Genomic DNA, 286,698 nt, shown 5'->3' with positions numbered 1-286,698 from the left:
TGAACAAACAAAGCATTTTTAAAATCAATAATACTGGTTAAGGAGGCTATGTCAGCGGAAACGCGATTCCAATCAGCTAGTGCGAGGAACAAAGGATTTATAATAAGTGTTAGTTTTGTAAATGTGGCTACCGAGTTTGTACTGGTGATTTACACGGTAGGAAACATAAGCAGGTGGCGTTAGAAGTTCACGGCGCATGAAAGGGGTTATTATGGTACATCTTATGAAATAAAGTAAGGCGAGAAATGCGTCTACGGTTCATTAGTGTGGGTAAACCAAGGCTATTTTTCATTGAAGTAACACTGGATGTACGATGTAATTACAGAGTATGAAACGTGCTGCACGATTTTGAACTGATTCCAATGTTGCAATGGTAGTGTTATGACCAGGGTCCCAGATAGAACATGCATATTCAAGTTTAGTACGTACTAAAGTAGTTGTTGCGAATTAAGGGGGTGACTTCAGAAAAATAAGAGAGGGGTGTACCCTCCCCCCCCTTCCCCTTAATGGGGTGTGTAGGGCAATCACTGAACACAGTTGTTACAAAAAGTCCGTGAAATGTACACTAATGCGGAGGCTTAAGTTATAAAGCTTCAGCTCCCCTTCCCCCCTCCACAATCCACCAAGTCATAACCAGTCCAGCCACCTTGACCCCCCCCCCCCCTCGTTTGAGAAATATTCCTGGCTGCACCACTGGCCAGAGGGACGTAAAATAGGCGACTAATCGCCACGACGAGTCGGACATTCACTAGCATCTTTTAATTACCTTTTTAATTAGTGAAAGTAAACACGGTACCAATTAGAGACTTGCTGCGTCATGGAAAACCACTAAATCAGTCAATTTGAGAGCGACCTGAACAACGTGGGAAGCGTGCGGGTGCACCGAAGAAACTATAGTGGTGGAAGGAGGTGGACGATAATAATGATGTTGCTAATAATAATGATGCCAAAACCAGCATTCTAGTTTTCCTGCGCTCTCTATTGGGGTTACGTCACCCGTTGTATAACTTGCACATGGAACAGGCAGTCTAAACAAAAAACAAGAAAAAAAAACAGTATTTCGGGCATGTTTTTTTTTTTTTTTTCGTTCGTGTTTTGTTTTTGCTAGCGTGTGTTTAACCGGCATTCATTTCGTACCATCAAACTTCTTGTGACCGGTCAAGAACAAACCGCACTGCCCCCCCCCCCCCCCCCCCCCCCCCCCCCCCCCCCCCCGATTACAACATTTGACGTCGTGCTCGGAGTTGCCAGTAGAGCCTTTCGGCGTCTCGGACCAAATTTGAAACTTAAATTACTTCGCGGAGGACAATTATTGTAGCTCGTAATTTGGGTTAACTAGTTAAGGTGTGCCTATTAATGCGCTGTAAAGAATTTGAGGAAAGTTGGTGACTCCAGATTTCGCTGGAGCTACCCTACGTTACGATGTTGGCTCGAGCGTTTCACACTGGCCTAATGATGTCACGAACTTTTGTCAAACCTTCGAAGTTTTGTCAAAACTCAACGAAGTTTTTACTTTTTTATACACTGTTAGGACTCTCTCGCAAAAATCTAGAATTTCTGGAAAAACAAAAATGTATACAGTAGTTTACAGTTTGCATTTTACACGATACAAAAGCGGACATAACCTTTAAATGATTCGATAAACTGTTTTAAACACTCGATAAACATCGCAGCCTTATTCTGCTAGGTGGCGTCAGCTCGTCTTTGATTTCCGCGCATGCGCGGAACGGTCGAACTTTCATCGGAACGTTTGACGAACTTTGCGTTAAAGGCTCGAAAAAGTCGAACCTGATCGAAATTTTGATCTCGGTGGGTACGCGACATGCTAGCTACTACAAGTGGCGGGTGAAAAAAAGAAAATGCGGGGCGGAACGAGCATCCTTTGTTCGCTTTCTGTTGGCGGCGATGACTGGCTCACGCGCGCATTCACCTTGGCGTCGCTCCCTTAGTAGCGGACTTTATTTTCTGGCAACGCGTGTGTCACGGCCTCTCTTTCGTCACAAAATCGACCTTGCGGTTTTTGCCCGCAACAACGCAACGCGAGGACTATTCGATCCCTTTCTATTCCGCTCTTGCCGCATGCGCGTGCAAGGATGCGCAGCGGCGGGGCGTCGAGGGAGAGAGAGAGAGCTGTCACGGAATGCTGCTGCGGGCACCGATGGACTCACGAACTTCGTGGCGTCACGAATCTTCTGTCGCAGACGTAGGCACGCCGGCCCTACGTAGTGTACCGGCGGCAAGCGTGGCCGGATGGCCGTTTGCGCGGTCATATCGTTTTCGGCGGGCAGCCGGATAGGGGAGGGGAGATGGGCTCCGTTTTCGCGATGGACTGCGGAGGACCTTATAAGAGCCACCTCGGCCAATCCCACGCTGTGGATGCACCACGTGACTGCGGGCGTCGCTGCAACCGTCCCGAAGGTCACGTGATACCCACACGCTATTTCGTTGGCTCGGACGACTCGTGTTGTCCTCCGCTGTCCCCATCGTAAGGTGAAACCGAGTTTAGTAGCACGCAGAGTTCTCCCAGGTGTATATGCAGAGCCAACAACACGCAAAAAATGCTTTACCCCGTGTTTTTTTTTTTTTTTTGTTTGGTTCGTTTTTGGTGCGTTATCTGCATTGCGCGTATCCCGGCTCACGATCTCGCCGCTGTTGGGGAGCGATTTTTCGTGTTGGAAAGTGCCCGATGCAGCCGAGTGGCTTCGGGTTATCTGCTCGGACGCCGGGACGTACGGGCTGGGGGGCTCTCTTTGGGGGCTTAGGGACGTCCGGTCGTCTCGGGCTCGCTCGTTTAGTTCCTCGTTTTCGTCTCACCCGGAAGGAGGCGTCTGGTGGGAAGAACCGGCCGAGGAAGGGCGACATTGAAGTTTCAGGGACAGTCGGAATCACTCGCCTCATATATATCCGCCGTGCCACGATTGTCAGGAAACTTGGTGGCAGCGGTCCGGTGTATGTTAGCCGCAGTCGGTGTAACTGCGCGTGCTCCGTCTCTTTAATTTGTACGATGTGCGATGAAGTGCCAATAGACACGCGTCGCTGGTACATTATTCCACGTGCGTGATCGTAACGTCGGAGGAAAAATGTACGAGTACGATTGAATGGTCAGAGCGGTCGGGACACGTGAATCGTCAAATCTGAGATAGCGTTTGTTGCTAGGGCTCGTTAGATGGGGTTACTACATGTTTAGCAAACTTGTTTCTGCAAGCAACGCGTAGTATCGTGGGAAATCGCGGGAGCGTCGGATATTCAGGAAGGCCCCGATGTTTGGAAGGTCGGTGACGTAGTGCAACTTCGACCCTTCTCTCGGACCCGGTACTTTTTTTTTTTTTTTTTATTTTATTTAAGAATACTGTCAGCCTTCACTTGAAGGCTATTACAGGAGAGGTAACAACAATATATATAGTCATATCAAAAATTTGAACTCTATACATATGTACGTAATAGAAGACTGTTATACAATTTTTAATTGAAGACAACGTGAACCATATCGCCACACTTTGTAAAAAGAAGTGAAATAGAAAAAAAGGAAAAACGCCCTTCTTATTTATTGCTGAGTAAATATCTTTTCTAAAGAAGACTCGAATTGGGACATATTTGCAGAATTAATGACATAATCTGGAAGTTGGTTCCAGTCTTCAATTGTTTGCACAAAGAATGAATATTTAAAAACGTCTATCCTACTATTATACGGTTGGATTGTTTTATTGTGATTTAATCTGCGCGATCGTTTATGTGTTTCATTTAAATATAGTTCAGGTTCAATGTTTAAGTGATTGTTATACAACGCAAATAAGAACTTTAGCCGCGCTATTCTCCGTCTAGTTTCTAATGATTGAAGTCCACACTGGCTAAGCATTTCAGTCACAGAGTCTGTTCGTTTGTATTTATTGAGAATGAAACGTGCAGCCTGCCTTTGAATTTTTTCTAGTCTATTGATGTCTACTTTTTTGTTTGGACTCCATACAATGCTGGCGTACTCTAAAATAGGACGGATCATTGTCTTATAAGCTGTGATTTTAGCATTACTAGTTGCATGTTTTAACTTTCGTTTAAGAAAGCACAAACTTCGATAGGCAGAGGAGTAGACATTATCTATATGGGTGCGCCATTGCAAATCGTGTGAGATCACCACACCAAGGTACTTAAAACTGTTTACAACACTCAAATTAACATTGCCTATATTATAACAAAATTTCAAAACGCTTTTTTTGTTCGTTATATGGATATATGTCGACTTACGAAAATTTATTTGCATTTGCCAGTCCTCACACCATTGCCTTAGATTTTCCAGGTTCCTATTAAGAGCTAATTGATCATTAGTATTGTTTATGACAGAGTAAAGAAGGCAATCATCTGCAAAAAGTTTTAGTTTTACTGGTTCTGCAATATGCGTAGCTATATCATTTATATATATCAAAAACAATAATGGACCTAAGACTGAGCCCTGCGGGACTCCTGAGGTTACAGATAGAGGTGGTGATATGTTTCCATTTATCTCAACTTTTTGACTCCGATTTGACAGGTATGCTTCTATCCAGTTAACGATCTTATCACACAACCCTATCTTTTTTAATTTGAATAATAATTTTTTGTGAGATATGCGGTCGAATGCTTTTGAAAAGTCTATACAAATTACATCGATCTGTTCCTTATTATTTACAGATAAAGAAAAATCATGAAACGTTTCAACAAGCTGCGTTACGGTTGACAAACCATTTCGAAAGCCATGCTGATGAGAGTATAACGTCTTTCGCTCCTCTAAAAAAGTAAATATATATTTTGAAATGACGTGCTCCATCACTTTACAGCAAACGCTGGTCAATGAAATAGGCCGGTAGTTTTCTATCGCAAAGCGGCTTCCTCCTTTAAACACAGGGACGACACGTGCGGATAGCCAATCTTGCGGGAGTGACTCCGTTTGTAATGATTTGTCGAAGATAATTTTTAAATAAAAAGATAGCCACTCTGCATATCGCTTTAAGAATTCATTCGGTATTTTATCCGGGCCTGTTGATTTTTTTGTATCCAGTGACAATAGCTTAGCAAATATTCCGGACTGGCTTATCACTATTTCTGGCGTACTCGTTTCAATATCAGAATGAAAGGCCTCATCGAGATTTTGTACGTCGTGGGCTGAAAAGACTGATTGGAAAAACACGTTAAACCGATCTGCCATTTCTGCACTGTCAGTAATGACCACATCGTTTTCAACAATCTGCTCGATCATTTCCCTCTTTCCTCTTAAGAAACGCCAGAATTTCTGAGGGGCAGTTTTTATAAAGTTGTGAAGAGTCACTGAAAAGAATTTCTCTTTGGCTTGTTTGAGTGATGTTTTTAATTTAATTTTTAGAGCATTTATATGTTCTTTAAATCTTTTTCTGTGCCTTTTGATTTGACGTTTTAGGTGGATAATTTCACGCGTTATCCAGGGATTTGTGCGATATGTCTTTTTAGTTTTATTGGGAACAAAGGAATTAATGCAAAAGGAAGTAGTAGTTTTAAAAAAATTCCACAGATCATCTACTGTACTTGTAATGCTTAGTTGGTCTAATGTTTCTAAGGATGTCTCTAAGTAATCTATAATACTTGTATCGTCTGCGCGAGTAAAGTCTTTAACAATTAGGGGCCTAGCAACCCTGCAATGACCCTGTCGTGGTAGTGGAATCGTAAACAAAATCATTTTATGGTCTGAAATTCCTTCTACAATTGAAATCTCGTAATCCGATATGTTTTCTGTAATAAAGACAAGGTCTAATGTTGACTGAGACTGGTCGGTGATTCTAGTGTATTCCTTGACTATTTGGGTAAGGTTGTGATTAAACGTTATGTCAATTATTTTTTCTCCGTTAAGGATATCAATGCCACCAGCTGTCAAAAGACCCCAATTTACATGGGGCAAATTAAAATCTCCAGTCATGATTACCTTGGTAGTATCATTTACATATTTGCACAAAAACTCATTCAAGCCCTCCAAAAATTCTACTGGTGCGTTTGGCGTTCTATAAACCACTCCGAAAAGGAACGTTCGACTGTAATAAGAAATTCGGCACCAAACAGTTTCATCACAGTCGCATTCAAGCACCACACAATCAATGTCATTTCTCCTTGAGCTACTTCGACCTTCAGCTTTTTCGTTTCCCTCCCGCGTTTCGATCCGCTGGAGTCTGCGGCATCGATCGCTTCGTTTTGTTTCCGACAATGGTTGCGTGTCCGACACTAAAATATATATAATTGAAATGTGTCGTTTTTTTTTTTTTTTGCCTGGGCCCGTTGCGATAAGCGACAGCGGCAAGGCTTCTCCGGGAGTTTAGAGGACGAGCAGTATGCGGGGAACACTCGGCGGCACGGTTGAGTCGCACGACGCAAAGGAGTCGCTGACAGAGTGAGAAGGTGCACGCTCGGCCAAACAAAGCACGGTGGAAGGCAACGAACGCCTGTTGGAGGCCGCGGGCATGCGAGAGAGACGCCCCGGCATCTCATTCTGTCGGTTACTACGGACACGTGCGTGACAGTGCATTCGTCGGGTCGCGCGACGGGTCGGAGGGCGAATAGTGGATTTTGAGTTCTGAGCGAATTCGAAGCGAATAGGGATTTTGGCCGAATATTTTCGATTCGAATATCGATTAGTTTTCCCACGTTTTTCACTACCATCGCATAATGCTTAGTCGAGAACCCAGCTAAACTCGTGAAGGTTGTTCCACTTGTGCATTTATAAGCTAAGTTTAATCTATCTATATTTATGAACTGAGACCTCAGAAGGTCTGATGTCTTGGGTTGGCAAGGAAACGACGGATTTGACTTAAAATGAATCCTGTAGAGATAGCCAACTATACCCATTTCAGTGAATTTACAAATCTTGCTATATATATATATATATATATATATATATATATATACATATATATATATATATATATATTTTTAATCTGGTGTTAAACGAGAAAGAATCGCGCATGATGAACGCAGGTTGTAAGGGCATGTCTGCCTAACATAGTATACTCCTCCATAACAGTCAGTTTAATTTAAAAACTTTACTACAATGTAGACATACAGATTCACAATATTTTCATTTATTTTCATATACCGTATTTACTCGAGAGTAATAGCCGCACTGTTTATAAAGAAAACCTGAGGGTTCGCCTTTCCGCAGAGCACGCGGATTGCCGATCACCGCGTGCTTTTCAGATACCATCTGAAAAGGTTGCATTTGTATGGAGACTCGTGTATTTGGTCTGGTTATTCGCTATGTTATTTATGCGCAACGCGATGATTGGCTGTATATGTGCTTTGCGGGAAAGTAAACACAAGGGCCTTGTTCATAAATAGTGCGGCGATTACTCGGGTAAATACGGTACAGCCGGCATGCGTGCACCGTCCGGCTTTGAATGTATGCTTTTCTTGCACGCAATTGCAATATTTATACTTTCCAAGTGTTTATCGCGGCGGTTTGTCCCGTTGAGTGCGCTTCTTAGCGAGCACCAATATTATGCAGAGAAGCATCACCCGCGAAGCTTGCTGCCGCTGGTATTGCTTCTCCGCAGTGCACCGGTGCTCGGAAAGAAGCGCGCTCAACGGGATAACCCGCCGCGATATACGCTTCGAAAAACGCGAATAGTGGTGCAGTTCTCCTCGAAGCGAATTTCGAATAGTGTATTATTCGAAACTACTCTTCGAAATTTCGAATATTCGCACAACCCTAGTTGAATCGCCACTTCCGATATCCCCGGTGCTCAATGCACCGAGATTTATGATTGGCCCAGGATGGCCTCCGTAGCATGTTGGTACCATAAAGCCCGCAAACGACAACCGAGAACTAGGACTTTCAAGATCCCCGCCATGCGAAGCGCGTGTATTCAGTGTCCTTCCTCTCCATTCGAGCTCAAGCACCGGCAGTCTCGGAGGTCACGATTCTCGGTGCTTTATGCACCGGGAATTTTAGAGGTCATCGTATAGTTCGGTCATCCTTCCGGCCCGCCGTGCGACCCGTCGCTTCTGTAGACTAAAGAATGGATTTACTGTGTGCCAACACGCGGACCCGTCGGGTGTTTTGTCGTAAACGTGTGTCCGGTGTTTTACGCTTCCGTACACCAACACGTGGCCCTCGGGAACCGAACAAAAGCGATACTCCTTCTGTGCGTCCAGACGTTGCACCGCACAGCAGACTTTGCGCGACATTCTTGGAACGGCTTTTCCGCTGGTGGCTAACGCTGCGGCGTTTTCCTCGACAGTTAACGCACGCTGAAAAGAAAGAAAACCTGCGGAGAAAGAGATAGGTAGGCAGGGGGGAAGGAAGGAGAATAGCCGAGTAGCGTCCAAGCGTGGCGAGAATCGGTAAGCTCGGGATAAGGGAGCGTTCAACTGTACGATTACGATCACGTGGTTCATGGATACGACGATGCGGCTACTGTGGGCAGGTTACGTCGGACTTTCGTCGATCGATGTTGCCTGATCGCCAGATGCAAACGATCGACGTTCGATATTTAATTCTTGTAATCACTGGGGCCCTAAAAGTCGTGTACGCTAAATGAACCATGAGGTTTTCGTATCGAGGGTAGTCACCCTGTTTAATTTTTTGCGCTCTGGATCCTTCATTGAGTGCGTGCGATTTATAGCACGATCGTAATGTCCCGAGATCTCAGGATGAGGAACCTTCGTGAGTTTGGAAGAGCCGTGCTTTCGTGTTGTATCTTTTTATTAAAAACAATGGCTAGGTGGCGCAAGCCACCGCCCGATTCAAAACGTTTATTAGCATGCACGCTTCCAAGTAGCAAGGTGTTGTAATAAGATTATGACGCGTCCAAGCCCACCCCAACCGAGCAAAATAATAACGCCCTTGCAAAAAAAAAAAAAAAAAAGTTGGTGTTGTAAATGACTTGCTCAAGACACTGCGTTTAGTCTCAATTGAAACTCAATCGTTTTTTTTTTCTTATCAGTTACTTTTGAACCGTCACAGGATTTTAAATGTTATTTCAAATTAATAGTTCATTTATGTATATTTAACAGCTTGTAAAAAAGACGATTGCACATGCGAAGAAGAATACTAATGCAAAGTTGTTAGTCAGCTGTTATCTATGTCCTGTCCTTTCTACCTCTATTTCTACAAATTCAAGCATCACTACATCACTAATATGTACCAACTAGCTCAACTCAAGCCTGTAACGTTGGTACAAGCAGTAATTGTTCGGTGCAGTCGCTAAATCCACAAAAGCGATTCCTAGCCGGTGTGTTATCGCTTCTCGAGACGAGGCCACGGTAGTAGCTCGCCTTAAAATATTTCATTTCTTCTTTTCTTTACGAGGTGACCAGTATAATAAGTTCAATGTTGTCGCTATAGTCACTGACAGAGTGAAAACGGCATGGCATGTCTCTCAAACACCCGACCTTCAGCACGCGCTCTATGCCTTCCAACGTGTTTTGACAGCGCGCGCGCGCTTCATGTGCGCGAGACGTTGAAGCGTCTTCGAGGGGGAGACTCAAGCTTAAGGGGAGACAAGTGAAGCTCCTCCCTGTTGTTCTCACCTTGTCAGTGACCTTAGAGTTGTTGTAATGCACCCTACGCTCTCCAAGGCGCCAAAAGTTTTGGATTCCATTTCTTGCACAAATGAATCTGAGCAAGTGTGTTTATTGTAAGAAACATAAGTGTACTCAAGGATATTTGCAGCTGTGCCCTTGCTGGGTTCTTCAACAGCAAGGGGCGCAAACCAGCTGGTGTCACCTACTGAATGACAAAAACTCGTTGGAACCTTTAATGAGGAAACAAAGAAATGTCTGTAACACAATAAAAGTCAAATGCGTGTCCAGTGACTAAGCTCAAAATAAGGAATGACGAGACTCATTTATATATCTAATGAACAAACTTAAAGTAATTAGTATTGAATTCTTAGTAATGAAAACTCATTTGCGAAGGTGATAAGTACATTAAAAAAATCGACATTGAGTCCTTGACGATAAAACTCGTTTGCATATCCAATGAGTAAATTCAAATGAATGGGTATTGAGTGCTAAATGAGCAAACTTAATTGCATTCTCAATGAGCAAATCCAAAAAAAAATATATATTGAGTTCTTAATGACCAAATTCAATTTCATTTCGTAATGAGTAAATTCAATAGAATCGATATTGAGTTCCTTATGACCTAGCTCATTTGCACTCCTAATGAGTAAATGCAATATAATCGATATTGAGCTTCTTATGATCAAACTCTTGAGACGTTGAGTTTAGTTTCATTTGACTAAATAGGAATACATTAGAAACTAAGTTGAAACTTGAAACTCGATCATTTTTGTAAGGGTTAGCAGCCTGCAGTGATTTGCCCGTCTCGTGCTCCGCAGAGAAGCAAGCACGTTGATATAATGTTTTTGTTGTTGTGAGGGTGTAGTTTTTGTTACGTAGATATGTATCAAAGCATGCCTCGTTTCCCGTTCAGAGTTTCGACTTCAATATTTGTTTGCGTGCTCTTTTTCGTAATTTCTCCCTCGCGGGCTTCAGCGAATCAAAAAGTCGCGCTGTTCCAACTGAGCGAAGAAAGGTGGGTAGTTGGGATTGAAAAAGAATGATTAATGGTACGCCCCCCCCCCCCCCCCCCTTTTTTTTTTCTTTTTTTCTCCGTTTGCATTTGTATAGGTTTTGTTAGTGCGGAAGTCATTTTCTAACAGAACGTTCGATGCAGCCGTTTTTGTTTCGTTTTGTTTTTTTACTCCCTCTATTATACGTTTCGCTTCCTTTCAATGAAACTCACGAGGTAGTTTCTGCGCGTTTTGTTCCATTTTGGTCGAGTTCCGGCGACATTTGTGGACAAGTTTGCTTATGGCAGCCGGATTGGATCCAATCAAAATGGACCTTTTCGTTCTTCTCATTGAATGCTACAATTCCCCAATAACATAAAAAAACACTAAAAATGCAGTTTATATTATAGAAACCATGTCCGCGATGTTAATGACAATGATACTTGTTTTTGTAGGAAGGGAACATACATGGTCGGCGGACAGAATGAAAATGTCGGGGCGTATTCTTCCTATTCGCGTCTCTAGCTCGACGCTCGCCCTCCTGCGGCGGAAGCGGGAAGCGCTCTAGTGAGGGTCCCCCGATTCTCCTGCTCAGCGGGCACGGCAGAACTGCTCACGATCATGGCTCGCGAAATGTCATTTCCGAATGCAAACAACACTTTTCACTGTCCCAACGTAGTGCTGCAGCCGGTATGGGATTTTACGTTACTGAACAGTTTAGTATTGCGCATAGAAGCAAAAGAAAGCGCTGTGCGTTTGCGTTAGAGTTGCGTGCCCCACGTTATGCCTGCGCCTCATCGCCATGCGCCATCCACACCGCAATTTTGGGCTCCGCGCACGCGCAGTGTCGATCACGCAACGCTAACGCAAACACGCAGCGCTTGCATTCGCTTGTATATACGCAATACTGAAACTTGCTACTGTTTCACCGTCTTCCAACGCCAACGAAACCTGCTGCAGTGAGCAGACGTGCACCTGCTTTCACGTCTGCTCACTGCAGCAGGTTCCTTCGAACTGGAAAGCTTGAATTAAAATTAACTGTTGGGCTAGTTGGTTAAACATCTTAATTACAAAAGCGCAAAGAACAAGGACAGGACAAAGAATGAACAAGACAAGCGCTTACTAACAACTGGTTGTTTAATGCATAATAAGAGAAAGACGAAAATGAGAGGAGCTTTGATAAATTAAGACTCCAATTGTTTTCCAACTTGTAATGATTAAAAACTATTTGAGAAAAATTAGGACTGATAGAAAAATAAAATTAAAGAAAAGCATCCAGATTAAGAAAAAAGGTTGAGGTACCCTATCTCTTTCTCAGACAGTGAAATTGATGGTGTGCTAATGCACGTGTCTCCTTTTTCGATTATAGTTTTTGCCTCGAAAATCTCTCTGGCTCTCTTGCTCCGAAAGCTTTTGAGTATTGGCGTTTGATTGAAAAGAGGAGTGCATTTATGGTCTCTGGCATGTAAGGCCAAGTGTCCAGACGGTGATGCATGCAGGGAAAGCTCATGCTCTCGTAGTCGCACATTTACGCAGTGCCCAGATTGACCGACGTACACTCTCCCACATGTGCACGGAATTTCGTAAACGATGTTGACGTTGCAGTTGATATATTTATGTGTGTGCTGGACTGAGCAGTGTTCTTGTCTTTCGTTCTGGGAGTGGATTTTTGGACACAGTTTTTTAAGTTTGTCAGGAGCTGATGTTACAACCTGTACGTCATATTTTGACGCTATTCGTTTCAAGTTGTGTGATACTTTGTGTTAGTAGGGTATCACTGCCGGGCACCGTGTCTTATCTCTTCTTCTTTTTTCATTATGAGTGGTCAGGCTCTCTGCTGCATCGAACATTAAAAAACTGGTATACCCAGATTCCTGTAGTTTTTGAACTTGTGCCTCAAAACTCTGCTTGGCTGTGTGCTCGCATGATTTTTGCAAGGCTGCTATGAAGCAGCTTTTTACAATTCCTCTCTTGATTATTTTAGAATGGGCCGAATCAAATGGTAGAAGTGATTTTTTGGACCGTGGTTTGTGTGTTTAGCAAGTATGGTCGTCTTCAAAGGACAGCTGAAGATCTAGGAATTGAAGCTTGCTTTCATCTGGTAGCTCGTGTGTAAAGCTTAGTCCCTGAGATTGAGTAAGGAACGTGGTGCAGATATTGTTTACAGTTGAGTCATTTTGTTCAGGCCGTTCATGCAGGAGGACAAGATAATCATCAACATATCTGAACACCCGTGATACCAGGTTTGCTGGGAGCTTCTGGGCTATGTTCTTGTCACATTGGGCTAAGAAGATGTTACACAGAACTGGTGCCAGGCATGAGCCAATGCATATTCCTTTTTTCTGGATATATGTGTTGTTGAACGTCACTACAGTGGAGGTGAGGTAGAACTTCAGAAGCTCCATGAATGACTCCACGGAGATACCGCACTGATTTTGGAAGGACACAGTTCCATGGTTCTCGATGCACGCACTGGTTGCCGCAAACATTTCCTTGTGTGGGACAGAGTAAAATAAGTCTTCCACGTCAAGCGAAAACCCATACCTCACTGTCGTGCCATCTTGTTAAAGGTGTTCTGTCAATTTCTGCGAGTTGGGAATCAAAAAAGGATCGTTGATTTCAAGATGCTTAAGGTGGTCTAGAAGGAATTTAGACATAGCTCCCTGCCATGATCCTTTTTCTGTTACCACTACTCGAAATGAACAACTTTCCTTATGACTTTTTGCCGTAAAAAAACATTTCCAATTGGACACCTTTTGCCGCGGTAATCTGTTTTCTGAGTTAAGTCCAATCTATTGCAAAGTTGGAGAGCTTTTGCTTTTATCACTTTGGGTTTAAGCCCTTCCAAGTAGTTAAAATTCTTGTCAATCGCCAACCGAGCTTTATTAAGGTAGACTTCTCTAGGTGCCACAACGAAGCCTCCTTCCTTGTCGGAGACCAGCAGGTTTAAGTTGTTTTCTCGGAAATGGTCAACAACCCGAGATACGTTCAGTTTTCTTTCACATTTTGGGCCTGCTATCAATACTACGTCCACGCAGTCTGCTACGCATCTTGTTCTATCATTTTCTTGGGCTTTTGAAGCGATGTCGTGGATGTTAGACACCATATACACTCCTTGCTGTTTCGGCTCTGTGCAAAATTTAGGGCCTTTTTCAAGCACCTTGCGTATATTTTCTGGAAGAGGTTCTCCGCCCAACAGGGTGACAGACTCACCCTTGGGCTGCGTTTTAGGTGAACATAGGCTTTTCAGATGAGGGACGTAAGATCCCCACAGGAATTCAGTCATCTGTCTGGCCGTGTTCAAGAAGGTCCTGTATCTGGATCCGCCACCTTTGTCATTGGGGTTTCCACACAAAGCAAGAACGCTGAGGCAATACCTGTAAAACCGCACTTGTAGCCACATTTCAGACCTTAGGATCTTGCACATCCTGTTGTTATGTTGCATGGATGGTCTTGCATATCCGAAAAGGGCACTTACTTCTTGCGGCAACACATTATGTCTGATGGCAAAAGAGTAGAACCTCGCTTTGCATGTAGAGATGGCGATGAAATTTACATAAAAGGAAACACAGTCTACTGAAGAAACACACGGAAAAGGGCCCAATGTAGAAGAAAGATACTGAATTGAAATTAACTGTTGGGCTAGTTGGTTAAACATCTTAAGTACAAAAGTGCAAAGGACAAGGACAGGACAAGGAATGAACAGGACAAGCGCTTACTAACAACTGATTGTTTAATGCATAATAAGAGAAAGACGAAAATGAGAGGAGCTTTGATAAATTAAGACTCCAATTGTTTTCCAACTTGTCATGATTAAAAATTATTTGAGAAAAATTAGGACAGATAGAAAAATAAAATTAGAGAAAAGCATCCAGATTAAGAAAAAAGGTTGAGGTACCCTATCTCTTTCTCAGACAGTGAAATTGATGGTGTGCTAATGCACATGTCTCCTTTTTCGATTATAGTTTTTGCCTCGAAAATCTCTCTGGCTCTCTTGCTCCGAAAGCTTTTGAGTATTTGCGTTTGATTGAAAAGAGGAGTGCATTTATGGTCTCTGGCATTAATGGCCAAGTGTCCAGACGGTGATGCATGCAGGGAAAGCTCATGCTCTCGTAGTCGCACATTTACGCAGCGCCCAGATTGACCGACGTACACTCTCCCACAAGTCTGAAATGTGGCGACAAGTGCGGTTTTACAGGTATTGCCTCAGCGTTCTGGCTTTGTGTGGAAACCCCAATGACAAAGGTGGCGGATCCAGATACAGGACCTTCTTGAACACGGCCAGACAGATGACTGAATTCCTGTGGGGATGTTACGTCCCTCATCTGAAAAGCCTACGTTCACCTAAGACGCAGCCTAAGGGTGAGTCTGTCACCCTGTTGGGTGGAGAACCTCTTCCAGAAAATATACGCAAGGTGCTTGAAAAAGGCCCTAAATTTTGCTCAGAGCCGAAACAGCAAGGAGTGTATATGGTGTCTAACATCCACGACATCGCTTCAAAAGCCCAAGAAAATGCTAGAACGAGATGCGTAGCAGACTGCGTGGACGTAGTATTGAGAGCAGGCCCAAAATATGAAAGAAAATTGAACGTATCTCGGGTTGTTGACCATTTCCGAGAAAACAACTTAAACCTGCTGGTCTCCGACAAGGAAGGAGGCTTCGTTGTGGCACCTAGAGAAGTCTACCTTAATAAAGCTCGGTTGGCGATTGACAAGAATTTTAACTACTTGGAAGGGCTTAAACCCAAAGTGATAAAAGCAAAAGCTCTCCAACTTTGCAATAGATTGGACTTAACTCAGAAAACAGATTACCGCGGCAAAAGGTGTCCAATTGGAAATGTTTTTTTACGGCAAAAAGTCATAAGGAAAGTTGCCCATTTCGAGTAGTGGTAACAGAAAAAGGATCATGGCAGGGAGCTATGTCTAAATTCCTTCTAGACCACCTTAAGCATCTTGAAATCAACGATCCTTTTTTGATTCCCAACTCGCAGAAATTGACAGAACACCTTTAACAAGATGGCACGACAGTGAGGTATGGGTTTTCGCTTGACGTGGAAGACTTATTTTACTCTGTCCCACACAAGGAAATGTTTGCGGCAACCAGTGCGTGCATCGAGAACCATGGAACTGTGTCCTTCCAAAATCAGTGCGGTATCTCCGTGGAGTCATTCATGGAGCTTCTGAAGTTCTACCTCACCTCCACTGTAGTGACGTTCAACAACACATATATCCAGAAAAAAGGAATATGCATTGGCTCATGCCTGGCACCAGTTCTGTGTAACATCTTCTTAGCCCAATGTGACAAGAACATAGCCCAGAAGCTCCCAGCAAACCTGGTATCACGGGTGTTCAGATATGTTGATGATTATCTTGTCCTCCTGCATGAACGGCCTGAACAAAATGACTCAACTGTAAACAATATCTGCACCACGTTTCTTATTCAATCTCAGGGACTAAGCTTTACACACGAGCTACCAGATGAAAGCAAGCTTCAATTCCTAGATCTTCAGCTGTCCTTTGAAAACAACCATACTTGCTGGACATACAAACCACCCAGACAACACTTGGACATCCCCAGGATGTCCTCAGGACAACCTTTTGAGGACATTATGATGTCCTCCGGATGTCCTCAAATGATCCTGGAATTATCCTAAAAACGTCCTATTGTCCGGCCTCAGGACATCCTCAGAACGTCCTCAGCAGGGCAGCCAAGGATTTCTCTAGTACATTTTTAGGACAATGCACTGCGGGTGGAGCTTTTCACTTAGCTCTTAGGATGCTTTCATTTTTATTGTTTCTAGGTTTTCTCCAACTGGAGTTTGAACCTGAACATGCCTGCAAGAGCTGCCTGCAGAAAGAAATTCGTTGTTGTGTACTATTCTAAAGTGAAATTCACACACTAATTCTAGATTACTAGTCAGTGGGAGGCTAAGAACGAAGGGCAAGGGAAAGGAGGAAGAAAGCTGACGGAATGCTGAAGAGGAGAGCAGAAAACCCCTCCCCTCCAGCATCCTGTCGGCTTTCTCCTCTGTGTATGTCCTTGCGCTATGTTCTTAGCCTGTAACTATGAGCATGATCGTGCCATTCATTATTGCAAACAAAGATAACTGTTCAAGAAATACTTTATTGGAGAGCAAATGTTATACATGACTTTTTTCAATGTCTGCGCCAGACGTTCAGTCTGGCGTCGTATCTTGGTCAGCACTAGTCCGAATAGTCAGCGGGATCTAGAAAGAAAAAGCAATTCCATGAGCATTAATAATAAAAGCAGGTGATGTGAGAAACTTACCATCATGTCGAACATCTCCGGCTTTTGACTGCATCTTTTTCAGTTTTTCTCCAGCGTGGCGCAGTCACACTTTGATGATGGTCTCCCCGTCAGCTTTGTTTACACACTCAACATTTGCTTTCACTGCCCCTGAAACATTGATTTGTGATGATAGTCACAGCAGAAAACAAAGATGGTCTAAAAAATCACAATTAATGTCAATAAAAATAGATGTTCCAGAAAATTATGTTCTTTGGTGCTAACGCGCAACTATACGTGGCTATCTGACCCAGACAGCAAACCTTTTACCTATTTAGACAGAACTATGATCAGAAAATAGTATTATTCTCCCACTCCCGAGTCAGGTTAGTTTGTTGGTTTTCATGTAAACTCAGTCTTACTTAATTTTACCGTCAGGGCAAGAATATTCAATGCAATCTGCATTTGACGATAGCTCCGAATCCGACAAGGCCTTTGTGCAATATTTTACATAACTAGTTTAGTGAATAACTTAGATGACTCGCACACGACAAACAAAACTGTCTTATTGTAAATGATGTCTGCCCCACTGAGATACCGAAACTTTCCTTTGCCTTTCTGGCCTACCCAGTTGAAATTGACAGCCACTTTCTGGCTAAGCAGGACCTCCAAGATGTTCCTGGTAGCAGACTCCATGGATCTGTCCCCAAGGCCAGTGAACTGATGCAGCTAGAAAGAATATATTGGATCACATAGACGCTCTTATTAAGTCAAAGGTTGGGAAATATAACAAGATTGAGAATCCTTCATACCACAAGCGTTCTTTTCTTTTCATCCGAAGATAGACTGGAGTCAAACTCCAGAAAGGCCTCCAAGTCGGCGAACGGCTTCTTCAGTACTTCTTCCAAAAAAAATATAACATTCGTCACTGCCTTGGATTGCTGCCATCATCGATTTGTATGGAACAGCGCGGATATACAGACTTGCAGTGCTGGCTAACAACTCAGTGATATATTTCTTCATCCTCAAATCGTCATCTTTTTCTCCTTCGCCGTGTATGAGTACATTTTAAATTTTTAAACACCAGAAACCAAAGAGCCAATAAACATTAATAAGTAAATAATAAATAAATAAATAAATAAATAAATAAATGACAACTAAAAATAAATAAAAATAAAAAAAATAAAAAAATGTAAAAAAAAAATTATAATTAAAAAATTATACTTAAACTATTTTTTAATTTTTTAAAAAAAATTTTTATTTATTTTTAGTTGTCATTTATTTATGTATTTGTTGTTTATTTATTAATATTAATCGGCTATTTAGTTTCTGGTGTTTAAAAATTTAAAATGTTCTCATTAACGGCGAAGGAGAGGATGACGATTTGAGGAAGGAGAAATATATCACTGAGTTGTTAGTCAACGCTGCGAGTCTCTTTCCTTCTTGTGTGCCTGAGAGTGTGACTGTATCCGCGCTGTTCCATCCAAGCATGAATTACTAACTAGCCCAAGCATCCACATTATCAAGCCATCATCAACCTCGAGCACCTCGAGGCTGTTTCTGTTTCTCTCCTGTCTTGGCTTAGCTTGCTTGGGTCTCTCGGATGGGTGGATAATTGCAATCACGGTACGCCTTGTAGTAGGCGGTAGCTTGCGCCACCTAGAATGAATGTAGCCAACGGAACTAAATTCCGAAATACTGCCCAAATACAAAAGTAATAATAATTGTAGTGCGTCCTGGTTTTATTAAAGAATTGTTTGATCAAAACTATATTTAAAAGATGTCCTAAACTTACACAGCTACATGTAATAATTTGTATGTGAAATTTAGTTAAGCAGCAAACATGAACTGTGTATACTACCGCCATTACATTCACTTATTTTTTTTAAACGCAATCAAATTGAGGACGTACATATCACCTCTAACTTTGTGTCCTTCGTCCTCAATAAGTTCTCGGAAGGACGTTTCTAGGATGATCCAGCGACTGACATTCTCGGGATGTCCTGAGGATGTCTTGAGAACCGTGAGAACGTTTGTACCTTTTGACGACCTCCTGAGGATGTCGGGTGTTGTCTGGGCACGGTCCAAAAAATCACTTCTACCATTTGATTCGGCCCATTCTAAAATAATCAAGAGAGGAATTGTAAAAAGCTGCTTCATAGCAGCCTTGCAAAAATCATGCGAGCACACAGCCAAGCAGAGTTTTGAGGCACAAGTTCAAAAACTACAGGAATCTGGGTATACCCGTTTTTTAATGTTCGATGTAGCAGAGAGCCTGACCACTCACAATGAAAGAAGAAGAGATAAGACGCGGCGCCCGGCAGTGATACCCTACCAACACAAAGTATCACACAACTTGAAACGAATAGCGTCAAAATATGACGTACAGGTTGTAACATCAGCTCCTGACAAACTTAAAAAACTGTGTCGAAAAATCAACTCCCAGAACGAAAGACAAGAACACTGCTCAGTCCAGCACACACACAAATATATCAACTACAACGTCAACATCGTTTACGAAATTCCGTGCACATGTGGGAGAGTGTACGTCGGTCAATCTGGGCGCTGCGTAAATGTGCGACTACGAGAGCATGAGCTTTCCCTGCATGCATTACCGTCTGGACACTTGGCCATACATGCCAGAGACCATAAATGCACTTTTCTTTTCAATAAAACGCCAATACTCAAAAGCTTTCGGAGCAAGAGAGCCAGAGAGATTTTCGTGGCAAAAACTATAATCGAAAAAGGAGACACGTGCATTAGCACACCATCAATTTCACTGTCTGAGAAAGAGATAGCGTACCTCAACCTTTTTTCTTAATCTGGATGCTTTTCTTTAATTTTATTTTTCTATCAGTCCTAATTTTTCTCGAATAATTTTTAATCATTACAAGTTGGAAAACAATTGGAGTCTTAATTTATCAAAGCTCCTCTCATTTTCGTCTTTCTCTCATTATGCATTAAACAATCAGTTAGTAAGCGCTTGTCCTGTTCATTCTTTGTCCTGTCCTTGTCCTTTGCGCTTTCGTAATTAAGATGGAAAGGTTGACACTGGCAAAACGACGGAGCGTAAAAATAAAAGCAACTAAATGTTATAAAAAATTAATAATGAAAAAAGTGTTTTTTTGTTGTTTTTTTTTTACTTTGGGGCATTTAGTCTGGAAGGATATTCGCGACGACTTTGGACGTTTTCCCGATTGACAGAAGTCGCGACTTTGATAGCAAAATATACTTTACACACCATTAGTGTAATTTTACATGGATTTTTCACATTAGCTAGAATGTTTTCGTTGATTTTAGACAATTTTTATTTTCTTACTTGGTAATTAAAAATGTTGCAATTGGCACCAGTAATAATGATATTTGCACACTTTTGATGGCGATATTTGTTCGCGCGCTTGAAATTAGATCATAAGTAACAAATTATATTAGATCTTGAAAAATTACGTACTAAAATATCCTAATTTTAATAATATTATTAATACAAATCGCGGCAATGTATGCCCCCAGTGAGCGCCAAGATCCTGAAAATCCGCCATTTCACCATGATAGTCCTCCCAGAAAGGTCTAATTTTGTTTTCTTTTTAGCATATGAAAAACTCTGACATCGTTATCAAGAGAGACAGACAGTCAAACACTGGATGTAATATAAAGTCATATGCGTCACGCGTTAGTATAAACAGACACGCACACAGACACACACACACACACACACTCTCTCTCTCTCTTTCTCTCTCTCTCTCTTCAGCTGTCTGATTTGGATTCCGTCTTTGGGTTGTTAATTATTTATTTATAATTTATACGTCTTGTGGACATATTGTCGAAATTGGATTTATTCTTTTATTCTTGTGCTGGGAATAATGTTAAAGCAATTAATCACCTAAACACCCCAAAACCCACTAAAAGGCCTACAGTTCATTATTTCCCATGACAATTATCTGAGCGAGAAAAGGCAGCGAGAACGCACAAATATCAGCACTGCTTTTTTTTTTTCAACAACTACAAATATCAGCCTGGATCGAACATGTATGTCACAAAATAATATTTTTATTTTATTAAACTAAATAATTACGATGCCAGACACATCTTGAGTTATGAAAGAATCCGAAATTAAGACATATATCGAGAGATTAAATCCAAAATAGAGGTTAGTTTCGGTTTCGCTCCGGAATTAAAACGCGCATCGCTGCGTAAATATTACGCTAAACACCGTTCTTGTTTTCAGGGTAAAGAGGTGACCTGCGCCCATAACACCCTAGCTTCCTCGTATAACCAGAAATAATTTGTGGCGCTCAGTGAAGCCAACACACTAGACAGGCTAAACAGCGGCACGCATCTCCGACCCTCACTATAACCGCCATTTTGGAAAAAGAGTGGCGCCACCTATAGTTAGTTAAAGTCACGATTGCGGCATCCAGCACGCGTTGGTTGCTTTCCGTCGTGCTGCGCGTGCACGCTGGAGGCTCGCAAGACGCCGAAGAAGCATTATCGAAGGTGTAGAAAGCTCGCGCTGCAAGTCGGGACGACGACGTGACATCATCCCTGCCGTCTTGATCTTCTCGCTCTTCCTTCGTGATTGCTTCGTCGGCATTCTTATCGGCTAATGCAGCTTGCAACCTCATTTGTTGCCGGGCGATAATGAGATGTTTAGTTATAAAACGGGACGCGTTTTTTTAATATTTTTTTTCAATTTCGATTGGTTTTGTTTGATTGCGTCTCATCGATCGGAGGCCTTCTTTTTCCCTGCACGACTGTCTCTGTTTCCGAGCTTACTCGTACGTGAAGGTCTATAAACGCAGCCGTCTTCCGAGTGCGTTTATTCCTTTGCTCGCCGAGAGCGATGTGAGCTTTCGGCTTCAAAAACAAAATGTCAAACCTGGCTAAAAAATAAAAAAAGAGAGTGAGAGAAAGTCGCGTTGCCGGTTATCGTGAATATAAAAAAAAGTGGACGATAATCTTTTGTGTGTGTGTGTGTGTGTGTTCTAAGGGAGAGAAGATTAATTACGTTTTAGCATCGCAGCCTTTCATGCGAATCAGTAGCGTATTAGTCGAACTCTGTTTTCATTTTAGGAGCTATGGCGACTGGTTTCATTTGAAGACTATGGAGACTAACTTGCAGTGGCGTGTCACGAAATTAGTGACGAAGTATGCTTCGCTTGGGGGTAAAATATATATAAACATAAAAAAAAGACCATTGAGGTTGGATGACTGCGCTCGTTTTAGGTAATTGACCCTTAAAGGGCCACTAAAAGGAAACAAAAAATTAACAGTCTAGGTGGGACACGCGTGTCAAAAAATAAGTTTTACGCGAAAAAAAAACAACAACAATTTTTTAGAGCAATATTGACGGCGCGAGACGCGAATTAGTCGGTAGTCACCTCCTTTTCACTTGTTTTCTCTCCGGGCATTTTGGGCGCTTGGAGGAGAGGTGGATCGGCCTCGCCCTCACGTTGAGGTGGAGAGTGTGTATGACCATCTCGTTGAGGTGGAAAGAGTGTATGACCATTCTGGACTTTGCGCGCAGAATTTAAAATAAATCTAGCACCGACAATATTGCTTTAAAAAGTTATTTTTTTCCCCTTAAATGCATTTCTCGACACGCGTGTCCCAACCAAATTAAATTAAAAAAAATAATGTGTGGCTTTTTAACAAGATTCTTAATCAAGCAACATTGTGCGGTCGCCATATTTGGGGCATCGCTTCCAGCGCGAAGCGTCTGATTAAACCCTAGTCCACGCCGAACGCTGACGCAGCGTTCGCGTCCAATACGTGCTCAGACTGCGCAAATCAGCTATGGCGGCTTCGAATAATTGCTGTAGCCTCTACTAGATGGCGCGCCCTTTTGATAACGGCAAGGAACGCGTTCGGTAAGGATGCCCGTGCATGGCCTATGTTTATACTCCGTTTCACCTTATACGGGGCACCCCAGAGGGCGCTACGAGCCACCGAAGCCCAGAGCCGTATATTGGGAGAGCTTGGCCAGTGGGAGTGGCGACGAAAGCGCCGGAGAAGAGAAAAGTAAATGAAAGGGAGGAGAGCGCCGAAGGAGCGAGAGAGAAAGAAGGGAGAAGAGAGGAGACGACCGCCATTTTTTAGCAGCCCTGTCGGAGACTGGTCGGAGAAGAGCACTGCTGAGGCTACGCGTCGTCTGCTACGGGCCGACTTCTTTTTCGCCTGAATAAAATTTTGTGGCCATACGCCGCAAAATCTTCATTTATTAGCTTTTTAACCCACCGAGGAATAACAGAATGTCATTTTCTTGCCAGAGCCAGCGATGTAAAAGGCAATAATAGAGATTTAGATGCCGATTCCACGCATTCTGCCGGGAGAATGATCGAAGATGGCGGCCCTCTCCACTCAGCTGCTAGCAGCCGGGAGTTCACGCGCATGCGCTCATGCCTCTCGCTCTGCGCCGCGTGCTGATTGGCTCGCTCGGGAGGAGAGCGTTACGGCGGCGAGATCATCGACTGACCAAACTCTCCCCATATACGGCTCTGCCGAAGCCGATGCAATGCCGTGTGAGCGTGTCACATGACTTTCGGGAGGGGCGCAGCGACGCGGCCGGTTGCGTCACCTAGTACGTTCAGTGCGCTGGATTGGCGTGGGACGGCTTGGAGCGTCTACTGCGATCCATCGCGAGACAAAAAGTCGCGTTCACGTCATTAACCATTTAATCATCGTGTCCGCTAAGCGCGCTCTGATTCATTTTGAATGCGTCATGACGCACGATTATACTCTGGAGGGAATTCACAGAGTTGCTGCCTCGTGATTACCAAACCACCGAGGGCAATGTCTTGCGGTTTCATTGGAGTCTGTTGACTTAATTACGGGTTTGCCTAGAAGAGAGAAAACGGACGAAGCTACGTTTGGCGCACTAAAGGTATACAGTGACTTTGCTAGCGGTGTGTCACTTCATCGGGCGATTTCTGGGCGAGACGTTTCAGCCGGGAGACGAAAATAAAAGCAAACTGTTTGCCGCCGGATCAGTAACATCCCGTGCTCATACGCGTTCCTCCAAAACAAGAACGAAAGTTCGTTCTTTCTGAAGTCTGGAACCGGGTTTCCGTTACTAGTTCCAGTGACTCGAAAGGAACGCGCTCCCGTTTCATTACCGAGGTTAAAACGTCTCGTTACGTTAACGTTACATTGCGTACTTTAATGAGATGCTGTGCTAGATAATGCGTGAATAAAATGAGGCAAGAAAGTGAACACGTATACGTATCGAAACTATAGGTGTCGAGTCGCCACGATCACATTTGTTTCGGTTCTTTGTTTTAGACTATATCTCGTCATACTATTCCCCATTTCTTGAAGTCGGAGCTTGAAATATTTGATAATAAAAAAGCAATGCTTACGAAATTCGGATAAAATTGTAGATAAAGGGAAGAAAAAGTTGTTCGACGATAACGGGATTCATCCGATGGAACTGCTAACGCATTTCCATCGGATGCATTTCCTCTTCGCTTTCCGTTGCACGCTTCCGTCGCCTTGCCTCCGCGGCAGCAGTCAAACGACGCTTACGCTCTTCCTCTGCCTCGGCCTGACGTCGCCGACGCGTGGCTTCGGCTTTCTTCCGTCGTCGCTCTTGGATACGGTCGGCCATATCACTCTTGAGAAGAACCACATCCATCGCCGGAGCGGCAACTGAGCTGGGCCGCATTCGAAGGCATCGCGACGCCTACTCGTCTCTGGCTCCGCGCCAGCTGTGCGACGCTCGTATTGTTGCGAAGCGCTGACGTCAGTTGGCGTGGCCCCCTCCCTCTCTCCCCGCTGCCCTGGTGAGAGGTGAGACTGTGGACACTGCCTTTTAAACACGATACCATCTTGGCAATTCCCCTCTCCTCGCGACGTCATGCATGGCGCTGACAAACGGACGCACAGATGACACCGGCGGATTTTCGTGAAAACGAGCGTTCTCATGCTATCGCGTCAAAAGGAGCGCCGTTCCTCCTGCCGCTGTCTCGAAAACGTAACTGGTTCCTGTTCCACCGATGCAAGGTGGAACAACGGGGTTCCTCCGTTTTTTTTAAAGGCCGACGACCAGACACGAGATTCTGCAAGGCAGAAGATCCTCCTCACCCTGGGGGAGGAGGAAACAGGCAATGGTGGACAGGGAAGAAAAGGGGAGAGGAGGAAGCGGGGGAAAAGTGGAAAGCGCGCACTGGTCGTCGGTCTTTAAAAGGAACGCGTTTCCAGGAACTTCGTTCCTTGGAGTGTCGTTTTTCTACGACACACATGGCACCTGAAGCTGCGGTGAGGCTCGAGCAATGTGTCCTTGAAAGAACAAAAACATAATCATCCGCGTTCAAAAAGAAAAAAAAAAGACGGCGTTACAAGATTTGCGTTACCGAATTCTGTGTCAGGCTGAGGCATCACATGCGCAGTCGTAGTTCCGTAGTTAGTGTCCCGTTTTTTATAGATTGCCTCGCACTTCTACCTGCATCACTACCTGGGACAACGCGCAATCGCATCTGCGCGCCACCGAGCCAACAAGCCTTGCTAGCACTTGCTAACGTTCGGCGGCCACGGTCGCTAAATGGAACATTCGTTTTATTTCTTTAGAGATCCTCCCGAATCCCTGCTCCTGGGTTACTATGTCTATGTTACCTGCTCGCCTGTACTCTCTCTTTACAAAGTTTTTTCTTTTCCTATTGCGTTTCTTTGTTTGTCTGAACGTGGGAGCAAAACCCTGTTCCCCATATACGGGCGTTCCTAAATCTCTGCCGTCGTTAACCCGTCTCTCGCATCCGTTGCCTAGTCCCTATATTAGGTCACTGCCGATGATGGGGACCGGAAGTGCCTTGCCACGCAAGCCCCCCCTCTTCTTTTTTTTCTTCTTTTTTTTATTTTTTACCGGCCCCTTGCGGGCGTAGGAGTCATTAGCAAGTTCGGGTTCTCGCGAATGGTTCTGAACCCGGCGGCGACCGAGTTTATGTCCTTGCGGCCTCTAACCTCGACAGCTTCCAACCCCGGAGCCTCTCTCACGGGGGGTTCTCCTGTTCTCCCCCGCGTCGGATTTGCAGTGTTCTGTGGTTGGCTTTAATCGGTACTTTAAGCTGGCGCTGGCGGCGCCGGGCCCCGGTCGATGGCTGCCGTCCTTCGGCCGGGCATTGTTTTTTTTTTTTTTTTGTTCCCACGTTTTTTTTTGGGGAAGGCATGTGTATAGATCTAAGAGAGTTACCAACTGCTGGGTCGGGGTCACGTGGTTCATGACTAGGGCTCCGTGTTTTCGGATAAATCCGAAAAACTCCGAAAACACCCGCCGGTAAAATTTTTGTCAATTCGGATTTATCCGATAAACTCCGAATTGTTATATGCCCGTGCCACCCCCCCTCAACAGAAAAAAAAAGTATATATATATACATACTTTTTTTTTTTTTTTTTTTTTTTTACAATTTGAGCAGCGCAGAATCAATGTTCCTTGGAAAGTGACAGCATAATTATCTTTCAAGCCTCGGACCGTTGTGTAAAGGGGGTCTTACGGCTGTTCTCGTCAAGGTTGGTTCAGGGAAACAGGTCATCGTACCATTCGTGTCACGAGAAAAGCCACCCTTTTGGTTTCCAGTTTGGGCCATGGGATTAAGAGAAAGGAGAGGGTATGTTTCTGTAACAGTGAAAGTTATGGATCATAGAGATTGTATAAAATAGGAAAGAGGGGCAGTTGAACCTTCTCTATTACATCGTTAATCACTCCACCTCGCGCGGCCGCGGTATAGATTGATGGGATCACTACGAGCTTCCTTGCGGCTACGTCCGGCAGTTTATTGATTTTAAGGTATCGACGTTTATCGAAGCCACACTTTTGTGCGATTTTTGTCGTGGGACAAATTAGTACTGCCAATGACAACAACGCCAAATTCAACTGAAGAAATCTTAATTGATATAAGCGCGTTTTATTTCTTATCTGGCATTCGTTTGCATCCGGTTATTATTTATAATTTTTTAATAGGAAACACTGCGAAATTGATCTTCGAATTTCGGAGAATTGGGGATTTACGAAAAATAAACTCCGATAAACACCGAATTTTCGCTAAAAAATAAACTCCGAAAAACACCCTCCGAATTTCACGAAAAACACCCTCCGAAAACACGGAGCCCTATTTATGAGCCTCGTTGGAAAAATGCAAGCTGCGAGGAGGAGACGAGAACGTCGATCGTCTGCGAACACACCCTGGGGGGAGGGGGCGTCGGTCCGCTGTCCTCTTCGCCACTTGCGCGAGCAATTAGCCCGTGCTGTAGCTCTCCATGGATTACGTTGCTCCCTCTTTAAACAGTCTGATTGGTACACGCTTACCGAGAAATAAATTTTACGCGAAAAAAAAAAAAAAATATATATATATATATATATATATATATATTTTTTTTTTTTTAGAGCAATTTTGACGGCGCGAGACGCGCCTTAGTCGGTAGTCACATCCGTTCCACTTGTTTTCTCTCGGCATTTCTGGCGCTTGGAAGGGAGGTGGAGAGAGTGTATGACCATCTCGTTGAGGGGGAAAGAGTGTACGACCATTCTGTGACGTCATGAACTTTGCGCGCAGATATGTAAAGTGAAAAATCGCGCCGTTAATATTGCTATAAAATTACTTTTTTTTTTTCGCGTTAAATTCATTTTTTGACACGCGTGTCCCAACCCAACTGTTTAAAACAAAAACCTTTTTTTTTTCTTTTTCTTTTCAGTGGCCCTTTAAATTGCCAACGCTCTCGATGGATTAAGCTGATCCCTTTCTTAAATCTCGTCCAAGGAGGAGATGCAACCGTCGTGTCCTTGTGACTACGTTGAGAGGTAAACCCAAGGGTACAACAACAGTACACACATTTCTTTTTTGTTTATGACGTGCGACGACGTCTCTGCTTGTCTGTCTACACGCCAACGCGCTGTTTGCGGACAAGCCCGCGATCGACCACACCAGGCGTGGCAGGCACCGCGCTTGCGCGGAGACCAGATTCCTTTGAGGTGAGGCGTGCCAACACGGCGTGCACCGTGTCCACAGTGCCGGCAGCAACGCCACCGCACATCCTTGACGTCACAGCGGCTGTGTTTTACGTCACAGCCGCTGTCTTTTGTTTGCTATCTTTCGGTCGGCAAGCCTTCGCTCGAGAAACACGCTGCACACGCGTCTCGTCTCATAACCATCCTCCCCTTCTTCCACGGTCCGGACCCAAAGCACCCATGATGCTGATCGCGCCATTGTTGGAAACGAGCCTGAATAATGGACCTTCCTAGAGGCGCGTTGCGAAAATGTTGTTCCGGTAAATCTCTCCTCTCTGTCTCTTTATCCCGGGATGGTTTCTCTTTCTTTTTTTCCCTTTTTTTTATATATGTACCCTATATGACTTGACCCGCCAGTGTTCGGCATCCTCCCAACTTAGTACCTCGGACGGACCTCGACTTCCCTCGCGCCACTTTCGATGTTTATAGGTTGCGAGATCCGTTCACCCCTGAGCTGACGGTGCGGTGGGAGCCGCCCGCTTTTAGGACCAATCAGCAGCCTTCTTTTCGTCACGTGACCCCCCGCTCTCTGCGTGAGGGTGTAGGGCGGGAGGGGTGTGGCCACGTGGCACGACTGGTCCAACGAGCAGATGTAGCTTCCGCAACACTGTCAGCTCGGGGGTGAACAGGGTACACCATTGTCCCTGTTGTTTCCTTAGTTCTTTTGCTCCCTTTATACCTCCGCTTTGTTATTGTTTCTTTTGCGTCGTTCGAGCCTCGTCGAGTTTTGCCAGGTTTTCTTTGTTCGGCACAGCCAGAACCTCGGCTTCGGAACCCTTTATATACTGGTCGGCTTGGACCGCTGTAGCATGGTTGCCGATGGAAGACAACTCGCTTTGTTTACACCGGAGTTTTGAGTTTGTTTATCCTCCTGTCTTGTGTTTAGGAACTCGTTGTTCGCTTGTCTTGGATTGGCTTGGCCGCCCCTTTTGAGCCGTTCCGGCACGCTTCTTTGCGAACTCGTGCTCCGGCTCGCTCTGATTGTTTGCCGTTTTTTCTTTTTTCGTGTGTTTTCGTTGTTGAAAGTTTGCGGAGACTGATTGCTTTATTGCTTTAGCTTTCTTTGTGCTCGTTTTTCCTTGTCTTAGGCGTTGCTTGGGGTGCGGAAAAAAGAAAACTAGCTTGTACTTCTCTATTTCTTTTTTATACGTCGAGCACTTCCAACACTGTGAGCTTCATCGCACACAAGCCCAGTTTCCGCACAATAAAGGAGTTGTGACGCGAAAATTAAACGGATAGCTTATTCTTGAAATGGAACGCTCATAGGCTACTTAGTATATACTCTAAAACTGTCCAAGTTAGTCATACCATGGTGTCCGTCCATAAACCACGTAATCATGAACGGTCTCTCATTCTAGGCGCCCTCATGATCGCCCAAGCTCCCCTCGCCGCGGCGGCACGGTACGATCAAAACCGCTCACGCAACTCGGTCTTGCCCCCTGCCGGTTGACCTTCCACCCTGCATGCGCCTGCGACGTATTCCCGGACGACGGTGACCACGGCGAGTTCGTCCGGAACTCGCCGTCGCTGGAGCTGGTCGCCAGCGACGGCTCCAGCGACGGCGAGGGCTTCCAATGAACAGCTTCCAACATCTCTTGATAGCAATCACTCTTATCACTGCTGCGATCAATGTCGAACACTTTGACAAGGCGAGCGATGCAGTAGAAGTAATGGTCATAAACCGCATGCTCGAAACACGAAAGATGAATGAGGAAGCTGAAGCTCGAGACGCCAAGAGAGCCAAGTCTGCGAGTGCGTGCTGTATCGGCAATTGGCTAGCAACATCATCGTCTGCAGGTGCGCAGGCACCAGGCAGCACGCGCCAATAAATGGAACGTCGGCCTAGGGCTCGGGCGTCGAAACGTGTCAGCAATCATGCCTGTCTCCTCTTTGTGCTAATTACCCACCGTTACATGGTTTCAGAAGTGGCTCGACAATCTCCCACTTTGAGGTGAGCGAAACGCGAGATTTGGCATGGCTGAGCTGAAGCCACCAGGAGGACTCCGGCTATCGGAAGATACGGCCGAGAACTGGAAACGCTTCAAGCAACGAATGGAACTGTACTTCATAGCCACAGCGACTAAGGAACCGAGAACGAAGCAGCAGAAGGCTGCAATTTTCCTCCATGTAGCCGGGCAGGAAGCAATTGACGTGTTCAATACGTTCCAGTTGACAGCCGACGAAAAAGAAGAGTACAATGTGCTAGTGCAGGAGTTCGAGGACTACTGTCTCCCGAGGGTCAACGAGACCTACGAGCGATACGTATTCAGGACCAGAGTGCAGGAGCCTGGGAAAGCCTTCGAGCTCTTCTTCTGTGACCTGCAGCTCAAGGCAAGGACTTGCAACTTCGGGGACTTGTCGAAATCGACGCTGCGCGACCAGATCGTTTTCGGCACCGCCAGCAAGAAACTGCGAGAAAGACTCCTGTGTGAAAAAGACCTTACCCTGAGTGAGGCTGTAGATTTCAGCAAATCCGCAGAAATCTCGGAGCGCCAAAACAAGACATTCGAGCACGTGGAAGAAACCGTTGACCCCGTAGCTAGCAGAAAGAAATGCAAGTATTGCAGCTATTTTCACGAGCCCCGCTTGTGCCCAGCATTTGGTAAGGCATGCAAGAAATGCGGCAAAAAGAACCACTTCGCTAAAGTCTGCAATAGCGCAAAAAAGTCCGTGGACAACGTGATCAACCAAACAACGGGTTCTCGCACGGACACCGACGATTTTGACATTCTGTCAGTCAACGGAGAAAGAGGAAAAGAAAAGCGCGACTGGATGGTCACCGCGAAGATAGGCAGTCACGAAGCCCGTCTGAAGGTCGACACTGGAGCACAAGCAAATTTGCTGCCCCTGTCTATGTACAAAAGACTTCGTCTGTCAACGCCGCTCGAGCCGAGTTCCACAACCCTGCGGTCCTACGGCGGAGCGACGCTTGAACACATGGGAAAAGTATGTCTCGAAGTTCAGATACACGGACAAAGGGGTCGGTTGAACTTCTTTATTATGAAGAAAGGAAGGCAAGCCCTTCTTGGCCTTGAGGCCTGCGAGAAATTTGGCTTGGTCAACAGAGTTGATTCCATAGAAAACAAGAGTGACCTGGTGCAGCAATTGACATCCGAATTCCCGGGTTTGTTCAAGGGGCTAGGAGAAACCAAGGCTGAATACAGGATGGTGCTCAAAGACGATGCACAACCGGTAGTAATACCGGCCCGACGTGTCCCTCATGCTCTCCGGGGCCTCTTGGAAGCAGAGCTCGACAGGATGGTTGCAGGCGGCATCATCGCGCAAGTTCAGGAGCCGACCGATTGGGTGAGCCCTTTGGTTGTGGTTAGAAAGAAAACGGGGAAGATTCGTGTTTGTATGGATCCTAAGCACGTAAATGCCGCCTTGAAAAGGGAACATTTTCAGTTGCCGCGAAGGGGGGACATTGAAGCAGAGCTAGCTGACGCAAAATATTTCAGCAAGCTAGGTGCCAACAACGGGTTTCATCAAATTCCGCTTGACAATTACACATCCCAGATATGCACGTTCGCAACCCCCTTTGGCCGCTATCGTTATTTAAGGATCCCTTTCGGCATCGCTTTAGCGCCTGAAGTTTTTAGGAAACCATGAGCCAAATATTTGATGATCTTCCAGGCGTCAGAGTTTACATTGACGACGTTCTGGTTTGGGGAACTTCACGCGAAGAACATGATTTGCGGCTAAGAGCAGCATTGAGGGCAGCGCAGTTAAGTGGCATCACTCTAAACGCTGAGAAATGCACGTTTGGAGTAGACGAGATATGGTACTTAGGGCACAAGATCAGCCGGAGCGGAATCAAGCCGGACCCCGAGCTAGTACAATGTCTTCGCGAGATGCCACTGCCGACGTCCAAAAAGGAGGTCCAACGCCTGTTAGGAGCCGTAAACTACTTCGGCAAGTTCCTTCCTAATTTGTCATTAAAGACAGCCATGCTTAGAGACTTGATTAAGGAAGACTCACTACTCGAATGGAGCGATGTCCACACGCGTGAGTGGTGTTCACTTCAGCAAATGTTAACAGAAGGTCCAGTTCTAGCCATTTTTGATCCCTCAAAGCCAATTAAACTGTCAACGGATGCATCAAGAGGTGCTCTAGGAGCGGCTCTGTTTCAACAGCACGGAAAAGAATGGCGTCCAGTAAGGTATACGCGTCACGGGTGCTGACAGACAGTGAGGGCAGGTATCCACAGATTGAAAAGGAAAATCTAGGCATAGTATTCGGATGCGAAAATTTCCACGACTTCGTGTATGGCCAATCCATCACGATCGAAACAGACCACCGCCCGTTAGTAGCTATTGCACAAAAAGCTATTGGTGATATGCCACCACGGCTCCAGGGACTATTTTTGCGTCTGATGCGGTACGAATTTACGTTACAGTTCGTCCCAGGCAAGCAACTGATACTGGCGGATGCACTGTCTCGCATAAGGACGGGAGCAGCGCTGCAACTACTGACGATGTCGACGTCCACGCAACAGGTGTTCTGTCCACCCTAGTGAGTGACAAGACCAAAGCACGTCTTGTCTAAGAAACAGCACAAGGCAGTGAATTCCAAGACGTCATCCATGGCCTGATCAGAAAGGCGCCACTGCAAGGCAAGTTTAAGCCGTTCCGGTCGGAGCTCTCAGTCATTGATGGTGTACTGCTCAAGGGCTCCAAAGTAGTCATACCACGAAGCTTAAGACTAGAGATGTTACAGCGCGTGCATTGCGGGCACCTAGGACTGGGAAAATGTTAATCTCGCGCAAGACAATTAATGTTCTGGCCAGGAATGACCGCAGACATAACTGCGTGGATCAGCAAGTGTTCCACCTGCAAACACTTTACATATCGTCATCCCGATGAACCGCTGTTGCTCCGAGAGACGCCCAGGCAGGCCTGGGCAAGAGTTGGAGCAGACCTTTGTCATTTTGCGGGAAAGAACTATCTGGTCATCTATGACTCTTATTCAAATTTCCCGGAAGTTTCGGAACTGCAGGACACGACGTCAAGAACGGTCATCAGCACCATGGAAAGCATTTTTTCTAGACATGGAATACCCATTGAAGTACGCACGGATGGTGGACCACAGTTCGCGGCGCGGGACTTTTCAGATTTCGCTGCACGATTCGATTTCGTTCATGTGACATCCAGTCCATACTTCCCCAGATCCAACGGCCTCGCCGAGAAAGGCGTTCAGGTGGTCAAGAGGCTCCTAAAAAAATGCGAAAACTCCGGCGATGACTTTTGGCTGGGTCTCTTGAACTACCGTGCGACGCCGCTCGAGTGTGGAACAGCTCCAGCAGAGCTACTGATGGGCCGCAGGCCCCGTACCCTTCTACCAGACTTTGCGACTCCGCCAGCACATTCCGCACGCAAGCACACCCAGAACCTAAATCGCGGACACCAACTCACCCCGTTAAAAGAAGGCGGCAGTGTTAACGTCAGAGGGGACAAAGCCTGGGACATATAAGCGCAAGTTGTGGGAGGCGAAGGCCCGCGGTCATATCGAATTCTCACAGATCAGGGACGAGAAATGCGCAGGAACCGCACTCACCTTTTGAAGACGGAAGGGGCGCCAAGCTCTCCGATGAGTTCGACTCCGATGGGTATGACATGGCCGACGAAGGTGTGCCACCTTCCACGCCCTCACTGCCGGGACACAGGGGCACTGATAGTTTATCCACTCCAGCGCAGCAGGCGGCTCAAGGAAACAGTACGAGTAGCACCACCAGTCAGAATTCAACATCGCCACCATCGTCACCTTCGTTCAGGCGGTCGTCCCGACAAGTCTGCCCACCACAGCGCTTGACATATGACGAGAACTTTCAGCAAGTAGTGTGACTGACTCGCAGCAGGCGAAGGACTGCGCAAATCTATGATATATTGAACGTGTGTGTTTTTTTTTTTTTTTTTTCTCAAGACAAAGAAAGAAGGATGTATCGGCAATTGGCTAGCAACATCATCGTCTGCAGGTGCGCAGGCACCAGTTAGCACGCGCCAATAAATGGAACGTCGGCCTAGGGCTCGGGCGTCGAGTCAGCAATCATGCCTGTCTCCTCTTTGTGCTAATCACCTACCGTTACACGTGCAAGGGGACGCCGCGCGGGAGGCTGGCTACGTCACCAGCCTCCCTCCCGCTCCGCCCGGATTCGCCCCTCCGAGGGACCGGCATACAAGTTGATTTCTCCACGAAACTATCCCGTCATTTTCAAAACAAATTTAGCAGGATTATAGGAACATTCAATGGGTCCTAGCAGTAGTATTGTTATCTCATATTTTACTTTTGGCGAGTGATACCCCCTGTAAACTGAATCGATCGGTCCATCAACCAGTGCCAGCCGACGTCGTGGCATTTCCGCCCATCGGAAGTAGCGCGCGGCACAAGCGCACTGATTCAATTGAGCCGTCCTGTTGTCCACTTCCAGTTGTTCATCGCCGCGCCATACTAATTTTGCTACGGCTTCTTTTTTTATTTATTAATTTTTTTTTGGAGGGGGGTGGGGCTTTGGGCTAGATAATTATTAATGAGCGTTATTTGCGCCATAATAATGATTACGTGACTCGCAAAACTGCGGACGAAGTCGATGCAAAAACGTATATTCGCATTTCCCCACGCCTTCGAGTGACATATGTTATAAAATTTGCAGGTCAAGCAGAAGGCTTGAACAAACAAACAAACAATATTGCGTCACGCATTGTTTTTGTTCACCTCGGAGTGAGGTTCCTCAGCATTAATTTCGCACCATCAAACCTCCGAAAAAACGTTGTGCTGCCCAAATAGCGACATTTTCGTGAAGTGAGGATTGCTCCTCACTTCACTTAAAAATGTAATAACTTTGTGAAATTTTTAAATATAATTTGGTGGACTAAAGTTGTTCAGTGTCCCTTGTATGTTGTATCAATTTTAAGGCAATTAATGGGCCATCAAAGTTTGCGGGAGCTCACACTTTAAAGGGATTGTCCGGTCAAATTTTGTACTCGAGAAAACAATTGAATATCATTGTTATTGCCTCGAGAAGCGTCGTACTTGCAATATCTGAATTGTATATGCCCATCTGAATGAGTAATTGAATTTATACTGCTTCAATCGCATTCTAGCCTAAACGCTGTTTTCTTTGGCAACATTGAAGCTCTGACGTCACAGAACGCAAAGCAAGCATTTTCGTCTCTTCGTTTGCCTGCGAGTGAACGCCGTAGCGTGCTTCGTTTTTGTTGTTGCGCTCGACTTGTTTCGTGATTGGGTGAGATTTTTGTTGCGCGGTTGGGTGACACAACCACCGGGCAGCACGTGCGAACCCAAGACGTGACGTTCCACGCTTTTCCGCGAGACGTGCAGTGACGAGCCAAATGGATCGTCGCCGTGCGTATAGGGACTGGGTTCCCGTCAAGATCGAGATCCCGCTTATGCAGCAATCATCTCACAGAAGAGAGCTAATAGCTGAGCTCTAAGCAGAGAGAAGGCTCGCAAGCTGAGGTGCGATGCTATGCCAACGATATTCAACTACATGTCCACCCACCCCTCGCCCAAATCGGATCAATCGCTTTGATTATGCAGCGAAACCGTAACCGACAGCTAGGTCCTTTAGCAACGACGCCAAACGCTGTATATAGCACGTGTGCAGCCCGATTCTGTCTGACCCGCGAGTGGAAATGGAGCGTGGCTACGATTCATCAAGCTCGTCGAAGTCAAGTGACGACATGCATTTGAACGATTCGCCGTTTGCCTTCGACCCGCGGAAATCGCCTCCGAGGGAACGACCCGCAGCCTCATCACCGATCCAGTGGATCCGCCGATATGTGTACCCAGAAGCCTCTTCGTGTGCACCTAAATGCAGCTTCAAAAAAAAAAAAAAAAAAGATTTGCATTTTTTTATTTTGTCGTTGCAGTTGTGTCTGCGCGAAACGACATACGTTTGCTCGAAGCTTATGGCTGTTTTCGAGTAATATCCTGCTAAAAGGCGTGACTTTTTCTTGCACATGCTTGAGAACTGCAATAAAAGAAAAATGTTTTAGTAGGGTACAGTATAGGGGACGATATAATTCGAAACAAAATACAAGACATTCACCGACCAACGCTTGTTATCCCGACCACCCGACAATCCTTTGCGTTTTGTGACGTCACCCAGCAGCTACGGACGTCAGCCTTTGACACAGGCGAAATTCGGGGTGCAGTTTCGTACGTACGCTCTTGAAAGAATTTAATTAATAAGGGGAGATCATACATTGAAATAAAAATGACGTTTGTCTATATGAAGGCACCCTCGATGTCACGAGTGCTAAAACTTGAGTACTTCCGGTTTCGACCGGACAATCCCTTTTAACAAGTTCGGGTTGATTTGGGCGACGTTTTCCTGCTGTCTTCGCAGACTTTCTTGGGGACTTTAAACGCAACGTCCTCGTTCTGTCTTGATTGGCTCAAGTTGAGACTATTTTTTTCTTCCCGCAAGCTCCTTTGTCCGCCTTGACTGAGAAGAATGCTTTCATTATTGCTTTGTCTTCCTCAGCCTTCCCTGTCCTTGCGCGCTTCTCTATAACCGCCCTTTATTACTCGAATAATCGCCTTATTTCGATTTAACATCGGATAAACAAAAAAAAAAAAAAAAAGAAGAGAGAGAAGGTCCAGGAAACCAATTTATTTTTCCAATTTAATTCCAATTTATTTGTTTGTTTTTGCCCCACGATGGATCGCAGCGGACGGTACTAGCCAATCCCAGCGAATCCAACGCCGTGAACCTGTCGCGTGACTGCGTTCCTTGCGCGTTGCTGCTCCCCCCGCGAAGGTAACGTGACACTCGCACGGCATTGGATTGGCTGAGAGGGCTTCAAGAATCCTCCACGCTACATCTTTGGGTGAAACGAAGCCTTAGATGTCCGGCTTTAGGCGGATGTCGGTTCTTTCGAATTCCCCCCTCCCACTCCTTTTTTTTTTTTTTTTTTTTTTTTTATTGTGCGGGACTGTGCGGCGATCCAAGCGACAGCGTGCGTCCAAATATATAAGCTCGGTCCAACCTATCGGCGTGCGGGGTACGACACCTGGTTATGACAGTTCGAGGAACAGTTTGCTTGGACGGTCGTCGGCTCCCAGCGACGGCTCAAAGCTCGGTTAAAAAAAAAAAAAAAAAAAAAAAAAAAAGCGTTTTTAGAAAATGGTGAGGAAAACAAGCTCGAAAAAAAATCACGCAAAAAAAAATTAATACACGGAGAGTAAAATGGAATAACATATCGACCAGACTGGGAATATCGGAAGAAGAAATAGGGGTTTGATGGACATCTCGTCGAGATCTCAAATTCTTCTTGCGTGGTTTTTTTTTTTATTTTTTTTTTTTTTAGGTATGTGCGTGTGGAGGTGTCGGTTAGACGTTTCGTGTTGTGAAGTTTGGCTCGTGTTGAATGTGTGTTTCTGCATCTGTTTTTCTGATAGTTTCTGTTGCTATCTGGGTTTACTTTCTTAGACGAAGAAAGAGAGACCCGGGAGCGAATGGATCCGGGCTTTTTTCGATTTACGTGGATGGGAGGAGGCGAGGTCTACACTCGGCGCTGTTGAGCTTATGGAGCTTCTATTACGATGTGGACATATTCGCTGAGACTGGGACGCTTCGGTTGTAATTGAATTGCTACACTAGATACGTTTTGTTTCTCCAGCTGGTGAATATGCCTCGGCGCTGCCGAGGCGGTGTGGCAGTTTGTTCGGGGACGGTGACAGACGCGGACGCGTTTCGTTAAAACATCTGGTGGCCGGTGTCTGGCTGATAGTTTGCTCCGTGTTGTGGAGCTCGAGGACTCTTGGAAATGTTAAAGCACTAAATATCGGCTAATTTTAAAGATCTGCCTGTGTTTGCAGCACTGGCTTGAATCGTGGTAGGTTGTATCATCCGTGCCGTGTCGGCGACAACTTCGTGTCGGTGACGACTTCCTTCCTTGCGTGGAAAGCGTAGGTCGATGGTTCGTTATAGCTTGAATTCTTCCGAAATTTCGGGCCGCAGGCATCTTACGTGACACTTTACGTGGTAATTTAAGCGTTGAGCTGTCTTCGGCCTGCAATGAGTTTTGCTTCAATGGAATCCGCGCCGTAATTAACAGCGTCATCTCGCTGATTTCTCTATTGCCCGCGTCCCACTAGAGCGACATACAGAAACAAAAGACAACGACAAGCCTCGAACCAGAGTCTTTCGTGATTTGAGAGACTTTGTAGAGTACGGAGGCTATGCTCAAACACGAGCAACATGCACGCGAGGGTATCTTTGGCAGGCTTGCAATTGCTCGTGCTTACTTCACGAGCGGCGAACGGCGAAACCCCTGCCAAAGGTACCATCGCGAGCATGCTGCATGGGTTTGAGGCTTGTCGCTGTCTTTTGTCTCTGTCTGTCGCTCTAGTGGGACACGAGCATATTAAATGTCCCTAATGTTGCGTGCCGTGTAGTGCTAAATTAAAACTTTTCTTCCGCAAAGAAGTTCCTCGTATATTTATTTTTTTTAAAATTCACGTTAAGTTTGGATTGTTGTTTGGCGCAGAAAAACCGAATCAGCCTTTTGATTACGTTTTTGATTACGAAAAAGTGGGTGCGCGCTCAAAGCGCGGCTCTATTTCTATACCCTCGTTGCCGTCGTCTTATCCGCCCTTCCGACTAATAAGGTATACCCTCGAGGGCAGGGCTTTCCCATCGGGTTTGCGTCAATCCCGCGGGACAACACGGGATGAGTGCAATCCCTTTCATCGATGCACTGATACACACGGACGCACCCTCACGCGGGCGGTCGTCAAGAGCCTTTATCATCGGTTCGATCGAACATGAGATGAGGTGTAGTTTTTCAATCCAATTAGAAAGTCTAACCAGTAAGGGGGGGGGGGGGGGGGGTATCCGCACGGCCTTCTCGTGGCAGTGGTGGCAGAGAGTCTCATTAGGGCGCTGAAACATCCGGAGAAGTATGGTAATAAAAACCCTGAAGTACGGCCAGTGGTTCTACCGTATACGTTCACAAGGTGACTCATATAGGCTGAAGAAAGTGGCGCAGAGGTATAACGTTTCGGTGGTGTTTTCAGCTCCATCGAAGTTGGGAAGGCTATGTGCGAGACTAGATCGGGGCACACAGAGGAATCGTGCATGTACAAAGAGACACAGAAAACAGTTGGTACAGCGTATGAAAGGTGCCGTTTATCAGATACCCCTTTGATGTGATAGAGTACATCGGCCAGATAGGCCAATGTATAAACGATAGGCAAAGAGAACACGCGCTCTCGATGAGGTCATCGCCCTCGGGCAATCTCGCCATTCATTGTGGCAGATGTGGGTGTGAACCGGTATTAGAAGACGCGATCACCCTGGAGGGGTATAAGAGCAAACAACGAGGGAGATTGCCGAGGCGTGTGTGAGTGCGCCCTCGATCGCTCTGTTTGATAAGGAACTGGTGTTCCTGGGTATACATAGTGCATGATATACATAGTGCATGACAAGGTGATAAGGATAGCGTCCTATTTATCCACGGCGATTTTAGAGCGCAGCTATCCGGTGCCCGTTCCCGGGATGAGCGGCGTCGCCGTCGGCGTGATCGCGCGTTGCATTATGGGATGTTTCCCATAAGGACGTCACGAGGGTAAAATTCCTCCGCTAAATTTGTCGGAAAAGTTTTCCCGCTAAATTTAGCGGAAACGTTTCCCGGCAAGTTTAGGAAGAAAATTCTACCCTCGTTACGTCACACGTGACGTCACGTGTGACTTAACGTGAATGAATGTGACGTCACGTGAAATCTATCGGAAAAATTTTCCCGCTATATTTAGCGGGAAAATGACGTCACATGACCTCAACACCAATTCACTTTTTCCACTAAATTTAGCGGGAAATTTAGCGAAAATTTCCAGCTAAATTGGAGGGGAGCAGGAGAGGAGGATGGCAGGGTACGGAGGGGGAGGAGGGGCATACCCTCCCTTCCACCTTCTCAAGAGCTGCGCTCTAATTCGGCATTACAGAGAATTGTTAACGTCTTTCATTTTTTATGTCTTGCTTTCCAATACAATTTAGTTGAGAGTCAGCGCTCTGTCTGTGCACATCTCTTGTCTTTCGTCTTGTTCGCGCTGTTTTGAATTCTTTATTAGGGCACGGATATACTGCGTTCAGCCCCTGACCCGACAGTGCAGCGGAAGCTACGTGCTTGTTGGACCAGTCATGCGTCGAACTTTCGCCCACGTGATCAGGCTCCCCGCGCAGTATCCCCCGCGCTGGGAGCGGGGCACTGGGATCATAACGTGTTTTTGAACCTACCTTCACGGCCTCGTCTTTTGACCTCCAGACGCGGTAATTGGCTCTTGCCGCCACACCTTTTTGTTAAGGGGGACCACCGATTTTGCTCGCTTGTCTGGCAGCTTCACAGATTTTGTTCAGCGAGATACCGGCGGTGGAATCGCGATCGCCTAACTTCTTGTGGCTTGCGCTTTTGCGCATGTCGTCCGAGGCTCCCGAAGGAGTCTTCGGTATTTATCACTCAAGCCGCTCCTCGTACAACTGATTTTTGATGCCACGTCCTGTGTGTTGCATCCACCCATTCAAGGAGCGTCTTTCTTTTAGCAGGAAACATTTCGTCGGCTTCTGCATCTAACAGCGCTGCTGCCATAATCGCGAATCAGCCTTCCATGTACGCCTCCATTTTCCTACTTTCGTCAGCGCACACCGAGCCCTGTTGTCGAGATTGCGACGGCTAAATGCGTCTGATAACACTGACATGCCTCGCGGTTCCCACCCGCCGCCCGCAGATCCCTCGCCGAAAAGCATCCCTCGTGTGAATACTAGTGCCACTTAAAAACCGATGGTTTTCCGAAAGCCGTAGAAAATGTAAGACAGCCATCGCTACACGGCCATAGGAGACGATTTCGGCGTTCGAGCGCCAACCCCGCGCGGGGAGCAGACGACGTCTCGTTCGCACATATTGGAAACAGACGGTGCAGAGCCGTTTATACTGCGATAGTTTGGTCAATGGGCGGAGTTCGTTGCCTGCTAGAACCAGCGGATTTTGCGATAACACAAAATGGCGTTACTTCTTTTGTCTTGTTTATTCCTGAGAAATCAGAGTTCCTAAAAGTCAGAGCCACAAAATGGCGGACGGAAGTAGTCACCCCCCCCCCCCCCCCCCCCCGCCTCCACCACTGGTGGTGTTGTCAGACTACGCTACTGTGGTTGCCAGGCTGGCAAGACCTCCCTAAGAAGGCAAAATTCACAGTTTAAACGTTTCTAAGACAGTAGGTATATACTATATAGACAACACCACCAGTGGTGTAGACAGAAATCCCCCCCCCCCCCCAAAAAAAAAAAAAAAAAAAAAAAGAAAAAAAAAAAGTTTCGGGGGCGGGGCGGAGGTGGTCGAGATCTCCGTACCTTGGGGTGCGGAGATGGGAGGGAGTCTCAAAATGCATGAGTATATTATAGGGTCGGCTGGATTTTAAGGAGGGGAGGGAGGGGGGGCTGAAATTCTGGCTACGCCACTGAACACCGCCAGCTCGCCTGCTTTCGCTCATTATAAACCACCTCGAACCCTGTGCACTAGAATTTTTACCTCATCACGGTGAAATCGAGAGCGAAGACGCGGATCGGACATGAGCGCTGCATGCGTCAGCATTCGACTGGTCCTCGCGTCCAATGAACGCGTCGAAGGACGTCCGGCATCGAGCTCTGGTCCAGTTGTGATTACGTTCCATATGGAGGAAGAAAAGCTTGTTCGCCGGGCCTGATTATACGTGCTGTCGATAGGGAAAAGGGCAGTCTGGGGTTTTACCCGATATCCTTCCACTCGGAGCGCTTTGGCGTTCTATCTCCTCCTCTCGTTCAGTTTCTGCCCGTATAGTTTGTGGAACCATTTTTGCCGGGGTCCACGCGGCGAGCTTGCCGAGGGATCTGGACGGGACGGATTCATGAATTAATTATATCTGGGCGGTGATTAAGCGTCCTCCCCGCTTATCGTCGACCTGCCCCGCCGCGCTTACTGCTGCTGCTTGCACGATCTGCTTCCCTGTCGGGTCGTTCCCGTGACGCGGCTGTCAGTGCCCGAGGCTGGAGGAAAGGGGGCAACGACGGCTCTAATCACGGCGACCGGGTGTTGTGGACGCGTCGTTCGACGGGTCGCCGGCCCCCGTTGCGCGTGTGCACCGCCGCGTGCCGCTTGCCTCGTTGTTGCGCTGCTGGGCTAGTGCCGTGAGTTGCTAATTAGGATTGCCGGCTCTTCTTTCCCTCGTTCGGATTGAGCCCCCTTTTCTTTGTTTGGTTCGTGCTGTGCGTATAACTCAATCTTATCCGTTGCCCTGCCACGTTGCTTTTACGTTTTGTTCTGAATCTCTCTATCCCCTGTCTAATTTTGTTTTTTTTGTTGTGTATCCGTCTTTGGGATTCTCCCCGGCACATTTTTTGGTAACCTGGCGTCGTGTGGGGCGGTTTCCTTTGGTTTATGCGGTAGTAACTTCTTCGCAGTTGTGTGTGAGTGAGAGAAAGTGTGAGTGAGTGACTGTGTGTGATTGAATGTGAGTGAAGAGTGCGTGTGCTTATCTTTAATCGAAAGTATCAAGATACGTTCACGTCCCAGAAAACCTCCATAACACACACACACACGCACACGCACACACACACAATGTATATATATATATATATATAACCGAAAATATGCAGATGATCGAACCGTACTTGATCGAATGAATCGAAGTTTTACGAAACCGGCGAAAGATAAAATATTTGCGGAGCCAGGATTTGAACTCTTGGTCTCCTAATGTCCGGTGGGGTGTGCTAACCACTCAGGGCTGCCAACCCGAGGGAAATTTCCCAGATTGAGGTAATATTCAGGTCTATGTTGTAATAAGGAAAATCGTTCTAGTTTAAGGGACATTTTGGGCACCGCATATAGTATATCGGAATTTTATAGGTCAGTTATGATTTTATTGAGATAACATGGAATTTGAGTGGCTCCGGCAACATTTAAGCTAATCCCTCCAGCCGTTTGGCGGCTTGTTATGCGCCCTCCTGGAAACACTGAGAAGCACTCGAACAACTTTTTTTTCGGCAAAAACCAATTTTCATTCCTTTTCATCGCCCCCGTGAAAGCTATGGAGGAATTGATCAGCCGAGCGGAAGCTTCTGAGAGCACCGCTGTGCCTTCTCGAAAAAGAAAGCCTGACTACTAGAATAAAGACTGCGATGTCTGGAGGTACAGACTTGCCATGATTAATAATATTTCGTGAAGTGCCGGGAAGTTAGTGTGTCGTGTTCGAGTTTGAGAACTCTCGCTTGTGTTACACTTTTTTGTTTTGGACTGACTATTATAAAAAGCGCTATTGAAGTTATTAAGCAGTACCATGTTCTGATGGCGTGCATAATATCTAAGGTGAAGATAGGGCTTCATTCGTCAATTTGAATCTCGCGATAACACTTCCCCTCGCCAGATTCGCTTTGGCCGCGGTTTTGGCCCGATGAGCTCATTTTTGCGAAACACATTCTAGGCGTAAAGGCTACATAATATATATCATCGTAAAAATGGTAGAGTGATGCCAAAAAGAACAACGAATATTCAGAATGTAATCATTTGGGCAAGCGAGGGAAATTTTGGCAGAAATGGGAAAATTTCAAGCGTTCGCTAGGGAAGTTCTGACTTTCCGTGTTGGCAGCCCTGCAACCACTCCACCCTCTCTCTTTCCCTATCTGTCTTATTAATGCACATAAATAAAATATATCCAATAAGAGGTGTTTTGGAAGCACATCGCCTCCAGAACGACGCTTGCTGGCACGTGGTATACGTGCTCGTGCTCTATAATACGTGCATGTACACATCGCGACACTGTTAGCGCGAACACGACACCGGCGCATTTTCGCATTTTACTTCAAAATAGTATTAGCGAGCACGAAATTTCATTGCTTACATTATAGAACTAAATGAGCTCTTTCCGTAGCAATAGTAACTTGGATGACATTCCTTGGTTTTTAAAGAGAAAAACTGGAAAAACCGGCGATTGCTTGTTCGCGCTAACAGTGTGGCGCTCTGTACATTGTATTATTTTTGTTCATGATCTTTCGAGACATAAACAAAAATAATACATGTACATATGTGACGAGACAAACAGTGAGAGGAATTATGGAGCACAACGAAGACGTGCCAGCAAGCGTCATCCGCGGTATACGAGGTGGATGCGTCACACATTCGATAACATCGAACACGGACTTTTATCAGTTCGGGACGTAGAAGTTTCTTCGCGGCACCTACGGCAAATTTATTGCGCGTCGTCCTAATGTTTTTTTGTTTTTTTTTGCCTTGTTTGCGTTTGTGGATGGGCGGGATCGGGTTTTTGCGCGCACTTTTCTTTTGCTTTGCCGACTGTGGTGAAATGTCCGCTCGCCGGTGTAACCGATTGGAAGGGTTCTTTCGACGCTTGGAGCTGTCTTTCTTTCTCTCTTACTCTCTCTATCCTCTAGTGTGTTCCTGCGTTTTGGTTTGCGTCTAAACCGCGTGAAAAAAGTATACGTGGGCGGGGTATATCGGTTTACCCCGTTATGCGCCATTCCGACTCTACTGAAACTTGGGTGTTGCCGTTGATAGAGTATAGTCGCGAAATGGGTTTGTTGCTCCGCAGGGACACAAAACGTCCCGAGCCACCGAACACGCCGAAAACCATTTCCATTGAAAGTCGGACGTCATCTATTAAACTCTCGCTCTTTCGTTTTCGTGCCTGGTCGGCGTGTTTCGTTGTTTTCGGTTGCGGGAGGGGGAAAAAGGGGTGGGAGTGGAATGATGCCAAGTTTGCGGTTCTTTGCTTCGAACGTCGCTTCATTTCGCCAGATGAATGGGGAAAACCTTCCGTGGTTGTTCGGTCCTTCCAGGAATGGCCATTGATTATCGATGGGTTTCTGTTTTTGGTGCTTTCTTTGATCAACTTCGCGTTTGGTGGCCGTTGCTTGCACGCCGATCGTCTATGTGACGCTCGCATGCTACGATCGGTTTCCTGTCGACATCGATCCGCGCGTGCCTTTGTATGACACACAATAGACTACTTTGAGAAAGAAAGAAAAAAAATGAGAGAAAACAGATGGCGCCGCAGACGTCGTTTGGAATCGCAACCTAGACCGCTTTTGCGTAGGCACTACGGGCGTCTCAGAATGGTGAATTAATAAACCTCGTTACAACCATACTTGGGTAGTAATTCAATTGCAATAAGTGAATTACTGTAGTTTAATTACTTTCGGCTAAAAGGAATTGTAATGTAATTACTTTACAGCGTCAGTAATTGCAACATTTCAGGCACAATTACAATTACTTTTGCGAGACTTCGCGGCGCCGACGGAACCTCTCTGAAAGCCTCAGCGCTCGCACAAGCAGCCAAGCGCTCGGTGACACGCTCACCCAAACTGTCAAGTTCAATCATTAATTTAACGAAAATTAACGAAAGGGAAGTACAATACTTCATAGTTATACAACGATACTTAAGCCTCCTCAAACATTGTGGCAAGGAATGAACAAATGCGTTGCATTCTAAATCACCGGTTTAAATTTATATTGCCAAGTCGGGTCGCTCTCAGAAACAGGTAATTGTAAAGTACTTTTAAGGAGTAATTTCTATTATAATGAATTACTTTTCTCGTACTAGTTACTGTAATTATAGTTCAACTACTTTGAAGCAGAGTAATTTAACTGTAATTAAACTGCATTTTGAAAATAATTTACCCATGTATGGCTACAACATAAGCCGCCTTTGGCTTCCCTGTAGTTCTTTTGGCCTTTCTTTCTTTTTTTAAATTGCGGCAGTAGGTTAGTTTTGTACACATTGAGGACTGTTGGAATAGTTATTAGCTGTGTCTAGACCTTTTCGTGTTTACTTACCGTAAAATTCCGATACAGCCCACCTAACATCAAGAGCAAATCTGGTGAAAATATGGAGTGGGCGAACTTTTGGTGTACAATCAAGAAAAGAAAAAAAAATTCTTCCAAGCTTGTTAAGTTGGCGAGGGGTTACGAAGCAAAAATGACAGTACTTCCTATTCAGCAACGTTTGCTTATATCCCGCCAAAGCTATATTTAGCCGCATTTACGCCCATCATTGATCCCAACACTACTATTACTAGGGGTGGGCTATCTTTCGGTGTTTAAGAACATATGGGTAACCAAGCCAAAAAATAGGGGTGGGCTATTTTTCGGGGGTGAGGCACCCCATGGTATTCTACGGTAGGTTGCCCCCAGGACAGTTAATTTCACTGTGCACTTGACCTTCACGATATCGGCCGCTTAACTTTCTGCATACCCTCTGATCTCGTCAACATTTTTAGGGGGTTGATGAGCGAGTTTAGGCAGAACCCTTTTAATTTTTAGCTAAGATATATACGCGGAATTGTTTTTAACTATTAGAGGAGATACCTAGCGGTCATCCCGTTGAACTAACGATCCACCCGCATATTGTCAACGCAGGTAGTCAATGGAAAGTGGTTGGTCAACTTTTTTCTTTCTTCTTGGTACGGTATGATCGCTGTGGCGACGACGAGGACAGCAACATCAATAGTATTAATAGGCCAATTAACTACAGCGTTTCCGACGGGAATGTCAATTTGTACTGTGAAAGAAACAATCTAATTGACCTACCCAACTTGCTCCACAGAAATGAAAGAACTCGGCTCGTTTGTTAGGGCTGAATAATCGGTCTTTCGACACAGCATGTCTGCATCGAAAACAAGGACACTGTTTCAGGTAGTGCAAACAGCCCGTTGCGCACAAAGCCGAAGGTACACAAAGCCGAGCTCGGCGAGAACGCAGCGGATGAAGAGAAGTGCAGGTAGTAGGCGATGAACCGTGGATGTGTTGACATGCCAGCATGCTGGGTCGTTCACGACCCGCGCGAAACTCTTTGTTTGTGTCTTCTCGACGTTAACGTTCAATTACTACGGCTATTGTTCTTCCAAGTTTACGCATTGTTCCCCGACAGGTGGGGACTTTCCTTCCGTTGTCTCTATAGTGTGTATACGCGCTCCGTAGTGGGTCTCCTGACGTTTGCCGCGGTCTCGTCGCTTTGCGTTTGGTTCTCCATAAAGTTCAGACGAAACGTAAATTAGCTTTTTTTTTTTTTTTTTTTTTTTTTTTTTTTTTTTTTTTTCGGTTCTTCCGAACAATCCTTGTTTCGCAAATTTTGGAAGGCCGGGTTAGATTGCAGCTACCGCTTCGCCACCCTTGTCGGAGCGAAGCATGGGTGGCGCAGGTGCGCTGCGCTCTTTGGCCACGAGGTGCAGGACCGCTGGCGCAGTAAAGGTGCGCTCCGGTAGAAAACCTCAACCTAGAAACGTGTCCGAATTGAGCGAACAATTTACGGCGATTCGCAACGCCGTAAATTGTTGGACATGCCTTCTCTATTTTTAAAATAGGTTAATTTAGTGATTCTCGATTATCCCCAGCAAGTTTCTAATTGAATCCAGAACTGTAAATTTACCTATTAAAACGTTATTTACTCGACAGTAATGAATACATTAGTTATACAGAACGTTATTGTATTTGTCAAATGGACCCTTTGGCAAAGACCAATACGAAAAAAAAAAAAAAAAAAAAAAAAGTACGCGTTTGTTTTAGTGCGATACGTGCTTTTTGCATAAACGATTTGACACGCGTCTCGAGGCAACACCCCGTATATTCCGTTCAGCGCCAAGCTAAGAAGGCGATGGAACTTACTTGTACGCTGAACGACACCCGCTTTTTATCGTATGACCACGCTCTCCGCGCGTGCCTATGCTCGGAGAGCGTGATCACGTGGCGCAGCACTGACGGCTGCTTGGTCCAATAGAGCGGGAGTGTAATGGTTCATCGAAACACGCTTCGTGAAAAACACGTCCCCCCCCCCCTCCCCCCTCCCGGCCTGCGCCCCCGCTCCCGCCTAATAACCTAACAAAATGCAAAAAAAAAAAAAAAGGCTTGTTGCGAAAAGAGCGCAGAGACGAAACTTGGCAAGCTGGGTCGATGAAACGAACGCTGGAGCCTCTCGGTGAAACGATCGGGCGTTGATACGACCCGTCGATGCATTGTCCCTCGACGAACTGATATATAGGAGGTATTCACTGGACGCCATATATGTGGATGCTCTTTAAAGCGCATGCTCAGAGCGAGGTCACATTAATAGGCTGCTAAGACCAGCAATCTTGAGGGTGTGGAATGCACGCCGAAAAAGGACTAGGGAGTATTCACTGGCGGCCATAGCTGTCTGCGCGACTGCTGAGCGCGTGCTGACGGCGAGCTTCCACAGTTCTTTTTCGGCGTGCATTCCACACCATCAAGATTGCCGGTCTTAGCAGCCTATTAATGTGAGCTCGCTCTGAGCATGCGCTTTAAAGAGCACCCACAAATATGGCGTCCAGTGTATACTCCCTATTGACGACGTGCGCGACCGAAAGCGTCGCTGTGGTCGGCCTTCCACGATTGGTCCAAAAGCTGACTATGACGTCGGAAAGGGTATACCATCGACGGAAATAAGAGGAATGAAAGAACTTTAATTTCGACGATGTTGGCAGTGTTGCTTTGAGAGCGCAATGATTTCAGGCTTCCACCATGCTATTTACAAACACCATCGAACTTGTTGTTCGCAAGGTAATGACGTCACAAGGGGGAACCATAGGAGGGCGCCACCAAAACTTCTCGCCGCTAATAGCCACCGCAATCGAGGACGTATAGTTTCCATCGTCCTGTCAGCTTATTGATTTCACGATCACAAGAAGCGCAACGCCGTTCTGCAGCACGTGCTTGCCGCATCGGTATACCCCGCGAACACGTGCGCATACACTCTCGCAGAAGTGTAAAAGGAGCCGACACCGAAGTTAAAACCAAAACGTGTGCAGCTGCGCACTCCCATGGACACGACGTCCCGTCTAAGCGCGGCTATCACCTGTACGCCGGCGCGGCTCACGCTCGATGCCATTCATACTTTCTTTTTTTTTTTTTTTTTTTCCGACGACGCCTGTTTTTTTAAGAATCGTTTTCTTTTGTCTCCAGCAGGTTCTTGGAACAGGCGGAGGCCGGGTAGGAGACTTGGGTGAGTAGCCGTGTTTTCGATCTGTACGCGTCTAAAAGAAAAGCTAAGAAATTATGGACTGCCCGAGGTAAAAACCGCTCGATGTGTTTGCTTTTATACGAGTACTCGCAACTTTCAGCGGGGGGGGGGGGGGGGGGGCGCACTGCGGTTTGAGAATCGCGCTTCCTAGTTCTTGAATCACCGACCTCACTATAAGGGACGCTTGTACATTGCTCTTTCCCGCCACAAAATTCGAGGTAAGATGATAGTATCGCTCGTATTTAACAAAATTAGAATTACGAGTCACAGGCCGAACTTCGTATACTGTTGTTCTAGGCCAGTCGTACGTTTTAATAGGTGTCAGCGCGCCCCCTATAGGTCGCGAATGCTGCTATTAGTGCGTCAATGCACGAGGCGTGGTGTCCCGCGTGGCCCCTCGAAGGAACATAAATGTCGCCACGTCACTGATAATATATTTGTTGTTTGTTTCTCGAGTGAAGCGGTTAACCAAGAAATGCGATGCGGGACTTTTATCGAGGGCTTCAAAGGGTACTGAGCTCTCGAAGGACATTCTTTAGGTGCCTGTGTAGGCCAGCCATGTTTATGTGTGGGTTTAACGGCTCTTTACGCCGCCAGACTGAGTTTTAGTTAAGAGCTATTCCGAAACATGCTATTTTGAAACGTCGACCTCTAAGATAGAAGCTGTCTCGGAATCGCTCATTTGTGTCTCGCGCCGTAAATGCGCTGAAACGTCTTTTTTTTAGAGCGCAGCTCTTAGGGGCCCGTTTCCGGCTTGAGCGGCGTCGCCGTCGGCGTCGGCGTCGCCGTCGGCGTAACCGCGCGGTGCATCATGGGAAATGTCCCATAATGCACCGCGCGAGCCCCCCACCGGGGTCACGTGACCCCCCGAAGTCACGTGACTCCCCTGAAATCACGTGACCCCCTCCTCGAGGTCACGTGACCCCCCGAGGTCACGTGACCCCCGCCGATGTCGCGTGACCCCCCGATGACGTCATCGTCACTGATGACGTCACCGGCATCCACATCGTCATCGTCATCATCACTGATGACGTCATCGGCATCCACATCGGCATCGTCATCATCACTGATGTCGTCATCGGCATCCACATCGTCATCATCACTGATGACGTCACCGGTATCCACATCGTCATCGTCATCATCACTGATGACGTCACCGGAATCCGCATAGTCATCGTCATCATCACTGATGACGTCACCGGCATCCACATCGTCATCGTCATCATCACTGATGACGTCACCGGCATCCACATCGTCATCGTCATCATCACTGATGACGTCACCGGCATCCACATCGTCATCATCACTGATGACGTCACCGGCATCCATATTGTCATCGTCATCATCACTGATGACGTCATCGGCATCCACATCGTCATCGTCATCATCACTGATGACGTCACCGGCATCCACATCGTCATCATCACTGATGACGTCACCAGCATCCACATCGTCATCGTCATCATCACTGATGACGTCACCGGCATCCACATCGTCATCATCACTGATGACGTCACCGGCATCCGCATCGTCATCGTCATCATCACTGATGACGTTACCGACATCCGCATCGTCATCGTCATCATCACTGATGACGTCATCAGTGACGTCACTGATGTCGTCACCGGCATCGGCATCGTCATCATCACTGATGACGTCATCAGCGACGTCACTGATGACGTCACCGACAATCGCATCGTCATCATCACTGGTGAAGTCATCAGTGACGTCACTAATGACGTCATCGGTACCCGCATCGTCATCGTCACTGATGACGTCATCAGTGACGTCAGTGATGACATCATCGGCATTGGGGGTCACGTGACCCCCCTCTGGTTAGTTTAACCCCCCCCCCCAGTGCCCTTCCCTCCTCCTCCTCAAGAGCTGCGCTCCAATTCGGCGTTACAGGGAGTTGTAAGCGGCTTTCATTTTTTTTTAATCTTATTTTGTAGCATATTTGCGGGTGTGACGGACATATATTGTATTATTATAGTATGATAGTATTTTTTAAGTGACACAATTAGCTGCGCTAGCAGTGACTCAGTTCAAACGAAACTTAGGGAAACGCCTTCCGTTTGGTTTCATCATCTGTCGCTCTCTTGCAATTTTTCTGTGCTCTGTTTTTTTGTGTGCATGGCTTCAGAGGCACCGATTCTTAAAGCAAAAACGAGAAAAAGATGCCTCGGTTGCTTGCCCCCATATCATTCTAGAATATATATATATGTATATATATATATATATTTTTTTCTCGTTTGTCCCATGGAAATGATGTGGCCGAGAAGTTTGAGAGTTGCCTCCAAGAATTCCGATAACCCGCCATAAAATGTGCGTCAAGAAGGCGATTCGTAAACGACGTAAACGACGCGAGTCGGGCGAAGTACGAAAGCAGTTCATTCAGAGCTCCATCTTCCTTTTTGTTTTTTAATGTTTCGTACCACCTGCTTTGCCAAGAACTTTTATAAAGAAATGGGCTGCGTGACTCTATAAGAGACTTCTTTTTCTCCCCCCCCCCCCCCCCCCTAAAAGGACGAATATGTAAAAATGTTCGCATAAACTTTCCTGTCTGACTATAGAAACGGTGAATGCTGGCAGGGTTGACTACACTTTTACGACAACTGCCGCTATTGGTGACGCTTCCCGCTACACTTGGCGGGGAATCACAACGTACCGGGACACCGATGTCAAACTGTCACGTTACATCACGTTACGTCATGTGAGGTTACCATTACTTAGCTAAACTTCGCGGCGAATCGCCGCTCAAATTAGCTACCGTGTCAATCCATACTCCGTTCGCCCCTACGAGCTACGAGCGAACTTGGATCAGTCGTACCGTCGATCCTTCGTCACGTGGTCATGCTCTCGCCCACATCCTCGCTTGGAGGGCTGGGTCACGTGATGAAAGGGAGACGGCTGATTGGTTCGCGGCGAGAGCGTAGCTGCCACCGTAGTCTCAGCTCACGTGTGTAACCGGGATACAGCCCGCCTAAATCTTGCGGGGAAGTTGTAATGAAACATAGTACGCGAGGAGACGCCAACTGACACTGTGACGTAACAGCGTCGCGTGACGCTCTGATTCCCCGCTAAATGTAGCCGGGAAAATATTGAAGACTCGCTGTATGGGACTCGAGTTTTTGTTTAATATCTCGTACGCTCATATCCTCGAGGAAATCGATGAATCAATCGATCACTCCTTTAGTCGTGACGCATTTCGGTAAGAAAGCCGACTTGTGTGTTCGCTGATCCGTATCGGAGCCCTTCTGATCCATGCAACGTCGATTCCGATTGAAGTTATTACCCGTCAAATCGATCGTGATCTGCATGGGCAGCGAAGTAAAAAAAATAAATAATCGTCTTCCGCATGATGCATGCGGCTGAGCTCATGTGAACCGATGCCGCTGCACCTGTGTTACCCGCACAGGTGCTGTTCTTGCATTTTGTTTTCTCCTTACCTCTTCATTTCTTTTTGTACACGTAGGCAACGGCTCTGACGAGCCTCGAGTCTCGCGACATTGCAAGCAACAAGGAAATATCACGCACATCGGTTACGTGTCTGCCACACCTGCCTCTTCCCTTCCGCGATGTGTGTTTTTTTTTTTTTTAGGCTAGGGGTGTGCGAAATAGCGGTTCGAATAGTGCTACGTCATCCGTAGCTTCCGCAGTGCTAGGGAAGCCCACGACGACATACCGCTCCCTGCGCAGTGTTGAAGCTATCCGCGATCTAATGAGAGCGTCGGAGCGAGGCACGTGAGAACACTCTACGGTCGAGGCGACGGAGGCTTTGTAAATGCTACAGCGACAGCGCCGTCCGTGACAGAAAGTAGTCCTATCGGCTTATTTTTCTTTGAGGAAGAAAGCCTCGACAGTTCGCCAAGTTATCGTGGAACGAAGTATAGCGCCTGTCCGGTATTACTTGCCTGTCCTTCTCCCATTTACGCTATTTGATTTGTGCCGAAAAAAACATATTCCGGTCAATTTTATTCGGAGCCCTAACCGAAAAGAAGAAAGCAGTTAAAGAAGCACGGTGAGTTCACGTCACTCACAGCTGGCGTCATATCACCATTCCAGTGCATTGTTCAGCCTAGTTGACGGTGAGAGTGTCAGTTAACGCGAAGCTGCAAATATTGGCCTTTCGCCGGTCACTGGTGTGCCACCTGTGAGTGACAGTGAATCGTCCGGGCGGGCGGACCGTCTGCATTCCATCATCGCGAACTTGGATTTTCTTTTATCCATTTTGTTTGTACTATTTCGGGCTGCGTTTTGATTTTCGATTATGTTTTTTTTTTTTTTTTTTTTTTTTTTCCAGAACCAACGAGAAACGCCTTTGAGTGTGATTGTAGCTTGTTTATTCTTTTCGAGTGATTCGCGTCGACGAAAACACGTATTTTATATTTATATTTTATTTTTCTTCGAGGGTACTACCCTGTAATCGGAATTGGCCATGGTCAGATACCGCGAATTCTGGGAGCACCCAGAAAATGCAGGGCGTAGCCAACCTTCGCTTTCTTTTTTTCTTGCTAAACGAGATGATTCGAGCACTGTATGAGCTGCACACGGATAGGATGGGTAAGGCATTGGCCACACCCACATTTGTGAGGTTTTCGGGAACTACAGAGCTAGGGCCGGGCGGAGCGGTATGTGTGGTCGGTGGTGTCGTTCACTCCTCGGGTACTTCGACGGCGGAGATGTAACGTTTTGGTTTCATTTGGTCGCATGGTCCCAAATACAAGCAGTATGCTTCCTTTGTTGGCCAGCTCTTTATTTTGTAGGACTTGATTTGAAATAAAAATTTAATTGAAATTGAAAATTGAAATTGACGCCGCGGAGTGGCAGAGCCGATAACCACGCCTTGGCCCGTACAGAGTTGCCCATTACGTCACGAATGCGGCTGATATCCCAAGAAGCTTTGCGCTCTTCCGTGGCTGCTTTTGAAGCCCTCGCCGAAATGGGACATTTAGAACGAAAAAAAAATATATTAATCCGTTTATACGTACAATTGGTTATAACTTATATCTTACCTAGTTCTTATTTGGGTATTCAATATTTATTTCAGCGTCCCGTTAAGGCGGATACGGCATTAGGGAGATCATTCCGATGCATCCGATAGCGCTGTCCGATATGTAGTGGCGTAAAAACAAAAGAGAAGGGGGTAGGGGGGCGTGAGAAAGGAGGGGGGTAATCACGCCCCCCCCCCCCCCCCCCCTTTCCCCCCATCTTTCGAACACTTCCTCCGACATCCCTGCCGATCGTTATCGGCTATCATTAGGGAGTTTTAGGGAACCGTTGTTGTACATCCGATAATGTATACGATGGGCCGTCAGGTACGAGCTGCGCATGCGCGAGTCTTCTGCGGTAGCGCATGCGCGGTGCGTACCGGAGAACCCATCGTACCGTATCGTATGTGCGAAAACGGTTCCCTAAAACTCCCTATTATCGTGGGTATCGAAACGATCTACGATATATCAATGAGATATTTGACTGTTCGTGGTAATGTAACACGTCTGCCGTTTGACCCCAGACGCCTACACTCTTATAGTCACTGACAGGGTGAGAACGGCAGCGCGTCTCTTCTAAGCTTCCCGTCTCCAGAACGCGGTCGTTCCCTTCCTCCTTGTATTTGACTGCGTGCTCGGAGCGATAACGCCGAAGCATTATCGAAGGTATAGGAGCTCTCGCACTGGGGAGACGGGGCAGCTGAATGACCTGCCTGCCTCTCTCATTCTATCGGTGACTACGACGATGTTGGTTTGGAAGCTACAGCAGCTGCACACTGCATGCCCCGAAGCGCACGCCGGACGGACTTCTACAGCCGACCCGTGCCTAAAAGACCGCGTTGCTCCAGGGAGGTATATATTCGGTACAAGAAGTACCGGCACACATAGTGATCACGTCGTGAACATTGCGCGCCCGCCAACTCGGTAATCGCCTTACCCGCGTTGTCTCGGAAGAGGCTGCCATTAACATGGGCACTACGTGATATCTTCTTGCCTTGTCTGATGTTTGCCGCCGTCACCTCCCCCTCCCCGGAGTGAGTACTTTACACGGCGCAAAAGACGTGCCGTGTACCCTCAAGTGCGAAGAGTTTTTTTTATATTCTTATTTGATGATTTTTTTTTGTTTCATTTTGTGAGCCGCTCAGCCGTCGTATGTATTTGACTTCTTCCGTTTTGTTTTAGTTTTGTCCTCGAAGGCGGTCTGAATACTTACGTATACGCGAAAGGTCACCTTCTTGCGATAGCTCTGCGCTTCATCCTTGGGTCCGCGGTATCGATTATTTTTGAGGGATTTCTTTTTCTACCGTCGCTCCTCCTTACGTTTCTTTTTTTTCATATTTGTTTGTCTTTTGATTGCATTTCCTATATATAGGTTGCTCTTTATCTGAACTTTGTTTCTGTATAGGGAAGTTTTCAAGTTTCTGTGTGTATCTGGAATCGGAGGCCTTTTTCCATACAGCATCCGCTCACTGCGTCTTCGTCTCTGGTCTTCTTTTGTTTCTTCGCTGCGCTTAGTATGTGCTGAAGGCGGGAATCGGTGGGAGCGAGCAAGTGTGTGTATATGTGTGTGTGTGTGGGGGGGGGGGGGGGGGGTGGGCTCTGCTGCTAACGTTACTCGAATACGAAGGGACAATGCTGCGGTCCGAGTTTATCCGTTTATTTATATTTCCTTCCTTCCACGAAAGTTCACAGCAGCTGTGAACACAATCAGAAAGTGACAAAAAATTCGATAAAAGGGGGTCCGAATTTTAGATTTGGCGAAAGCGTTTTCGTGTAAGAATCCAAGTTTGGGATCTTTTTTTTTTTTTTTATTTTGCTTGCCGTTCCGTGCAGTTACGTCGGAATCTTCTTTAACTTTTTTTTTTCATCCTTCCCGACATTTTGTTTTTGTTTTGTTTTTGAGTTTTAGGGTTTGCGATACTTATTCGGTGCGGTGCGCGCGCGCTTTATCGGATCACCTTTCAATTGGTGTTCCTGGAAAACGAATTTTTCTAAGCAGCTTCTTGGAAGTGTTCGCGCCTTGTCTCCTTCATTGATCTTTATTTATCGAGGAACAAAGGTTGTCCGCCCCTGCTCCTTTCTTTGTTTTCTTTATTTTCTCAGAATGGGTGCGTTGTGTGTAGGTTTGTTCCTTCTCCCCGTTGTGGCTTTGTTCGACGGGATCCTTTGGGACATGCGCGAAGGAGGCTGTTTCTTTTCCGCCTTTATCACCAACTTTACTTTTTTTAACTAGATTTATTGACAGCAAACTTGGGAGAGATGTCAAGTTGCCTGCACCACTGCTATCATTGTTCGCTAGATGTTTATTTATCTACGTCAATAACTCGATTATTTCATTAGAGTGAGATGAATCCATCCAACAAAACTCGTTGTTTATTTATTTTTTTTAAAAATTACATACTTATGGGATTTAGCGAACGGCTACCAGCAAAGAAACCTAATTCACGGTGGCAAAAACGCTATTGTCAGGCAAAGCCATTCCGACGGGAACGGGATTCCAAAAGGGGTAAACGAAACGCGTCAAGGTTGGTTCACACATTCGCGTTTGAGTGCGATCGCTTACGACAAGGAGAATACACTGGCACCATCTATGGGCTAGCCGTGTAGCGCTTCCGGTCTGCATACATAGTACGCCTCATTCTCTCACCGAATGCTCGAAATACTTCTGACAATACTATAACCGACCACGTCTCGCAGGTAGCGCGTATATTTGACTCACCACCTTTGCGCATTTGTAGCTATTGCAGAGACGAGGTGCGTGCTAGTATTGATCCACGGAAAATCTCTATTTGAGGCACGGTGGGGAGCTTCTGCCGAGGGTGCGGACGTCAACGTTGACACTGTTACCAGGCTGCCTTCTCTGTCGATCCAAGAACGTTGTACTTGCCCTTCATTTAGTGCTAAGAAACTGGTAGCGTGTTGTGCCGTTGACGGATGTCGAGAAAATTGGACCCGCGCGCTGTGCTCTGACGCGCGAGTTTCGGTTGTACGGCGTCTTTCCCGGGGAATGTCGTCGGACGAACCGGAAATGGCTGCCGAAGGAAGGACTGTGGCGTGGGCGACCAGGCTTGGAAGGATGTCCGAGTTGGGCAGGGAGACGCTTCCTTCCGCTGGTTTGACCGTAAGTAACGCGCTGAAAGCGAGGAACAAGCACACACACAAACACAGATGCACTTAAGCAAACACACCCGGAAGCACGCGTACACAAACACACACGCATACACATACAGACACAGCCACGCACATATACTCAGATACACACGCATACGCACACCCACACAAACACCCAGAACAGACGACGAGGGAAAGCAACAAATTAGGGATGCTACAGGACGAAGGGAATCTCAACACATTCGCATCTCGGGGGCTTCCTTCATCCCAGGAGAAGACGGTGGGGCTTCCCACCATGTTTATTTATTTATTTATTTATTTATTTCTGTTTGCACTTACCGCATTTCGTTCTCATTCGTTTTCGTCGTTCTCTTTGTAGTCCGTTTTACGATTGACCTCGACGGACGCTACGAGCCATCCCCGCCAACCCGCCGCTGCGAATAGGTCACGTGACTGTGCACTCCGCGCACTTCTTTTGCGCGCCTTCTGAAGATCGCGTGATACTCGTACAGCATTGGATTGGCCTCAGTGACTCGTAGCGGCCTCTAGCGTCCATCGCAAGGCGTGCACTCTCACCCAGGTCTTCCTCCAGTCTTTTTTTTTACTTCTTTTCCCACCTTTCTTCTACCTCGCGATGTGCTCCGAGAGTAAGGTATCTCAATTGTCCATTTCTCTCTCCGGTTGTTGTTGTTGAGGGGTTGTTTGTGGAGTGTGTTTTTTGCCTCGCCTCGAGTAACGTTGTTTGGTCGTCTTCGGAGAACCTGTTTTTCCCTCGGTGCGCGCGAGCCTGGAGTGTGGCCGGTGGTCGTTGGCCCCTCTGCATATAGAGAGGGCCGATAAGCCGAGCGTCGTTTGCGCCCGCACCGTTCGCTTCCCTGGACGAATGGGCCGAGAGAAAGGAGAGAGTGTTTCGGGTCCAGTGTGCTCAGGTTGTAATCCCTCGAATTAACGCACGCGTGTGGCTAACGGCGGACTGCGTTTGTACGACGAAAGATGCAGGGTCGGTCTGTGAGTGCTAATGGCGCAAGAAGTATGGTTGGTGTCTGATGTAATAGGACGTATTGATTCCGAAACGGCACACGAGGGAGTTAGTTTTCTTTTGCACGCTCACGGTATGTATCACCTACCCGCTCCGCGGTTGTGCACCTGATGCGTTGGGAAGAAATAGTTAGGTCATCGTATGTCCAGCATAAACAGTTTCGAAATCACGGTTTTGCACCGTTGTCGGTGGCTTCGTGATCGAGACAAGCTTCCTGACGAATGCCGGACTCCGGCCGAAACGTCGAAGAATAAACCGTTCGTTGTTGCTGTTTTCACCGAGGATTTTCTTTTCCTTTCAGTTATAATGAATAATGAAATGTGAAGACAGTCTTGTTCTTTTAAGGCGAAGAGACTAGCGTTTGTGCACCTCTATCGGAGTTCTAAAACGCGGGAATACGTCTCGATCAGCAAATGTCAAAACACGAGCAGAGTTGTAGTCGCTCGGGTGTCAAGACAAGCTTTCTCCAAATCCACTAAACACAAATGACTAAAAAAAAAATGTCAATGTAGTTCCGAGTATTTCGGGACATCGATGTGCACTGCAAAAAAAATATTGCGTTTACCCATTTAATGCAGCAAGTGATGAGAAGCAAGCACACGATAGAATACACTAGGGTGCCTTCATGCTCGCTTCGCTTAGTGTGGAGACATCGGGCCATTTTGTTTAAGGCACCCCAGAATACACCTCTTCCTGCATATTAATAGACAGTTTTAGTGGATCGTAGGCAAGGACTGCGTTGCTAGCGGGAGCTCGTGCCGTCACTTAAGCATGGGTTGAGCACGCGCCGGGGGGGCCGAAATCCTTAGCTTACGCTCTACTAAAACTTGCTATACTCTATCTCAGGAGTTGTGTTCAGCAAAGGCAAAGGCGCGTCCACATGTCTGTTAGCTTTCCTTTCCCTGCGCGACTGCTCGTGAAAAGAAAGCAAATCTGAAAGGCACGCGGTCGCGCCAACGCGCCTTGCACAACGTGTGCAAACCCAGGATGTTTTGGAAATTTTGAGCATTACCGATCGTTTTACCAAACCAACAGCTTGGTTTATTTGATACACATTTTACAAACATCGAGTACCACCTGCAATTGTGCACATGCGCACGGCGGAATATGCGACTGCTGCTATTTACGCGCCTCGTGCATTTAACTACCCATCAAATACACTCATCTCCGTCGAAAGCAGTTGAAACTTTCCCGACCGATCCGGTGGAGCCATTGTCTTCGACGCCAAAGATTTTATTTTCCCGTCGGGACGGTGAAAAGCTTCTTCCCTTTGGCGACACTGTTCGTACGATCCATAGCGCAGCAAGATGGCATGGCGTTGCCGCCAAAAATGTAATAAAAAAAAAAAAATACGGCCGAATTTTAAGCAACAGAGCCACCGCCACACCTCGCACGAAAATGTCGCCAGTTCAGAGCAGAGGACCGAATCGCGCGGGATCATGGGAAGGTAACGGCCACGTGTCGCGCTCAATCCAATTGCAGGGAGGGGAAAGAAGTTTTTTTTAGAGAAAAATTGCATGGAAGAGGAGGAATTCGTCTTTCACCTTTCAGAGAATGGTTTGCGCTGCCTTTCAGCTCATGTTTACAAAGAAACCGGAGCGCCCCTTAGAGGACGCCACCGGCGCCGCGCATGCGCGAAGGAGTGTGGGCAAAAAGCTCGCCGTCGCCCATAAACAAACCATTGAAATGCGATGTTGTCGGCGTCGGTGTGAGTCCCCCTGCCCTTTTTCGCGCTCGAATTGTTGATTCTTGGTCCTCCTAACAATGTCCGACCACTTGAGCGACCTCAGCGAAATTACCGAGGCTCGTTACACCGCAAAACTTCGCGTGAATAATGTGACAAGCGGCGCTTCACTCCGCGTGGACGCCGCAGAATGGACGCTAAAGCCTGATTTGCATGATGAGATTTCGCTCGCAATTTTCAGTCGCGATGTCTCTCGGGCTGCAAAAGCGTGGACCGCAGCTGAGATGGTCGACGTTGATGCTGAAAATCGCAAGCAGAATCGGACCGAGTGAATCAGGCATAACAAGTCGGTGATGGCCACTGATAACAATGATCAACATCTCTTTGAATCTACTGTTTCCATCGAGCCTGCTCACCAACCTTCAAACTTAAGTCTTTTGGGGCCTGCACTTCCTTCTTATCGCAAGTACCGGGTCAACATTTGGCCTACGGGCCGGGGTCGTCTAAAGGAGCAGATGACAAGCAGAAACGTTTGAAAGAGTAGACGGCAGTTCAAACGATCAGGCGGCCGTTTGAACTTGAAGACGCACTGAACGTAGTCCGCAGGTGGTCCGTACAACTTGACGGTTTTCCGGCGTTCATGTTGGAACAAAACAAATAAATGTGTTGACCAGAAGTATCCAAAGTGCTTCCCGCCCAAGCAATCGTAGTCCGATGGCGTCTGGCTTTCCCTTTTCACGGCACATATCCACGTTCTCAAATGAACCGACCCCATGCAAACTCAAAACTGATCTCCCAACCTTTCTGGACTCTTTTTATACAGTCCCAGTCGCGGCTTTTGACGAGAAGGCAGGTTTTTGACCGGTTCCTTTCAAAACAACGCAGGAATACACGTCTCACATGGGAACTTCCGCCCACAGCAACAGACCGGAAGTGCGCCCGACGCGCCACCACCGCGCCGTGACGTAACAGAGATGAGTTCGTGCATAGGGACTTTAGCCGTAACACAGTAAACGCGTAAGTGCGTGCAGGGAGGCGCTCTTTCCCGCGCTTCAGAACAAAAAGGGGGTAAAATAGGCGTTCGGAACAAAATCGTCGGATGTCACAACCCCATACCCTATCTCACAAATGTCTGCAGTAAAGGCAAAGGCACAGGCGCGTGTGCCCATCTCAGCAGAATGCTTTCGTTTGTGCCAAACTCGTGCCTAGGAGGCACTTTTGAAGGCCACGCGCTCGTGCCCATACCTTTGTCTGCGCTGCAGATGTTTGTAAAATGGAGTGCATGAAGGCACCCTATCCGAGGATCGCTGCTAGTCAGAGTACGTTTGAAGAAAGAGTAAGTAGACAGGCAAGCTGGTTGATGTTACACATATTTGAAAAAATCGGAGACGACGGAAGAAGATGGGGACAAACACAAGACGTTTTGTGTTTGTCCCCTCTTCGTCCGTCGTCTCCGTTTTTTTTTTTTTTTTTTCTTCAAATATGTGTTACAGTACGCGTGCCTAGGTTTTCCCTCGTTGCAAGTTGTCCACTGAGGTTTGCAAAACCTCATCTTCTACGCAGAATTATACCGAAGCAGAACATTATACTAAAAATCAAAAGCATCGAAAGAAAAAAAAAAGAAAAAAGAAACGACTTGCAGAAGTGCGGTAGTTGACGTAAATACTGCGAGCTCATGTACATGTTTCTATGCGCTGCATATAGACCCTTTCCGCTTACTCTCGCCGCCGACCGCCAAGGAGACATATCCGATATGGGCGACGAAAAAATATCAAAACGTTTCAACCTGCAAACAGTAAAAAAATAGAGGGGAGGCAAAACGTGAATGTGTGACGGTTACGTTTATGTCCTAAATGCCTTCTATTGGCGTGGCGACGGCATAACAATGTTTTCGCCCATACTCGAAGTGACGACAAATCAAGATGGCGGCACCTTTGCGAAAAATGTCTATACACGGTTTGCATTGACGTCACATTAGGGGCCATTGTGTCGTAGTTGAGGCTGAGCGCGTAACTTCTGCGGCGTTTGTTTTTTTGTTGGTATAAACGACTAAGAATGGCCTTCAGCATTGTGCAATAACGCCACATGCAAGCGTTGCATTCCGCGTTTTACAAAAGGACTGGCAGATTGTTGTATGCGCATGCAGCTGCCCCTGAGCCGAGCTTCGCGTCTCTCAGTGGGTGCGCGGTTTCACGGCGGCCATCGGCCCGTCTTCTGACGTCCGATATTCTCCGGAGCTCGCGGGGTGCTTTGTGTGTACGTGGCTCGCGTAACTGCTGTCGTGCGCTCGCGCCGAAAAGACCGGTCGAAATTACGAGCCGCTGGGACGCTAAGCCTCCCGGAATGAGTTCGGTCGGGAAGGGCCGCCCAATGGGGGCCGCTGACAACGACACTTTTTGTAATTGTCATACGCTTCGAAAAAACGTAAAAACACAGTCCTAAAAAAAAAAAAAAAACAGGGAACAATTTTTTGAGCGTGTCAAAGAGACCTTCAAAAATCTTCGTCCTTTCCCCCTAGCCGGGCTCTTCATTTTATTTTTTTGCGATGGCGTAGAAGGCATTTTTCAGATGTTTTAAAATGTGTTTGAAAGACTAAAATGGCGAATTCTGCTGGTCGTTTTGGAGCACGCCTTGATCGATTTTTTTGGAGCGCATCTATTTCACCGGGCGATCGGGATGGAGACAGACGTGTTCCACTCGTCGTTTTCGATCAGCTCCCACTCCAGATCTCGATCCGGATCCGAGAAAAGTCGCTCCGCCAATTTCGGCGGATTCGGCGGTGTTCGAGCCCATGGCCGGCCAGGCCTCGGCACGCACACGTGACTTCCTTTCTCGCCGGGTATCTCGCCTCGAAAGAATGCGTAATGGCCGCTGGCCAAGTGCCGCCCGCATTATACTACTGCTGCTTGATGGCAGTTCGTCGCCAAGATGCTCTAGCAGCTCCTCCCTGAGCAGCAGAGACTCGAGTAGGATTGCTTTTTTTGTCCCGCATCAATTCGACTGCCTTCTCGGGCCTCCTCTGAAGAGGCCAAAAATCGAGACGCACTTGGACACCCTTCAGGAGTGGATGCACATCTCTTATCGATGCGCGTCTTTCTCATCGTGATTAGCTTCGCTCGTGCGTTGTACATGTGTTGCTAGCGCCGCGAGTGCGAAAACATGTGTTTCGAGATCTGGTATCGCGGGAAGGAGATTCCCGGTATGTGAATGTCGGGAAGGCATCTCTGCCGATCCCTGAGGAGTGTTCATGTTCCACTGGGGATCCGGAGGCGGAGCGACTCTGTTCGGATCCCGTGCGCCATCTCGGATCTGTTCTACTGATCTCGGCGCTATCCAAAACGACCAATGAAACTCGCCAAAAAAAATTAAAAAAAAAAAAAAAAAAAAAACAATGCTGGAGAAAAAGTTATAACTGAAAATTGACGCGTTATCGTGGCCAGGCCCGCGGCTACGCGCGCAATCGTGGCAATCACGGCAGTCGTGGGCAGGCCCGCGATTGGCGTGATCGATGAGAGATAAAGGACACTTGCGTTTTGAAGTCCTCCAAAATGGCAAGGTGTGCACCATTTCGCCCTCTACGTCCTTGATTGGGACGGGAGTTTAAAATTTGGCTTTTCGACATATTTTCCACTGCAAATATGGCGATTTCGCGTTTAAAAAGTTTACAGAACGGTGCCTAGGGACAAGTTCCAGTCGTGTGCAACGATAGAAAGAAACAAACAATATGGGTGTAGGGGTTGTCCGCGTCCCTTCAGTGCAGGTAGCCTTGTGGCGCCTAAGGGGATCCATTCGGCGTAGAGAGCCTTTTCTTTGCAAACGCCACCAGGCGGTGCTCTAGTCTGACATCCCAGCGAACTTCCGGTCCATAAAAAGAATGAACAAGGCCTACCTTTACACTGCTGCTTGAAATATGAAGGAAAACTGTAACCACCGATTCTCCAGGTGAACGCCAGAAAAGAACCAAGAAACGCTGGACCTAGCTGTCCAAATGCTCCGAATCCTCCAAGACGTTAAATCGTACAGTCGAAGGCCCTCGCTAAATCTTCAATTTCCTTTTGTCCGTGTAGTATGCATGCTTTCTAGCACTGGTGCCAAAGCAATCTCGACCATCTTGCAAAGTCTACGCAGGTGTCCGCCATTGAATTGCAAACGCCTTCCATGGTTTTGAGTTGCAACCTCTCTCAAATTCAGGCACTCTACACAACGGTCTTGACCTCCGACGCCACCCGCGCCCTTGACGACGCACCGTCGTAGAGAGCCCATAGTGAAGAGACGGAGCAACCTAAACCTAGGAGAACGTTTCCAACGTAATGGCAAGACGCCGCCTGCGCAGATTGGGAGCGAGTACGCATGCGCTGTCGCGTTTGGCGAGGAGGAAAGCGGGCGGAAAGGCGGAGGTGCTTGCAGACGACCAACGCTTTTGTTACCCCCTCGCAGCTCGTGTTGCAAACGTGGCCCGGGCCATGAGCCACGTAACCTCGAGCGAGCAGTTGGAAACACTCTGAAGTCTAGGCTGTCTACACCTGCTGCCCCCCAAGCCGCTCTTTCATGTACGACACGGTCCCAGCGGCTCTTCGCGCCCCGTGTTTGTCGTCTTATTTTTCTTTCCTCCTTCGGTTTCTATCTGCCGCGTCGAACCTCGCTGCTGACAATTAGCCCCGGCGCTAACGAGGCTGTAGCCCCCGCGTTCATTAGGCCGTGTGTGTGCTGTGGGCGATTGCGTCCCCGTGTATACTGCAACTGCCGGTACAGATCGAGGCCCTTTGGCCTGTCTCCTTTATATATATATATATATATATATACCGGGTGTTTTTGCGGAGACTTTAAAAAATCCTAAACATTAGGGCGTTTAAAAAAAAAAGAAACTGTCTTCGGGAACAAACTACCAGCCACGGCGCACGTCAGGAATTGCCGAAAACATACTAATTAGATAGCTAATTAATTAAAATTTGTTAATTAACTTTTAATTAGTGGAAATAGACATATGGTTCCAATTAAAAAGGTGCCGAGCGTTATCGAAAACCACAAAATCACTCATTTTCAGAAAACCTTTGAGCGCGTGAGAAGCGTAGTATTGTACTAAAGTTACCACCCGTGGAGCAGGTACAAAGCTGGGGCTAGATAAGAGGCGGAAAAATCGCACAGGCGCCTTCCCGCAACCGCTAGTCTTGCATCTGCTCCACGAGTGGTGACTTTAGTGCGCTACTACGCTTCTCGCGCGCTAAAGTCTTTCTGAAAATTACTGATTTAGTCGTTATCGATAACGCTCGGCCACTTTCTAATTGGAACCATATGTCTACTTCCACTAATTAAAAAGTTAATTAACACATTTTAATTAATTAGCTGGCTAATTAGTATGTTTTTGGCGATTCCTGACGTTCGCCTTGGCTAATAGTTTGTTCCCGAAGACAAGTTTTCTTTTTTTCAAACGCCATAATGTTTAGAATTTTTGAGTCTTCGCGAAAACACCCGATATATATATATATATATATATATATATATCCTGTTTCTTCTTTTTTTTTGGTGCGTTAGATTATGAGATTTACTGGGAAATATTGTTTCTTTATTTGGGTCGTTATCTTTCCGTTTACGCGTTTACGCCGGATTTTACTAGCTGACGCGACTTCGTTCATGTTGGTCGTTATGTTCTAAAATTTTTTACACGAAATTGCGAGATGTAAACCGCTCGTGATATTCGAAATAGGCGTGGCCGCTCTCAATTTTAACTAGAAAACAAAAAAAACAAAAAAAGAGGGGGAGGGGAAGGGGGCAGTGAGAGAGAGAGGGAGAGGGGGAAGAGAAAGAAAGAGGAAAACGAAATCAGTGAATGCAATGCTTACGAAAAACCGCAAGCTATGGGTTTCAGTGGATCCAGTTTTATACTTAAAATTCGCCCCCGAGATGTATTTGGGGTCACGAGTAACGAAATATACGCATTAAAAAAAAAAAAAAAAAAAAAAAAAAAAAAAACTAAGACCCGTTTTGAAAAAAAAAAGAAAAAAAAAAAAAGAAAAAAACGAGTTAGAGGTGAATTTTGGCGTATTTTTATCCCGTGATTCTGAAATCAGGTTCGTTTCCCAGATGTACCTAAACGAGAGAAAACGCGATAAACCTCTGACCTGTCTTGACGTCATGGTAGGATCTTTGGGCCGCACAGCGCGTGCCGCTCGTATGGGATTGCGCGTGCAATTGCAAGCTTGCCTGGTAGAGAGGTTTTTCGTTTCCTTCGTTCTCACGAATGGCGAACGTTTCGTGAACACCTTCCAGCGGCGTGGAGACATGGAAACGATGTTTAAACGCATGCTATAGAAATGACGACATTCAAGATGACTGCGCCCTCGTGGAAAATCTGTATATTCTCCCGCACTACTATCAGTCCTGGCGTCTCTTTCTGACCTTTCTGAAAATAGCGGCAGTGCGCGTGCATAGCTTTGATAGGCGCTGAAGATGCGCGAGAGGGGAGATTCTTTAAAACTCTTTATATGACTTCACGTTCCGGGAAGGAGGGGCTTCAGCGGTAGAGGTACTTTGAAAAATTAATTTCTGTAACCTCCGTGCACCAAATTGAAAAAAATAATCTCGATAATCGTGATTCTGGAGTCCAAATGAAGGCGGTTCGGTGTTTTTACTCAAGTACAGAACAGCAAAAAAAAAAAAAAAGAAAGAAAAAATCGACGATTTTTGGCCGGCAGCGGTGGCTCCGCGCGCGGTGCCAGGAGAGTGGTTGTTGTGCCACGCGCAAAGCGAACGTGCGGCCGCGGTGAAGTTGGTCGTTTCCTCGACGCATATTCGCTCCATTGAGTTCAGCCTTTAGAGCTGTGCGAATGAATAACGGTTCGGATCGAATAACGCCGCGTGGTCGCTATCTTTAGCACTGTTCATCAGCCGGTGTCTTTGAATTTACCTTCCACGGTGAAAGTTACGGATTGCGCGGTGCTATTCAACCAATATTCGCGCACCTCAAATACTCATCCGTGTTGTTGCCAAAGTGTTCCGGCCCTGCTTCCGCCGTTTACAATAGAAAAACAAAAGCGTTTTTAGTTTTTATTTTGGAAAAAACTTTTGGTGGGGGGTGGGGTAATAAAAATAGCTTGGTGGCTACCGGTGTGACATATTTTACGAAGGAATGATGACTAAGCGGAGGGAGAATTTGACTTTAATTAGCGAAAAGGCTGAGCATGACAGCATTCATTGCGGATCACAAACACAGCAGGTGGGTCGCAATATGTTGTAACTGCTATTTCGTACAAGTTGTTGAACTCCCGGTAATCGCCGACAAATAAATGAACAAATAAAACCTGCCACATTCGAACTTTTTTTTTTGTTTTGTAGCATTAGTATACACTTTTACAACGCCTATCATCCAGGCTAAAAATGCCGAGTCGAGTCATCGATTTCATGGAAAAGAGCTAGTGTAATGTACTGCCCATGTTTAGAACGCGTTCCACAGTCCACCCAGTAAGCAAAGACAGTAGGCGCCAAATACAATCATTGGATTTGTCTCAATCCCAATAATTGCTATGCACTCCGAAACCCATTATCGGGCTAATTTGTAGACCATACCATGCAGGAATCGCCTCCTGCGCCTTGCCATTTTTGTTTGTGGAACGTGTACTGAGCAGGAGCGGTAGCTTTTTCTCCCGTGGAATACCAGGCCCCGGGCGTGTAGTACGTCCGCATGCAGCCCAGTGATTCGGCATTTCCCGCCTAAATCGTAAGCGCTAAAAAAAGAAAAAAAAAAAACACGTACAAGTTGTATTGGCGGGGAATAGCGTAATAATGAGCTCGTGTCGCAGAAAAGCGGGCGTCGGTGGCGTGCGCTAAAATCCAGGATTGGTCGGTAGGGTCATGACGTGAGGGCCACATGACCTCGCGCGGGAATTTCAAACACCCACAACGCTCACGTTGTGGATCGTTTAAAATCCCGCTCGTTCCCAAGCGTGCAGTGAAAGGTATTAAAAACCATGACATTGATATGTAATGCGAATGAAAGGTCTCAAACGTCTCAAATGATTTCACTTTATAAAGCAATTCATTTGCCTTTAAGTAAAATGTCACGACTTTTCGGCCCATTACCTTTCGTGTGCACTTTTTTTTTTTTTTTTTTTTTTTTGTCCCTCTTTATTACAACGTACGCCTGGCAGGCTCGGGAACGAGCGGGAGTTTATATGTTTCGCTATCGCGTTCCACTCTTAAAGGCGAAGCTTAAGCGCCCTCCTAGTTTTTTCGGGCTTTGACCCATCGAGTGCGTTCAATATTATCCACGAATGTATATATACGTTTTATTTTATTTGCAGGAAACGCGCAGCGTAACATGATTGAAACATCGCAACAAAGGATGACACGATGATTGAAGCCGTTACAGAATGTTCACACCCAATGTACAATGCGGTATGGCCGTTTTCAGAGACCGTTCCCCTCTTTCGCTACGCGCTGTCCGCCACGATCACGCCTCTACCTCGATCTCGCGTCGCTAGCCTCGTCGGCAGCGTTCCGCATCTCGTATCTGGTTTCGGAGAGTTTTGAGGGACGGCGATCTATGAAAACTCACCAACGAGATTTCATTTTTACGGTTTTGACGATATTAAGTCTAAGCTGGTTAGAAAAGAGAAAGCGGCGGTTTCATCGATTAAGTATCCTCAGTCGGTGCTTCTTAGTAAAAACCGACCGGTTCGCGGCGTGCAGATATCGATGTATAGTGCAAACACCCCGGATGGGTTCTGACCTCTGTGTTTTCGCGCGTTCTATCGAGCATCCCCCGAGGCACCGCGGGGACCCAAAAGGACTGACCCGTCGCGCGCACATAGACATCCGTGCATGTCGTCGTCATCGGTGTCTCTGCCTTCGTTCGGACAGTAATTGTCGCCTCGGGCGGCCCTGGCCGGTCGATTGTGACAGCGTGAGGCCGACCTTCCCTTTTCATCGCCGCCTCCCACGGAGACAGCGCGGGTACGCGGTACATGTCGCCTGGTTCTGCACCGCGCTGTGTAGTCCTATAACAGACTCCGTTCACATACATATGGTGCCTGGAACACCATCCCCGACTGGTGTGTTTAGCGTCCTATCCCTCCCATGTACCGTCAAAAAGTGGTCCCGACGTGACAACAAATGACGTCACAGAGACTGGCCTGTCAGGTTGTCGGATGTCGCGATCCTGGCGGTTGGGGGAAGAAGTGTGGGCAAAAAGCCGGAGGGAACGCGAGTGTCGCTGTCGTCGCGGCGTCCCAGCTCCCGGCTGCCGAAGCTTCCGTGGACTGCCAAGCTGGAGAGCGGCCTGCAGTGGACCGGGCGTCTGCCACATCGGCCAGCGCTGCTGTGACGCCGCCAGGGGCGCGGCCGGCGACAACGTGACACTTTTGTGACGTCATGGGGCTGAAATCGAGGGATCTCTTTATAGAACTGGTTCGACGAGCGCGTAGATCCCACCGTACTGCGAACTTGGCGTTGAACGGAGTATAAATAGGGATGCCGCGAACCTGACGAGGCTCGAAGTTAAAAGTTTGGACAGAAGTTTCGACTATTGTGATGCCTGTGGACTAGATTCAAAAATGACTCGGTGCCTCCTGGCCTGAGAACGGGTGCAAAAGTTTGACGTACTAACTGACTAAATTGTTAAAACTTTGTTTTCTTTTAAGCTCCTAAATTTAAAACGAAATAATATATAAATACACCCCCCCCCCCCCAAAAAAAAAAAAAAAAAAAAAAAAAAAAAATCGAAGGTTGAAGGCTCGTCGAACCGGTCGAAGCTTCGAACTTTCCAACCTTCGAAGGTTCGCCCTGTTTGCCGAACCTTCGGTATACCTCGAGGTACGATAATCATTCGCAACTTGCCAAGGTCTCCAAGGCGTCAGAACCGTGTATCGACCACCGGCTGGGAAGCGGCGATCGTTCCTGCATCAGGGTTCATCATGATGGGGATAGGCGGAGAAAAGTTCCGGTTCCCATTTATTTTTAATATAGATATTTGTAGTATCGCTGTGTTTCAGCGACTACAAGTCGTTGGGCGCATCCGTCGATAATCGGTGAAAAATGCTCTTAGTGATGGTGGCTGCGACCAAAATCGATGGGAGTCAACGCTGTTGCGAGCTTCATTGACCAAGTGGGGCGTCGTCTTGGCACGCGCCATCGGAACACGGGTATTGTAACAGTCGCCCTTTACTTGTACTCAGTGACTACTGTTGCTCAAGAAGCGAGCTTACGAGACAATTGATACGAGGTAACAACGTTGGCTTGGGGTCGATGGCTAAGGGCAATAGGTGCCTGACACCACCCCTTCAACTACTGCCAAAACCCAAACCGGAGCGAGTTCGAACGAGAGTTCGCGATATCTGTAATGCAAACACTAGAAACCCCCGTACAAGTTCTATAAATTCGCACGAAATATTGTTATTCCCGTTTCCTTCGTAAATAAACACTTTCATACTTTCATTTTTCTAGTGAAATATCGCTGTACAGCGAATCGAATATGATGTGGTGCTGATTATATATTTCTGGTACCCGAAAACATCCCCGGTCTCTATCTTCGTCATGGAACGGGGTTTGGCTTTGAAATTGTTCCCGCGCCTTACTATTTCAAATTCAACCACGTCTGTTGCGAGCAGACGTTAGTTTTTTTACTCATTCACCAGCTAAAATCACGATAATCCCCCCCCCCCCCCCCAAAAAAAAAAAAGAAAAAAAAAAGCGTTTTCAGAAAAAATTGACATTTTTGTCAAAGGTGTAATTTAGTGGTCGGTATACCAGGTGACATATCAATATTGCCGCGCGCAGGGTCACGGACTTGTAGAAGGTTCTTGTTTATTCTTGCTGCGGACATACCTTCTATCGTTTATCCCTGCTTTTGTTGTTTCAGAAAGTGCGTGTTCATTCTCGCCCCGAGCGCGCTACGCTCGAACCTTCTCCGCCGAATCTTTGAGATAGTGACTCACTCTAGATAAGAGGCCGCTCGCGACCTTGTCGAGCCAGTCTCGCCCCAGCGCTCGACTCTGCTCTTACGCCGACTTCGACGCCCGCGACGCTCTATTATCTTCTGTTTCCTTTTATTTTCGGGCACAAGTTCGGCCCCATTAAAGCTTCTTGAGTTATCACCGCCTCATCCATTGTCATTCTTGACAATATGTAACTCCATTCCTAAAAAAAAAAAAAAAAAAAAAAAAAAAATTGGAGTGAGTTGGGTAGGAGATTGCGCAGTGTGTTCCTTCTTCGTCAAGCTTCACCGCTTTGCACCTGCGTGATCGGAGCAGCGGCCGACGCGGTGGATTAGCGATGCCGTTTTCTTGCCAGCATTTTACAGGAGTGACTCTGACAGGCCACATAGACTACGAGCATCGGTGTAAGTAGGAAGGTGAACGACGCTAAATATCGAGGAAACGTTTCTGCGCTAAACTTGGCGATAAAATTCCTGCGTTGGATGTAGCGGGAAAATGCCCGTATGCTGCGGGGACTGTGAAGCAAAATGCGAGGAAGGGCGTGCATCGCCTTGCCCCTTGCCCCAGTTCATTTTGCAGGGCACCGCAAGGAACCCGGAATTTTATTGACAGGGACGGAGCTGCGCCTTGAACATTGTCAACGTAAAGCCGATCATAAAACAAACAACAAAGTTGGAGCTCGGTGTAGAAGCAGTCGCCGGTTTTGTGCTGTTAAAGGGTCTCTGACTTTCCAAAAAAATTCAAAGTGCCCGCTAGTGCCCTGTGACGTAACAATGTACCGCAAGGTGTCGGGGCGGTCAGAAGGGAGGCATCGACCTCCGTCACTAAAAGTGAGTTCACCGGAAGTCACGTCAGTTTCACTCCTCGTGCTCTCACGACCGTGCATGAATGAACGTTTTTTTTTTTTTTTTGGTCTTTTTTTACGAGCGATTGTAGAAAACGAAGTTTCAGTTCCACTAGCTTTTTATCGCTGCACGGTTGGTTAGTTTGCGTGCTGTGAAAGTTGAGGACGAAGAGTCAGTGGATCGACGTGATGGAGGTCAATGATGAAAGCACTGCGAGTACAAGCCAGTGTACGAGTGCATGTCATCAGTCCGGTGGTACAGAGCCATAACACAAAACAAGCGAGTTTTCTTTTTCTTTTTTTAATTTAGAACGCTCGCGAAAATTAGGATTGCTAGCACATGACGTGCCCGATCCCATTGCTGAATTTTCAGACACCGAGGTCGTCGAATCATCGGATACTCTATAGGCTGAAGATGCCTGCCGTCTAGAGAATACCAACTGGTGAGTGTAGCAAGTACAAGTAAACGTCGAGCATAAAGTACGTGTCTTGTCTACAACATGAGTTGAACTTAAAAATCATTGTGTAAAGCGAAAAAAAAAAAAAAAAAAGGGGACACAAGAGAGAAAATAGATACGTTTCAGTTCGTTGTGACCGTTTCTTTTCTTTTTTTTTTTTTGCGCCTTACACAATGATTTCCAACGTTCACCAACTAGCCCACCTGCAAGTTCTTCTGAGTAGAACTTGTTTACTAGGTTCACGGACTCCTCCTCTTCTACTTTTACAGCAACGTTAGGCGATGAAAAGCAAATAAAAGAAACCTTGTCTGCTTGGAGTGCTCGCGGAAGTGCGGAAAAAAAAATTACACGTGGTTGCGGTAAACACGAGGAGTGATAGAAGTCACGTGACTTCCTGCGATTCCTCCCTTCTGACCGCCCCGACATCTTGCGGTATTTGTTACGTCACAGGGCGCTGGCGGGCACTTTGAATTGGACTTCGTATTTCTATTTTTTTTTTTTATAAAAAAACTTTGCAACTTTAATGTGACACAATATTTTGGTGATATCCTGAGGAGACGCTTTCAGCGAGTCAGTTACTCGAACTGCCACCAGTCGGCGCGCCCTTCGCGCGCTTTCCGGGCCGCCATAGCCGACCTTCAGTTTCTCGCCGTTGCTCCGCGTTGTGTGCAGCACAGGCCACTACCGGAGCTTCGTTTTCGTGTTCTTTTACGTTGCGCGTTCAAATCTTGTATTTTCTTTAGGTCTTTTCGATATTTAAGACTTTCATTTAATTATTTGATATTTATATTTCGACATAGCTCTTGTATTTTCTTATTTATGGAATTGAAGCGGACAGCGAATGGGTCGACGATACAATATTATGAGGCTTCAATGACCATGTGTGTTCATCCCATTCTAACGTTTTTGTCGCTAATGAAGGGGAGTCAACACTATTGAGACATATGTAAATTGCAACTGACGCAGTAAGGCTATCACAGTCTTGCTTCCCGCTGCATGTGTGCGCTCGTTTCCGTAAAGCCGACCCGCATGTAAGCGATTTAGCGTGCGACGAGACGAGCGACGGAGATTTCCCACTGTCGCCCGTCGCATCGCTTGGTTCTGTGATTTCTAGAAAACGTCGCCCACTGTCTTGGTCGCTTGCTCCTTAGCTTCCATGCAGTTTTCCTCGTGGCGCGACTGACTAAGCGACAACGAAGCGGGTCGCCGTCAATTTTCTGGTCGCTCGCCAAATCGCTTACATGCGGTTTATACTCAATTAATTTACATGCACACACCATTGAACCATTGGCGCCTCGATATTAAGTATAAACCGCATGCCAGCGATTCGGCGAGCAACGAGACAAGCGACGGTGACCTGCTTCGCTGTCACTCGGGCAGTCGCGCGACGAGGCAAACCGCATGGAAGCGACGGGAGCAAGCGACCAAGACGGTGAGCGACGTTTTCTAGAAACCCGAAAAAACCGAGCGATGCAACAGGCGACAGTGAGAAATCTTCGTCGCTGACTCTCGTCGTTGTCGCCGTCGCTCGACTCTCGTCGCACGCTAAATGGCATACATGCGGGTCGGCATTACGGAAACGAGCGAGCACATGCAGCGAGAAGCACGACTGCGATAACCTTATGCGCCAGTTGAAATTTGAATATGTCGCAATGTTGACTGCCCTTTATTGGCGAGAAAAACGTTAAAATGGGATGAACTTACATGGTCTCTGAAGCCATATTCTTGTATCGTCGATCCATTCGCTGTCAGATTCCATTTCATAAATAAGAAAATACAAGAGCTATGTTGAAATATAGATATCAAATGATTAAATGAAAGTCCAAAATATCGAAAAGACCTAAAGAAAACACACTATTTCAACGCGGAACGTAAAAGAACGCGAAAACAAAGCTCCGGTAGCGGCCGGTGCAGCACACAACGCGGAGGAACGGCGAGAAATTGAAGGGCGGCTATGGCGGCAGGGTCACGTGACGTCAAGATGGCGGCGCCCATGAAATGGTGCCTGAAAGGGTCTATACCATTTTACCGCCTAGCATGAAAAAAAATTGTTTTTTTTTTTTGCGTGTTAGAGGTTTTTTTTAAGTTTTGGCAGTATACTTATGTTTACGCCATCCAATCCGTAGCATTAAGGTCGTTCAACTTGGGTAAGGAGACGGTTTAGCTAAGTTCCCTTTCAGCTTTCCTCATTGCAACACCGACGATGCTTCAGGTAAAGGGAGAGTTTTTTTGTTTTTTTTTTTGGTTCATATCCGCCACGTTGCGCTTGAGCATCTCGGGTTGTTTCCCTTTCGCGAGTCCCGGTCAGCGCAATTCGAAACCAGTCCCTTTGCACGCCACTCCTAAGCCCACGCATACTGTCAAAAACGTGGCGAGCTGTTTGGGACCCGTTATCGCGCCCAAGGCGGCAGCCGTCGTCGTCTTCTCGGCCATCGAGAAAATCTCGGCGTCAGCGACGGTGTGTATGTTCTCGACTCTTCGTTTGCCCGCTCGCATTCCCTCCTCCCTCTCTTACCCCTCTGCCGCATCAGTGACGTGGATGCAGTTTTTTCTTCTTCTTACTATACTATATCGCCTCGTGTATGATCTCACAGCTGTCTCTTGAGTGCTAAGTTCTATAGAGTCCGCCCCAGCGGTGCAACAGCTGCCGATGCTCCCACGACTGCATTAATCTTCTTTTCTTTTTCTTTTCTCTTAAAATTTTTTTAGCGCATCCTTTTGTTGTTCCGGTTTATTGTTGTCCACGCGTTTGCCGGCTTGCGTGGGACGCAGAGTCGCGAGCGTGGACTCGGACTGGGACCTTACTCCGGTCTTGAATCTGGCCAGCTGACTGACGGACTACCTTGCGGCGACGACTTCGACGGCTCCATCGAGTTTCTCCCGGATCTTTTTCCCCATCTTGCGCGTGAGTCGTGTTCGGCTGCTTTTGTTTTCGACCTTAGTGCACTGCGTGACATTGTTAGCGCCAACGCGAAATCGTCAACTCTCTTCATTTTACTCAGACAGTATTGACGGGCACTATACTTCGTTCAACCCTAACTTGAGAGTGTGGTGGGAGCTGCGCGTTCGCCGGACCAATCAATTACGCCTCCTTTTCATCACGTGACCCAGGTCTCTGCTCGCGTGTATGGGCGAGAACGTGATCGCGTGACGAAGGATCGATGAGGGACATGTTCCAACAGGCACCTCCAGCTCAGGGGTGAACTTTACCATCGAACAGCCATTGTTACTACTATGAAACCTAATCTGTCTCTCCCTCCCTTACTAATTGACCCCTATAAAAATAGCTGGACTAAGTTTGCACCAACGTCACGCTTATCACACCTCTTTGTTTCACCATAGCCTCCTTTACACTCACAAAGCCTGGCAGTTCGACGAAGGATCCATAGAGTGCCCGGTTGAGGATTTGGAGCGTGAAGATCTGGTAGCACAGAGAATCAAAGAGCCATTTCTCGGAAAACCTGGACGTCAGCGCAGAGCTTTTGCAGCGGCGAGGACCCGAAACACACTTGTTTGCTCGGGAGAAGTGTGTTTCGGCGTCTTGCCGCAGCGGGGCACCAGCCACGTGGCTCTCCTCTTATCCGTTGTCTGTCGCTCCACCTTTTCCATTCCGGCGGCCGCTTCTCGTGGCGATCTGCCAGCCTTTATCAGTATATAGGAATCTATGCATATAGTTATCTTTTTTTAAATCTGTGAATTTGCATAGATGCGAACTGGTGCTTGCCAGAGAAAAAAAAATAAAAAAGTCGTGTCTGTGCTTAGCGTTGCATGGGAGGTTTAAGTCTTGTGCGCTTGTGATTTGTTGGCTGAGTTACGTAATGTTTTGATGGAACTTTTTTTTTCTTGTTCGTGGTCATGTCTGACAAGGATGCAATTGAATTGAACTGGGGTTATGGGAAGCTTTTAGATTTACCTGGAAGTTTGAACATAGGTTACGATTGAAGCTAGTGTCGTAATGAAAAACCCGAGAGGTAAATAGCTAGTGTCTTTTGTTTGCTTATCTTGCTTCGAGCTCAGAACTCGTCTAGAGTATTGTTACTGTTAGGCATGTCCGTTTTTTTTTAAGTTTTAACTCGAGAAAAAAAAAAAAAGTTAAACAATCGATTTTTTTTTTTGCTGATCTACAGATTTAAGCGTTGATTTGCTTGTTGTTTCATTTAGACTCACGTGTAAATTCTCATACAACGGCAGGAAAGTTACCGCTCTGCAGTGTGTTTTTGTATGGTAGACACGGAATACGGAACGGAGGCAACTAAGGTAGCTTTCGCATTACAACTTACATCAGAAACGGCTCTCCACATATGAGTTGGAGACGAACTTAAGTTTTCTTCCTTTGTTCGGTTTTCTTCTTTTCTTTTTTTTCGCTATGATCGTTAGATTTAGACTCTGACCGACAAAACCGAGCACGCGCCGAATTAAATGACGAAATACAGTGATTTCACGCAATACATGAGCAAAGGGGTTTGAATGCTACGCACTCCACACAAACATTGACTTAAGCGTAGCGCAATTATACTATCGCGGACAATGAGAGCTATGAGTGCCTGGCAGCTTTTTAGGAGAGCCGTGGTCCGTAGGGATGGAATGCGAAGGCGAGATCCCACACCTCGGGCTCTTTGACAAATTGTAAGTATAATATAGATTGTGCGGAGCGCAGGCGCAGAAAAATACCACATCGGGTCCGCGGGGGTACGTTCGCGCGCAACTGTACTCATCCAAAAGTTGCTTTGTCGCGGTGTAAGTTCAAGGCCGGAACCGGACTATTCATTTCGGTCTGTCCTTCGCTAGGCTTGCTGACGGTGGATGTTTGACGTGTAGTTGCCACCGCGATGTCAAACACCACCGCGATGTCAAACATCGCGGGGGATGTTTGACGTGTAGTTGCGGGGATGACCCAGGGTGACGACAGTTTAACGCGGCTCACTGCTGTTGACACGAGCGCTGCGTGAATACTCGGCTCGGTTACGGTCAATGCCTTGGTGCAAATTCGGGGTGTCTCGTGTGCTCGTGTCTATGATGAACCTTGGCGGCATACTATGGGTGTACTATGGGCACCAGACCACTTGGAAACTGTCTGTGGCTGCGAATTGAGGGGGTAAATGCTGCTCGTTTTTCTCGATTATTTTTGTTTCTGCGACCGCTATACTGCCGCGGGCATGTCCGAGAGAGAACGGCGCTCCATAACTAAAAAAAAAAAGAAAGATTCACGTTTATCTTTACCCTAAATGTTCGAAGCTCGAATGTTCGAGACCCGTTGCTCTCGGGCAGGGGGCGCGAGCGCGTCCGCAAGACGCGACCATGCTATGCTGCAGCACTATCCAGGCGGCGCTATTACTTTCGATTCTGCACGTGCCACGTTCGAATGCATCTGTAGACGCGCGATAACAAAACGCTTAAAATAAAAAAAATAAAATAAAATAAAAAAGAATTATGCAGCTCGCGACCTCAGCGTCCCATTCAGCTTTATTATTTTATTGCGTTCTTTCATAGCTCTCGTGAGCCCGTATGTTTCACTTTGCATGATAGCGAAGCTGAAGCTACTTGCAAAAACGTGTTCCCCTGAACGATGCTTACACTGCACGAGCGCACGTGCTTGGAACGGACACTGCAAGGTTGGAGCTCGATCTTGTTGCCTCTGCTACGCTGGCACCTCGAATGGAACGGAGTATAAAAAAACTGTAGTGGAGAAGCGTGATGACGCATGTTCGAAACGCGAGCCAAATATTCTATTTTGCTCGCCTGGAGCGCTGCTCAAAACTTGAGAGCTACGGGCCTATATGGACAAAAGAGGCCAACATGGCCTCGCCGACTCACTCACTCTCGCCCTAGCTAGCTGTCACGCCGTCACTTCGACGCTCGCTGCTGCTTTCTCGACACTCTTTCTTTCTTTGTTTTTTTTTCTGGCACAAGTTTGCCGATTAAACCCTTTGTTTTAATGTTCGTTGTCCCTTATCCGGAGTTTGTTTTATTCTTTCTGTTGCCAGTTATGAGACGTTGTATGGGCACATGGCTTGAGCCCATAAAAAGGAAAGACAACACACGATCCCGCGACACAGCGGAGAAGGAAACGAACGTGATAGTGTCACAGTTCGTGTTCCAAACTTTGGCAAGCCCGAACCAAAAGCGCCGGTGTTTTCTTCTTTCATTTTATAACTCAAGAAGGTAGGGCAAGGGAAGGGAAGTCCGCGGAGGAGGAAGCAGACGGAACGCTAAAGAGAGGAAGAGGTTTCGCCCTCTCTTCTCCAGCGTTCCGTCTGCTTCCTCTCCCTGGACTCTTTTCCCCTTGTCCTACGTTCTTAAGTTCCTTTCCCACCGGCCCCTAGCGGCGAACATGCCGAAACTGGATGAGAGTCCGCCGGCTGACGCGTCCGTTCCGATGACGCCGAGTGCAAGCGTCGTGCTCGTGAGATGCAGCAAGACGCACTAACGACGACGATGACATTGCAGGTATAGCGGCGCTGCGTGGTTTCACTAGTAGGGACGGCGTTTCTCTTTTAAGTGGTATTAGTCCAGCCCGAACGCAACTGGGACCTGTTACGTGGATTCGACTCTATTTTGTATCTTCTCTCGTTTTCTTGACAGGGTTGTTTACCCCGGCAACTGGGCAACTCGTCGGACATGTGTTGCGGACCGTACACTTCTGGTTCCGCCAGCGGCAGATGTGTCCCGCCGTTGCGCGACAGATCCCGTCGCACAATGATCGATTGTCCCGTCGCGGAATGTTTCACCGAGCGTTTGTATCGTATGCCACGAAGGTTAGGTGAACGTTCGACGGGAGTGAGCCGTCATTGAGTTGCTTGATCCGGTCGTGTTTTCGTTGAACAATGCGGAGATTCCACGCCCGGAAGGGTGTAATTGGGCTGTCTAAAATAATTCGCTAAAACTCGTGAAGAGCGAAGTCTGCTTTAAACAATACTGTAAATATTAACAAAAAATTGTAAAGTATAAAAAAAAAAAACACCCGACGCTTTAACAAAAAAAAGTATATTGGAATGCACATGGCGGCATTACTTTGCGGTTACCCAGAAAAGCATGCGTCACCCACTTTCTACAAACAGACAAACAAACAGAGGAACTGTTCAAACGCAAGCATTATAGTTACTTGATCCACTACTCATCATAGTCACTGGCAGGATGAGAAGGAACGGCAGGAAGAAGTTTCCCTTGTGCCGTTTCCAGCGCGAGCTTTCTGTCTTGGAGCGTGCTCGCGCAGCCAAAGCACGACGGGAGGCTACGTGCTCGCGCTGGAGGCCGGGTGTTTGAAAGGGACGCCTTGCCGCTCTCACGGAGACGACCTTCTTGACACCAATTAAGCAAAATATCCTACATTTCAGACAGTGAGAAAGGTGCCTCTTTATGAGGTAGGGCCAGCTGCCATTAAAATGTTTAGTTCTTTTTTTCGAGTTGCTCGGGAAAATTAAAAAAAACAAATAAAAAATAAAACAGTTGAAGCAGTTGTCAAGGAAATCACGAAGGCATTCGAAAGCCTGAATTCAAGTTGTAAACATTTTGTTGGCTAAGAAAAACAGCTCGACCGCATTGACGCTCGTTCACTCGAGGTTACAAAGCTTATTACTCCTTTTGGAAAGCCTGCGTTATCCATAAAATGTTTTATTATTAAACACCGAGCTCAATAATTGTGTGCGTGCTTTTTTTACACATTTTTTTTTCTTTTTTTTACCCGCGTTTACTGGCGTTATACAAAGCTATACAAAACCCGCCGATCCTTCGATTTCGGGTTTTGTATAGCTTTCCATGTTGCGGTTTTATGGCGAACTTGCCCGGTTTAAAGACGGAGGGCTCATTTTGTGCCGGGGCACCTTAATGTTGACTTGGCGACGTGCTACGTACTTTATCTAGTTTTTGTTATTACAAGAAAACGCCACTGAATATGTTTGGGCTGGTTCGGAGCGGCATTTTTTTTTTTTTTTTTTTTCTTTGGAGAGCTGGCGGTTTTTAAAGGTAAAGTGTAGTTCCCTATTGCCGTTCTTTTTAATTTGTTCTAGGTATATTTTTATGTCTTCTAAAGTGGGATTCAAACTTTTTCGTTTAGGTGTGATTGACTCGTAGCCGCCTTCGACGAGAGAACGAACCCACTAGACAGTTTTAGTAGACGGTTTCGATTACCTCCGATAACGGTTCCCGATAGCGATAACGATGCATACACAAAAGCGTCGGCGAAGTGTCGGGTAGCGGTATCGGAGCCATGGAAACGATCTACTAAAACTCCGTACTATTAAACATATAGAATAGCGCAAAAAAGACAAGGACAAGAAGTAAACAGGACAAGCATTATGGTGAACTTGCCCGGTTTAAAGGCGGAGGGCTCGTTGTGTGCCGGGGCTAATGCGCTTGTCCTGTTTACCTCTTGTCCTTGTCTTTTTTTGTGCAATTTTAGATGTTTAACTAAGATGAACCAACTAGCGCAACAACGTACCCTACTAGACCATATTCGGTACTATTACGTCGCCCAGGAACTCTACCGATTCGCGTGTACAAGGAGTTTGAAAAATGTTTTGAGGTATATGCGAGATCAGAATTCTACGCACTATCTATAAAAGATTGTATGTTATAACACGCAGCCAAGATTATTTGAAGCACACGGTGAAAGAATGATGTGTGTAAGATATCGGGCTTGTTCCAGGCATACCCGAAAGATGGCGCCAGTTTATTCTGTTTTCGTAAGCGGTACAAGCGCGCCACAACTCATCCGCTCCTCGTCCTAACTCCACTTGGTCGTCGTTGCGCTACGGACTACGTTACAGGAACGCGTCGTGGTCGCGTTACTGGTCGAACAAGAGTTGGTCCGATACCGGTAAGTAGCAAAGACGTTGACGCGCTCCGTCTTTCTTCATTTGTTCAGCTTCTCGCGCTTGAAAAGAAGATGGGTCGTCGTTTAATTCGACACCTCGGCCCGTTTGCTGCCACTGGGGCCTTTGGCCGGCCGTGCTCCGAAATCCAATAGAGAGCTCCTTTTCCTTTTTTGTCTTCTCTTACACGGCGCCATAATAAATCGCGACCGAGAACAAAAGAGCCTTTCCGGAGATAAACAAAGCCTGCGCCTTAAGGCGGACCGAGGCGCGAAAAACAACAACGCAGAAACAACAAAAAGCTCGGACGCTTTCCTTGCAGTCGGCGGTGCCGCCGCTAGTGCAGTGTCGCTTCCACAAAGAATCCGGACTCGTCGTCCATTGTCTTTAAAAGGGCGACCTGGCGGATCAAAGGGCTTTGCTGCTGAGGACACAGGTCCCTCCCTCGTTTCATCTCCTTCTCCCTGCTTTGTTTGGTGTTTCCTTCTCTCTTCCGGTGCCTCTCTGCGTGCTCAGTTTCCTCCTACGATGGACCGCAGGAGGACGCTGCGAGCCACCGAAGCCAGTTCAACGCTGCGTGAGTGTCACGTGAGCGTGGGAAGGGGCGCAGCGACGCGGAAGGAACCTCTAGTCACGTTATGGAAGTTGGTAGCGCTTGAATGGCTGGGATGGCTCGCAGCCTTGGCTGCGGTCCATCTTGAGCTGAAAAGGACTGTAGTTTTCATTCTCTGGCTTCTCCAACTCGACTCTTGTGTAACAACGCCTTTTTTTTTTAATGGGGGGGGGGGGGGGGGTGCAGGGAAAGAGTGAAAAATTTGATAAGGAGGAAGGGTTGGGCCCGAGGGAAAAAGACGGAGGGGGGAGGGTGTAAAATGGAGGTATTGGCAGCTTTTGTTTCGGGGACCGTCCTCGGTTGCGGTGTGATTGTGATGTTTTATTATCGCGGATTGGGTGTCGCCGAAAGTAATTTAGTTTCCAAAATTAAAAAAAAAAAAAAGAAAACATGGGGAAAAAACATGAGCAGTCGGCGATGAAGGTAATCGAGGTAGGAAAGGGTGCGGGAGAAAACGAGAAAGGTTGTGTAAGAAGCGACGGGCGAGGTAGCTATTGCCAAGTTCAAGTTGACAATAGACCCTTCTGGAAATATGTTGCGCCCCCACCGTCTGCTTGACGCACTATGACGATCCGATGTGTGGCAGGTGAACGACTGCCCAGGAATAGAAACCGAAGTTGATGTTGGTTGAAAATTTTGCGATTTCAGAACCCACAAAAGTTAGAATGAAAGCGGAACAGCTAGAGTACGTTCCAAGCAGTGTATTGTGGGATAGTCAAGAGGTCTTCTGGGATTTTCCGGAAAGGTTTATTTGAGCAGCGGGTAACGTAAATGTCACTCAACGGATTTTCAAATATTACAGTTCGTAACTCGTCACTCGTTGAGATGTAATAGCCCTTCGGCCAAGTTACCCAACCACAAAAGAGAATGCCGGGAACGCATAGGTACACGCCTTATCGGTATAAAAGATTACAAGTAAATATTTGAAACAAGCCGTTGAGGATCGCGCGTGCAAAGTGACATTTATATTACGAGGTGCGGTCCAAAAATTCCGCGTCTAATTTTGTATCGGAGAGAGAGAGTGCAGAAGGGTGATCTGCAATGCCTGAGTTTTTCTCACCTGCTGCGCGAGCACAGTGGTGATTTTAGCGTAAGCTGCAAACCAGGGCGAGAGCGAACATTAGTTTTGCGTCAAACTCGACACATTTGGAACATAAACCTTTAAAGTGCTTCAGCAGGCTTATGGCGAGAGTCGTGCGAGCTGTTTTCACTGGCGCTCGTACCTCAAGAGTGGCAGAACATCGCTCGGAAAGACGAAGAAAGAGAGAGGGCTACGTTCCCCGACATCTCTTCGTCTTCGAGTGATGTTCTGCCATTCTTAAAGCGCGAGCGCCACTGAAAACAACTCGCACGACTCACTGTTTGTTAGCCATGAGCCGGCCGAATCACGAGCTTTGATCTGGGCTACCTATTATCCGTTGCGAGCGTCAAATCTAAACGCGTGTACGAAAAGAAAAAAAAAAAAAAAAATGGTAAAGCGGAGGTTTTAAGCCAACGCGTCTTTAAACCAACGCCGTCAGAGTCGACTCAGATTCTATTTCCGTCGATGACAGACTCATTGCGTGGTACGCCCACAAAATACGTCCGAGTGAGCGCTTGACCAATCGCGTAAAGCATTGGAAAGCCAACCTCAGTCCCGGTTTTGGTCGCCCACGTCGGCAATAACGGCCTGCGTCTCTAGGCTTCTGCGGAAGAAGAGGTAGCACATTTCTTCCCGGCGTTTTGTCGTAGAAGGGAAGAGTTCTCCGAGTGAGGTATTTGGGCCCACGCTGGAAAGCACGGAGGAAGGGGGGGGAAAGAACGCCAAGTAGAACCTCCTCCTCGTTGATTCAGTCTGACAGAGTGTCAAAGTTGGGCAAACGAGTCCGGATCTCGGAATGCGCCTGGGACGTCCATAAGGGGAGCACGGTTTCGGACTGGGGCTGACTTATATGAGCCAGCTAAGAGCGAAATGTGGTAGCGGGCAGATTGCGGGTCGCGGTGGCACGAGGAGTAATGGGGCTTCTCCGCAGTGCGCCCCGTGCGTTGCGGTGAAACTACATTTGGCGGAGCTCGCCGCCGCATATCGCTTACGTCGGGGTCGTTTGGCTGGTTGGCTGACGACGTCGTCTGCTTCGGTGAAAGAGAGAGAGAGCGCAAGAGAGAGAGAAAGAAAGAAAGAGAGAGAGGGGGGGCGGTATACGTGGTGAATGACTACACATGTTCACTTGCGAAGTTTTTGTGCATGGAGTTTGTGTGCACGTTGGTAGCTTAGTATGTTACACTATCGGAGGCTGCCTTTGCAGCATGCCGGGCAGGTTAGAAGAGATATTCTCTCAGTCGTGAGCTCGCTACTTTGGCAGCCGTGCTTAACACGCACCAGAGCACGAAACGCTGTCGATAACGCTTACCGGAGGACACTGCAACGGCTTGTGCGATGATTCGAGCGTGACAACTTTGTATTTGAATCGAGGTGCGAATTCCCATCTTTTCGTGTATGGGGTGGCTGCCCTGTCCCGTGCAGTACTTTCTGGCGTCGCGTACATCTGCGTTTTCGCTGGTCCAGTCTAGAATTGACGATGGTCCCTCGAAAAGCCGTCTCTCGCGCGTTATATGAATTGAGAGTTCAACGACCGCGGAAACGCTCATGGGCTGAATATGGTACTATTATTTTTAGCCTGTTGTTTGTCGCGTGTCTGGGCGCGCACGAGGCCTCTGGAACAACAGCGAACAAAACTCGATGCGTATGCGTGCACAACAGCCTAACCATCATGTACTTCACCTTGTCGGTAAGCCTCGGGAAAGTCGGGCAGTGCAGAGCAATATTTCCTTCCCGAGATTAAAAAAAAGGAAAAAAAAAAAAAGGAAAAACGACACGCTGCATCAGGAAACGATAGAAAGAGAGAGAGAGAGAGAGAAACAAAACGGTATGGAGTAAGGACGACTTCATGCTGCCCAATGTACCCATCGCAGATTGAAGCGCAGTAAACCTCTAAAAATATATATGCAACGCAACGCTAATAAATGTGTAAAAAGAAAAAAACAAAGTAAACAAGTTTTGGGACTGCGCGCTCGTGCGCCCACAAACCCTTTCTTTTTTCTTTTTTGACGGAGCGCCTATTGTTCGTAAAAAGAACAACTTTACTCCCTAGTTTCGGTCCCTGTTTGTCGTTATTGCGAAGGCAAAGGGTGCGGCTAAGAGACGACTGCGGAGGTGTACTCCGTTTCACCTTGCAATGGACCGCGCTGGACGCTACGCGCCATCCGAGCCAATCCGATGCCGCCTAGCTGTCACGTGACCATCAGCAGGAGAGCAGTGACGCGCGGGATGCTATGCTTCTTTTCTCTTTAATTAGCAAATGACCAAGACTCTACGGTCTCAGTGGGCCAATCAGCGTGTCGTAGCGAGAAAGGCGACGACGTATCGCAGGAGTCCTCCCCTACCGCGGAGAGCTTCTTCCGTGCTCGCTCCCATCGCCCTCACTGACTTGATACGGGCCGTAGTCCCCCCTTTTAACCGAGTTAGGCGGAAGCGAAGCATAGTCACGCGATTCGTGCCAAACGCTGGATTGGCCGGGATTGGCTGTGTAGCGTCCGTTGCGATCCACCGCTAGGTGACGGGGGCTGTAGGACGAGGGAAGGGGGGAGGGTCGAGGGATCCACGAATTTCGCACTGACTGCGTTTCTATTCCGGGGATTTCGATTCTCCCCGTCGGTCTGATCGCCGGGGATTTTTGCATTTCCCCCTGCAGTCGAAATTGTTTCTCTCGGTCTCGTTGGACGAGTTCCGGTTTTCTAAGAGGGCCCCGGAACGGGTATAGTGTCTTTTATAAGTTGTGTATTTACGACTTCCTGCAAACGTAATATTGCTTTTCTTTTCTTTTTTTCCTAAGGAAAAGAGGGGGGGTCTTTAATATTTTCCTGTGGCGCGTGCAATAAAAATAAAGAGAAAGTATCGTCTGTCGCGCGATTGATTCGTCTCCTTGATAAAAGAAAATGGGCGCGAGACATTTTCGCGAGTATATATGCGCAGGCACGTTGAGTTGACAGGAGCCACGCGTGCCCCTTATGAAGCCGTATTGGATCATTTTATTTTATGTGCGTTTCATGCAAGAAAAAAAAAAATCTTCCCCGTGAGGGAAAAAAAAAACAAAAAACTTGTCGAAGTCATCATTTCAAAATAAAATTGCTTGACGTTCGATAGAGATATATAAATTTTGAGACTGGTTTCGTAAACTTCAAAGCTGGCGCCATTTTTTTTTTCTTTGTAGCTATGTGTTTGGTTCGATAAAAGGAAGTATGCATCTGTCTGTATGTTTGATGTACGTGTGTCTGGGTGTGTATGTTACCTTTGTGTGTGTGTGTGTGTGTGTGTTTGTGCAAGTACGTTTTCGGGTAGGAGCGCACGTGTGTGTGTTTCGTTGAGGCTGATACTGTTTGCGTAGAGCGTTAAAGGGAAAAGGGAAAGATGGCGATAGTGAAGGGGGATGGGGAAAAGAGACGATCGAAGCCAAATTTAATTTAGAGCACGGCGAGTCTCGATCGCCGCTCCCCGCCATTATATGGAAACGGCGGGGATGCCGCGCTTTGACAGCGCTGAACGCCCATTTGTCTGTGATGACGGAGCGTGGCATAAATTGCGCGTAAATATGGAAGTTCTCGTTCTCTTCCATGTGCACAACGGACTGAAGAAGTTTTAAGTGTATACTGTCGTTAGGACCAGCCTCGTCGTCATGGTTGCGACGTCCTTAATGGGGCTGGAACGACTCACTCTTTACGTATTCCTTGACATGTTCCGAATAACTTCCATAAAAATGAGCGTGTCGCATGACTTCGTATTGCGCGATTGTTTTCGAGGAGTGTGTAGTGTCGTGGTTCCATGGCTGGAGCCTTCGAAAATAGACTGAAGTAGCTCGTCGTACTAGGGAATGCGTTCTCATAGGAACTACACAAGGTTCTCTTCTTCCTTCGAAGTTCATGGCATACGTAAAAAAAACCAACCACGTCTCATAATGGAATTGGGGGAGTGAAGTGGAGAGCACGTATGATCAAAATGAGGTGTATGACCGATGGAGTGGTTTAACAAGCACTCTCCCGTGCTTTTTACAGAAACCCCGTCGTCAGCGCTCGCGGCTCACAAAAAAAAGCTTAAAAAGGTGAACTATTAAAGGTGGAACGAGTGTGTTGGTAACGTGCATTACACGTTATAAAGATCGCGAAAGAAATTGGACAATTTATTTTTAATTTTAATGCGTTGTAAATTGCTGTCAGTTATAAGTAGAAGTCGAATCAACAATTCTATGAAAAAAAAAAAAAAAAGAAAACGAAAAGAATCTCGCACATTAGAAATTTTTATTCAGTCCTTAACTTCGAGAAATAACATTGCTTGCCCCATAGAGTTATTATAATGTACGCTAGAGGTTCAAGTGGCGCTAGTGTGCTGATGCAAATTGAAGCAGACAGCAACCAGTCGAAAATTTACTTCCGGTAATGCATTTCTATGGGAAAAAGTTAGTGCATTTTCTGCCTGCGCTCGATCATAAGAGCAAATATCCCGAATAATTCGTACGTACTAGGTAGCTTGGAACATTTCTCAGTCAGGCCAACGAAAGAATTGGTCAGTTACGGCGTTTTTCTTTCGAATTCATCGGATTAAAAACGGTGCTAAAACGGCTTCGTACGTGTATTTATGTGCACTGTCGGACACTGTTAGCGCGAACGCGGCGTCGGCGATTTCCAGCATGGGGGATATACATGCCAAACGAACGAAGCACATCTGGAAAATCAGGAGCGGCGGCAAGAACTGCGCAGTAACACCGGATCAGTAACTCGCAGTGCATGTACGATCAAAATACATTGAAGGCCACTTAATCTATTCCGATTTTAAATAAGTAAGTACCGCTTTATTCTTTCTGCCCTGAGCGAAGCTGCTTGTTCTGCGTTCAAAATATCACCCGCGCGCTCGATATCTTTGAGAACAAGTGCGCGATAAAAGCTGCCCGGCAGAGAAAACAATACGAAGAGACACCTTTCATAGCCCACGGACTTTATTATCTACGTTTTGAAGGTTTTTATCCCCTCATGCACGACGGGATTATTTTCATATAGTGACAGGACTGGCATATTGTCAATATACAATCGTCACCGGAATGCTGGCGAGCCTTGAACCCACTCTATATTCGTTTCGATTGTAATTTTGCTTTGAATCGTCTCTTGTTTTTACACACCTGCTGCGGAACACACGTTTGGGACTGAAATGTAGCGAAGTTAAACATCGTTCACTGATGAAGAAAAATGCGCTAACTAAAGCAATTACACTTTCACAGTGTTAATCAAGGTGCATACTATTCGGTACGACCCAAATAACGAAAGTGTTCCGTGTTATTTTCCGGCGAAGAGACGAAATGCATGCGCGTTTTCCCATAGGAATACACAAAAAGACTGGAAAAGTAGACTGGTTGCTGTCTGCTTCAATTTGCGTCACGGAAGTCGCATAGACACTAGCGCCAGTTGAACCTCTAGCGTACATTATAGTAACTCTATGGCTTGCCCCCCCCCCCCCCCCCCTCTTATTTTTTTCCTTCTCCTTTTTCCCAACTTTGACTTGTATGGGCAAGTGTTTATGTTATATATATGCGTACCTTTCAGCACGTTGATATCGCATCGCGCACGTTTACGCTGACTCTTCGTTCGCGCGCTCGCTTTTCCCTCTGTTCAATATCAGCTGTTACTAAAAAAAGGCAAATAAAAAATTATAATAAAACGCTAGGGCACTTAACAAGTGCCGTGCCACAAAGACGCGGCCTCTCGGAACCTGCGCACGCATTTATGGAGCGAAGTAATAACTCATTTTCTCGGCAGGCAGGCCGAAGAGCTTAGAAAAGGGCGACCGGGGGTGGAGCTCCTCTCCCTCTCTCTCTCGCTCTCTTTCACGAACAGGTGTGCCTGAGTGATAAATTTCCCCTCATACGGAAACTTGGGGAAAGCAGAAAACTGCCTTGTGTCGGTAATTCTTGCTTTTACTATCGATTTTATTACCCTTACTTTTCATTATTTTACCCCCGGGGGCGCTTGGCTTGTAACGACGCCCGAAAGGTGCGCGAGAAAAACGCTGCTTCCCGTTTTATTGCTTCTCATATAGCATTAGGTTTGGACTCTTTTTGTTTTTGTTTACGAGATGCTTGATATTGTGTGGCTTATTAGGAAGGTACGTTCCTTGTGGTAAACGAATGTTTTCTCGGACTCCAATAAAACAGCTGTTCGTAGTTTTTTGTTTGTTGTTCTCGTTTTATTCGCATTCGATCCCTTCCCGTGATGTCGAGATCTCTGCGTGGTGTCTTTCAGGTGGGTTCTTGACGACGTGTTTTGCGTGTTGCGTACGGCCGTGAACGGAAAGTGGGGTGTGTAGGTGAAAGAAGGGACCAGGTGGTTTTGTGGTTTCCCACTAGGCTACTACAAAAAACGTACCGTATTATTTCAACTTTTTTTTTTTTTTTTGCTGCAGATGTTTACTTAGAGGCCGGCAGATAGGTCCACCTTCTCGTCGTATTCTGCCTGGACTACAATGTGCTTACGCCACCGATGTGGCAGCCTTTTCGTGCCCTGTCGGGACCACTTTTTGGGTTTTTTAGTCTAACCCACGCCTGAACAGCTGTTTTCAGCTCATCAATAGACCCTTTTCAAAAGTCGGCGCCTTCGCCTGTCGGGCATTGCTTGATCACGTACTCTGCGCATGTGATTGGGCACGAGGGTTGCGTCAACTTTCGGCGAGGACTCGGGTTCAATCACGCGCTCCGTGCCCAAGAAATGGCGACCACCAGACGTCGCTCGATGGACTTTTGAAAGGGTCTCTTACTGCAAAATAACGTACGCGGAAAGTTTTTTTTTTTTTTTTTTTTAATGACCCCGGGCAGGTGATAATCACTGGGGTTCAGGTCGGGCAGAAGACGTGCACGGCCAAACGCCCGATGGGTCGAACGATGCGTCGGAAAGATGGTCGAAGTCGACCAGGCACTGACGAATCACGTCCTCGCGTTAAGGCACGTGACGCTGTGATTGGTCGACGCCTGCTTGGCGTCGGTAATTATTCCCACGTTTCTTCTTGCGTGTGTACAGCCCGACCTGAACCCTTTGTGATGGTTATCTGTTCTCCCGCTGCTAATAAACAAAACAAAGCAATCTCCAAAACGTAAAACAATGAAATAAAGATAATAAATAAATGGAATAGCAGACGAGATTTGTTAGACATGGTAACCCTGGAGTGAGGGGACAAAAAAAAAAAAAATGACGTTTAAAACTGTCCGTAATGCCGAATTATTTATTTCTTCATTTATTAAAAATACCCACAAAGGCCCTCTGTTATTAGGGTATTACACAGGGAGGGGGGAATTTGATTGCAGCTCTAGAGGAGAAGGAGGAGGGGAAGGTACGAAGGGGAGGGTATGCCCCTCCTCCCCTTCTGCTCCCTTCCCATTTAGCGGATAGTTTTCGCTAAAGTTAGCGGGGAAATTTTTCCCGTTAAATTTAGCGGCGAAATATTCCCGCTAAATTTAGCGAGGAAATTTTTCCCGCTAAATTTAGCGGCGAAATATTCCCGCTAAATTCAGGCACCGTGTGACGTCACGAGGGGGACGTCATTATGGGAACGTCCTATAATACAACGCGTGGTTACGCCGACGGCGACGCCGATGCCGCTCAAGCCGGAAACGGACGCCTAAGAGCTGCGCTGAAAAAAAGGATGGACAGACACGAAACTGTTATCTGTACTCTGTCCCATGTTTTTTCTTTTTTTTTGCATTGCAGCATTTCTAAAACTAGAGAGCACATACGCGTACTCAAAGGGACATCCTAACGGCGCGTTGACATGGCCAGCGGCAATGCGGGGCCTAATGCAGTCGGTAGAAGGTGCATTTCCGTCGGCCTGTCGGACAGCGAAACGCGTCCCTGCTCCTCTGGCTCTTCGCATGGACGCGTGACAAGCTCAATAATGCAGTTTGCCCCTCTTCGTGTGCGTGGCCTTCTCGGTGAGAATCTCTCCCTCCGTCTTCCCTCTCGGCGCTTCCAAGTTTGGCTCCTTTCGCCTTGGGATGGACTGCGGAGGAAGCCACGAGCCATTCAAAGCCCATCCACCGCCGTGCGAGTGCCGCCTGACCTTCGGGAGGGTGCCAAGCGACGCGCGCGGTGCCTAGTCATCTGACATGTTGTAATAACCATCGCTGCCCGATCATAGTTACGGAATTGCGGAGGGGAAGCAAATCGTCTGAGAAGGGCGAGGAGTGGACTCGTACTTTCGGGGTTTTAGTTTCTTGGGTAGGTGGCGCAAGCTACCGCCTGTTTTAAAAGGGTACAGCCGTCCATTATTAGGGGGAACGGCCATCCTCTCTTCCTCCACTCCCTTTCTTTCAATATTAGAAGAAAAAAAAGAAAAGAAAAGAAAAATGCCGGGAAATTTTTTTATATTGAATTTTGAACTTTAGTTAAAATTCGACCAGGGTTAGATTTTGAAACAACCCGACTTCTACGGAAAAGTTTCATATTTTGGAAGAAAAAGTCGATCAACGCTTTCGGCGCCCCCTCGCAGCTCGTACTGCAAACGCGGCTCATAAGCGTACGTGAGCGCCATCGAGCAGTTGGGAACTCTCCGTAATATGTATACGCCTTTTTCGTTTACTCAATCGTTATGGTGCCCGGAGCGCGTCTTCGACTTGTGTGCTTAGCGTCCTATGCTGCCCCCAGTCTTGGGCAGTAACGCGTTACTAGTAACGCGTTACTGTAACTTCGTTACTTTTCCGGTAACTTGTAACTGTAACGAGTTACTTTTTAAGAATGTAACTTGTAACTGTAGTTCTATTACTTTTTTCTGAGGTAACGATGAAAGTAACGAAGTTACTTTTGTCGTTACTTTTCAGTTCTTTGTGAATAATATATCATTAAACGAGTATAATCTAGCTATTCCTTGCACTTTCCAAAGTGTCTGTTTCGTCATTTTGAGTGTCAGTTGGCCTTGCACAAACTTGAGAATACGTTCTTTCTCGCGAGTCACTATCCGAATGTGTAGATTTCATGAAGAAAAAAAAAGAAGAATGTAGTTATCTTTACGCACTTGCTTGTACTTTGTGACTGAACACTTACATCTTAGTATATTGAAGCACTATCTCTGTTGCGGTTTTTTCTTTTCTGCGCACGCATTTTAATCGGATGAATCAACCGTGAAACAACAATACACGCGGAGGGAACTTCGTATGTTTCGTATTTTGATTAGCGCCACTACTCCGCACTGTACATGGTTCGTATTTTGATTTGCGCCACTACTCCGGCGTGGCTTCAACGGTGGAGGCAAAATTTACTGTTGTTTGCGCAGGGCTTGTTTCTGGTTTGCCGGGTACGAACTGAAATATATCAAAGGAGTCCACGAACACAGCGCAACGGTCAACGAGCGAGCAATGTGCTAGTGCTACAAGGATAGGGATGTTGATGAGAACAGAACAAAGAACAAGCATGGCCGGCGTACAGAGTATTTTTCTGTGGTGAAGTTGGTTGCTAACTATTTGACCGCAGTATGCAAACTTTGCAACAAGGAGTACTCCGACAACAAGTCTTCGTGTTCAAATCTGAGAAAACACATCCAGTTCAATTTTTGTCTTTATTCTTTTCATAATATTGACTAATTTTCCAGCTAAATTATTAAGTTTGAATTTACAGCTATGGTGAAAGCCCGATTGATTCGTGTCTATATTTTTTTTCTTTCAAACATTAGTTTTTCCTTAATTTTTGTGTTATAGGAAAGTAACTGAAAAGTAACGTCGTTACTTTTTGAAAGTAACTGTAACTGTAACGAGTTACTTTTTTGTTGCGGTAACTGTAACGGTAACTTTGTTACTTTTTTGTGAAAGTAACTGTAACTGTAACGAATTACTTTTTAAAAGTAACTTACTCATGACTGGCTGCCCCTACATCAAAAGTGCTCCCGCAGTGGCAACAAATGACGTCACAGAAGCCGAAGTGTCATGCTGTTGGATGTCGCGCTCCTGGCGGTTGGTCGTAGAATTGGTACCGAGAAGGTGCGAGTAGCACTAGGCGAACGCGAGTGTCGTTGTCGTCGCGGCGTCCCAACTTCTGGCTGCTGAAACTTGCGTGGACTGCCACAGTGGAGGGCGACCTGCAGCAAAACAGGTGTTTGCCACGTACACCACAGCTTTTTGAGACGCCGCCAGGATCGCGACTGGCGGCAGCAGGACACTTTTATGATGTCATCAGGCGGAATTCGAGGGACCACTTTTTTTTGGACGCGGTAACACACCAATCGGAGACAGGTTCCAGGCACTTATTCTGGTCCCCAGCAAACCTGGTAGCCATATCTATTATGGGCGACGAAACAAGAACAAAACATTTCAACCTTCGAATATAAAAAAAAAAAGAAAAAAAAAGGAGGTGAGTCAGAACGAGAATGGGTGACGGTCGGGCTTATACCCGGTATGTCTTCTACCGGCGTGGCGACGGCGAAACAATGTTTTCGCCCGCACTGTTAACTGACGACATTCAAGATGGCGGCGCCTTTGTGGAAAAGGTGTATAGAAGACACACTGGCACACTGGCGCCGTCTGTCGGGTAGCCCTGGACACACCTTCGATGCGGTGTACGCTCAACTGAAGTTTTGGGGATGGGTGTAAGGGCTACACCCCCCTTTTTTTTTTAGAGTGCAGACTGGATGTTTCGTGGTATTTGCGAGATCGAATTCACGCGCTACGTAGGAGGTACGGTTGCACCTGACATTCTGAGAATTTCCTCGAGCGCGCTACGAAAGATAGAGGCGTAAAATACGCGCGCATCTGAAGTTCTCCGGAGCTATCCGATAGATTGCTCCGGCGTTCTTCTCTCGTCGTGATGTTGCAACGGAGTCGATCACACTCAAACGGGAGAATGAGGCGCGTAATGTGGGAAGGAGGGAGGAACGCAGCCAACTCCACGCAGCTGGGGGCCGGGGAGTATCTTGAGGGAGCAGAAAGAGTGTGGGGGGAGCACTCTCGGAAGAGGGATTTGTGGCGCCCCCTGGCTCGGCTGCTGTCCGTTCCCATCGCCGTCGTCTCTTTCGTGTATCTATCCGCCCGCGTGGTTGTTGTGCGTCTGACGAGTTGCCCGCCCCCTGTGCTGTCGCTCTGAGTTAACTTGGTACGTCTGTCGGGGGTCGGTTCTCATGACGGACGCGGAAATCTATACCCGGCCCTTGATTGTCACTGACGGATCTCTCTCGTTTCCCCCGAGGGTCTCTTCGAACGTCTTCGTCTTGCGTTACATGCGTGTTAGGGTTGCCGTTTCTGGATTTTTCGCGCCGAACGGTGTACGGGCGTTTATTTACTGGTTTATTTCAGTATACCCTCGGGGCTCGGAGGCATTACGAAGGAGAGGAGCAAAAATAAGGTTTATAAATGCTGTCTTTTCTTTTTATTATTGTTTGAAAGATATTTGGCAGTGCGTTTTACACAGCGGTGCGGCTTACATGCAATTTTCTTTATTTTTTTAATTTTTATAAGCATGGACTTTGATTGGGGAAATTATTCCTCGTTCGATTCTTTGGCAAGGATTTTGAAACTTTCGCTCGCTTGTGCATATATTGCGATCATAGTAATACACGCATGCGGGCTTCTACTTGGAGTTTCGCCGCGCCGACCGTACGAACATAATTGGGCCTACGACGGGAATAAGTTTAGCTATAGTTGCTTAAACGTATTGGGTGGGACCAGCTGAACATAAAAATGAAGGATACTTAAAGGAGCGATGCAACAATTTTTGTACTGTGCACAAATACCGCTTAAAACGGATCCCTAACGTTAATGACCTATGAAACACGGCTTCGTTTTTAACCCCACGCAATAGAAGTCGCAGAAAAAAATTTAAGAAAAACGAGCAGCGTTCACCCCCTCAACTCGCAGCCAGAACAAGCGGCCACGTGATCTGGAGCCGATTATATGCCGCCAGTGTTGATCATAGCCACGCGCTGGGGTTGGCAAAGCGCAGGACACGCGCTGAGTTCCAGACATTGTTATGGCTCGGCTATTGTCGTCGTTGCAGCGATTGGACACGGGCCACTACCCGAATGCTTCTCGAGCTAGCAATTGTCACGAGCCCAAATCGAGTGCCCACGCAGGGCTCGGGTCCAATCTATGAACCGCATTCAAATATCGTCACTTGGGTGTACTGCGATCCCCACGTTACGTCATCAAATTTTGCGAAGGAGAGATTAAACGAAAATAATTGCTTTTGTCCTTGAGATTTCACCGCAACAAAGGAGTTTCTTGGCCAGTGGCGTTGCTTGCGAGTATCCTTGAGTCCCACTAGTGCCAGTAAGCTCGTGTATAGTGAAAAACATTCCAACTAAATATCGTTGCACAGCTCCTTTAAGGAAAGGACAAACATGTCGCTGCATTGGGGGAAAGCGCCTTCTCCCTGGGCTTTCGGTTGAGCTTTGTCATTGTCAGGTGACTCGGGAACACGGCGTGACTGGGAGTTTTGGCTCGCAGAAAATCGGCTGAGTATAGTAACCCAACTTAGTGCCACTTCTCAGAACGAAGAATCTTCGATACTTGCTGAGCGTATCATTGGGATGGTCTGATTGCACCGAAAATTCTATAGATGCAAGACTCCTGGCCCGACAAAATACGCTACGCTTCAAATTAACGCCCCTTTAGCTATCTTGTTTCTTAAAGCATTGCTGCCAGAGTTGGCTGAATCGGAAATAGCAGGAAACGCTTTTCCGTTCCCCACAAAGGTTAGGGCAGTTTGCGACGGAGAAGAACGCTTTATCCCGAACGTCCTACCAGCGTGTCTTAAAGAGCCCCTAAAAGAATAATAATAATTAGTTTGGTGGAGACACGCGGTAATCAAAAAATTAACATTACGCAAAAAAAAATTGAGGGCACGAGACGTGGTTGTTAAGGCCATAGTCACCTCCTTTTCACTTGTTTTCTCTCTCGGCATATCGGGCGCGTGGAGGAGAGGTGGATCGGCTCGGCCATGACGTTGAGCTGGAGAGAGTGTATGACCTTCTCGTTGAGGGGGAAAGAGTGTATGACCATTCTGTGACGTCATGGACTTTGCGCGCATATATTTACAACAAATCTAGCGCCGTCAATACCGCACTAAAATATTGTTTTTGCTTAAAATTTATTTTTCGACACGCGTGTCCGAACTAGACTGTTAATTTTTTTTTTTTTTTTTAAGGTTCAAGAAATTTTATTTTTGAATCGTAATGATCGCTAGATTGTTCCCGCTCTGCGCCAATGTGCTGGTGCTCACAAGACGCGGATATGGGACGCCGATACTCCAGTGCGGGCCGAGCGTTGGCAACCTTCAGCGCAGACTTGTGCACGTTACTAACAAAATAGTAAGGTGTTCTATTTTAAATTACACGAGACTAAATTCTAACTAATTACAGTTAAAAAAAAATTCAAATTCGTTTGTTTGTTTGTTTTTTTTTTTTGCTACAAACAGTAGATTTGTGACCGAAGCGCTGGAAAAAAAAGCTGCAGGCCTGCAGCTTTTAGCCTTTTACAAACGCAAGTTACCGTTACCACAAAGAGTATTTCGTTACTTTCAAGGTGTTACTTTCTGCCTTATTGTCCCAGTGTAGGACACAATACTCAAGAATGCTGTGGAAGCGTTTATTGTTGCCTTCAATCTCACTTTCGTAACCTTGAGCAGCACCTGGCTTTCGAAAGTCTCGTCGGACATGTTGCCTCGTTTCCAAAAGCGTGCATCTTAAAAAAAAAAAAAAAAATAGAAGAGTTTTTTGTTTTGGTGAAAGCGCAAAGCTTCCTTGTTACAGCCGCAGTTTGAAGCTGTTAGAACCGCAAAGCTATAAAGATTGTGATACAGATAAGCAAACTTCGAATAAAATCAATGTATGCACATATGTTATATAAACAAAATTCAGCCGGCGGATGTCGCCAACGGTGGTGCAGGAAAATATTATGACACGATAATTTCATGTAACAATGAAACTATAGATTAAATATTTTAATCCATATTCCATTAGCTCTGAACACATGTCGTGCCTTGGTTGGGACGTCGGTGAACAAGAGAATGAAGGTTTTTGGATATATAAAAAAAAAAAAAAAAAAAAAAAAACATCGGGGGATTTTTTAGGAAAAAAAAAAAAGAATATTTCGATTAAAACAAAAGGTTAGACGCACGTACGTATGCCTATACCGTTTCTTGATGTCGTCCAAAACGAAACGCATGCGGCACGGATCGGTCGTATACCACAGCCCTGCGTTCTTCAGGTCAATGCCAGATGAAGCAACGACAGCCCCCTTCCCCCCCCCCCCCCCCCCTCACAGCTTTGCCAGTAATTCTAATTTGGTAAAATGCGAGCCATATAAGAGTATTTGAAGTGCTAGGGATATAGGCGCTCCGCCCTCTTCTTGCTTCTTCTGGTTGTTTCTCACTAATGGTTATTTTCGACGGCTAAAACAAGTGTAAGTGTGCGTGACCGGGAAATCAGAACTTCTAATTCGTCTCTTTGCTAAATATCTCTCTTTCGCGATTACGCGGTTTTCGATATTTAAATTTTGGCCGGGCGACGTTATAGATGTTATTTACGGTCTTTCGAGACAACAGACAGATGTAGGGAGCATTCACTCGCGGCCATAGCTGTGTCTGCGCAACTGCTGAGCGCGTGCTGATGGCGAACTTCTTTTGCAACGTGCATTTCACTCCATCGAGATGACCGGTCTTGGCAGCTTAATAATGTGAGCTCGTTCTGAGCGTGCACTCTAAAACGTCTTCCTCATGTATGGCGTCCAGGTAAACACCCTGTAATGCACTGGACGCCATATTTGTGGGCGATGTTTAGAGAGCATGCACGGAGCGAGCTCACAGAAAGGGGCTGCTAAGACCGGCAATCATGATTGCGCGGAATGCACGTTGCAAAAAGAACGGTGGAAGTCCGGCGCCAGTGCGCGCTCAACAGTCGCGCACACAACTATGGCAGCCAGTGAATGCTCCCTATAAATGCATGGAGTGTCACTGCCCCGTTTCACCTCAATGGAACTAGGCCCATTCACTGACGTGCCAGTGAAACATCTCACGTCGGCGAAATGTCTCGTTTTCTGGGGGGCTTAAGCGTGACAGCTTTATGGGCGCCCTGTACGGACCTTGCTCGCTCGTGTGTGCTGACATTTCCCTCGCCGCATGCGTTGTGTAAGAACGCGGGCTGCGTTTTAGCTTTTAGGGTAGCAACTGCGCATTAGTGCTTTCCCACCTCCATTGCAAACGACGCAATCGGTGAAACGTGCATAATCGTTTCTTTATTTTCGAAGGGAACAAAGCGCAATCTATAGGTTAACTTATACTCGCAACTCATTAATATAAATAATTGCGTGTCATCTGTTTTTTTAATAATGAGGTGTAACTTCGAACGAGGCTCCCAGAAAGCGTGTCGCGGCACACGCTCGCGCGTGTCAGGTCGGAATGACCGCGGGCTTAAACGTCGTGAGCACGGAAACTGGAACGGTCGCGTGAGGTTCGCATGACGTGAACGCGTGTCGACCCGCACGGCCGGACCAGATTAGAGGGGCCCAGAGACAACAAGGAAAGTAGGGCGTGGGCGACCGCCTCATGTTAATGAGATGCCCCGTGACGTGCGCGCTTGGGGCCCTAGGGTCGTTAACGAAGGTCCTGTCCTTTGTTTTTGCCCGCCCGTTGGAAGAATCCGGGCTGCTCTAGACGAAACGCTCTGCTTACCTTTACCTTCTTGAATTCGCCCAGATAATCCCGCCCCCCCCTTTTTTTATATATATATTTGTTGAGATAGAAACGTGCTTATAACGCGAACATCGGCGTTGCTAGAATGCTCTGACGGGGTTTTCCTCCACTTAAAGTACGTTGTGTCAAGCGCTTAGTATACCCCAAGTTTCGACGTGCTTCCTTTGAGTTCAAAACGTTTCTTCGCATAAAGCTTCACATTTCTTCTTGTTTTAAAGGGACCATGAAAGGATTTTAAAATCGAGTTTCATCCACCGCGCGTCGTAAAAGGTGTGAAAAGAAACACAAAAACACAAAAATAGGGAGCCAAAAAAAAAAATTATTTGCTATAAAACTTTTAAAAGAAAACTGGACTCTTTTGCGCCTTCTTTCCTTCGCCTTTTCACTACGATGCATCCGCGGAAACGGAGCACGTCACCCGAATCCACGTCGCCTATTGGGTAAGAGACTTCACCAGCACCGCGATCATAAACAATAAATAGCCTGCGAATGTTTCTTAAAAGTTTTGTTAAATAATATTCAGATCCACACTTTGGAGCATAATTAGAGATGTGTGGCGAAAATTGCCAAATTTGATAATGCTGAGAGCCAAGCGCCATCTATCGTGTGGTAAACGAAGCAACTACTGCGCGTGCGCAGTAGGGCAGCGCCGACTTCAGTTACTTGTGTCGCGACGACCGACGAACGTTTATTTCCTTTGATTTCCTTCCTCTCAAAACTCTGACTGACTGAGCGTTTATTTTTCTACGTGTTCTCGCGCGTGCCGACTTCAAGCAGCAAGAAAAAAAGTGCTTAAAACTGACCACGACGAACAAGAACGCTGGATCCACAAACACCCGAGAAAAGCGACAATGGCCACGAATCCACCGACTCCGACGAAGCGAGCTGCTCAGAATATAGGCCTAGCAGGCACTCCGACTCGGCGCAGCGTTGCTTCGTCGCAAGACCGTCTGCCTACCACCGGCTGGCGTGCTCAATGGAATATGCCCGCGCTACCCTTGTGGACCCTTCCCGTATTATAGTTTGATCGCTGACCTCAGTTTTAGATTAAGAGGTGAGGTCAATCTCTTCCCCTTGTTTTCCGAGGCAGTGTTGACGAACACTCGTCGAAAACGGACTTTCGTCGATTCTATCTTCTTGTTTTGTGTGATATAGAGCTGAAATAAACGCCGTATGGATTACCTTCGTAACACGGTATGTACACTGTGTTATTGGTATGCCATTTTTATTCTGACAGACTACACGTCACTGTCGAGCTATAACAGTTCGTGGGAGGTATACGTGCAATGCGGGTCCAACCTTTCTTTGCCGAGTGTCGCGTCAGTATCGAGTTGCAATCGTAAAAGATCGGTCTAGAAGCGCTTACCAACAGCGCGAATACAGCACTTCCATCAAACGCGCGCGTCCGCTCCGAGTGTGAACAGGTATTTACGTGGCTCTTGCTGACACTCGTAGTTCAAACGTATCTTTTTTAACGTCGGCTCGCTCCTACGTCGCTTTGCAAACGACTGACACGGGCCAGCCCTTCTGCCAACAATGACGGGGTGGTTGACTTCTGGAGTCTTCACGGGAAGACTCGCTGCACTTCCCAACAGGCATACCGGCGTATGGTACTATAGTCCCATATGCATGCTGTCGCTGTAGCGCAACATATCTCATTGAATTTCGCTCAACTGCGATGCGGCGATGAGAAGCGCCGATTCAGAAAATACGTCGGTGACATCAGCGCAGTAAAACCTACCGGCGCACCCCAACTCGTCGCCGCTAACGCTCCCATTCTCCTACTGCCGAGAGAATTTCCGGTTCCGGAAACAGCGTACGTCACGGCTTGTTTTGCGGTCAGTTGGAGAGAAAGAAAAAGTCGATATTCCATTGATTTTTTGTGTAGACGTTAATAAACCGAGACGAAAACGGATGCCTGTTCGGCCTTCAGTGAACATTGACGGTTTAACGTAAAAGTTATCTGGGAAAAAGTAAAAAGGTCATTTCATGGTCCCTTTAAAGTGTTCGCTCTTGGTGGGAGCCGCCCACCGACCTTTTTCGCTCGTGTTGGTCTCACCGCACGACGTCAAGCGCAGTGTTGTGCACGTTCCTCATTTTTTTTCTGATTTTTGGAACGCGTTCCCATTACAAGTTATATTTGTGAAAACGGAACTGGTTCCCGTTACGGTTTAAAAAGTCGAATGTATCGTTACGAATCTCCAGACACTTGGCGAAAAATACGACCAGAAATCGGGCGACTGTGATTGACCGGTGTCAAGGTCAACCGCGGCATCGGCCAATTACGGCCGCCAGACTTCTCGCCGACTGTTTCGCCAAGTGTCCAGATCAAAGCTTCGGGAGAAAAAAAAAAAAAAAAAAGCATGCAGAAGCAAGGTTTTATTTGTTGACATATTCACCTTTAACAATCTCAGCTTTTAACCTCATGTCTGTTGTGGGCGATTCAGACGAGCCGAATGTACTGCTACGCCACGTTGCATGAGCGTTTTACAACAACCTCACACGTTTCAATCTAACAAAGTCCCTTGTTCGAACTTAACAACAGTTGCTTCTCCATGTTGCTATCGGCAAGACGAGAAAGTGAAGAGGAGGGTAGGACTTTTGGAAGGCCTCTCTTGAAAACTACAGGTCCTTCTTCGTGAAGGCTGGATTCTTTGTTTAGCTTGAGGGTTGGGGACAAGGTGAGAGCTAATAAACGTCTTTTAAATGACCAATGTTCGGGTTACAAGGGTGCCTTCGATATCTGGTGACCTGCTGTTCTGTTGTAACTGTAGGTATCTCTGTGTGAATTCAGGGATGGCTGTGGTCGGCCTTAGATTACTGGGTGTATTTGTGGAAGCCAAGGAAGTGGCCGACTTCGAAGCGTCCTTCTTTCTGTGTCTTTTCCTTCGACTAAGAGTTTTGCTCTCTGTACCGCACTCTATGGCACTGAAAAAAGAATCAATGCCCACTGGCTCTCTTGAGCCAACTATTCCCAAGCGAGGGTAACACAAAATGAACCCTAAGATAACTAACAAAAGTTTACGAGACCCTGTTTTCTGTAATGATATTGTTTTCATACTTTTTTTTTTTTTAATTTCCCTCTTAGAAATAAGATAAAATGACTCCACTGGGCAGAAAAAAAGGAACGCCTTTCCTTTTTCCGTTCCCGTAGAAACGTAATGAGTTCCCGTTCCAGTTCCACCGATGCAAAATGAAACGGCGGCGTTCGTTCGTTCCTCCTAAAAGGAACGCGTTCCTTGGAACGCCGTTCCGTACAACACTGGTCGAGTGTCACCCGAAAGTCACGGAGCCTAATGACGTCATGGTGTTACGTGACGTCACAGTATCACGTGACATCGTGGTGTTGCGTGACGTCAAAGTGGCGTCAGTGTCGCGTGATGTGGCGTCACAACTTTCTTCGCTAAATTTAGCGGCGGAGCACCTGCGGTCAATTCGGACAGAAAGTATAGTGCTCGTTAGAGTGTGCTACCAAGTCCCATGGCAGCTTCATTTGTTTTGCGTCTTGTTTTTATTGGTATGGGTCACCGGCAGCTTGGGAAACGCAGTGCGTAGAGTGTCAACGGGCATTGCTATGTAGCAATACCATTCGCCGGTCTTACGAATGTCAAATCTGTCCTATTCTGGATGCAGTCTTCTTTTTTTTTTTTTTTTTCTTTTTTCAGATTGGAAGCACGTTTTTAGGATTCGGTTTCAACGGTTACGGCAGTCGAACCCAAGCACGAAATTTTGTCGATGTATTCTGTCCACGTGAAATTGTGTGTGTGCACAGAGCTTCGTCCCTAGAATGTCCTAGAAATAGACGTATGTTCATGGAGCCAGCGTTTGTGAGTTATACATTTTCCTAATATTGAGAAACCGCAAATACCATATATATATATATATATATATATATATATATATATATATATATATATATATATATATTTCTCGTGCCTCCTACTGCTCATTCTTATTATAAATCAGTTCTATTTTTTTTCTCTCTCTCTCCGTCGTTTTCTCTCTTGTTGAAGACGTTTCAATACTTTTTTGTACGTAGCGAGAGCCTTCCACTCGTCGTCAGGAATTGTACCGTTACCTTTGGGAGTCCTTCCTGTAAATCATAAACGAATTTTTTTTAAATTTGATTTTCGATTGATTTTGGTTTTAATATATTCGGATGTTCCTCATCCCGATGACTGCTGCGCTCAACTCAAAATAACACTCAACCATTAAAAAAAAATTGCCGTTTTTTTTGTTTAATGTTTACAGCGTAGACAACTTTACCCTCGCGTAGCTACACGAAATGCGTACACACTCTAGCTAATGATCCCGAAAGGTAATCCGCTCTCACGAGAGGGAGACGTAAACGAAGAACACGTGCTTCACCGGCGCTCTTCGTTCGACAGGTCCGTGTTCTCTAACGAGCTCCAACCTCGGAGGTGGAGGAGCGCAGTTGGGGCATGCAACCTCGTCGTTCGCATTCATAATAAATGAATTGGCCCTCGTGCGTTCCCCGACGGGGGACGCGATTAAAACCCTCGTCGCTGTAAAATGGAAGACAGCCGACGCTTACGTTAGTTTGATTGATTGATTTTTTTTTTTTTTTTTGCAACCTCCGTTCTTTCTTCCGTTTTATTGCGCTGTTGCTGCCGATGAAAGCATCACCTATTTTTGCGACAATGCTTAATGAAGCGCCACCATTTCTTTCCTTTTCCCTTCCTCTTTATTTTTCTTTGTTTCTCTCTTTAATTGTTTCTATCTCTTTATTGCTCATTTATTCTTTCTTATTTTCTTTCTTTCTCCGCTTTTCTTTATTTTTTGTTTCCCTTTCTTCTTATTTACTTTCTCTCCTTTTCTTTCTTCCACTCACTCTTTTTCCTCTTCGTGTTTTCATGGACTGTGCGCGCTTGTCTCGTGCTTGCGATGCTCCGAATTTATCGAAGATTTCCATCTAATGCTCTCGTTATTGTTTTCTCCCCGGTTCGTGGCTACGACGGTTTGCATCGATCGGGGACGTCCCTCTTTGTTTTCTTTCGGGAGACTGTTTTTTTTTTTTTTTCATCGACAGCCCTGTCCTCTTTCTCTCTTTTTGGCGCCGACGAGAGAACCGACCACCCGGATGGATTGAATGCGTATGGCTGACTCGTATGGAACGGGCCTTGTGTAGATATAGTGCGGACGCGACGCGAGGGGAAGGTTCTCTTCTAATACTTTGTTTCACCACCGACCGCCGCCTATCCGACGCAGCCCCAACCTATAGGAGCGCCCAAAAGTGTATCGTGCCACGGCGGTCGTCGTCTTCTTACTGCGCTTCCTGTCACCGGCAAAACCAATCAACACGCTGAACACAAAAGAAGAAAACAAAACAATCGTGGCGAATTAATTGTACGTGATTGGTTAAGCCGGTGATAGGAAACGCGCACAAAGACTACGAGCAGCTTGACGGTACACTTTAGGTGCTCCTCGATTGGCTCCATCAAATCAAAACTCCGAAACATAAAAAAAAAAAAAAAAAGATTCATGGCATTTATTTTTTGCCAAGGAACTTGGGAGAGCCGTTTTGCTGCAAATCTCGTAAAGAAGCTCGGCGAATAATGACGAGGCTGACAGTACGTTTAGACCTCTGAGATCAGTGTGCTCCGTGACAGTTGAGATAACGCTGGACGTGCTACGTCACGCTTAGTGTCTCAGCTTAGTATCCCGTTTTTATTTGAACTCGTTGAACTTGGATGATACGGAGGAAATGCAAACCTCCTACGATGGACTAATCGCCAAAGCCACGGGCTGCCAGGTCCATTCACTTTACACGCTAAACTATGACATGCTTAACATCGATTAGAGGTGGGCGAATGATGCTCCGAATCAAAAAGCGCTGCATCATTTCTATATATATATATATATATATATATATATATACCTTCGACACTGCAAAGAGTGTATGTCGTGGCTTTCTTTGGGATATAAAATTGACGAGTCACTCAGTGCTGTTCAATTCAAACCACTGTCCGCCCGTACCCATTAGTGGTCCAAGACGCAGACACGTGCATCAAAGCGAAATAACACGCAATTTCGAAGTGGCTTGTGGTTGGGTCTGGTGGCCCGTAGCTTTTACCCTTGGTCTATCTTATGGTGAGACGAAGTACATAGTTACGTTTGTCGCCTAAAAGCGAACACAATATGGCGCCATCTACCCTGCAAGTCCAGGAACACTTTCAATCTACGTCTTCATTTTACGCATCGACCTTTCACGGTGTGTACTTGAGATAATTCTGACGACGTTATAAGTGACCTTTTCCCGTAGATCGCGAGCTCATTTCATATCGCCAATACTGCATAACCTTCGTTGTATGCTTGCACGCAGAGCGGAATTGTTGCGGGGCTACCGATAGATGGCGCCAGTGCCTTCTATCGTCGTAATCGGTCCCATGGCGGTTTCAACGCGGTCGATGCAACTATAACGCAAATGAGTGAACCAGCTTCCACATGTTTAGCTATATTAATCCAGTGAGTAAACGAGTGATTAGAGAAAGTCATTTCATTAAACACGTGATCAATAATATTAATACTAGTATATATATATATATATTTTAAATTAAATTTGTGTGCATACTAATATCCGCCGTGCGGCGTGTCCCTGGCTGCGGCCGTTAAGTTGTTATGCCGTCGCAACGCCTCTCCATCTGCGAGGCGGTTCTCTAACGATGGCGGTGTGCTCGAGCGCCGCCAATCGCTCTCGATCAGCGAGCGCTCCATCGTTGACGGTGTAAAAACGACGCGATGCGATATAAAGTGGGGCCCGCCTTTCCGCGCTTTCGGCTGCCTGCTTCAACTTATTTGTTGTTGTTGTTGTCGCGCTTTTAATGGGCGGTCGCGTCCCATGCGCTGCAGCCCAACGGCTCATTTGTCGCACCGAAAAAGATTTCACGAGTGCTGCCTTTTTTTCTTTTTTCTTTTTGCTTTATTGACAAACTTTCTCTTTGGCTTCTTTTTTCCACCGAGCTTCCTTCCGTTCACCTCGCGTATAATCTATTGATTTGGACGATGGTGTTGACTGAAGAAGGGCGCATTTGTCGAAGCTTCTGTACATACCCGGTCGAACGTAGGCCTCTCGTTACTTTTTATAGGTTCTACGTCAGGCCGTGACCTATTCTCCGTTCACCCCTGAGCTGACAGTGCAGTGAATGCTACGCGCTCGCGGGGCCAATGAACCGCCTCTTTTTGATCAGCTGACCCTGCTCTCTGCGCGTTGGCGTGGGCGGGAGGAGCTTGATCACGTGGCGAAGGCCAGCCGTACGACTGGTCCATCGAGCACTTAGCTTGCACCGTGCTGTCAGCTTGGGGGGTAAACAGAATGTGATACTTGGTGTGTCGTTACCACGGACTGCGAAAGGCTCTCCCGGGCAATCCGGCGCTGTGGGAGTATACACGTATGGGACTACTATCGTGCTGCCGCACTTCGCCGCGCCCTTCCAGAAGGTTCGCGTGAGAACAACTCGAGCGGCATTGGGTTGGCTTTTCTGCAGTCCATCGTTCGTGAAACGGACTAGAGGTTTCTGTATTGTCGAGGCGGTTAGTAAGAGTTCTCCGGTCGTGTTTTGCGCGATGGAAAAAGCCAAGCTTGTGTCGTGAATTTTTTTTTTTTTTTTTTGAGTAGAGATGGGTTGAGGAATGCATACATTTGATCGTGACTTTTAGTGCCCGTGTGTGTTTCGACTTTTTTTTTTATGTGTGTACAGCCGTTGGCATCCATCTACCCAGGCTCAACAAAGAAACGCTCTCTAGACCTTTGCAAAAATCGCCTTCTGCGCGCTGCCATCTTTGTCTGCTGGACTGTGGAACGTCTTCTGAGCACGCGCCATTGCTCTGCTGTGCGGCATGTGAGAGGCTGCGCTTGCGCCCACAGCTCAGTGACTCGGCATATTTCGGCCGGGTGATAAGCGATGGGAAGGTCTGTGCACACCAGCAGCACGTTTGCAGCACGCTCAGAGGCCACCCTGGCAAACGTGTTTAAGAGGTGTTCGCTTTCCTCCTTTCCGGACCAGAGACCCCAACTTTCGATTCCAAACGCTCCGACACAACGAAGCTGTTGGTACTAATGGAGCGTACAATTTGGGCGAGCAAATGTTTGAACGATGATTCAGGAAACGCTTTTTCCGTGCGCGGACATGGAAGAGCGACGGCTCGGAGCTAAACTCGATTTATTTATGTCAAGATTGTCTTCTTTTTTTCTTTTTTTTCCCCTTTCCTTTGCGGTTTAAATGCCCAATCATTTCGCTCCGCTTCGGAACTCGGGGTGTGAAGAGAATAGCGCACGGCTGACGGACAGGAATAAAGGGGGCTAGACTTATGAGGGGGAGCGGCTCGAGCCACGGAATGCGTTTGCAATATAATAGCGGACGCCTCCTGCGTTCCTGCACAGATTGGTCGCAAGTGCGCGTGCGTTGAGTTGCCTCGTGGCGAGCAGGAAAGCGGGCCGGAGGGGCTGAGACGCTTGCGGACGATCAACGCTTGATCTCACATCTTCGCAGCTCGCGTTGCGAAGCCGCGTCCCACAAACCACGTGAGCCGATCGAGCTGATGGAAGCTCTCTCGAAATCTAGGCACGCAAGACGCGAACAATTGCTCAATCGCGCTCCCGGCTAATTGCCCGTGAACGCGCGGAATTTCGCAGGCGCTCGGCGCGCAGTGAATTGTTTTTGCCGCGGACGATTTGATACTGTCGTGAAACGGTGATCGATTGCTACGTGTATACTCTCGCCAACGCAGCAGCGAGAACGCCGAGTCGAGCTTTACAAAACGAAGAGGCTCGTTCGAAAATAGCTCGTTATCTTTCTGGTTGAACGTAATGGCTTTCAGTGTTTCTTTGCGAAGTGTACTTGTCAATGTGGAGGCTCTTAGAAATGCAGTTGAACTTCGGTTTGTTCTTGGGGCTCCGGTAATGGAGCGTATAATAGGTCCAATCGAGTGCTTCGAGAATATTACCGTCACGTCAGCACATTTGGCGCGGGAATGTGATAAGTGCTATTTGGAGAACGACAGCGTTACCAAACGAGGCTCCCTTCAAACTTGCTGCTATCACGCTACTCTCCCAATCTCCCATCCGTTTCGATCTGAATATGCATTGTACCGGCGTGTGGTCGTGTATCACCACTGCGTGATGCAAGTTAAAGACCCCTCCTTAGCAGATTCCACTGCACTGGCCCCATTTCTCATCTACAGCCGAGACAGGAGACGCCCACTGGGGCTGATTAACTTCCGGATGTCTCAATATACACACAACGCCATTATTGGAATGCGAAAACATTAACTGTCCCATGGAGCAGAGCCGGCGTTGTCCGTAACCGCGAAAAACGGCAGAGAAATTCCCCCCGCGCCGCAACCGCGAAGAAGAAATTTCCTCCGCGGAACGGCTATTAAAATGGCTGCGACGCGCCGGAGTGGCGGCGGCCCGCGCGCCGCGGCACCGTTTTGGAAAGCGGCGGATGCGCCGCTCACAGATTCAGAGCCTGAGTATCCAACTAGTCGAAAGATCCAACGAGACGAAAGATCCACTAGTGGATATTCAGGCTCGTTGGATATTCAGACACGTTGGACGTTCAGGCTTGGTTGGATCTTTCGCCTCGTTGGATATTCAGACTCGTTGGACATTCCGTCTCAGTTGGTCATTTTTTTTCGATGGATATTCGTCTCTCCCGCCACGTAGCCAAGTGGATACCTGATGTGAGCAATGCGTTTCGTATTGTTTACGTATTTCGAGCTGGTAGATCTTCAAATTTCTTTAAAAAAAAAATGCTGGTTGCTCAGGCAGATTCAGGTTGGTTAAATTTAGCTGTTATGATTGACACAATTTTGAAATTGCCTGACGGCTTATAAATAATTGTGCTTGAATTTAACTTGTTTATTCTTATGTAAACCATCCTACTTGAAGGAACCGCTGGCCATTGTTCGTTTTGGAGAGGGATGCGTGCGGCCTTCGGCGGCTTACGCGTGTTTCGGGGAGTACAGTGCTTCCTCCTGCCGGGGTCTGCTTTTTGCGGTTGTCGGAGGATTTCGGATGTCGTTGTTCCCCGGTGCCTCCTCTACCGACCTTTTTCGGCCTTTGCCGAGGCACCTTGGCTGGATGCTTGACTGAGACGGCGGCTGCGATCGCAGTGGAAGCTACGTGCCCGCCGGACCAACCAGCCGCCTCCCTCTTATCACCTGACCCGGCTCTCTGCGTGGGTATGAGCAGGAGCCTGATGACGTGGCGTAAGAAAGGCTATTTTTAATCTTTATTATTTATTTATTTTGAGCCTGTGGCTCCTGTATCAGGCATTATCCCAGAGGGCGAGCAAACATTAAAAAACACCTCTCCGCATTTGCGGCACAAACAATTTCACTGGGCAGCGCATTCCATCCCTTGGTGGTGTAACAAAATAATAATAATAATAACAAAATAATAATAATAATAGCTCTTTCCCTAACCTTTCCTGGTGCGGAGATCACGTATCTTATGTGATCTTTACGTTGTTAAATAGAATTTGGAGCATACAGCAAGCCCTTTCACATAGGATACAACAATGTGCAATAAAAAAAAAAGTCCTGGCTTATCATAATTTATTTGGGAGCAGTATGCTCGATAAATTACAGGAATGGAACAAACATAACACATTGGATATCCAGCCTCAGTGGACACTCAGACCTGGTTGGATATTCCGTCTCGTTGAATATTCAGTCGCGGTGCACATTCAGGCCTGGTTGAATCTTCCATCTCGATAGGTACTCAGTCACGGTGGACATTGAGGCTTGGTTGGACCTTCCGTCTCGTTGGACATTCGGACTCGTTGGACATTCCGTCTCAATTGAACATTTCGTCTCGATGGATATTCCGTCTCGCCTGTCACGTGACCAATTGGATCTTTCGACTCGTTGGGTCTTTCGTCTCGATGGATATTCAGGCAGCAAGCGCCGCTCACACGCCATAATTGAGTGCGCCATATTCGCTGCGCGTGCTCGGAACAACGGCAATCTTTGATGGTGTGGGTTACAGGTGGCAAAAGGACCGCGGAAGAGCTCACCGTTACAGAGAGTATTCACGGGCGGCCGTAGCTGTGTGCGCGACTGCTGAGCGCGTGCATATATGAAGAGCTTCTACAGTTCTTTTGCAACGTGCATTCTACACCATCAAGACTGCCGGTCTGAGCTGCTTATTAATGTAATTTCCCTGTGAGCATGCACTCTAAACAGCGCCCTCGAATATGGCGTAAAGTTAATACTACCTCCTATAAAAGCTGTCACCATAAAAAAAGAAAAGGAAAAATCGTTACAACAATACCTTTTGAGAATGTCTGTATAAAGCCCCTTGATAAAGGCGTTTTTTTGCAAGTACCGCCAACCATTGTTGTGGAAACGCGCGAGACACGTGCCACGAGCGGGTGCTCCGCCGCCATTTGCTTCCAAGGGCCGCTCATTTCAGTGCTGCGCCGCCATTCGCTTCCAAGGGCCGCTCGAGACATGGGCCTCGTGCACTCGCGCACTTGGCGCTACTTGCACGACAAACGCAAACATATCGAGGGGCTTTATGTCTGTAATGTAAACAGCGCCATTTACGGGCTTGCCACTTCGGCGAGCCTCTTGTGGATGCTTATCGCCGCGTGCAGAATTTCTCTAAGAATCATCAGGTCCCCGGTCACCTGGGTGGCTGGCCACTTTGGTAGCCATCGGAACGTGCAGAGAGCAATTTGTCTTTGCCTTCCTCCCTGTCTTTGGGAAGGAAAGGAAGGTTCGACACCTCCCGAACGGAGCCCGTCTTGGTTCTTGATCTCGGCTGTTTCTTCGGTGCATGTCCAATGTCGGGGACGGAAGAGGGAAAGGGGGACGGGGAATTCGCCGTCTGGACGGGCGATAAGCGGCACACACGCCGGCAAGTCAGGATATCTCCTCGGCGTCCGGGCCCCGCGGCCTAAGCCTTTTATCGGCGAGCGCGCCAGATTGGGGATTGGGGAGGGCGCCATGTAGGGAGCGCGCGAGGACCCACTGATAGATGAGTGCGGCGCAGCAAGCGAGCAGCTCGTGGACTGGGGTCTGTGCGCGCGGGCCGGCTCGGAATATTCTGGCATGCTGGCTTCTTCCTCAGACAGGGAGATCTTCTCCCTCCGTGTCCTTTTTGTTTGCCGTCAAAAGACGTGCAACTTTCTTTTTTCTTCGTTGTTGGTTATTAGAACGCGTGCTCGCTCGTTTGAGCCTTGCCCTTGTTGGTCTTTGTCACACCGCAGCAAGGCCATGTGGGGCTGTGTTAGCAGCGGAGCCCGGCTTTTGGTTGGACGTCATAGCGCACGGAATTTGGGGGGTGGGCGGGGGGGGTGGGGGGGGGGGGGGGGGGTTAAGCGGTGAGGTAACACTTTCCTCCCTTTCTCCCCCTCCCCAGGAAGGTGGGTAGGGTATGAACTGCGTATTTAGTGCTATTTCACCTTCATTAGATTTGAAGGAATGCCTAAATCGGGAGATTTTTTTATGTTCGTGTGCCCTGATGTTAAAACAAACTTTGTGGGGCGGGAGGGTTTCGGGACAGAAAAACAATAAAGCGCCGTTCACATATATGCAACCAACTAAGACTGAGAGAGACCAGACCGGTTTCTAAGCCTTTAGCGACGTCGTAAGGTCCATACGCACATTCGCGTTTGAACGCGTTTGAGTGCGTTGCGGAGTCCTTGCGGCCAGGAGCGGTCGCTTGCGGTGCGTCGCGCACCTTCCCGCAACGCTCGGCAGCGCGACGCAAGCGAGTAGACTCGCTCAACTTTCCGAAGCGTTGCGGTGCGTTCGACCAATCGAAAGCACAGAAGGGAGAGGAAGGTGACGTGTCCGCTCGGCGCAACTCGGCCGACTCGGCGAGACGTATCCGATTCTGCGCTCGCAGTGCTTGCTTTTACAGCGGAGCTGTTAAGGGCTAGGTTCCTTAGGATCGTGTCCGTGAATGTCGATACAAACCTACCTGGACAGCTACCGCCATCTATAAGCGACGGCGGCAAGCACACAACCAGTATGGTTTCGCCGTCGCTCGTAGATGGCGGCAACCTTTCCAGCTATACACCTTTGCAAGTGGGTTTCCGGCTTAACCTCGAACCGCGCGCCAAGGTGAGGCGGACCTACTCTCCAGCCAGGACGTTCGCTGGTTGTCGTACAATGTTGCCAAACGTCTCTCGCCGAAGCGTACACCACTGAGCGCAGAAAGAAATTAAAAAAAAAAAAAAATTATAAAACGTACACGTGTCGTCTTCGACAGCGAAATAGCAAGGACAATTAAATAAAATGCCTGAAGCGGTAATAAATCGAAAATTTTCAAAAAGATCTAAAGTCTCAAGGCGCTCTCTTCAAAATGCGCCAAAAGTCGCATGGCCTTTGCATCAACGATGGCTGCGCTCGCGGCAGCTCTGGCTTCCACAACATGCAGGAACAGAGGCTGCGATCGTTATAAAGTCAGCTCCAACCCTGAAAGATGCCCCGTCCTACAATATGTGACGCTACGATTCTGTGTGGATACCTCCTCCTGCGTTCCGAGACAATAAGTGTGCCGCTAACGTAAGCCATCGGCGATGCAGCGAACGGCACCATCTTGTCATCGCGCACCCCAATGACGTGCCCCTGGCGCACCCCAGCATGGCGGAAACGGTACGGGGCGCCAGCATCGCTCAAAATGGCAGCGCACAGGAGCCTTTCTTGCAAACGTGTATAATAGAAGAATGGATAGTTGGGCGCGTTGGTGGGAATTCATCGCAGGAAACTGCGCGAAAAACAGACGACGACGAAGAAGAAGCACACAGTGTATCGAGTACAGCTCCGCTGGTCTTCCTTCTTCACGAGAGTGGAAAGGCTGAACTTTTTTTTTCTTTTTCTTTTTTGGGGGGTGTGGAGCGGTGGGGACTGGTTTTTCGAGGCTGCGATGTTCATCTTTCACAAAATGTCGGGGAAGCCAACGGGATTGTCCCAAGATCGAACACTTCGGCGCTGTCGCTGGGCGCCGCCATGTTGCCGTGGATATCGCTTACTATTGGTGAGCCGCTAGCGACGATAGCGCGTTCTTATTAGCTCTTGACTGTGTGTCAGCGCAACTGTGTGTACAAGCATATGGCTCAAGCGCTCTTCGCAACGCAACGCGTCCGCGTGCCGCTACGGAACGCACCGCGCTCAAACGCAGACGTGCGTGCGTATGGACCTTTAAGACCGGACGTGCTACAGCGGAGCAGAGGCCAGATTCATAAAGAACCTCTTACCTACGACAACTTAGCTACGAGGTTCGTAAAGTTACGATCATCGTAAGATGAGGCGAGAACGGTATTCACAAACGCGTTCTTAAGTGAGAGGAGGAAAGTTACGGAGAAACGATGACTTCCGGTGCTGTTGCTATGGCAACGGCGTCTTCGGCAAAACGAACAACCAATTAGAGAGCTAGGCATAGTTCGGAGCACGTGGATTTTTAATATCAAACACAGGCTAACCACTCGTTGATAGACAGCTCCGTGTATGTCCTGTCCTGTCTGTGTGTAAATGTGTAGTGTTCAAGCTGATTCTCATAAACGCGGGCGACCTTTCCACCACCGGTTGTGTGGGGTTCGTGTCCGTGCAGTGGTATATCGACGCTAAAAGGATTTAAACGCTTCGTTGACTGCTACAAACTCGATCGCTACGAAGTCAACACGACTGTCATCGTTGGTAAAAGCCCCGTGCCAGTCGTTTGCAAAGCGACGTAGAAGGAAACAAACCGCCGCGGCGTTTCTCGCGTGCTCGGAAATGCAGGAGTGAGCCGACGTTAAAAAAGATACGTTTGAACTACGAGAGTGTCAGCAAGAGTCACGCAAATACCTGTTCACACTCGGAGCGGACGCGTGCGTTTGATCGAAGTGCTGGATTCAGACTGCGTTTCGGTAAGCGCTTCGGGACCAATCTTCTACGCGATTGCAACTCGATACTGACGTGACACTCGGCAAAGAAAGGTTGGACCGGCATCGCGTAGCTCCCACAAACTGATACAGCTCGACACTTAAAAATGGCATACTGATAACAAAGTGTGCATACCGTGTTGCGAAGGTAATCCATACGGCGTTTATTTGAGCTCTATATCACACAAAACAAGGAGATAGAATCGAGGAGTCCCTTTTCGACGACAGCTTTCGTCACCGCTGCCTCGGAAAACAAGGTGATCGAGATGATAAGGGGAATCGGTTGACCTCTGAAATTCAGTTCAGCTATCAAACTATTCATACGGGGAGGGTCCACAAGGGTCGCGCGGGCATATTCCATTCAGCAAGCCAGCCGGTCGTGGGCAGACGGTCTTGGCCAAGGACCGTCTGAGCAATGCTGCGCCGGAACGGATCGGAGTGCCTGCTAGGCCTATATTCTGTCGAGCTCGCTTGGTCGGTGGGATCGTCGCCTTTGTTGCCTTTTCCGGGTGTCTAGATCCAGCGTTCATGTTCGTCGTGGTCGGTTTCAAGTACTTCATTTTTTTCTTGCTGCTTGAAGTCGGGACGCGCAAGAAGAGCAGGCAGAAAAATAAATGTCCGTATGGTCGTCGCGACCGAGCAACTGAGCGACGTTGTCGGCCATGTTAATTTGATCGTAGAAAGTGCGTAAGACAGCTCCGGAGCTGTCGTAGGATTTTGTCGTAACCTGCGCAAAAGTTACGACAATTTCGTTTCGAGAATACGGATTTTCTCTCAAATTTGTCGTATGCATTTTTTTCGTCGTAAGTTCGCTTTGAGAATCTGGCCTCAGGTCTATAAGACGTCGCAAGAGGCTTAAGAATCGGTCTGGTCTCTCTCGGTTACATATGTGTGAACGGCGCTTAATGGAGCTCTTGAGCGCCACTTTGGTTACATTTGAAAGAGAACCTGCGCGATTTTTGTAGCTGCTGTGATTAGACCCGAGTCGCGATACAAAAGTCAGCGTTGCTATTGATTCGTACCTGATCCCCAAAACGGGAATGCTCGTGTTCGAGGTTCGGGCGTCGTCACCTTGGGGAAGAAAGTACGTCAATGCGGTGACCCCCCGACGCCACGGTGACCTCAAGCAGCGTCACGACAGGTCAGCCAAGGCTGTTAAGCAAGCAAACAAACAATGCAAATGCAAAAAAAAAAAAAAAGAGAAAGTTAAGAATATATATATAGTTGAAGTTCGAATTCCATCGTCCTTTCCAACAAGCGCACAGTGTGCAATTTTATTTCACTAACTTCGTTACACTGGGAACATGCGTTGGTGGTGGGAGGCTTTGAAACTGAAGAAGTGTGGCACACGAACTTCTACCTTGTTCATACGTGTTCGTGTATCTGTGCGCGCGCGCGTGTGTGTGTGTGTGTGTGTGTTTTTTTTTTTTTTTACCTGCCACTTCTCGTCTGACGGAGTAGTCCGAGGGGGAGCGACGGGAGGCTGGAAGTGAATCCATTGCGGCGAAGACTGCCGCCGGGAGGGCTCGCTCGAGCGGAATGATGGATAGCGTCGGGCAGCCCTCTCTCGGGCCTCGAAGACGCCGGGGGATGGTTTGATACTGATAGTTAAGAGTTACGCTAACGGTAGACAAGCGGGGCGGTTCCTTATTGATTTTTTGGGGGTGGCCGACGCTGAGGAAGTTGTTTGGGAGGATCCCCACGGCGGAAAAAGCTTGAATGAGATTTTGTGTGTGCGTGTATGTGCACGCCTGTGTGTGTTTGTGTGTGTGTGCGCTTGCGTCTCTATTTTCTCTCTCTCTCTCTCTTCTGCAAAAAGAAAAGTTGTGGCGGATGATTTTTTTAACTTTTTAACCGTCTTTTTTGTTTTGTTTTATGGTAGTACGCGAGTGCGCAAAACCAAAACTATACAAAACTCTTTCGGGCGATGGATGGATTTCGACAGTTGTCGCTGTGGCAACTGGTTGATGTGACAGAACGCAAACTAATTTTTTTTTTTTGTTGGTGTGTGTGAATTTGGGTTAGTAGGTGATCGAAAAGCACCAGAAGCTTTCAGGATAGGCAACCCCTTAAAGTTTGTAAGCTGTACCGCTTCTATAAACTTGCCCCCTTTTCTTTTGCTTTTTTTGAACAGACCGGGAATACGTTTTTGCTATTCGCACCTCCGGAGGTGACAACGCCTCCCAGCGGAAAAGACGTGAAGGAGAGGAGCGGGAAGCCGCCATATATATTCAAGCTTGCAGCGAAAACTGGCACAACCTGGCGGCCGAAACGTGAAAACAGAGGGAAGGCGCTTAAATGCGTGCCTTTAGAGTTGCGAGTAGCTTGTCAATATGCACTTTGTTTAATCCTTTTTAATCGAGGTATGGAAAGGAACCGATGTTTTTTTGGAAGTTCTAGGTATCGGTCTCTTGCTTTCACTTTTCGTGTCCATATGGATTGTTTACACTGGTTTGATGGCCATATTTTGATACCGCTTACGCTTAAAGACAGCTGCTCTTCCTAAAGTGACGCATTAAAGAAAGGTATTGGTCCCATATCAGGGGTAACGGGAAATCATTTTGCATCGTTTTGCTTTGCACCGATTGTATACACCGCCATAGGCTATGACACCGCCTTCGTTGTTATTTTCAACGTTGCTTACGTTATAGGCCGAGCGCCCATTTGATCCTGCCGGCTTACGCTCTAAGAAAAAGCCCGTGCGTCTACTTTCCCGCACAACACTCGGAGAGCTTGTCACCGCAACTTACGAAGGGAGCTCAGTGCATGACAATGCCAAAACATATGTTTAAACAAACAAACAAAAATGCAGTGCAAAACGGCACGCTTGCATTGCTTAATGTCACAACTCAGACGGCGTTTTTTTTTTGGTCTAAACGTATGTTTCGGCATCGTCATTAGCTGAGTTGCCTCCATAAGTTTCGGTGATGGGCTCTCCGAGTATTGTGCGGGAAAGTGCACGCACAGGCTTTTTTTAGAGTGTAGTTATGATGTCAAGGTTATAATGATTCTTTTATTTCCATCCACATTTGATGGTGGAGCTTGAGGGGAAAAGCTGTGAAATACAGCTTGACAACGCCCTCGACCCATAGGCACAACAGCAGAGGTACAGAAAAAAATGCTACTTCATGCGAAAGTAAAAAACGGGTGGATAATGTACGCACACACGCACATAAATAAAAAAAAAAGATTGAATTATCATGGAAATAGTAAACAAACCGCCAGATCGCTGGTATTTTACCTATCTAGGTTTACAAAAAAATATTCTCTAACTTGCTTAAATGACATCCTAATTAGATCCAACTCACTAGCATCAAGCTGGTTGAGCAATTTAGGCAGCGTATATTTAATCATCTGGGAGCCGTAATTTGTCCTCCGCGCTACCATTTCCCAATGTTCTGCGTGACGAGTGGGGTAAACCGGTTCCTTTACAGATATTTAGATGTCCCAAATCCGTAAGGAAACGCGTGTTTCTATAACGCAACGACAAAAAAAAAAAAAAAAAAAAAGAATCTGCTTATCGTGTTCGTGCTTTCATTTCGTTTTTTTTTTTTTTCTTGTCTGCTGTCATGATTGTAGCAGAATATTCTGGTTCCTTTGGGAGAAAAATACGCTGGTATTAATTATTATTATTTTTTTAAAGAAAGAGTTTTCTGTTTTGTTTTTAAAATCGGCATCTCACTGGGGAAAGTTTTGCTTGGACGATTATTTCGTGAGAGCTCCCTTCGACTCTTCCACGAGAGCTTGCGTTTCTTTTCACCAGACCATTCGTCAAAGTCTCGGATATGTTCTGATGATAACATTTTGCCCTTCCTGTTGATGATGAGTGCCTCTACCATAGAAAACATCCAGCTTTGTCTACCGCGTTTTCATAAGGTGGTAACGGACGGCGTTGGAAATCCGCGGTATTGATCGATCCCCAGCATTATGCTATACGATCATAGAGTTCCACTCTGCGTCTTTTTAGAGCGCAGCTCTTAAGCGCGATCCAAACCAACGCGTTTTTATACACGCGTAGGTCGTGTGCTTGGCGGAAATTTCGTATTGAGTGACGTCGGGCTGATTCCTTGCGCCTTCCGGGCGCGCATAAGAAGGTTGGATGATTTCAACTTTTTCTGAGCGCGCACGAAAACGCGCTGTGACGTAGTAGGGCGCTCTTCTCCCGGCCAGTCGGTGGAGGGCACTAGTTCTGGCTCCGGGTTTCTTCGTCGCTGGCGCAGATACTCTCCGCTCGCCCCGAAGCGGCACCGTCCTAACCAAAGCGCATGGTTCTTGTGACTCAGAAAGCGCCCCGGAAACAGCAAAACCGTTTCGAAATGGGCAATATCCGGGAAGCGCACGGCCTACGCGCGCACAAAAGCGCCTTGGTTTGGATCGGCGCCATTTTCCGGGTTGAGCGGCGTCGGCTTTGGCGTCGGCGTTGGCGTCGACGTAACTTCGCGCGTTGCGTTATGGGACGTGGTGTTGAGGTCACGCGACGTCAATTTCCCCGCTGAATTTAGCGGGGAAACTTAACCCGCTAAATTCAGCTTAACTTTCCCGCTAAACGTGAGGGAAAGAGGAAGGGAGAGTACGGAGGAGGGGCATACCATACCCTTCGTAACCTCCTCTCCTCCTCCTCAAGAGCTGCGCTTTAATTTCGCATTACAGAGAATTGTGAACGTCTTTCATTTTTAACTCCTCTCGCCCCCCCCCCCCCCCCCCCCCCCCCCCCCCCCGCCCCCGCAAACCGGAAAATTCTCATGATCTGTAACACGAAATGATCTGGTCTCATCCTTCTCTCTTCCATCGGGCCTCCTCCCCTCCTTATCGTGTGCATGCGCGGGTTCCACTTGCGTCTCCACGTATGCGTTATCGGAAGAGGGGCGGCGTGATATAAAGTTGTCCCGGTAGATAAGTGCGTGTCCCAGTTGGCTCCGCCCTATTATAAAAGAGATTCGCAGGAAGTGCTCCGGTCTTTCTCGTAATGCCTCGCAAGCGAAAGAAACCAACTAAAGAAGGCATCGACGAACAAAGGCGGCGGTGCACAAAGGTTGAGCGTGCTCGTCCTGCCAATGAGGCGCCGTAAAAGAGAGAATAGCATTTGATATTCACAGCAGGATGGCATATGCCGATGGCCATGACGGTCGCCGCACCTTTAGCGGGTGAACAAAGAAATCAGACATGCAAAGGAAGCAAAGAAACGAGGCATCTTCATTAAATGAAAATGTGCTGACATTTGATGCTTACTTACGGCTGTGGGGTTTCGTCCAAGTTTAATCGGCGAAATGGGGCCCTCGTTGAAGAAAAACCGGGCTATCGCATTTCGACCTAGTCTGCAACGAAGCGTCGCAGAAAGACTGCCCCGATTTTTCTCCGGAAATCACTTCGCGCTACTCTGTTATGAGTTAAACACAAAACACCGAAAGACTAAGCAACGAGAAACAGCTTATATAAGAAATAAGATACCTCTATCCGAAACAAGAGTCATCCTCGTATATTCTTCGTCTTTGCGGCGACTGCAAACTCCCGGGCCCGGCGGATTGATTTATAGGGTGCCGCCCGGTCTCCCCCGGGCATTGTCTTTCACGGTCGGGCTCCGGAGGACGCTTCCCGAACCTGACAGTGCCGTGGAAGCGACGCGCGCGCGGGACCATTCAATCGCCTTTCTTTCGCCACCGGACCCCGGGCTACGAGGCCCGTGCGTGACGTCATCGTTAGTGATCACGTGACGAAAGATGGACGTATGACTGGCCCGGCGAGCACTTAGCTGCTTCCGCCTTGTCAGCTTAGGGGGTGAACAGGGTACTGCCATAATCAGGTTGCTCCTCCGTTCTGCCGACGGAGGTCGCTTGTACACCGGCGACTGACTGACTGGCGCGATGAGTGCGATGGTTTTTCCCTTTTCCCTTCTGCTGGGGTCTCTCGCCCGTGGCAGCCGGTATAATCTGCGGAATTGATGGACGGAGGACTGGTTCTTCCGAGGCTGTATATATGCCGACGTTGTGGTTCCGTTTCGCGTCGTCCGTTTATGTCTGGAGTTCGTTATGGCGGCACTGCTTGTTCCTGCCGCAGTGTCCCGGTGGTGGTGGCGCGCGCGGTGTGCAGATATGCCCGTCTATTAGCCCCGTGCGCGACCGAAAGCGTCGCTGTGGTCGGCCTTCCACGATTGGCCGAACGCTGACTATGACGTAGGAAAGGGGATTTACCATCGACGGAAATAAGAGGAATGAAAGAACTTTAATTTTGACGGTGTTGACAGTGTTGCTTTAAGAGCTCAATGATTTCAAGCTTCCACCATGCTATTTACAAACACCATCGAACTTGTTGTTTGCAAGGTAATGACGTCACAAAGGGGAACCATAGGAGGGCGCCACCAAAACATCTCGCCGCTAATAGGAACCCTGTCAACTCATCCCCTAAGGATGAATGTCTGTTTTTGTTTAAGTTTTCTGTCGTAATCGTCGTTGTTGCGGGAGTGGTGGTAATCGAAGCTGCTTTTTTTGTTTTGTTTTGGTAATGAGTAATTTGGGGCTTTTCATTGCTTATCTTTATTTTTACGGGTTTTTTCCTCGTATGGCCTAGCGAAGTATGAAGAGAGCCGAGATAAAGCACTTAATGCCCGCAACTTTAAAACACTTTTTACCATGAAGTAGTAGGGCCAGAATCACGAACGAAGTTGTTTTGGGATACTAAGCGCCTCCCGATACATAAACAAACCAACAATTGATTGTTTTAAAATCCCGGGAGAGATGGGCCATCTAAAATCGAGAGAAAATTGGGTAAAAATAAGAATTGGGATAACTTTCTGTGTGCAATGAAGAAACGTTTTAAAAATGCTATTTTTAGATCATGTGTCTGTCAAACTTGTTTTCGCGGCGAGGGGCAGTGAAGCAAAGATGACTGTACTTCCCAGCGAGAAATGTTCGCTTTTATCCCGCCCTATCTAAGTGGCCGCATTAACGCAAGTCATAATTGATCCGAACACTACGATTGCTAGGAGTGGGCTATCTTTCGGTGCTTAAAAGAATACAGAAAATCAAGCCAGAAATAGGAGTGGGTTACCTTTCGGTGCTTAAAAGAATACAGAAAATCAAGCCAGAAATAGGAGTGGGTTACCTTTCGGGATTTTACGGTATGTTTTAGATTTATTACATTACGTCGATTTCGCTTTTTGAAGTTGCAGGGCTCGTTCATCAAGTGTGCTCAAAACGGTTAAAAAAAAAAAAAATATGCGAAAATGAGTGGCCAGGAATAGGGAAGTATTACTGGCTTTCGACGTTCTGCGTGTAGCTGTAAGCCTCAGGAGATTGGGAGCGGTTTTAAATTGTTTACCATTTTGAGGGATTCTGTAGTTTCACATTGACTGGTAGGCCCTTCATTTTGCCAGAGTTTCTTTGATTTCGATGAGATCTGTATATCATTACCGAGGCAAGAAAAGTGCAGTTTGCTTCACCAAGAAATGGCAAGAAGGGTTGTCGGAAATGTAACGTGAGACACCGCATCAAGGAAAACACTGGTATTCAACTTTGAAATCAACAAGTGCAGCATTCACTAAAAGTCTCTCTGCAAAATGTTTTCTTTTTTTTTTTTTTAAATATTGGATCAAGTTTTATTAGTGTACTGTGTTATTGTCTTGCAGTTTGACTTTCACGTGCATCTATTTGTGTTATATAGGAGGGGAGATTAAAAAGTTTCAGGAATGAAAATGAAAACAATAAATATCTGATTTAAGTTTTTTTTTTTTTTTTTTCGACGCAATTTGCCCGTAGCTTGACGCACTCAGTTCAGCGTTTCTCCAGCTTTTCGATTCCCTCCCGGAAGTGACGTTCATAGAGATCCCCGAAATAACTGTTCACAGCCTCCATCACCTCCTCATTCGACAGAAATCCCTTTCCAGCCAGGAAGGTCTTGAACTTCGAGAATAGGTTAAAGTCCGAGGGAGCCAGATCAGGTGATTGCGGTGGATGCGGAAGGAGGTTGAGAGCGACTGCACTTGAACGGGCGGGTGCATTGTCCTCGCTAAACAACACCTGTTTCTGGACAATTCCCGTTTTTTTTATTTAATTACTTGTTTCAGCTTATTCAGACGTGTTTTGTAGTATTGACCAGTAACAGTTTATCCCGTTTCAAGATAACCAATAAGCAAAATTCCCTTGGCGTCCCCCCCCCCCCCCCCCCCCAAAAAAAAAAAAAAAAAAAAAAAAACTGATGTTATCACTTTGCCAGCCCACTGAATCGTTGACTTCTGCGGAGCCGATTTACCGAGCCTAGTCCATTGTTTCGATTGACTTCTTTGTTTCGGGTGTGTAATGGGAGACCGAGGTCTCGTCCATAGTTACAAATCGTCGCTTGAAATCCGTTGGATTTGCCTGAAACACTTGCAAACTGTCGGCTGACGTTCGGGATCGAATGCGTTTTTGCTCCAGATTGAGCAAGTGTGACACCCATCTTGCCGAAACTTTCTTTAATCCGAATTCATTGTGTAAAATATGAACAACTCGTTCAGAAGAGATGCCCACTACTTCCTCCATTTCACGCACTTTTGTGCGGCGGTCCTCCAAAACCAAGTCATGGATTTTATTCACCATTCCGGTGCGTAAAAGCTTACGGTGGAAAACGAAGGTGACGAGCGCCGAAGATCAGAATTAAGCTTGGATTTGATTTCCGTCGCAATTTTTCCCACCAAATAAAAACATTCGCCGACCGTTCGAATTTCATTTCTATCCATTATTGAAAATGTTCATGGTTGCTCGACTAGAACGCTTCTCAAAGCCAGACTTTCTGAGATATAAATCTGACATTTTGTAGTCATTTCATACTTAAAGGTGGCCAACACAGTGACATCAAAATATTTTTCGAAAGAAAGCCTCCTGACGGCGATTCCGTAAAGTTTTCAATCTAACTTCGTGGTTCTTATTCCGAAGCGAGCACGCATCCCTTTCGATCGCCGCCTATCGTCGCTCATTTCATCGCTCCACCCGTGGATGCATTTTTGTTTCGTTGGCTCGCCCGTTCTGTCGTCGGCGCTTGGGCTGCTATACATATTCTAGTTTTCTCCGGTTTATTCTTTAAGAAACGAATTCCGCCCTCTTCTCGCGTCTTCACAACTCGTGTTGAGGTTTAGTGAGCCCTCATCTCAGCAGCCCGGTTTTAAATCGAGATATAGACTGAGCTGCGCAGGCGCTGTCTGTCGTCGTGGATGTTTTATTTTGACTCGATTGAGTCGTCCGTTTTATCTCACGCTCTTCCTTTTCGCGTCTTTGTTTTTATTTTCAGTCCTTTATCTTTTGATATCAGCGTCAGTCGCTCTCGGGGGGATAGCAAACTTTCTCAAGTTGGTGCCGTGCTCGGAGAAGATAGCTATATGTGTGCGTGTGTGTGCACACACATAAGTTTGGATGTGTGCGTACGTGCGTGCGTGTGTTTGTGTGTCCCCTGCGTGTGCGTGGGAGTGTGTGGATAGATGGAGAAAAAAATAGAGGGGGCTGAAAATGAAGACGCAAGCTGTTGTCGCACTTGAAGAACATAAAATAAGAAAATAAAGTTCCCCCAAAACGAATTTGGGAGGCGGGGCTGGGAAGGGCTCGGCAGGTGACGGAGGACTTCGCGGCGTTGAGTGTGTTTGTTGTCGCTTCGCGGGAACATTGTTTGCTCCCTCGGGACTAAACTCCGCGATGGGGATCTCCGTATAATTGGAAAAGTCTCAAAATGGACGCAAAAATCGATAAGCGAAAGAAAAAGAAAGAAAAAACACGTTTTGACTTACGAAGAGATGAAATTAGCGGGACAAAGTACCATCGGCTGGGCTCGAGGAGGAAGATATAAGTATCTTTTTTCTTTCTTTCTTTTTTTGCTTGTTTTACATTTTGGATTTGAAAGTGCCGCTGACGGGGCCTTGCTTGGTCTCTCGCCTCTGTCGTTAGTCTTTCCCCATGGCCTCTGTGTATGTGTCTGTTCGTTCAGGGATCTTTTTTTTTTTTTTTGGTCAAAATATAGTTTTAGTCTTTTTTGGAAACGACTCGTCGTAGAGCTTGGACTACGTACTTGCCTTTATTGCATTTTGTTTAATATTTATTGTCCCGACACTTTGCTTTTTATTGCTCGCGATTTCGAGCCAACTCTGAAAGTCTTTTGTGCCGGGTTAATCGGAGTAATTCGCGAACGGAAGGAAGACCGGGACGAAGAGAGGGAGCCCGATTTTATTCCTGCTGCACGATGCAGAGACGGAGGACCGGCGGAGGAGGAAGAAGAGAGGGGAGGAGAGGCGTTGTAGAAATTTTATCGCTCTGGAGGATGAAGCGGAAAGAAGGGTTGGTGCGCGTTCGCTTCAAAACTGCCTTTTTTGCCGGGCTAATGAACGAGGCGCGGTTGACTCCCAGACCGCCCATGCCTCCCTCGAGTTCAGCGCTTCGATCGAAGCCTGGATCGCGCGGGCAGCTCCCCTTGGCTCTCCAGTCTGCCCTCCCCCCCCCCCCCCCCCCCCCAACGCACACACACACACACTTTTTCCCTATTAGCTTGCTGAAACGACGTCGCGGATTTGTCTATACTCCGTTTCTCCATCAAAAAACAAACGCCCCCCTTCCTTTTTTTTTGAGCCTGTCAGAGTGACGGAACAAATCACGTGACGGCTCTCCGCTGGAGCGATGCGCCAATACCATCTTAGAATAATCGAAGCCCGCCGACAGCCGCCTCCTCCTTTACTTCCCCGTGAGGCCTACGAGTTCCTCGGTTTCGAATCCCGGCCGAGGTTTCCAATCCCTGCTCTCTGACGGAAGGCTCATTGTAAAGGCGACGTGATGTCGGCTGCACGTGAAAACAGCCCCCGAGTAGTCAAAAAACAACCCTCAGTCCTTCGCTGGAGCCTATTTGGTGCCCTTCGTTAATTCAGTATACGTTATATTTATATATATATACATATATATTTCGTAACGTTATTGAACTCTGCAATTGGGCTCAGGCCCGATTGGACACGAGGCGCAGCCGAAAGCTGACACAGCGCTCGTGCCCAATCCTATGCCGAGAATATAGTGGGAGCTACACCCCCGCCAGACCAATCTGACGCCTCCTTATCAGCGGAGCCGGCTCTCTGCGCCTCGGTATGGGCGAGGATATGATAACGGAGGCGAAAGAGACGCGTTGGGCTGGTCCAACGAGGACGTAGCTTCCACCCTTGTCTAAGCTTGGGGGTGAAAAGGAGTATGATCGGCGGGCTTTGATTATTCCGAAAAAAAAAGTGCATAGACCTTTCCAGTGGTAGTCTCGAACGAAGCGATTTACAGCGCACGTACCTGGTTTTGAGAGTGTACTTCAGTGTGGCCCGACTGCGCTCGGTTGTGGGTTTTCTCGTCGGTGGGTTGAGGCAGCCTGCGTAGGCGGAATTCCGGATCCTGGGGACGGTTAAATATCCGCGTTTTATTTGTTCTACTGTGTTCTATGGCGAATAGAATTTCTCGAGGTTTTTAAGAAAGCATTGTGCTATTTTTGGGAACAAAAGCAAACGAATAAAAGCTGTTCTTGGTGAGTCCGTGCGCGACAGAGCAAATTCAACTAAAATATTTGTTTCATTTTATGCTGATTTTGTTCCCTTTTTTTTTTTTACGGCGCTATAATCTTCTTTTGAGCCAGTACAGATCCATCGATAGATGAAATGGCACGATGGAAATACTAGATCGCTGGATGTGTTGATATATGTACGGGTGTAGCTGCTGGATGGATGCATAGTTGCTCGGTGATTGTAATTGTTCAACCTTCCTGTCATGACACCTAGCGTGCCATTACGTCCATAGTGCTAGTGCATTCATAGACGCCAAGATGACCGCCATGGGGCTTTTTTGCATTATTCGCATTATTATTCGTTCGGGAGCTCAAGGGAACAAACGGTAAGCTCCAGGACGTTAGTGTGTCAAAATTAAACTCTATAAGGCATTCAGATTCTTGTTTTTTTTCCTCAGAGCGAAATGAAAAGCATGATTTTGTGTATCGTCCTCATTTTATATTAAAGTTGTTTATATTTTGTTGATTATAAGGGTGAAAAAAGCACTAACTAAGGTTGTGCTTGGACGTATTTGCTCGATGGATGTAACGGCGCGATGAATGTGTTGGCCCCAAGCCCTTCAAGCTGGGGAGGTTTCTCGACTGCCCTTTGCATCCTCCTAAAGTTCACGGAGCGTTTTGTCGAATGACCTTTTTGCTCCTTCTTTGTTGTTTCTCAATTTTCTCCGCTTCTTCTCTTCTAGGACTTCCGCATTGCGCTTTGGGCTGCACTGGCTACGGCAACTCGTAAGTCCCTCTCTTTTTTCTTTTTGCCCCTCAAGTTTGGCACCAGTCATGTCGTTCCGATGACTCCGGTGACGATACCTGATATTTCGCCGCCTGATATTTCGCCGCCGCTTGTGCGCGTGCACCACGTATATCATTATTTGGGAGTTTTCGCAGACCGCGTTTCCTCCTCCGCTAAGCCCTCCGCAACGAAGAAGTCGCTACCGCGCCCGCGCGTCAAGGACCTTGACTGTTGATTTTCGGGTACCGTAGCGGGTTCCGCAGTGCGTTGCGGGACGGCGGAAACGATCTACGAAAACTCCCTATTATCGGGTATCGTTAGCGGAGGTGTCGGAACGATCTACTAAAACTCTAATATGGGTACCCCGCTAACAGAGAAACGTTTTGGGGACGCGCTGGGTATTAGCCCCGAGAGCGAACACAAGCGTCGCTGCGGTCGCCGCGCCCTGATTGGGTGAGGTGTACCGTGACGTCAGGGGGAGGACTCCGCTCCGCGATCTCGCATCGGCTCGCTTCCCAGCACCGGTTTCCTGGTTTGGCGTTGTGTGCCGCAAGCTCTTCGAGGAGCTGGACTTCGTTTACCCGGTGTACGAGAGGTTGATTTAGGCCGATATTGACGTGCTTCCGTACATTTTATAAGCCTGCTTGTCCCTTTTACCTTTAAAATTGGGTTACAAATCTCGAAAGCTATCGGCGGAGGCAATTCCGCCGATGAACCTCCTCGTCCGTCCAGACACACGGCAATCTTGCGAGGGGTCGATGAAGGGGTGGCGCAAGTGTTTCAGACGCTGGAAGTCTGTTTCTTGCATGTTCATGATTTAGGACGATATTACATCCCGCTTTCAAGGCATTTGAAGTGGCATTTATATCATGGGCCTTTGGGTGGTCGGCAAATTAGCTCGCGACCCCGACTCTGCGCTGCCACTCTGTATGCGCTGGTTCGCATATGTTTTAAAGGCCCTGCGTCTGATGATCTTTGAAGTGCTCGTGGAACAGGGTTGCTTCACATAAATGTAGCTTCTTCGTGAATTAATTATATAGTTTATACACGTATGCAGGCATATTTCTTAGAAGATGCACAATTACTGAAAATTAGTTTGTATGGTAGCAGCAAAAACGGCCGAATTGCCCCCAGTTGCCTGTATGATACGTATTGAACTGCCAAAAATATGCACAGCAATAGTGCCGTGATTTTGAATGGCTATACATTTTCCTGACATTCTTTATTCCAGCCTTTGGTATTCGGAAAATACAGCGTTGAGTCTGAATTGTCATTTCCAATTAAAAGAGACACTGCTGCGGGTCCCCAAAAGCTTCCTCAGCCTCCACACTCCCTACAGCTGGACTCTCTGACAGCAGAGGAAAACAGGAGCAAAAGCAAGCATTCGAACGGCTGTCCAGTGGTAGATCCAGCACTGGTAGCAGAAAATTTGGAACCTGTGAAGGGCGACAGTCTGCGTGAGAAAAGCTTCTGATATTTTAGCTTCAGGACAATTCAATTTAAGTAAAATCTCAATTTTAGGGCTTAAGGGACTAATAACAAGCTAGACACCTTCGCTTACGTTTGTTATACATTACTCAAGGGTTGATATAAACAAGTTTACAGATACCACCCATGTAGTCCATTGAAATAATATCCGAATTCAACCAAGGTCAAATGCGAGCAATTTATTTTATAAATGTTTCTTTTTTATCTACTTTGCCACCCCAATTGGGCTGTCGTACTTGTGATTCTCTCCCCATGGCCCAGACTGTATTTAGTATGTTGCTCGAACAACATGCAGCTTTTCTGTTTCGGACATCTTGTTTAAAAACAGAGATACAAAAAAAAATAGTATACATAACCTGCTAATTTATTCAGACCATCATCGGCATGTATTGTGCGAAATGTAAATCTATAGTGATGCTCCTGCAATTGTGGCTATATTTCTTCATTTTCATATACCAGCTGCGATTCATGCGTTGCCTGCCCTATCAACCATGCTTCAAATGTTGGTTGAAGTTTCGCCTGTAGCTACAGGTCATACCTCATTAAAGGCACATATAAAAATTTACACTTCCTACAAAAAACACGCCAAAAAAAGATTAAATAGAAACGAGCGCGCCGACAGCTAGCGTCGTCACAGCCTCCCCAGGGCGACCGGGGCGAGTCAGGGAAAAATTCTCTCCTCGCCGTGACGTCACCCCGGTTCGCCGTAAGGGGGCGCCACGCGAACTTCTCGGGGCTAATAAACGTGCGTTGTTGTCTCGTCACTGGGCGCGTTAAGTCGGCGCTCCTTTACTCCAACTCCGACGCTCCGAGTTTCATACTCCGAGCGCAGCAACTAAGCGACGCATATCGTACAGGAGCGCGACACACCGAGGCTGCGTTCCAAACCTGCTCGAACGGATCCGAGTTACCCTGGCGGATTACGTCACGTGACAACAAAAATAGAGAAATGCTGGACGCGGGTAGGTTTTCGATAAGCACCGTTACCCTAGGGTTACATCGACTAAGCTTTTAACCTCCGACCGTAGTTACGGGTGGCAGAAGCCGAAAATATTTCGTAGTTAAATAATTAGGCCCGTGTGGAGCGGCAGAGTCTAAAGCAAAAGAGACGGCGACGTTATGAAGTTTCTACGAACGTTTTAATATTCAAAAAGGTTTGAAGACTCGCTTCGTGCTCATGCAGTAGAAGGTTACCTTGGCCGATCTATTTATTGACCATGCATGCTGTTCCGATTTAAATTAAAGACGACATTCTTGAACCCGCTCGTTCACGCAGGAAACCCTCAAATTTGTCAGAGATTACCGTTCCGTCGGTTCCGTCTCGCAGCGAGACGGAAGCTACGCCGCTACCGGCACACCGTCGTTCGATAGCACGTGTATTCGTTTTTAGGCGGTATGCATGAACAAACCTTTCCCGCAACGCTAACTGATGGTTCGGCTTTCCAATCTAAGTATCTTTATTCGCTGCAACTGAGCCAAGCATTCTAATACCCTTGTTACACGGGCACACTTAACTACAGTTACGCTAAACCACAATTAGCGCACAATACTTGCCGACAACATTCTGCGGCGATGCAGTCAGAGCTATGGGCGAACGTGCGCTTGAGCATCTTGAGCACCCACCAAAGCAGTGCACGCGCCCTCTTCACTTCTTTTGAAATAGCTGTCCGAGGGTATAGTGCGGCATCTGTGCTACCACGTAACCGCAGTTAAAGCTGAGTTAACCGCGGTTAAGTGTGCCCGTGTAACAGGGGTATAAGAAGGGCAGCGGTCTGACTGTCTTTTCATCACAACTTTTCTGTCGCCGAGCTATCGGCAGGCTCGTTTGATAGATCAATTCGTTATCAGGCAAGACGCACAAACAAACCTTTCCCGCAACGTTCACCAATGTTTTGGCTTTCAAATCAAAGTATCTTTATTCGCTGGGCTAAGCATTATAAAAGGGACAGAGCGGTCCGAATCTTGACAGCTTTTCTGTCGCTGTGCTATCGGCACGCTACCGTTTGATAGATCAATTTCTTTTATGATAATAATAATAATGTTTACTTTCCGTCAAAACACAAATGACGGAGGGAGACCGAGGAAAAAAGCTGCATCATGCAGCTTGACGGGCCCTCGGCCCCCCCTCCTTACACATGACAGCAGTGGCACAAGTAATTCAAAAAGAAAACCAAGAGAAAAGATAACAATTTCAGAGATAAGAACAGTACAATATTACAAAAAAGGTGCGACTATATAAGAGGCAAACAAAATCAAAGCACATGCAAGCAAAGCATTATACAATTCAGCAAAAATTTAGGTTATGAAACATGACAACTAAGCAATCACTTTTGGAAAAGAAAAAAAAAATGCTCGGAGATTTTTTACAGATGTTGTCGGAAGGTCAATGTTGTGAGTAACAAGAAAATTAAGCAGTCTAACAAGCAGTCTAACAAGAAAATTAAGCAGTTTAACATTTGTTCACCGTAGTTAGTTTTGCAAATAGGGAGCGTCCAAATTTCCGTGTTTCGAGTAGGATATGTTGCTACTCTTAGCGAGAGAGACGCCAATTCACTAAGGGCATGAAGATTTGTTTGTACTTCTGATTAATAGGTAATGCATAAACGATATTTATATAATCTATTTACAGGCATCAAATTTAAACGTTTAAAGAGAGGTTCGCTAGGGTGATCGTATGACACGTTACAAATACTTCGCAATATTTTCTTTTGTATCACAAGTATTTTGTTTAAATTTGTATTCGTAGTAGTACCCCAGACTAAGAAAGAGTAATGAATGTGGGAGAGAAACAATGCATTATAAATAATTAAATTTACATTTGTGGGCAGAATATGGCGATGACGATACATTAAGCCTGCGACTCGTGACAATTTTACCGAAATATAATTTACGTGTTCATCCCAACTCATTCGATCCGTGAATATAACGCCAAGTGTCTTAAAACTAGATACAATCTCTATTTTGGTTCCATTTAAAACAATATCAGTAGTTATATAATCATTCTTACTTTTTGGGCGAAATAAAATTGCTTTTGTTTTGTTATCATTTATTTTTAAAGCATTACATTGACTGCAAGTAGCGAGGTCTTTCAACGTTTGATTTGCCTTTATTGCTAGTTCCTGACAGCAGTTACCGGTAGAAAATAAACTTGTGTCATCAGCGTAAATTACGTATTTAACGCTTTTATTAATATTGACAATATCGTTAACATATAAATTAAAAAGGAAGGGACCTAATATGCTTCCTTGTGGAACGCCAGATAGAATGGGTTTAATGTCAGATGAATAAACATTTATATGAACGTACTGTTTACGATGTGCAAGATAAGATGTTATGAGAGTTGATGCATGTCCACGAAATCCATACATTTGTAATTTTTTTAGTAGCAGACTGTGATTTAAGTGATCGAATGCTTTGCTGAAATTAATAAAAATACCAAGAGTCATTTTTTTTTCTTCAAAGCTTTTCAAGATGTATTCTTTTTGCTCCAGAAGTGCCAATTCTGTGGAACGGTGTTTGCGAAACCCAAACTGTGATGGAGTGAATAAACCGTGTTTATCTGCGAAATGTACGATACGCGAAAGTTGAATTTTTTCGAGGCCTTTTGAAAACACTGATAAAATTGAGATTGGCCTGTAGTTACCTATATCATTCTTGTCACATTTTTTATAGAGAACGCTAACTTTCGCAATCTGCATTTTTTGGGGAAATACCCCATTGTACAAGCACAAATTAAAGATATACGTCAAACAGGGCGATATGAGATCTAAAACGTATTTTATCGGACCTATTTGTAACTCGTCAGCGTCGCAGCTGCTACTATTCTTTAGTAATAAAAATGCTTGTGTCACCTCATTATCAGTTACTGGCTGATAATGAGGAGAGATGCACGAACAAACCTTTCTCGGAACGCTAATTGCTGAATTGGCTTTCAAATCAAATCGATTTTACCTGCTGGATCAAGCACTAATCAACTGAAAAGGGGCAGCGGTCCGGTTACGCCTTTCGTCTCGACGATCTCAACTGCAGCGCAGCCATCTTGTTTGTTTACGTGACGTCACGGAGCGCGAAGAAGTCACTCGCGCTCCGAGAAATTCTCGGTGCACGAAGAGCGCGCTCGAGTGTCAGTCTCCGTGGCACTCCTGTCCGTTTATGTGAAAGGCGCGACAAACTCTCGCGCTCCGGAGCACGGACTTAACGCGCCCATTATGGACGACTCGCGTTATGGACGATTTTCGGGGGAACGGAGGTGTCCGTATACCGTCGCGACATGACTAGCTTTTCTTGCTCGGCAACCGACCAACGGTGGCGTTAAAGCGCGGGATTTCTGAGACCGTAGAGTCGACCCGGTATTCCATTTCTTCAGCTCGAAAGCTCACCGGACAATAAAGCTGGCCAAATTTTTCACGAGCCAAGACAGCGGCGGCTCTTCGTTCTTCGTAAGCCCGAACAAAGGGGTCCGTCAGACTGCGTGGAGTGCGGCTGCAGGATTCCCCGCGGGTCCTTTTGCATAAGAGATTGCCGTTTACGAGAGTTCGGAAACTTCCGAATCTCCACAACAGTAGCCGGGTATGACGTCTAAAACACCAGAAGCCTCGGTGGAGACCCCAAGAAAATCAATTTTTATTTTATTTTAAGGCGACAGCTTTGTATGGGGGGAACCCATGCGCTGACCTTCTTCCTAGTGTTGGTCTCACCGCTGCAAGGCGAATGCGAGAGGGTGTCAGCAACGGAAGGTAGAGTAACTGTATATGCTCAGCTTATACAGTTACTCTAACGGAAGGTAACTGCTGGTCTGATGTCATAGCGCGTGCCGCGCGGAGAGAGATACAGAGAGAGGTAGAGTCAGTTTGAGTGAGTGAGTGGGGAGTGAGCGAGTATGAGTGAGTGCGTTTGAGTGAGTGAGTGGGAGTGAGTGAGTTTCAGTGAGTGAGTGAGTTTGAGTGATTGAGTAAGTAAGTGAGAGTGTGAGTGAGAGTGGGCGTTTGAGTGAGTGAGTGAGTGAGGGGGGATTTGGGTAAACGTTGTTCTTCGAGCAGCTTACGTCTTACGCGCTTTCCTCCGGTGCTTCAACCTCACGTTCCTTTGCCAGTGGCGGCTCCTGCGGGCTGCAAAGCATGTACGTGCCCGCTTTCGTAATGAACACAATGAGCTAAATGTTACTCAATGTTCGTAACGCTTCGCGCTTGCGGCGCGTTTGGTATATACCTACACGCGTCTCGTACTTGTCTCACTTTTAATAAAACGTTCGCAACGCGGGTAAGTTCCTCTCCCGATGGTGAAGCTGTACTCGCTTATTACACGATGTAAATACTATGCTGGCGCGGAAACCTGACTTCTCAACGTCTCATTTGCACGAGAGTTCGTGCAGATAAATAAACAAATAAATACACTAAAGGTTTAGGACATTCTGGACGTCAGATCTACGCGCTATTTACGAAAAGCGGTCGCTTGTAACGCCCGTGGAAATGTTTCAAGCACTTGTTGTGAAAGTATATGGTGCGTGAAGCATACGCAGATTGGAATTGTGTTCTATGGATACTCGATAGATGTCGACGTCAGTCTCGTCACTCTCGTCGAAAGCGGTCATTCGGACTCAAATGTCTGAACCAGTCTTTACTTTATTTATGGTGCACCTTCTTTCGGACAAAATGTCATCTTTCTTTACTGGGTGCGTGATAGTTTCCGTGACATAAAGCGGCGTATACCAACATCTGCTTTCCTTCTGAAGCGCTCCGGCGTCAGCGCTGTCTGCTGTGCCGACGTGGATGCATTGCGCGACGTGTGCTTGCGTCTGGGTCGCTCCAATGTTTAGTTTGGCCGTGGGCCCTTGGCGACGACGTCAAATTACCAGGCGGCCGACCTGCGGCACGTCTTGTTCACTGCGCGGGAGCCATCGACTTGCCGTTTTTGGATGGCGCCCGAAGAACTTACCCCCCCGTATAGAGGAGGCTATGCCCTGGCGTGATTTATGAAGTGATATTGCACGAATGAGTCGGCTCGGGCAACCGCCCCTTGGCCGCAGTGTCAAGATAAACTACCTTGTAAGTTATAAGTGCACTGAAAGAATTTGCGCTTGCAGTTGACTTCAGTGCAGTTTAACTTCGCCTAACAAGCTGTATCGGTTATATCTGCGCCAATTGCATTTTCGATCTGGAATATTCAAATTAGATAGCTGCCGATCACGTGCTGCAATTCGTTTTACCTGCATTTCTGCCTTGTTTTTTTTTTTTTTTTTGTTTTTTTTTTTGTGCGAAATGACGAAAAAATTAGTGTTGAGGGAAAAGATTTTTTAATTTTCTGAATCTATGGTTTTACAGGAAACATTGTACATTTGCTAAAACTAATAAGGTTCGGATAATTACAATAATGTTTTCTCGACCAACTCCGCTTTTGATTGTTCTCGTTCGAATGATGTAAGGATGGATAAAATTAGTTGGTTCATCCTAGAATTGTGTCAGTACGAAATTGAAAGAAGGACACGTCTAACTTACGCTTAAACCCTTAACTCGTAGAAAATTCACGTGTTTTGTCCTTATACGGAAGTATAAGGATGTTATCCATCTCGAGAGTTATCCTGTTGGTCACGCGGGGACCTTGGGTGGTCCTGTCAGAATTTTGGTATCACATAATTACTAGGCGTGGATTGCACGTTCTGACGAGCCGTCACATGTCGTTCCAAAACTATCCTCTTTTTTTCTCACATCGAGGTGACCTGTACTTCCTGTACGGTCCGCTCCGTCCCATCTATATATACAGCCAAACATATATCTTTGGTTAAGTGGAAGGCGTCCCCGGTTGCGACTGATTAGCAAAAAAAAAAAGATCAATTTGACACGGGTGGTTGCTTTCTAACCATAGAGTACCGGTCACAGGAAGAACGTGCGAGTGATCATTTATCCGCCGCAGAAACAAAACCCAGAAACCAGAAATAATTGTTCATGGGGTGTTTAGGTGCTCGTCCCGCATGAGCGGTGGAGCAACAGATCCTCGCTTTACGGTCCACCGAAGAGACGACGTATTGGACGGAAGATCGGACAGCCCCCCGTGCGGTTCACTTCATTCGCCTGAGCTGTATGGGCAACGCGCATAAATTACTCGTCTCTTTCTGGCGCAGCGTTCGGCTGGGGGTCGAGTTCCATCAGGGAAGAACCTATTAAACGCTTAGCATTTATAGCGCCAGCTCTCGGGGTTTTCGATGTCACGTGGTATCTCCGAAGGCGGTTACAATGCATGATATTTTTACGTCCTCTGTGACACGTGACATGAGTCGACACTGCGATGTTAGGTGACACCAACGGTACTATAGATTCGCTCAGTTACGCAACTGCCCATAGACCACGTACGGGGGAGAATAGGGGTTTTAAATCGTGATTTATATCGAGATTTCAATGACACCTGTTTTCTAATGATGATTAGTATCAAACCCTTTTCACACGAATATTCCCCAAAACATTATTTTTATTTACTGTAGCATCTATGATCGGCGACAGGTTAAAAGTTCAGAGAAAACTCGTCCCTGTTTTTTGCACTTTAGGGGAGCGAACGCTGGGGAGGAGGCGACCCCCTCTGCAGCGTTCGCTCCGCTAATGGGGAAGAGAGAGAGATATTTATTGAAGTTTATTCCCTAAAGCCTTTCGTCCAAGGCATCGTTGAAGGGGAAAAGGGAGGGAGGAGTTTCCCCTGAATTTTTAAGCTGTCACCGGGCTTGTCCACGTTACTAAATAAAAAGAAATTGATTACAAAGACTCTTGGTGAAAAATGTATTCAGTTAAGTCACTCGACTACTCGAGAGAAGAACAAATATCATTGGCTGTTACGTAGGAAAGTAGCCTTTACTTTTCCGGTTACTTCGGATTTTTAAAAGCGACAAATTCTTTTGCAGGTACTGGCCGCCCGTCTGCTAAATTTACTGCTCCAAAAAATAAGAGAGTATTGCGTGTTTTCTGGTCAGGACCAAAACAGTATTTTGTAATGTCGAGCCGAAACGGTGTAGGAAATCGAAACATGCATAAGTCGTTCCATAGATTATTAGAAAAGAAAACAATAATAAAACTGACGCGCTGAAATGTTTGCGGGAAAACGTTTTTTGCTGCTTTTATTACGAGATGGAGCGGTACGATTTCCACGTGTCTCAGTTTTCGTTTGATTTTCGGCTCGTTTCAATTTCTTTTGCTGCGTGTTCCAGCTTTTAATCCTTACTTTGCGAGGAATGGAGGCATCGCTTTTCGTAAATGGTGGTCGCATCGTTAATGCCGCTCTGTAAAATTCGCAATATGTTACAATTTGTAGTACCGATTACGAGCTTGATGAGCTAATGCACCATTCTTTTTTTCTCGTTACCGCGGAGAAAAGAGGGAGGGGGGGGGGGAGGTAGACCAGAAAATAAAGAAGAGAACATATATTTCGTAATTTTGAGGTGCTACTATTAGACGATTGGGCTCCGAGAATCGAGTGCTCCATTAGGAAGACGACGGCGTAAGAAAAGGAAGGACAATGGATTTGAGAGAATGAAAGAAAGGCCATGGATTTGGGAGAAATGGAAGGAAAAAAAAAAAGAGACGAGAGGTTTTGGTAAAATCTTTTCACTCCAAAGCGCCGCAAATGAGGCATTTGGGATTGGCTTCCGGCTATGTGGACCGAGACAATGGAAGAAGGAGAAAAAGGAGAAAAATAGAACGTTCGCCGTAGGAGCCTCGCGGGCATGTCTGTAGTGTTCCGTGTCACCTTGGGACGGACCGTGTGATGACGCTACGAGCCATCGGAGCCATTCCAGTGCAATGCGACTGTCACGTGACCTTTGGCTGGGGCGCTGAGACGCGGAGGGGGCTTAGTCACGTGACGCCTTCGCAGCGTTTGATTGGCTGGGATGGCACGCAGCGTCCGCTGTTGTGCGTTGTGAGGTGAGACAGAAAGTTGGTATCGTATTTGGGTTGGCCTTACGTGCTGCCGGTAAAACATTATTAGTTTTTTTGTTTTTTTTTTATAGAGAAAACGCTTAGACATTAAAAGAAAAGTATGTGTTAGAAATTCTCATTTCCTTTATTCCAGTGTACTGTGGAGATGTATATCTATTTTCTTTCGTTACAACGGATTTCGAGGAGTAGCCAAGCTAAGTCCGTGTAAAGAAAACCATTTTTACGCTTCTTTCTCAATTTTTTTTTCTTTGGAACGTTCTCGTACGCTATTTTTTGTCTTTTTTTTTTTACTTTTTGTGTGCGTAGATAGGTTATTTTTTTTCCAGAAATATTGTCAATTTCACGGTTCGCCGAGTCGATTTTTCCCGCGATAGAACGATAGAAGACGTTCTCGATGCCTCGTTGGCGCGTCCAACATCTTTACTTTGACCCAACCTAATATATATATATATACCCCGAACCGCTCGTGCTAGATTCGTGTGCGGTGCACGTTGGGGGCTCGGGCCGTCGCCGACATCCGCCAGACTGACGGAGCGAGTCCGGCGCCACCGTAGCGGATCTTTTGTTGGGCCGCACGTGCGCGCAGCGCTCTCCAACAATACGCGTGCGACCTCCGAGGAGGGGGAGAGACGGGCAAGAGAACATCGTCGCGTTGCGAGCCAGTCGATTGCCGGAAGTTTTTGGCACCGTGTATGGAACGCGGTGTTTGTTGCTGCCTTTTATTTTGGATACGGTCGACTCGTTTGTACTTCGATCGCGGTTCCCTTTGCGAACTGTCACGAAGCGGCTTTGGTGTCGGGAAGCGCGTTTCCGCACCGGAAGGGAGCCCGGAAGGCGTTCCCCGACGAGCCCCGTCGGTTTGTGTCCGTGATCCGGAGCGTCGCGGCTACCTCCGTTCGCCCGTTTCCCTAAGTGCGGTGGAAGCTACGTGCTCGTTGGACCAATCGTACGGCTCTCTTTAAACCACGTGATCACGCTCCTCCCGCTTAGATTCACGCGCAGAGAGCGGGCTCGGCTGATGGAAGGGAAATGGTGGATTGGACCGGCATGCATGGTACCTTCCACCACAATGTCAGCTTGGGGGAGGGGGGCGAACGGCGGTGTGTAGTGTTGTCGCGGCGAGGCGCTTCCCGTTCTGTCGAACACCCGTGGGGTTAGGCTATGGGTTAGATCGTAAAGAGCCGTCGTTGTTCGAGTTCGTTTTGGATGCCGTTTGCTGACGACAAAAGTTTCCCGTCGGTGGTGCGGGTCGTGTTGCGAGGCTGTTGTTGACACTGCGAAGTGGTCCTCAAAGAAGTGACGACGGGAAGGAGAGATTTTCGTAATGACTCTATGATCGTATGTGGGAAGAGCCATACTTTCCGGAGGCGCCAAGATTACTAAATAATCTATAAACCTGAAAAAAAAAAAAAAAAAGAGGGCGGAAGGCGGGGGGTGGGGGGGGGGGGGGGGGGGGAGGGGGGGCCGGCGGGCGGCTTTTGGCTCGTGCCATTTTCAGCGTTCGTGCGTATGTCGTGTGCTTTGCTTGTTTTCCGTTTCGAGCGAACATCCGTGTGCTGGGCTGTCCTTTTTTGCAAACATTGGAATGGTGCATTCGCGACTCCAGCGGCCTGTAGGGGTCGCCACCCTCGACAAATGTGGGGCCCAGGAAAGGTCGTGCCGCGCCATGCGCCACCACTCAACGCACAACGCTCGTTGAAGCGGGCGCGAGCATCGGCTTCGAAACAGTGTTGGCGGTAGCTCGTTCCATGTAACGGCGTTACCGATAACGCGTTACTTTTTTCGGTAACGTAGTAACGTACTCGTTACATTTTTAGAACAGTAACGGGTAACGTACTTGCGTTACTTATATTGAAGTTACGTTACTCGTTTTCTTTTCTTTCCAAAACCTAAAAAAGTACGCTTAATTTCTGTTTGTTTTTTATTTTTTTGTTTGTTTTACCTTAACCCCAGACGCAGCCGACGCTACGAGTTGAGGGGGGAACCAATGGTACAACATCAAAAAGGACACTATCATGGTGTTCGTCTTGTTTCTCTACGTGTCTTCGCTGAAGCAATGATAAACAAAGAAAAGTGTGGAGTGAGTTGCGCTTTTGATGCTGCTTGATTGTTCCCATTAGCTCGTAGCGTCGGCAGCGTCTGGACTTACGCTGAAACGAAGTATTGGCGTCAAGTAAATAATTATTGCAATCACTCTACATTCCTTCAAAAGTTTGTCTTTTTTGACCCACGCCAAAAGACCCACTTTACCGAAAACCCCAATGCCCAACGCGCTTTGTCCCAACATAAAAAAAGCTGTCGAAAAAAAAAAAAATCACATCAACAAAAAGGTGTTACCGTCAATTTTTAAATAAAGAGTGACGCAAAAATAACGTGCGTTACTTTTTATCGGTAACGGTAAAGCGTTCCTTTTATCTTTAAATAACTTAGGTCGGTAATGCGTTCCTTTATTTTGCAAGTAACAAGTAACGTATTTCGTTACTTGAACTGCAGTGCCTACAACACTGCAGTTCAAAGTGGTCTGCGCTTATTTTTATCCACTACGTTCAGAAACTTCGAAGATATGTTGGCGTAAAGGCTCTTCGGAGAGGCGGCGGAAGGGCTAACGGCCGACAGTCACCGCGTTGGTGAGCGTTCATGAACGCACAATGTGTGGTTCACGCGGTTGCGTTCAGAACCACATTGGCAACACGCTGATTCGGCAGTAGCGACTGACTCACCGGAACAAATGTTCGCCGTACGCGACACGACAAGCAGTTGCAAGCCGAGCTTAATTCGGTAGGCCATTATGGATTACGCTTTTCTCCGCGGCCGCGTCGTCGCTGCTGTTTTCTTTGCTGTGGACGCGACCAAGGCAACTTCCCTCGCTTAAGTACAGTGGCCTTCGCGCCAATTGCTCCAATCACGGAAGCCGAGAGAAGAGCAGAAGTCGCGAAAGGACCTACTGTTGCGGTCCGTTCAGCGTTTTCCCGGTAGGTTCCGCCCATTTTGCTAGAAGAGCGTAGTCACTTACAGTACAGTGAAGTAGAGGTGGGGTAGTGAGATCAGGCACTGAGGCGCCATGCAGAGCTGTGATGCGGAGAGTGTGGGAAGGTTCCGGATGGTACGCAGCGGCGCTGCGGTTCGAAGGCCTTCGGCGAGCAGGTTTGGCAGCGCGAACTGGCCCTCGTTCAGATCTTTCTTCCGTGTTTTCTGTCGCTTATGTCGACTGAAGTGCAATGCCCAATCGTCTACGACGACAACGACGACAACGCCAGTAGCGCAGCAAATGCTATGCGATGCATACGCTACTATGGTCACTGGAGCGCGTCTCCGACTGGTGTGTTTAGCGTCCTATGTTGCCCATACATCAAAAGTGGTCCCCAAGTGGCAACAAATGACGGCACAAAAGCCGGAGTGTCATGCCGTTGCATGTCACGATCCTGGCGGTTGGTCGTAGAAATGCTGGCAAAAAGCGCAAGCAAACGAGAGTGTCACGGCGTCCGAGGCGTCCCAACTTCCGGCTGCCGTAGCTTCCTTGGACTATCACAATGGAGAGCACTAGGGAGCAGAACGGGCGTCTGCGACATCCTCCTTAGTTGCTGGGACACCGCCAGGATCGCGATCGGCGACAGCATGACACTTCTGACGCCATTAGGCGGAAATCGAGGGACCACTTTTTTGGACGCGGTAAACTCACCAATCGGAGACGCGTTCCAGGCTCCGTAACGCTACTACAGCCCATGCCATAGTCTCCTTTATTCTTAAAATGCCTGCACAACGGTTGCTATGTCGTCGTCGTGCCTACTTCACATATTTGCTACCAGAGACGCCAAAACCTCGTACAGAAATGCAGACGACGCTTGTCCGCTGTCTGTTGCTACTGTTCACTGTAGCTAGCGTAAGCTACGTTATCACGTTAAGCTACGTGATAACGTAAGCTTCCCATGTTAGGTTACGAAGTAACGTGACCTTGCGTGTTTAAATAGGTCACTTGATCACGTAATTTTTTTGTGACACGAGTAACTTCTTTCGATCGTCGTTCGACCCGCAGGGCTCTAGAGCGCTTAGCCATAGCCGGCACAACTCACTAGCACGAGGCTGTCTGCGGCTCGTAGCACGCACACCGTGACACCACACGTGCACGCGCGGTCATTTCATTACATTTATTGATCGTGGGCGTTTCAGCACCTTGTACTCAGCCCCAACTTCTGGTGCTGCATTCTCCCACCATGTGGAATTTATGAAGAATGTTCACAAATGGTTCCTCTTAATGGATGTGAACAACTGCACACAGCATATCCACCGAAACCTTCCCGACAAAAAAAAAAAAAAAAAAAAAAACATTCGATTCTGTAGACGATATCCGCCTTACCTGGCTCAAAACTAGATTCGTGAAGTATCTGCGAGATATGGAGTCAGGAAGTTGCTCAAGAAACTTCGTTACGCGTGGAACCTTCCAAGGCTTGCCGATGACTACTGCCTCCAATATGTAGTGCATCCGCTACCTACTGACGGAACAAAACTTCAGGTTCGTCCTGACGGGGAAATTCTCTTCTGACACAATAGAATCGTTCTTTGGGCGGCTTCAAATGTCTGCTGTCCGCAAAGACCAGATGGACATGAGGGCTGCCATTTCTGGCCTGGAGAGAAGCTGACTTGACGCGAGCACACTACTTCCCACCCCTGAGGTATCGGCCATCTCTATGGTAGGTGTATACTTGGCACGGGTGGTGAAGGAACATGTCAACTGTAGTGACTGCTTCCTACTGGTCATTAAGCAGGCTTTTATGGCTCCAAGAAATTCCGTCACGAAGTACCAGGACAGGGGAGGTCTATACTATCCACCAGAGAAGCTATATAGTGAGGCTGTTGTATGCGCTGAATAACTCCGTAGAGGTTTTGCTGAAAAAAACGAAATATGCTGAAGAAAACCATGTAGCTGTTAAGACTGCGGTGGATACACGTATGCACCGTAGGGCTCTGAAATGCGCAAAGGCAGAGAAAGATGTCAATCATTACAAAGATTTCCTGCAACTTCTGTGTACCAAGTTTTTCAGGCCAATTTTCACAAACTACTCAGAATCCGTGACTGACAAGCATGACGTCAAGAAGATCTTCTCTTACAAGCCGCTATCTAGGAAGTCCTTAAAGGGGTACTCCACCAATTTTTTGAGCTACCTCAACTAACTATATTTTCTGACTCCCCGGCCTTTACTCTCTCCGGTATGCTATTTAGAATCGCGAAATTCATAATAGTTATTGCGAAATCGGCAAATGAAAATGATGCAAAAACCAACATTCAAATATACGCGCGCTTTTCAGGGCCGTGACGTCAGTGGCAGGCAGGCTTGCCAGTCGAGCAAGCAGCCAAAAAATAGAACATGTCAATCATTTGTTCCGTGCTGGAGCGCGGGTACTGCAGCGAGCTTCCCAAGCATTCATTTGACACCATGAAACTGCTTCGAATCAGTTTAAAACGAAATCTACAGCCCAAAGAGTGAACCCCTGCCTTCCACTGACGTAATTTTTTCATTGTTGCCAGTAGAGACTTCGAGCTTGAAAAACACGGTGAGGACCAAAACTGTAAATTCAATAACTACGCGAAAAAACAATATTTTGACCTAATATTTGGGATACTATTTTCGCGATGTTTGTCGGTTAGTTTAGCAAAATTTCAAGCAAATCGGAGACAATGAAAAAATCGGTGGAGTAGCCCTTTAAAGCTCTAGAACTGCATACGTGAAAAACAGTGTGGACCAGAAAAAAAAAAAAGCTGTAAAAAATATCAAAACACCTTGCGCCTAAAATAAAAAAATAAAAAAAATGAAAATGTATTTTGAGCTTTTCGGTCAGAGTGCTGCCGACGGGTGCCTAAGTTTTAGGTCAGCGGGGACTCGTTCGCGGTCCTGAGAAAAACCACTTGACTGCCGCATGTGGTCCGCGGGCCGTATGTTTTGCGGCTCCAGAAGCCATAAAAACGCTAAGTGGTCGCGGTTTCAACGTCGCGAAAGTCCGCCAGCCTTTCTGTCTCTTTTTTTTAATTTGCACTGACTATTTCTATTGTCGATAGGCCAAGCACCAGAGGTCTGGTAAAATTTCAGCATAGAAACAAAACCAAGACGTGAAAGCTAAAAGAAAGGTTAAGACTTCTTTTATATATGAAAACAATACTGACGATGCCCTGCGCTAGCTATGTAGCATTGGTTACGAATGTATTCAATTCCCAAATGGCATCACAGTGGACTGTAGCAGCGGGCAGCGGAGAAGCCTCTAGTAGCAAATATCTGAAGCATGCGCAGCGACGACGAAGAATGTTGATGCCTATGCTTTCGTGGCGCCCTCTCTTGCCGTCGACACGATGTGTGGCAGCCGTGAGCGCTCGCTGAGCTCTATGCCCCTCTTTTATACTCTGTTTCAAACATCGCGTGCAACGCTGGGAAAGCTACTGAAGTAGTGCGCATGAAAAAACACACAAAATTGTGTTATTCCGCGAGATTTCGTGGACGAGCGGTGCAAGGCGCTGCTCTGGCGATGCCGACATCTCGGTGGCGGTGGTTCGAATCCACTTAGGCGCAAAGGTCTTTTTTTTTTTTTTTTTTTTTTTTTCCTTGACCGATTTTTTGTGCAAGATTGTGCGTATTGCGGAAGTGCATATTTCAATTCCTCTTTTTTTGTTGATTTTTATTTATAAGAAGGTAGACTAGGGGCTGGTGTTCCGCTCGAACTTGCGCCGGCCTCGTCAAAACGGAAGAACGGTCGAGATCCAGGGCGTCTCTATTTAAAGCCGTTTATTTACATGGTAGCGTGAAAATCAGAGAGTACCTTGAAAGTGTGGTGGACGGTCCTTTATATAACGAATATTGTGATTAGGGGACCGCACTGCCATTGTTCAGACGGCTTGGCATTCCCTCACGTGATGCGACTTCATGGAAGCTTCCTTCAGAGTCAGAATACTCGCCGGTGTATGAAAGAAGTCATCCAGACGGCAGTATCTCGGTGCTCTGGTGCCGGCGCCCCCATAAACCGGGAGTGATTCACAATAGACGCGTACACAACACACGGCACTCGAGATCAGGATCGAGTGTTGTTTCCTTTTAGAGGAAAGCAGGGGCCTCGGAATACAGGCACGGGCAGGTGCGTCGTTTACTTAGCCGACCAAGGTTAAGGTGCCTCAGGCAGACGGAGCCGACCATGGTTACTGTCCCGCAGGCAGAAGAACCCAGACGCTTCGGAATGCAATCACGGGCACCGCCTGCTGTAAGGTCCCGCAAGCAGACGGAGCCGTAGGCACGATTCATCACCGACACAGTTCCTTCTTGAGGCTTGTTTCACTTTGAAGCCATAAGGCCGATTTCAACACCAGAAATAACAGGTGGCAGTTCACAACACTGTCCGCGTGCTCGGAACTTTCACGTTGCGAGGTCTTCGCTTCAGGGACGCCACCTTGCCAGACACTCCGGTGTCGTTACTGACCGTCTCCAGGACCTCACGGACCGACGTCTCCGGGAAACACGTTCTTGAACTCGCGTACACGTTGGCGATCACCTGCTTGCACTTTTGATGAGATCTTCACACAACGAATCTTCGAAAATATCCGAGCAGGAAAAGAAAGCTTCCCGCGTAAGACGCCATCTTCACGAAACCGGCGAGGCAGGGGCAGCCGCACAACCCGAAAACCCGAAGCGAGTGCGAGTGCCGCACGAACGAAAACGGAAAATAATTTGGAGTAGTTTACATTATCTTTTCCTTTTTATTGAAAAAGAATCGGTGTTCCCTCGAAATCATAACGCCACTATTAGTTACTAGCTACAAAAATGTACACTTTTCGACTTTTTTTTTTTTTTTTTTTTTTTCAGGGGCCGCACTATTTTGTGGGGCGAACGTAGTCGTGGTCGGCTGTGCAAACCGGCGCGCTAGCTTTGACTACGTTGCACGCTATGTTTGAAACGGAGTATAGTTCACTTTACTTACAGGCTGAGAAGTCTTCCTGTGGAAGACAATACCTTGGACAAACTGGGCGATGTCTAAATGACCGCCTTCGAGAACACTCCAACAACATTGTAAACGCCAACTCTGGCCGCTTGGGGACACACTGTCGGGATTGTGGGTGTGTCGCACATTTCAACAACAACACCGTGTTGGGCAAAAGTGTAAACCAATTAGCGAGGGAAATCATCGAAGCCGACAATATCATACGACTAGAGGACAAATGTGTTAGTACGCCGTCGATAACATTATCACGAAAAAAGATTATTTAGCCGCAAATTAGCCTAAGCGTTAAACAGGAATTTTTTACTCATATGTCGTCTTTTTTTTTATTTGCAAATTGTCTAAAATCTGAAGAAGTAGAAGCCGAAGTAAAACACGCAATACAAAGTTGTTTGTGAGCGCTGTGTGAGAGGAGTGTTTTTTGGGTGTGTGAATGCTTGAGCGACAGTTTCTCGATTGCGCTAAACGTCGACAAACATGAACAACCAACTCGCCCAATCTCAGGTTCTGACAGAAGGTCGTTCAGTTTTCCCGCAACTTGGGCGTGCTTTTTATCGTCGATGACACTTGGGCGTCTCGTGAGCTTCGAGCGTGCACGCGCAGCTGAAGCACGACGAATGCGACCAGCGCGTGTTGAAGGGCGTGCACTTGGAACGGAGGCCCCGCTGTTCTCACTGTGTCAGCCACTTTAGTGATTATAGCTGCCCACTCGGAGGGGCTCGCCAAACTTTTCACAAATATTGTCCGTGAAAAAGGGCGCCGCGTCCCCGGCAAACTTTTATTCAGCGTAATTCTTCCCACTTCGAGAGTGGACGAACGCAAGTTGATTGCATTCTTATAAGAAATGAGAAGAGGGCAGCGGGGTGAGACATACAACTCGGTCCAACACTGGAGGTCGTTGTCCCTCGACACATGTGTGGTGGACACGCCAAGCTGTTATTTTTTTTTTTTTTAATTCTTTTTGAGAAACAACCATCTGTTTAAGGGCCCCCTCCAAACGATGTTAAATGGCTTCTTGTCGCGCGCCTTTTTGTTCACTGGCTACGGACTGTCCGGCGTCTCGCCACGTTGTCGCCATCTCGCGAACTGATTTATTCCGCGCAAGCTGACGTCATTTGTAAAACACGCCTCCCCTTTGTGTTTCTTTGTGTGTGTGTGTTGTTGTCTAAAATTTCTTCGTTCCATTGTACCACTTTATTTCCCAGAATCTTTTTCGGTGTGCCTAATTTGATCGGGCACCCCTCCCTGGCAAAGATCCAACCATAGGTGTAGTGCAATGCAAGAAAAAAGCCGTAGCTGCAGTTTCTGTTCACACTCAATTTGCCCGTTTCACACTCTCTTTCTCTAGTATTTTTTTTTTGTCTCCTTTATCCTTTTTTGTCTCACCCGTGTGTACTCGACGTCAGCTTACGATGGGCAGCTGTGTACGCTACGAGCCATCCTAGCCAATCGAGCGCTGCGAACCTTTATCACGTGACTACACGCCCTGCGCGTTGCTGCTGCCCTTCCGAAGATCACGTGACGGCGGAGAGTCGAAACCGAGCGCGCGTCGCTCTTGTCGCCGAGCTGGTATACAGAATGTACAATTTACTACTAGAAGATTAATATTTTTTTCTACCAACTATTCATTGTACCAAGATGTGGTCTTCCTCTCACAGAAAGTCTGGCCAGGAAAAAACAAAAAGGGATAAGGGATGACGTCATAAGCGCCGTTGGTTGGCTGCTGCGGTGTGTCAGCGCAGTTCGATTTTTCGCGTAGGCCGACACTAATGACGTCGATAACTCTGAGGTTACTACGACGAGCGAGCTGATCTTTCGCTTTTGTTCTGCAGACTGTTGGACACCCTCTCGGTCGACACTGTCGGAGTGTGTTGTGAATGCCCGGTCGATCGATATTTAACGATTTGTCTTACCGTATATATATATATATATATACTGCTGCTCCTTAACTTTTTTTTTATGCGACGGAGGTGTTGATTGCGTAGCAGAGATGGGCAGTCATTAGTAGGTGGGTGAACGACTACGAATTGCATGTTATTGGCCTGCACAAGAAAACACCTTTTTTTATGGCTTTGAATTTTTTTTTTTTTGGGGGGGGGGGGGGGGGATTTGCGGAATTTAGTTAGAATAGGCCTTTTTTTTGTTGCTGCTATTTACTCTCTATTTAGGCTGTTTAGGTCGCGTTTTTAGTGTTGACAACTTGGTCTTAACCAGTACAATCCGTATTTGAGTGATCGCTGTCCCGTTGTGTGAGTGATATCTGATGCTCTCCGTAATGTCTGGTCAACCAACTGTGAGAGCGGTGGGGCATGGAAGGCCGGTAGAGACATAGCGTTTGTTGGACGGGGCAGGTTAGGCTAGGTTTGAGTGCGCTTTAGGTTAGGTTTTGTTTAGGTGAAGCGAGAGTTGGTTAAGGTAGTCTTACGATAAGCTAGGTTTGCGTAAAGTTCTGTTTAGGTAATGTGTAAGGCTCCGTGTTTTCGGAGTTTATTTAGTTTGATTGCCCATTACCTGAAATTCAGAGTTTAATTTCGCACTGTTTACTATTAAAATAATTAAATATTAACCGGATACAAGCGTATGCCAGATAAAGAATAAAACGCGCTTGTATCAGTTAAAATTTCCTCAGCTGAATTTGTCGTTGGTGGCATTGCCATTCACAATACTAATTAATCCCACGACAGAAGTCGCACACAAGTGTGGCCTCGATAAGGGGTCGATACTTTAAAATCAATAAACTCTCCGAGGTAGTCACTAGGAAGCCCGTAGCCATCCCATCCTATTCCATCAATTATAGCCCGCGGCCGCGCGAGTTGGAATAGTTAAGGATGTAATAGAGAAGTTTGACCTGCCCCTCTTCTCTATTTTATACGATCTCTACGGTTTCAGAGCTTCCACTGTTACAAAAACATAACCTCTTCTTTCTATAAAGCACAGATCGCATGGCCCAAACTGGAAATCGAAAGTGTGACTTTTGTCGTTACCCGAGTGTACACTGACCTGCTACCCCGAATCAACCTTTACGGGAGAAGCGGTAAGACCCCTTTTCACAACGGCCCGAAATTTGGAAGATAATTATGGTGTCATTTTTTAACCCTGCGCTCATCAAAGTGTAAAAAGAACGTTTTTTCTTTCTTTTTTTTTTTTGCGGGGTGGGGGGGGGTGGGGTGTGAAGAGTTGGAGTGGCATTGGCACATATAAATTTGGAGCTTATCGGATAAATCCGAATGGTCCAAAGTTTTACCGGTGGGTTTTTTTCGGAGTTCTTCGGATTTATCCGAAAACACGGAACCCTATAGTAATGTGCTATGCTAGTTAAGTCTATGGCTATGCGTTATTCCGAACTTGGCGCATTCGTACACGGCGGATTTTGTCGCGTTCCTTCTTCAGGGAATACGACGGCTTTCTCAGGTGTGGCATACAGGGGGTATTTCTAGAGATCCGTGTCCGAAACCACTCGGCGAACCCTGGAACGACGCAGCGAAGGGCTGGCGAATAATGCGGACCACCTGAGGATTTCTCACGCCCCTTCGAAATCGCAGGCACAGCGGCCTTTCTGTACAGCGCACTCGGTCTTCGTCGAATGGCCGGCACCTGCGCGTCGGGATTAAAATCCGCCAGTCACTAACATGGTGGGAATGGCCGGGAGGTTCTTCGTTTGTGCCGCCTCCAGCACGAGCTTCGTGTACCTTCGATAATGCTTCTCGTGAGCCTCGAGCGTGCACGCGCAACCAAAGCACGGCGGAAGGCGGGAGGCTGGGTATCCACAAGAGATGCCATGCCGCTCTCTTCCTGTTCGTGGCTGAACACGCGGTTCAATTTTGTCTCGGACATACCGACATGCGGGTTTGTTTTGTAATGCTTTCTCTCGTCCGTCTCATAAAAATGTACAAAGTCATTGAAAAAAAAAAATCAGTTTCCTTTTGAAGCGTCGAGAAATAGCTATGCATGTCGTATTTTCCTGTCCCGTTGGTCACGTAGCGTAGCGTGTCACTAACGCAAATTAGCCAACCACCGGTGGAATGGTATACATAACGGCCGGTGAATATACTCTCGTGCGAGGCTTCGGTGACTCGCTGAGCAGTTTCACGGTGTGCAGTTTTCTTCCCGTTCCGCGTTGCTTCTATTTCGCAGGAAAGGCCAACGTGGCTGATGCGACCCCGCTTGCTTCCTGAGCGGCGGGTGCCGTCTACTGGTGTACTCCGTTTTATTTTAAGTCCTACCGGAACGGACGATACGATGGTGCCTATCAATCGGCGACTAAAGTCAAACGTCACGGCGTTCGACGCCTTTGTGCGCTTCTTAGCACCGACTAAACGAACCACGTACGTACAGTGAAAGCGCCGCGGCCCTCCGCTTTCTTCTGTGCGAGATGGGTGTAGACGGTCGTACCAAACTCACGCAGGCAACGAGTGCAGTGACGATACACCTTCCTAAAATGTGCTCCGACTCGAGTATTAGCAATATCTTGGACCATGGGTCGACTGAAACTATAGTTACTCGTAAGATGAGAACGGCAGAGCGTGTCTTTTACTGTCCCGGCCTCCAGCACACTCTTTTCGCCTTCCGCCGTGCTTTGGGGGGTGGTGCGCGTGCACGCTCGAGGTTCGCCGGACACCCGAGTGTTATCCCAGCTATAGGAGACTCTGGAGGCCCGACCGTTCTAGACCTGTCAGTGTATGCGTAGACGATTGACGTCGTGTTCCCTTTAGTATTTCGGGCTCTGAGCCGACCGACGCGGTGCTCGAAGTATCACCGGAAAGATGGACAAGTGCGGGCGTTACGAGCGAATTAGTCTTCAGAAACGTGACACCTGACCTATCCCGGTCGCGAGCGGCGCGATCGGTGAAGCGCACGATCACGTGGCGCGTTTTCTACACTGGAGTGGTTGGGGTGACTGTAACACTCACCGAGGTCTGTGTTTCTGATGACAGGAAGTACGTACCGTACTAATAATATTCTAACTTTATTTTTCGATCTGGGTTTGACGATGTGAGCAAGACTGCGTGCAATAGATTCCCGTCAAAAGTCACAGCCTTCTAGTGGCAGACACTAAAGCCTCGATATTTTCGCTTTTAGTGGCATCGACAGGGGAGCAAGATAGTCTAAATCAAGCACCGTCGACCTCGTGAATCGAAGGTAACGTACAAAAAGCAAATTGTTAGAATAAATTCCCATATCTTTCGGCTTTTGACTCCCGAAGACGTTCGTTTTTCTTGGTACGGAAAAGCTTTGTAATGCCGCCATCAGAGCGTCAGGTTTGGCTACAGGGTGGCTGGACAGACTTTTGAGAAGGGTCTATGCTCCGAGAAACTGGGGCAGACGAGAAGACGAGAGCGCACAAACACTTCAGAACGCCGAGCCCTGGTTGGAATTATCGGCGGGTAGACGCAAAGCTAGAGCCGCCTTTGAATCACGTTCGAACGTGTTCGGAGATTGAGGATGGGGGCAGAGGCAGCCAGCACTAACCATTCGAACGAGAGCTCGGCGTTCTGATATCCCAGCGTGTTCTCGTCTTCTCCTTTCCCCCAGGTTCTCGGCGCCCTGGAGTTTGATGTTGGTGATTCAGATTTCAAGTTCCTAAGAAATAAACATCACCGTTGTCTCTTGTATAGTCACCAGGTTTCGTTCCTTCGCCTTTCACTCTTCCCTTATTTCACCGTTCCTTAATCTGGACTTGTGAGGGATGCAATCAACAACGCCTTATATAGGTTAGATTATCTGATAGAAAGCCAGCTTTGGAAGCGCCGGCCCTTGAGGCTCTAATAATCCCTGGAGAAAGGGAATAAGGGGGACAAAGCACAAACACAAATCTCCAAACACAGCTAGGTGACTGGTGCGCGACCCAAAAAATCCGCCTGGTCGTGGTGTCGAACCAGGGACCTCTCCGTTTCCAGTGGAGCGCTCTACCGACTGAGCTAACCGAGAGTTAAACGCCAGTAGAGCAGACAGGTTTTATCAGCTGCCACCAGTCTAACATCAACAAGGGTGAATGGCCTGCGTTTTAAGCTTATGATAATAAAGCACTTGATGCGAAGGTGCAAGCCAGCTGGACAAGGATGACGTTAATAATCCTCGGAGAAGGGGAACAAGGAGGACAAAGGACAAACACAAATCTCCTCGGTCGCGCACCAGTCACCCAGCTGTGTTCGGAGATTTATGTTGTCCCCCCTGTTCCCCTTCTCCGGGGTTTATTATCGTCATCCTTGCCCAGCTCGGTTGCACCTTCGCATTAATTTCCTTATCAGCTTGCGACTCGACTTCGCGCGATACTCCGGTCATACGTCATAGCTTCAGCACTGCAGCTTTCTTCCACACTATCTCAGCTATAAGACGCCGATTCTAGCGAGCCGGCCGTGTTGTTAATAAAAAGTTCGACACACGCGTGGAAGTGCAACATCTCGGCGTTCGGCTCACACGAGCGAGCGAAACTGGCACATTCTTGTTCCCGGGCAGTCAGGCGCGGATATATGAGGAACGATAGCATCAATCAACTTTCCGAAAAAAAAAAAAAAAAAAAAAAAAAAATCCGTGTAATCTTGTAACGAGTGTTTCTTTGTTTTTGTGCTTTATTGGTTCGGTCGTTCGTGGCTGCGTGTGTCTCGCGTACGGCAGGCGGAGACAACAACGGGTGAGCTTTATTATATACACTCCGTTTCACCTTACAACGGGGAGAAGGGAATGCTCGTTCCATCCTAGGCAATCCATCGCGGTCAATGTGTCGCGTGACTATGTACGCATCCCACGCGTCGCTGCGTCACTCCGGGAGGTCACGTGACAATCGCGAAGTATGGGATTGGCTCGTAGCGGCCGTTGCCCTCCACCATCCTTATCATCGGTAAACCAAGTAAAATAAAAATATATAAAACAACAACAAAAAAACAGATAGTGTTGTGAGTTCGCGTTGCGGCGTAACTTGAGATAGCGGAAACTTTCTTCCATGGTTGGAAGTAGAATACACGTACAGCGTTAAGGCATCGTTTCTCTGTTCGGCCTATGTATAACGCTGGCATGTGGAGACTATAGCAAAGAAGCGGTCTTTTTGGTTTTTTTTTTTTTTCGCAAGATCGCTTTCGTCTCTTGCTTTTTTTTTTTTTTTTTCTTTTCTTTTCTAACGTCGTTCTTCTGTGGATTAGAATAAAAGCCTGGCGAATTGCCCGCGCAAAGCTTCTTTTCCCGAATGAAACAACGCGTACGGTGATGCGGGGAGCTCTGTAGAATAGTGCAGCGAAAAGACGACGATGAGGGGAGAGAGTAGAGAATCGATGGAAGCGGATGGTATATGCAGCGGCAGAAGCAGTAACAGTCGGAACGTCGGCTTTTCCGGCGCTTTTAAGAGCCTCCATTCATCGTGCTTGTCTTCGGTTTCGAGACAGACCAAACGGAAAAATAAAAGGAGATAGAGAGAGACAGAGTATAAGGATGCCGCAAACTTTTGTCTAAGCCTGGAGGTATACGAGTGGTTTGGGAAACTTTAAAACTTCTAGTAAAATTCGACGAAGGTCGGCTTACGGAAAGCGTTGCCTGACTTCAAATTTTGGGAATCGAATAGTCTATGATGTAGATTATTTTATATTTAATACAATCATCACCCGATGTATTCCCTGGCGGCCATAGTTGCGTGCGCGAATGCTGAGCCTTTTCAGCTTATTAATGTGCGCTCGTTCCGAGCATGCGCTCTAGACAGCGTCCTCGAAAATGGCATCCAGTGAATACCCCTTATGCTCGTAGAAAAGGACACAGAAAAAAAAATAATAATAATAATAAAGAAGCTACAGATTGTAGTTTGACAATTTTGCCCGACTTCTACAGAACACATAGGAATGTTGAGGAGAAAAAAAATTCTGAAGCATTTTATGTTTTTTAAGATAATTACCATTGGTAGGAAAAAAAATAAAATTGGGGGAGGGGGAGGGGGCCGGGGGGGGGGGGGGGGAGGGGGGGCAACCGACAATGTTGATCCTACTTTGGCGCTCTCAGTTTTAGTTCACTTGATGTTAAACAACATGAAACAGTGTAGCCAATAACCATCACAACCCCTCCTCCGCCAGGGCGGCGTCAACGTCAGCTCGCTTTCAATTCCCTCTCATGCGCGTGAGTATTCGGACTTTCGCCGAACTTTTGTCAGACTTTGCGATAGACGTTTTAAATAAAAAAGAGAAAAAAAAGAGGATAGTCTGATTAAAGTGGAGCCTCGGCAGGTCGCCACATTATTCATAAAAAAAAAAAAGGAGAGGCGCAAAAATTGTTTTATGTTGGATTGGTATCTTGCGCAACGACAACTGCTATCACTTGTTTGGGACGGGTTCGAACACTTCTTTCGGTAAGCTGACTGTTTGCGAAAGTGTGTGACGAGGATGGCGATAAGGGGGCTCTGTAGCATTTCGTGTTCTGTGCGCACGGGCCGGATCGGATTGGATTGTTGTTTGCATTGCATGTGCTTCGCTGCCCAATATCCAGCGCACCAAAAGGGACAGCATCTCCTAAATTTCCAGGGAAGCATGAGCCAGTGACGCGTCGTTTCGGTTGTCTGTTTGCTAATAATATTACGCCATAACAAGATGAGAAAAAAAAAAAAAAAGGTGGGGAGAAGGGACGGAAACGAAAATACCGATCCCACGTCCGCGCGTTCAGTTTTGTGTACATATCCGATAAATCCCACTTCCCTCTTAACATCAAATAAAGCGAAAACGTTTTTTGTTTTGTTTTTCGTGGCATTTTAGTTTCTTTCAATGCTGGTTGTTGCGCGGTAGTAATTCAAATGTTGCGGAGGAAACATGGGCAGTAATCTGAAGAAGACAGGAAACAATTAAAATGAGGTAGGAAATGCACACACTCAAAGAAACACACAGACAGACAGACAGACAGAGAGAGAGAGAGAGAGAGAGACAGAGGGAGAGAAAGAGAGAGAGAGAAAATAATGGAGGTACGAGCAGCGCACGAAGGGAGTGGATGAATGGAGGATTGCGCAAAGACGGCAGTTTGCGCCGTTCGCGGCATCGACTGTGGAAAGGTTGGGAGTGCCGTTAAAGGTCGTGGGGTGACTGCCTCTACGTGCATGGGTAACAACGGCAACGCCAAGGGGTCGGACTGTTCCGTCTGCACATCTGCCTTTTAAAGGGACCATGAAATGCATTTTGGGCTGAAGATAAATGATTTTAGATTGGGACTTTACTAATCGCATATGGCTTAGTGGGCCAAACGGAAAATAGTTCCACGACGGTAGAAAACCAAAAGCCTTTTCGGTACGAACATTAAAAAAAAAAAAAAAAAAAAAAATAGCGGACTATTTTTTATCTTCTTTCCTTCGAAAGTTCTCTACCTTTTCGCTGTGATGCATCCGCGGTGGCCAAGCACGTCAGTGTACTCCAGCTCACGCATTGAACGCGAGCACTGCGTCACCCGGACGTGTATGCAGTCGTCGACAAATATATTTGGATTCGCGTTAATTCGTAGCCGTTCAGTGCCGTGACGTCACATATCATCGGTTGCGAATAATGACAAGTCACGCGGTGTGCTTGAAAAGAATGGTGGAGATTTTAAGCCATTGCATGCGGTGAAATACTACGTCACGACCAAGGAATTTCTCATTTCGCTTTCGAGTTGGGGAGGCCAGCTAAGGACGAGGAGGTGGAAAACTTGTTTCATGGTCTCCTTTAGGTGGAACCCCAACCTTGGTTAGTGGGATTTTGAACAAACAGACGGCAATGAGATCGCCTTCCAGACCTGTACATTGATGCAAGAAATCGTGTGTGGCGGCTCTTCAATGATGAGGATGAGGATGCGGCTTGTTCCCTTTGAAACGGGCAAGCGCGAACTAAGTTCGTGGCCAAGCCTGGGAGCAAGGAGGCAGTGATGGAAGTGCTGCGCCAATTGCGCCAAATTGCGCCAAGGACGCTATCCTGCTACATGTAGCGCCAAATTGTCATTTTACCGAAGAATTGCGCCATGCCTGCGCCGAGATGAGATGTAGCAATAAAAAAATAAAAATTGAAGTCTTATCAGAGCGCGTGGCGTTACCGCGGTATTTTCCGCGCCGCAACTTTTACGCAAACCGAAACTGCGAGGGCGCATTATCGTCATCATCATTGAAAGGAACAGCGTTAGCAACATCTTAGACCAAAGCCGCGGAGGCTAAGCGAAGAACCATCCCACTGAGCAGCCTATTAAAAAAAAAAAAAAAAAGGCTGAGCTTATGGATGTTTTTAATGTTAGCTCGCCCTGTTCCCGTGCGCTAGCTACCAGCGAGGTCAAAGCTAGCCCAAGCCCAATGCTCTGTGCATTCCTGACTCGCGCGTGGGCTCGTGCAGTGTGGGCACCGTTACGGGCTCCTTGCGCGCGCTTGTAGCTTCGGCTGCGCTCGCACTTAAGCTGAAGTGAAGTATAGTTGAGTTGCACAAACTCTGGATGTAGTGCTGGTAAAGCCTCACCCTTCTTTTCGGAACACAAAGCACTGCGCGACTCGCGCGACTGCAGTGTCTGCTCCGCGGGTGTCGGTTCTCTGCAGCGCGTCGGTGCATGCCAAGAAGCGCACTCAACGGGTTAACTCGCCGTGATCCGATCGTGACTTCGCCTACACGTCGAAAATGAATCGGAATTTTTGAAGCGAATATCAGATACCACAATATTTGAAGCCTCTGCCCGAAAGACAACTCTAATCTGAACTAAAACATTCCACAACAGTGAGGGTCGTTATATGCTGCTGCAGATACTTTAAAAAAAGTGCAGGCTGATAAAACTAAATATCCTGTACCATCAGAGCTCAGTGCGACATATTTAATTGTATTTTTTTTATCTGACTAGCAGATAAACTTTATTAAAAAAAAAAAGGTTTTTTGTGTTTACTTTGTTGAATTTTCTATGTCCTGTCTTAAAAAGGCGACAGGCGCTGTGTTCCAATAATAGAGATGGGCTTTATATAGCAATGCGGCGTTATTTCATTTTCAAGTAATATGCCAACATATGCCAACATATGCCGGACCCTGCTCCTGAAGGGCCACTACCTGCTCCAAAACAACATTTTGCTTGCTACAAGGCCTGCTCCAAAAGGTCAAATGGCACTTCCATCACTGAAGGAGGTCTTAATGCCCCCTGAGGTGGATTTTATTCCACCAATGCCGTGTGATTTTTTTTTTTTTATATCTTAAATTTGACAACCCTAATCCCTCGCTTGTTTTTTTCTTTTTTCTTTTTTTTTTTTGATCGAGCTTTGTTTGGAACGCGTACGGCTGCATCAGTTCTCGTGCGAGGGGGCAGATTGCCTATGCTCCGAGCTCATGTCTCCAGCAAATGTTGCCAAAACAAAACGCGCAAATCGTCGTGAGCTAATGGAGAGACACATGCACAACAAAACAACCGACGCGTTGAAAAATATCAAATTGCCTGTGCGCCGTTATCTGATATTTCAGAAGCCAATTCCACATATTTCAATGTGATGAGAGTTATTTGACGGGCCGGCCTTTTTTGTCGTGCGTGTGTTTGGCTCTTTATGGATTTCCAGGAAAACGTGAAAGACGTGAGTTTCAAAAATGCTAGCTTGAGGAATTGGACACCTTAAAAATTAAACCAAATAATCTTTTTTTTTTGGTCAGGTGTCTCATTTATGTAGCTGGAGCTGGGTGTTTATTGGACCAAAACCATGAGACTGGAGAACACAGAACAATGACATTCAGGTGTTTATATCGGGTGGGGTAAACCCAGGGTAGGACTGGTGCGAAATACTTACGCTAGTTTCCCCGTTTTCATGTCCGGTACCAAACAAATGTTGACACAAAACTACACAAAACTCTGGACAGCTACCGCCGTGTGTGAGCGACGGCTGCAACCAGACAACCAGTCTAGTTGCCGCCGTCGCTCACAGATGGCAGCAACCTTTCCAGCTATCTAGAGCCAGAGTTGCGCGTCTGTTTTCCACGTGACGCCGCGCCGCTACTCGCCGATCCGATCACGTGATGAGCCGGATCAAGTGCCGTGCAGGAATGTAGACGTTGCACGCACCCCGCCGTACGTACCCCTGCTTTTGAGCGCGCCGCTCGAACGCGCAGCGCCGCTATTCGCCGAATTCAGTCACGTGAGGAGCAGGATCAACATGTTGTGCAGGAAAGACGGCGCTACGGGGGTGAACGCGCAACTCTGGCTCCGGTCTACAGCTCTCATGGAAGAATGGATTGTTGGGCGAGTTGGTGGGAGGAAACAGCGCGCAAAACACACGAGGACGAAGTAGAAACACACGGGGCGAGCGTACAGCTTCGCTGGTCTTCCTTCTTCACCAGAGTGGAAAGGCGAAATGTTTTTTGCACAGAGTTTAAACAGTGCGCCAGTCTTAATTTGGCGATTTGTGCGCGGAAGCAATGGTGTGCAAGATATAAAAAAAGATGTGCAAAGGATGAAGTGTGACGTTGAATAAAACATGGTGTAAGTACGCACATCGCACGCTGATTAAGACTAAAACAGCGCTACATTTCACACTATAGCGTTGAGCGTATCGGAAGTTAAAAGACGCATCGAAAGCTAAAGCTTGTACAGATATACTGCTCAAGCCGTAATGTTTGAATGCTCCATAGTATTTTATTACCTTCAAATTTGGTGTAAGTTGTCTCCCGATTGCTTACAACGGAAGGAAGGAATTATTTTTACTCTGGGTTGATAGAAGAACTCCACCTGGCCGATTATGAGTATTCGCTGCATGTTGCGTGCTGACTGAGAATTTTTCGCCCACGTGATATCATACAATCCCAGTTGCTTTTGACAAACAACAGTGTTTATCCACGCGAGCGAGCACATGTGAAATTTAGAATATTCTCTCTTGACTGTGGTACACGTGGCAAGTAGCATGGGTTTTTTGCAATCCGCGAGACAAATTGCTCCTGGATTACCTTAGTGACTAATGCATGTCGCACAGAAAAGAGCACGAGCTGAATCATAGTGGGAAACGAAAACAATAAGTGTGTAGTCACGTGAAAACTGAGGGCCTTGCACATCTGCAGAAGGTAAGCTTTTTTTCAGCAATTACTTTACCAGTAAAGTATTTTGTTTTACCGTGCGAGTGAAGTGCAACCTGCTATCTTCGTTTCAGCTTCGGTCCGAGCGCGGCCGATGCTATCAGCCGAAGGACCAATCAAACACCGCAAAAAGCGCAGCGTCATGGCGTGCTCTCTGTGCTTGATAGGACTATCCGGCTGAGGAGCACGCACAGAGAGATGGCGAATGCCGACTGGTCCTATCAACTGCAGGGAGCACGCCATGACGTTGTGCCTCTTTCGCTGTTTGATTGGCACTTCGGCTCATAGCATCGGTCGCGTTCGGACCCAAGCTGAAACGATGTAGCGCGAGCATGCTGCCCTTGACTGGTCTTGTAATGAACACACACACGTGCTCGGTAAAGCCGTTCAAAACATGGATCTCGCTTATATTGCTTTTGGTACGCTCAAGTATAAATTTATTTATGCTTGAAGTGCTATCGTATTAAAGAGACAATGGTAATATGTAATTTATATTTCCTTTTTATTAAGAGCGCTTATGGTGTTCTTTTTTGTGTTTTCGTTAACGTGCCGTTTTCTCAGTATATAGGTAAATTTTTCCAATAGTCCGACTACTAAAATCTTTTTCATCATAAGAGCCGCATAATCAAAGGTATAGAAAAAAAATAGCGAACACGCATTAGAAATGAAATGTCACGGCGCATTCAAAATTAGTCGTTAGTTTTTTTTTAGACAGCAGGAGTTTCGTACCGCGACATTGTTGCCCGTTGTATATTGTAAATTTAACCGGTGCAGTACATCTGCTAGCTTGTGGTGGTCTTTAACGTGCATCACGCTGTAGTAGGTGACACACGATCGCACTGCGGTACGATGCAACTGGGCGTTTGTAGGCGATTGAACCCATGGTCCCTGCAGGTACTGCAGCGTCAGCTCCGTGGTTTCAACGGAGCTCGCGCTCGCGTATTTCTCCACGTGCCCTGATCTGCTGTGCGCCAACACATTCGGCCAACGATCCCCACCGAACTTGGTTTAGCCTAGAGCCACTAAACGAACTAAATTAAAGTTTGGGCACTCTTTCTTCGGTGTTGTTGTGGTGCTTAGTGCAAAGCAGACGCAATGTTATCTTGGTGCTTAGTACAAAGCAGACGCAACTGCCGATACTGTACAAGCTTGGCGCAAGCACTTTTTGCGTTGCAAAAAGTGCTTGCGCCAAGCTTGTACACACAGTTTGCGTTGGCACGCAGTAAACCGCAGTCAAGACCCAATAAGAACGTGTAATCGTCGCTAGCGGCTCACCAATAGCAAACGAAACCCACGGCAACATGGCGGCGCAAGTCGTCAGCGTAGAAGTGTTTGGTCTTGGGACAAACCCGCTGGCTTCCCCGACATTCTGTCATGCTTGAACCATCGCAGCCTCGGAAAAAGCAGTCCCCACCGCTCCCCAAAACGAGAAAGCAAGTTCTGCGAGCGGGGAACCGGACACGCCTCGCCGAATGGCGCCAGCGAACACATGCCCTTCCTCTCCTTTCTCGGCTTCTGATTGATCGAATGCACCATAACGCTTCGAAAAGTTAAGCGAGTCTCTACTCATTTGCGTCGCGCTGCCGAGCGTTGCGGGACGGGGGGCGTCGTGCCCCAATTAAGCGACCGCTCCTGGCCGCAAGGACGCCGCAATGCACTCAAACGCGTTCAAACTCGAATGTGCTTATAGACTTTTTCGCTTACTCTCGCCCCCGACCGCCAAGTAGGCATATCCGGTATGGGCGACGAAAATATATCGGAACGTTTCAACCTGCAAATAATAAAAAGAAAAAAAAAAAAAAAAAAAATAGAGGGGACACAAAACGGGAATCAGTGTCGGTTACGTTTTTGTCCTAAATGCCTTCTATTGGCGTGGCGACGGCAAAACAATGTTTTCGCCCACACTACGACAATTCAAGATGACGGCGCCCTTGCGAAAAAGGTCTATAGGCCTTAAGGCCGGTTCACACACTGGCGCTTGATTGCAGCCGTTGTTAAACCTCGTGCTCCCGACTGCTCTCGACGAGAGAACACATTGACGCCGTCTATCGGGAAACTCTGGCACATACGATTTCCGTATATCTCTTAATTTCTGGGCCCATCTAATCTTTATCGCGGGCTCAAAAAAGCAAAAACAAAACCTTCACGATGTTATAAACGACTATTTCTCGTAGTTGGTATACGTACGTTTCTTTTTCCCTCAAACATGTTGCAAAGTTTTCACCAAGTATAGTGAAATGCGGTTCCAGATCTACCTCATAGATGGCGCCAGCGTGTTGCAGTTTGCTTTAAAGGCCGACGCACAACCTGGGTTTTCTGCAGGCAAGAGAATCCGCTCCCCTTTCCCTAAGCTGCGAGGGGAGCCATGTTTGGGCAAGGTAAAAAGATGAGAGGGTATAGGAAAGGAGGAGGCAGGCAAAAGTGGAAAGCTCGAAGTGCACGTCGGCCTTTAAGTTTGTTCTGTCCGCCGTTAGCGATGACGATCGGAGCACACACCTGCACAACGCACTCAGTTGCAACCAAACGCCTGTGTTTGAACAACTCGTTGTCGTATCAAAAAAAAAAAAAAAGGAAAGAGAGGAAGCTTTGCGCATCATTTATGCGCTGTGCGAAGTACCGGGTATTTCAAGTAGCGGCCAAGCTCTTGAAATCGACCGCAAAATACGGTTTCTTAATCTATCGCGCTACGACTTTGTGCAGCGTTTCCCACAGATGGTGCTTTTTTTTCTTTTTTGCAAAGAGCGGACTTAGCTGAGGAAAAAGTAAATAAAGAAAAATGCTTAGCTCTTATGGAAGCGCAGCGAAGCCACCGGTTTTCAAATAATACGGCGCCGTTCCGCACGGGAGACAAGAGATGGCGCAAGCGGTCGCGACGAGGCAGAGTATATGGGGAGAGTTTGGTCAGTCTATGATCTCGCCGCCGTAACGCTCTCCTCCCGAGCGAGCCAATCAGCACGCGGCGCAGAGCGAGAGGCATGAGCGCATGCGCGTGAACTCCCGGCTGCTTGCAGCTGAGTGGGGAGGGCCGCCATTTTCGTTCATTCTCCCGGCGGAATGCATGTGATCGGCATCTAAATCTCGATTATTTCCTTTTATATCGCTGGCTCTGGGAAGAGAAGGATATACTGTTATTCCTCGGTGGGGTAAAAAGCTAATAAATTAAGTTTTCTCGACGTATGGCCACAAACTTTTATTCAGGTGAATAAAAGTTGGTGGCCATACTGTTGGAGACTGGTCGGAGGCCTACTCCGACCAGTCTCCGACAGCGTTTCGAAAAAAATGGCGGTCGTCTCCTCTCTGCTCCCTTCTTTCTCTCTCGCTCCTTCGGCGCTCTCCTCAATGAACCGTACTTAATCCAATTCATTGGATTAAGTACGGTTCATTCATCTGCTCATATTCGTTCATATCCTCCTCGGAGACCACGTACGATGACGTGAAGTGCCCGTGTTGTATATTCAATAACGTGGCTCTTGATTCTCGCAGATGATGATGATACCGTGTCTCTAAAGCTCATAAACAAAGAATACTACTACATGTACACGGGGCGAGACAAACAGTGGGAGGATTTCTGGAGCACAAGCGAGCACGTACCACGTGACACTAAGCGTCGTACCGCGTTCCACGCGGCGGCGTGTGTTTCCAGAACACCTCCGATTGGATACATTTCGTTTCTTGTGCATTAATAAGACAGGTAGGAAACGCCAGAAAGCCAAGGTGGAGTGGTGTAGTGGTTAGCACACCCGACCGGACATTGGGAGGCCCAGAGTTCAAATCCTGGCTCCGCCAATTTTTGGCTTTCGGCGGGTTCCTGAAAACTTGGATTCTTTAATTCATTGGATTAAGTACGGTTCATTCATCTGCTCATATTCGTTCATATCCTCCTCGGAGACCACGTACGATGACGTGAAGTGCCCGTGTTGTATATTCAATAACGTGGCTCTTGATTCTCGCAGATGATGATGATACCGTGTCTCTAAAGCTCATAAACAAAGAATACTACTACATGTACACGGGGCGAGACAAACAGTGGGAGGATTTCTGGAGCACAAGCGAGCACGTACCACGTGACACTAAGCGTCGTACCGCGTTCCACGCGGCGGCGTGTGTTTCCAGAACACCTCCGATTGGATACATTTCGTTTCTTGTGCATTAATAAGACAGGTAGGAAACGCCAGAAAGCCAAGGTGGAGTGGTGTAGTGGTTAGCACACCCGACCGGACATTGGGAGGCCCAGAGTTCAAATCCTGGCTCCGCCAATTTTTGGCTTTCGGCGGGTTCCTGAAAGCTTGGATTCTTTAATTCATTGGATTAAGTACGGTTCATTCATCTGCTCATATTCGTTCATATCCTCCTCGGAGACCACGTACGATGACGTGAAGTGCCCGTGTTGTATATTCAATAACGTGGCTCTTGATTCTCGCAGATGATGATGATACCGTGTCTCTAAAGCTCATAAACAAAGAATACTACTACATGTACACGGGGCGAGACAAACAGTGGGAGGATTTCTGGAGCACAAGCGAGCACGTACCACGTGACACTAAGCGTCGTACCGCGTTCCACGCGGCGGCGTGTGTTTCCAGAACACCTCCGATTGGATACATTTCGTTTCTTGTGCATTAATAAGACAGGTAGGAAACGCCAGAAAGCCAAGGTGGAGTGGTGGAGTGGTTAGCACACCCGACCGGACATTGGGAGGCCCAGAGTTCAAATCCTGGCTCCGCCAATTTTTGGCTTTCGGCGGGTTCCTGAAAACTTGGATTCTTTAATTCATTGGATTAAGTACGGTTCATTCATCTGCTCATATTCGTTCATATCCTCCTCGGAGACCACGTACGATGACGTGAAGTGCCCGTGTTGTATATTCAATAACGTGGCTCTTGATTCTCGCAGATGATGATGATACCGTGTCTCTAAAGCTCATAAACAAAGAATACTACTACATGTACACGGGGCGAGACAAACAGTGGGAGGATTTCTGGAGCACAAGCGAGCACGTACCACGTGACACTAAGCGTCGTACCGCGTTCCACGCGGCGGCGTGTGTTTCCAGAACACCTCCGATTGGATACATTTCGTTTCTTGTGCATTAATAAGACAGGTAGGAAACGCCAGAAAGCCAAGGTGGAGTGGTGTAGTGGTTAGCGACACCCGACCGGACATTGGGAGGCCCAGAGTTCAAATCCTGGCTCCGCCAATTTTTGGCTTTCGGCGGGTTCCTGAAAACTTGGATTCTTTAATTCATTGGATTAAGTACGGTTCATTCATCTGCTCATATTCGTTCATATCCTCCTCGGAGACCACGTACGATGACGTGAAGTGCCCGTGTTGTATATTCAATAACGTGGCTCTTGATTCTCGCAGATGATGATGATACCGTGTCTCTAAAGCTCATAAACAAAGAATACTACTACATGTACACGGGGCGAGACAAACAGTGGGAGGATTTCTGGAGCACAAGCGAGCACGTACCACGTGACACTAAGCGTCGTACCGCGTTCCACGCGGCGGCGTGTGTTTCCAGAACACCTCCGATTGGATACATTTCGTTTCTTGTGCATTAATAAGACAGGTAGGAAACGCCAGAAAGCCAAGGTGGAGTGGTGTAGTGGTTAGCACACCCGACCGGACGTTGGGAGGCCCAGAGTTCAAATCCTGGCTCCGCCAATTTTTGGCTTTCGGCGGGTTCCTGAAAACTTGGATTGTTTAATTCATTGGATTAAGTACGGTTCATTCATCTGCTCATATTCGTTCATATATATATATATATATATATATATATATATATGTTGTAAGCTTTTTGTGGATTTACGCTTTGCGAGTTTTTGCGCGGAGCACCCGAATATACGGTAAAGTAAACGGTTACAGGTATTTTTGCAAGTTCCGACTTCGCTATACTCCGTTTGCCCTTACAACGAACCACGGCGCAAGCTACGACCCATCCCAGCCAACCAAGGCGGCTCTGAGCGTGTCAGGTGGCTAAGCGCCGCCGGCGCGTCCCCCTCCCAGAGGTCACGTGATACTCACGTGGCATTCGAAATGGCGTCGACGACTCCTAGCATCCTGTGCGGTTCATCGTAAAATGAAGCGAAGTATCGAGCAACTCCGAAAGCGGATACGCTCACTTTTTTAGCTAAACTAGATAACGCGAAAAAAAAAAAAAAAAAAAAAGCTTTTTTTTTGTTTTTGTTTTTGTGTTGGGACAGAGTAAAGTGTCAGAACTCAATCTGGCTGACGATTTAAAGCAAGAAAACAGAGTCAAAATAGAGTCGGCTCGCCGTTCTCGAGCCCTTTTGTTCGATATGCGCGTCTGTGCACGCGCATGTGCGAAATGGAATGCTTCATTTTCTCGGCGTCGTCTGCCGTCTTCTTGTGCATTAAAATCGAAAACGGGTAAAAAGAAAGCAACAAAAAGCGAGAAACTATCACAAAGTTTGAGATTGCGACTCTTTTGTGCTCGGGTGGAAGTTCCGCGCGACAAAAGAGGGCGCGCGTTCTTCTTTTTATTCTCATCTTTATGTTCTTACTGTCTTTTCTTTCTTTCTTTTTTTGCTGAAGTATTTTTGCAGTTGTCGTCTGGTTCCGATTTGCTTCTTGCATCTACATCTCACGTCCGTGCGTCCTTCTCCGTACGCCGCGTCAGCATCTCGTTCGCATGGTCGATGCGCGGAACAACACTCCGCGTGTGCGTGCGCCGGCCTTTTTTTTTTTTTTTTTTTTTGCCGCTTTTTTGTTTTTAGATGCGCTTGAGGCAAAAGAGGACGCGCGTTTGTTTACCTTATCCGAATGGCTCGAGTGCACGCTTAGCGTGTCTATTGCCGCGTGCGTGGCAGAGTTGGCAACACACGCTGCTGCCACGCGGAGGTACGGGGTTCGAATCTCGCTCCCGACCCGGATCTTTCTTTTTATTACTCTACACTCTGCTGGAGTGTTTCGGCTCATTCTCCGCTATCACGCCTTCACGTCACCTGTTCTGGTTGTAGCACGATGGAGGGAGAAATCCTTCCCTTTGCTCCCCTGGAAGCGCATCACGTGTTAACAACGTCTCGCCTTCGCGCTCATGTAGACAACCGATGGGAGAGAGAGAGAGAGAGAGAGTGAGTCTTGTGTATCTATATTAAAAAAAAAGAAAAAGAAAACAAAAAAACTTCGTTTGAGCTTCCGTCCGAGCGCAGCCAAAGGCTGAGGGACGGTTCGCAACTTCGAGAAGAGCATTCCTAAGCACCACAAAGTAGTCCGCAAAAGATTTTTTTTTTTCATAACTGTTTTGTGCGTAAACATTGCACAATATTCCAGATGTGTATTGCTGAGAATGATTTGCAACTAAAGGACTTAAATATCTGAAGTTTATGTTTTTATTAATATATGTAAACGCATGTGATTTGATGAAAACACGTACATCCGCTGGCAACACGGCTGCAGCGATTTCGTTGCAGCCGTGCGATTTCGTTCCCACAATGGCCGAATCATGTGCTTCGCTGCTTTCCTCACCGAGTCGCTTCAAAACGTCCTTTCGCAAAGGCACGTTTGGGCGTCAGGCGCGAGAAGTCGTGATGAATGTCTGCATTCAAATTCTTCAGGAGACTCCGGTCGCGTCGTACCGCGAATGCGTTGTAAACAAGAAAAGCGTCCGGGCCACTACCGTTCCCTGATACGCGGCGAAATCAGGGCACCCTTTACCTGCCGATCACATTGAACGCCGAGAAGCTGGTGGAAAGGACTGCGCCTCGGGCCTTGGTATATCCAGACAATACAAGGAAAGATCAACGGTTGGGTCATCGGGCAGCTTGCAATGTGTACTTACATCTCGAAACTATGCCGAACAGGTGGAAAGCTCGGACACAGACGCGCCAGCGGTCAGCCTACGTATTGAGTCTATTGACATCCCCTGTGACTAAATTTCAGAACGTGAAAGGGCACTTTTTAAACCTGCGGCAGACGATACCGTTGATACACCCGTAGCACACGAAATACTCGGCGAGCGCGGGCGACGCGGACGACCGGCGGCGCAGCGGAGTGATACAAAAGTCGAGGCGAGATCGCGTGACCTATTGCCGGCGTCTGATTGGCTCCGGCCACACGTTGCTTTGGCTGCGCTCGAACGAAAGCTGAAACGAAGTATAACAGCGCCGTTTTATGTACGCCTCCCATTTTGTGTGCATTCCTAAATGTACAGCGTGTATATTATCAGTCCTGACGAGCTGCCTCGGGATAGTCCACCTTTCGTCCCAGACGCAAGGTGGGCGGTATCTTTCTCCATTAGTTTGTAGGCACACAGTTCGCCTCAATTCAACGTTTATTTTAAGTTCTGAAATAATTATTTTGTTTTAATACGATATCATTATTTCGCTCCCCCCCCCCCCCCCTCCCCTCCCTTCCCCCGCTTTCGTGAACTTTTCTGGCCTCCTAATGCGCAGCTTCCCCGCTAACTTTAGCGGAGAAATTGGCGTCAATAGGGAGTTTTCGTAGATCGTTTTCGCCGTCCCGCAAGGCCCTCCGCAACCCGCTACGATAGCGGGAACTCCACAGTCAAGGCTATCGGCGCGCAGGCGCAGTAGCAACTTCTTCGTTGCGGAACGCTTAGCGGAGGGGGCAGCGCGGTCTACGAAAACTCCCTACTACTCCAATTCAGTTTCCCCGCTAAGTTTAGCGGGAAATTCGATGTCACGTGACGTCGCGGGACCTGCAAACCAAATCAGTTTGCCCTCTAATTTAGCGGAAGAATTGACGTCACGTGATCCCACGTCAACCTCTAAAACTCTATAGGCTCTAGAGGTTGTCCTAGAAGTCGTCCTTGAGGTCGTTCTTAAAGTCGTCCTCTAAGACGCCGTGCTCTACGTCGTCCATGACCTCGTTACAAAAGGAGGTAAACATGACGAATGCTATAGCAATTCGTAGACAACCGACAATGGGGGTTTCTGCAGCCATTTTTTATTACCCGTGGCAATATTGCGTCTTTGCGTGGACAGCCTTTGAAACGGACCGCGCTACAAGAGCCGATGGGACGCCGCCAGGTGATTTTTTTTTTTTCGTACCCGTGTTCTGTCCAATTGCGCCAATCTTTCAAACGTCAACTAGTCGTAAAGTTAAGCATAAAGTAACAAAATATCCGCCATGCTCTACGGCGGGACAACATAGCCAGCCTGGTCAGGTGATCCGAACACTGTTTACAAAAAAAAAAAAAAATAATAATAATAAAGCTTGCACATGGATCTGCGTTTGCACGTACATGGTGCCAGGAGCGGCGCCACCGCAGATGTGTGACGTCACAGTCGAGCCGCTTCAAGAAAAAGGTAATCTTCGTGATGTTCGGTGGCCCAGCGTGTTAATGCTGGGCTGCGCACGTGCTCCGTTCGCAGCTCGGAGCACGTGGTGCGATGCAGAGCCCCCCAGGTACCTGGGGTTTAATCTCCTGCCCGCGTTTCCATCTGGACGAGCATCGTGTGAAGTCATTAAGTGAGCTACGCTTAGAGTATCGGCACTCTGTTCCCGGTAGTGTTGTGGGCGCAGCCATCTTGGTGCTTGTGCAGAGCAGACGCAACTGCCGATCGTCATGATTGAAATGTGCGACTTCCTCAGCATTGAATTCGGTGTTAGGAATCTCATGCAATATAGCTTTGCTCTGTCGCGAGCTGTTTAAACATTCGTAGAGGACGGAAAAGCGTTTCCTGTGGTTTCAGATAAAGCTTCAGATGACTGGCAACCATGATTTTAAGCCAGAAGATGGGTAAGTGTCGTTACTCTGAAGCGTAGCTTAGTTAGTGGTACTAGGTTCGTGTGATTCATTACTGCGTGATGCACGCTAAAGACTCCCGGCTATAGCGGCGGTGGTGCGCTCTGGCAGAATTTCTCATGTACAGCGGAGACTCCAGGCGCCTATTGTGGCTGTCTAAACATACACACGTCACAATTATTCTATTTGTTTTCGAGACAATCCTTGAAGCCGATGATCGACGCGCTTTCCAGGACTGTCCTTATCGTCGTCAATCTCCTCCTCCTCCCCCTCAGACCCGCGTTTTTGCGGCTAACCGATGGCGACGACGGGACTTGGACACTCCCTCTCCCCTCTTTTTTTTTAAATTTATTTAGCCAGTCACTTCAGATGGTTACTCAATTTATCAAAGGGGAAGGCGCGAGGCTTTATAAAATAGCTCATAAGTGCGAACAGTTTCGTAAGTGATCAATCGACGCCACAGAAAAAAAAAAGAAAGAGAGGGTTTTACATTAAAAAGGAGAAAGGAAAGGGGAGCAAAGGGAGGGGGGGGGGGGGGAGAGGGCTGAGTAATGTCAACGTAATGTCCCCAATTTTTCCCCTAACAGAGGAGTGTGAGGGGGCCCGTCGTCTTGTGACGGCGTCGGCGCCGGGAGTGGTGACAGCTCCGGCGCGGGTCGCGAACCGACCTCTTTAATCTTTTTCAAAGTCGGAAACTTTTTTTTTTTTTTGGTCTCTGTCGTCGACGAAGTGCTTTTCCGGGCATTTTTAGGGAGCCTATCAGGAAGATGGGAAAGGAAGGGGAGGGACGCGCGTGCGGTAATGTTGCGCGGGATCGAGCACCGACTGCTAATTGCGTTTTCTTCCGTCGTCAAAAGTGGCCGTCGTGCGCCGCTCTTAATGGCGTCGCATGCGGCCGTTCGTGGAGGGAACGCACTCTCGGAGAAGTTGGCCCCTAATTGCATGAAGTAGCCGACACGAGCTGCGACACGAGGTCCTCGGCGGCTGCGAGAAGAACAAAAGAAAGGGAGAGGCTTTGCCGCCGTTTTTAGGGCTCGAAACTCGCGCAGGAGGCAAATGTGGGAACGCGGCGAGTACGACTGTAGATTAAGAAACGCAATAAGTATTCTTTGCTAAAACTAACGGTTATCGCTATACCATTGTCTGGAAAAAATGGCGGACTCGATTTCTGCCTTGTGTTTGTTTGTTTGTTCGTTTGTTTCCCCTCGGGGCCCCAGGATCAGGTGTAAATGATGCCAGGAGAGAAAGCCTGTGTCAGAGTGCTTTGTGGTGACCGCGTGACAGCACTGAGATAGATATGTAGTACACACGTTACCCGAAAAGTAACTAAATATCCTTATTTGTTACTCGCTCAAAAAAGGGACTAAATGCGTCACTCGTTACTGATTCACGAAAGGAACGCGTTACTTTACCTCAAATGTAACGAGTTACTTTTCTCGTTACTTCGACGACCAAATACGCAATTGCTTTTGTTTCATGCTTTATAATTTTCATTTCAGTGGTCGTTACACTTGAGCGGTAGCTGCCTCTCCAAGCTTTCATCCGATATGTTTCCAATACGTCTCCGGCGACGCTGAAGGGTCGTTCTACTGACGCGCTCGAAAGAACGGCAGCGTTGCGCTCCAGGAAGAGCTGGTGAATCTGCGATTCCTCTCTCTCTCTCTCTTTCGTCTTCTCTCTGCTTCTGAAGATCAAAGTTGACAATGGGTTCTTCGCTTTCCTGTGTTACTAACCTCCGGGTTTACTTTGGGTCTTTTACATGGTTCTAGAAGGTCCAATCAACGAGCCTTATGTGCTGGGTGAAGGACATTCCCAGCTGTAGAGTTCGACTGATGTGTTTAGCAATAAATGTTGCTACACTCTCATGCTGTTTGGTTGTTTTTCGGGTTGCCCGTCTGCCTTTGTCGCAATAGACGCATACTCAGATTAGAATTAAAACGAGGCTGTTAAAACGTTGTTGTAAGCGTTACTCCTCAATAGTAACGAAATACCGTTCCTCCTTACTTGGCCTTGCCCTTCAAAGTAAATAAATATGTTTCTCGTTTCTTTTCTAGCGAAGTAACTAATATGTTACTCGTTACCGAGACAAAGTAATTAGGTAGAAGTAATTCGTTACTAGAACCGCGTTACGTACATGTCTGCACTGAGGACGCCTGATGTAGTATAGGTAAGGTAGGAAAACTGCAGCGCCTACGTAAGAGCGCTTGCTACAATAACAGGTGGATGGATGGTTGCGCACGGCTGGAGCCCTGGAAGTTGGGCGGCGGCTTCCGCCTCGCAGTTAGTGTTTTTTTTTTTTTTTTTTTTTTCTATACAAGTCAACCTCTACCTAATATGCTAAACATTGAGGTTAATTATTGTAATTGTCGTTGGTCACTGGTATGGACACTAGAGAGCGGGACACTGTTAGCTAGAACATGCGATCGCTGTTTATTTTTACTGTTTTTTTTTTTTTTCTTCTCTTACTACAATACTCGTTTTCACGTCAAGTAGCTTAGTAAAAATTAGTCCGGCCCCTCGCGGAGCATTGCTAATTTTCCCTTTTAGGTAAACAATTACGATATATGGAGGTGCATTTTAGATGAGATATTTGTTATCTTATCAAGATGTATCCGTTTCAAATGCCAAGAGCATCGCCTCTTCGCCCGACAGCCAATCTTGTAAGAACTGCTTCGCGCGGCGTATGCACGATGCGCAAAAGTTCCTTTTTTTTTTGCTTAATACGACTCTAGTGCGGTGGGACACTCACCAAAGATGAAAAGTTTAGTGCCGCCACCAAATACCTTTCCAAAGTAAAATTAAAAAAAAAAAAAAAAGCGCCGATGTTCTGTGTGGGATAATAGCGTCGCGAAGGTATACGCAACGAAATCTAACTAGAAAATACAGTACTCCTTGGATGGGTCTCCATCAGCGAACGAAAATCGTCGGGTTTCTTTTCTTCTTGTCATGAGCGCGGCGTATGTCTTTTATTGTAGAGTGGATTCGCAAAGGCTTGGCAATACTCGCGTAACAACGAAAAAAAAAAAAAAAAAAACCCGAAAGGAGAAGAGGACATATTGGCAACAACAATGGCATGCAGTACCAGCAGGGAAAGCCAAAGCAAAAAGGCAGCACGGATAGTTTGACTCGACTAGGATCGGCTCGGCTCCGCCAGGATGGTGTAGCCCCGGGAAGGGGGCTCTTCGTTCCGCACCATAAAGGACGACGGGGCGCATCTCCGATTGGACGCGTCGTTTCCGAATTTTGATGCCACATCTTTCTCGCCGGCACGAGCGCAGATGTCCGCCTCCCCTTCTTCCTCACTCTTCCTTCGCTCACCCTCGCGGAAGAGTGGCTGGAAGTTCTTGGCCTCTCGGTATTTCCTTCGCTCCTGTGTTCCGAGACGAATAGAGAAGAAAGGATGTGGAAGAGGTTGGAAGATGGAGAAGGAGGAGAGAGGGATGTTGCCTCGTGCCTTTTGGGTTCTACTTTGGGGGAGGAACCGGTACGGGAGGAAGGGATGGGGAATGTGGGAGTGGAGAGGGAAGTGTCTTCGTTTTTACTTTGCATTGTTGTTCCGAGCCGAATGGAGGAAGAAAAAGAATGCCGAGGAGGATGGATGAGGAGAGACGGGGGATGCGGCCTCGTACCTTTTGAGTGCACTCTCGGGGAGGAATGGGTGCGGAAAGAAGGGGAAGGGGGACGGAGTAGGTAGTGTTGGAGGGGAAGGTTTGTGCGAGGGGAGGTGGAGGTGTCTCCGTGTTTTTCCTTTGCTTCGTTGTTCCGAGACGGATGGAGGAACAAAAGGGCGCGGAAGAGAGAAGAAAAGGAGGAGAGGTGAGGGAGATGGTCTCGTGCCTTCTTGGATGGGCTTGCGGGGGGAATATGGGAGGGAGGGATGGGGGACGTGGAAGAGGGGGATATGGGAGGGGAAGGTGTTCGCTAACCGGCTTAGCATCGATCGTCTCCTCTCGGAGCCGTTACGATGCCGGCGCGCAGTTTTTTCCGCGGGGTGTGCAAGTGTCGAAGTAGAGGAGACGCGTGAACTGCTGCTGCTGCTGCCGCTACGATATTCAGGGTGCGTTCTTGTCGGCCTCTCCGCTCAGTCGGGTGACGACGTGCCGAAAGGGTGCGCCTTTTGGTCGACATTGTTTTCTCCCTAGAAGAAACGGCGACGCGGGATCTGGAACGGGGGAAGGGGATCGTTTTGCATCGTTGGTGTTACTTTAGCGAGGCTTGTCGTTGGCTAGTTGCTTCCTGGTACCGAGTAAACTTGTACGCGCAAACACAAGGAACGAACACGAAGGACTTGGCCATTGGTATTCTTGTACCCACGTGTCGGGGTTAATCTTTTCTTGTTCAGCCCTTGCGAAATCGGCTGCCTAGATTTCTGGGCCCTATCCTCGCGTAGCGTTTGTTTGGGAAGCGAATGGCAGGGAGCGGGAATGAAAGATGGAGAGAGAGAGAAAGATAGAGACGGAGCGGAACTTAGAAACAAACCGTCTGTAAGTATACTTTCGTTTCACCTTACGATGGATTGCAGTGGACGCTACGACCCACGTCGGTAAATCCAGCGCTGTGAATAATATATCAGGTGGCTACGCGTCCCGCTTTTCGTAAGGAGGAGGTGGTGTGGCAAGGCCTCACCTCCTCCCTATTTTTCGTAAAGGGGAAATGAGGTAGCATTTCCTTTTATGGGAAGGGGGGGGGGGGGGGGTGATCGGTATTAGAATTTCGAGCAGACAAAGCCGGCTAGCTTTCCGTCTAGTTACTAATTGCACCACCGAGAACGTGCGCGCGATTGATTGTGATGTATGGCGTGAGCCTGCGCTTGTATCTTTTCAAGTATATTTCGGCGTAGCGTGTGCACAGTGTGTGCACCGTCGAAGGCGCGTGCGACCATCCGCTTAAGAATGACCGGCTTCGTAACGTCAATTTCGCTCACTCGTTCTTTGCATCACAACTGAGAGATTTCGTCGCCATGTGTAGCTAGCGAGTCATCGCCGATACAAGAAAATTTCTCCCGCATCATAAATTCAACTCTGTACTGTCCGTTACATTTCGGGTCGTTTAGATGCTCGCTCGTTGGTCGTGCCGGCTACATCTAGAGAGAGTATTCACTGGACGCCATATTTGTGGGTGCTGTTTAGAGCGCATGCACAGAACGGGCTCACATCAATAGGCTGCTAAGACCGGCACTCTTGATGGTGCGGAATGCACGTTGCAGAAGAACTGTGGAAACTCGCCGTCAGCACGCGCTCAGCATTCGCGCACACAGGTATGGCCGCCAGTAAATACTCCCGTCGTTCCAGTGTTTACAAGAGCACAGCTCAGCGCGCGTCCTGCGCAGCCCGGCACGCGCACGTTCCTTGCAGCGTAAAGCGAGCTAAGCTCGCGCAGCATGCACGAACCCTGAAATTGGCACCGGCCAGAATATTGGCGGCGAGATGTTTTTTGGTGGCACCCCCCGATGGTGCCCTCTCGTGACGTCATTGCCTTGCGAACAACAAGTTCGATGGGGTTTGTAATGAGCATGGTGAAAGCTTGAAATCATTGCGCTCTGAAATCAGCACCGCCAACGCCGTCAAAATTAAAGTCTTTACATTCCTCTTATTTCTGTCGATGAGAAATCATTTGCTGCGGTCATAGTCAGTATTCTGCCAATCGTGGAAGGCCGATCACAGCGGCACTTCGACCGCTCACGTCGCCAATAAACCTCTTCCAAAGTTGCGCCCCTCTTCTGGTACACCTGAAAATATTGCGCAGTGGCGTATGTGAACGACAGCACTGAACCAACGAGTCTATAACGTATACGAGAGTAGTTATTTCCACTCCTGTGTATGTAGTTAAAGAAATGCATGGGTTCGGCGGAGTTGGCTGTTACGCCATGCCATACTGCAGGGTTTTCAGAGCCTTGAGGAGAGACATCTTTTTGAAGGGGATATCGATTGGACTCGAATGTCGCCCAGGTCGTGTTCCAAAATGTACTCGATCTCACTCTGGGGTAAAGGTTCTGTATCCCGGCGTTCGAAAGCCTATCGGCGTCCAGCGTTGCTCTCTCTTGTCACGTGAAGTGATCCGCCGGAGTAACTCGTATCCAGTCGAATAAGATTTCCAGCTCAGCCTCAGTCTTCTTTTTTTGTTTTTGTTCTATAGTCTGGCCTGGAACCGCTAAACAAGTTGCGCATAGAGGCACTTTATTCTCAAATTTCGTTGTGGGCGCCTCCATTTTGATGCTTAGTGCAGAGTGGGCGCCATAGACCCCTTTTTCAAAGTCAGAGCCATCTAGTGGTACTCTAAGTAGCTCCGAAATTGCCGCTCTAATGGCGGCCATAAGCGAACAAGCCCGCATTAAACAAGCACCCTCGACGTGTAAACTAAAACGCAATGTAAAAGAAACGAAATCGTTAGAGACAAAAAGAAAAAATCCCCGCTTTAGTTTTATGCTCTCAAAGACGTTTACTTTTCCTGGTGTAAAATAGCTGCGCACTGCCGCCGTTAGAGGGTCGGGTTTGGCTGATCACAGGGTGGCTAGACTGACTTTGAAAATGCTCTATTGGTGATCGTATACGCATAAAAACACACAAAAAAACATGCATTTTTTTTTTTTTGCTTTGTCGCGCATTATTGTAACATTCGCAGTGATGTCATTGCTGCGCCATTTGCGCCAAAGCGCTTAGCCCGCTATATCCTGCTTCATTTTACCAAAATGGGATGGGTTTGCGCCAAAATTGCGGAAGAACTCAAGTTCACTTTAATACTACTGAAAACATAACAGCTGCAGGTCTCGCTACCGGGCCGGATCCTTAGGGTAGGCTTGTGCGGGTTTTCAGGACTTTCGATGATCGCCTCAAATAGCGTACTATTTGATTTGATTTCGCACCAAGCACTGACAGTACTCGGAAGTTTCGCAATAAGTCCCGTGTTCGTGGTCTGTGTTGGTGGGTTAGTTAGCTTTGTTGAGTGCGCTTCTCACCGCACACTGGTGTACTGCAGTGAAGTGACAATAGGCGTCGCGATGTCGCTTGTCTTGCTTCGCCGCAGCGCACCCGCGTGCTAAGGGGAAAGGTGCTCCTCCAGAGTGGGACGTGGTGCAAGAAAATATATGTGGACCCTTTTGTACGTTTATTTTTTATGCTTTGTTTTTTTGTTTGAATAAAGAATTGCAGTTTTGTTACAACCCCCCTAGAGCTTGAAGGGCACGTCAATTTAGGTGCTCAAAATTGTTGTATATTAGCATTTGTTCAGTGGGATTCCGTACCTAAAATAATCATTCACGGCAGTGTGCGCTGTCCTTCATCAGTTGTCTTCTTATTCCTGTGTCTGGTGCTTCCACACGCAACCAAACAGTTAGTGTTTGTTCTCCTGCTAATATTAGCCGTCTGTCATGCTCACATTTGCAGTGATATAAATGAAAATGAAGTGTACGGTTATGCTCCAAAAGCTCTTTCTGCTTCTCCAAAACGAACTTTTGGTTGCTCCAAGAGCTGCTCCAAAATTACTATACTACCAATCCCATTGCTGCATTCCTAGAGGACGGATATCCATTTCACGCTATTTTAGATAATGCTTGAGTAAACTGACAACGATGATTTTAAGCATTATGATGGCTAAAGCGTCTTTCCTCTGAAACGTACACCTTATCATATAGACGCTTTACACACGCGCCAAAATACAGCCGCCATTGCTGACCTTCTCTTGTTTTACCGAGATACCGAGCCACTGAAATTGGTGTGGACGAGCCTCCACAAAGGCCAATGCTGGGGAGAAAGACAGAATAAAATCTGGGATGGCAATGACCTAGCCTGCTATGGTAATAATGAAGTGAAGTAAACGTAATAAGGGGAAACAAAAACTGAAGGTCAGTTATGACGGCGCCCATGCACAGCTGCTACAAAGCGTTTCTCCTTGTGTTGTACCGCAGCGGAGGCTATAGAAGCGCGAGCCCATAGCGTTGGCAGCTGACCTTAATGCGCGAGAGCTTGTGCCGCTGAGATGTGCCCTAAAGCCCTAAAGCAAGGAGCTCGCGCTTGTAGCCCTTCCTACGGTACATGATAAGACGAAACAGGGTATAGTGCGTTAACTAGTTATTTAGTCTTTACTAGAGGGCCGCAGGTGGCGACTGAAAGGCGGTGGGACGACGCTGCGGAGTAAATCACCATCCTTGGCAGATAAATGCAGAGCTCGTAACTCCCGACAGCTACGGTATGCCCGTTAAGAAGAGGGGTATAAAAATATCACGGCCGTCGCGTGTATGGAAAGGGACGTGACAGCAAGGCAGTTAGGTCGACGCGTGTCACTTTAGCTCGTCGCCGTTTCAACTTTATTTCTGTTTATTTGTTTTGTCGCGCTCCTAAATCAATTTGTTCCGTCGTCGTCCTGTAATACACGCCAACGCATTCGCAAGAGTGAGCTCGTTCAGCAGAAGGGAGGCTCGCGGGCTCATTTGAGCGCTGTGTTTCTTGCGACACTTTCGAGCATTGAACATCGAACATTGAAGACACTCAAACCGGAAAATTCCAGTGCTCGGCGTTTCCCAGAAATACCTAATTGACTTCGTATGTTGTAGGAGTGGGACACGACAGTTCTTCTTAGAGGCGACAAACTCAACATATAGACAGCAAGAAGTTGGACCACTTGTCGCTTCTAGCTTATGGCTCGAGCTTTCACCCCTGTACATAGGACATATTGTAGTACACACCGTACATAGGAGCACTGAGCAGACGACTAGGTCGTCTGCTTTCGATTGAATGCTTCGTGTGCTCGCTGTGCCTGTCGGGAGATGGCGCCAGAACCCTGATTCTCGCTAACTCTGGCGTCTGCTTCGAAGTACGCTGTTGACCCTGACAGGTCATTATTGACAAGAAGGGAGATACGCCTTAAAATTTCACAAGGTAAAATCCACCACTAAAATGCATCTTCGATAAAAGTTTTAGATCGCTGCCTACAGGCGCCAATTTCTCCCGTCGATTTTAGAGCCTGCCCCGGGAGCTCTGACACCCTGTATATATACACACAGGCAATTAGTCGAAGAAACAGTGTGTAGGCAAAGACGCCTTGCGGGGGTGGGTGCAGGCTGTATACCCACCACGCGGTCTTTGTCGGGCGCCCTCCCGCACGACTGCTCGAGGGGAGCTGGGACCGTGGGCCCACGAAACCTATTTGTCTTCGTTGGGCAGGGAGGCGTCTGCGGGTGTCGGAGGAGGACAAAGCGACAAAAAGGGAAGGTGCCGGACACGAACGGTCCAAATTCGGGTGCGCCCCCCCTCGGGATGGCGCGGTCTCCCGCCACTAACGGCGACGAACGAGCGCATCAAATGCCACTTAATTAGCGCACCTCGCACCCTCCCGTCTCTCCTCCCGACCGACCGCTAACTCCGTTCAGAAAGCTGACAGTGCGGGGGAAGCTAGGCGCTCGCCGGTCCAATCAACCGCCTCCCTTTCGTCACCTGACCGCGCTCACTGCGAGCGCCTCTTGGGCAAGACCGTACTGCTGAATTTACAACGCCACGCGTCGCCACCTAACGCGGAACACGGACTTGATACGAGTTTGATTATATATCTTCAGTGAGCAAGGACACAAGTCGCTGCCGACCGCTGACGCAGCACTTTACCTGTTTTCTACGTCACGTCACGTGACGTCGCGTCATGTCGCGAAGGGTCGACGTGTGACTTGCAAGGAGCACGTGGCTTCCACAGCGCTGTCTGGTTAGGGGTTGGAACGGTCGGTCCTGTTCTCGCGTCCCGGAGTTCGGACCTCGGGTGGTCATTGGGAGGGCTTGTATTTTTAACGTGCGTGGCCGCCGGCGTTTCCCGCGGCGTCTGCTAAGTTCTGTCCGAAATGCGAGGCGCCCCTTGGTCTCACGGGGCCATGAACTTCTTCCGTTTCTGTCTCCGGCTCGCTCGGTCGTTTGGCTCTTCTTTTCTTCTAAACTCCCCATTTCTTTTTTTTTTTTTTTTTTCTTTTTTATGGCTTCCTCATTTGCGCTTTTGTCATCGTCCATCTTTGGTATTTTCTTACTCGTTTTGCCGGGTCGTCTGCGCTCTCTCTCTCAGTCTTCGGGGTTAGTTTTCCATTTCGCCTTCTTTCATTTTTTTGCGCGTCTGTCCCTTCTCCCTTTTAATTTTTCCTCGTCTTTCGCGTTTCCCCATTTCCAGTTTCTGCGGTTTCCTTCCTCATTGTCGTTAATCTCTGATTCCTCCTGTGTATTCTTACTGCGCATTCTTTCTGGTCGTTACCCCTTCCATCTGTTTTCCCTTCCCTTTTCTCTTTGTGGCATTTTTTCCAGCTGTCTCCTTCTTTCTTGCGTCTTTCCCTATTTCTCCCTTTGGTCCCTCAGAAATGCATACCCGAAGGAACCCACTCGGTTTGTTCTCCACCGCGGTCTCCCCGTCGGTGCTTCCCGATTTCAGGCGCTGTTCTTTCTCGCTCCTTGTGCACCGTCTTCGCGGGGGTTATTAAGAGCTCTGCTAAGAACCTCCTGCCCTTTACGTATATACTTATTCCTCCCTTTCTTTGAAATGCCCGCGGGCCTACCGTCATTCTTTTACTCTCTGTAGCACCCGGCCCGTACGCACCCGTGCCCATTTATGCTTTCTTTTGCGTGTATTATCCACTCGGGACGAGTACGAGAGCTTATCAGAACGTTCCTTGGGGAAACTTGAAGCTCTGGATTCTGCTGGTTGGAAAGCAAAATAAAAATTTTTGTATTTTTTTTTTTTTTTTTCGTTTTGATGTATGTGGAAGCAGGTTAGAGCTTGACACCGTGCCGGCCTTCTCTTAGTCGCCGCCATCTGTAGTGCGTGTGCGAGAAATAATGTTTGTCGTTTAGTCGTGCGGAATTAAACGTGTATGCTTGTGATTTAGAGCCACTAAGTATAAGGTACGGTTAGAGTGTCTTATATCTTATATATTAGCGGGTACCATTGTCGATCGTTATACTTTTTTTTTTTTTTTTTGAAAACGACGATTTTGAGTTTTAGATGCGAGGGAGCTAAGGCGATATCGTTTCGCGGACTGTTTCAACGTTTTTGGAGTACGAAAAAAAGAAGAAATCAGATTTTGTCATTTTAGATAATGCTTCAGACAACTGGCAACAGTGATCTTAAATGGCAACTGGCAACAGTGATCTTGAGTGGTAACCTAGCCTAAATCTTTTAAGGTTTAGGCTAGGTGGTGCAAGCTACCGTCCGTTACAAAGGGTATAGAAATTAACATCCATCCATCCATCCAACGACTGAAGTGTATCTACTCTGACACGTAGCATTACTGTGGTGACTCTGTTGTGGCGGCGTCGTTACTTACCTGAAATGTTGGAGCGCAGCGCGAGAATCTTGTGTGAGTCCGGAACATAGATCTGTTCCGTCCCACAGGTTGTGAAGGGGTGGGTGTGGTTAGGGTGAAGAATAGCAGTTTGGGCCTTTGTTTGCGCGAGGGCATATATATAGTGTCTACTTAATGTATAAAATTTTTTTTTTTTTTGATACGGGGACGCAATTTTTATTTTTTCGGTAATTTTTGCGATCTTCCGTAATGACTCGAACACCTTTGGAAAGCGTAGAGGTCAATAACTCGCAACTTACGAGAGAAAGGTGTTGTTGCGCTGTACGTGTACTCTTCGATATTTCGATATCAAAACAACTAAAATGGCTCTCAAAAATATATCTAATAAAAATTTCAGATCCTGAAGGTGGAAAAAAAAAAAAAAAAAAAACGCGTTCCTTATTATCAGGCTTATCGAGCAGTACAGAAAATGTTCCGTGTTGGACCAGCAACTTAAAAAAAAAAAAAAAAAAAAAAAGAATGTCGGCGAATACAGAAGCAAGACACACTAAAACGTACTAGTTTGTTCGGGTGTATCGGCTAATAACTGAAATATTACCACTCGTTTAAATTACCCTAGGCTGGAGCGAGAAAACTATGAAGCATCAATACGTGGAAAAGAAAGGCAACTGTGGAAGCATCAAAACGTGGAAGAGAAAGGCAAAGTGAATAGGAAGATGTGGCATACTGATAGGAATATGTGTGTGCGGGTGAAGGAGCGTCTTTATACGACACCTCCTGAAGACACTAAGCGACTACTTCCACCTGCACGCGCGTACTTCTGCTTATCATCGAGATGTGGCTGCAGTGTGCGAGACGAAGTTGACGAAGTGCTTCTCCACAGCCGTCTCTCCTGTTTGCCAGTCACGGCTGGACGCCGAACGTGCCAAGAGTACTCGACCAACGAAAAATCCTCGCTTTCTCTTTCTTTCGCGCCAGAGAGGTAAGAGCGCGAAATGCATCTAGCTGAATGAAGTTGATGATGACACCCAAGTCGCGGCTAGATGGATGAACCCGAGCTCACAACAACAACGTGCGTCTGAGCGCGTATCCTCTCGCGTTTCGGGTCTATTCATCATTACGACCCGTCTCCCGCCCGGCCAGACTGAACTATACGTGGCGAACCTGCCCGGGTTCGGGTTCGACCCGGTTCGAGTTTTACGAACTTCTAACGCGAAGTTCGACGAGAGTTCGACTGCAATTCGGCTTTTGTGCACGTGCGTGAAATTTGAAAACGAGCTTACGCCACCTGGCGGAGGAAAAGTGCAATAGTTGGTGCACATTTCGTTTCATCGTTTCACTTTAATAAACAAACTAAAGCCCACGAGTACATATAGTTACTTTTATATTGTGCAAACATGTGTAATCGTTTTATTAGATGTAAACTAAACTACCTTATAATTTGTTTCCCAAAACTCGATATTTGTGTGTAAAAGTCGCGCAACACTGTCACGTTGTTTTTGGTTTAGAAGGGCGAGGGGATGAATCAAACTCTTGGTTTCTAGGCTATGTGGCGCAAGCTACCTTCAGTTATCAAAGGCTACCGCCGTTAATTGCATCCATCCGACATTGGTGACCATTTTATTAAATATGTAATATTGTAATAAACTACTTCATAAACTATGTTTCCTAAAATCCGACACTTCTGTGTAGAAGTCGGGCAGCGTTGTCCATAAGTCGAACTTCATCGAATTTTCCTAAAAGGTCGAAAGTTCGTCGAACCAGTCGAAACTCACATTTGACAAAAGTTCGCTGCGGCCCTGATTCGAACTGGCGTTGTGCTTTCTTCTCGCGCCGCGTCCGTTTTGGCGCGAGCGCCTCTCCCAGCGGAGGGAACGAAATCGTCCGGCTAATGGTGTGCGGTCAAAAAAGCCGCGCGTTCGGTCGTTGGTCTTACTGTGTCGGCCCTCGAGGGAGCACTTTCGAGAACGCGCGGTTGTTGGTAGGCGTGTTTTGTACGCGTCGTTCGCGCTATGGATGCGGAAGACACTATTTAGTTCCGCTCGTTTGTGTCTTGTCCGCATAATGTTCGCGCTCGTGTCGTGCTCGGGTTGGTTCAAGCTGCCGCGGAGGCCGGGGTCGTCCTATTTGTTTACGCGAGTTCTGGTTTTGTGTTTGTGTTTTCGGGGCTTGTTCACACCCGAGCTTACGTCTTTGTTTTGCGAACTCCGCTGCGTCTGGCTGAGGGCGAAAGCACGCGGTTGTGGGTTGACCAGGGCCGTGGGCTTGTCACAAGTTGTTGCTGAGGGAAGAATGAAAGTGGGCGAGAGTGAGTGATTGAAGAAGAATGCAGCGTGTCATTTACAGGGGCGCTTTCCTACGTTACGTTATGACCGCTTGCGTCGCGAGTCACCGAGACATTCGTGCTTCGAAGGAAGCGTGGCGACCGGTTCAAGGAGCAGCTTTGCACACGATGTACGAAACTCGAATGTCCCGGTTGAGTTTTCACGTAACGTAAGAGATCGTAAGCGAACACCCTTGTGTGAACCGACCTTTACGGTGGAAGTAATAGTGCTCTGTATGTTTCGATAGCGCGCTAAGTTAGGGAGCCCCGATGGGCTTCTGGTGTATCTGCTGTAGACGAGGAATTTAGCCAGTGCAGTATACCGCTACTGGCCTGGGGTTTTCAACGTCCATCCCGCGATAGTGACACACGACTACGATGCTCATCCCGGTTGAAACACACTGGGGTGGGGATTGAGCCCACGGATGCCTGGGTTCCGTAGCGCGAACTTTCGCTCTACGTGCTGCAAGCTGCTGCATTCAGACAGTTGCGTTTGACTGCGTTGCGGCTGCGAGAAACTATGACATCCGTGCTGCTTATATTGTCACGGGTGGTGACCAAAAACAATAAATAAACAAGAAGAAATAAACGTTTAATGTGGCGAACTTGTGCCAAAAATAAAAAGGGTACAAAAGGTAACAACAGAGCGTCGCGGGCGTCGAAGTCGGCGTGACAGCAGAGTCGAACGCTGGGGCGAGACTGACTCCGCTCGCCTTGCGGAATCGGTTATGTACCCTCGTGGGCTTCTGGATCGTTCGGCGTGGAAGGTTCGGCGCGTAGAACATTCTAACCTCGAATCAGCAAGACAGTTCTCGAATTCACTAGAACATCAAATCACACTGTCAACAAAAATGTGTAGTCGCGGCCAGGAATCGAACCCTGGCCTTCTGCGTGGGAGGCAAGCGCGATAACCGTTAGGCCACGCGCGCTGCCAGCTGCGCGCGCGGCAATATCGCGTGCCAAGATGTTTCCTTGAATTGGATTCCACGCTTCATACGAAGCACGGATGTGCCGGTGATTCTCTTTCGGTTCTCGACGCAACGCAGTCAAACGCACTCAAACGCAAGTGTCTGAACAGGTCTTTACACACGCTCGTCCACCGATCCCCCAATAGGTCTTACGGAGAGCAGACTGATACATTTCCCCAGCCAAGTATTCGAGGTCTGCCTGGACGTGCCACGGTACGAATATGACAATGGTTCCGATATGGGGTGAAAACATATATCCATAAGCTTTTCCGCGACCCCCCGATGATGGTCTACGCGCCTTTACGAAGGCGGGCGAAAGGGTGCGTGTCGTCCGTGACGAAATGCGATGATACAGCAGAATAGGGAGGGAAGACCCAGAGAGAAAGACAATATAAAGTGAAGAAAGTAAAACTAGCATAGTGGGCCTGTCGACGACAGCCCTCCCCCACCCCCTTGGGCGACTTGGTCGAAAGTTGTTCGTTCGTGCGCACATCTCGCCGTGTCGTCGCACTCGGTGGGACGGATTTTCAGCTCGGGAGCTTCGTGCTGCTTCTTTTTTATTTGACCGTTATCCCGTCTTTCTTCCGCGTAGCCTCTTTCCCCCAGAAAAGCGGTCTACGTTCTGTTTACTTTTCAAATGTAGGGAGCGCACTCGGCGGCCGGCTGGCACGCCACGCTCTTTTCTTTCCTCCGTCCTGCATCCTTCGTTCCATCCATCTCATCCTAAAAAGTATATATGTCGCACCCGTGTATCTTTTCTCCGTCTCTTCTGCATCCGGGGGCTTTCATCATCTCCAGCGTTTACGCGTGCGTGCTATTTGGTTTCGCTTTAGGACGAGCCGCAGTGGACGCTAGGAGCCATCGGAGCCAATCCGGTGCCGTGCGAGTGTCACGTGACCTTTGCAAAACGCGCAGCAACGCACCGGATTGGCTGGTGGCGTCCGTTGGGGTCCCGCGTCTCTTCTGACGTCACGGCACTGCGGTGGCGCTGCTCTGGTCATTGCGCATGCGCACATGCTCGATATCACGCGAATCTGGTTTCTGCGCACATGCACTCGCTGCGGGCTAACGCGGACTTGTTTGTATACAGTGTGTCGAAGTCTGTATGTGTTACGGTGCACAATCGAGCGAGATGCGCAGAGGGAGAGTAGAACATGGAGTCCAGGAAAGAGGAAGGGGGGCTTTCCGCTATGAATATCGATTGTCCTTGCTTTTAAGGACACTTCTTTCCTCGGTTGTTTCCTTCCGGCTTTTACCCCCCCGTCTTCTCTTGCGGGACGTGCGCTCCCAGTGTTCTCCGGAGGACGCCGTGTATCTGTGATGTCGCTGCGTTCGTCTTCTCCGGGCCGTGACTCGGCACACAGATCCGTCGAGTTCGAAATTTGGAAGAAAAAGACGGAGCGAACACCGCGCCGCGTGCTCAGCTTTGATCGGTGCTCAAGTTGCGCGAGCACACGGGTACCCATAGCTTTGACTTCGCTTCCTTCTAGGAGTGGAGCTGTGTGCACGTTCAACGTCCATACCACGCAATCAATTCAAATCAATTCATTTTATTTCCTCCCATAACACAAAATGGTAGCAGGAGAAAAAGCTGCAGGAATGCAGCTTGACGAAGCCCCTGCCCCCTATAGGCAGATCGGTCAGCGGGATACAATTACATCATTTGAAAAAAAAAAAAAAAAAAAAAAAAACATTTATGCACCACGCCGAAAAATATGTTACTAGGAGGATAATATTTCACGCAGCCTATTCTTGTTAACATTGTCGTTGTTCTTGGAAGACGATTCATGGAAGCTAGTTCTGAGCACGCGCTGTGAACAATGTTCAACAACATGGCGTCCCATAAACTCCCCCCCCCCCCCCCTCAAAAAAAAAAAAAGAAATGGAAGGAAGAAAAACTTGCCGAAGACATTTAAGATTGCTTTAGTGTCGGAACGCGTACAAGCAGCGCTCCCTTCGTTTCGTACACGGCGCTCCCGCGGTGGCGTTTACGTTTCCGAGTACCGCGTTACGTGTATAAACCACATTTCTTTTTAACAACTGACTTAATCTAGTAGCATTGCCCAGTACCACGTTACGTGTATAAGACAATTAATTTTTTTTAAATTCCATATTCTTCTTTGCCGAATGGTCAGTATCCGCCCGAATGTAGCCATAGCGGTCCGGACCAAATTTTAATGTTTTGCGAACTAACCTGTCTTATGCGCAAGTTGCTTGTCATTTTCTGAAATTTTTAATCGGAGAATTGGACTCGTCCTCCCGGGTTCCTGACGCCATTTATCTATTTCAAAGTTTCAGAAAATCTCTCCTAACTTTGGAGTGAGATAACGGTTACTTCCATAACCTTTGATTCTGGTCCGGACCGATAGCGTTACACTTCGGCAAAGACTGAGCGTTCGGCGGTGTGTACTTTAATTTAGCAATTAAAAAAAAAACTGTATATATATATATATATATATATCTTTTTTTTTGGGGGGGGGGAGGGGGGCGGCAAGGGGGGGGGGGGAGTTGCTATTTTATGTTAAAATCCACGGGGAAAAGAAGAAAAAAGCTCGAAATATCGCCGATTGAATTAAATTAAGTTTGCCTCGATGGGGTTACTGATCCGTCGAATTAAATTACGTTCGCTTCGGTTCAGTTGGCGATTCGTCGTTTTCCGCCTGAGGGACTTTTTTTTTTTTTCTTCTCTAACGCGGGGAAGTTAAAACGGGACGCAGACATACTACTCTAGGCGGGCGTCTCGTCGGGTGGTTTTACATTGCTGCTTCGTCATATATGCGGCTTTTTCTTTTTACGGCGCCTTCCCGTTTTTTGCGTCTTTTTTTTTTTCTTTTTTTTTATTTTCGCTGATGAAAGCGGTGTGCCCTCTAGAGCGCGCAGTTCGCAAATAGGGTGCCGGCGACCGGTTCATACATAAGTGCAAGTGCTTTCTCGCGGTTTCCTCGGTCCCTAAATGCTCCAGACTTCGCGGTCCCGTGCTTGCGCCAAAATACACACACACACACACACAAAAAAAGTAAGTCGAAGTTTAGACGCATGCAGGCTAACAGACACAAAGGACGCCCAACGGGATTGCGGTAAATGCGCCATATTTGAAGACGAAGCCGACCCTCGCGCTCGCGGGAATAGCGACACAACAAATGGCTCGCGCTCCTCGTGAATATGTAGATTACTTCGTAGCGCGGAACCGAACGACCCGTCTGTAGAGGCTCCTGCTGCACCGCAGTGGACGTGGCGAATTATCTCAGTCAATCCAGCACTGTGAAGTTTTATCACGTGACTGTGCGCGCCCCCTCCCGACGGTCACGTGACATTGGTGCGGCGTCCGCTTGGCTCCGCTGGCTCGCATACCGTTCGTCGCGGTCCATCGCAATGCAAATGCTCAGTAGAAGTGGCAGCATCTGCTGCTGCTGCTGCTGCTGCGTGTTTGTGTTCTCGCGCAGAGAGGGTCGTTCCGAAACTAACCGTGTACGCTACTGCGTCTGGCTGGCTGGCTGGCTGTCTGACTGACTGACTGTCTGTGTTGTCGAAGATCGGTCCCGCACGGAAGGCTGGAGCTTTGAAGTGCCCTTTGTCGGTTTTGGTGGCAATTTTGTTGCTTCTTTTTCATTGTGTTTAGTGTATTGTTTAACGTGTCTGTGTGTGGAGAGGAGGGAAGGGGCGTGCTTTATTGTTCTGCAGTACGTTCTGCCAGCTGCAGTTTCGAATGCGGGCGCTTCTTTCGGTGACATGCAATTTCCGGCGTTCCGCTTGATTTTTTACGTTTCCCTCCATCTGTGTCTGTTTGTCCCTCTCTCTCTCTTTGTTGTTTCGATTGTTGTTGTCTTTGTTGGGAAAACGTATGGAGATGCCTGTTTTCCGCTGAATCGTGACGGGCTGGAACGTCTGTATTTCGGATGACGAGCTCTTGCGTCGTCGGGTTGGGCCGAAAAGCGGGCTTTACCCCCTTTGCGCGCTCTAGTCTTGGATTCTGTTTTGTTGTTACTTGTGAGGATCATGCATCCTCTCGAAACGGTCGCTTTTAGAGTTTATATTTTGTCCCACGTTTAATCCGAGTGACATCGACTCCTTCGGGTAAACGTGTATTTTTTTTTTTTTTCTTTTTTCGCGCAACGTTTACGTTTGGCAGATCGCTTTGCGAACTTGGAACGGGCGAGATGTGTTTTCTGTTTTAGGACCGGATTTCTTCTTCGCCGCAGAAGCGATTTGGTAAACTTTACCGTACACATTATCGAACGTTCGAGAAAGCCGTATCGGGCTGTCCACCCAACGGATATTTCCAACGACTATTCGAAGGCCGTGTACCAGCACTTCGACGTCATCACAATGAGATCGAACGCAGACTCTGATTGGACACGAGTCTCGGGTCAGCGGTCGGCTGGGCCTCGGAATCCTATCAATGGGTCAAACGATGGATACTCGGTGTCTGGCTCGGGCCCAATGGCCGACTTGACGCCATCCGCGTGCAGCGACGTTGAGTGGAGGCTCAGCGCATACACGTTTTGCCCGTCGTTTGGTCGAGCCTATCTTTATACCGGTGTTCGGGGAACCTGTCCCTCCCTGAGGCAGGCGCGCTGTGTGTGAAGTGCCGCCGCTCATGATTAGGGTGGTTGCAGCACTATACTGCCGCGACACTGTGATTAGCTCGGGCGTTGCGGCGCCGTGATGGACGGTTTGCGTATTCCTTCGGGGGATGGAGGGAAAGAGACGGGTTGGGGTTGCGCACGTGAAGATTCTTGCGTGAGCGGAACGAATCGCGGGGTCTGCTGGGTAGGAGTGTGGCCAAATTATGTAGATGGCCGCCGCCATTTGTAAGCCGGCTGTCGCCGCGGCGGGACGTTCGTCGTCGAGATGGGAATTCTCGGGGTTTCGCGCTCCGCGTTCTTCTCTGCCCGTCGTCTGTCTTCTGTTCCCCCCGGTGCTCTGTGCTTTCTGTTTCTCTGTCGCCTTCCTGCTTTGGATGGGAAGGGAGCAAGGCGGTGTAAGTGGTTTGGTGCGACCTCGATTTTAGGAACAGGCTGGTTTTAAAAAAAGAAAAAAAAAAGGTTCGAAAAATAAAAAAAGAAAGTGCGTTGGAGAAACAAGGTTTTTGGGGAACAAAGCGACAGACCTAGTCACGTACAGTGCTCCATACTGTAAACGCAAACAAAAAAAAAAAAATCGGCTTTTTTGTATACTTTGTTTTGCTTTAAGTCCGTCAACAGTCGAAACTACGATCCTGGGAGCCAATCAGGCAGCGGGGTACTTTTTTCCCCGCAAGTAATTTTGATGACGGTCTTTTAATTTGAAGACAAACGTTGCAAACGCCGATCTTTTTTTATTTTTTTTTATTTTTAAGGCTAACGCAGCAAGCACCGGCCGATCTCGCGGACGAGTTTGGCTGCGAGCCGCTATAGCTGCTCCGATGCATCCTGGGAACTCTTTAATCTTAGGGTACGCGACGTGCGACAACCTCGCCGCTACTGCTCTGCGCGCGCATACTTACGAGACGGCACGAGAATTTTCTCGTGCACTCCACCGTCGGCCCCCTGCAGACTAAAGGCGGCGTCACTATAGGCATGCGCGAATGGTGAATTTTGAGTTCTGCGCAACTTTGAAGCCAGTAGTGGTTTTGGGCGAATATTTTCGAAACCAATTTCGAATAGTTTCTCCGACTTCTTCTTGACTACCGTTTCACCATGGTTAAACAAAGATCTATCGAAACTCGTTAAGGTAGTTCTCGAGCTTCCACTCGTCCACTTAAACTTCTAAACTCGGTTAATCTGAACGTAACTATATTTATGGACTGTAGCCTCAGAACCTCCGATGCTTACGCTGGAGTGTCAACTAAACGACGGATTTCATTTAAAATTAAACCTGTACAGATGCCCAGTTACACGTAATGAAATGAGTTTTTTTTAATAATTTTTTACTATATGCAAATATTCTTTCCTCACCTCGAATTAAAAAAAAAAGGATAAGAGCAGGTTTCCAGGACATCCCTGTTTAGCATATACTATTGCATAAAAACCGCAATTTAATCTTGAAAAAAAAAAAGCTTCTATGCATATATCTACATCCACAAAGTTTCCGTTTTTTTTGTGTTTTTTTTTTAATACACCAGACGTGTGTGCGCACACCATCCCCCTTTGAAGGTGCGCTTTCTCTTCTAAGCACGCGGCTCTGTTGTGCGGCGAAGCGCGCTCCGTGGGTATTGCTTTTCCGCAGTGCTCCGGCGCTCGGTAGCAAGCGCGCTCAAGGAGGGCGAACCCGCCGCTATCAACTCTTCGAAAAGTACGAATATCGCAGTTCATCTCGAAGCGAATATCGAATAGCGTATTATTCGAAACTTCGAGTATTCGCACAACCCCGCGTCACGCATGCGCCGAATGTTTTGTGTGGTACAGGTTTATGCTTTGTGATAACTATCGCATTCCGTACACATACAAATAGGCGCACACGTGCAAAGGCGGGCGTACATATGTAATGACGAGGTGGACGGTACATGTGAATATAACCTCGAGAGTATCGGTGAAATAGTTACTACAAATATCTCGTGAATGTCGGGTGGCGTCATGTGGCGTTTTTTGTTTGTTTGTTTGTGTTGAAGTTATTTAGAGGGAACCTAAATTGAGCATGTTTTCTTTAGTTGAATTTGAAAATATTTGTTTTTGGAATCTCTAAGTTTGAACTATAATTCGTCCTTGAAAATAAGCGATGAGTCGTTCAGGTGCTATACTCATTTTGGCCTATTTGTTATCTTTCTTCCTCTGGTGCCTGGATACAAAAACGTTCTCCAATCGTAGATTTCTCATATTTAGAGAATGAAAATCTCTTCCCGAAACGCCAGCTTCTAATGAAGTTTGTTGGTATTGAAATTTCTCCCGACGTGCATTAGTAACTCAAATACGACGACTGACTGAAGTATAGACGTTTTTCGTTCCTTTTCGTTCTCACCGTTCTCAATCACGTAGGCTCAATATCTGATATAGGACAAAAACAACAAAAAAAACTTCAACGTGGAATATGCGAGAAAATATAGGTGGGGCAGAACAAGAATGCGTGACAATCACCCATTTTTTGTGAACACCTTCCAGCGGCACGGAGAAATCAAAACGACGTTTCAGCGCATACTAGAAGTGACGGCATTCAAGATGGCCGCAAGCTTGTGGAAAGGGTGTATACGCGCTCGTACCCGGAGACACCAGAACGCGCGTGCACATTGCAAAACTACGCATAAAGACAACTAAAAACAAAAGAGAAGATCGGGTGATGGAAGATAGTTGTCTTCGCAGCGTTCACGATCCGTTCTCGGCGTGGCGTGTTGTCCGCGAAAATAAGCGCGTTGCGCGGTATACGCTTATCGCGTCGATTTGAATAACACACTTTGTCTTCCCGCTGTCCCGGATAAACCTACAAATCGAACGGTTAATACGATATTTTTTTTTTCTCCTTCTCCTTCCTCTTACGATGCGGGTCTCTCGTATATACACAGAGGTTGGTACCTCGGTCGTCGAATCCCGTGCGCAGCTGTCGCCCCGGTGTTCGACGACGGGATTCTTCGGCAGTTGCGCGAAAACAAAAAGCAAAAAAAGTAAAAGGGCCGTTCTTGCGCGGGGTGTGTCGACAATGCCGTCTTATCGTCGGGGGGTAGTATAGTTCTTCGCTCGGCACCAGATGTCGCTTACGTCGTTCGGGATCTTCCCGCGTTGTTGGAGGCCATAGCGCGACGAAATGAGGGTCGTCGTCGACATGCGGGGGCTTACACACTCTGCTCATCCCCTATGCCGACAGTGCGGTGGAAGCTACTTGCTCGTTGGCCCAGTCGCACGCCTTTCTCCCGTCACGTGACCGCGTTCCCGCCCGTAGCCTCGCGTAGGGAGCGGGATCAGGCGATGATGGGTCACCCCCACCGCGCTGTCAGCTTAGAGGTGAACCAAATATGTTACTCCGTTTCGCCTTACGTTGGAGCGCAGCGGACGCTACGAGCCATCCCAGCCAATCAAACGCTGCGAACGTTTATCACGTAACGACGCGCGCCTTCTTTCCCGTAGGTCACGTGGCGCTCGCGCGGTAGTCGATTGTCCTGGTTGGGATCCACGGCTCGCTGCCCAGCCCAGCCTGTTTCAATCCGGGAGAGCATCGTGCCGGCGTGCGGTCATGTATCTATCACCGCCGCGTGACGCACGTTAGATGCCCGGGACTAGCGCAGTCGAACTGTGTACTGGCTGAATTGCTGACACGCCAGGCTCCCGTAGACAGCGCAATTACTTCGCCTTCGCCGCGGTCCATCGTGAGGCGAAACGGAGGCGGCAGCCATGGCTGCGGTCGTTACGAGGTCTGTTTCTTGTTCGCCGAGATTGCCGGATAAGATGGTCGGTCATCGTAATAACCGTTCCCGATGGACTGTGTGGACGGACAGCCGCGACGGACGGTCGTTCGTTCTCGCGCTGTCCGCGATCGGGTGGCGTTGCCCCATTGTTCCGTGGGTCGGCGTTGCAGTTGGGGTGGCTGGCCGCTGTGCTGTACGAGGTGAAACGGTTTAGTCTGCTGTCCGATCGGGTAAATAATTTTGTTTTGGGGATCTAGTTCCGGATGGTATTTTTTTTCTTCTGTGAATAATGGGATTACGGTAAATAGGCTCATAATCATAAGACTTTCCATCAACGACGGATTGGTACTAGCGAGGCTTCAGCAGGGGCTACTTAGTTTACCACACACACGAAGGAGAACTCCGCAGACGGACGTCGTGACGTCAACAACCGGGAAAACTCCGTCATTGGCTCCGCCGCCCTCCTGCGGAGCTTTCGTGCTGAAAAGCCTCCGCCACGGAGGAGAACGGCGCCTCGAGGAGTCAAAAAGGGATGACGTATGTCTCACGTGATGCGCGCTCCGCGGAGGAAAGGGGCTGATTTCTCCTTCGTGTGGATACCCCATTAGAAGTGCAAAATACGCACGACACGTTTTCTTGTTTAACATTTCAGAAAGTCATAATGATTAAAAAGCGCGACAGGACAACGGACACAGAAAGGAGACACAGACACAGCGCTAGTTACAACTCTTTATTTCCGCTGCAGCTCGGTATATGTTACCGGCAACAACATAAACAAGTTAGGAAGCTATAAAATTCACATCGTAAAAATCTTTAAAAACAACATAAAAAGACTAAAATTCCTGCATCACTCATCGGCACCCACCCAAAACTAGTCATGCTTGGTCAAGAAACTGCGATTCTTTTTCGGATAACGATAAAAAGGGTGCGCTGACACATTGCAGCCCTAATCTAGCGATTTCCCTTGTGGTTTTGTTTCTGTTTTTGTTGACTACTGTACAATCTGTGAAAATCGGAGTACGACCACAATCCCGGCAATGCACACCGAGGTGTCCTGATATGACGGCATGAGTGATGCAGGAATTTTAGTCTTTTTATGTTGTTTTTAAAGATTTTTACGATGTATTTTATATCTTCCTAACTTGTTTGTGTTGCTGCCGGTAACATATACCGAGCTGCAGCGGAAATAAAGTTCAGTTGTAAGTGGCGGTGTGTCTGTGTCTCCTTTCTGTGTCCGTTGTCCTGTCGCGCTTTTTAATCAGTATGAATCACCAACTTTTAACTGCATAAGAGCGAAGCATGGGCGTACCAACCCGGGAAGAGGGGGGGCGGTGGGCGGTCTAGGGGGGGCGCGTGCCCCCCCCCCCCTCAGTTCTCAAAGTGGGGTGGCAAAGCATCTGCTTTGCTCCCCCCCCCCCCCCCCCTCAAACAGCCGTCACTGGGCAGGGCAAACACTGGCCGGCGGCGCCCAAGGTATACAAGGGCGGCGCTCCCCGGCCCTGCGGCGAGGGGGGGGGGGGGGGGAGTGCGGTTTGTCCCCCCCCCCCCCACACACACACACACTAAAATACAAGTTCAGTGATATGATTGCTGTGCCATTTGCGCCAAACTGTGCCAAAGTGCTTACTCTGCTACATCCTGCTACATTTTACCAAAATGTGAGAAATTAGCGCCAACGTTGCGCCAAATTTAGTTTTGGTGCAACGTTGCACTTTAATGATACTAAAAATATTATAGGTCAGGCCTCGCTGCTCGGCCGGGCCGTTACGATATGCTTATACGAATTCTCAGAACTTTTGGCTATCGTCTGAAATGGAGTACTATTCGATCGCATTTCGTATGAAAGGCTGACAGTACTCGGAAGTTTCGCAATAATTCTCGTGTTCGTCGTCTGTTCTGCTGAAGGATTAGTTAGTCTGGTTGAGTGCGCTTCTCCGCGCGCAGTGGTGAACTGCAGAGAAGCGAAAACCGCAATGTAAACATTGCAATTTTGCCTGTCGTGCTTCGCCGCAGCGCATTACCTTGCTAAGGGAAAAGCACTCCTCCAAAGCGAGACGCGACACAGTTCCTGAATACTACTTTGGCTCGTATGTATGATAGACTACGATATCCCGGCTGTACCTGTTTCCATATCGAGATTTAGCGAGGATACTCCGGTAGTGCAAGAACATTTATATGCGCTCTTTCGTATGTTTATTTATTTATTTATGCCGACTACTTTGTTTAGCTATCACTTTTATATAGGTGTGAGTAAATTACAGCTAAGTTGGGCAGGAGCAGTGAATGGAAGCTCGGGAACAACCTTAATGAGTTCGGCGGCATTGTTTTTTTAAAGTTTTGCTCACATACCGTTTTTGTTATGAAGTTCTACGCATAAAATATAATTGACGTTCGTAATCAAATGACGAGTGATTTTTTTTTAAATCTGAATTATAAATTTCTGCTTTGTTACAACCTTTGGAACTCGAAGGAACCTTTAATTTATGGGCTCTATATTATTGTATTATTTCAGTGAGATTCAGTACCTGAAATAACCATTCATAGCAGTTTGTGCGTCCTTCTTCACTCATTTGCTCACCGTGTGTGGTGCTTCTCCACGCAACTAAACGCTAGTTTTGTGTTTGAGGGACTCCCTCCTGCTAGAAGGCAATGTAGACATTGCCTTTTAGTTGGACGTGCCGACACATGAATCTTCGCAATGTCTGCATTGGTATGAATAAGAATGGTGCTACAAAAGTTACTTTTGCCTCTCCAAAATTGACTTTTAGCTGCTCCCAGAGCTGCTCCAAAATGGCTCGGATTAATCACATCACTGCAAGCTGGTACGCCACTGGAGCGAAGCCTATGTCACGCACAAAGAGGGGCATGTTGGTCTTGGAACGCTGCCTTCATTTCACGAGCGCGCGTGCATAGCAGGCAACTCGAGGCGTTGCGCTCTTTCTCTTTGATTTTTCTTCGCTCTCACTTATGCTCAAACGAAGTACGTCGCTACATTTGGGCGGAAACCGGTTGTTCGACGATGGTGGATGGCTGTCAGATTGCGCCTTGAACGGCTCTATCGATGTCACTGAGCTCGAGTCTCGAAGCCTGTCTCTGCCACCCCCGGGACTCCGCGCCAGCCTTCTTATCACCGGAAGCACCCCCCCCCCCCCCTTTTTTTTTTCTTTTTTTCTTTTTTGTCTTTTTCGGCGTATACGCTCCTTCCGCTATTTGCGCGCGGACTGTGAAGGGACGTGCGACTGCTGGAACCTCGCCGCAGAGAGCCGATCTTGTCCGAGAGGTCTTGGTGCATCTCCTCCGTCGCCTTCCTTCCATTTCACTTTTTTTTTTTTTTTTTTCGGTGTGTGTCTGCCAGTGTTTTGGTCTTTTGGAAACGCGCGGCTGTCGTCCTGGAGCCGCTCCCTACTTCAAACTTCCCCGACTCAAAAAAAAAAAAGCGAAAAAAAAATTACAGTTTTGAAGGGAGCGACGTGGGCGTAACATTCGCGTTGGCCAAATAGTATGTGAGGATTTCCCACTTGCGAAATGGGCACACGAAGTGTACTTTTTTTTCTTCTTTGATGGTATCTTTAAGGGAGGTTTTGGGGAAAGAGGACAGCGCTCTCTCTAAGACGATAACTCATCTTCCAAGGTATATACAGCGCCGTCAGTGACGCAGGTACGCGCGAGTGTATGGCTTTGCTCGCAAACGTGTCGGATTTGCGCAAGTATTCGCGCAACGTTGGGTTCGCAGCTTGCAATCAAAACACCCGTGCAATCGTGTTTGTGTTTTCAACAACCTTTTGCGGAATTTCTGAGACGGAAGTGTGGGTCGCTTGCAGAAGTTCTGTCTAGGATTTGTTTCGTTTTAATGGTATTTATACTGCTCAGGTAAAAGCGTGGGCGAGTTGGTACGGCATACTTAAAATATAAAAACAGCGCAAGAAGACGACGAACTGGATGAAGGAAGACAGAGCGCTGTGTTTTCCTTCATCCAGTCCGTCGTCTTTTTGCGCTGTGTTTATCTTTTAAAGGGGCACTGAAGTCGATTTTGAAATCGTCCTTTTGTGGTGACAACTCAATCGAGACGCCCTAAGCATCCCAACAAACCCGAAACCGCAATCGTGCGTAGATTGTTTCCACGTTAAAAGCGTGTTCCAAGATCGCGACACGCCCTTTTTGGGGAAGACTTTTCCTCCGAGTGGTCGACGAAGGGCGCTTGTCGGCGAGTTGCAAGTGATGGCTTCGCCCGCGGAAAAAAAGAGGAGTCTTATCCGAATGTGTACCTATCAGACTCTCTTCAAAACGAGTTACGGTAAAATCATTCGGAATCTGCACGTATTGTAGGGCTTGCATTGGTCCACACAATGTAGTCCGCGAGAAAAAGAGTCCACATGGCTTTGTATTGCCCTGAGAATGCTGAGATGAATATGCGGTTTTGTAGTGTAGGGACTTGGTATATGTGGGGGAACTAACACATTTTAAACAATATAAGATCAAAAACAACCTTTTTCAAAAATGACTTCAGTGCCCCTTTAACTATTAATACACTTTAATGATGTTATCATATTTCAGTAACGTTACAAATTTCTTCGTGTCGTTATTAGCAGTACTATAGTAGTACCGTAAATTGTGAAGTTGGTCTTCCTTGTTTTATTTATTAAAAAAAAGTGTGGGTCCACTCATACGCGCTCGATGTGTTACTACGTGTTACTTCAGAGTATTCGACTCTCAAGAAGTAATCACGGTCCGTATGCTCTGTTGCAAGCCAAGAAAAACAAGACAAGCGCGCCCCGCACAGTCCTCCAGTCTTCCCACCTTAGCAGAGCGGACGCCGGAGACGCGACGGGTCCGCTCCCCTCCGGCCTTCACTCCGCCAAAAGTGGAAAGAGTGCCGGGCTTTGTGAGAGGGCCTTGTCCAGCTTTCCTTACCCTGCAACAGAGTATAGGAATTAGGTCTAGTGTGTCATCCTTTCTGTTCTTGTAAAACTAACTTGTGTAGTAAGTGTTTGCCATTTTGTTTTTTTCTGCTTCCGCAGGATGTTTGCCGCCGAGCACGGTCGTCGTTCAAGCCCGCGATGCTGACTAGCGACCACGCCGAGCGCTGATGCTGGGTCGGGGCCCGCTCAGCCCAGGCACCAGTTCCTCCATGCACCCAGCCTCTCGGCGCTGCGACGGACTCAACTCTGAAAAAAGGATGCATAGCCTGGCGTTATGACCAGCCTACGTAGCTCTTCCTTCTATCCGTTACACTAGGTTTTTCTTATTATTATTATTTTGTTACTCCTTGGTTTTTATACATTGTTCATTTTACGCTTTATCATTCCCTTTTTTTCTTCTTTCTCTAACTTTTTTTTCTTCTTTTTACCACCGAAGTGTTCCACCTTTTTTTATCGTCGCTCAGTGGCAAAGTGCGCCGGTCTAAGCTAAGCCGCTATGGCGAGCCGACGCACGCTCCCCGTACATTCCACGCCCAGACCTCGCGTCGGGACATTGTTCACGCTGTTAGGCCCTTGAGACGGTGTCTTCTTCAGCACGTGAAAGCGCAATTTGCGGACCACGTCGCGCCTCCGGAGGACCTCGTCGGCGTGTGACCACAAAAAACACCAAAGTTTCCCAGTTTCTTGAGAAACAGCAAAAAGGACCTCTAGTACTTTGTTCCTTATTCCTACGTGGCGTGCAAAAAGACTCGTCGTCGTCGCCGCCATGTTCCGAATGCGTGGTTTCCGAATGCACACGTGCAAGGTGGTGCTGGTCACCTCCCTGGTGTGGTTCGCCCTGGCCGGGCTACTCCTGATGTACTACACCGAGTGCATCGGGTCCGGCTGCCTGCCCAAGTCGTCTTCTTCTCTGGACCGAGTGCCTTCCTCCAAGTCGCTGCAGTCGCCGCAAGGGGAGTTTAGGAGCTGGGTTGCTGTTGGTAAGCACGCTTCTCTCTTTTTTGAACGGAAATTTTGTTTTTGGAGAGCTGTAACGTTCATGAAACGTCACGTGACCGCATGACGTGACCACGTGACCTACATAACCTAATCTGACCATTCTTTTTGTTTTTCTCGTCTGCTATTGGGGCACAAGCGGATCCGACGCTGTAAAACGAGCGGGAAAAATCGGCGCCTGCCCATAGAAAGCTCAAACTTTCACCGAATGCGCACTGAAGCGGGTCACTTTTATCGCATGAAATCTCAAAGCGCTGTTTTCTTTCTGTAAAAAATAAGAGCAACAAACTCGACAAAGTCGGCGTCGGGTGCGTTCGCAGACGTCCCAATCTAGCGTCGCTAGAGAGCCTAGATTCAAGAGAGGGTCCATCTCGGACCAAGGGGAGCATTTGCTGTTTAATAGCGGACGCCTCCTGCGGCGATTAGTCGCAAGTGCGCATGCGCTGCATTTTATGGTGCGAGGAGGGAAGCTGACGGAAAAGTGAGGACTTTTGCAGACAATCAGCGCCTTCGTCACTTCCTCGCAGCTCTTATTGCAAACGCGGCCCATAAGCAACGATCAAGCAGTTGGAATGTCTTTGTGATACAGGCTCTCTAAGCGACGCTATTAACTTGTGGCACCATCTACCGTTGCGCGCAGCGAGCAAACAGACTCTGTCGTTTGCTCGCTGCGCCTACAGGGAGATGGCGCCACAAGTTAGCAGCGGTCGTCTGCGAAAGCGCTCGATTTTGACTTTGGTAAGTTTGTTGCTCTGATTTTCTACAGGAAGAGAACTATACGCCTTGAAATCTCACACTGTGAAACTCACCTGCTCAGTTTGAGCTTTGAGCTCTGTTTGCAGCCAGCACATTGAAACGCCAGCACATTGAAAGTTTGAGCTTTCAGTGTGCTGGCGTTAACCTTTCCGGCTCTTATGATATTGGCGCATCCGCTTTCTTCTTCATTTATATGTCTAGAGGGCGGGGGGGGGGGGGAGGGGGGGGGGGCGTACTGCATTCCAGGGAAGGCGGTACGCCCCCCCCCCCCCCCCCCCCCCGCCCTCTCCTCCTCCATTCAGTTCGCTTCCCGTAAGGCCCCTGTGCTTCCCCTAGCTTCCCGCTTAATTTCCTGTCGTTTGAAGCGCCCTCTAGATTTTCATTTCGAAACTGTGTTCCATAGAGTACGGTGAAATGCCATCTATAAACCCGTTTTCACCTCCAGAAAAAAACAAGTTTTGCGCATTGTTCATACGCGGCGCGAAGTACGTTCTTACGAGGTTTGAACCTCGGAGGAAAAAGCGATGCTTTTGGTGTTTGGAACGTGTACCTCTTGATAAGATAACGTTTATCTAATCTAAAATGCCACTGCGTATATCTTAATTCTCCACAAAAAGGGGAAAATTAGTAACGCTCCGCGAGGAGCCGGACTTGTTTTACTACGGTTCTTGCGGTGAAAACAAGTATAGACGCCGTGTTTCGAAACATACGTATTCCATAGAATACGTATGTTTCGAAATATACGTATTCCATAGAATACGTTGCGGTTACCATGGCAGCCGTCCCCCCCAAAGCGGTGGCGCTTCGAACGACGGGAGGCGTGCCGTGGGGAAAGGGGGGGGGGGGGGGGGGGGTTACTGTTCGCGCAAGCAGCATCTATGGACAGTTCCGCAACTGAGTTCTAATAATGTTTTACAGAGTGCGGCCGTAAGGACCAACAGATTTGGCACGAAATTCGCAGGATTCGAGTTCCAAATGTACATACCTGAAGTTGGGCACGCGAACGTAGACCTTGCCAGAAATTTTGTCTTTTTTCAGGGCTCAAGCCAGGTGTGGTAAAATATTAAAAATAGAGCAAAAACGGCAGCCGTGCATTTCCTATGTCCTATACCGGTTATTCGTCGTCTGCACACTGATTTTCGAGCTTGCTCACAGGTAGTCATTGATCATGTATTTCGTTTAAAGTATTATAATTATCGCGATTATCTTGCTCATCGCCAGCCTCTGTTATACATGCCTTGCACGTGACATCATATGGCACCGTACCAGCCACCATTGCTTCGTACCATGCTCCTGCGCCCGTACCTTCTGCAGCACACGTTTGACACCATCGAATTTGTTCTTCTTGGCGAGGCTTGCCGAGAGGAAAAAAAATATCGATGGTGCCAAATGTATGTATGCTGCAGAAAGTACGGGCACCGGAGCATGGTTCGGAGCAATGGCTGCTGATTTGATGTCAACTCAAGCCATGTTTTGTTTTTTAATGTTTTGCGTTCAGCAAACCACTCGGGAGCGAGCTCATAAATTAGTGTGCAGACGACAGGCAGGCTGGTATAGGACATAGGAAATCCGATTGTTCTTAGTATTTCACTTCCTCAAAATTGAGCTCTAAAAAAAAAAAAAAAAATTTTTTTTTTTGGCGAGACTACGTGTTTAATTTTAAGTATGTACGTTTGGAGTTCGAATTTAGTAAGGCATGCCAAATGTGTGTGTCCCTACGGCCGCATCCTTTATATAGGGTTTCTGAAATACCCAGGCTCGATCTCAAATGGGCCATAAAAATCGTCGCCTGCACATACCAATGTAAACTTTGCTTCAGAAGTGTATTTCAGGGGTCGGTTTTATCATACAAAATTACAAAGCGAAGCTCCCTTTCTGTAAAACAAAGTAAAAAGAAAAAAACTTGTCAGGGTCAACGGCGGACGGCGACGCAGACGACCGAGTCGAGTGGTGCGTGGCGCGTTTGGCGCATATATTGATAAATGACGTCGGGTGCAGCGCCGGAATAAGTTCTTGCGTCGGAAGTTGTAGTCGGCCACCGGAAAAAAGCAGGCGTCACGCAGACGAAATCCGTCGGCAGCAAGAGTGCCATCGTTATGCAACCGCGTCTTTTTGTTATTTAAAGTTTTGCTATAATTGTCCGCGTTTATTTTTAAAGAAAAGGTACATTACAAAAAAAAAAAAATACATATGTTCATTTTAATAGACCACGGTCGTCGCGATCAGTCTCGATAAAGAGGGAGTGCCATCTATTGATACGTGCGCTAAACACGCTCCGCCATTCGACTCGGTCGTCTGCATTGCCGTCCGCCGTTGACCCTGGCAAAATTTTGACCCAATTTTTTTACAGCAAGGGAGCTCCGCTTTGTAATTTTACAAGGTAAAACCCAACTGTGAAATACACTTTTGACGAAAAGTTTAAATGACTTCGTGCAGTCGCCGGTTTTTACTCCCGATGGTACAGGGTGAAACAAGGAGACGCCAGGCTCTTTAAATCGACCGGAAAATTCGGTTTCTTAACCTATCGCGCTACGACTTTGTGCAGCGTTGCCCACTGATGGTGCGCTTTTTTTTTCTTTTTTTTTTTTGTAAAATTTGCGAAGAGCGAACTTACTGGGGAAAAAGTAAAGACAGAAAAAGGCTTAGCTCCTATGGAAACGCAGCGACGCCACCGGTCTGCAAACAACACGGCGCCGTTTCGCACGGGAGACAAGAGATGGCGCAACAAACGCCGCCAGCGAACGAGCATACGGCGCCGAGAGCAGGCCTTTTTAGCAAACGATCTTTTCGACTCAAAAGCGGCGCGCGTTCCGCAGGCGGCGGCAGTCGCAGAAACAAAAAAGACAGGCGCGGTAACAGCAAGGAACTGCAGTTCCTTGTCTCCAAAAGTGCCGGCTCTCGGCGTCGTCTGCTCGTTCGTTGGCGGCAGTTGGCGTCGCGACCGCTTGCGCCATCTCTTGTCTCCCGTGCGAAACGGCGCCGTGTTGTTTGAAGACCGGTGGCGTCGCTGCGTTTTCATAGGAGCTAAGCCTTTTTCTTTCTTTACTTTTTCCTCAGGTAAGTTCGCTCTTCGTAAATTTTACAAAAAAAAAAAATGCACCATCTGTGGGCAACGCTGCACAAAGTCGTAGCGCGATGGGTTGAAAAACCGAATTTTCCGGTCGATTTAAAGAGCCTGGCGTCTCCTTGTTTCACCCTGTAGACCAAGCCTGGGTATTTGCTTAACTAGGCCTAACTCGGGCTGCTTACGAGGCAGGCCTCGGCATAAATTCTTACAGTTAGAACAAACAAAAAAAAAAAAAATTACAACAAAAGTCTATATAAGAGCAGGGGCCCTAATCTGGACGCTTGGCAAAAAAGAAGGCAAGAAATCCAGCGACTCTGATTGGCAGGCGCCAAGGTCAAGTGCGGAGCTGGCCAATCACGGTCTCGCCGACTTTTTCGCCGAGTGTCCAGGTTAGGGCCCCAGTTGTGTATACACCTTTCCAACGCCCATCATCCAAGCGAAAAATGCCGGGTCACTGGGCTATGGAGACATGCGGGCGGCGTCTGATATTCCGCACACGAGAGAAGGCCTTCCACAGCCGGCCCAGCAGAAAAATATGGCAGTGCGCAGACGGCGATTATTGAAAAGGTCTACAAGGGGGGATTAAAAGGTTAAAAGGCGCGAACAAACAGGACGAAAAAAGGTACACGTACGAAACGGACAGGCGACCAGCGGGAGGCTTAGCTCTGTTGAGTCCGCTTCCCCCGCGACATCTGTGTACTGCAGCGAGGACACCCACGGCGATGCTGTCGTAGGTGCGGCTTTGCCACAGTACAGCTGTGCGAGTGGGGAGAAACACCCCTCCCATTCAGTTCATTGCGGCCCAAGTGATAGTAAATTTGGTTTGTTTGTGCGCACGCGCTTGAGTTTTCGTGCTTGTCTGCGTGGGTGAGAGGGAGAGAGAAAGGGAGGATGACAATACTGAAATTAGAGTTTGCTTTGGAAATCATTGAACACTCTTTGTTGCTCTAATCACCTGTGATTATTTTTTGTTGTTGCAAGGTTTAATTATGTTAGATTTGGTTGTGATGAAGTGATTACAAATAAACTATGCATAACCTTTATTATTTTCGTGTGATGGCGAAGGAGGTAGGAAAGTAGCTATGCAATATAGCCTAACAGTTGTGGTACCACAATTTCTAATTGCGTCACACAATCAGTACTAATCAGTTGCTAATAGTTTTGCAGCCCTTCAATAAATTTCGCATTGTGATTAGCCTTTTATAGAGTAAAACTTCAAATATATCTGGTGTTGTTGCAATTGATTTATTGGAGCTGCAGTTAGTTGCAGGAGCAATCATTTTTGACTGCATCTTAGCATTGGGAACCTGTTTAAACATTGTTTACCGACACAATATATGAACCTTCTCTTGACACAATATTTTATATTTTTGTTGGGTTGTGAGGTAGCAGAGTTCGGGCAACACCAAAAGGAAGAGTCATAGGTTTCAAATAGTTTTTTCTCTTTCACCCAGAGCTCAAGCAGAATCCTTCGGACTGGCCAGGCGAGAATGGCCGGGGTGTCGAAATTGGCAAGGACGAGGAAGCCCTGAAGAAAGAAAAATTCAAGCTAAATCAGTTCAACCTGCTTGCGAGTGACAGGATTGCCCTGAATCGATCTTTGCCTGATGTTAGGCTAGAAAAGTGAGTATGCCACTTTGTTTGCTGTACAACGTGTCCAAAAAGAAACAAATTCTACATTGTCAATCGAGTTTGATAGGTTAAGAATATACTACCGTAAAATAGCGGGCAAGCGCCCACTCGCAATTTAGAGATAATCGCAAAAAAATGGGGGAGGGGCGCTTGTCGGGTCATCAATTCTACATATAAGTGTAATGTGCATATTTTTTTCATATCTTAGAAATTTGGATATGGGCGCTTAACGTGGAATGAACGGGTGCACGGTATTCTACGGTAGGGTCTACAAAGTTGCATCCAAACATTTCAAGTGAAACCTGGACAATGGTCTTGGACAGTCTAAGTGAAAACGACTAAACAGCGATTGAAACATGCCAGTGCCACCACCTTGATACAAGAAGTTGTATAAGCATTAGAAAGCGCATCGTGCGGACGAGGGTGCGGCAGCAGTGCTATTCGATTCAGCTTTGTCATTCAGCAAAGGCTCTAGCTCAGTGGTTCTCAACCACTGATATTTCAAGGACCCCTTCTTGATTGGCAGAAGTGAGGTGGAGGGAGACAGAAGTATTGAACTACTACAATGACATAGGATGAGTGAAGAAAACTAAATAATGCGTGCAAACATGCATAGCACATTTAGTCCATTTAGCTTTGTAGAACAGCCAACATCATTAAAAAAAAAGTTTTATTGCTCGGCCTGACTAATGGTTGAGGGCTTCGGTAACACTTAAGAAGGCCTTAGGGGACCCCAAGGGACCGCAGACCCTTATTCGAAAACCACCGCTCTAGCCAGTACCCATGTGATGTGCCCAGTTATAACCAAGCATGTTTCGGGAAAATCAACTTAAAGAAGGCAACTCAAGCACTGTCTCGGAGTTTTAAATACAATGTTTCTCAGCTAACAACTGCATTCATTTACTTAAAAAAAAGAAAAAAGGAAATTTAAGATTGGAGTAGCAGTGCCATTTAAACGCTGGGTGTTGGTGCTTTGACTGGTGTCAAAAATGGGGCTTAAACAAAGGTGGACTTAAGCTTTTGCCGCCCTAGGCAGCATTTACAGACGGACTACCAAACTAGATATTTTGCAAGGCTTTCCTCCCCTCACGTTTTGGAGTGAGGGAAGCGAAGGATGGAAAGAGGGGTTTAAGAAAGTCGGGCATGAATCTGCGTGCTGTTAGGATGGTGGGGTGGTTAATTGTGCGAGCATGTGAATCCAGCATCTGCTTGGGGCTGTGCATGTGCAGTCAGTGTTTTCCAAAATTGTGGATATCTCCCCAATAAAACAATATCAAACACACCCCACTCCCCCCCCCCCCCAAAAAAAAAAAAAAAAAAAGAAAGCCTTTTACAATTCCCTGTAACACCAGATTAGAGCACAGCTCTTGAGGAGGAGGATGGAAAGGTGCTGAGGGATAGGATGGAAGGGTACTGAGGGGTAGGTGCCTCCCTGAGGTCACGTGACCTCGGGGGGGGGGGGGGGGGGGGGGGGGTCACATAACATCAGAGGGTCACGTGACCTCAGGGGGTAACCCTCGTGAGGGTAACCTCTCGTGACACTCGTGAGGGTAACTCTCGTGGGGGTAGCTCTCATAACCCTCGTGAGGGTAACTCTCAAAACCCTTGTGACGCTCGTGAAGGTAACCCTTTTGGGGGTAACTAACCCTCGAAACCCTCGTGAGGGTTACCAGGGTTACTCTCACGAGGGTTACGAGGGTAACCCTCGTGATCTTCGTGAGAATAACCCTCATGAGAGTAACTTTCGTAAACGCACGGTTAGGCCGACGGCGCCGCCGCTCAAGCTGGAAACGGGCGCCTAAGAGCTGCGCTCTAAAAAGAAGAAAGAGGGACATATAAAGAAATGCCAGCGCACTGCACACTGACTAAAAACTGGCACTAATGCCAACAGCACTGTAGTTCAAGGACTCAAGGCCGCTTGTCAATCATGTTTGAATTGCTCTTTTGTATTGTAATCCCTTTTTTTCTAATTGGAGTTTATGACTTAGCCGCTGTGAGTTTAGCAGGGTAGTGCTCCGGGGTGGGGGGGGGGGGTGAGGAATAAAAAAGCAACAGGGGAAAGGGTAGAAGGAGGGAGAAGAGGAAACAAGAGAAAAGTGGGGAGTGCAAATTGGTCATTGGCCTTTAACAGTGCCCCCTGGGTGGCGTGGGGGGGGGGGGGGGGGGAGTTGCTAAGTTTGGACTTAAAAATTTCAGAAGTACCTAGATTTGGAGCTAGAGTTCACAAAGTAGCTATATTTGTAACTAGATATTAAAAAAAAAAAAGTCCGAGGGCACTTAAGCACTTTTTATGAGTTGTGAATGCGAAAGCATGCCGCCTGTGACGTATTGCTTCCACCTCACAATGTCAAAGGGCCTCGTCCTCTTGCCGCCTGAGACACTTTGAGTCGCAATCCGCCTGCGCCTCATGCTTTCTAAAGGCTTTGTTCTGCCTCCTTGCGCGTTGCGCCACCGCTCGCTCCGTATGCCGTGTATTCGGAGACTTCACATCGATAGTGGATTTCGCTGACTGCCTTATCGCACGTTGTGCTGCGTTATTCCACTCCCTTAGTTCGCCTGCGGTGTACTTGCGTGGACGGGCAGGTTTCGCTGCTACTGAGGTTGCGGCCGCCAATGATGTAGATCCTTGAGGCACCGACATGTTCGTCAACGTCAAGAGGAGCAGAAGCGGCCGAGCACGCGCCATCATGTTCCTTTTAACGGTGCAGGGCCCGCAGCGCCGTGAGGTGGCGTTCCTTAAAATTATGACGCGCGCCAGCCAATGGGAGCCTATTCATCAAGGTGCTGCTACAGACAACAGGCTTTGCTCCATTGGGACAGGGCAATTTAGGTGTTGTTTGGCGTGGCTTCAAAAGCTGATAATGCTGGTTTGCTCCATGGGACAGTTAATGCTTTTGCATTAAAAAAGGGAGCTAATTGATTTGGGGGCAACCACAAATTGGCTGCCCTCCAAATTCTGCCACTTTAGACAGCTGCCTAGTCTGCCTATTGGTAAGTGTGCCCCTGGGCTTAACGGGAGGCATGCCTTTTTTTTCCCAGGTGTAAGGATAAAGTCTACCCAGAGAAGCTCCCGACCACGTCTGTGGTAATAGTCTTTCACAACGAGGCCTGGTCCACGCTGCTGCGGACAGTTCACAGCGTCATCCGCACCTCCCCGCGGGCGCTGCTGGAGGAAATCATCCTGGTGGACGATGCCAGTGAAAGGGGTGAGCTGCCCTTGCGAAGCCTTGCGACAGCAGATATTCAAGACTTGTTTGTCCAGATCGGTTGCATGGCTATGCCTGCTGCCATTGCAACCTTCAATCACAGATATTGTTGAAATTGGGGTCACAATATCCTGTGTTAGGTGTAAAATGCCAAGAATGCAGACTTTCTTTAATGTGGCTCTCTAAAGAAGATGATAGTGCTGAGTTGCAACCTTCAATCACCAATAGTAGCATTGAAATGGGGGTCACAGTATTCTGTGTGTTCGGCATAAAATGCAAAGCATGCAGACTTTCTTTAAATTTCTTTTCTTTAACCTGACTTTCTGAAGCAGATGGTGGTGCTGAGTTGCAACCTTCAGTCACAGATAGCATTGAAATGGGGGTCACAGTACTCTGTGTGTTACGAATAAAATGCAAAGAATGCAGACTTTTTTTAATGTGACCGTCTAAAGGAGATGATAGTTCTGGGCTGGGGAATCTTTTACCCTCTTATGGTTATTTAGCCGTTGATAGTACTTTCTCACACACCGACAATATTTTCCCTAGGCTTACAAGTATTCATTTATAGTTTGCATTAAATCTCATTAATGCAGGTTTGTAAAACTTTTATTGTGTATAATATATTGCAACATTTGCAGCATTTACAAAAATGTAGGTGTTTCCAAAAAAAAAAAAAGGTTGGAATGCTTTAGCTATAATAAGGCATCTGCGTGTGGTACAATGTATAAGTACAGGGTGTCACAAAAAAAAAAAAGTTACACGCTTTTTTTTATTGCAAAAATAAACTAGGCGTCGCCGAGCGCTCATTCTCCGCCCAAAGGTAGCGCCAGAGGTCACAACCAGATGCCAAAGTTTCAGCCTGATCTGATAACTTAATCAAAAGTTATAAGTGATTTTCTGAAAATTTCAATGGGAAAATAGAGCCCATTTTTGCCCGTTTTCGGTTTCTGGTGCCCATAGAGCCCCATGTATTCTAAAACTCCGTCGGCCGCCATTTTTCCATTGAAATTTTCAGAAAATCACTTATAACTTTTGATTAAGTTATCTGATCAGGCTGAAACTTTGGCATCTGGTTGTGACCTCTGGCGCTACCTTTGGGCGGAGAATGAGCGTTCGGCGATGCCTAGTTTATTTTTGCGGTAAAAAAAAGCGTGTAAATTTTTTTTGAGACGCCCTGTACACATATTTCTTAGTGACTCTGAACATATGAATCTTCTTTGCTCTGTTGCTGTTGCTACTGTTGTTTTGTGTCTACTGCAAGATGTGGCATCATATAATCATGAGAAAAGAAGTTGAAAAGACGATGAAGAGCACAATGTTTATGTATTAAATGAATAGTAATAAAGATGTAATATAATATTGTAATTTATTTTTACAGAACATTTGGGCAAGCAGCTGGAAGACTATGTTGTGAAACTAGACACTCCAGTTAAGGTGAGTCAAAAATACTGAGTTCACCATAAAATACCAAACCAGCCTTTCAGAAATTATATGTATAATAATTTTTGAGGGGTAGGCATTTACTTCTTTCAAATTTATTTACGGATACTTATGGGCTGTGTGCTCAGTGGTAGGTTAAGGGTTCAGGGGAAGCTCCTCTAATCTTTCTGCTCTAGCGGAGCGAATCCTGGAGGGGAGGGTGCTTCCTCTCCAGCATTTGCTTTGCTATAGTGAAAAGAGGTGGGTGGAGTTTCCCATGAACACTTAAACTGTCACTGACCATAGTAAATTCTAAAGTTTACAGAAAACAGTGTAGGTGCTCGCACCACTGTGTGCACATGGAGCTCGTTTTATGGTAGTTTATATATTTTATACTAAAAAGCTTATTGCCAAGCATTTGATCACTCCTATTTTTTTTTTCAAACATTAGTTTTATGAAAATTAATATTTTAACAGTTTTTTTTTATCATAGTAAGTGATTCAGAATGTTTTATGTATATTATGTGGTTGTACAGTAAAATTGTGTGTGATAGGCGACATTTCTACAATTTACATAATTCTAGTTCAATCTAAAATGGCAAAGAGTCGAGCCATGGCATACTGTAAACTACACTACCTACCGCGTGGGTCAAAGGAATCAATGACCGTTTGAAATGACAGCATAAATCGGGTTCTTAACGTATCACGCTAGGATTTACTTCAGAGGTGCCTGAAGTTGGTGGAAGCTTTCGCTAAAATTGTGGGAAGATTGGCTCACCTAAGTAAATCAAGAAAAATCATAAACTATGTTTTTCCTATATGTTGCATGTACACTAAAAAAAATGGCGTTACTTTGGTGCTCATTTGGGCCAAATGAAGTGAAGAATAGGTAAGCCAATTCTGTTTTCTTTCCATTTACAAATTTTTTAGGGATGCCGCGAACTTTTTTTGAACCGAAAGTTTGATGATCAAATCAAGCGGTTCGAAAGGTTCGAACGATTCCGAATTTTCTAACTTTCCATGTCGAGAAATTCTACGGAAGTTGAATTTTCGAACCTGTTAAACTAAGACGTTCGACGCTTTTCGAAATTTCGAACTTATTACATTGCAAATTTCGATGCTTGTCGAAATTTCGAACTTGGTAGACTGAAATATTCTATGATTTTCGAACTTTCAAATTTCTTGCACTAAAAAGTTCGAAGTTTTCCGAACTTCCTACTCTAACAAATTCATTAATTTTCGAATTTTCAAAGTTATTAATCTAAAGAATTCGAAAATTGTCGAACTTTCGATTCCTGAAAAGTCAAAGGTAAACAAACTTCGAAGTTTTGGGGTAAAAGTTCGAAGTTCGTCGAGCTTCGAAAGACGGGCGAGCGGTTTCATTTGGTTTCAAGCAGTGAGGTGCATTCGTAATTTTTTTCTCGCATTTCTAAATGTGGTATTGCATTCCTTGCGAGAAAGAATGCCGTTCATTTTAATCATCTGGCATGCTTGGTTTTAAAAAAATGGATTCCCGAAGGAGCGAGGAAGGACGAAGGGTTTTTGACAGTTGTCGTTTGTACCATATTTGAAGCGCGCTATAGCCGAAGATATTTATGGTAGAGATGTTAAACTTTTTAAGAATGATCTATGTATAGCCTAGGTAAGTGTAGTCTTAAGATATGATTACTGTTGTTCAAGACGAGTTTTGAAGAAATATCCAAACATGTATCTACGGGCAATTATGAACTTGGTAATTTGTTTCGTCGAAATTGTTTGAGGTATCGCACTTAAATTAACACCACAGACAGTACATATCATTACCATATCAGAACACAAATTAATATATATATATATATATATATATATGGGTGGTTTCATCTCAAATCGTGCAGGCAAAAATGGTCGAATTTTTAATTGAAAAAAATATATGTTATGCCGCCGTTTCTAAAACCGCAGTCGACACAAACCGCAAGTTCGTCGGATTTTTTCTTCTCGACTTATGAATTTTTAAACAGGCCGTGGCGAAAAGCAGTGTTTTTCATACCCGTCGTGGCTCGGATGTTTCGCTTGATCTCCCGCCATGGATTTTCAGTCCACATTATACTGTCTTTTTTGAAGCACTCTGTGGACACATTTAAAAGGCTCCAATACCATGAAATAATTTTAGGCCTTTTGCTTTTTTTCTGTAAAAATGTCAAAAACGCCTCCTCGGTCAATTGTTGACGAACTTTGACAATTAATTACTGGCGATCTACTTGGGTTACACCGATATTTTTTATGTCCACGGAGAGCCCAAAACACGCTCTTTCTATTTATTATAAAATGCCTTGGCTGTATAAAATGTCCTTTGCGGTACGTTTACGTTAATATTATGCAAAAACCAAAAAGTACCATTTTTGAAATTGATTTTCTCAAAAAACCCATTTTTTATTTTTTTTATTTTTTGTTCAAATGTAGATATGATAGTTCTCTACACGAAAATCAAGCCTAGAAAGTGTATATTTTGTTTGTATGTTCTACATTTAAGCATCAATATCGTACAAAAACGTGTTTTTACGGCTCGAAATGGACTTGCGAATTGCGCGTCTTCACAAGCTTGGAAATAGTTTTTTCTTTTTTTCAACGTTCCCACATAAAACTGAAATACAGTATTTCCCCCCCTGATATATTTATTGATTATTTAAATTTTATTATAGGCGGCAAGCTACATCGGAGGAGTTCCAAAAAGAGAAAGCAACACTTCTTAACAGACCAGCAGGTGTCGTAAATTTTTAACGTGTAGGAGTCGGCAGACGTCTTATTGATTCGGGGCCCTCATTGGCCTGCATGAACGTCCCGCCCTTTCGGAGCCAGCAGATGACCACGACCTTTCGCTCTCGTTGTGTTAGATGGGACAGCCCGTGACAGTAGAGCGAGCAGCGCACCCTGTGTCACGAGGAGTGAAATGGTACGATTGTTTCGTTGACGCGGCGAACAGTGACAGCCACCCAGGAGGAGTCTGTCAGGGTATTGTACAAAGGAAAGCAAAGGAATCGTTGCCTGAAAGGATGAGGACACCACGGCCTTACAATGTCGACGGTCAACAACTGTTGTGCCAGCCAAAAGAACGCCGCGTGCGCGCTAAAACCGGTGGCGCGGGACAGAAATCCCGCAGATGCACACACGAAGATGGGCCGGTTTCTTTAGGGATGTGGGGAAATTTGAAACCAGCCATCCGTGCATGCGTGAAACGATACCGCCTGTTTGCCCTAGCTTCGAACGCCCTATCCTTACCTCGAAACGGCCGTGCTCTCTCTCTCTCTCCGGGGAGATCCAATAGCACCGAAGGGTTATCTATTAAACTTGAGGAAGAAAACGAGAAGGGAGTGTTTAAGTTTAATTATCCCCACCAACCCGCTCGTTCTGTCCTTATAAAGGGTTATCTCTTTTGGAAACAGCAAAGCCCGGAGACTGACATTAAAACGAGCGTGTTGGTAAATATGCTTGTGTTTGTATTTTGCCCGGAGACTAGTTGGGTCGAAGTCAGCCTCCTTGTCAACTATAACCGTTTGTGAAGAGTGGGCTTCTCCCGAGATGAAACGTTAGCGCCGGCTGACGTGTTCTTTTGAAAAAGGGAAGGGGAAAGAGAAAGTTTGAGTAACTGCAGAAACTACCTCGAAAGCTCCTCTCCCGATGTGAAGCTTGAAGCATAGTCTCGGTTACCTTCTCGCGCATCGCCTGCTGGAATCTATTCTTCACTTTCTTTCGTACAGCCACTGTTCCGCACAGCCGTCGTGGATGTGCGTAATAGAGGCAGGAACAGATTCGAGCATCATGTGGACGCCGTCATCCTGCCAGACTTCAATGTCGTGGGACCGACTCGTGTGTGTTTCTTCGCCCCGCTGAACTTTGTTTCTCGGGTGCAATTTTTTCTGAACGTTTTTTTTTTTAATGTTTTCTTACTAACTGTTTGTTAGCACTGTTCAGTTGTTGGGTTTATTTCATCATGGCGGAGCGGCCTGGCGGTGATGTAGAGAGCGTGTTCGCACGCATTTGGTTGCGTCCCGTTTAGGGAATGCCTGGGGGAGTTGGTTTTTGTTCTTGCCATGTGCGGCTGAGTTTTTCCGTCTTTATTAAATTATTGATTTTTTTTTTTTTTTACCTTTACGTGCCGTCGAGTTTTTTGTCTGACTCTCCACCAGGCGTGGACCTATCGTCTTGCCACCACTCCAACCTAAATACTTTATTATTTTTTTAACGCAATTTTCGTTAAGATCGGAGTTGGGCAATTTAATTCCTATTTATTTATTTTTATTTCCTACCCCTCTCCATGACACACTCTCTGTGTGTTTCGGACCGTTTCTGTGTCACCACTTTTGTGTATTACGGAAGTGAAAGGATATTCCCTGGTGACCTGTGCGATGTGCGGTGAACAAGCCCCAGTGTTTGGTTTCGTAAAGAATTGTATATAATATATGGACGATGTGGTGACTTTCTTTGTCTTAGTAATATGACAGCTAATAGCTAGTCGTGCTGGTTTACTTTGAAAGGTTTATAAATCGAAACAATACAACGTCTATGCCTTTTGGTTATTGAAAGTCTACTAGGCCTGCTGATTTGGTTAGATATGTATCTCATGGTTCCCGCTCTTATCATAACATACATACATAATCAATATCACAAAATTCGTTTATAATTGATTACAAAATGCAGAAGAAAATTCAAGAAAACTTTTTCACAATTCATAGAGACGTATGGGTCGCTATGTCTGACTTAGGTCTTGCAAAACAAAGACGTCTTTTTCCGATATTGAGGCCTAAATATAAAACATGCAAACAAAATATACACCTTCTAGGCTTGATTTTCGTGTAGACAACTATCATATCTACATTTGAACAAAAAATAAAAAAATAAAAAATAGGTTTTTTGAGAAAATCAATTTAAGAAATGGTTCTTTTTGGTTTTTGCATAATATTAACGTAAACGTACCGCAAAGGATATTTTATACAGCCAGGGCATTTTATAATAAATAAAAAGAGCGTGTTTTGGGCTCTCCGTGGACATAAAAAATATTGGTGTAACCCAAGTAGATCGCCAGTAATTAATTGTCAAAGTTCGTCAACAATTGACCGAGGAGGCGTTTTTGACATTTTTACAGAAAAAAAAGCAAAAGGCCTAAAATTATTCCATGGTATTGAAGCCTTTTAAATGTGTCCACAGAGTGCTTCGAAAAAGATAATATAATGTGGACTGAAAATCCATGGCGGAGATCAAGCGAAACATCCGACCCACGACGGGTGTGAAAAACACTGCTTTTCGCCGCGGCCTCTTTAAAAATTCATAAGTCGAGAAGAAAAAATCCGACGAACTTGCGGTTTGTGTCGACTGCGGTTTTAGAAACGGCGGCATAACATATATTTTTTTCATCAAAATTAAAAATTCGACCCTTTTTGCCTGCACGATTTGAGATGAAACCACCCATATATATATATATATATATATATATATATATATATATATTGTTCTTTTCACGTTGAGGAATAAATTAACTCAGGGAAAAAGATTTCTAATATAGTTCACACTCGGCACGTCATAAAAAAAAAGAAAATTATTATTTTTTTTTATTTGACGTTTTTGGGACATGTGTTTTTTAAAGGGGCGGTGCAACAATTTGCGGACTTTGGCTAATTAATTGCGGGAATTGATCCCGGCCACATATAAAACGAAGGAACGAAAACTATTCCTTCCTGCTTGCCCTAGTTTTCATAAAAAAAAATAAAAGAAATTGGTATCTCTGGCACCCCTCAACTCAACATTGAAGCGGCACCAGCTTCGCCTGTGACGTCATTCGGAGTGGCGTTGGTTTCCGGTTGGGTTCTTCTGGCTTCCGCTTCCCCAGCGCTCGCCGGCTCGCCGCTCTCCCCGCCGATTCCCGACCAACATGGCGTCATGGGCGGACGGCCTGAGCGACGTTGAGCGCAAGATGCTTGCGACGCGGCGGGCAGTCGAAGTCGAAGTCGAGGCCGAGACACCAGGAACAATAACGATACCACGATACTACGGACCACGACCAACGCACTCCGTCGAGCGAGGGAAAGACAAAACGTCTGGGTTGCTCGTGTAGCCGCCGTAGGCGCCTCGGGCGTCGACGGATGACGGCGACGGCAGGTTTGGTTGACTTGCGGTAGATGGCGCCACAAATCTTTTAGCAGCAATATTAGGCTTTTGAAGCGTTTCTGCATGCCTAAACAACAAGATTTTTTAAACTTAACTTTAAATCAAGCTTTTAATTGCCTAACACTATCACTTACAAAAAACACTCCGAATGACATCGCACCACAGGTTCCATTTGCGGCCACGATGTGGCCGCAGGTTGGGAAAGAAAAGTGTTTTTTATTTTACGATTACGCAGCGGAATAGAGGTATTTTGGGGTATGGTGGCACTTTTTCTCTTACTTCTTATGCCGAAGTAAACAATATAAAAAATACAAGCTGCACATTCGTTCAGTGTTAAAATCATTGCACCGCCCCTTTTTACACATTTTGGTAGGAGAAACTCGTTTCGTAGTTCTGGGCCTTTGAATATGCAAGAATACAGCACTTCCGGCGGATTGTTGATGTTTTTTTTTCTCCAGCTTTTTATTTTTTTGCATTTATTGTTATGTTTATTTATTTATTATTTTTTTACCAATGGCACAGTTATTTAGGTCGAAAAGACATAGCTTTGAACTTCCGAACCATCGAGGATGTGATGAGTAGTGCCTTCTGACAACAAGTTTATAACAATGACCATTACGCGATCTTTTATGCAGTGAAGAGCGACATTAGCTATAAGTATGCATAAATAATTTAAGATTAAAATAAGCTCGACCACGCCCTTGTTCCCCATATTGTTTTCTTTAGTAGTCCGAAATATCTAAGAGGGGGGGAGACTGGCCTCCCCCCCTCCCTTCGCCCCCTGTTTTTCCTCTTCCGACGCTACTGGTATGGTAGAACGCTCCTCGACCAAGTTGTGTCAGCTTCTGTGCTTTTTGCTCGGCGTTTCTTCCGTCTCGGAAAATATACATTTGTCAAGGTTCAGGCGAGCTGGTGTATGTTGATTATGATGCAAAATCCCGAGACTGGGGATGAAATTCGAAAGAAATAGTGTAAAAAGAAAGAAAAAAGGGGACAGGGCAACGTCTCAATCTCAGCTGAGTTGAGTTTGAGACGTTGTCCTGAGCTGAGTTTTCAGCTGAGTTGAGTTTGAGACGTAGTTCTGAGCTGAGTTTGAGACGTTGTCCTGTCCCCTTTTTTCTGTCCTCTTACACTTTTTTTTTCAAATTTCATTCCCAGTATCAGGATTTTGCATCATGTACAAACTAAACTTACTATATGCCAGCGTCGCTCGGGCGGCGTTCGAGCGGATTACTGCCAATGTGCAAGGGATAGGGAGGCAGTTTGCCAGATCGCGTCAAGGTTTTTCTGAGCCTCAACCACCTGCCTGCCCCTGGCCATTTCGAACTGGATGAGCATCGTTAAACAGTGCGTCCGTGTGATCACTACTGTGTGGTGCACGTTAAAGACCCCCCCCCGGGGCTGACGGTCACAATTACTGACCTGCACACGTCACTCTGCACTGGCAAATAATCCAGCACATCTGGGACACTCGTCGTCTCATTTAATTGCCTGACCAACTTTGCGTGGTCTAAATATCACACCAGAGCATTTCTAAACCTGATTTCGTGAAAACCAGTGAGGCGTGAAAACGTTAAGCGCCGTTCACACTCTTGCGACAGAATAAGGCCGAGAGAGACCAGACCGGTTTTTAAGCCTTTTGCGGCTTCTTTGGATCGGATGCGCTGCAGCAGAGCTGGTCCTAAGAGATTGCAAGAGACCTACAAATCAATCTGGTCTCTCTCGGTCTTACTAGGTCGCAAGAGTGTGAACGGGCCTTTATTTGAAACTGAAACTGTGGCGGAACATGAAAGCTGGACTTCAAACTTTGCGCACTTGGACTTGAAAAAAATTCGAAACCTAAGCTTTTTTTTTTTTTTTTCGAATATACCGTAGCGCTAAAAGAGAATCGAAACCTTCAAACTTTTCAAAGTTTATGTAGAAAGAAATGCGAAATCTTCGAATTTATCGAACTTTATGTCTATAAGAATTCGAAACGTTCAAAGTTTTCTAATTTTAGATCCAAAGAAGTTCGAATCTCTCGAATTTTAAGTTAGGAAAGTTCAAAATATTCGAATTTCTCAAACCTCAAGTAAAAAATATTCGAAATAATCGAACCCAAACTTTTAGAAACCGTGAAAGCTTCGAACTTTTCGAATTCAAAACTCCACGATTTTTGAAAGCTGTGAATTTTTCTAATTGAAATCTCCGTACGGTCGAAAATATCGAAGCCTTTCGAATTTGAACATCAGTTCGGTTAGAAAATATTGAAACTTTTCGAAATCGAACCTAGGGTGGTTCACGGCATCCCTAAAATTTTTCAGTCATAGTAAATGCCAGAATAGCCCACAACAATTTTCTGATGATTTTGAGATAGAAGGCTTAGCAATAATTTTTCTGTGGACAAAACCAGTTTTTTTTGTCTTCCTTTTGACTCTGGAGGTTTCATGTATTCATACTCTCAATTAATGAATGCACCGGCTTCGAGCACCTCATTGATTCATTTGACCTACGCGGTATATAGCTTCTCGTGTGTTTGGGTTTAGAAATTCAATGTGGGCAGAACTCCAATGCTTTTACCTTTGGTAACTGAATCCTGGGAAATTGCACTAATAAGGCTAATAAAAGTTTGGGTGAAGTCAGAACAAAGTAAAGCTTTAATATTATTATAAATGATGGAATGAACACAAAACACAGACGGACCAGACGATTGTTCGTCCTTGTGTTCTGTGTTTTCCCATTATTTATATTATCCTTACCAGCACGCTCCCCATTCCAAGTTTAACATTCTTTTAGAGCGCAGTTCTTAGGGGCCCGTTTCTGGCTTGAGCGGCATCGCCGTCGGCGTAACTGCAAGGTCACGTGACCCCGCCCAAGGTCACTTGACCCCCCGAGGTCACCTCAAGGTCACGTGACCCCCCCCCCCCCCCCCCCCCCCGAGGTCACGTGACTCCCCCTCCCCGAGGTCATGTGACCGCCCCCTTCGGAGCATATTCGAGAATGAGGAGGAGGAGGAGGGGTCTACCCTCCCCTCAATACCCTTCCCTCCTCCTCCCCCCCTCAGTACCCTTCCCTACTCATTCCTCCTCAAGAGCTGCGCTCTAATTCGGCGTTACAGGGAGTTGTAAACGGCTTTGACTTTTTTTTTGCTGTTCTCAAATCTTTCAAAAGTTAGGCCTGCACAACGAAAATCAAGAGGTGTACAGTATTTTGCGCGTCATGCACCCCGAGTTGTCGGCTTCAACTGTGAACATTGTTTTGTACCGTTATGGGGGATGAAACTCGTCTCCGAATAATCTGTATAGCAGGAAGTAGCACTTGCGCATCAAAAGTGGGTTCAAATGGCGCAGAAAATATTGTTGCAAGAGCCGGTGTGTCATGTTGCTGGATGTTGCGATCCTGGTGGTTGGACGCAGAAGCTCCGCCAAAAAGTATGAGCGAGCTCAAGTGTCGCTGTTGTCGCTGCGTCCCAACTTTTACTGCTGAATCTTCTGTAGAGTCGAGCTGCAAGCCAACCTGCAGCAGAACAAGTGTACACCATGTCCACATCTGCGCCTGTGTCACCGCCAGGATTGTGTGAGGCAACAGCAGTTAATGATGTTGCTAGGCCGAAATCGAGCAACCACAAATGAGGGTGCAGTAAACACACCTGTCTGGCACTCGCAATCCAGGAACCTTAGTATTGTCTGCATTATAGATGTACCGGTGATTGAGTGTTTCTTCTTGCCTTTGCTTGACCAGGTGATGCGCACGGGAAAGCGTTCTGGGCTTATCCGTGCCAGGCTACTGGGGGCGGCGGCGGTGAAAGGGCAGGTGATAACCTTCCTGGACGCTCACTGCGAATGCACCCAGAACTGGCTCGAACCTTTGCTGGCCCGCATTGCGGAAGACAGGTGAGCAGGGAATGAGTCGCCCCGATGGATTCTAGGTAAAATGCCAGCCTCCAAATGCTGGGATTCAAATCTTGTGCCGACTTTCTACCATTTGACAGAGGGTTTGGGTTGCATGTCGGAAAGTACCTGTGGCACGTTTCTTAAAGTGCAGTTATACCCCTAATCTTTGGCTAGTAACTGTAACTGCAGTCCCTAGCAGCTAAAAGTACCTGGTCAACTCGTAACGGCAACTGGCCAACCAAAAATGTGGTCACCGATGAGAGGACGATCGGTGTGGAGAGTGCCGATCTTGCGAAATCGCCGGTCTGCATCTCATTCTTTTAGTGCAAGTCTCTCTTGGGCTCCTTCCGTAGTAACGATCATCCTGCACCTTTTTTGCCAGGACACGTGTCGTCTGTCCCGTGATCGACGTCATCAGCGACGAGACGTTCGAGTACATCTCTGCCTCCGACCTGACCTGGGGCGGCTTCAACTGGAAGCTGAACTTCCGCTGGTACAGGGTGCCCCAGCGAGAGCTTGACCGCCGAGGTGGGGACCGTACCCTCCCTGTCAGGTGAGTCCCGTAGCCGTCTTGATCGCTGCTGCTCGTCCTTCCTCGCTTGTATGGCGGCTAGAGGGCATATCTTCAACTGGTCATTCCGAAGTGCCAACACATGACGCTGCTGGAGCCGGCAAGTCGTGTTATCGAAAGTCGCAGTCCTGGCGGTTGGTCGTAGAGGTTCCGGCAAAAAGTATGAGCAGATGCGAGTGTGGCCTGCCACCATCATAACCATGGCAAGCTACGTCGTGACACTTCTAGGACGTCGTAGGGCGTAAATCGAGGGTCCACTCTTAAGAATGCGGTAAACGCATCGTTCAGAGATGTGCCCTCAGCACCGTAGCCATTTGTCGCCCCTGAAGTCGCCATACTGCCAATGTAAGGACACGCTTTTCCTTGCGCTGCCTCGCCATAATTGATCACATATCATGGAGTCTCTGGCTTGGTTTCCATGACAACCGATTGCATGAAACATTGCCAAGTGCGATTGGATGCTATGTGAGTGTCGTCCATTCTTCCAGCCCCCCCGGTGACCCTTTCCAATATACTGGAAGCTTGCAGTGGCCTGCAATAAACTTTACCACCGTGTAATTTTATTGCAGCCATTTCTTTATTTTTGTGGCAGATGTGCTTTTTTCTTTTTCTAGTCGCTAGGCTGTGTGCCTCTACATCAGGAACGTCGAACGGGTCTTTAAATTGCTCGTCCCATGCCTAACAGAAAACTTTCTTCTCTTTGGCAGGACTCCCACAATGGCTGGTGGTCTCTTTGCAATAGACAAGGACTATTTTGTTGAGCTAGGAAAATACGACGAAGGCATGGACATCTGGGGAGGGGAGAACCTGGAACTCTCGTTCAGGGTAATGTATGGTTTTGTGTTGTCATTCTGGGAGGAATCGGTGTTAGGCAACGTTTGGAATGCATCCGGAGGTGCAGCAGTCTTAATTTGCGAGGTACCGACCGCCAAAGACTGCTCCATGCATTTGTGCTGGAGTGCGACTCACTGCTTCGCGACTTCCTGCAATTCACTGCGACGCATTATGTGGAGTTCAAATGAGGTCGTGCCAGTTTGTGCATAGCACTTAGACGATTCCGATCGTGAACGCCATTGAAGGTTTTGCAGTACTTGCAAGATTAAATCTATGCACTGTGAGAAATGGTTGCCTATCACGTGGTCAGATTTATTTCAAGCTCATGGTTAAAGAAGGATGCAAAAAAACTTGTGAAATGTACGCGGACTGGAAGGTGGGCCAGTGTTACCCAAGAGGTGGTGCCAGTGTGTTATCTCGTCGTAAGCAGTCTTCAGCAGCCTTAAGATGACAAGATTGTTTACCATCTATAGGTTGCATTCTGTCATTACAATAAGATCTTGGAGATCCCTATCTTTAAAAAGTGTTAATTTTCACTGTTTCTTTTAAATAACAACCCAATTTATCAAACCATCATAAGGAACGATTCCACCAGCACAGTTACATTTTAAATATGCATCATTCTGTGGTACTTGGTTTGCAATTTTTCTAATGCCCAGGTTGAGGATTAGTAATACAACCCTTTTTTTGCTTTTTGATGCTCCATGCCAAAAGCTTTGGTACGTGTTCAGCATGGTTCTAAAGATAATTCATTATGTGTTTGTTAATTGACATGTGTACAGTTACATATTTCATCTAATGGTAAGCAGAACAAGCTACTAAACTGGGCTTTTCTTATCAGCTTTCCTATTTAGCATACCTATATCTGATCTGTTCTTACTGCAATTCAGATAAATGTCTTAACTTTACTCGATATTTACTGTTTTCAAATGCCTGAGCATGCTATTACCTATTTTATCTTGTAAATTTGGCAGAAGCAAGAAAGCACTTACTCTTAGCGTTTCTGGCTCGAGACATATATTGATGGCCATATAAAGTTCTATAAGTGTGTTCTCGAGGGCTAATATTTAGTCGTAAAAAAAGCCATTTAATTAAGCCAATGAACGGAGTGCAATGGAACTTTTCTTGAAGGTGTATTTAGGTAATACACTCATCATACTTTGATTTCGTTAGTGTAGGTTCCAGGGAAAAAATACAAGGAAATAAAAGCATGTTATTCCTATGCACAGAAAGAAGAATGTAAGCAAACCATCTGGTATTTGCTCTTACTCACAGATGGCCCATCACAAGCTTGGATCCGCTGAATCTGCTTTAGAATGTTTGTCTGGAAGACACCTTCAAGTCCTTGTTTCTTGTGGTGCCATCTGTGCACAGCGTGCCAACCAGACATTTTGGTTCCAATTTTCTCCCTGTGCATAGGAATAACGCGTTTTTATTTTCTTGCCATTTGACTGCCTATCTAGCGCAGGGGTTCCATTTCGGCCTTCAGAGCACAAAGAGTAGACTTTGAACCCTGAGTTGTCCCTTACCCCCCGAGGAGTCTTTGGTGCATCATTCATAACCTAAGTTGCTTTGCAACGTAAAATCCCAGCAGTACATCCTTTTTCTTCTATTATTTCTTTTGCGATTCATACACTCGCAAAATTTTAGTACAATAAATGCACCACCTAAAGACACCTTTGTGAAGTTTTATTACACTGTTCATTGACGTACATCTATGCAACTTTTTTACGACTAAATGGCACTTGAGAAACAGCCTGTTGAGACAAACAATTAATGAAGGCAGTAAAGTTCTAGTGACAATAGACAGTTGCAACTAGGAAGGAAAAAAAAAAAAACAGTGCAGAATGCATCATCATATTTTGTTTTTGTTTAGGGTTCTATCAAAGATTGGTACCTACCTAGTACCAAGCATACATTTTTCAGCCACAGATAATGGTGTAGCAGTACCCTTTTTAGTTTTTACTTTTTAGTATCTATTGGTTGCTTATACTGCTTATGTTTCACCTGTGACATATGTGCACCTCCTCTAGCTCTTGCCAGCTGTTTGGGGGCGCAGTGAAACATGAATTGGTCGATTGATTGAAGTTGGTTTTTGTCCTTTTCAGATATGGATGTGTGGAGGCGAATTGGAGATTGTGCCCTGCTCACACGTGGGTCATGTGTTTAGGAAGTCGACGCCGTACACTTTTCCCGGGGGGACCAGCAAGATCGTCAATCACAACAATGCCCGTCTTGCCGAAGTCTGGCTAGACGAGTGGAAGGAGTTTTACTTTGCAATCAACCCAGGTTTGTGCACTCTCTGAAGTGGCACTTTTTATTTCATGGAAGCAAGAATTCAGTTAAAGGGCAACTCTAGTCAATATTTTTTAATTTGGGATTACGACTGTTTTCAACTAAAGCAGTGTCCCTAAATTGCAAGGTATAATTTTTTTTCTTTTGTTTTTCGCTATTGTATGTAGTACTATAAATATCATGGCTTAAAGTTTAGTTTTGGGTGTCTGTGGCAAAACTGAAATTATCTGCTACAGCTAGAGGGGTGGCAACATTGATCGTCAGCTGCACGGCCGCGACGTGATGTCACCATGGTGCTGTGGTACGCTGTAAAACCAATCAACCGGAGCTCCATTGCAATGTGACGTCAGGGGGGTGCTGCGCCAATGTTCCTTGACTAAAAGCTAACCTGCTTACCAGCCGCAAAAGAGCGGCTGGTCGCACCTTTAACCCATTCGCTACCGTGCGCGTCGCCCTCAGCCAGGTTGTCTGTACTGCACATTTTCCCCCTAAAAGAGGGCCACACTAGGCATGACTGTTTTGCTTGTATAATAAGCTTTTACTGTAAAACTCAGTGCAGAAAACAAGAAAACATGTATATTTACATTCTTAAGTGGTTCTTTCAAGTCCCTAAATCAATAGGCCCTCATAGATTCTTCCTCGTCTGAAAGATCTCGAAGCACTCCATCCTTGGTTGCTTAGGTGTCGCACAACCAGTACGCTGTTGTCGTGATTCGGGCTTTGAAATGCTGTGGGAATCGCTCCCGTCATCGACAGAAGGCTCCGAAAACTCACTTTTCTCACCAGACGTCCCGTTACCATTGCTGTCGAAAAGGATATCTATGATTTCATCGTCAGAAAGGCCACACCGCACACTGCCATCTTCTCCAAGCAGGCAGCGATCGAGCGGGAATGATGACACATGAAAGAACAAGCTCAAACAAACGCAGCGAACAGGACGACTCTCGCAATCTGTTGGCAGTGTGTCTAACTGCAGTACCCCAAGTCTACATAGCGCGCCATCTATGAATGGCTCGTTAAAACAGAAAAACAAATATTCAAGGAGACCGGCGAAACGCCGGTTTTGGCAATCTGGCGCCTGACGGCACACCCGACGATTCGCCGGCTTCGGTAGCGAATGGGTTAAAAACGGTTTTAGTCGAGTACACAACCTCACTTTCACGTAATATTTCGGCTGTGATCATATTTCGAGCCACTAAAGTGATACCATTCATTTATCTTGGTTTTGTTTTCGACTGGGGTTGCCTTTTAACCTAGAAGACTAGAAAATCTAGAAAACTAATCTAGAAAGCTTTAGGGATTGCTGTATCATGGCATACTGTAAATGGTTTGATTTCCAAATTCAACCCAATCTGGGGTCATTGCATATTCTATGCATAGTAATTATTTTCAGGTGGGAAAGTTTAGATAGATGGCTGCTAAATTACTCTTCGAGGGGAACCATATACAGTAAAACCTCGTTATAACAAAACGGGATATAACAAACTAATGGATGTAACAAAGCAATCATAATTCCCCTTGCTTGCTAATAGTGGGAAGAAATGGACATTGGCTATAACAAACTAATGGTTATAACGAAATAATTACGACCGCTCCTTCAACTTTGTTATAACGAGGTTTTACTGTATATAGCATATATATTTCATTTTTTGCAGCTATGGCATCTGTTATTTGTAAAATTAACGAATGAACTAGTGAAATTCAGAAAAGTTAAACTGAAAAACTTGTAGGCACGAAACAGGAAATTTAAAAAGATGTCATATAGAAAATTAAAAGGTAATTTACATTCTGCCTCCACCGCTATGCCTCTATTAGGTCGGTGCCTGCTACGTGCATATGTACAATTGCCCGTTCAGGAGGCTGGGGTACTTGAGCATGTGCTCAAGCACTACAACCTCCTGAGCCAACGATTTCTTAAAATGGTGAATTTAAGAAAATTGGTGTTGTATGAATGTCTGACCGGCTCATTTCGGTGCTCAAAAAGTGTGTGATCATTTGCAATACGTAAAGCTTCGTCAAGGAAAGGTCCGGCTGTAGCATTTTTAACGAGGTGTCCTTGATTTTTCCTCTTTTCAGCGGCGAAGAATGTGGACAAAGGGGACTTGTCTCACCGGAGGAACCTTCGCAAGAAGTTGAAGTGCAACAGCTTCCGGTGGTATTTGGAGAACATATATCCGGAGTCCCACATGCCACTGGATTACTATCATCTTGGAGAAGTGAGTATATACCGTGCATCATGCATCCCTGTCTCAGTGGTACAGGCAGTGTGTTTTCAGATAAACCTGTACAAAATTCTTCAAAAGGGCACTGACAAGTCAAAAATTTTTTTTTTTTATTACCGTGTCTGAAACGATTGAAAGTGATGCCTGGACATTACCCTCGAAATTCGACACTTGGGAACTAAGTATTTGTGAAGTAAAACCTTCAGCCTTTCCACTCTGGTGAAGAAAGGAGAGCAGCGGAGCTGTACAATATGCTGCCATCTATGAGCGGCGGCAGTAGCTATCCAGAGCATTGTGTTGAGATTTATTTGTCCACGGACACAATACTGGGGAAAACTAGCCCTTAACAGCTCTGCTGTAAGAAAACAATTTCCCAATTCCGAATTTGAAGTTCCTGCGCGATCCGCACCAGTGCTGTGATGTCAAAGATTGAGTCGTCCTGCAACTCGAGTTTCTCTCACGCCTCCGTGTCGTGTTCACCCGCGTTCCGCAATCAGCTGCTCCGTGCATGCCGCCTATCGCTGTGAGCAGACGACGCTTGACTTTTGAGTTTGAAGTTCTTTTAGGGCTTTTTCAGCGATCTCAAATGCTTTGGAACGGTGTGAGGTCGAAGAGAATGCAGAGTGGACTTTTGTGAGCAACGTGAGGGGCCACGTTGCACCGGTTCTGCGTGAATGGCTGCCCCAGTGGAGTCACAACCGAAACTACGGTACGCAGACACCAAACCCAGTTGTTTTGACCGTTTGACGATCTCCTTTTCAAAGTCTGAGAGGTCGTCAAACACCTAAAAAAGGGAACTTCGTCCGATTCCCCGACTCACCGATCATCTTCAATGCTACATGCATCAAGCGCCACCGTTTTTTCTGAGGAAGCATAAGAAACCAGGAGGCGACCTCACTCCAGACTTCGATTTTCTGTATTTCATAAGAAGGGCCGCAGTATGTTTGCAATTGCGTTAAAAAACATGTTTTACGAATGCCGTTATTAAATATTATAGAAATGTCGCTTACAAAGCTTCTAAATTTCATAATCGATTATGTCACAAATAAAAAGAAGCGAGGAGGTCGTGAGTAAGAGAGAAAAACACCAAAAATAAAAAGGCGCTTGTAGGAAGTTTTTGGGTATCTATGACTACAACTTGTATCGTCTTTGACAACAAAAACAAATACAACCTTTGGGGTGTCAGTGCCCCTTTAAGTACTGGCCAGTAAATATTGTAACAATTTAAGTTCAATCAAACAATTTTCTTTTTTTAGATTTTCTGATTTAGTGGAAATCTTTATTTTTATTTTTCAAGAGAGCTCAGACGAAACTTTTCTTTTAACTGGTTTATGTTTTCGTACTTTTCCCCGATGCACTTTGCACAAAAATGAAGCTTGTCTTGGTCATACACAACAATTCCGGGCCCATATTGTAGTCAATGATATTGGGTGATTGCAGACGTGGCGACACAGATAAGTAGATGGGACTATTATAGAAGAGCCAAGTTCCTTAAAACTAGCTTGACTTGATCCAAGTCGAAAAGTAGAGCCAGAAAAAAAGAGTACAAGCTTAGATTTATGACTGATCAGTTATCTAAAACCACACGTTTTCCTCGCACTCCAGAAAGAGTTTTTAACAGTTTGCGACACCTAGTACTGTCGGTTCACCTTTTTCAACCGCAGCCTGGTATCCCTCTCTTTTGGTAGTATCGTAGGAATTCTAATCTGTTTATGATTAAATGAGCTGCTTAACAGCTTCATTAACACAAAGTGTGTTTATGAACTGGACTTCATACGAGAAGTGTGATGCTCTAGTGCGACGAAAAGGTGCTACACGCAGACCAATGCAACGTAAAGCATGCATACCACAGAGCAAACCATTCATAAGCATCCAAAGCATGTAGAAAACTTGGAAGTAATATTTGATACATAATCCTTAAGTAGTAACTGTCCCGACGGGCACATTAAAAATAATTTTAAATATTATTCCGACGTCCGCAACGCCACTTCATGAAGACGCGAAAATGTTCTTAAAATCATTTCTACATCTTCCGTCAAAACATTTGCTCCACCTTTATTTCGACATCTCGAACTTGGCACTTTGGAGTTTGGACTGGAAAGTGATAAAAAGTGGCGGTCAAACAAATATCTTGCCTGCAGGCGGCATTGCGGTTCAACACGTGTTATCTAAGAACAAATGTGCAGTCGACTGCGGCTTTTATGCCCTTTTAAGCGATGTGGAATGCAAACACACTTTTCAAAGTACAACATGAGCTCTGGGGCCCGCACGTAACGTTTGCGCGGTTGTGCCCAACATTACAGATTGTGGCACTGTTGCTTTTCACGTTTTATTAATGTGAAAGCATTAAGTGTCCCATGGAGCGAGCTGACGTCATGAGCTTTGAAGCCACACCAAACGGCAGCTAAACTCCCCTCTCCCAACGGACCCAGCTTTGAAGCCGTGCCAAAAGACACTGAAAACGGAAGCGAAATTCAGCTCTCCAAAAGGAGCGAAGTGAGGCTGAAATCTGATGGATAGGCACTCATTGGCTGGCGTGTGTCATACTTTCAAAGAACGAGGCTCCCATTGGCCGGCACGCGTCAGTTTCGAAGAGCACAAACCCGTGGCGCTGCAGGCCCGTGCGGCAGCGCGCCGGTAATAGGAAGCGGCTGGCTGCGGGGCCTCCCAGAGCCCGTTGGGGCGGATTCTGGAGCGGCTGCACAGCCAATGTCAGCGCGGCGCGGCCACTTCACGAGAGCGCGCACTCGGCCTTTGGCCGCAAGCTCTGCAGTAGAGCCCTGGAGTGCGCTGCACACGAACTAAGAGAGTGGAAGAACGACATTCATGCTTTCGCATTCACAACTCTTAAGAAGTCCTTAGATGTACCTCTAGCCTTTTTCACATGTTTCATATACACAAAAGAGCTGAATGTCGTGTCATAAAACTTACAATGGATTGGAAAATGCGAATATCTCGAACAACTGCGCCACAGCCTTTGTCCATTTGCATCGGTCAAGAAACATCAAGGAGGCTCATTATACAAGAACCTAAAAGAAAATCTAGATTAAAGGGAAGCTACGGAGCTTCTTGGAAAAAATGAGTTAGAAGTGAATTCGGGTGTATTTTTACCCCGTGAACCCGAATACCCAAACCATTTGCTGCGTAAGTATTGTTAAACGCGAGAAAAACACGAAAGACAGTCGCTGTCCGTGACGTCATCGACGGATCTTTTGGCTGCCCAAGGCTAGGGAGACGGGGCTTCAGTCCTATATTGAAATTGCTCGTATGGCTCTCCGGCGCGTCGCATTGAAATATAATTTTGATAACTGTTATTCTAAAGGCCAAATGAACGCAATTCAAGCGTTTTTTCTCAAATGTAGAAGTGCCCCATCTTCCCTTTAAACAACAAACTTGCGAAACACAGTTAAAGAAATGATGGGAATCAGTGTAGGCACTTACATTTGTTACGTACAGGCAAGACAGAAGGATATCCAGCCCGTCTTTGTTGTAGGTTAAAAATTTTAAGTGAGACACGTGCAGAAATGACGCATGAGCTCAGAACATCGCTGCCGGGCGTGTCACGTCCGAAAAGACCAACTCTCGAGCCAGTCCCACACACACGCTCAATAAGACATTGCCCCTGCCAACTAGGACCAAAATTTCTCAGATATGCAAACACACTACTCCGTCAACACGTCAACGCCATCAGAAACTAAACAAAATGTAACCACGAAACGGCTACCACTGCGACGTCTGCACTGATGGGCGACATTGAAATAATAAAGCAACTATTTGACGTTTTTCGAAAGTGACGTCGCAGACAGCAAAATAATTGCTGAAATATTTTGACGGTGGACGTCGAAATAGTCACTGCCTAATCATAACTAGGCATAGTTAATCGCAACCAGCAAGATTCACCAAAGGACTCGGCAGGAAACGAACCCCAGATTGTGCGATCCGCAGCCCGACGTCATTGCTTGGTGCTACAAGGAGAAGGTGAAAAAGAGCGCAAGCATCTGGACTAAGTGCGACTTGCTACTGACTGTCACCTGCGGTAGCTCGCAACTGCCCGTGACGGGTCTTACTCGGCCCTGCATACTTAGTCCGCAGACCACCGTCGACAGCGAGTCATACTTTGCCCTACATGCTTAGTCCGCAGATGACTGTCGGTGGCAGGTCATGCTTGGTCCGGCACGCTTAATCCGAAGTCGACTGTTGGTGATGAGTCATACTTGGTCCAGCACACTTAGTCGACAGGCGACCATCGGCGCTTGCAGCTGGCTCCCGAATCGCAAATTGCGAAGCGCAGCTCCCCACATGGACTCACGACATCACGGGGTAGGTCATAACTAAAGCTCTGTGTTTTCAATGCTTTTTTTTATCAAATTTTTATGCAGGCTTCTTTTTTTAGGTTTTATGTTTTTTGTGTCAACTGGTTATGTTATAACCAATTTATGCAAGAAATAACAAATCTGTAAAAAAAAAATCAACTCCCTCCCCCACAAAAAAAATGCCCCTACATTCGAAAAAAACAAAAAGGCACTGAAAACATGGAACTTTAACTGTAACGTAGCAAGGGGTAGCGCAGCAGACGTATGATGCCACAATTTCAGACAGCAGTCAATATATAACGCGAAGAGAGCGGCAAACCTACTCCCCTTGCGCCCCTTGCGATTACTTTAGTTACCATGAGGGGTTCCTCGCAACCTAAGAGCGCTAAGAGTTCAGAGCCCCGTGCACACTCACGAAAGAAGCTGCACGGAAGACTTATACAGCGGAGCTGTTAAAGGGCAACTCCGCTTCATTTTCGATGCTGAAAAAACAACGCAGTTCTCTTTAGTATCACCTAGAAAGACTACACGTCAAGTTTTACGACGTAATTAAGCCTAAAAGTTTGTTAAACTGGTAAACAAAGTTTGAGATGCCTCAAGTCTCCGAAATCTGCTAATTCTAGCGGCCGATGTGCGGCGCAGAGAACAGCGCAGTCAATACCGCGTGTTGGCGCAGCCAACACTGCGCCACACGTCATAGTCTGGGACCGCTTTTTTTCTTGTTTTTTACTTTATTGAGGCGCAGCCTGCAGGCGGCGCCAGCAGCGTGCATACCGATGTCCACGTGATCCAAAACGCGCATGCGCTGATGAGTGTCTGAGCGAGCGCTCCGCGCTCGTCGTCGGGAAGACCGAACCTGCTGCGTCTCGGAGCAACGTTTTGTGCTGCGATGCCTGGCATATTACGAGTGGTTTACTTAACTTCAACTACTAATGGTTCCAAAACATAACTTTAAAACAACTTGCCTTTTTCTGCGTCAAAACACTCTGCGGCCGCGGTAGTGCACACGTCGTTGGATAGCAGAGACCGTGGAGCAGACGACACGGCGTGACGACGCTTGCTCCGCCGATCCGTCCGTCCGCGCGGTCGGCGAGGTCGTGCGGTGACGTTCGTACCACGTGGGTTGTCCCAGACTATGACGACACGGGACCAATGTTGCCAGGCGCGGGCGCAGTTTCGGTTTCGGTTCGTGATCAGGAGTAAAGAAGGATTACGAGAATTATATTTCCTTTTTTGAGAAACAAACGACGTCGAGCCGTTTATTAGTATACCTTAATGTATAATCACCAAAAACCCCGAAATTCCAGGAATTGAGCGGAGTTGTCCTTTAAGGGCTAGGTTCCCCAGAATCGTGTCCGGTATCAAACGCATGTCGACACAAACCTACCTGGACAGCTACCGCCATCTATAAGCGACGGCGGCAAGCACACAACCAGTCTGGTTGTCGCCGTCACTCGTAGATGGCGGCAACCTTTCCAGCTATCATAAAAGAATGGATGGTTGGGCGCATTGGTGGGAATTTATAGTAGCAAACAGCGCGAAAAACAGACGACGACGGAGAAGAAGCACACGTAATGAGCGCACGCTCGTCACGTGTGTTTCTTCGTCCTCGTCTGTTTTTTGCGCGCTGTTTCCTGCACTCTTATCAGTTTCAGTTTGGACTCAGGATGGGTCGGCCGCACGCCCTTTCGGGGAGAGTCTGGCTGCGGAAAGAGCGGTGATGTACGCAGCAGCGCGAATAGGTCCGCAACTACCGGAAAGCCACTGTCGCCTCGACTTCCACTGCGTCCAACGCTTTAGATTCCCTTGCCAAAGAAGAGCACATCGCTCGCCTGGAAAGCCGTCGCGGAGAACAAAACCAGCGATGTAAAGGGTGCTGGCGGGCCAACGCCACGGACGACGATCGTGCCACGGAGGCCAAGCACAAGCGCGAGGCCCGGTGACGATTGCGCTCCACGCCAGCTGAACAGTTCCCGTGCGCGACGGCGAGGTTCCGGAGGGACTTCGTGGAGAACCCATCTGGTGTCACGTGCGCCGTGTGCGACCGACTCTGGTTCGCCGGAGACGTATCCACGATCGGCGGCGTGTCGGACAAGAAGAATCGGGAAATGGGCGCGTGCGCGTTGCGACAGTGTATCGTGTACAGCTCCGGTGGTCTTCCCTCTTCACGAGAGTGGAAAGGCTGAATGTTGTTTCTTAAAGCATGCTCATGACATACTCCACTCCCAAAGAAATTTAGCTTGTCTCAATCATTCCGGTAAACCTGAAAAACACGATAGTATGTTTTGCGTGCAATGCGTCTGAAGCCGCCCAAAGCTCCCCGCAATGCACGCACAGCACGTTCTGTGCTCCCCGGGATTATCGGAACCATCGAGACCAGTTAAAATTTTTGCGGCGCAAGTGGTGACGAGCGATTGCCAAGCAGCCGATCATGCTCAGACGTAAATGTGCGAACCGGTCTCTTGAGTCGACACCTCCTAGTAAGGTGTCGTGCCCCATTACGAAAATTACTTGGGGTGTACACCGACTCCCGGTTGTTGCCGATTTCCCTTCCTCCCAGATCAAGCATGCAGACTCTCCGGTCTGCCTGGACACGTTTGGCCGCAAGAGTGGCGAGAACGTAGCCGTGAGCACCTGCCACGGCCAGGGGGGCAACCAGGTGTTTGCCTACACCAAGCGGCAGCAGATCATGTCTGACGACAACTGCCTGGACGCCTCTTCTCCTAGGGGTCCCGTCAAGCTCCTGCGCTGCCACGGCATGGGGGGCAACCAGCTCTGGATCTATGACAAGGAGGTCAGTCCATCTGCCAGGGCTTCGGAACATTCTTTTGGAGTCCTGGTACTCGGGACAAGAGGTGCAAAATATTTTTTTGCAGGTACAAAAGGTATAAAACAATGGCTCGTAGTCGTGGTACAAGGATATAAAGCTTTTTTAGGTGCAAGAGGTACAGAGCCTTGTTTGTTTTAGCATTGCCAGCTTGCATTCGGGACAGAAGCTGTCTGCTTCTGTCCCAAATGCTCACGGTATAAGTCGAAGTGAAGAGAAAATGGTGGCAATCTCAAGAACCATAGTAAAACAAAAGTTTGACTGCTAGCAGAGCGTTACTAATTTTTTCTTTAATTGCTGAATTAAGGTAGTACTTAAAATAGAATGCAACTGTTAGCATATTACTTACACTTCCCCCTCCCTCCCCCCTTCTCTCCTGTGATGCCCTCCTACAGTGTAGCCAACATGAGCAAGCCCTTTCCTATCAACCCCATCAACTGCTATCGCCCCTTCATTACATCTGACGGATTGTCTAAGCCAGGCAGTTTCTTTGCTTTAAACTTTTATTCCAGTAACTGCAAGTTTTGATGCTCTGACATAGCTTGTTCCAACTGCTTTCACTACATTCTGGCTGAGAATTTCAGCAATACCTCATTTATTTTCATGATGTTCAAAGCAGTGATCTGTATGACACAACCCTATTGTACTTTTTCTCACCCCACGATGGACTAAAGCCAAACATACTAGCTGCCAGGTTCACGTTTGATGCCCTTAAAAAGCCTGTGGTATACATTGCTCTGTCGCATGTATTAGTGCACACATCTTGGAGCACTGATATACCTGTCGGAGAGCGATACACCACATGTATCCTAACTGAGAGAAAATTGAATTAGCGGCCCCACGCTTCAGGTGTGGTCCATCTTAAGGTGCAACAAAATATACCTACTTAGCATGAAGTTCGGTGTTGCACTTGACGGGCAAACTATAACCAATGACAGCTTAAGAAACGTGGGGCATGACTCGTTATGTTCACGCTTCTTGCTCCGCGGTTCAGTCCTTGGCGTTCTTATCAGTCAGTGCCACAATTTGATTAATTGCAAGGCAATAACAAATTTCTTGGGACTTGCCTTAAAGGCCGAAGTACACTTTGTGCTTTCCACTTCTGCCTGCCTCCTCCTTTCCTATATATCCTCCCCACTTTTTACCTCGCCCCACCTTGGTTCCCCTCACAGCTTAGAAGAGGGGGAGCACTAAGTCTGTTATTTTCCCTGCAGAAAAACGAGGTTTTACGTTGGTTTTTAAGCTGTCCCTGACTAATAGAGGGATAATGGGTAAACTTCAAAACCTCGAGGTCTATCCACTATCCTTCAATTAGAACCAATCGGAGTTTGGCGTTCTGCCGTCGCGTCGCCACGACCCCTGTAAAAGAAGCAGAGAAACTTGCGCTCCGCATGGGATCTTTTTGAACATACTAACTCAACTCGCCGTCTCTCCTTGCATTCATGTTGGTGCCAATCGTGACCAGGAGCAGACGTTCAAGCACGTCAACACGGCCCGCTGCTTGGACCAGCCCGCCTCGAGCGACCCATCCCTGCCCGTCCTGAAGGAGTGCGACGGCCGATCGTCCCAGCGCTGGGTCATGCAGGGGAAATTCAAGTGGCAGGCGTCCTAAGCCCAACGCGAAAGTTCCCTCGCACGACCGCGGTGTGGCCCCCGAGAGACGACCCAGATCGGACGGCCGATCCGGCGGTACTGCGGAAGCGGACTGCCGATCCGTCGGCACTACAAACATGGACCTGCCGATCCGTCTGCATTGTGAAAGTGGACTGCCGAGTTCTGTTGCCACTGCCACAGTGATTTGTGGGGCCGCTTCCAGAGATGCCAGACATGAGCGCCGGATAAGCTCGGGACCGAATCTTTTCCAATTTGAATTCCAAGCATCAAGCCACACTAACGTGTTTTGAGTTTTTTTGGTTTTGTTTTTTGAATGGCTGGGATTTTACGTTTCCATTTCCGTGCTGCTCGCCGTTGAGGTCGGCGAGTCTACGACGGGGAACTCGGCAGTGATACTGATGCGGACGGAATGCCGCATTGTAAAAAGTCTTTTTTGTGTTTTTTTTTTTATGTTTTTTTTGTTGGGGGTTTCTAAGTTCTTTTGTTCTCGCATCCATCTCCCCTCAACGTTCGAACAGGTTACGCCAAAGGATTCCAGGTCTCGGAGCGAGACTCTTTTCGGCGCCGCGCCAAAATGCAAGTGGGCCAATGTGGAATAGTGAAGCACTCTCATTAATCGGGTGCAATCGAGCTCATTCCTAGTAGCTTACACAGTGATACCACGGGGGTGGCAGTGAAACACCGCGAGTGAGAATTGTTTGAACCACGAGATGGTTTGGATACATCAACGTTGTTCAGACCGTGCATGTCATTTTGGTTGGTTTGTCCTGGTTAAAAGGATATTGCCTCCTTTTTTTCTGTTTCTGTTCATTTTTTCAAAACTGCTGGCAACCATTTGGATTTGGCTATTTGAGATTGACCTTTCCATTTTAGTATACAGTTGTTGCCTTTGGTTTTGCAGTAAGCCTGAAGGCGTTTGACGGGCATTGTGTCAATGGAACCCTCCTGCGAGTCTGTTAGAAGGCACACCTGCTGCTGGGGATGATTCTTTTAGTGTGTGCCCTCTCTTGGTTAATGAGCTTTTAAGCTTTCAAGGGCCACATCAGTTTTCTTTTTTGCTGATTGTTTGGGGACAAGCATACCAGGCCACAGTAATAACTCCCAGAGAGTGGTATGCGACCCATAGAATGCAGTTTGCGTGACCTCTTTAAACCACTGGAAAGTGTCGGACATGCTATAATTTGGTTCTTAAGAATATATAGATGAAAAGAAAATTATAACCTGTTTCAAGACCCTCTTAAAGGCTGTGTGGCTGTCTTTTTTTTTTATTAAGCTCCATTAGATTTTATTTGTCATGCATTGAGTTTGCTGTCACATGGACAGCCATGTTTTCTTCCCACAGGGTAAAACTGGATGCAGTTACATGTGACTACCATGTGAAAACAGGTTAGAATACACGCTAGAAGTGACATTGTTAATACTGTTAAATAAAAAGGGCCTACTGCATTTGGATTACCTCTCGTTCATGCAGTGATAATGATTTTACAGGTAAGACAAACTGGAATGCGAGATTCATAATATAATGGGACACAATTGTACTTTGTAGTTAAATTAGTATATACTTAAGCATCTTTTAAGAAAACTTGTGTTTTTACTTACAGTATGTACATTCCAGAGAACGCAGTTGTACTTTGATGGGAGCACATTTCTTTAGACTTTTCAGCGGATGTGCAACAGCTTATTTCTAGACAGGCTTTTGAATTTATGTCTGGGGTTGCCGGTTAACAGAGTGTCAGTGAAATTGGCTGATCATCCCAAACATTTGATTCTCAAATCAAATTTCAAGGTTTCTCATATACGTCATACAATCAATTTCGACTGCACTCGCATAGTTTTAAATAGAGGTTGATCTTGCAAGCTCCGAGTTCGACCAGGTTCACACCTCTCAAACTTCTCGCAAGTTCAAACAAAATTCGACTGGACTTTGTTTGGTGAATTTGATAGAGTGTATTTTTCGGAACAAAATCATCACTCTGTTAGGACCTCCTCAAGAGAAACAAAAATATAGAATCCAAGGATACCGTGCCCCATTTTTATCTGACTTCCTTTTTTTACCAAGTTGTATATAGTATGTTGCTGTTAAACGACTGACATACACTTTCACTTCCCATTTTTCCTTCTCCCCCAAACCTCTCCTTTCGTTACTCCCCCAGTTTGGAAGAGGAGGACAGAGATGATTTTCTTTCTTGCAGTAAACCAAACTGATGCTGATGAATGGTATTTATCTGAAGTGGGAGCTGAAGTAGTGCGACAGATTGAGAGATATGCACTTGAGGGTCATGTGTGCTCATTCCTTTTTCTATATTTGACATTGAACACTGCAGCTTTCAAATACTGGGAAGCATACAGACAAGCTGGTGCAGACTTTACACCTTGAGTTTGGGGCTGTGGCGTGAAACTAGAAAAAAGGCAGATCAGTGGTGATACCAGAAATCTTTTTTGAGGGGGCAAAGACTCTTGTTCTTATGTTCCTCTTTTAGAGCGCAGCTCTTAGGCGCCCGTTTCCGGGTTGAGTGCCGTCGGGTGTCGCCGCTGGCGTAACTGCGCGTTGCATTATGGGACGTTTCCCAACTTGCGTGACCTCAACAACAATTCAGTTTTCCCGCTACATTTAGCGAGAAAGTTTTTGCTAATTTGCGCGCTAAATTTCGCAGGGAAATATTCCCGCTAAATTTTGCGAAAAACTTTTTGCTAAAATTTTGTGCTAAATGGGAGGGGAGCAGCAGAGGACGAGAAACGGATACAGAGAGGGAGCAGGGACATACCCTTCCGTCCTCCTCCTCAAGAGCTGTGCTCTAATTCGGTGTCACAGAGAATTGTAAACGTCTTTCATAGTTTTAGTCTCAAGCTATTTGATTGAATGTTTCAAATCAAATTAAATTATTTGGCTATGTGGAAGTTGTGCAAGACTGGACACCCAGGCATTTTTGTTTCTTGAAGAGTAATACCAGTGAAGAAGAGAGTAGGTATGCAGGGAACTAAGAAAGTAGTCTACTGTTGTATTAATATTTTATTGTTACAAAGGAAAGATTGGGAATCTGGGGGCAGTCCTCTCAAATGGGGACATTTCTTGTCCTGAAGGTGATGGGGAAGAGGAAAGAAGGGATAAAAAATAAAATAGAAAATATTTAAAACATGCTTATGATGCCATGCAGAGCTTTGAGCAGCATAAATCGTCCCCAGAGCCTTGAACTTGGTAAGCACTCAGTTGCTCATATGAACGACTGTCTTCGATGAACACATGCTGTGCACAGGAAAAAATTGTACCCCCTTTCTAGAAATCATCTCCGCTACAGCACGCGCTTACGATTTCATTGAGGACATCAGCCACGCTGCCGAGTTCGAGGCATCACGATTTTCAAGTGATGTCAGTGAGAGGTCGGACGGGCGGGGAGGTGTCTCCTTGCCATCATCTTCTTTTGTCTTGTTTTTGGGAGGTTTGGGATAAACAACAGTGGGGGAGGCCTTGTTGATAGTCAGCAGAGGGTGTGACTGGCTGAGTCTTATTGCCCACGTTGGAAGCTCGTTCCTAAGATGCAAGTAGACACCTGCTCTGCCCATCTGTCAAGTCATTCTAAAGCAGACCAGACATCTACTTCTGTCTGCTAAAAGTTGTGAACAACTCTAATCGTGATGAATCATGTCCTGTATCAGCAGCCCCCTAATCTGTTGTGCAAAATTGTAAGCATGCGCCTTCTTAAATGCACTTATTTTCGACTTCTCCTTGCGAAAAGAATGTTTGCTGGTGTGCTTGGAGATTTGAGACCAACATTCTTGTTGTGGGTCTCAAATCTGATTGGGGGAGACATGTGGTTGACACGGTTAGGTTATTCTGTGGTACAAGTCCAGTCCCTGCCACCAAAAGAAAACAAACTGGGCATGGATGGATAAAGTGAGAGGGAAAAAGATGGGAGAAAATGAGTGTTTGCATATTTCAGAAAATAAGGTAAAACAGTGGTTCTCGGCCACTGACGTTTCGGAAACCTCTTCTGAATCGGTGGAGGTGATGGGGGACCCCATTTACCAGGGGGAGAAGGGGTTTTGGACGATTACAATGACAAAAGGGTGAATGAAGAAAACAAAATGCATGATAACCAACTTTGAAGCTCTGAAATGGAGAATAATCAACCCTACTCACTTTTTGCACATGGTTTGGTCTGTTTAGTTTTGTGGGCAGCTAGCGTAAGTAAAAGAAACGTTGAATTGCTCGGCTCAACTTGAGGGCTTCGTGAACCTTAGGAAGGCCTTCAGGGACCCTAAAAGGTCCACAGACCCCCGTTTGAGAATCACTGAGGTAAAATGAAGGAAAGGATGGGTTAGATGAGGGTAGATGTCTCCAGGTAACATATAATTATTCCAGTACCATATGCAACAACTGGTAATAATAGTTGAGACTTCAGGGCTCACATAAGCTAGCATATAGGGCGTAATCACCGGACGCCATATTGAAATGCGTTGATATCTTTGCATGCTGAGTATGAGCTTGCACTTATCGTCTGCCAAAAGGGCCAATCACGATGGTGGAATGCACATTGTGGGGGTGCTGAGGAAGCTCGCTGTCTGCACATGCTCAGCAGCCATGGATTTGGTTATGATTTCTAGTGAATTCAGCATTGTGTTTAGCAGGCGACTCCTTTTATGCAGTGGTTGTGCTTGCATCCCCAACGAAAAATGGCCTCTGTATGCCTTTTTCTCACTCGAGTGCAAGAAGCTTGAAATGGCTTCTCTGCAAAGACAGTTGGGCACAGGGTGAACACTGAGGACTGCTGCGCCCATGCTGTAAGTGCCGGTTACGTCTCAGTCAATCCTGTGTTTTTAATCCTTTGGGTAAACTCTAAGTTCAGCTGTCAATAGTTAGCCAGCATGTGCATCAGGTGCTGCCAAGGTACGTAGGCCGTCTAGGCCCTAGAGATGACGGGAAGATATTGACTGGGACCATACTGATGATATGGTAGTAGAGTAGACAGTTAGGCGAGTTGGTAGATATTGAACATAGTTACAGTTGTGCACACAAGGTAGTCTATGTGTTCCTCTTCTCTGTCCTTGTCCTTGTGTGCCCAACTGTAACTATGATGATATGGGTTTTGGGGGAGGTGAAGGTACATTGATTACGGTAGGTCATAGCCCGAGATTTATGTTGGTTACGCCCACGACCAAAAAGACAACAGCTGGTGCGCCAGCTAGGACAGTTGTAACTTGTGATTGCTTCACGAAGCTGCTGCTTGCGTTGCTTGCCATGTTCTGGACTATGAACACTTGACCTTGTAACTTTGCTATTGCTGTCATTTTGGTAATCACCTTGTAAAACAATTTTCCCATTATTCGTGAACGAGTCCCCATCATTTTATCGAAACATAATTCATTGAAACGCTTTTTGTGGACAGCTTTTCATGAACACGCGTTTTGTCGACACTGTGCAACGTTTCGTGGACACATGCTCCCACGACGTTTCATATTCCATGTATTTTTTTTACTAAGTGAATTCGATTGGATTATTGGCTTTATAACGTTCACTGGAAGTATAGAATGTCCCAAGCCGCCAGGCTCGATTTAAAATGAACCGTAAAAATTGACACCTGCACGTAACAATCTAACTTTTTTCTAAAGGTGTGTTTCACAGGTCGGTCTTTTTTTTTTCTAAAATTATTGTCGTGTATTGTGTGCGAACCTCCAAGAACGTTAAAGACGAGATTGAGACGAACGTTTGTCTCCCACTCTTAATATGGCGTCTCTCCCCGACCCAGAGTTGCCAGACTTCTTTCAGTCTCTGGACACGACACCTTCCCTTCTAAGACTTATTGTCTATATCGTGCCGGTGCTCTAGAGATCCTTCCGCTTCTGGTCACCAGGTTATAAAGCGTATCTCCCTTTCTCTAAAAAATAGGGCCAAGAAACTTGCCAGGGTCAATGGCGGGTGGCGACGCAGACGACCGAGTTGAGTTGCAGAATGCGTTTGGCGCGCGTAATCATAGATGGCATCGGGAGCAGTGTCCGAAGGTGTAGCCGACTAGCAAAAGAAAGCAGACGACACTCAGACGAAATCTGTTGGCAGCAAAAGTGCCATCGTTATGCAAACGCGTTTTGTTTTCCTTTAAGTTTTGCTCTTATTGTCAGCATTTATTTTTTAACCAGAGGTACATTACAAAAAGATAACATCCGTTTTAATAAACTACGGTGGTTGCGAGTAGTCTTGAAAAGGAGGTAGTGCCATCTATCAATACGAGCGCCAAACCCACCCCGCTACTTGACTTGGCTGTCTGGGTCGCCGCCTGCCGTTTACCTTTGCAAGTTTCTTGGCCCTATTTTTTACAGAAAGAGAGCTACGCTTTGTAATTTTACAAGAGAAAACCGACCTGTGAATTACACCTTTGACGAAAAGTTCAGATGGCTACATGCAGGCATCGATTTTTACGGTCCATTTTGGATTGAGCGTGTCTTGGGACACCCTATATATATGTATTGGAACTAAAGCAGACTTGCACAAGTGGCTCTGACAATGCAAAAGAAAATTCGCGAGCCCTAATCTTAAACTTGCTAACAGTTTTTGCTACGTATGTGGACACCCCTCGCTCTGCCTGGGGGAACTTTAATATCTCTGGCTGGAACTTGCACCGGACCTCATTGAAACCACCAGGGGTTCGGCAAGCTGGTCTACCATCCAGATGATGCTGACCGAGGCGGTATGCGCGGAAAGATGCTTTCAACGAAACATTGCAAGATGTGCTGATAAAACAAACGCGGGAATTTTCGATGGAGCATACTTTCGATGAAATGTCTTCCGACAAACCATTTGCCACCATTCGAAAAGTGCCATGTGATTTATATCAGTTTCATTAAGCTCGTCGAACAATGTTTCGTCAACAGATCATTTAGTCGACATGCAATGACAGTTTGTTTCTTCAAAAGGCTTCCCGCGTTCGTTTCATTAACAACCTTGCAAAGTTTTGTCGAATGCAACCCTGCTGTTGTCGCAACAAGCTTTTTGCGTCTTGCCCGGTTTACGGGGAGAGAGGAGGGGGGGGCAGTATTGAGATCACGTGCTAGCTTTTAGCAGCTTAGCAAAAAAAATTTGTTGTCGCAATGTCGCAGGAGCGCGTGCCAACAAAACGTGTCAATGAAAAGTTGTCCATGTGTTTTGACGAAATGATGGGGACTCTATTCATACTCTCATTAAATTTAAAGCCACCACTATTAAGTTAGAATTCGATTAGGCTTCAAAATCCACTTTTCACACACCCCTATACAAGCCATGTCAAGCTAAAGCGCTTGATTATGAAGCTATTCGCGACTTTAACAAAACGGACGGCACCTAGCGGAAAAAACGCTCAACTGGCCGGAACAGGTCCTTTCGAGATTTCTGCCCCTCTCTTGTGGCTTCCGTGATTACATCTTGTTGGTGGTTTGCGTGACAGAACAGTTGCCCCGGTGACTCTGTCATAACTGTGGTCTGAGCTTGTTCCCAGGTTGCTCTGCACACAACCAGGGGCGGATTTAGAGTGGGGGTCCGGATGTCCTGACCCCCCTCTTGATTTCTACATGTGTAAAATTTAGGGCGTAAAATGAAGGAGAGGGGGAGGGAGTTCCTAAACATATGGTACGCTGACCAACACCTGACCCCCCCTCAGGAAATTCCTGCATCCGCCCCTGCACACAACCTATGGGAAACCGCAGGAACCGGACATTCCACATTCATCAGCAGCGTAGAAGGACAGTAGGCAGTCCTTTCGTCGCTTCCTGGAAGAAAGTCAAGCTTCTGGAAGTTTGCTTACGCCAACAGATTGCCGCAAGTTTAAACATGGAGGATAAAAAGCGCGGCAAAGCATTTTAAGTCCAGTGCTTGCTTGCGGATGCTGCTGCATTGTTCGTTGAGCTTGCACATGGCACGGCACGACCTGTATTAGACCACCGTATTTGCCCGATTGTGGCGTCCCCTATACATCTTTCCAAAAAACGCTCCTAGGCCGTCGCCATCTTGCTGCTGCTGATATCTGTTTTTCCGGTTTTGCATTCAACATTTTCTGGCCCCTCTTGAAACTTTCCACTTAAAATTTCTGGTGCATGCTGCATACCCTTTTTGTGTTATTCTCCACTGTGAGAAATGGGGCTGGTAAGTCATTCAGCGTTTCTGCTTCACATTCACAGGAAACGAGGGAGGGGACGGATGTCAAGCGGCCCTCGACGCGATTCTGCAAATAATAACAACTGTTCCAGCTCCCCCCTTCCAAAGATAATCCACGTAGAGTCATTCTCGATGATAGCCAGAAATAGTAGTTCTGGTCGGAGTCAGTCGCGCCCGTTCCTTTGCCTCGTTATTGGTGTGAAAAAAAGTAAGCTCTACCTGAAACGTGCCCCAAAACAAAGTCATCTTCAATTCTGTCCAATCGTCAAGATGTGACAGTCATCGACTGTGACTGTGTTATTCGAGGTCTTTCTCAAATAAATTATTTTCAGATAATCCTGCATTGTGTGGTACATACCTACAATATGTTTGAATGTTGACACTTGCTAATTGTATGTCCCAGAGCCGTATATGTAGAGAGTTTGGGCATTCGTTGGGAAGTATAGACCGACACGCGGCGCGGCTTTGTTTACCAACATGACTGGAAGGCCGCGCATGCGCAGCAGCTATGTGGGCAAAAGCGGCCAGGCTCTTCCTGTTTTCGCCATTGCATTCTATGGCGTGCGCACGTTGTTGACGTTATTTAACTTTACTTGTGCGTCGTATTTTTTGCCAACGTATGTCGCCTGACTATTTGAGCTCGCTTCCCGAGCCTGAACGGCAGCGGTGTCGAGACAAACTGTGCGTGGACGGCGTTGCCTTCGACGATCCGTACGCCGTAAACAAGACCTGGTGCAGTTCCGAAGCAAAGTTGCTGCCACCGCCATCGACGGCTCACGTCGTTGTTTATTTAGTTTTTTCGCCAAGCCAGTTGACGACCGACACGGTGCAGGCGTAAAAGACATTCGAAGCCTACGATTACGAGCCGGTTTCCAGCTCGTAATCGTAGGCAAAGGATCAGCCGACTTAGGGTCTGCTAAAGTGTATTTATTAATTGATTAAATACACACAGCGTCTTAGAGTTTAAGGTATGAAGTTTTTCCTACCCTCATGACCACAAGGCATGACAAGCGGTACCGCTTTGTCGGTTCTGCAGTGTTGGCGGTAACACGTTAAAAGTAACGGCGTTACCGGTAACGCGCTACTTTTTCAGTAACATACTTGTTACTTTTTCAAAACAGTAACGGGTAGCATATTTACGTTACTATTTCAAGTAACGGGGAACGTAGTTACGTTACTCGTTGCTTCTTCTCCCCAAGTCTTGAAGGAATTACACTTCAAATTTTTCCGTGTTTTTAGGCGTCGAGCCACTTGAATTTCCGAGTTGTCTGCGTTTTCCTTTGCATTTTTCTTGTGAGTATTTAGGTGAAACCGTAAAAAGAGATAAAGTAATTATCTTCAGTTTCTGCATGAACATAATGTTTTTTGATATATGATTTTATGCATACCCGTACCGTCAAAACAGTACGACGAGTTAAACCATAATTAAAAAAGTAACGCAAAAGTAACGTGCGTTACTTCTTATCAGTAACGGGTTCCTTTTATTTTGAGGTAACGTAGGTCGCTAACGCGCTCTTTTTATTTGCAAGTAACGGGTAACGTATCTCGTTACTTTTTTTTGGAAATGCCTACAACACTGATGTTCTGTCGCCGATCTTCCGCCTGATAGCGCGGGCGTAGCGAGCCACCGATGAGCGCTTGGCCGGTGCTTTGTGCTCGAGCACCATGGGAACAAAATCCTGGTGTTCCCAATCAGACGACGGTTTTCCTGCACGGTTACCGGCTCATGTCAAAACGGTTCGGCCACGCGCTGTTGACAATGAATGTGCTATCAATGCCATTTGTTTTTTAAGTGCCGTCAACTGACACACACCTCGCTTACATATTTTTCTTCTCCACTCAGTCTTAGGAATATAAACGCTGCATCCATGAATCTTGACAAACGCTGCATCCATGGATCTTGACATAGGAACCAGTATTGCGCTGATCGCGGCTTGCACGGAAGAAAAACAATTAAAAGGCTGTGCAAAAAAAAAAAAAAAAAAATCGCGTCACGGGATTTCATTTTTCTACAATCTCGTAAATCCTAAATCCTGCTGTGTGCTCATTTCATAACACGTTTCTAGAACGCGCGAGTTCTTGAAGCTTGCTTCCATCGGAATGAGAAAAAAGGCTGTGGAGTTTGATAATAATGCATCCGGTTTCGTATAGACACTTCGAAGCTAACATATTTGTGAGACAGCGAACTCTTCTATTTTAATATTTATCCTATTACGTCCTTCTGGCGTTGCGTTCGGTGAAGTGTTTTTCGTATTCCGTATCTTGTTTAATGAAAACTTCTTTATAGGGCTACTCCACCGATTTTTTCATTGTCTCCGATTTGCTTGAAATTTTGCTAAACTAACCAACAAACATCGCGAAAATAGTTTCCCAGATATTAGGTCAAAATATTGTTTTTTCGCGAAGTTATTGAATTTACAGTTTTGGTCCTCACCGTGTTTTTCAAGCTCGAAGTCTCTACTGGCAACAATGAAAAAGTGACGTCAGTGGAAGGCAGGGGTTCACTCTTTGGGCTGTAGATTTTGTTTTAAACTGATTCGAAGCAGTTTCATGGTGTCAAATGAATGCTTGGGAAGCTCGCTGCAGTACCCGCGCTCCAGCACGGAACAAATGATTGGCATATTCTATTTTTTGGCTGCCTGCTCGACTGGCAAGCCTGCCTGCCACTGACGTCACGGCCCCGAAAAGCGCGCGTATATTTGAATGTTGGTTTTTGCATCATTTTCATTTGCCGATTTCGCAATAACTATTATGAATTTCGCGATTCTAAATGGCATACTGGAGAGAGTAAAGACCGGGGAGTCAGAAAATATAGTTAGTTGAGGCAGCTCAAAAAATCGGTGGAGTACCCGTACCCCTTTAAGGGTCTAATTTGAGTTACCGAAGGTTAGTTCAAATAAAGAAAGCTGTATGTTCTCCCCACTGTTCCTTCGGGATAGTTAGCGAGTTCTGCTTGTAAGTGGGTTTGTAAGGAGGTCGCGGATTTTACAGCTACTGCGTCGGACCCAATTAGATGAAGTCCGAATGCGTAAACGTCGGTGAGGTAACCTTTGAGTGCACATAAAGAAACCATTCCTGGTAGAAATCCCTGAGCCTTACACTACGATGTATCCCGTTTCGTATGTGCAGATTTCAGATGTTTTATTTGTAATTTATTTTGATGTTGCAATTTGTCATTTATAATTTCCGAACCGGTTCGCGAACCAGTTCGCGGATCGAATTAATCGAACCAGAACTGAACCGGAACAAAATAAATTTACCTGAACCTGAACCGTAACCGAACCCGTATTTTTTTCGGTTCGACACACTGATTTGTACATACTGCTGGCCCGTGGGGCCGTGGCAGGGAGGAACAAACACATAGACGCACACAAAAGAGAATATGACTCATACCTCCAACAGAGCTACGAACAATAAAGTGGTTCCAAGATTAAAGGGGTACGGAAACAAAAATTTAAATATTCCGATTTTGTTCGGAAATGAGTCAAGCATGGCGGATAATAACCGTAAATGATAATCGCACCTTTGTATTTTGAACGACTGGCTATATTTTGCGTTCCAAACGGTGCACTCGAGCAAGCGAAGAGAGGCGAACGGAGAGCGCGATGCGTCATGGGATATCCGGCGCAAACAAAAACAGAGGGAAAAGATTCCCCGCATTCGTGACGTAGCAAGGCTGGCGTGATTATCAGCTTTGCCCTTGGTGGCGTTGTCAGCGTTCTGGTGCTGTCAGTAGCGTCAGCGCGCTACAACCGAGCCGTTCGGAGTACTCGTGGGGTGACGAGCGTGTGGCTGGCCCAAGGAGCACGTAGCTTCCACAACACTGTCAGCTTGGGGCTGAACGGGGTGGGGAAAGCAACTTTTGTTCGAGTTTTGAGCGACGGGCTAATCTTCTAAGGGGAGAATAGCTGTTTCCGGTTGCACGAACGAGGGTCCGAGAAACAGGGGGGTAAAAGTGGGTGAGGAGGAGTGGCAAATCCTGTGCGCCGACATCCTGGGTCCCGAGTGAACGATCGCAAAAGAGAGCGACAGAACACGAGAGAAAGAAAGCAACGTTGCCATGGTAACGCGAAGAGTGAAAACTCTTAGCAATATAAACAGTGATAATTTAACGTTGTAAACTAAATTATGAGCTATTCTAACGCTTATAAAAAGCAATAAACTCATTACGCTGCATTAACTTCCCTTCTGTCGAAATCTCGGAAATCTGGTGGTTGCGCAGTTTCGTATTCCTCAACCGCGCCCAGCCGCGCCCCACTGGCGAAGCCGGGTATATGGTTTAGTTTAGCGTTAACGCGAGGCCGTACATCTGCGCGCTTTTCAAAAAGAAAGCTTCGAAAGGAACGTGAATATCTTTCCACCGGTAAGTTCGTGAATTGTTGAAGTTCACGAAACTGCTCTGATGATGTAACCGTGTTTGGGACCCAGAAGGTCTGCCTGCATGATCCGCCGCTTGCGGCAGCCAGAATGTATGGGAAAATGGCGGACCTTTTCCTCTAGAGTTAGTATGTATGATCTCTATGCCGAGAAAGAAGGGAGTCCTTCCTTTCCGTCTTGGACCGTTTGGTACAATGCGCGATTTGTGAGTTCAGGAGGAAAGCTAAGAAGGAAAACGTTGAAATGCCAAAGAGCAGCGCTGCTCCGAAGGAATCTGCTACGTCACGAATACGTAGCAGATTCCACAACGTTGCTAGACTACCTCCCAAATAGGCTCCGCATGCATCCACCAGGTGCACATTGAAAGATTGTTTATTTACTTTAAAATTAGTTTTCTTGTGCTTTTCAATGGAAGACTGGTGTTTTTGAGGCTAGGGTGCAACATGCAACACATTAAAGCTAGAAAATGAGCGCTGAAATTTCGTTTCCCTACCCCTTTAAATACAAAACGCGCCGAGAGCGTTTTGTATTTATATGATAGATGGCACAAGCTACATCCCATTCAAAAGATTTAGCAGTCCAGTTAATTTATTTACACATCCATTCAAAGGATAATCCAAATCCAAAAGTGCTTAGACAAAAGTTAAGCCAGAGCAAGCCAAAGAGGGCGTGTTCGTCCCGTTCGTCCCAGCCTGATCCAGTGTCCGGCCTGCTGGGCGCTGGGCGTCGAACGCTAACATACTTTGAGTGTGTAATCGCTCCGAGTCATATGTTCCTTCGTAATCGGACAACATGGAAGCTCCACTCGTGAAGTGCGTAGATGAAATGTAAGTAAACAAAAACTTTTGCTCCTACTTTCTGCGATCGCACCTCATTACCAAGACATGTTTTTGTTGTTGCTGAGTCCTGTGAGCATGAGCTCAGCAGATCATACTTCACGCTCGCTCGTTTTGTTTGACGAATGTATCAGGATGATAGAGAGGCAGTCGACAGCATGGTGTGCTGGGCAACAAGAAGGTAGTTTAATGGACGTGGGCGGTATTTATAAGCATGACTGAGCATGACTAGTGCACTGTCATGCGAGGCGTTGTACATAAGGCCGACACGGGTAACGAAAGACAAAGTACAAGTTCATGCCACTTGATTGAAGTCAAAGTCATGATGGAGACGCTCCGGAGGCTTCACCGTGCGAGTCGAGTTCCTGGCTTCTGACACTGACACACCATCGCCTGAAGGTTGCTGTTGGCTTGACGGCGCTAAGGGCTACGCCGTCGTAACAGGGGCCAGGCTGGGGTGCTATGTTGCGCTTTTTGCACTCCCAGGACACTTGGAAGAAGGAAGTGACGTCAACGACTAGAGCAAACGCAGATTGGATGTTGACAGAAGAAAACAAAATGAACACCCAATCTGCATTTGCTGCGTTGTTGACGTCACTTCCTTCTCCCTAGTCTCCTGGGAGTGCAAAAAGCGCAACATAGCCCCCCAGCTGTTTGCCCATAGGTGCCGCTTTATCATTTGAAGTTTTCTGGACACATGACGTCATTGAATGCTGCGACGTCGCCTTGTTGCTCGGGGTCGACCCTGGACCACGACCAACTCTATAATGGTCTGGGCTGGTAGCTCGGTGCCACCACTGTCTGGACCCGACGTATTGCGGCTGTCGTGATCACGGCGCCGCCTTGTTGGGTGCTGCTAGCTCGAGGTCACCATTGTCTAGACCGGGCATACTGCAGTCATCGTCGTAACGGGGGCCAGGCTGCTTTTGCCCGTAGGTGCCGGCATTTCCAGCAGACCTTGAACCAGCTTTGAGTTGGGCGAAATACCTTTCGCTGCGATGATGTCATTCAGAAACTGTATTTCCGTTAAGCCGAACCTACCTTTATGTGCGTTAAATGTTTAACCAGATTTTTCTGCAGCTTTCAAGGCTGCCATTAAATGATTATCATGCTCTTGCAGTGTCACGCTCGCACCAGAATGTTGTCGATATACATGTGCACGCTGGGTAGACCATTGAATACTAGACTCGGTTTTCTTTGGAAAACTTCTGGCGCCTACAAGGTACCAAAAGGAAGCCAGAGGTAACAGTATCTGCCAAAAGAAGTTGTGAGAGTACACATTTTCTAAGTTTGCTCGTCCAGTGGTATTTGATGGAATCCAGAGCTTGCATCTAGGCAACACAACGGCACCTAACAGCAGCCTGGCCCCTGTTAGGACGACAGAGCCCTTAGCACCGTGACGCCAACAGCAATCTTCAAGCGATGGTGTGGCAGTGTCACAAGCCAGGAAGTCGACTCGCACGGTGAAGCCTCCGGAGCATCTCCACTATGACTTTGACTTCAGTCAAGTGGCGTGAACTTGTACTTTGTTTTTTTGGTCTGCCTTGCTGCATTGCGATGCCGCTTGTTGTGAGGTAGCATCGATACGGTTAGCTGACTTATTCCAGACATTATTTCGTTGCGCCAGAGTTTCTGCTACTTTGCACGTTTCTTCTGCCTTTAGCAACATTAGACCCTTCTCCCAAAGCATTTTCTCACAAATCTTTAAACCATTCGTGCCAAACACGATCTGGTCTCTAATCATTGATTCATGCAGTTCTTCAAAATTGCACTGGGCGGCTACCTTTTTCAGGTCTCTAGTAAACTTTTTGATAGGTTCTTCCTCGGCTTGCACTCTCGAGCGAAACACATAGCATTCATGCACTTCATTGCTCACCTCGGCAAAGTAGGCTTCAAACTTTTTGACAAGGGTTGCGTAGTCATCCTGGTCTTCCCCGTCTTCAAACTAGAAGTTGTTGAAGACGTCAAGTGCTTCGTCGCCGGCAACGCTCAGCAGGACTGCAGCTTTTGCAGCTTCACTTCTTGGATGTTCTTTCAATGCCGTAGCCTTGAGAAACAGCTCAACCTTCTGCTTGAAGTGCTTCCAGTTTTCAAAGAGATTGCCTGACAGTTGTAAGGGCTCCTGCGTTTTGAGCAGATTCATCGTCGGCGCTGCGCCGTCTGACTGTGCTTAGGCCCTTACCGACGACTTCTGACACCATGTATCAGGATGATAAAGAGGCAGTCGACAGCATGGTTTGCAGAGCAACAAGAAGGTGGTTTAATGGACAAAGGTGGTATTTATCAGATCGCCCTGCGCATGGTTAGTGTTTGTCATGCGAAGCGTTGTACATGATAAGCCCGATACAATGAACAGCAAATTGATTGATATTCCGTGTCCTGTGAAATTTGTTATTTCTCCCCTTGGCTCTGAGCTGATTGCACATAGTGCTGACTTCGGAACTATCACGCAGCTCCACTTCGCCACTCTAATCGGGGATGGTAAACGGGCGTGAGTCAAGATATGCTAGTTGGACAAATCAGACAAATGTTTGTGTGAAGAGCTGCTTTTATGGGATTGTATAAGTGCTTTTCACTGCGGTTTCGAAGTCTGACACTATGATTTTGGCTATGCCAGACTTGCGGCGATTATTTATTGGACGAGTCGGTATCTAACTCGTCTTCGTTTAGCATAGAATTGACGCTTGTCGGTAGGGCAATTGCCAAGGCAAACTGCCACAAATGCTTATACCAGTCCTGCACACAGAAGCGGAGACACATTGTTGATACCAGTCGTAGCGAACATACGGGGCAGGTACGGGGCATAGAGTAGGAAATCTTTCTTCCAGCCACTTGTATGTTTAATTACCACTCTTTTTTTTCACAAGTCCTGAAGTCTAAGGGGAGCCATGCACACACACTCATAAAAGATCTGTGTAGTTCATGAGCCACCGTTTTGTAACCCGTTCTAAAATAATGACTTTTTTGTTGCACACGATTGTTGCAGCCTTGATTCTGGTGCTGTTGGAGTAATCTGTGCTGACAAGGACGGCTTGGCATTACACAGTAAGTACCCTACACTCCGTTTCAACTCACGAGGAACCACAGTGGACGCTACGAGACATTGTAGCCAGTCCTATGCTGTCCGAGTGTCACGTGACATTCTGGAGATGCGCAGCGAGATTTGCGGGGCATGGAGTCACGTGATACGCTCAAAGCACTGGATTTGCGGAGATAGCTCATAGTGTCCACCGCAGTCCGTCGTAAGATTATTGCAACATCACTCCACCTGGCAGTTTTGGCTGCCAACAGTTTGTTCCCTGCTCTTTTGATTTCACACTGGTGGACTCAATTGTTCCGAAAAAATGTGATTCTTGGGAATGAAGTTATATGTGACAGGAATGCTAGCACTGCTCGTTCCCAGGCAAAAATCGGCCCACTTCCAGCTGGATTATGGAACTGGCCCCAGCTGGAAATGATGCAGTCCAGCTGGATTCCAGCTGGGTTCCCAGGCGAAAATCGGCCCACTTCCAGTTGGATTATGGAGCTGGTCCCAGCTGGACTGCCTCAATTCCACCTTGGACCAGTTCCATAATCCAACTGGAAGTGGGCCATTTTTCACCTGGGTTGCTTTGCTGCTGCAGGTTTATATCCTAGCATTCTTGGTTTCATTTAATGGGGCCCTTATTTCTAACCCAGCAGCAGCAAGCTTTTGTGAGTGAAACACTGTTTCATGGTCGACCCATGACATAAGCTGCTGGTACAGTGATAGACGAGACTTAAAGAAAGATCCCATTGCTTGTATTGCATGCAGACTGTTTCATTCTATTTTGCCACGTGCCTAGCTCCGGAAGCAAAAATTTTGAATTAAAGAGAGGATTACCAGTTTTAACAATGCCAGAGTAAAGCAACTTGGTAAATATGAGGTAACATCGAAGTTCTCGGTCGCATGGCAGTGAAGACTGCTGTTGTGTGCTCATGACTGATTAGGAGTGCCGCATGCCAGAGGTTTGGACAGCAGAGCCAAGATGTGCTTTGTGAAAGAACATTGCCATTGTGCATTCCCATTGTAAAACATCTTTCTGCTTTAACTATTCACTTAACCCTTTGACAGTCAAGATTTTTTCCCCCAAAGATGCTCTCCAGTCACCGGGTTTTGTTTCCAAAGGAATAGTATAAAAAAAGGGTCAATGTGCAGGTTGTTCCTTAATTATCGAGCGGGAGCACATACAATGTTTGTAAGATGCTTAGGTTTAGAAGCTTCAAATCAAAATATTGAAGGCAAGAAGTTGTCATTTTTCTTCCATTCGGTTTAATTATGGCACATACACTTCCGCGACATTCCAGCGGCTTCGGATTCGTAACAGGAGGTACTTTACAGAACTTCACCGTTGGATTATGAGCTCTCATCCTCTGAATATAATTCCGAAAAGTGTTGCAAGTCTCAATTGGAGGAAGAAGTGCTCCCATTGGCTCCACCGCCAGAACGGCCAGTATGCGAAGAGCACAGAGCGTCCAATTCGAAAACTATAAATAGCTCAGCAAAGCGAAACACTGTGTGCATATAACGTTTATAGTTTGCCAAAGACATAACAATGAGCCATACCTCCCGTGGTGTGTGCATTTTCATGTTCAGGCGTGCACTTTCAAATGTGTAATCACTGCCGTACATGTATGGCGACGACTGTCAAAGGGTTAATAAACAGTTATCGCCAAACAACTTGCATACTTACAGCTACCCTACAGTGCCACTGCAGCCAGAACGAGAATTACTCCGTTTTGTTTTGAGAGCCTTAAATCACTCTTATAGATAACTTTGCAAAGCTTTGCATGACATTCCAGTTTACTATCTCAAGAGTAAAACAAAAAAAAAAACTTCTAAAAATAGACATTCTTTTTTTTTTTCTTCTCCCTTCTTTGAGAGTTTTTCTTGGGGTTTAGAAATTAAAAGGTTGACTTTTTCCCTCCTATCTGGCCCTCTTTCTCGTTAGCATGCAGATGTTCTGCTTCTTTTCTACGGGGCCAGAGCGGAAGAATGAAAAGGTATTACATGGATTGTACAGTGGAATAAAAAGAAAGGATACATTTTCTGTGAGGTTGGTGGAGGTGGAGAATCATTGCAAACGTTCGCCCTTGCACCATAAGCTAATCAGGAAGGCAGTCGAATCTGGTAGGAAGAACTTGAAAAGCAGTCTACTGGAACCATCAGACCAAGAGATTTATCTTCTGTAGGGCTAAGTTTCGAAGCACCCCGACGATGCTAAGCTTTTAGAACAATTTTGGCTGCCACTCAGGGTTTTCAAGAAGTCTTTTTTGCCGCGTCATGTGACTCACTGAATCCGAACGAGCAAGCTTTCGGAAGCCTACGATAGCGAAATGACGCTACCATCACCACAGGAGGGGTAGTCGAACGTTGGTGAATTCCCATCGTCTGCAATGGGAATGCTTTTTATAGGTGCTGGCCAAGTGCAGTTGAGGGCTGCGGGAGTGATCACAGCCCTCGCAAGCCTGGCAAAGCAAATCGACCCTTCCTGTGACACAACTCCCACCATCCATCTGGAATCTGACTCGCTGTGAGTGTTCCATGCCTAGCATCCAGGCCGTGCAAATGCGTATGCAGCTGGCTCCTTCACTGTTCTCGATGTGCGTTGGGTTGCGTGCCGATGCGTGGCACTTGTTGTAAGTCTCGAAGGATGACATGTGCCTTGGAGATTTCTTCTTCCAGAACAAGACAGGGTGCGCACAGGTCCTGGAAACCCTTGAAAACCCTTGAATTTAAAAATTGGGTTTTCAAGGCCCTTGAAAATCCTGGATTTTTTGCTAGACCTTGAAAACCCTTGAATTTGAAAATTTGGTTTGCAGGGCCCTTGAAAGCCCTTGATTTTTTTGGCTAGACCTTGAAAATCTGTGAATGGCTATTTATAAAAACAAATTCGGGTATGTATTGTTTATTTTTATTATGCTTATCGTTTTTGTTTCGTTTTGGTCTAAGTTATCTCTATTTGTTTAGGTTTAGCCGATATTCATTGGATGGTTGGCCACATTGGAGCAGACCCGAATCCAATCTCATCCGGGCACTGTTTCCGCCATTGGCCTTATGTTTTGTCGTCGGTCGTTGCAAAATGCCCGGCAAAAGCAAGTTTCAAGGTGCGTGGCTGTGCAGTGATGAATATAAGGACTGGGTGGCGCCAGATACGACAAATCAGCATCGTGCAAGATGCAAGCCGTGCGGCAAAACTTTCGATGTCGCCGCAATGGGCGAATCGGCATTGAAGAGCCATATGAAGAGCGCTAAACATACCGGCATCATGAAGATCGCAGCCAACAGCTCGGTGCACAATTACCTGGCTCCGGGCACGAGTGAACGATCCGCTGTCCCGCCTCCACCGCAGTTGCCAAACATAAACGCTGCTTGCAAGACGCACGAGTTGGTGACAAACGCCGAAGTGTTGTGGACTCTGAAGGTCGTCACATCCCACTGTTCTTACCGCTCATCATCACAATCGGGCAAGTTGTTCCAACACATGTTCCCAGACAGTGAGGTGGCAAAAGCGTTTTCTTGCGGAGAAAAGAAATGCGCCTATGTGACGTGCCATGGACTGAGACCTTTCTTTCTAACGGCCTTGCAGCGGGAAATCGACCAGTGTGAGCACTACGTGGTGCTTTTTGACGAGTCTTCAAACGACTATTTGCATCGCAAACAAATGGATGTGCACGTGAGGTGTTGGGACTCGTCTCACAAGGTGACAACAAGGTACTACAACTCGGTGTTTATGGGGCACTCCACGGCCGAGGACATACAAGAAGAGCTGTTGAGCGCACTCGAACCTTTGCCTCTTGAAAAGATCCTTCAGATATCGATGGATGGTCCCAATGTCAACTTGAAGTTCTTTAAGAACTTCCAAGTGCACCTGCAAGAAGCGTACCAAGTTCTGTGTGTGGACATTGGCACCTGTGGCCTCCACACAATGCACAACGCCTACAGGGCAGGCGTTGCATCAAGTAGGTGGGGATTAGATTGCTTACTGTCTAGTCTGAGCGCACTGTTTGAGAGCTCTCCAGCAAGGAGGGAAGACTTTACAACAGTCACTGGGCAGGAAACATCTCCCCTAAAGTTTGTTCCTCACCGCTGGGTAGAGAACGTCGCGGTAATTGAGAGAGCCTTGTTGTGGTGCGACATCAAAAAGTTTGTTGAGGCTGCAAGAAGCAAAGAAGTAAACCTGCCAAAATGTGGATCTTTTCAGAACTTGGTTGAGTTCTGCAGCGACTCTTTGGTGCCGGCAAAGCTCAACTTTGCACTGGGTGTTGCCATTGCACTCAAGCCATTCCTAACAGAGTATCAAACAGATAGACCGATGGTCTTCTTCCTTGCAAGAGATTTGGAAACTGTTGTCCGGAAACTGCTAACAAGGTTTCTGAAGTGCTCAGTCTTGTCAGCATCAAAAGGACTCACCGGCCTCCTGAGGGTGGACATTGAGAACCCGGACAATCATACTCCAATTGAAAAGGTGGATGTAGGCCATACAGCTGAGCAGATCGTCAAGAAAGCCAAAGCCAGTTTGAAGGACGTGTTTCAGTTCCGGATGGAATGTAAACAGTTCCTGATCGCCGTGGCAAAGAAAGTCCTAGAGAGAAGCCCCTTGAAATTCCCAGTGGTTAGGGGCCTCTCCTCATTGGACCCACGACAGATGTGTTCAAGGCCAGATGAGTGCCTTCCTGGTTTTAGAAAAGTGTTGGACGTCCTCATCACCGCAGGGAGGATGACTGATCACCAACGAGACACGGTACTGGCACAGTACACCGAGTTCTTGCAGGAACAGAAACATCACCTGCGACTCTTTGAAAAGAGCGTGAACAGGATAGATGAGTATTTCTCTGAGCTCATGAAGTTTAATCCATCGTATACAGAGCTCTGGAAAGTAGTTAAACTCTTGCTTGTCCTAAGCCATGGACAGGCAACTGTGGAGCGAGGCTTTAGTGTAAACCGCCAGGTTTCGGTAGAGAATCTGAAGGACCTTTCCTACGTCTCTCAACGGATTGTGTGTGATGCAGTGGAAAAGGCAGGTGGTGTCCTCAACATCCCACTTACGAAAGAACTGAGGACTGCTGTGTCAGCTGCGAGACAGCAGTACAGTGCATATTTGGAAGCAGAAAAAAAGAAGCAGCGTGAAGATGTGAAGCAGGCAAAAAAGCGCTGCATTGATGAAGAGATAGACACCATGAAAGCAAGAAAGAGGAAACTTGAAGCAACTATAGCTGATCTCACAGCCTCAGCAGATGCCTACGCAGAAAAAGCAGAAAAAGCAAATGACCTCACATACATTGTAAAATCAAATAGTCTTAGGAAAACTGCAAAAAGCAAGGCCGAGGAGCTGCTTAGCATCAGCCAACAAATACAGGAAAAGCTGCAGGAGCTTCCCTGAAGTTACCACAAGTGGTTGTGCAAACAATTTTTATTTTGGCTTAGTGCAATGCAAACAAGTTTGCAAGAAATATTTTTTTCTTTTTGTTTAGTGCAATAAAAATGATACCTACGATCTTTTGACATGAGTGCTTTATTGAAATCTGTCATGTGTGGCACCGAGTAAGGTCCTTGAAAATACTCCCACAGGGCCTTGAAATTCCTTGAATATCCTTGAATATCTTTCTTTGAATCCTGTACGAACCCTGCAAGAAGATTAAGGCTGGTTCACGCATTTGCATTTAACTGCGATCAACTGCACTATGACAACTTGTCACGGCTTATGACGATAGAACACGCTGGCCCCTCCGACCCACGTACGACTGAAGTATTAGCACGATTCGTGAGATCAAATTCACACGCTATCTGGTCGCTCGTAACTAGGGTTACATGTGTTTTCGGAATTTATGTTTGTGCAAATTCGTTTTCTTTTTTTTTCTGGGTTAATATTTTTTTTATGGAGACTGTTTTTTGAGTTGAACAAAGTAATTGGGGCTTTTCGGGGTTATGTCGAAGAAAAATGGGTAAGACTGTGGAAATCCACAACCTCCAGGGAATGCACGCGCTGCCCAAGTGCTCATAAAACGTCCTGATGGAGACGAGGGAAGGCAACAACAGGTGGGGTTTGAATTTCTAGGCTAGCTGGTGCAAGCTACCGCCCGTTGTAAAAGGAGAACCTGTCAACATCCATCCTTCCATCCAGAAAGCAGCAGCCTCGTGGTCAGTTCAGTGGGTGCTGTGGTCCTGGTCAATACAAAAAAAAGTCAATAAAGTCGTGGACAAAAAGGGCCTTCTCGTGAAGCTTGGGTGTTTTACAGTGACAGCTGCTAGTGGCCCGTCCCCCGGTTTTCCCACGGCGTGAGCGTAAACAAAAAGTTTCCCCACTAAATTTAGTGGAAAAACTGACGTCATGTGACCTGTGCACCAATTCATTTTCCCCGCTAAATTTGGCGGGCAAATCGATCTCACCTGACCTATGCACCAATTCAGTTTCCCCCCTAAATTTGGAGGGAAAATCGACGTCACATGAACTATGCACCAATTCAGTTTCCCCGCTAAATTTAGTGGAAACATTTACGTCACATGAGCTATGCACCAATTCAGTTTCCCCGCTAAATTTGGTGGGGAAATTAATGTCACGTGACCTATGCATCAATTCAGTTTCCTCATTAAATTTGGCGGGAAAATTGATGTATATGACCTGGCGTCACAGGACCTACAAACGAATTTAAATTACCCACTAAATTTAGCGAAAAAATTTGTCACGTGACCTGTGCACCGATTTAGTGTAAAAATTTACATCATGCGACCTATGCACCAATTCACTTTCCTCTCTAAATTTGGCGAAAAAGCACATCACAACCTTCAAACCATTTATTCATCAATGTATCGGCGCTAAATCGACGCGACGTCATTTTAAGATTAGATCACCATATATGACAAACTATCGTCGCCAGTTTTTCCTGATTTTGATAAAACTGACTCGGGGGGTTTAATTTTTGGGGTTTGTCGGTATTTACCGAAAACACGGAACCCTACTTATAACATTGTTACAGTATTTCGAGCTCTCGGTGAAAGAATGAGACGTAAATATATGTCAATGTGTTATCTTGTCTTAAAATGTCGCTAGCAGTCGTAGCACAGTCGATCACAGTCAGGCGCATATCTGCGAACCTGCCTTTAGATGGAGGACACACTCTGCACTGTGACGTTCTGTGTAATGTTTCTGCACAGATTCATTGTAGGAATGGCTTTGGCAATGCAGAAAGTAACAGAGTTTTGTTTGTTGACTTTAGTGACTTGATAGTGTTTGATGTGTTGGAAGCAGCACAAAGAGGAACACCGTGTGGCAGAGTACAGTTAGACCTGATGCAAGGCAACGACTTTCTTTTTAGCATGAACTGGTGGATGACGTACAAGACCCTTTTCACAGCTTACATTCATCTATAAAAGCCTTATGAACGGTCAGCAACCGAAATTTTAGATTAGCTAAGCTACAACACTTTTCATGAAAACTCGTGACAAACCAAAAGTATGAGGATGTCCAAAAGTAGAGTCCTGTGCAGATAATTAACCCACGGAAAATATGATCGTTATCATTATGCCTGTTTTGAGCACATTGTGCATTATATTTTGACAAAGATGCAAAATGTTAATGGTGCCAAAGGATTAATACTGAAATTTCACTTCGAAACCAGCAAACTATATTTTTTCTCGCTTTTTGCTGGACCCACAGTGACATGTCCAGAGCCGTATATGTAGAGAGTTTGGCCATTCGTTGGGAAGTATAGGAGACAAATGAGGAGGCGCCATTGGCTGAAAGCGGGCTGGGCGTGTGCCAGGGCATCTTCAGAAATTCGAATGTGACCAACCAGAAGCCGGAAACAATACCCTGGCGGTGGTCGCGAGAAACAGACCTGATAACTGTATTAGAGTAACTCTCGAGGACTGAAAATATGGTACACGTGATGTTTCAATCACGCTCATCCAAAATGATGGTGGAGGAGTACGACTAGCGGAACCATCGACATAATCCGTACGGCAAGCGTCGAGGGCCAGCCGTCCGAGCGGTCACACTCTGTCCGAGCAAAACAGAGTTGAGCGGCGCATTCGTTTTTCACATCTTTCTGCATGATTATGATCAAAACAACACATGCACCCTATTTTCAACCACGAAGAGTTACTACACTTCACTCTTACGCGTTTATTAAAACCATTTACGAACATGGACTTTTGATCAGAACTGTTTCTCGCTACCACCGCTAGGGGATTCTTTTCGGCTTCTGGTTGGTGAAGAGAGCATGCCAAGCCCTCTTTCCGAGTCTGGTGCACGCCCTGTCTCTGCCCGCGCCTCCCATTGACCAAACTCTCTAAATATACGGCTCTGGACATGTCAGCCCCACTCCGTCGGATGGATGGATGAATTGATGGACATCGATCGTATTCTTTATAATGGGCGGTAGCTTACGCCACCTAGTCGTGGTAGGTTGTCGCGGTTTGTCTCCATTGTGCTCCACACATCGTAGTGTTGACGAGTGCACATGCCCGATCACGTTGGCCGACGCTGGCTGCAAATGGGAGTGTTTACTCCAGTGTCATGCGCAACGCGATGTAGCAAAGTGTAGCCCAGCACGCGTCGGCATAGCTCACGACGGAAAAGTAAACCGTACACCCCGCCTTTCCAGAAACCCTTGCGCGAGCGCCCCATTTGGGAATCTGGACGTCGGGGTTAGCCGGAATGTGCTAGATGCTCATTTCTGCGATCCGGACCTGCCATTCTTGCCGTCTGTCATCGTGGTCCTGTGTTGGTGTGCATATTTAACGTTTGTGCAATTGATTGGGCAAGTGTGTGCGTGGACGTGGACTGCTTGGAGGAGGCTCTACTCCCGAGACACTTCGTAGGCCTAACACGCTGGACTCACATGCACGGTGTGCCTTCAAAAGCTGGAAGCTCGAACATGCGCTGAAGGTAGAGTTAAAATAGAATTAAGGATGACCTAATGTGTGTGGTATAATATATGATCATGTGCTAGTCGTGGGCAACGGCAGCCGTTCCCAATCGAAACAAGTGCCGTCTAACCTACGGGAACGGTGAAACATCTGCTATTTAGCCGACCAGAAATTTTCAACTGGGGTGTCTCAGTTTGTAAATAATAGTAGTGGTAGGCAACGAAAATGGGACTGAAACCTGTACTGTTTGTATGGACTCTATAAAGTGCACTAGAATTTCAAAAGCGATGCATTGCATAATTTAGGCATCGTACGCTGTCTTCCATGCTAGTGTCTTAAGTCAATGTGACAGGCTAGCTATGGTGATAGCACACAGGCCATCTGTCAGAAAGAGGTCACTGTGGAGTATAGGGTGCATCGCTTCCATTGAAGTGTCCTGGTGGATTCACCGGAGTCGATTAAACACAACTTCAGCAAACTTGCCAAGCAGCTAGCTTTGCTGGACGCAATATTCTGATTTTTGTTATTTCGTCAATATCTGTGCGACATTTCGGAAAAATAAATGCTGGTATGCGCTCATTATGCCCATCATTTTCTTGTTTTCATACTGTTAACCACCGCTCCAAATAGCTGCTTCGAAGCATGACCACACGGCACGGGCGAACCACACAAACCAATAGACCGATCTCGCCTGCCAGTTTGACTACGCCACCGCTGCCGCAATGCATCGAAGGAACTTTAGTCTTTCTGCGGGTGCGACAACCTGGCTGGAGCTCCGCGCGTGCAGGGCACAAACAGTTTCGTGCACTGCCAATTGCCTCCTGTGAACTAAATTATGGCTCCCTCGTGCATGCTTGGTGAGATCGGTCTATTGCATGATTTGTCCCGACCAGAAAATGGAAACACGCTGCGCGAGACAATGCAGTGACGCGGTTGCCACGTCGCTTTGCGCTGGCTTGCGTTGCGTTCGTCGATGTTAAAGCATAAACACTGCTGAAACCATGTTTTAGCGCAAATAGCTGCTGAAACATAGTTTGTCCGAGGGAGCGGCAGCTTGGGACTACTTGGGATCCGAAACCACTCCGCTGATCCATCCGCGTGCGCGTACCTTCGTGGACCACTTTACTCGGGGAATTTGTAGTAAGAAAGGGCGTGTCCATGACCTCTGACCTTTTTAGAACAGGGAAATAGGCCATGCACAATTGTAATCTTTAGATTTTTGGAGTGTGTCAGTGTGTAGAACGCATCAAGTGATTTTGGCATGATATAAGCCGGGCCAAATGCCTGCACGCAAACCACCCAAATACCATGTTTACTGTATCCAAAGCAATGTTCAGTGTCAAAGGCTGCAATCTTTAGGGCCAGATCAGGGTTGGGAGCAATGGGTTAAGTAATGAGTACTCAATGAGGGTGGATGATCATGGCTGAGGGCATGTCCATCCCCTGAACTGCCCGTCAATAAAGGCAATTCATTGTCTGCAGTGCTTCATGATCCTCGCTCGGCAGTTGTCGAGGGCCAAGTTACAAACCGTCAGATTCCTACTTGTCTCGCAACTTGCCTCGACGTGACATAATTTATGTAGAAAACTCCTAAAATCGGCTAGGATGGTTCTCGGATATTTGATGGAGTAATGCTCATATCATGTTAGCACTTGAAAGTCAGTTTAAGGCCGACATACAAACTCAATTAAAAAAACCGAGACTGCAGGTAACGACACACACACATTTAAGTCTCAATCATAGCTGTGTTTGAGACTTTTGAGTGTGTGTGTCCTTGCCTGCAGTCTCGCCTTTTTTTTAAAATCATGTTTAATGTACATCAGCTTGTTTGCACCCTTATTTATTTCATACAAACTCGATTTTCTGCAAGGCAGAACTTCCTCCTTTTCTGCACTATGTGGGCAATGGAGAAGCAAGCTAAAGTGCAAAGCACAAAGTGTATGTTGGCTGCTGCCTTCAATTAATGGGGCTTTTGAGGTGCCAGTTCAATGGGGGATTGCATTATAGACAATTTTCGTTGATTATGCTGACAATTGCTTAATTTTCTTTTTCCTCTATTTCGTAGGGATGTCTACATTCAACAGAAGGAGCAGGTGTCTCTGGCAGTCTATTCCACGCCAAAGAAGTAGCAAGGAAGCAAGTGCGAGAAAAATGACGATGCCACATTGAGTATGCGCAAGCAGTATTTGATGGATTTTCAATAAAGCTATTTCGATCTGAGCGCTTTTAATTTCAAATCAAAACCTGCCCAAGACCTACCCTATCAACAATACTGCGGTCCAGGCAAGTAAACAGTGCCACTGCGCGCTAGACAATTCACTCGGTAGCAAGCTTGGAATCACTGGCTCCCAGATACATGTCTCTTAGACTTCTAAAATCATGGATGAAGTTGTACTGCTTCACCGTTTGAATGGCCCGAGTGCCCCTAAGCTCTTGCACTTTTCGCACTACGTACTCCGGCGTCACGCCGTCATCCAAGTTCAGAAGCAAGCAAGCTGCCACAACGCCGGTTCTCCCGAGTCCGCCGAAGCAGTGAACCAAGGCTCGTTTCCCTTGTTCGATAACTTTCCCGATTTCTTTGAGAATGTTTAGCACCTGCTCTATGCCCGGTGCAGTGCCATCTTGAAATGGATGGTGGTGCACCGTTATGCCGTGGCTTTCGTACTCGATCAAAAGACTCGGGACCCTGTACAGCGTCAGCTCGCCACGGGTGCAGAGAACGAAAACGTCACTGACGTCTTCCAGTTTGAGGTATTCGAGGTCGCGGGCGGTGTCTCGCCAGCTGTCTTTGAACTTGCAGCCAGGTAGTCCGCTCAGGCCGACAGAGTCTGGGTAACCGAACATTGACAGATCCAACCAGTCGATCTTCAGAGGAGTAGCTGCCTTCAAATAGTCTCCCGAGACCTCTTCGTCGGATGAATCCATGGCTTTCTGAATTATCGCGGGTCCAAAATCACATTCGTTGCTTCGCACTGTTCTAGAAACGCGAATTTACACAGCACGCGCGCGCTCCCACGCGCCACTGGATTGGATTACACTGGCTCAGCCACTGTAAGCTCAGTCGTTCAGTGCCCATTTTGCTGGCTAATTTATTAGATAACCCTGAAATAAACTTTTTAAACATAATTTTTGATACAATACGCGATTGTTGGTGTCTGATAACAAAATGCATTATGTAAGCTTTTTTTTTTCCCACCAATTTAGCAGGTGCTAACGGTTGGTGCACTGGGCTGGAAAAAGGCGCCTCCGCCTTACAGATCGTAGCTTTGAAGAATAAATATTCAGATATATAATTGGAGCAAAATTGAGGGTTGTATGCATTAATGAGAGACGAAATTTAATTCGAAAGTTTAAAATAGTGTAAAAGGGGAATCTAAACTACGCTAGGTAGCGCTAGCTACCACCCAATATAAGGGTACAGCCAATATTTATCCATTTATCCATCTACCCCAGAAAAAATAAAGTGTTTACAATGGCGGATACCGTGGATTTACTTGGGGCAGATTCCATCAAAAACATGAAGGTAAGTGACTTATAACTCGCGTGGTTATCGTGAACCTTAACGTTTTTACAATCTTTGACAAAGTGCGAGGCGGTTGTAAACCCGATTGGTATCGGTCGAACCGATCGCGGCGCTCAACTGTTGCGTTGGCACATCGTGAAGGGCTAAGCATTTTTTCCTGGCGTTGCAGGTTGCGGACCTGAAAAAAGAGCTCAAGGCACGAGGTCTGTCCACTACCGGCAACAAGAGCGAACTTGTGGAACGTTTAGAAGCTGCTGCGGGAGTTCCCAAAGGTAACGATGATCGTCATCGCGGCACGTGCGTCGAAGACGGCCTGCTTCCCTCCGACTGTTTCGCTTGTGTTACAAAAAAAGTACTGTCTTCGGAAGTACGAAATAACAACCGGCGTCGTTCAGATGCTTCGAACGAAACTTTTATGTGTCTTCTGAGTGATATGATATGATATATTGTGTCTTCCGAATGATGTTGATAGCATCAGTATGACACGTCGGTCAGTATTTTGTTTTTCTAGAAATTTGCGCTACTTCAAAGTTTGATTGTTTTGTTGCAAAGGCATTCAACCGGAGTATTTTGCTCTTGGAATTCACGGTACCCCATATTTGATTGGTTGTTCTACTTTACGTATTAAGCAGCAGTCCTAACATTATCGCGGTGCAGCTTTGGAGCCTTGGTTTCTCTTTTGTAGAGTGTCGCGTATGTCAGCTCCATGGTTATCCACAAAGACTGACACGTGACTTTATGCAAGGCTTGAGCGGCAGGGAGCGGGCGTTATTGTGCGCAGTAGCATCTTTAGGAAGGAATTCCGAAACGTTGACCAACTGCTACGGCATAAGTGTGGATTGAACTCGAGCCAATCTGTCCTTGTTACAGGATAGATTCATGTTTGTTTACTTACATCCTGCACACATGATCACAGCTGCAGTGTCCTATAAGAAATAACAACCAGGTTATACTTGACGTCGGCTTTTCTTTTTTATGCCTTGGTCAAGGTTAGCATAGTTCACAACGACGTGCCTGCACTGCTGTGAGAGCATGTGGCTTCGTCTTGTCTCTCTCTCACACGCACTGCCATGAGAAGGACGAGCCAAACTAAGCCATGCACTCGTACGAGTAGCTTTGACAGCATAGCACATGAAACATTGACACTGGGTAAAGGAAGGGATGACATTGAAGTAGTTGTTTGTAGAGACAGTGACATATTTGGCTGATATTGTTACGACACGTGTCTTGCTGATAATAGCAAACGGTGCTGTGGAAGATTTGGTACACTGGCTGTACTCTTTGCCTGCCATACTGATAGTTTTTCTTTGGTAAGGTTGCTTTCTGTAGTGTTGATCTAAGTGTTAACTTTCAATTTGCTATATTTCTTTGTTCAGGACTTCAGCCTTTTACATCTAATTCTTACAGAGCGTACACAGGCCAATTACTGCCATTCTCTGAAGGATTCTGGCAAATGATGAGGCACTAGTAATGTTTATATGCAAAAGAAACTTTGAGCTTGGATTCTAAGCATGATGCTAGCTTGCTTAGAATACCTGCATGGATTGCATTTTTGTGTCACAGTGTCACTGGTGCCTCATCATTAGCTGTTTCTTTCAGTGCATGGCAGGGACTGTCTCTTCCTGCATGCTCTTTGGCAGCATAGACACGCCATGTTTGTTCCTAAAAGCTCATACCTTAGAATTGAAAATGCACAATGTTTTGTTTCGAGATAGAAATATCGAAAAGCAGACAACACCAACATTACAGAGAGTTGTTCTTATTGTACAGTTCGCAGGAATAATAGTCAGTGCAGTGAAAGACAGGTGGAAGTCACATAGTTTTGCGTCACCTTAAAGGGATACTACAACGAAATTTCGGCGCTCATTTTTTGGTCTATATGTGTTCAAAAAAGCTGCATCACATTGAACATACCAATATCTTGTTTAAAAAGTCACGAAAAGGAATTTTAAAACAAATTAAACGATTAGCAAAGAGCACCTGGTGGATGTCGCTAACGCCTCGTTTGTAATGCCCGTCTAGGAACCTTGACAGCTAGTGACGGAGGTTGTCTCGCCTCCGGCCACGACGAGAGAAGAGGGGCAGGAGGAACTCTCCTCTTCCCGAGAATGCCTTTCGTGTGTCGCAGAAGTCGCTGTTGTCCCCCTACAAGATTACAGAAGATTAACCCGTCACTCGAAATTCGTAGAAAAGCAGCCGCTTCGGTGGCTGGAACGACTAGGCCATCCTCTCGACGTCAGCCTCGCTGTAGCTTTGCTCGTCCTGGGACGACCTACGTCACGATTGCGTTGGATGTCACATGTTTTCCGCTGGGCCTTCTCTGAGCGCTTGCCAGAGTGGGCCGTTTATAACGAAAAATACAGCCACCAGGCTCAAAATACAAACGTGCGATTGTCATTTACGGATATCAAGGATCATATTCAACCTATTTTTGAACACGACGGGAATATTTCAAATTTCGTTGAAGTATCCCTTTAAAAGTAGCTCAGCTTACTTACAGTTTGTGAGCTGAACCGAAAACTACTCTTCCGTATTGAGGATCATTAAACAAGGTATTTGCAGACGCTGGTTAATATTTGTGCTGCTGTGGGTCAAGGTGTGAAAATTCTGTCCATTCCCTAACCACAGTCCAGTGCTCTCTCTGCATTAGTAATCAAGTGATTGCCTGCTGACATTGTCATCTCTTTTTTCCTTCTTTTTCACAGACCTGTTGACAGACGTCCAGCTGGATGGTGAGACAGTTTTATGCTCAACTGTTTTTTGGAGTATCCTGCATCCCAGCTTACTGTGCATCCTTTACTCCCATTTCCCTGTTGTCTAAAACCAATCATCCCTATATTTTTGTAAAATGTTTCACTCGACGGGTCTTTGACTTTTCATGTCAACACCCTCTTGTCGCCGGCAGATGCCTCTCTCGACCCCACCGCGGAGGTGAATGAAGACGAGGTGCTGTCCGAGGACAGTTTGCTGCTCCAGACTGAAGGCAAGGCCAACAACGGAGAGGCCTTTGGGAGCGACGAAGACCTTCTGGCCACCCCCGTGTCCAAGACCGCTCCCCAGCAGATCACAGACAAGCTTCCCCTGACCGCGACAGATCTGTCGGTTTCGGCCAAGGGCCAGGAAAAAGCAGCCGGCCAGCCGGCCAAGCAGGCCTTGTCTCAGGAGCCCAAGACTCCGGACGCTGGCAAGAAGTCGAAAACAAAGGTGACCATGTCCGGGCAAGCCGGCGCCGAGACGAACGGGACTGGCGGTGCCATCAAGGCGGCCGGCAAGGCACTTTCCGTGGAAGAGGTGAATATGCAACTGGGCTCTGCTTTCCTCATTTATGCAACGGCCGTTACTGGCGAGGTTTCGCAGCGGATCTGGTGTGTGTATGATGTTGCCTACCAGATTTAGAGGGAAGCGCATTTCGCCAAATATAGCAGGGAATCGCTGTAACGTGGGACTGCGACGTTGTGCGAGGAGTTTCCCCAATAAATTTTGTTCAGAAATTTTTCTGCCAAGTTTGGCGGAGGAATTGTGACATCAAATAACCTCTCCTTAAACTATAACTTCCCATGAAGTTTTTTCCCGTTGAATTGAGCGGGAATATTTCTTTACTATATTATGTGGGGAAATTGTGATGTCGCGTGACCATGTGATGTCACAGTCATGTGACGTCTCCTGATGTCGCCTGACAATGTAGCTTTTGGGCCTTTGCCATATTTTGAATGGTGGTGGAGAATGACTGTGCTTAGACTGTGCGCAGCAAAGGATACGAAGCCTCAGCCGTCGCCTTGGTTCGTTTGCGGGACACGGCAAGGAACCGGCAATTTTTTGTCTCCAGGAGCATTTGTCTGGGAAGTGACCCTTTGAGTACAGCACACCTTTTGTCCTCCTTTAAACCGTTTCTACCACCCTGCTTGCAGCGGGCCAAGAAGTTCAACATGCCGCTTTCGGACAGTGCTCGCCTGAAGGTCCGCATGGAGAGGTAGGGAGTTAGTGCTAGTCCGTGCTGTGAGGCATAGGATGCTCACCCCGTGCTTGTATGTTTTCTGTAAAGGTTTGGTGCAGTGGCTTCTGACTCCGGTACGGCCAAGAGCGAGGCAAAAGGAACGACGAAGACATCCCGTACTTCCATCAGTGCCAACCCTCCCGTGAGTGTTCTCTTTGTTTGTTTGCCAGAGCTGAGAGATTGGTGTCTGAAATTACCATTATTTAGAGCGCAGCAGCTCTTAGGTGCCATTTTTCCAGGTTGAGCGGCGTCGGCGTAACCACGCTAAATTTAGCTGGAAAATTATTTTCACGTGACCTCAACACCAATTCAATTCCCCACTAAACTTAGCGGGGAAAATCACGTGACATGACTTGGTGTCGCATCACGTATGAACAAATGCAGTTTCTCCGCTAGATTTAGCGGGAAAGTTGATGTCATGTGACCTCAACAGCAATTCAATTCCCCTCTGAATTTAGCGGGGATTTGAATTGTTGTCGAGGTCACGCGGCGTCAATTTTTCAGCTAAATTTAGCAGGGAAACTGGGAGGAGGGGAGGGTACAGAGGAGGAGGATGGAAGGGTTTGCAGGAGGGGAGAGGAGCAGGAGGATGGTAGGAAGAGGAGGGGAGGAGCAAGTGGAGGACATGCCCTTCTCTCCTTCTCCTCAAGAGCTCTGTTTTCAATGTGCATCATCCATTTGCATTTCTGATGCATCGCTTGGCTGTGTCAGCGTTCGACTGTGCCTCGCTTTCAAACGCTAAAGTACCAATTGAGCCTGGCAAACGCTGATGCAGCACTCTTGGTCAATCTGTGCCCTGCACCTGATCGAGGAAGATGATGTACAAAATCCAACCCACAAACTTTGCGTTTGGGTAAGCACCGAGCTCTGTGGAGAACAGGCTGGACAAAGTGCCCCCTATTGTTTGGTCTCTTTGCCAATAACGCTAAATTAAGAAAAAAAAAAAAAAGAAAGGAGAATACAGTGCGCCTTCTCAGTGCACAATTGAAAAAGAAACAGGCAACAACTTTCTGCTGCACGCTGTCCCCGTCGCACAACACTAGCATATTTTTTGAGGGCCGCATCCTCTTGAAGCTTGGTAAGCACGGGTATGTTGCCTACAACGCATATTTGACCGGTACGTTTAGTGTCCTTACTGCCTATGCATCGAAAGTAGTCTTGAATTGGCAAGAAATCGTGTCACAGGTGCCACCAGCTCACTTAGCATTTAATCACTGGTCAAACCTTGTTGGTTGGTCGTAGAAGTGTTGCAACACAAGCCCGGTGGTCGTAGCTGTTGTAGCAGCTTCCCAATCCGTGACTGCTTTGAATTTTGCCAGCCGCAGGGCTGCCTCCGCTACAGTGTTATCACCAGGATCACGACGAGCAACCAAATGCGCCAGTGGTGACATCACGAGGTGGAAATCGAGGGACCAGAAACGGAAACGCAGTAACCACGATCGATCGAAGGAGCATTCCAGGCACCTAAGCTAGGCCGTCGTGCGACGTTGACTAGAAAAGTCTTTTTGGTGTTTGGAACGGAAATGATGGAGGCAGAAAGTGAATGTGGTGCCATGAAGCCTCATCCTTTCCCAAGTAAAACTAGCCCTCCGTCGGCTACCTCCTCACCACCTAGTGTCATGCGCAGGCTAGGGCATGTTACGCCGCGTCACATTGTTTTAGCCTTGGCTATAGACGGCGAGATGGGAGTTTTAAACTACGATACTTTTCGATTTCAAAAGCAATTTAAGTGAATTGAAACCACCACCGCCGAAACAGTTGTAACATGCTTTTGTGGAGATTGCACCATCACACGTGACATTTCGTTTGGCGATTTATTGAGCTACCCCAACTAAATATATTTTCAGAATCACCGGGTTTTACCCTTTTCGGTATGGTATTTAGTTTCGTGATATTCAGAATAGTTATTGTGAAATCGGCAAGTGAAAATTATGACAAAACCAAGAGTTCAAAATACCCGTGCTTTTCAGTACTATGACGTCGAGGGAAGGCAGGCTTGCAGTTTGAGCGGGCAGTCTAGAAAGGGACTATGCCAGACATTTGTTTCGTGCTGCTGGACTGGTGCTGGAGCGAGCTCCCAAAGCATTCATTTGACATTATAAAACTGCTTGAAATCAGTTGGGAACAAAGTCTGCAGCCAAAAGGGTGAACCCGTGCCTTCTGCTGACGTCACTTTTTCCTTGTTGCCAGTAGAGACCTTCACTTTAAAAAACACGGTGAATCCAAAATTATAAATTCAATCACTTAAGGAAACTGACACCGAAGAGAGTGGTTGATGCCTAAATTACTCAATGTACGCGTTTGATACAAACAATACAGGATTCAGTCCCACTTTCATTGCGTACTGATACTGTACACCTTTCCAAAAGAAACGCTCCTAGGCCGCCGCCATGTTGCTGATGCTGATGCGGCTGGTGCGACTCTCGCGCCCCCTATCAGCTAGAAATTTTCTGCCACTCTGGGACTGTGAAGACCCGCTCAGCACAGTTCTCTATTGACGTTTTTGCGGTTTTGCATTCAACGTTTTCTCGCCCCTCTTGAAAGTTTCCACTTATTTTTTTTATGCGTGCTGCGTACCCTTTTTGTGTTATCTTCCATTGTGAAAAATAAGGCTGGTAAGTGCCTGCCTTTCAAGCTTTTCTGCTCGACATTCACGGGAAACGAAGGTGGTGAAGGCCGTCGAACGACCCTCGACGCGATTTTGAGAACATCGTTCTCCCCCCTCCTTGAGATAATCCGCGTAGAATCTTCAGTCATCTCCAAAATTAGTTGTCCGGGTTGGGGCGAGAAACGGGTCAGTCACTTTTGTTTCTTTGCCTTGGTGCGGTTGTGAAAAAAAGGAAGATCTCCCCAAAACGTGCCCCCAAACGAAGTCTGCTTAGATTCCTTCCGATCGTCAAGATGTGACTGTCGTCGACTGTGCCTGTGTTATTTGAGTTGTTTCTCAAATAAATACTTTTCGGATAACGCTCCATCGTGTGGTACGTATGATATATTGTTTGAATGTTCCTGTCCATCGGTAAACACATTATTTGTGAGCGTGAAAAATGCATGCCTTTCGGCCCTCTTCTGTTGCAATTTATTTTTCACAGCAAAGCGATTTGTCGTTTCACATGCGGCGAATAGAGGCGCCGTCAAAACTTATCGTAAGAAAAAAACACAAATAACTAGAACTATACATTTCAGTCGCATTCGTTCTGTCGCGCGCGTATCCAACAAAAATAGTTTACAGTTTATTTTTTTCTTTTTTTGTTTTTTCAAATGTGGCACAATGCTTTCTCAATGTCCTCGGGAAAATATATGTACCATGAAACACAAAATATAGCGGGAAAAGATGAGAATTTATCCGCCAGCAGCATTTGAAACTGCGCCTATTGAAATCACAGTCCCCTCGGTTAGGGTTAGCAGGGAGGCCGGTGAGAGTTGAGCCTCAAACTCAGTGACTGGGCTCGAAAACGGTTTGTTGCCCCTGGGGTAGGGTGTTTTTTGGAAAGGTGTATAGTTTACAAGCCGAGACACGCCGGTTGAAAATTTTTGGAAAAATTCCACTGGGTCTGTTGTTCCCGTATGTTCAACGGCACTTTTTGTTTCAGTCGGGAACGGTTACCGGTGCGTACGACTAGCACAAAATAGTGCACACGTTAGCTGATCCTTAATTCTACCTTTGGGGCACCATCGAGCTTCCAGCTTTTGCCGGGATTCCGACACCACCGGCTCGTTAGGCCTATAGGCCTAACAAGCCTTCTGGGTAGCCAGTCATCTGAGCAGTCTGCACACAAGCTCGCCCAGCCGAGCGCACAAACGTTAACCATGTGCACCAGGACGGGTGCAGCAAGAACAGCAGGTTTAGATTGCAGAAATAAGCGTCTTGTACACTCCGACTGGCCCCAACATCCGAATTTCCGGATGTTGGGCTTTTGGTATAGCAACTGTCGACAACGTGAATAGAGCATGCCCTATTCAATCGTGAGGTACGCCAACGCGCACTGGGCTGCATTGTGTTGCGCATGACGACAGAGTATAGACCCCCGTCCGCAGTCAACGTTGGTCTATACGATTGGGTGCGTGTGCTCGTCGACGTTGCGACAGATTTTAAAGAGCCTTTACCTGCGATCATGATGTGGTGTACCAGAAGATTACTCTGCAGAGTAATCCTCTTTCACTCCAGACTTGAAGAGGTTTTTAGTGCTGCAAAACGTGTGGCACATGAATTTTCGATTTGTGTGCACCCTTTGGCTTATTTATTTTGGTCTAAGGCAGGGCAAACTTTCGTTCGCACTTGCTTGGGAAAAGCGTGATTTTATTGTTTAGCTAAGTACTCAAAAAGTGTTGATTCAAGTTGATTGCATTATCATTTCGTCTCGCTTAGCCCGTCAACCTGGTACAGCTGAAGAAAAGGGCAGAGCGGTTTGGACAGAGTGTTTCTACAGTGGCCAAGGATGTGAGTATTGTATTTCTCACCTTCAGTCCATCAATTGTATCGTTTATGATAAGCTGGAACTGAGAGAAAAAAAAAGTCTTTTGTGTCTTTCCAAGTTGTAATCTGTGGCGAGGATTTAAAATAATTTCCACTCAAGCTTCAGGCGTTCACTAGAAAAGGCAAAGTATACATGCTTACCCTCACTTAATCTAATCACACTAGTATGGTGTCACTAGGGCCATAGGGTCATTACTGCCACAAGAAGATAAGGGAATGGAGCACTGATGCTCTCAATGTAGTCAATTTAGCGGCTATAGCTTCCACATTGTGCATTCCACACCACCAAGATTGCAGTTCTTCCTAGAAGATAAGTGGGAGCTCGTTCTGAGCGCGTGCTGTGGATTCTGCACTCAAACACTGTGCTCAGTAGGAGCCACCGGTTGCTTCCATTTCATTCTACTAACGTCACAGCCTTAGGAGTATACTTTTTTGACATGGCAGTGTGCCTAGCATCACGGCTGTTGTCGACACAGGCGGACGTAGACCTCTTGCTGCAATTTTCAGCTTTTTCCACACCCGTTACGTCGCAAAATTGTGCTGTTACTCGGTTTTGTTTGCGGTACGGTTTGTGTCCAAAAGTCGTATAGCCGTAGCAGTACTCAATGTGCGTGTCCGCTTGAGCGACTGGGTTTGGCAGCAGCCGAGACGCTTCGCCAAACACTGAAGTTCTCTTCGTTTGTTTTCTGTTAGCTCTTGCCTCGAGTTACGTCGTAACTGTGTAACGGTGTGCTGTATTTCCCCATCTGTGTGAGCGAAGGAGATGTTACAAAAGCAAGTGCCACGCTTTAAGTGGGATCACTTGGAAGTGAAAGCATAGCTCAAAACAACATGCTTGTGCTTGTTGCGTCGACTTTGATCGCATGAATGGTGGAACAGGATAGTATCAGCATTTGTCCACGGTGGTTTCTGTTATGCAAAATCGCTGAAGCGTTCCTAAGATATGTGCGCTTACTGCCTCCAACAACTGACTTTTGAGTTGATAAATGAGGGCTGCCTACTGAGATGACGTCTTTGAAGCAGTGTTTATGTGTAAAACGTGGCATCCTAGCCCAATCTTCTCGTTTGCAGTCACCCACTTGGTAAGCAGTGATTGAAGGGAACACTATGGTCAAGCAAGCTCGTTCCATTCCATGTGAATGTGTCGATAAATGTAGTGACAGTCATGGCCACCTGCAGCTTTGGGACATTGTGTACTGCCATTAGCATGTGTCATTGACATAGAGGGTGGTCCAAGTCGCCAGGCTCAATCTAAAATGGACCGTAAAAATAGATGCCTACACGTAGCAATCTAACCTTTTCGTCAAAGATGTATTTCACAGGTTGGTCTTTTTTTGTAAAATTACAAAACATAGCTCTCTTTCTGTTAAAGGGATACTGAAGCGAAACTTGAAATACACCTATTATGGTCAGAAATAGGTTCAGTATGATCAATGATATTCATAAATCATAATCGCGCGTTTGTATTTTGAACGGATGGCTATATTTTTCACCCTGATGGGCCCGATTGGGCGCGCGCTCAAAAATCGGCCATCGGAGAGCGCGATGCGTCTTGGGATATTGGGCGCATTCGTGACGTCACTTGTGCCGGTCGGGAAAGGCTACGGCGTGAATGTTGTGGTTACGAGCGTTGCCACTTGGTGGCGCGTCGACGATTTACGACCTGTGACAACGTCGCCGTTTGAGATGCGCAAGGGCTGCACGCACGCTGCACCACGGCAAGTCGACAACCACGGCAGCACTGACAAAACCAGCTCTGAGGCCGGATTCTCAAAGCGAATTCACGACGAAAAAAGTGTGTACGACAAATTTGAGAGAAAACCCGTGCTCTCGAAACGAAATTGTCGTAACCTTTGCGCAGGTTACGACAGAATCCTACGACAGCTCCGAAGCTGTCTTACGCACTTTTTACGATCAAATCAACAAGGCCGACAGCGTCGCTCAGTTACTTGGTATCGGCCACCAACGGACATTTATTTTTCTTCGTGCTCTTCTCGTGCGTCCCGACTTCAACCAGCAAGAAAAAAGGAAGGAGTACTTAAAACAGACCACGACGATCAAGAACGCAGGATCCACAAACACACGAGAAGAGCTACAACAGCCACGATTCTGCCGACCGAGCGAGCTCGGCAGAATATAGTAGGCCTAGCAGCAACATCGACTCGGCGCACCGTTGCTCCGGCGGTCCTTGGCCAAGACCGTCTGTCCATGACCGGCTGGCCTGCTGAATGGAATATGCCCGCGCAACCCTTGTGGACCCTTACCGGATGAGTAGTTTGATCCCTGAACTAAATTTCAGAGGTCAATATTTCCCCCTTGTCATCTCGATCTCCTTGTTTTCCGAGACAGCGGTGACGAACGCTGTCGTCGAAAAGGGACTCTCATTGATTCTATCTCCTTGTTTTGTGTGATATAGAACTCAAATAAACGCCATACGGATTACCTTGGCAACTCGGTATGTACACTCTGTTATTAGTATGCCATTTTTATTCTGACTCGACGCTACGTCAGTGTCGAGCTATAGCAGTTCGTGGGAGCTACGCGATGTCGGTCTAACCTTTCTTTGCCGAGTGTCATGTCAGTATCGAGTTGCAATCGTAAAAGATCGGTCCAGAAGCGCTTACCGAAACGCGGTCTAAGAGCGAATCCAGCACTTCGATCAAACGCGCGCTTCCGCTCCGAGTGTGAACAGGTATTTGGCATTTGCGTGGCTCTTGCTGACACCCTCGTAGTTCAAACATATCCTTTTTAACGTCGGCTTGCAGCTCGCGACTCGCAGCAACTAATACCGGCCGTGCCATTAGCATGCTCGGGCCGTTTCGTGCAAAGAGCCGCAACGAGAACGAGCTCACTGTGGCCAACTACGCTTTGGCTTCCTCCGCCAAGGCTTTGCAAACGCGTTCAGGCCTAGGCGAATTCTGCCGGCACGCCGTATTGCCGCAGAACGGCGCTGCTATTTTGGCACAAGTGATGTCACGAGAACTTCCCCCCATCCACCAGATGAGAATTTGAAATCGTTTAATTATGTTTAAAATTAGTTCTCCTGTGTTTTACAGCGCAATATTTATATTTCCGAGGTGGTGCCTGTCCCTAGCCCATATTTATGCAACAAGATCGGCGCTAAAATTTCGTTTAACTACCCCTTTAAAAATAAGGCCAAGAAACTTGCCAGGGTTTACAGCGGCCAGCGACGCAGACGACAGGGGTCCATTCGTATTGATAGATGGTGCTACCTCCTTATTGCTACGGCTCGCGACCACCATGGTTTATTAAAATGAACATAATGTTTTTGAAATGTACCTTTGATTAAAAAAATAAATGCGGACAATAAAATCAAAACTTGAAGTAAAAAAATGCATCTGCATAACGACGGAGCTCTTGCTGCCAACGGATTTTGTCATGCGTGTCGTCTGCTTTCTTTCGCTGGTTGGCTGCACCTTCTGACGCTGCTCCCGACACCATCAAGCAATACGAATGCCAAACACACCCCGCTACTGGGCCCCTGTCCTCTGCGTCGCTGCCCGCCGTAGACCTGACAAGTTTCTTGGCCTTATTTTTTACAAAAAGAGAACTATGCTTTGTAATTTTACAAGAAAAAAGCCGACCTGTGAAATACACCTTTGACAAAAAGTTGATTGCTACGTGCAAGCGTCGATTTTTACGGTCCATTTTAGATCGAGCCTGGTGACTTGGACCACCTATAGAAAATCCTCTGATCATTTTTCTGTTGTGCATGCAGTGATGTGATTGCTGCGCCAATTGCGCCAAACTGCGCCAAGGGGCTAACCCTGCTACATCCTGCTACATTTCGCAAAAATATGAGTAATCTGCGCCAAGCCTGCCCCAAAGGACCAATTTAGGTTGCCTTTCGCAACCGAAACTAAACTGAGTACTGTAATTGAGCAGACGTGTGTTATGTGGCGCAAGCGGCCACCTGACACAAAGTACCGTGCATCAATTGTCCACCCGGTCTTTCATGGATTTCCCTGCGTCTCGCGTTTCGCGCTCTCTCTTGTGGCTCTCGTCTTGCGTCTCCTTTTTTTTTTTTCAGCGATAGACGCGGATGTGTGCAGACGCTCCAACGCTAGCATTCCGGGTACCAACTATGCCGTCATGTTGGGAAACGAAACCACGTTTTTGTGCGGCAGAAGTTACTTTGTGAGCTGAAGCAACGACCGTGGGAAAACTATATTGGGTCACTGCCTTTCAGTCACCGTGGTCGCGCGACGTCGAATGTTGCCGTCCCACATCACTGCAGATATGGTACTTCCTAAAATGAAACGAAGTACCGCCGCATGTTCACCAACATTCCTGTTCTTGTTTAAATCATACGTTACTACAAAAATACATATTTAATTCAAAGACTGCTCTGTCAAAGTACTGATTATCTAGATTCCTCTCGGTGGGTCTTCTTTCGAAAAGTACCTCGGTACGTGAAAGATCTGCCGTGAAATAAAGTTGAAGAGAAGTGAGCTAAAGCAAAGAAGGCAATGTATGCATGCTGAACCCGCACAGCACGCTCTTTGTCTCGAGTTCAGTCGTTGCACAAAGCGCTCCAAGAACGTTTCGAGGCTGGCTCGCAATGTCTTGCACCGATGCACTCAGGTTCTTCATTTTTTGTGTGTTTAGCTTGTACCTTGTTTGCCGGCCTGCTGGCAAGCACGCGCCGCTGGACTGTTTACAGGGATACTGAACCAGAGAATTTAGTGCCCATAATAAGTGGCGCACATTCTTTCCACGAGCCAGCAACCACCGGTGTGCGCGAGCACACGCAAGAAAAATGACGTCAAAGACCTCCATTTGCACTTAAAAGGACAGTGAAATGCATGGGCTTCGGGCTAAAGGAGAATAAAGACAAGCTTTTCATCTCTACAAGTGAAAGCTACGTGCTTGTTAGACCAATTAATTGCTTACCTTTTACACCAGACACCACTCTGTAGATGAAAAACTTGTCTTTATTCTCCTTCGGCCCGAAGCCGATACATTTCAACGTCATCTTAACCCCGATGGAGGTCTTTAACGTCATTTTTGTTGCGTGTGCTGGCTCGTGGAAAGAACGCGCGCCACTTATTACGGACACTAAATTCCTTGGTTCAGTATCCCTTTAAGTCGCATGCTCGAAAGTTACATTTTGTGTACAATTTCGGGAATAAGTTAACGACCGAGCTGAGGGCATGGTTTCGGTTTCGATCGGACAGCCGTTGTCTGCGCTCGCGCGACAAAGCATGCCCAACAGCAAGCCTGCCGAAGTTGGCCTCATGTGCATGCGAACATGATTGCGTGACTGCGGCACCAGCTGAGACGCTTGCAATTCATTGTTTTACGTTTGCTTACTTTTGACGAAAATCTGGCACGTCGGGAAGCAGCAAAACGGTGGCAAGCGGTTTTTCGAAATTTCTTGGCAATGCCTACAGCACTATACACTTTGGGATGTCTGAGCAGTAAAAACAAAAGCAGCGAGTTCCGTCACAACACGTCGCATCAAAACACAACACAACACAAAGTGTCCTTCGTTTGTACAGCACTTAAAACAAATATTTTTATTTTCCTAGAAATATCTGCTCCAAAAGCCGCTTTTGCTGCTCCAAAACACTGTTTGGTTGCTCCAAAACGTGCGCCAAAATGGCTTAGGCCAATCACATCACTGTGCATGTCGTGCAGTTTCCTGTGCTGCCACATGACAATAAGGACTTTTAGCAGACCGTTGCCGCGTTCTGCATACGACACTACTGGAGCCTTTGAAGCATTCTTCAGGGGCTCCAGCAGTGCTATATGCAGAACACGATAACAGTTTTCTAAAATTCTCTTTTGTCGTCTCCCTTGATTAGTGGTGAGTTTTGCTGCGGTGTCATGAAGCGGACGACTCACATAGGCAGATGTATTTCCTCGGCAGCAACGGCAGGAGGACTTGACATGGATGCACAACCCTTCTGGATGAATCTTCTCCTGAATTCTTGACTTGCTACTAAGATGACTTGACCAGTATTTGGTCTCTAAACGACATTGTGAGACTGACTTTAGGTTCGGGTTCTTCATCAAACCTTATTTTATTGCCCTGCAAAAAACTATGTGCATAAAAGATTACAAAACCAGATGCAACGTGCATTTTTCAGCAAGCAATTGTAGTAAGTTTGTTTACAGTTGCCCTTGAACATTATTTATGTATACATTTATGGTGAATATTGAGAGTAGGGGGCGGGGGGGGGGGGGGGGGGGGGGGGGGGCTGACGCATAGTCTAGTACACAGTGTTATGTGTCTTTCTTAAAGATTTCATTTTTGCCCCCACTGCCGATTTTGGCCTCGTTTTACACTGTCTATTAATGTATAAATATGTCTAAAATTGGTATTAACATGCTCAATAAATACATCTTTTACAGTTGGAGGAAAAGGAGCGTCTGCTGAAAAGGAAGCAGAGGTTTGGGAACACCCCAGACACAGAGGTAGGTTTTGCTTAGAAAAAATCTTTAGTAATAGCGCATCTCCAATCATGCGTTACATCGACAACTTCCACAATTTCCTGCAGGGTACCAAGAAATCCAAGACCATCGTCATCTAGACTTTTCCAAGAAGGCCACCAGAAACACTGGAAACATCTCGCCACAGGAAGTGGAAAAATGTTGACAACTTTTGTTATTATCTAATCATTCATTGCCATCAGCGTGCGTTTTCTTTTTAGCAGGAGTAAATAAATTATTCATCTCACTAATGGCAACTGCATTCATAAAATTTGTCACAAAGGGACGACCAGTGAGGAGATCACACAGGGTAGAATTGCATTATTCTCCAGCGTAAGCAAACTTGCAGCCGTGGATGTTCTTAGACAATGATAAATTAATTTTTGAAACTTGCTTAATTTGTTCATTGATCGCATGTGCCAGCTTCATGGTACTGCTCATTATCATTGATATATGTTTCCTACTCAACTACATACATTATATTTCATATGTGTATGTATGATGCTCAATGGAACCAAATACACTGGTCGAGCTCGGGGCCTTGCTAGGGTAGCAGCGTATGCTCTGCTTGCAGAGCACATCCACTTACACTGGGGTATACAACTAGCATGTGCAGTTAGCCTAGAGTAACCAATGGCTCTGTCATTTGGTTACTCTATGCACTGCTTGAGCTCTAAAGACATTATTATTATATTTGTTAGGCCATATGCTCCTCTGGTCTATTTAGTTTCCTTGAGCGCTGTATGTCGTGTATACTGCTGTGGTACACACATTTGCGAGTATGGGCTCACGGCGTCGCCATCTTGCTCAGTCGGGGTGCGCTTGGGCGTGTCATAATCGAATTGCGGCGACACAATCAGATTATGGACTAGCTCAAGCGCACTCCAAGTGAGCAAGATGGCGGTGCCCTGAGTCCATACTTGCAAACATGTATACCTGCAAATTTGAAAACAAAAAACCTAGGTTATCCGGGAAAGAACAAAACTGGAATAACTGCTCCATTATCAAATGTAGGTGAACACGACAATGTTCCTATAATGCAGGAAAGGCTCTTTCCGATTGAAGACCAGCATCCACGGCTGCAGTCTGCTTGTATCCAAGTGCTTCAGCAGCTCACTTGCAATGTGACTGCGCACATAGAGTGCGAGCCACGCTCCGTGTTTTCTGAATGCATGCGAGTCTGCAAGGATGTTGAACAGGAGTTGCTTCGCTGTTTCGCCATCATTTGCAATAAGCCAGCGCAGCACCGGAACACCCGTGGTGTCCTCCTGGAGCCCCGCATAACCACGGATACGATTGCTCGCATTGACCGCCACCCTAAGGTGCAGCGATTCCTCGTTGAGCGTCATCCTCCAGAAGCGTCTGCGCCCGAAGCCAAAGATGCCCTTGTCGTAGCTCACGAGGAAGTGGAACATGGACTTCTTGAACTTGACAACCTGGGCAGTCAGAAAGGCGCTGACACGCTCACTTTTGGTTGTGGAGTAATTCTCGTTCCCCAACATTGTGCATGCTAAGAAACCAGATTTGCAACAGTTGTTGTCCTCTGCCTAGTCAACTAACTACCCGACTCCCATCGTTAGGTCTTTGAGCCACTGAGTAGGTGTTCTTCAGAGTAGCGACACTTTGTCACCTTTGCGCTTAAAATTATTGTTGCCAATTATCTCAAGCTTTTTCATAGATTAAAAACTAATTGGCTGTGGTGGAAATTTGTGTAGAAATGAAAGAAATGAAAACCAGTTTCAGAGAATCTACCGTTGCCCTTGTGACTTCAGCTGGACGCGTGCACTTAACTGTGCAAGTTCTTCGGCTTAATCGAAAATGAGTCATCTTTTATGAACCGTCAAAAAGGTAGCAGCACTAAACTGAAAAGAAGAAAAGGACTCCAGCTTAGCACTTGCAATTCTCTAATCATCCTGTTCTGAAATCGGGTCCCAGACTGGTTATTGGTTCCCTCCCTACTGCCACGACAATTTTGGAGGGAAGTAATGCAAATTTCATTGACTTCATTGCTTTTCTTTTTTTTTTTTTTAGAAATGCACATTTATTAAAGGTATTCTACAACGAAATGTTGGCGCTTATTTCTTGGTCTATTCGTGTTCAAGGCGGCAGTACCGCAGCGGACACACCAATCTCTGGTCGAAAAAGACGCGAAAAGGAATTTTAAACGGTTAGCAGCGAGCACCTGGTGAATGTCGCTAAAGCCTCGTTTGTAATGCCGTATAGGAACCTTAACAGGTAGTGACGATGCCCGTTTCGCCTGAAACTATACGGTGAGCAAGTGTTCCTAAGTGAGTCTGGCGTAATGATCGTAAGGAGGAGCATGCCAATTAAAGGGCAGCATAGGGAATGCGCACGGAACGCGTGATGACAAGGCGGCCAAGCGCGCGCAGTCATTGGTCAAGGACGGGGGTAAACAGACTCGCGTGGACGCGCTTGGGGGTAGGTAAACAAACGTACGAGGTGCGCAAAGAGCAGACGAACTTGCACGGCGTATGCCTTGAACCTTACGTCATACCGCCAGCTCTCCGGCCACCAGCAAAGAAATCGCCGGTACTCTCTTTTGTGTATCCCAGAGGTAGGAAGTGGACCTCAAAAACGGGACAGTCCCGTTTTTGAGGTCCACTTTTGCCGTCCCGTTTTCGCAGGAGTACATAGTTTCGAAATTGGCACCAAGCGAGTAGAAGCAAACCGAAATTGAGCCTATCCGTTACAAGTATGTTTTACAAAAAATAACCATAGGTATTTTCAAATATTTACCCAATGATTAAAATTTATAACTGTTCCTTCCCACAAACACATTTTCTCTCGCGAAGACGCGTGTGTAGAAATATATATATCTTTTTGTTATTGGATATAGCACGGATGCAGAATCATGTAGATATAGCACGCGTGTAGAATTTCATTAAATTTTTTCTCCCAATCTTAAACTTTAGTGCCGTGACGTGACGTGTCCGTGAGCTTCTGCCTTCTGGCCGTCTCAGAAGCCTCTGACTCCAAAGAAGGCCAGCCAGAAGCGCAATGCGCATCGCGCTCGTGACGTCAAGAGTTCCTGCCTGGCCTAGGGTACTGTAGTGGCGAGCGTTGCCGCTTGGTGGTGTCAACGCGTAACAGTCTCGCCTAGTAATATCTGAGGACTGTACGCTGGAGATCTAACTCAGTGCCGATACACGCGCCTCTCGCGGCGGCGTCGCGCGTTCTCACCGGGAAGCGACCTCGGCAATCACAGGAGTCGCAGCTCAACTGCAAGTGATACACCAGTGGGTGTGGCAAGGTAGACATGCCTGCTTGGGCTACCACATTGGCGGAAGCACGGAAGCAGCGTGAGTGGCGGCGGGTCTTTACCGCTCTCCCTACGCCGACTCAAAAGTGGCCGCGCGCGGCACTGTTCGCTAAGCGATCGGTAGCGGCTCCTAGCGGACGCAGGGTACCAATACATAGTTTGCCCGTAAAGGTCATTCGCGGCCATACCGGTATTTCATGTGCCACGAGCATTCGGCTCACCGTGTTAGTTTCACACCGCAGTAGTAGTAGCTTAGGGAACCAGTAAGCAGATATAAGTCAGTACCAAGCAATGGCGACACCTGCAAACTATGCATATGTATATAAGGTAATCACTGGGTGCCATATTTGAGCGCGTTATTCATAGCGCATCTGGAGAGAAGGGGGGCTGGGGGGTATGGTTAGCCTTGTATCGTATTGCGGTATACAAGATAGCCAAGCGGTGAAGCGAGGTGCTCGCGCGACCAACACGAGCGCCCGGGACATCGTTCGCAGCCTTTGGACTGAAAGGAGACACGCTGGACACAGCGGGACATAACAGCGACCTGATAATGATTTCGTTAGAATAAACAACTATACATGGTGTCAGAAGTGGTCGGACTATCCCACGACACGTCGCCACAAGTAAGCGCTTAGGAAGCAACAGCCTAAAGAAATGACCTACTCAAACCGCCAGACCTACTTCGTACAACAGGGGCCCTAAACTCGTCAAACACAAAGTTAGGGCCAAAGTTCACGGAGCGCGCCGATTGGACTATAGAGACGATGACTTTGCGCTTTTTTTGCCGGCGTCCAATCAGTGCGCTCCGCGAACTTTCGGCCCCAACTTTGTGTTTGACGAGTTTAGGGCCCCAGGTGACGTGAACCAGAACTGGAACTTTTTCAAGCAAAAGCTGGAGATATATACTTCACCGTAACGGAGCCGCACGGCAAGCCGTTAAGGGACGATGCGAAGGCTGCGCTACTGTTAAGCTTGGCGGGAGAAGATGCCATCGAGGTCTTCAATACTTTCACGTTCGCCGAAGGGGAAAGCGCTAACAACTACGAGACCGTCGTAAACAAGTTCGACAGGGACTCACAAACGGACGAAATTTACGAGCGGTACATGTTCCGGAAAAGGATCCAGGCAGAAGGAAAGACCGTCGAGCAGTTCCTTCGAGACGTAAAGAAATGAGCACTTCTTCGCTTCACCGCGTGGCTATCTTGTATACCGCAATACGATACAAGCCTAACAGAGACCCCCCCCCCCCCCCCCCCCCCCCCTTTCCTACTCCTCAGATCAGGCTTCTATCTAACGTCTGCAGAGAACGGCGATCTTGTGGAAGCTTTAACATATTCAACGTAGTAAACGCGTTGGCCTTCCCCGTCAATTCGCATTAAGAAGCAAAGAACTCCACGAGCGAGCAATACTGGCGTGAACTGGCGCTGCTTCTTGGGAACTCGTGACCTGGCGGCATTGCAACGGAGCTTAATAAACCGCCAACAGGCGCCATTTTAAAATTTGCTAATTCTTCTTAAATTGGTGTTCTTGACTTTTCTGTTGGTAGCCCAGAAACACCAGTCCAGACTAGTGTTTCTGGGTTACCGGCACAACATAGATCGCATCTGAACAAAGAAATAAGAGCAAAAATTTCGTTTCCGTAGCCCTAGCCCTTTAAAGGGGCACTGACACCCCCAAAGGTCGTATTTATTTTTATTGTCTAAAACGATGCAAGTTGCAGTCATAGACACGCAAATAAAACCGCATCGCGAAAAAAAATTTTCCCGCGCGCGCGCGCGCCTTTTTATTTTGGGCGTTTGATTTTCCCGCCTCTCGCCTCCTCGCTTCTTTTGATCGGTGACGTCAAAAATCAGGAAATTTAGAAGCTTTGTTGGCGACATCTCTAGAACATTTAATTACGGCAATCCTAAAACATGTTTTTTAACGCAATTGCGAACGCACTACGGCCCTTCTTTTTGAAATACCAAAAATGGGGAGTTCGTTCGTCTCCTGGGTTTGTATCCTCCAACGGAAAACAGGCGACACCGCTCAAAACCGGTCCGCGCCGCCGCTCACTCCTTTCCTCCTCGCTTTGGGTCGCCATGGCAACAGCAGGGAGTGGTGAAAGGAAGTCGACTCTCAGGTCTCCTCAATTTTTGACGTCAAGGCACCGGCGCCGATCGCGCGGGAACTTCGAATTCGGCATTTGGAAATTGTTTTTTTACTTCACGAATACTGAATTCCCAAATCTCAAATTTTGTGGGTAATGTCCCGGCATCGTTTTCAATCGTTTCGGATAATAAAAAAAAATATGATTTTGATGTGTCAGTGCCCCTTTAAAGGGGCCCATCAACAATTTTTGACCGGTTTGAAGTTCGCGCTCAAACGGAGCTCCATGAAAGCAGGAACACCGACGAAAAAGAATATTACAGAAATTCGCAATATTTTGTGAGTTATTAGAAAACTAAATATTGCAAAAAACAACTTTAAATAAGCAAAACATTGCGCTTCATGACGTAAAATGAAACAGTTTAGCGATTGGAGCAAAGCGGTTGGCCAATGGGAGCAAAGCGTCGGCCCGGGCGATTGGAAAAGCGTCGGCCCGGTCGGCTCGTCGGCCATTAGGCCTAGCTGCAACCATCGTAGCTTTGGGATCGAGTTGCCATCATCGATGAATTTACCGGGCTTATCGAATTTTTGAGTGCGGAGCTGGGCGTCGCGCCGTACGGGGACACTCCACGCAAGCGCCGCGACGCGTCTCTACCTCAGTCCGCTTCGACTGCCGCGGAAGACTCGTCTCCCGCAACTCCGCCACCGGAGCCACCTCGGCGTGTAGGAGCTACAAACTGGTGAGCGGTCCCGTTGGGCAAAAGCTGGGTCCCGTCGCCGCACTTCACTCGAACAGTGGAAAGTCTGTCACGGCATTAAAAGAAAATAAGGGTTCCCCTGGCTCCTCTTACTACTTTTAGTTGACCGGGACCGGGGGCACACAAGTGAAAATACGATGCGCGTTGACTGCACGGATCACTTGTCGTCTGCTCGCGATGGTACGTCGCGGACGCCGCTGGGAGGCGCGCATGAGCGACAAGGCGTTGTTTTCGCCCTTTTTGAACTTTACTTCGCAACTTTATTAGCTCTGTAAAAATGACTTGTTAGAGAAATAATGACGGCTAACGTGTGATATACTTTATTTCGCTTCAAAATTCCTAGGACGGCTCTCGCCAATCACGAAACCCAGAGAATGTGACGTATAGTGAAAGGGAGCGCCGTTATGCGCGCGCATTCGGCACCTCGCGGCGCCACCGTCGGAGGAGGTGTTTCCGAGTTGTCAAATTAAAATATGATGCGCTAATATTTTCAAACTCTTTCGTTGTCCACTGGGTTTCCGGGACCACTAGCGTCTAGAAACCGCAAAAAAAAGTCGACGCTCAAATACTGTTGGAGGGCCCCTTAAAGGTGCAATCCCACCGTGCAGGACGTTTTGGTGCTTTTTTGACGGCTTATAACTTTCGTTCTATGTAACTAACAATTATAAAGTTAATGTCAAATTAAAGAGCTGTTTTTCGACAATTTTTAATGTCTCGAAATTAAGATTACTTTTAGTTGTTAGTTAATAATTTATCTTTTAATAGACCGCAGTCTCTAATGTTGAAAAAAATATTTCTCGAGTTATAACGTCACATTGTCCACGATAATTTACGTGAGAGTTTGGTTGCATATAATAAATTAAAAAAAGTAAGCAACGAGCTGTACAGATAGTGCATATTTTAAAATAAAAAATAAAGTTTAAAATGACATCATTTTAAGGCGCTATAAAAACGGAATCACGTTAACTAATCAAAATAACGAGACATTAAATTATGAAGCATCCTTCTATATTACATTTTCCAGAACTTCCATATTGACATATAACACGTTAAAATGTTATAAGACCTCAAACTTTTCCCATTCAGTTACGGCAAATTGTAGTTTCTTAATATAAAGTACAGATGGCGACACGTGTTCAAGAACAGCTTGATGTGCATCTTCCGTCGTGTGCCGCTTGGAACGCCACGTGAAAGACAGAAAAATCGCCAGATGTCACGGTGTCAGATGCCTGGATGCCTGCAGTGAGCGAGCCAGAGATATCAGAAACACAAGCGCGAGGCTGCGGGTGCACCACAGTTACTTTTACGCGCGTTCTACTGTGCGTCGGTACGCATTCCCGACGCGATCCAAATGAAATGGGCGCCACGAAATGCATTCTGCCATTTCAGATTCCGCCACGTATGCAAAAATATTTTAATGTTTTTATCACTTGGAAACACCATTTTCGCAATCAAACTATGCTTGTCGGAATATTTTGTTTCAAAAACCACCTCGGTGGCTCTTAAGGCTGCGGTCCCACGGCAGCCATCTTGAACAAGGCGTTAGTTCAACCAATAGATGGCGACACGCACCCGTGGGGTGGCCGAAACATTGGTTCACACAATGGGATGGCTCGAGCACCATCACGTTCCCCTCGTGGCCTTGCTCGCGCCGCTGCCAGCTGTGCTCAGCAAGCTCAAGTAGCGTGGCCCAGCAAACGGATGTATGCGAGATTGTTAGGCTGGGTATAAATTGTTCTCTGATATAGGGAGATGCGGTTCGGCGGTTGTCACGGGCTTTCGCAATAAATCTTACCAGGAAGGAATTAAATGTTGATTGACGTGTTAATATTCTATCAATGAAAATTTCTTCTGCAGGAATGCACGCTCAGTAGACTCAATCTTCCAAGACACCAATGGAAGCGGACGTCTAGTAAACTGCTTCGCGATTTACGGTACTTACCTCACCGTTTTAATGACGAATAAAATGACGTCACGAAATATTGTGTTTCACGGGGTCCGGAAGATGTTGTAAAGGTTGTTACATTATAGGGGTTCCCAGAAAACAAACGCCGTTACATTATTTTCGGAAGTACCGACACATAATGTGGTAAGTACAGCTTAGAAGGAATATGATGAAAACCATCAGAAGAAATAGGAAGACGTTTATTTGCAATGATGACGCTATGAATGAACGGCGTTTAGCGACGGCAAGTTGTGAGCGTTCGGGAATTTATAAGTTCACGTGATTGCTAACTATGGACATTCGCTTTTGTCGGGAGATGGTGTTGCGTTGATGACCTGATATCGGACGACTCGTGGCAGACGAACAAGCAAGTTTCTTCTCAGCGAATAGTAAGTGTCCAGTGTCAATAGGAGGGACTATGGCTACCGACGTTGTCGACGTTTCGAACACTTACCGCTTTCGACAAAAATCCTGGCACCTAGGCTAACTTTCTGGAAAGACTCGAAGTCTTCCTTGAATCCAACGCCATCTTGAACAATAACTGAAAACGATCCACTATTTAATCGGTGGGTGGCGAAACGTATCCGCATCTGCGGAGTCGTGGGCGATGCGTACTCTAAGTGGCTGGAAGTTTACACGATACCTGCCACGACATCCAGACACGTCCTTGACGTTCTATACGGTCTCTTTTACCTACTTTTTCCCTACCGAAAATACTTTTCTGTGATAACGCGCCAAATCTTGCTTCAAACAAAATAAACAAGTTTTTGAAGAAAAAAAAAAAAAACAACCGGCATCAGGCATCACATTAGCGCACCATACCATCCTGCAACTAACGGGAATGCAGAAAAGATGGTGTGCGAAAAAAAAAAAAAAAACCTTTTGAAGTTTACGGGAGAAGCAGTTCAGTGAAGAGTCGCCAGGTTGTTGTTCCAGCAGCACGCGACGGTCTCATCTTACACGGTAAAAACACCCGCCGAAGCAATATTCGGCGGACCAAGAGCCACACCCCTCGATCTCATGATGCTATGGCTTACAAACGAAGATCGAGAGATTCCCAGATCGAGAGTAATTGCAGTTTATTCGGTCGGACAACTCGTCTTCGTAAGGAATTTCAGCGGAAGTCGGGCCTTCCATGTAAAACTTGAGTAGAAAAGGCTCTGTGTTGGTTGACCAGAAGGTGTCATCTCTCTTAATACGTTGGATATCAATGCCCTTGAGTGTAAATATAACTAAATCACACAACTCTCTTTGTGTATTGTGTAAATGCCCTTGTATTTGATAGTGGAAGCTATGGTGGTGATTTGGATTTTTCACACCAGGCTCCTTTTTCTTATTTTTCGCCTCATACTCCTTTGCGGTTTAAGTATGCTTCAAGAATCTTTTGGAACGCGGACACTTTACGCCAACGAGGCCATTTGTTCCAAGTAGTCAATCAGGGAATGCTGCTAGAAATCCGTCCCTCCTATTAAAGAATAAGCCGCACTTCTGCACAGTGCAGTTTTTCTGTTCCACGTACAGTTGTAAAGCAGCATCCTCATTGATTGTACCATATTCCGTTGTGGGTGAAGGAAGTATTTGGGTACACGATACTTGAAACAGGTCTGGCACTGTAAGGTTGTGGTTCGGCACCCACTAATGTCGTTGTCCTTTTAGAGCCTCATCATTTATTCATTACCTCGTCACCTCACATTGCTCTTCATCAACAGTAAGGACAATAGGCTACCGCGTTATTATAATCCAAGAACTGAAAACTTGAGTCGTTCAGTCCTTCAATAAGGTTATTATTTATATAATGTTATGTTATTACGTTACATTACCTCGAGACGATCGATGTCCATCGTCGATCTTCAAGTACTTCTACCTGTATATAAATTACACGCACAAGGGGGGGGGGGGGGGGGGGGGGGTCGGTGGCGGAGTGCATGGTCTAGCGCACACCAGCTCGGAGCACTTGCATGGAGCGACAGCTCGCGCTGCAGAACCCACCCCGCCCTTGCCCGTTTCGATCTGGAAGAGCACCGTACCGGCGTACGGTCGTGTATCACTACTGCGTGGTTCACGTTAAAGACCCCAGACGCCCACTAAAGCGGACTAACTTCCGGCTGTATAAACATACACACAACAATTTGCAATTAGACGCATAATAACAAACAGCACAGCGTGCCGCCTCTTTTCTTTGGATGCCTTTTTTAAACCAGCGCAAGCTCGCGCGTTCTCTTTTTTGAGACGGTTAGAACGGTCGCACATAAAGCCCGCGTTTCTCCTACCCGGCCGCTTCCTCCTCTCATTATGTGTAGTTGGTTATAACTAAATAAGCTATAATAATGGTGTATATTATTCATGTTTACTTTCAGTTTCAGTCAGGGAAAAGGAGTTTCGCGGGAACTAGAGCAAATAAATTAGCTGCGCTTAGAGTATCGGCACCAAGGAGGTTAGAAGTACTAGGAGGGGGCACGTTGCAATATTGGTGAAGCCTAGTCATAAGAGGTTTAAACGATTTTGTGCCCAGCGTGACCGCAGATCTGTCTGGCGATTGGTGCGCGTGACATGTCACGTGTGAGACGGATGGTTGATTGTAGGAAGATTCTTTGCAGGCTTGCGCGCGCTCCGTCCGGTAGGTTTTATCAGATCGAAGGCTAGGCTGTGGTGTATTCTAGTACACCATAGCTAGACGAAGGCTAGCTACGGTCACGTGATGTGCTGAGAGTAAGGAGAAAAATGCGAAAGAGGCGAGGCGTCAAGGGAGCATGGCTTGTGGAGGCTACGCGGCTGACGTCATGCCCTCTCCTACACTTCTATTCTCCATGATCGGTACACTCTTCCCCGACAGTGTTGTGAACGCCGCCATTCTGGCGCTTGTGCAGAGTAGGCGCTACTGCCGATCGTCATGATTCAAAGTGCGACATCCTCAGCATTAGATTCGGTGTTAGGAAGCTCATGTAATGTTGCTTTGCTTTGTCGCACACTGTTTAAAGTGGAGGACGGAAAAGCGTTTCTTGTGATTTCAGATAAAGCTTCAAATAACTGGCAACCATGATTTGAAGCCACAATATGGCCAAGTGTCGCTACTCTCACGCGTAGCTTATTTAATGACACTATTCATGCTCTTGTTCAACAGGCTTGTAATACCTGGAGGGGCCATGACGTAAGCCCCGTGGATTCCACAAGCCACTACCTCTTAACACCTGCCTCTTCCTCATTGTTCCCGCTTGTGCCATGAAATTAGCTACGGTTCGGAGTAACGACACTTGGCCATATTGTGGCTTAAAATCATGGTGGCTTTATCTAAAATCACAGGAAACGCTTTTCCGTCCCCTGCAAATGTTTAAACAACCCGCGACAGAGCATTGCAATATCGCATCAGCTTCCTAGCACCGCATCTAATGCTGAGGAAGTCGTACTTTTGGATCATGACGATCGGCAGTTGCGTTTGCTCTAAACGAGACCCCAAATGGCGGCGCCCAAAACAATTTTGGGGAACTGAGTGCCGATACTTTAAAGCTCATTTAGTGACTCTAGGCAGGAAGTGAACTCGGGTGTATTATTTTCCTCTTCGTCTTTATTGTTTATTGATTTCAATCATATCGAATAATTAACACATTATATATCGCTCTACGCGTGTGTAATTATTTGTTATAGATTTATTAACCTGACCCAGTACTTGAACCATTCATTTATCGATAGTAAATGTTCCAATATATTTTTTAAATGTGAAGGTAAAAAGACACGGAGATTGATGATGATACAGACGCCAACGCCGCCCTCGGAAATTTTTTGAACACTAGAAATCAGCAGTTTGTCTGCCATCCGCCAGGTAGCGCAACAAAACACCCAAGCAGTTTTCAAATTTTTTAAAAATTAGCTAAGCTCTACACCTGTTAAGAAACCAAAGCAAGATCATTGCGAAAATTTATACATCGCAATGTATATCTATTCCAAACAATAAATGTTATTAGATGCCAATAAATCAGTTTGATGTCCAAAAAAGATATGCGTCAAAAACAGGTAAGTTTGAAGGGCTCCTGAAGCGTTATGACTTTGAAAATGAAAACAAAAAAGCCATCGTCCACCTCTTGGGCAACCATTGTAGCTCTAAATTTTATAAAATATTTTATCATAATTTAATTATTTCCTCAGCGGCATTTGAAGTACCAGGACTCGAAGCACAAAAAAGTGCTACGTTTGATATAAAATATCTAAACAAAAAAATTTTTACACAACATTAAATTTGTTTTTGCATATTACCAATTATAAGCACTACATCTGTAGCTAATTTCATTGCCCTAGCTCTTTTCATTAAAAAAATATTTGTGTTGGAAAATGTCAATTTTAGGGCAATATTTGGAGGGATGAAAAAAACAAAGTAGTGCAAATACCAAAAAAGTGTATCGTTACATTCTGCTCCGACATCATCTTAACAAAACTGCTATATTGGAACCGTGCTATCTTTAATGGATCGTTCATAAAACATGAACTAGCGGAGCAAGTGAGGGTCCGCGCCATCATATTCGCAACGCTACAAACGCGCATGAACAGTAAAAACCAACACATACATAATATCAAATGAAAGAGGATTGCATTCCCTTTCGAATGACATCAATCCCACAAAACAGTATTTAAAAGGAGATGAGTAGTGACCTGCCAAAAAGTACCTAAACTGCCACATTCAGTGGGACCGTGGCCTTAAGTGGCAATGATATTAAAACAAAACACAAGACATTAAATCGTCTCAGTGTCTCTGAGCCAACGCGCTGGCCCATAAATCTATATTTGTTGGGTTTAAATATCGGCCGCGGTGCCCGCAATCCGACGGAGGACAATCTGAGATTTCGGTTGCACGTCATAAGGTCTCCAATTAGTCAAAATAATCCCGCAATTGTTTTATTGGGGTGTGTTAAGTGATTTTTGTTGATTTGTCTTGTGAAACCCTAAGATCTGAATATTTGCTTTGCTTTACCTTAGTTCGGAACGCAGCCAACGCTAAGGGCTGATAAAGCCACTGAAGCAGCGCCAAGAGCGCAAGGTCAAGCTGCTTGTTCCCTTTCTATGCCTATGCGGTCGGGCTAAACCAGAACAACTAAGTAAGTTACGCTTCATAGACATCTTGGTGCTTAAAATAATGGTTGTCAGTTATCTGA

At 46.7% G+C, this 286,698-nt stretch overlaps 4 protein-coding genes across 5 annotated transcripts; 3 read left to right on the top strand and 1 right to left on the bottom strand.

Annotated features, from left to right (window-relative positions):
• Positions 1–48,719: 48,719 nt before the first annotated feature.
• Positions 48,720–231,266, top strand: LOC8051883 (polypeptide N-acetylgalactosaminyltransferase 5). Of its 2 annotated transcripts, none has more exons than XM_040206047.3 (13): positions 48,720–48,759; positions 125,114–125,156; positions 194,152–195,032; positions 200,326–200,494; positions 203,543–203,709; positions 205,088–205,143; positions 214,987–215,138; positions 215,521–215,691; positions 216,417–216,534; positions 218,652–218,832; positions 220,915–221,054; positions 227,934–228,167; positions 229,666–231,266. In XM_040206047.3, the coding sequence occupies exons 3-13, from the start codon at positions 194,819–194,821 to the stop codon at positions 229,810–229,812; spliced, it is 1,749 nt and encodes a 582-aa protein (XP_040061981.1). In that variant the 5' UTR covers positions 48,720–48,759; positions 125,114–125,156; positions 194,152–194,818; the 3' UTR covers positions 229,813–231,266. The 2 variants fall into 2 exon arrangements, with proteins under 2 accessions (XP_040061981.1, XP_042149972.1); XM_042294038.1 differs by lacking the exon at positions 48,720–48,759 and adding an exon at positions 74,429–74,737.
• An 11,681-nt stretch (positions 231,267–242,947) lies between these two features.
• Positions 242,948–257,256, top strand: LOC8051881 (ragulator complex protein LAMTOR5 homolog). The gene is made up of 4 exons (XM_029994403.2): positions 242,948–243,137; positions 246,133–246,191; positions 248,581–248,698; positions 257,102–257,256. Exons 1-4 carry the CDS (start codon positions 243,103–243,105, stop codon positions 257,163–257,165), a joined length of 276 nt encoding a protein of 91 aa, XP_029850263.2. The 5' UTR covers positions 242,948–243,102; the 3' UTR covers positions 257,166–257,256.
• A 41-nt stretch (positions 257,257–257,297) lies between these two features.
• LOC8051878 (cyclin-dependent kinase inhibitor 3) lies at positions 257,298–258,058 on the bottom strand. The gene has a single exon (XM_002435494.5). It carries the CDS (start codon positions 257,959–257,961, stop codon positions 257,353–257,355), a length of 609 nt encoding a protein of 202 aa, XP_002435539.3. The 5' UTR covers positions 257,962–258,058; the 3' UTR covers positions 257,298–257,352.
• Positions 258,059–258,430: 372 nt separating this feature from the next.
• On the top strand, positions 258,431–273,737 carry LOC8051879 (SAP domain-containing ribonucleoprotein). The gene is made up of 9 exons (XM_029994401.3): positions 258,431–258,559; positions 258,729–258,831; positions 261,265–261,291; positions 261,465–261,850; positions 262,468–262,529; positions 262,602–262,695; positions 266,923–266,994; positions 273,409–273,471; positions 273,555–273,737. Exons 1-9 carry the CDS (start codon positions 258,509–258,511, stop codon positions 273,585–273,587), a joined length of 891 nt encoding a protein of 296 aa, XP_029850261.2. The 5' UTR covers positions 258,431–258,508; the 3' UTR covers positions 273,588–273,737.
• The last annotated feature ends 12,961 nt before the right edge of the window (positions 273,738–286,698 follow it).

This window comes from Ixodes scapularis, unplaced genomic scaffold (genome assembly GCF_016920785.2).
Source record: "Ixodes scapularis isolate PalLabHiFi unplaced genomic scaffold, ASM1692078v2 PGA_scaffold5__190_contigs__length_132052651, whole genome shotgun sequence".
In the NCBI taxonomy this organism is placed as follows: Eukaryota; Metazoa; Arthropoda; class Arachnida; order Ixodida; family Ixodidae; genus Ixodes; species Ixodes scapularis.
Note: the sequence above shows the minus strand (reverse complement) of the source record. Positions and strands in the feature narration are given on the sequence as shown.

Excerpts from the sequence above, each read along its gene's own strand:
- LOC8051878 (XM_002435494.5), bottom strand. The coding sequence starts at position 257,961 with ATGGATTCATCCGACGAAGAGGTCTCGGGAGACTATTTGAAGGCAGCT.
- LOC8051879 (XM_029994401.3), top strand. The coding sequence starts at position 258,509 with ATGGCGGATACCGTGGATTTACTTGGGGCAGATTCCATCAAAAACATG. Across the intron at positions 258,832-261,264 it reads TGCTGCGGGAGTTCCCAAAG|ACCTGTTGACAGACGTCCAG; the intron begins GTAACGATGATC and ends TCTTTTTCACAG. Across the intron at positions 266,995-273,408 it reads TTTCTACAGTGGCCAAGGAT|TTGGAGGAAAAGGAGCGTCT; the intron begins GTGAGTATTGTA and ends CATCTTTTACAG.
- LOC8051883 (XM_040206047.3), top strand. The coding sequence starts at position 194,819 with ATGTTCCGAATGCGTGGTTTCCGAATGCACACGTGCAAGGTGGTGCTG. Across the intron at positions 203,710-205,087 it reads GGACGATGCCAGTGAAAGGG|AACATTTGGGCAAGCAGCTG; the intron begins GTGAGCTGCCCT and ends TTATTTTTACAG. Across the intron at positions 216,535-218,651 it reads ACCTGGAACTCTCGTTCAGG|ATATGGATGTGTGGAGGCGA; the intron begins GTAATGTATGGT and ends TGTCCTTTTCAG.
- LOC8051881 (XM_029994403.2), top strand. The coding sequence starts at position 243,103 with ATGGAAGCTCCACTCGTGAAGTGCGTAGATGAAAT. Across the intron at positions 243,138-246,132 it reads GTGAAGTGCGTAGATGAAAT|CCTTGATTCTGGTGCTGTTG; the intron begins GTAAGTAAACAA and ends CGATTGTTGCAG. Across the intron at positions 246,192-248,580 it reads GGACGGCTTGGCATTACACA|GTGCTGGCCAAGTGCAGTTG; the intron begins GTAAGTACCCTA and ends TGCTTTTTATAG.